Source organism: Mytilus trossulus, chromosome 7 (genome assembly GCF_036588685.1).
Source record: "Mytilus trossulus isolate FHL-02 chromosome 7, PNRI_Mtr1.1.1.hap1, whole genome shotgun sequence".
Classification (NCBI taxonomy): Eukaryota; Metazoa; Mollusca; class Bivalvia; order Mytilida; family Mytilidae; genus Mytilus; species Mytilus trossulus.
The window spans coordinates 29,143,825-29,432,182 of NC_086379.1; the positions used below are offsets into that span (position 1 = coordinate 29,143,825).

A 288,358-nucleotide genomic window follows, 5' to 3' on the forward strand; every position below is an offset into this window, starting at 1 on the left:
TGAAAGTCTAGGATAAAGACAAAATAAGTCTTACTTAAAGTTCGAGCTATGACAACATATATTTTTTGCTTGTGCCTCGAAAAAAATATATATATATCTAACCCGAAATCTAACCTTAACACTAATTTTTCACACTAAATAAGACATACAATCAGTCGAGCACGAACTTCACTCATACTCGATTTCGAACCCTACTCGATTGTTAGCCTATTTTTCCTCCCATCGAACGAATACTTCAAGGCTTGTGTTTGTTGTTGTTATCTCCTATTGTATTGCTTTTCGATTCTAGAGTGAGAAAAAAAATCGTGCTTACCGAGAGAAAAGAAGTGCTTGAAATACATTTGTACGTCTTGAAAATGTACGTTTTGTGAAAATTTGTTCTTTTTGTTTTATTAGAAAAGAGTTTTGATAATACTTGAACGAATCACGGGTTTGTAACGATCTACAGTCTCTGTTTCTAAACTGAACAGATGTTACAAAAACCCAATTCAAACAACAAAAAAGAAGTCCCAGGAATTTCAAATATAAGGACTCACGGTCACGAACATCACTAACTAAATATTTATTACCAAAATCCATTCTTAGTGTGTTTGAATATGTGCATTATTTGGAGTTTTAGTTTACTTGAAAGAAACCTAATTTTGAACCTTATTTTTTCTGCATAAAATAACGGTCCTACTAAAAAGCGGCCGAGAAAAGAAAAAGCGCCCGGAGAAGGAAAATTAGCGACCGGAGTAGAAAATTAGCGCCCGGGAGAAGAAAAAAAAATAATTGTATAACAATATTATTGGTTTTTTTTGTCCTTAATATAAATGGGGAAATTGAAATATTCATACTTGTTTTTGTGCTTTTATTACAAATGTCTATTAAATTTGCAAATCACTTGTCTAAAAAAAAAAAAAAAATCAATGTCCATAACTTAACATAGTTGTCTCATGCCAATACAATATCTATATATTTTTCCCGGGCGCCTTTTCTGTTCCCCGGACGCTATATTTTCTTCTCCGGGCGCTTTTCTTCACCCATATTTAATCATATAATATGTTCTGTAAGACTGTAACTCAGTATAAGTGCAGCTGAGCATTGAAACATACTTCTTTTTAAACGGCCTTCGTGATTCTGTATCTCGAAGCAAATGATCAACAGAGAATATCATGATTGCGGCTGTCCCGTATTACATTCTGATCGTGAAAGGTATCTGATGGTGTGTCATGTGTACAGGCAATGATAAATTATTCAACATCAAAACCCTCCAAAATTTCCGTTGACATTGATATACCCTAAAATTACGGAAATCATGAATACGAAAAACAAATGTTTCTGTCAAGATGATTTTTATTACTCAATAATGCTAAACACTAAAATTCTACAATAAAATCAGTACTGCAACATGTTTACGAAAAACATAAACAAAAGACACTCATGAGTATGCGAATTGTTAAAAGAAGGATTAACAAACACTTTTTAATCTCTTCTGGTCACTCTCAAATAATGTCACCAAGTAACATTTTAAACTAAATATATGGTAAGTTTGTCTAAATATGGTAAGTGTGTCTGATAGTATTTAGCAAAGTTTCATTGACTTGCTTCCATTAGATGTGGAAGCTCTGAGTATTTAAGAAAATGCCGTATGTTGTTCATTTTAGGCAGTTTTAATTTTGCAGGCTATAAGGAGACTGAAGACAATTTGACAGTAAAAACGATTTTGTTTATAGATATGCAATTTAAAAAAGGATTAAAATTAATCTCATTACTACCACTGGGTCGATGCCTCTGCTGGTGGACTATTAGTCCCCGAGGGTATCACCAGCCCAGTAGCCAGTACTTCGGTACTGGCATGAAAATACGGATTTTTGTGTTATTAAAATTTGCTGTTACAAAATGATAGAAATTATTATAAATTAAGGAATGTATCTCCCTCGTGCAAAGCTCTGATTCCTTTCACGGATTTGGCTATACTTTTTGGACCTTTTGGATTATAGCTCTTCATCTTTTATATAAGCTTTGGATTTCAAATATTTTGGCAACGAGCATCACTGAAGAGACATGTATTGTCGAAATGCGCATCGGGTGCAAGAAAATTGGTACCGTTAATCTCATTACTACCACTGGGTCGATGCCTCTGCTGGTGGACTATTAGTCCCCGAGGGTATCACCAGCCCAGTAGCCAGTACTTCGGTACTGGCATGAAAATACGGATTTTTTGTGTTATTAAAATTTGCTGTTACAAAATGATAGAAATTATTATAAATTAAGGAATGTATCTCCCTCGTGCAAAGCTCTGATTCCTTTCACGGATTTGGCTATACTTTTTGGACCTTTTGGATTATAGCTCTTCATCTTTTATATAAGCTTTGGATTTCAAATATTTTGGCAACGAGCATCACTGTAGAGACATGTATTGTCGAAATGCGCATCTGGTGCAAGAAAATTGGTACCGTTAATCTCATTATCCCGATAGCAAATTTGATAACATTTTCGATTTCGTTAGAATACATACATTTTTTTCAAATCTATGTGAAATAAGATGTTTGACTTTTTTTTAACGTATTTACCACATCTCCTTTTATTCACCATTGACGTATTTACCACATCTCCTTTTGTTCACCATTGACGTATTTACCATATCTCCTTTTATTCACCATTGACGTATTTACCACATCTTCTTTTATTCACCATTGACGTATTTACCACATTTCTTTTTATTCATCATTGACGTATTTACCACATCTCCGAGGCTCCATCTCCTTTTATAAAAAACTTACCCGCGTTTCAAGTTATATGTCAATGCTAACGTTTTTGACATGATTGTATATCTCTAATATTGTTACTGTTATCCTGTTTAACTATAAGAGTAATACTCTGATTGTTTAATGTTATTGTTTATATTTAAAATTCACTCTCTACAAATAACCAACAAAAAACCAAAGTCGCTATATTGCAAGCGCCGGCAATATAAAGATTGTTGTACATTATGAAGACGGATGCTATTTGACGGCTTTCATCCAGATATTTTGATTAGAGCCGGCAAAAAAGCATATTTTCTATTTGCCAGTTACGAAGTTTATGACCATTGAGGACCCGAAATCCCGAAAGGTTTTGCTAAATGCACTAAGGTTATCTATTCCTGGGATAGAACATACATACTATTTCGAACAGTTCAATTTATTTTTAATACATTTAATTTATATGTATTCTGAATATGTATGGTCATATAAATGATAATTCATGTCCGAACACAAAAGTATAGTTGGTTAACATTCAAGAGCTCAATTTATCAATTTACTGATACTGAATCAAACATAAGTAGTGAGGCTTTACAGATGTATCTATCTTTTTATCTTCTTTAATACGCCTTGTGTTATTTCATTGGTCTAGATCTTCATTGTTAAAAATAAAACTAGTTCACCATCACCCAATCAAATTTCCATGTGCTTATCAAAAGAAGCTCTTTCTCTTCATGATTAAATCTTAATATTTGTATTTTCATTTGATAATTATGCCCCACCTACGATAGTAGAGGGGCATTATGTTTTCTCGTCTGTGCGTCCGTTCGTCCGTCCGTCCGTTCGTTCGTTCGTCCGCCTGTCCCGCTTCAGGTTAAAGTTTTTGGTCAAGGTAGTTTTTGATGAAGTTGAAGTCCAATCGACTTCAAACTTAGTACACATGTTCCCTATGATATGATCTTTCTGATTTTAATGCCAAATTAGAGTTTTTACCCCAATTTCACGGTCCACTGAACATGGAAAATGATAGTGCCAGAGGGGCATTCGTGTACTGAGGACACATTCTTGTTATCACTGTTTTTTTTTAAGCCGTAGATCTTTGACGATCGCTCTTATGTTTTTCTTTGACTTGGGACGATGCTTACCTTGTTATTGCTATGTTATATTGTCAAACACACTTGCAATCGGATTCAATATTGAAGATAGTTTCAATATACTTTATTCACAAATAAAGCAATATGGATTAGACACACATACATCAAAGTAAATCATACTTATGAAGTCTTTTCCATAATACCTTATAAATATAAATGCAATAATTCAATTTGTATAAGCGTTTGACTTCTATTGTCGTCTCGCAATGTTCTTGTTTTCATTTAACTGTTATTAGATTGCTGTTTAAGGTAGATGGGTGTCTAAATTATAATCCATAGAAACTTTTGATAATTTGCCAAAATGTAGTTCATATCCTGCTTGTTTAAAAACAATAATAAAAATAATGGGTCACTGGATTTTTTTTCACACTACAGGTTGTGCAAAATTGTCAAGATTACGCATGGAACACTCAATTTCCGCCATAAAACGCAAGCTGCACCATAGAATTTTGCGATAAAATATGAGAAGATAGCTCCAATATTATGCTTTCAGATAAGAAAAAAAATGGGGTCACCGGACTCTTTTTCTTGCTACATGTGAAAATGGTTAAATTCCTAACACATTCTTTTGTATATATATCTTAATTTCTCAACAAACCAAATAACAATGGTATAGAGATTTGTAAAAGTGACATTATTTGAATTATCTGCTCTTGAATTTGAGTTGCCTCCCCTTATTTGACAAAGTTGAAAAAAAATGAATCAAACAAAAGATATTTTTTTTGTAAAATACAATCATAAATATGATCAAACATGGCTTTTTCTATATTGTAATGAAAATTGATACACATGAATTACCTACTACTCTGAAAATTTGCACATTTTATCAAAGAGCTAGACTTATTTTCTAGTGTTTCAAAATCCAAGATGGAGGAAGCACCCTATCTACCTTAAACTCTGTATACCAAACACCCTTGATGATCTTGGTGGGGTTTACAAAATGTAAAAAATAACGGGCCACGATTAGTGAAAAATTCGCAAAAAATAAAGAACGGACAAAAAATGCGTCAAGAAAAACGAGTTTCCGGGTAAATAATAGAAAGAATAGAGAATACATTTTTGATGAAATTAAATTATGTTATTCTGTGTTGTTGGGTGTTGTCCAAATGTTGTATAGCCTACATCTCTTATGAAATAAATTTGGTTTATTGAATAGAAAGTATTGGACAAAGTAAAGGTTAGAGAAACATGTGACAAAAAAAATAAATAAATAAAAATTATGTTTGTTAAATAGAAAGAATAAGTAAAAATTTGCAAAACTATAAAGAAAAGATAAGTAAATTGCCAGATATTTAAAGAATACAGAATTGAAGACCCCATCCAGTGTAATATATTAGAAATATGTTTTATATGTGTCATTCGGTTTTATAAGTCTTTACGGAATTGTACAAGTGATGTTCGGAAACGCCTTTTTGTTCTACCCTCTCTCTTTTATTAAATCATATCTTCATCAACGTAAGACGTGTTTTATTGCTTGAGCTAGTCCAAACCCAAACTTATAATTAAGACGAGATCCATATCGTTTCACCAGACCCTTGCTCTATTTTTATTCGTAACTTAATGATCAGTCATATTGGGATTGTCATTATACCAACTGGAGTTATTATGGTAGGAAGAAGAAAAGTTCAGTGCTCCCTTAATTGTAGTGTTGTTTACAGTATCATTAGTCCTAGATATTTAAATTTTTACAGCACTGAAAAAAAGTGCTGTAAAATAGACCGTTGCTGTCTACTAATTTTTCAAGATATCGTCGGTTCTAAACCATTACAGGAAGTCTCGTTGTTATGCGTAGAACAGGTGCGCTAAAGGATGTAAACAACATGGCGGTAAAACCAAAAGTTTGACCGGCTACATCGTCTCCATCCTTAAAAAGTAGTATCTTGTCGTCGAAGAAAGAGAAAACAAAACAGAGCCTGAACCGAAAATGTCTCACTGTAAATAATGAGATACTCAAAATTTCATTTACACAATCAATAATCACTCAATCCATAAGATATTTCAAGTTTTCAAAACATGACAAAACTTGTTTACATGCTCATATCATAGTGTATCGTTTTATTTAATCATTTACATTGCACGCGTTTGTCATAGTCATTAGATTAACATATGGGCTATTTAAAAAAAAATGATGCCAAAGTGTGACAAACATGGTAAAAAATTAAGTCATTGCTAATCTTTTTTCTATCATTTTTCTTTAATCCAGAGACATTCAAGTTTACAAAACTACCAAGGGTTAATGCAAAATAATAAAAACAAATTTTAACAACATTTTACTCATAAGAATTCATCCACTTTTCAAAGGAAACAACATAATAATAATATCAACTGACAAACATAAATAAGAACATAAATATCAATGTAATTTTTTTGTTTGTTGCAATAAAGGTACTAAATGATTTTCCTGCAATTTTTTTTTACTTATAAACAGTTTTTTTTTTTTAAATATGTAAATTTCACCAATTTTTAGTGTATTCTTTAATATCTTATTTCAAAAGTTTTTATATCTCTTTGCAAAAGCTTTAATTTTATATAAAAAGTATAAGGAAGCAAACATATATGATCTAATTACATCCTCTGAAAATTTCACAACAATTGCTTCAGTCAATTCTAAGTTTTCTTCATTTAAAAAATACAAACATGTGTTTTTTATCCTTTTGTTACACTCCTGACATATTTTTTCAGTAACTGTAAGACTGTTTTTTAATGGAATGTTTAGAAAATCAGTAATGATATCTATTTTAAATTTACAATCTCACAAATAAATAAATTTATTAGATATTTGATTACATATTTTTTTAATTTCTGAGCAAAGAGCAAACTTTTAACATGTTTAATGAGAATTACACTTTAATTTTTAAGAATCTTTGGTGAATAGTGTGCAGAAAAATCAATTTTACAAGACAGATCAGCTTTCTCATAACATTGTAAAGATGTTACAATTATTTTAATTAAGAATCATGTTGAATTTTGTTATAGATAAGCTACATCAGAAACTTGTCAGGAGTGTAACAAATGTTACACTCCTGACCATAATTTATTGCTACAATATTTTAACCTGAAACTGACCTGAAATCATGTAGAGTCTTTATATTTCACATATTATTTTAGTGCAAACTAAGAACAGGTTAAAAAAAATTATATACTTCTTACATATTTACAAATTTTGCTAATTGTCTATTTAAAAAAAAAGATGGCTTTCCTTTAAACCTTGTTCAGTCTCTTGTTTGATACTATATATATGCTGTTTTTATGTCAGATAATGTATTATGATAAGTTTGTTCGTTCTACCAAAGATGGTAGCAGTATGTGCTCTGTATATTAAAAATTGTCCAAAAATGTACCCAAAAATGTCAGGAGTGTAACGCTTTAAAATGTTTAAGTGTAACATTCATGTTATTTTTTATAGAAACAATGTTGTTATTATTGGTTTTCCTTTCTGGAATTTGAGTGTGAACACCATCTGTTGCATATTTTCAGTAACAAACATGCCATTATTATGGCCTTTATTGCTTGTTTATGCTCAATACTTGTATGTCAGGACTGTAACACATTTAAACAAGCTAGTTCAATTGCAATTTTAGTTCAAAAATTTCAAAAGTAATGATGTTGACTTGTATTATGTGTTAAGCTGAGGTGTAGTAATGTCATTTTATAATAATTGTCAGCTTGTTTTTCTTCCAATAACTTACCTTTGCTAATAAGATTGAAATAAGGCATTTTTTGGTGTTACACTCCTGACATTGAAGTATTGAGCATACAAAAGCAATGAAGGCCATAATAATGGCATGTTTGTTACTGATAAACTGTAACAGGTAATGTTCACTGAAATTCAAGAAAAAACAACAACTATAACAACATTGTTTCTAAAAAAAATACATCTTAACCCAGTTGTTACACTCCTGACAGACCTGGGTAGTCCTCTTATTGTAACCATAATATTCCAGTAGTAGAACTTCAGGGTCAACTGGATGCACCTGTGCCAAGCTATGATACTTACCAAAAAAAATAAACCGTGCAAGATGTACAGAAACATGTTATTTCACCTACAAAGACATTTTCTGGCAGCATATTGACTTTTACTAACATTTTTTTTTTAACACAAACTTATTTGACTTACCTTACGAGGCTCATAAAAATGTAAATATATGGAAGAATTAAACAAGAAATCATAGTCAAGATATAATAGTTGGATGAAAGATATTGTTTGGTATTGTATCTGCCCTTAATTATTCTATATCATCAATGAATGCACATGCTTTCTTCTAAATGTCACACTAAAAGCGTTACACTCCTGACATATTGAGGTACAATTTTAGACAATATTTTTTAAACAGAGCACATACTGCTATTATCTTTGGTAGTTAGGACCAACTAATCATAATACATTATCTGACCTAAAAACATTACAGATATAGTATCATACAAGAGACTGACACAGGTTTAAAGGAAAGGCATCATTTTTTTTGAAATAGCCCATATGTTTTCACGATTAATTTTTGATTTATAACTTTCGTTTGAGAGCAAAACTATTAAAACTATATTCAGTTCATGTGATGAATCCTGATGCTGATCTGTTCACCCATCCACATATATCTGGTTTTAGAGATTGAAATAAAATCAAATTTTGTGATTGCACCTCAAAACCAAACACATGTACAATGATCTCAGAATTTTTTTTCCTTTTCAGAAATTGAGTGGATCAATAATTTGCCTGTTGTGGGTAACACGATTGACCTTATAACACAGTTATTATCCAAATAACACTTGTAATCACCTAATAACACTCAAAATTTTGATATTAGCACATAGGAGTGATTTTAAACATTGATAATTAAATAATATTTCATTATAAGTGTATTTTGTAACTGAAAAATGATTTACAGAAAGCAGGAAAGTTCATAAAGATCCTTTTAAATAAAGTGTGTACATTGTACATCCAACATGGCAACATCATGGAAATTACAATCCTCGCCATGTAGGATGCACACACTGTATTTATAATGATCTTTATGAACTCTCCTGCTTTCTGTAAATCATTTTTAAGTTATGAAATACACTTGAAAATGAAATATTATCTAATAATCTATGTTTAAAAGATCCATGATATTTTGTATGAAGTACATGTCAGTTTAACAACAACTTTATTGTCCTGACCGTAGGCCATGGTCCAGAGACATTGATTTTATTAGCCATTTTCAATTTGATTTTTCTGCTTAAGTTAGTTTGATAGGCTATAGTTTGATAGGCTATAAATTGTAGCCTATCAAACTAACTTAAGCAGAAAAATAAATAGTGATATATCAATGATATTTTGTATGAAGTTGCATTACTTTCATTACATATCAGTTTGACAACTTATTTTAAGGCCCTGTCACCTAGTGATTGGTCCAGTGACTTTCAATCAATTAACAATTTTCAACAATAAGTTTTATGCTTGATTTAGTTTGATAGGAATAAATTACAATAGACAGTCATTCCCATTAAGTTCATTGCTGTTGGTTTGTCTCAGTATGTAATCCAAATTCCAGTTGAAGCCCTGTCCACTAGTTGGTCCAGTGACTTTGTATTAATTAACAATGTTGTCATTCAGATTGTCTTTTTTTACTGAATTTAACAATGTTGTTGTTTTTTACTGATTTAAACAATGTTGTCATTCAGATTGTCTTTTTCTGAATTTAACAATGTTGTTGTTTTTTTCAGAATTTAACAATGTTGTTGTATTTTTTCTGAATTTAACAATGTTGTCATTCAGATTGTCTTTTTCTGAATTTAACAATGTTGTTGTTTTTTTCTTAATTTAACAATGTTGTCATTCAGATTGTCTTTTTCTGAATTTAACCATGTTGTCATTCAGATTGTCTTTTTCTGAATTTAACCATGTTGTCATTCAGATTGTCTTTTTCTGAATTTAACAATGTTGTCATTCAGATTGTCTTTTTCTGAATTAAACAATGTTGTCATTCAGATTGTCTTTTTCTGAATTTAACAATGTTTTTTTTTTTTCTGAATTTAACAATGTTGTCATTCAGATTGTCTTTTTCTGAATTTAACCATGTTGTCATTCAGATTGTCTTTTTCTGAATTTAACAATGTTGTCATTCAGATTGTCTTTTTCTGAATTTAACAATGTTGTCATTCAGATTGTCTTTTTCTGAATTTAACAATGTTGTCATTCAGATTGTCTTTTTTCTGAATTTAACAATGTTGTCATTCAGATTGTCTTTTTCTGAATTTAACAATGTTGTCATTCAGATTGTCTTTTTTCTGAATTTAACAAGATTTTAAGACATTCAGATTGTCTTTTTCTGAATTTTGTGAAGACAGGTGGGACAAATATCTGTCACCAGTTTATTTAACCCTTTCCTCTCAAGATTTTTATTTTTTGCATACATGATTTGCACAGGATTTTTCAATAAAATGCTGAAAATATGCTTGGAATTATTAATGCATTGCGAATTTTTTTTTTATTAAGTAAACTGAAGTCGAATATTCTTATGAATATCCTTTTCATATAAGATACAAATTTTATTAAGTCTGATGCAGACAATTTGTAGTCAAAGCATTTCAATTGAGGTACCACACAGACATCATTATGAAGTAAAGGGGGTGGCGTCAAAAGGTGTCTTTATGGAGGGATAACTATATGTATTTATATTAAAAATCAATACCAAAGAGGAGGGGCAGAAAATACATGACCAACAAGAGCAATTTATGTATAAATTTTGACAGAATCATTAAAATGAGTGCCGGTAATAAGGACCGGTATGTCATGTATGTGGCATTAATGAAAAACCTGATAAGCATCACATCAATAAATAGTTATTTTAATATAATTTTTAGCTGGCTGAATTAAATGTTATGCAATTTGTGAGTATATTGTACCGTAAAAATGTTTTACCACATTTTATTTTTTTCAGTGTGGCAACATCCTTATGTGAATGTATTCAAACATTTCAATCTTCAATCATGGAAAAGGTCAACAAAAGAAGGCGAAGTTTCAACTGTTATGGTAAATTTTTTCACAGCTTATTTTGTAATATTGATTATTTACCATAATATATCCTAGTACGGTTAATTAAAAAATACTCAAACAAAACCATTTGGGCTATACCAACAGCATTTTTTAACAGTTGTAACATTTGAGAACATAAATTTTGTTTCAATTGGCTGATGATAAACTTGTGACCACACAAAGTCATCAACATTCAAAAGACTGTCTGCAGTGAGGGATGAGTTATACTTTTAACAAATAATTTTTTAAATGATTCCTGAATTAACATTTACAACACATGAGTTTAATTAAGCTGCAAGAAATACTTCCAGTAAGATAATTCAGATACAACTTTTCCATTTTATTTTTAGGATAAAACCCTGAAATGTACAGTATATAGAGTAACTGGTTCTATCCCTGCTGGTAACTATATTCAGCTTCCTAAGGCCCAGTCCCAGTCTCTTGGACTTACAGGTAGATATTTCTACCTCCTGTTCAAGCCGATTCCTACCAAGTATTTTGTAGTCCACATTGATGTTGCTACGCAGGACAACCTCATTGTAAGGATTTCATTTTCAAACCTGTTCAAGGAGTTCAAGTCAACATCAACATGGCTTCAGTTTCCTTTCCTATGCAATGCATCAAGAGGCTCTGTGCAGGCATATGCATCTGTTGGAAGCAAAGGTAAAGTTGATAATTAATGATATAGCTTATTGAAATAGATACCCATCAAAATTGTGATAAAAATCGTATTTTCTAAATTTGGTGTACTATCTTTGTTTATTGCCCCTAATGGCCAGTACTATCATTAGAAATGAATAATTTGTAAATTTAACATAAAATTGTTTTAATGATTCATTAGAAACAATAATTTTACAATTGAGTTTCATAATCTGCTGATCAATTCCAATATCAGGTAAAGATTATACATTTTTGATGTAGTTTAAAGTGATTGATTGATTTATTTTTGCTGAACATTGAGTTGAAAATATTAAGTGCATATTCAGAATGAGTGATTTAACTAAAAGTTGATACTACATGTATTAATGAACAGTATTTTTGAAATTTACTTATGAATTTTATGATAGATTGATTTTAAATTAATACATTGGTCTGTAGTGTCTATTTTTAGATTTTAGTTTAAACATATTTTATTTGCGTAAATGTGCAAAAGGGATGAGACACAAGTTAATCAAACTTATAAAGTCTTCTCCCAAATGTCTATTTTTAGATCACAGTGGACCTGCTCCTATGTCTACAAGATGGACAGTCTTGTGTTTAGACATGAATTACATTTTATCTATGTATCTCAATAGAAAGTTCTCATACATCAAAAATGTCAAGCTGTGTGCCAACATGCTGGTTAAAAATATGTGTACCAGTGATTTACTATATGAAGTTGGTAAGTACATCAATGAACAGGTAGGATAAAATGACAGACAGGCACAATTTTAAAACAATTGTTTTATAGTGCAGTGTCTTATATCAAAAGAGTCAAACTTGATAATGTTTGTAGATGAAAAACTAAAATAGTTTAACAAATTTAGGATTTACAGTATTTTGGATTTTAAAAGTCTTTTCCCAGTAAAAAAAAAGTAAATATTTGGCTTTGAAAAGTATTAATCCTTTAGAAATTTTAAATTTCTATAGCAGGACTAGTAGGGCAGATGATGCACAGAAAAGACAGAATTAGAACACTGTTTTTTTTTATGAAAAATATAACATATAATAACAATAACAGATTGGTTAGCTTTAATAGTCTTTTATAAAGATTTTTTTTATAAATTGCTTGCTAAATTTCTGCATATATATTACTTGTCATGTACCATGTATACTTCCCCAGCTTAAATACCTCCTAGGATGATATTTTAAAATCTTCTTTTCATATATGCATATTTCTATTCATATGAAATATTTTCCAGGTTTAACATTTGAGCAAGCTAAGAAAGCTGGACGTGTGTCCCATGATGTAACACCTATGCCAAGAGATTTAGCATTCCCGCTATTAAAGGGAGATAAATGGGATGATCTGTATGACATGATCAGGTATATAAATTGTGCATAATTTCAATCTTAAATATAGTAAAAAAAAACTAGCAAGAAATAATCATTGAATGTTTGTATAAGGTTTTGAAGTAACATATTTTAACCTTGATCACTGAAATGTTAAAATGTGAATTGAAGGCAGTTATTATGATTAAAAAAAATTACATGATAAAGTTTATATTAATAAAATAACCTTTTTTGCGCCCCATTTATTGGCATTATGTTTTTCAGTATGTGCATCTGTTTGATCGTCCCTCTGTTTTGCTTCAGGTTATCGGTTTTGGTCAATGTAGTTTTTGATGAAGTCCAATCAACTTGATACTTAGTACTCATGTTTTTTATGATATGATCTTTCAAATTTTAATACCAAATTAGAATATTGACCTCAATTTCAAAGTCCACTGAGCATAGAAAGGGATGGTGTGAGTGGGGCATCTGTGTACTTTGGACACATTCTTGTTCATAGCTTGATGAAAGAAAATGAATCACAATGTTTATTAATTCTGTCATTTATGATCCATAATGTATAAAAAGCATTTGTCTGTCAAATATCTGAAAAATATAATATCATTTCTTTGGTTTATGTAAATGCTTTTTTATTAATATAATAAATCAACATTTTTTTTCAGATTTCCAAATGAAGGTTCCAGAAAACCATTTGATTCCATTCAATTTGAGAATTTAGAAAACTCTGCAGGTAAATATTATTGCGCACCCTATTGAACCTTTCCATAGATTCACCTGCAAGTTACCTGTCCATTTAAACTTTTGGCAGTTCTATTGTCCCATCTAACAAATACAACAGGTATTGTTCTCTGTATAGTTTATTCACTCAGACCTTTAAATTTCTTCGAACTGAAATCTATCACTCATTGATTAATCTACGGGAGTAAAAAGTTTATCTGCTTAATTGATGGAAATAACATGTTGACTATTTATATTTAAACTGTATATGAGTTTGAATGTTATATATTCAAACTGTTGAATGTAAACGCTGATTCCAACATTTAATAAATGTTGATTTCTGAAAAAAAATCAACATAAATCCGATTTCCAAAAAAAAATTGATAAAACAAACCTAAAGATCCAATGAAATGGTGATTTTTATATATGAAGGCCTCCTTAAAAGTATTCTATAACTAAACATAAACTAAAAGATGCAAATGAACAATACTTTTTTTTTTAAAACAAACTTTTTATGGTTAAATTGTTATAATAATCTATTTTGAACAGATTGAAAAAAATATAATAAATGTTTAATACACACGAAATCACAGGCATTTTTTTGTATGTGAAACATGTAATTTCTAACAGTTTAGCAGATAAATTTTTTACTCAGGTAGATTAATCAATGAGTGATAGATTTCTCTTAGAAGAAATTTAAAGGTCCTGGTGAATAAACTATACAGAGAACAATACCTGTTGTATTTGTTAGATTGGACAATAGAAATGCCAAAAGTTTAAATGGACAGGTAACTTGCAGGTGAATCTATGGAAAGGTTCAATAGGGTGCGCAATAAATTAGTATAAATCTGGTTATTAGCCTATCAATTAAAAGTAAAGACCACCACCATACAAAAATTCAGATCTTAACTGACGATCTTGTCCTAAATTGTAATTGCTGCAAATGATTATCTAGGAATGGATAATTTCCGTTTGAAATGAATGGAGAAAATTTCAGCAGATTTTATACAGGGTCAACTAAAACTTACATATTTTCTTGTCTAATATTTTGAAATGCTTGATAAGACTGGAATCCAAAACACAAGGTGATAGTGTATCATAGAGTTAGTAAATAGCAACAGTGAACATTCTCAATTTTATGACACAAACATCATATGAAGAAATACTAAAATACCCTCAAATTCAAAACAGATATTCTCTACCTTAAACATTTTAAAAGGATGAAATGTACTGTAAATTCATAAACTATTTTGTGCATTTATCATTGCGATTTTGTCATTTAAGACTAAAATCTAATTTTATTTGAAAAAAAATTGAGAAAATTCCTGGTTAATTCATACAAATAAAATTCAAAATGCAAGTTTAAATTATTGCAATTCATTTAAAACCCTGCTGCATTTTTTGTAACAATAAAAACATTGCAATAATTTCTGAAATTATAGTATAAGATTTTGAATTTCTCATTTAGTTTCAGAGGAATCATCAATTAATTCTTCACATCGAGTTGTACCAAAGAAAGTTGATGTCAGTAAATGTGTATCAGAAAGGATATCTCTAATTCACAACATGACACAACCAAGACAGGTATTGAATCACATTAGATATTTTGAGTAAAAACAAAATAAGTATTTTATCAGATTTGTGATCTTAAATTCATGGCTTGACAAAACAGAGACAGGTATCATATCAAATAAGATATCAATAATTCACGGCATATCTAAACCAAGACATGTAATGTAGGAGATTCAATTAAAATATTTAAAACAAGGCAGGTATTATATCAGACTGGATATCTTTAATTCATTGTATGACAAAGCCGAGACAGATTCATATATATTTTAATCAATAAGATATCTTTCATTTACATCATGTCGAAACCATACCTGATTGAATATCTTAACTCACAATCGGAGATCTCAAAACTTTTTTCCCCCTGATGGTCCTTAAAGAAAATCTGCTGGTTCTCAATATTATTTCTATTGCAAAACACCAAAATTTTGTCTATCCTTTACTAAATTTTGGTGGACCAAACATTCATCAATAATTCATGAAACAACCACTATTCAAGAACTCTAGACAATATGATTAAAAGATGATGATTAGATACAATTCTTATAAATCATGAAATGATTCTTCTACAGCAGACAACAATCTTTTCAATTTAAGTTGATTCTTAAATCCTCCAATATTGATACATCTTAGAGCTATGTTTACATGTACATATATTCTATGTATAGTTTGTACACTGTGTGTGTATACTGTATATTGAATTTATTAATTTCAGAAAGCCACAAAGAGAATACAAGTGACAAAAGAGTTACCTATGATTGGTGTTGATGATTTAGATATACACAGGGATGATGAAGGAGAGATACATGTATTTGCTCATCCTACAGATGATGTTGTTATACATCAAAATGATAGATTAACAGGAGAGGTTTGTAAACATTGCAAAATTACTCTTTTTTATTATTTACTCTCTTCATTTAAATTTTTACACATGCTTGTGTACCTTAATTAAAACAATTTGAAAATAATCAAAATACTGTAGATAGCACAGCTTATTGAAGTGAAAATAAGCCACATGAACCTTTATTACATTTACAAAGTCTGAAAAAAGTGCGTTTACACTATAAACTTATTTTTAATGTTTAAATGCTAAATTATTCTAAATAAAATTGAGAATTAAAATGGGGAAAGTGTCAAAGAGACAACAACCCGACCAAAGAGCAGACAACAGATGAAGGCCAACAATGGGTCTTCATTGCAGCGTGAAAATCCTGCTTCTGGAGGCTTGTTTCAGCTGGCCCAGAACCAAATTGTATACTAGTTCAGTGATTACTTTTGTTCTAAGGCCATCTTTGATACTTGAATCTGTCATGATTTAATTTTATGATTGTTATTTTCATTTCATTTCATTTCAGTCTGTAAATGTAGAAAAAATAAGAGGAACTGGACATGTTCCTGCTGCAAGAAAAACAAATTATACGGTAAATGTATTTTTGATGAAAGATTACAGTAAAGATCACCTCTTTTCTGTGAAAAACTGTCTTGTCTGGGTACCTTTTGCTTGTCCCACTGTTGTTAAATCTATGTCGTTGACCTTATTTTAAAGATCACTTTTCCTATAAGATTGAGTCTTGATTTTAAGTTCAAGTTTACATATGTTTTAATACATGAAATTATTTACTGTAATTGCCTTTTCTAATATGACGTCCTTCTTACGCTTTGTAAACAAAGCCGTGTTCTAATGAGCACAAAATATGTTTGACACATGCGCACGCACTTACTGTGTATATTATGTTATTTCCATCGTTATCCTTTACAATATATACATTTAAGCAGCTAACATAAACTTTTATTATATATTTTTATAATATTATAAATATTATTATAGTGGACAGGCATTATATTTGACCACATTTTATACCTTGCTAACGCTCAGTGAAAAATATCGACAAATATAAGGCCTACCCATGTTAAAATGAGCATAGAGCATGAAATGAAGGAATTATTTCTTAATTTGTAACTGATTTTTTCAATAGAAATACAAGAAAAATACACATATATAAAGTAATCACCGGAGTATGTTATTAACAGCATACACATTTATTATGTTATTTTGTAGGCATTAGAACCAGACCCCATCCTGAAACTAAGGAGAATTGTTGGATTTGGTGGTGCTACGTTTAAAGATGTAAGTTTGTAATTTATGACAGTAATAGATAACATAGATAAAATCGTAAGAACATGATTTATGGCAGTATTGGATAGTTGTAAACTTCAAATGTATAATTTTTGTACTGGTGGTGTTGACTGTATTTTAGAAAAGAAATATTGTCAATTTTACTTTATTGCAAAAAGCAGTAACCTTATTTAAAAAAAATCATGCATTTTATTGTGGTTTTAATTCTTTGTCTTTTAATTATGACAAGCTTAAAACATTCATAAACATATATAAAAATAAAGAAAGGAAATATTATGCCGTGTTAAAACTCTGGTAAACAAATAATATTATAACTGAATATTTTTTTTATTTCTACCCATCTTTAGGCTTTATGGTCTGCAGATGGATCAACAGTAGTATACCCCTGCCATGCAGTAGTTGTAGCTATGAAGGTCAGCAATGGACATCAAAGATTCTTTATAGGACACACAGACAAGGTAAGAATTACTTTATAATTAACTTGGTTATACTGTTTAGAATTACTGCTTTATATACATTTGAATAAATTTGGTGTTTTTACTGTCTTATGATTGGTTAAAATTATTAGTTTTATTATACCCCCGCTTTGAAAAAAGGGGGGTATACTGTTTTACCTCTGTCTGTCCATCCATCCGTCAGTCAGTCCGTCCCATGAAACATTCGTCACATTTTTCTCAGGAACTACACATCCACCCTTTCTGTAATTTGGTATCAACATTTATATATGTCAGCCATACCGTGTGATGCGTTTTCAGATTCATCATTCATCGACTTCCTGTTTACCGAACACTTGTATGATTTTACACATGATAGCTAAGTTGAAAATTTTCGTCACATTTTTCTCAGGAACTACAATACAAGGATTTCTGAAATTTGGTTTCAGGATTTATATAAGTCAGCTATACCGTGTGATGCGTTTTGAGATTCATCACTCAACAACTTCCTGTTTACCGAAAACTTGCATATTTTTACACTATTAATATTATCCACTTGCGGCAGGGGTATCATCAATGAGCAGTAGCTCGCAGTTTCACTTGTTTTCAATGTTGTCAATTTTGATGGCAACACGCCCACTCTGACATTGTGTATTCATATGCCAACATGTGTGTACGTTGTTATTGTTAATATGAATAATATAAAAAGTTCTTTGAGTCTTATTTTTGATAGAAAATTATTTATAATGAATGGCAATAATTTATTTTGATTTTATTGAACCATAAAACTAATTTTTGACTCTTCACATTTTACATAATGTGCTTCACGCATTATTCAATGCGAAGAGTCAAAAATTAGTTTTATGGTTCAATAAAATCAAAATAGATAACCATTCATAAAATGATTTAACAAATTATTTTGAAAATAAGCCATTAGTTCTTAAGGCAATTTTGAATTATCAACTGGTAAGAAACCTTATACAGCCAACTTTGAGAAATAATAAGTGTTGTGAGTGCAAATGAGACAACTTTTCACCACAGTTAACTGCATAGCCTTTTAATGAGAAAATAATGTACTGTATAGTCGACATTAGCAAATGAGACAACTTTCCACCACAGTTAACTGCATAGCCTTTAAATGAGAAAATAATGTACTGTATAGTCGACATTAGCCATTAATATCTTGTTTTTTCTATAATAATTTGTTTAAATGAAATAAGTTGTTTTAAATTTAGAATTTAAAACCTTTGAAAATTGCATAAATTTTAATCTTAAATGATTGATGGTTATTAAAATTGTGTTTATTCTTATTTATAGGTGTCTTGCATAAGTATGACTGGGAACAGTACAATGTTGGCTTCAGGACAGACAGGGAACCTGAGTGTTGTTAGAGTATGGAAATTTAATACAGGAGATTGTCTGGCAATGTGTAAAACACATGTTCATTCCTTACACTGTCTTAGGTAAATTAAATGTTTAAAATAAGGAAATTGAGTGAAAAAATAATTTGCTTGTAAAGGTAAGCAAAAAAACAAATTATATTGACAACAAAAAAACAGATTTGAAAGAAAAGTGACTAAAAATTATTGAAAGGAAAAATATTTACAAACCTCCACAAAAATTGGATGAAAAACTTCATTAAGGTGGTACCTAACACAACAGGGAGATAACTCTGTAAAATCAGCAGAACGTTTTAATGATGTTGTGTTCTTCAGGGAATATTAAGCTTCTCAATGATCAAAATAAGTGTTTGTCAAACTGCTATATAACCAGTGTAATTTTTCTGATTAAACGGTTGGTTCAATTTTTTTGATTTTTTTATATTTTTGTCAAAGGGTCAAAGTAAATACTTTGTCAAAATTTTAAGAAAACTAAATGAGCCAAATTAATTTTAGTTCAGGTGTTAGATACCACCTTAAAAGAATATTTGGATGAAATAATTGGTCCTCAACTATACTATGTGTAATTATTACTATGAAAATGCATCTTGTACAATACAAAAACAGTAATAAATCTACATTCAGTAACAAGTCCTTGGTGGATACATTAATCTGCTAAAAAACTTGAATGAAAGCTTTTAGTGTAGAAATTATAGATGTCTGTTTTGCTTGAATTGTAGCTCACTGCTAATATAACCTCATTATTTTTCAGCTTTGCCCACAAAGGTAACATGTTATGTGGAGTAGGAAAAGATAGTCAAGGAAAAAATGTAAGTTTATATATATAAATATTGAAAGAAATATCTCACTTTTACAATAAAGCTATAGATCTATTGTGCAGAGATTTGGTCATGTATCATGTTTTAAGTTCATGTTTCCTAAGACACTTGCACAAAATAAGAAGTACGTTGTCTCATTTCATTCACAAGAATTATCATTTACTTGTGTTAATTTTAAGCTACATGTATTTGAAAATATTCTATTTTACCTTCGAACTTGAAAGGATTGGAAATTAGGATACAATTTTCAAAGCAGTCATTTATTTTTTTGTTACAGATGGTTGTCATTTGGAACACCTCTAAAGTTATGAAGAATAGAGAGATAACTGTAACAGCTAAAGCCCACACAGATGTAGATATTGTCAGACTCAGAGTGTCAGCATTTGATGATACAAGGTATAAAACTAGAAAATTGAATGTAAAAAAACCCGTATGAATTGATTGATGGATAGAAGCCAATTACAGACCGTTATTTTTTTATTCAAAAAGATGAATTTTCAATGTATCAAAGTGATTCAGCCAACGCAATGTTAGAACTATTGGTCACAGGTTTTTTGGGCTATCAGGTTTTCATAGAAAGTTTCAGACATTTAATGACAGTTTTTAATGTCAAATTAGTTTAGAGTAAACTTTATAACAAAAATGAACTTTTAAAGCACAGCTAGAAATGTCATTTTATACCTTAGATGTTCATAAAGTGGCCTTGGACAATTTCAAATATAAGTTCTTGAAAAACAGGTGTATACTTTATGGCATGTTGTATCAGTATCATTTCATTGTTTTCAGTGTAAATGGTCTACCTGAATACAGGTAAAGGTTGATTTACCTCTTTATTACAATTATTATTTTTGTTGCTTTTTTAGAACAATCACTAATTTTAGTTGAAAATATGCATGCAGCAATATCATAAATTGAGTCAAAAATTGACGATAGTAGAGGGGCATTATGTTTTCTGGTCTGTGGCTCCGTTCGTTCCTCCGTTCGTTCGTTCATTCGTTCGTCTGCAGGTTAAAGTTTTTGGTCAAGGTAGTTTTTGATGAAGATGAAGTCCAATCAACTTGAAACTTAGTACACTTGTTGCTTATGATATGATCTTTCTAATTTTAAAGCCAAATAAGACTTTTGACCCCAATTTCACAGTCAACTGAACATATAAAATGAAAGTGGGATTTTCAGGTTAAAGTTTTTGGTCAAGATAGTTTTTGATGAAGCTGAAGTTCAATCAACTTGAAACTTAGTACACTTGATGCTTATGATATGATATTTATAATTTCATAGCCAAATTAGACTTTTGACCCCAATTTCACGGTCCATGGAACATGGAAAATTATAGTGCCAGTGGGGCATCCATGTACTTTGGACACATTCTTGTTATATGAATGTCTTTAGACTTATTAAATAACATTATTGCTATTTTGTGCATTTTTCCTTTGATCTTTTTTTGTGATAACTTTTCATATCATGCTTCTCCTATGCCTGAAAATTATTGCTAGAAACTAAGGAGATATGGGGCCTGGTAATGAAATTCACATGAAATTGACAACATCATCATTGGTAAAATAGCAATAAACAGATTATCATTGGTCATCTCAATTCAAATGCTTTTCTTGCCTTAGCTGTACCGGCTCAAGCGAGAAAATCAATCTTATTGAGATGATTAATGATAATCTATAAGTAACATCAAAGTTTAACACATATTGATATCTTGATTTACAGCTAAATGAATATGCTTGAAGCAGATCAACACAGTTTTTATAAATCGTTACAATTGACTTAAACTTAATTGAAATTAAAAACCGATATTAGTTTATGATTAAGCTCTTCATATAAGTTCATAATTTAGGTCCTGTAACATTTAGTATCATTTGAGCTTGTATTTAGAAGCATGTTTCTAGTAATTAGGGCCCCGCCAAAGGCGGGTCGCCCTATAGTGATCAGTCTGTCTGTCCGTCCGTCCGTCCGTCCGTCCGTCCGTAACACTTTCGTGTCCGCTCCATATCTAGAGAACCATTATGATTTCATACTTAATATTTAACATGATTATTAACCAACACCAGAGGGTGTGTCATGTTGTATGTACAACTTCCTAAGTCAAAGGTCAAGGTCAAAAACTTTGGTTTCAGTTGACAACCCTGTGTCCTGTGGTGAAGATCGTGTCCACTCCATATCTAGATAACCATTATGATTTCAAAGTTGATACTTGACATCCATTTTAACAACCACCAGAGGGTGTGTCATGATGTATGTACAACTTCCTAGGTCAAAGGTCAAGGTCAAAAACTTTGGTTTTGAGTTGACAACCCTGTGTCGTGTGGTGAAGATCGTGTCTGCTCCATTTCTAGATAACAGTTATGATTTCAAAGTTTATACTTGACATCCATTTTAACCACCACCAGAGGGCGTGTCATGATGTATGTACAACTTCCTAGGTCAAAGGTCAAAGTCAAAAAAACTTTGGTTTCAGTTGACAACCCTGTGTCCTGTGGTGAAGATTGTGTCCGCTCTATATCTTGAGAACCGTTATACTTGACATCCATTTTAACCAACACCTGAGGGTGTGTCATGATGTATGTACCACTTCCTAGGTCAAAGGTCTGTCTGTCTGTTGGTCTGTCCATCGCTAACAAATTTGATCCACACTATATTTTGAGAGGACAGCTGTTATTATTTCATACTTTATACCTGACAAACATTTTCAACTTAATATATATATTAACCAACACCAGAGAATGTGTCATAATGTATGCATCCTAGGTCTAAGGTCAGTCTGTCGGTCTGTCCATCCGTTCGTTGTTCTTAACAAATTGTCGCTCGACCTCTCGAGAACCGTTAATATTTCATACTTTATACTTGGTGGGTCATAATATATTGAAGGCATAATTCTAAAAATATGTGACAAATATCAATTGGGCAGCACCTTTAAACATATTGTTCAAACATCAATCCATATATCCAGAAGTCACCTTAGAGAAGTCAACAATGAGTTCACATCATGCAGTCATATCACTATTATACTATGAAAGTAAGATGAGAATATTTATCAGTTTTAACTTAAAATGTTAGATCAAAATCACACATGAGACTATGTAATAACTTCAAATAATGCTTCATATCAGATTATCAATACAACTTATTTACCCCACGTTATTGACAGCGGGGCCCACTGAGATGGATCCCATCTCAATGATATCTAGTTAGTACTATTAGAACTAATTTAAGCTGAAAATAGGGCAGTTTAAGCATCTATTTTTACACTTTAATTTCATTTGTTACATTCATCAGGTGTATACAATTCTTTCTTATTTTCCAATTAAGAATTGAACGCTTCTTTTTGTAAGTTTATTGGGGTGTAAAAGCATTGACTGAAGTACATTTTGTATGAAACGTGGAAGCGCTTCATTCTAAAAATGTATGCACGGTCAACGCTTTTACAACCCTATAAACTTACAAAAAGAAGCATTCAATACTTATAATTACATTTTTTATCTAGGATCATGAAAACACGATTTTTATCCAGTTTTATTTAATTCACCTGTGCACTTTATTGTGGGACCTCTTGACATCATGCATGATAAATTTTATTGTCTAATGCAATTGTTTACGGGATAACATGTGATGTGCAATTAGCCAATCAGAATAACGTATTATAATGAAACTTACATTTAATGTAATTATTGAGTATTTAAAATTTTACTGCTAAAATGTAAAATTTAAAATGGTGTCTACATGATTTTAGATCTACTTTATACATCATCCTCTGTAAGTTTTACTGAATTTAGAATCTTCTGATCAACATGCTGTAAGGTTAAATAAATGAGTAATAGATTATGAAATAGGACAAATAAGTTTTTACCAATAACTGTAAGACATATTTTATATTTTTAAACAGAATGGTATCATGTGGAAGGGATAATGTTCGTCTGTGGAGAGTCAAGGAAGGTCAATTGAGGTCAGCTCCAGTTAATCTAGGAGAACATCACTCGATGGAGTTTACTGATGTAGCATTTGAAGCTGGATACCATGCCGATAAAGATCCATCAGACAGACTTGTGTATGTATTGTACGCAATTAACAATGTGTACTTTGAACATGCTGGCATATTTTCATAATTATTTATGAATAAATTACTACTTTTGATGGTACTATTACATATATTGGTTTGACACTGTAGAAAGATATTAGAAATATTTATGAGAATGAGTATGTTGAATTGTTTTACATTGTCTTATCGGGGCCTTTTATAGCTGACAATGCGGTATGGACTTTGCTCATTGTTGAAGGCCGTACGGTGACCTATAGTTGTTAATGTTTTTGTCATTTGGGTCTTTTGTGGATAGTTGTCTCATTGGCAATCATACCACATCTTCTTTTTTATATTTTGTATTGTGAGAAAGAAAAATTCCATGTTTGCAGTAAAAAATTTGCTTTAATTTATATTTACTTACTTTTTTTCAAGATCTGTTTCAGAAAAAAATGCATTGGGGTTAGTAGGCACTGAAATAAATTAATTGTGGGTTGTATGATTTTTTTTAATGAAAATCTTATTTTATCATTGATTTTGAGTCTTCAAAGGATAAAAAATGTGTGTTTAAATCTGGAACACCCTGAAGTGACTTAGTGTTAAAAGTATTTTTTACATTTGGCAAAATCTTTGTATATATATAATACATTGGTATTTGATATTCTGCAGATTCATTTGATTCAAATCAAATTTCCTATAGGCTTCTTTATAACCGTTGTGGGCAAAGCACAATTTTTTTTTCTCAATCCACAAAAATTGGTATGAAAGAAAAAAAATGGATACACTGTAGAGACCAAAAAAACAAAAAAATTACTGACAAATCTAAAATGTATACTAGATTACAGCTTTTTCTTATATTGCTAAGATTTAAAAAAACATTTTCCTCATTATGTGTACAGGTATGCCTGCAGTAGATCTGGACATATATTCGAAATAGAATTACAGAAAGTGGCTATACGTCATGTCAGGAGACTTCTACCCAATGCCAGTAAATCCAAAGATAAAGACAAGCAGACGTTTAGATCAGGTCAGATGATAACTAATATTGAGAAAGTTATGTGACATGTTCCATTGTAAATGTTTATATCATTGAAATTTAAAATTTACATATTTGCGACTTATTAATATGAAAACAAAATTTATCATTTCACTGTTAAATTCATGTTCAATGTGATAGAACATCACTCCATACAGATTTTGTATAAGACCTTGAACATGACTTGAACGATAGAATTAATAAAAATTCTGTAAAGAAAAAAAAGAGATCAACTAAACCAAGTTTATGTTGTCTTGGGGTGGAAAATATTTTAAAAAAGAAAGATAATGGATACAAATTAAACATAAAACTAAACTTAAATAAATTTAACATTTTTTTCAGGCCCTGGTATTGGTCTAAACTGTATGTCTGTTAATGAGACGTTTTGTGTAACTGGATCAGATGATGGATATCTGAGATTGTGGCCATTAGACTTTGCACATGTATACTTAGAAGCAGGTTGGTTACTGTTAATCCTTGTTCAGTGACATTTATCTTATTGGTAGTACCTGTAATTCTGTATTATTTATATAAACCAAATATACTATATGATTATTGATTTTTGCCTATTCAACTTGTATTTTTGCTACACTGAATAGGGAGCTTTGTGGCAAAAGAAACTTTTGGGGAGGGGGAGCTTTGTGGCAACATGGTTTAAGTAATTTATCTACTCTATCACTAGGCCCTGTCAACACTGAGGTTGTGAGTTCCAACCCATGCATGTGGCAGTTGCTTTCAACATAAATCTTGTTGACTGAATTACCAGTTTTATTATTGAAGAGTGTGGTTTTTTTTCAGCCACTCCAGCTTATAGGCAAGTGACTTATTTCAAAAAGACGCTTAGTTAACGACTTTAATGCACCCACCTAACACACAGCTGTATTATATATCATTAGAAAGCTGATAATCTGTACTTTCTGTTTTGGCCGGTCGTAAAAAAATCGTACGGTGCATTTTTTGTTAAATCAAGGTCAAAGGTCATGCAAAAAACATTCCAATTTTTGCGATTATTAAATAAAACGCTATTTTCTAATTCTTGTACCCTAAAATGTTTCAAAAGATCATATGAACTTTATGGAACATGATGAATAATTTCCAAATCAAACAAAAAAAAAGAAATTCGATGCGCAAAATTTCACGAAATTTGAAATTTATCACAAATCCATAAAAAAATGAAAATTATTCAAAAAGCAAAATATAGCTTCGGGAATCGATATTTTTATGCTAAAAAATAGATAAATATATATATTTTAGGTCTAGGAATATTTGTTTTGTAATTTTAAGATGCAATTCTTAACTTTTGTTCATGGAACAGCCTTCTATTGAAGTGTTTGCAGTTGCCCAAAAATCTACCATCTTCAAATAGCGATCATTTTGTTAATCTATGTTAAAATAGCACATCGCTAATTGTGAATATCAGGAAGGAGAATGAGATTTCATAATAAAAGAAGGGATATTTAAAGTTAGAACATAATATATGTGAGGAAATTGAGGTTAAACTGATTTTAACTAAGTCAAACTTTTTTACTTTTTGTAATTATGTTAAAATGCAAACATGACTTTGTATGCAACATTGAAATAAGTAACCTTGGTTAGAAACACTTGGTTGTCTAGAGAGGGATGTAAACAAACTGAATAGAATGCGGTTGTTTCTTATTTAGTTTAAAATCGTGTTATATTAAATCATATTAATGTTTAGAAGTTTAATCTCTTTAATTATTAAAGATGATTTGATAATTTTTTACATAAGCTTTCAAAATACAAAAGCATGTCATTGTGCATGTAAAACACTATAAGCAGTGTATAATAACAAAATGAAAAAAGTTAAATACCCTTCCTGACCTTATAAGATCATTTGCTATTTTTGGAGTGATCGTTTTCATGGTATGCTGTGTTTTATGGGCTGTTGTTCGTCTCTTGGACTTTATTTTTTTTTGTTCATAGGTTTAATTAGCTTTATTTGATTCATGGTTTTAGATGTTGTTTGTCCCTTTGGTATTTTTTTACTAAAAAGACATTAAAATTGCAGTAATGAAAATCCGCCAAAAATCACCTCAAAGTAAAGTGAAGAAGATGAACGCAATAAGACAAATATACGCGAAAATACTAAGTAACTTAATTTGCTCACGGTGATATATACATAGAACCAAATCGTTGTCATGATACATTTAGCTACACTGATCTATTATTTTAAAAGATTTTACTACTTGAAAAGTGACGAAATATACCATAGGGACATCAAACTCATAATTAAAAACAAACTGACAAAGCCGGGCAACAAACCAACAAGACAAGCAACAGTATACAAAACACAACATATAAAGCTACAGATTGAGTAACACAAAGCCCCCAAAATATTTTGAGTGAATGCAGGGGCTCCAAAAGGGTAGGCAGAATATGTTCCGCATGTGACAACCGTCTTAGTTTAAACATATTTATTTATAGTGGATTGGGAAACAAGTTTTGCCACTTAAATTAATCTCTTTCCACTTTGCGTGTGCAAGTGCTGCCTTGTAGCGGCATTAGTCTGCCCCTTTTCGAAATCAACAAACGTGTGTTAAACGTACAAGAGATATGGCTCTTTTTTTACACGGGTCAGCCATTTATCGTCCACTTCCGACGGACTTTCATTGTTTCCTTAAGACCATACTCACAAATGGTGTCTAGGAAGAGCTGAAAATTCAGTCCCTGAAATTTTCATCATGAAACGGAAATCGAACCAGGAACCTTTGTGTTAGTAGCTCGATACCCTCACCACTACACCACTGCTCTTTTTACCCGTCTTGTAGCTCATGTATTACCTAACTCGGTGCCAAGCCTTATTCGGTTGGTGACATTCACGGCAGAGATGACGGCAATTTGGTGACGTCGATGGAACTTATCAGTCGTCATCTGGCGAAACAGATATCTCATAATTGTCAACCAACTCGTAGTGGCGTCCATGACATTTTCAAAGGGCTGATTTCAACTTTGCATTTGAACTCTGATCTAGAACCATTTTTAAACCACAATTTTTCCTCAAATGTCCTGTACCAAGTCAGGCGTATGACAGTTGGTATTGAATACTCTGTTTCTTTGTCTGTTGGGGTGTTTGTTTTTGTAGCAGTTCAGTGTTTCTGTTATATCGTTGTGTTCATCTTTAACTGATGCGTTTCCCTAGTTTTTGCTTTGTGACCCGGATGTATTTCAGTTACTAGTAAATCGATTGATCACTATTGAATAGCGGTATACTATAGTTGCCTTTATTTCAGAGGAGTTGCGGCTCAAAGAAATCGGTCTCCTCCTTTAGTAGTATAGATATGCAGGCGATGCTATAATGTTGTTAGATAGAAATGAGAAGTTTGTAATTTTGTAGTAAGGGGTGTTTTTATGGGTTGTTTTATGCACATTTCTTTTATCGTAAAACTTTTTTCCAACCAACCCTCATCATTGATTTCAAGATACGTGATGGAGTAAACTATATTTATTGAGTCTTGTATTTCCAATTTCAATGGAAAATACGAGTCCAACATTGTCACAAATTTTGCACTATTTAGTGAGATGACATTATCTATATAGTGGAAAGTGAAGTTTAAAGATAATGATAGCTTCTTTTCAGTCGTCATCAGAAACTCTTGCATGAATTCATCCTCGTATGAAAAATGAACTAGTCATTCAAGCATTTCAGGAAGTCTAGTTGTAACTTGAATCTTTGCGTATAAATGGATATTTTTTCTTCAAAATTATTCTTATTTTATGAATTAATACATGTAAACAATAAACAACGCAATTCAAGCAATCAAGAAATCAAGTTTTATAATGTGTTTACTAGTTTTTTAAATTCTTTGAAATTTCAATTTTCATCAATCTATTATTATTCATTTTGGTCTAAATTTTCAATTCACATAAAATAAATAAAAAGGTCTTTTTACTACATCAATATTTATAATGAAGCTACAAATCAAACAATTAGAAAGGTCAAAATATGTTTATTTCAGACTGGTAGTTATAATGCAGATTGCAATCTCTTAGTTTCAACCCCTTTATTTCAAGCAATCATTAATAAGATGATTGGCGCATATTTTTTTTTACTCTAAATCTTTCAAATTCTTAAGAATTTGTTTATTAAATCTTATATTGACCACATACAATGTTTGAATAGGAAGAAATGCTTAAAAGCAGAGTTTTTGCAGATGGCGGTATTTTGGGCAACTGTATGAGTTGTTATGATTTGCTGTTTGATAAGATGTAAGCATAATTTTAGGAAATTTTATGATGTCAAAAACTTCTTTGATAGTCATTACAGGGTTTTACTTAGTTTAAAGTGAGTTGCAGTTGCACCAGAAAGAAAAAATGTGTTTTCACACATTTTGTTAACTTTTACTCGAATTTCAGGAAACATGTGCTCTCTGTCAAAAACCCGCTTTAAATATTAAAAAATGCATTTAAATAATGACTGGTAATCTCTCTGCTTAAGGTTTAAATTGTTTGCATATGTGAATTTAGTATATAAAAGTCATATAATGCAATCAGGCTGGCATCTTCGGAAATATGCACTTATTCGTCCTTGGCCTTTGATCTCGATTTGACGGAAATTGCACTGTACGATTTTTTTACGACCGGGGAAAACAGATAGTACAGATGTGTAGCTTTAAAATGATATATAATTTAGCCGTGTGTTAGGTAGGTGCATTAAAAATTTTATTTGATGGTTTAAGTCACTCGCCTATTATTTCTTCAAATAATATACACTGCTTACAACAAATAAACACAAAATATCATCAAAACACAAGATTTCATTGCTTTTTATGAAGACAAAAAAATATATATGGCACTTAATTTCTCCCTTCTGAGTTTAAAAATTAATTTATACTTAATTTATTTTCATGTGTTATTTTAAATTTTAGAACATGAAGGGCCTGTAACATCAGCAGATTTTTCTTCAGATGGACTTCATATACTGGCTGGTACTGCTACAGTAAGTCTATTTTACACCTTGCAATTTAATAGGCATATTTTTGATTTTTATATGAATTTTATAATGAACTTTAAAACATTTTTTTAGTTTTAATTTGTATCTAAATGATAATGATTGGCATCATGTATCTTTTATCTTAAAACTTCCTTCAGTAAAGATTAATAATTAAGGTCCACCTGAATAAAGTTATGTTTTACTTATTAATTAAATGTTCCTGCCACAATTTCTTCATACAAAAATCTGTATTTCTCTGTTATAGGGAAACTTAGGCATGTTAGATGTAACAACTCGTAGTTATACAACCATGATGAGATCTCATACAGGACGCATCACAGGAGTAGCTGTAGACCCTTATAGAAAACACCTAGCAACAGTATCAGAGGACCATACAATTAGGGTCTGGGACTCGGAAACATTACAACAAGTAAGTGTTGTCAGGGGCGGATACAGCCATTTTAAAAAGGGGGAGTTCCCAACCCAGGACAAAGGGGGGTTCCAACTATATGTCCCCTTTCAAATGCATTGATCGGCCAAAAAAATGGGGGGGGGGTCCAACCCCTGGAACACCAGCCCACCCACCCCCCTGGATCCGCCAATGGTTGTCGTTATAAAATAAAAGTCCTTGCAAAAAATAATTTGACTTGAATATCAGAAAACCTTTTGATCTTGACTAGAAAAATTCCTATATGTAATATCAAAATAAGCAGGGTAATACATAAATTTAAATGTCATCTATTTCTTTATAACTGATTGATTTATATTTACAAAATTCTATCTGCTGTCAGTTGTCTGATGTCTTTGCATGGTAAATTTAGTGTGCTTTCTGTTCTTTATAATTTGAAAAGGTAATTCCTTTATTTATATGAACAGGACTTACATCATACCTGTCAACTGACCCGTTTTCTGCGGGTGAGACCCAAGATTTTCTCAATTCTGAGGGATCACCCGGGACTCCCGCCGGGTCATTGAAATAACCCGGGAATTCCGAAAATGACCCGATTTCACCCGTATTTTCTTAGCCTTGAGATTGATTTCATAGGTAATATTCCTACGAAATACCAGCAAATTCGTAATTCTTCCATGAACAGGAAGTTTATTTAGCTAAGTAAACTGTCAAATTAAGTGACCCATTAAGTGCATGGCTTCACTTGACAGCTTTGGTGTCAAACACACTGTTAATTAACACTAATTACCTTAGCATTAGGTCGTAAATAAATTGCATGTATTGGTTTACAAACATATTTCAACTGGACGTCTAGAGTTACTTCCCCTTATTTGTCACCATTCAAAATTATTCCTTATATTTACGTTTTATGGGTGAAAAAGATTAAATCATATAAATATAAAATTCAAATACATATTGAAAACTAACTTTTCATTATTTTTATACTTTTATACAGTTTTAAAAAAAAAGTTGAAAATTATTTTTTACATTTATACTTCCTTTAACTGTATTACTTATTTTATCATAGACTAATTTCCAAGTGAATAGACTGATGGCATGTTTAAAGGCCAGTAGTCTCAAACATTTAACAAGCACATTTGAAAAATTTCTCTGTATTTCATAATCACAAAAAGTAAATAATATAAGACGATGTTACACAAAATTATAAAAATCTCTAAAAGTGCAATGAAATAATAATTAATAGGATTTAAAATGACTTAAACCAAGTGAACATGCATTGATGTTGTGGTATCTTCATTTTGGTATACATTATAAGAAAATGTACTATAGATACTGAAATTCAGCTCGAAAAAGTTTGTACGCGTATTGACCTGAGATTTGATTCTTCAATGCAGGTCATGACCTGCATTTTCATCGTCACAGGTTGACAGGTATGACTTACATACAATTTCTTGTTAATATTGGCTAGGAAAATCTTATGACATATTGACTTCTTTTTGTCGTTTTGATTCTATAGTACACATACAAAATGAAATATCTTGCTAAAGAGCTATAGATGCTCAATTTCCTTCAATTTTGTGTATGTCTGACATTTGATGTCTGTCATTCTGGTTAATTCAGAGTAATTTACATTTCTTTTCAGTTATATGATTTTAGTGCTCCGTCAGAGTGCCCCTGTACAATATCCTATCATCCATCAAGACAAATCTTCGCATGTGGTTTTGAGAACGGAATTGTCAGAGTTTTCAATGTACAGACCACTAGCATGATGGCAGAACACAAGTAAGTGAAGAGTTATTTCCCCTTTTTCAGTGTTTTCTGGATTGCACGCTTTCTATTTTATAAGTTGGTGCTTACAAATATCAATGATGATTTACCTGTAGTAAAGTTAGCCATTTTTATACAGTATGTTGTATACTATTTCATCAGGTGGTTTGAGTGTGAATTTCATCATTATTATTTTTTGTTGAAGATAGTTGGCATTTAGTTTGATTTGGAAAAATATTATTTTAAATTTGGTAAAAATCAGCAACAGCCTTAAAATTATTACAAAAATATAAATATTAACAGTTCATCAAATTTTTGTGTGTGCTAATATTGATCAATTTGTTTTACTGCAAATCCCAGATCCAATGTCATGTTATATAAGTGATGTTGTAAAGTAATCCCTAATACACATTTATTATTTGATGGCACTTTAACTGAGAAAGAGGGTTTTCATCATTTGTGAAACTAACAATTTCTTTTGTTTTTCAGACAACACAGAGGTAAAGTGATTGGTTTATCCTTTGCCCCTACAGGAGACTTCCTGTTCAGTGCTTGTTCTCTCGGATCTCTAGCCCTCTATGATGCCACTGCTGATAACTTTCCTCTGCTACGGCTTCTAGCAAACACTGTAGCTCGAGGAGAGAGACGAGGACCACAGGCTTTATCTGTTAGTCCTGATGGAAGAAGAATGGCATTTATTGGTCCATCAGAGTTTATTGTCAGTGTTGTGGACAGTAAAAGCTTGGATGAGGTGAGAATAATGTAACAGGAAGTGGTTTAGATTTTCGTATTTTTCTGATGTTTCTTTCCAATGCATAGCATATTTGATGGTTCACTTTTTATTATATTGAAAGTAAATAACTTGAGTTGATATGAAGGGATATCTAATTTTACTTGTTATGAAACCTATATCTAAAGAACTCTTTATCAAAATAACAATTTATAAAAGTAAACCATTGTAGGTCAATGTACGGCCATCAACTCAGAGCCTTGGCTTACACCGAACAACAAGCTGTAAAGGGCCTCAAAATTACTAGTGTAAAACCGTTTAAACGGGAAAATAAAGTCTTTTTGGTTTTGTGTCATTGGATGACTAACTCCTTGATGTAAACCTGGGATCTCCTTTTATACAGAATGAATCATTAGGGATAATCTATGGATGTTGAAGGATATGAAGGAAAGTTTTATTTTTGGACATGGGTTTTTGGTCATTATTGAAGGTATGTCCATCTGATGCAATCAAATTTCCTCAACAATAGAGGTTGGTGCAAGGATCCGGAAATTTTTTCACCTAATTTCGGTCATTTTCATACAACTTAAAGTTGAAGCCCCTTTTCAAAAGATGATTGTCAAAATTACATTACTGCATGAGACTCATTATGAGTATGCTCATACTCGATCGTCATGTTCGTAGCATCAACAAACTTGCTTCACTGTTTCATCGCATTTACTTCATGATATGTCCTACCATTTTCCAAAAATCGATCAAGAGCAATTAAGGGAAGGCAACAGTTTAAAAATAAAATGATTTTAATGACTCAAAACGATAATATTCTCAGTTATCGCTTACGTTTCTTTGGATTCTGAAGTCAAAATTCAAACCGGATATACTGCGACAATACTAAAACGAACAATTCCTGACTCATTTCCGAGATTAGTTTTGTTTATCCAAATCACAGGAAATCACCAGCTTTTTAATATTTTACCTTTAATAGTGTAAGAATATTAATTAAAATAGTTGCACTAGCTTTATTTAGGATGAAATTATTTTAAATTTACGATTAATTGTCTAAATCTGTGGAAGAGAATTTCAAGCATGCGTATTATAAAGTAAACAAAGCACGTGTGTTAGAAGTAAAAAAATATTTTTTGTACATAAATTAAACCAAGTTTTAATTTAATTTTAAATCAAAATTGACAATTCAAATTGTCTGACCTGTTGAGTAATTAAATAATGAAGCCAGTTGGTATGGAATTTTTATTTGTTTATAATAATAGTTTGGAGCTTGTGATTAAATGCCAGGTGTGAATTAAAAACACAGGTAAAGAGATAAGCAATCATTAGCCAATAGCTCCCGAGGCATTAATACAGTTATTAGGAGGGCCCTCAGGATTATAACACTTTATTGGAGTGGTAGTTTAATTACAGGAAGTCGATAACAAAACAAAAATATGTTCAAAATGTCGATTTTGAAAGTCGATCTCAACGAAATGACCGAAATTATTACTGTTGAAAAATAAAATTTGACCTAAATCCCAATTAAAAGTTTAGGACATTATAGTTTCAGTTTAGGACATGACTGGCAAATATGACCGTTTCCGGACCCTTGGACCGTTGGTGGGTTTTGGAGAATTTTCGTGTGAGGGCTGTATAGCCAGTCAAAGGCAATAAAAATTAAACTGCTGTCATCCTTGGAAGTTTCTTCCTACTCTTTATCCCTTTATTAGAATAGCCCTAATAGTCATTGCATATTTTGCAGGTTTTGAGGATTGATATATCTAACATCAGTGCTTCAGACAGTGGGAAGGCAGTACTTGATTCTGCAATGAGGGTTTACTTTGCACCACAAAGTCTAGGACATCTACTGGTTACTACAGCAAACAACAAATTACTCAAGTTTGATGCTAGAACAGGAAGAATTCTTGCTGAGGTATGTAGTTTTCATAATACTGTGTTAAGTGCCCAAATTAAAAAAACTAAATACAATTTTAGTATTTTGTTTTCAAAAGGTTTCTATAAAGATCTTTGCATTAGACATCTTTGTAAAAAAAAGCTTTGATTGGTGAATTTGTTGAACGAATCGTGAATAGCTTATGTTAATTTGTATCAAGTATTATATTCTTTTGTAGGTTAACAACATTCATAGGTCTGGTTGTTCAACCTTGACTGTGACAGACAATGGTCGTTACCTAGCAACAGGGGGAGATAAGACAATCAAAATTTGGGATTACAACATGAAATTGGATATCAATTTTCAGGTACTTTGTGCTTACAAATTGATAATATGGGAATACATATATAAAAGAGAAAGTGGGATAAGCCCAAAAAACATTGAGGTACAAGCCATAACATCAAAATGTCAATAAATATGACATTTGTTTAAGCCACATGTCAAACTCCTAATCTTTTTTTAAGTGTTTGTGTTATTGTTAATGTGCTGTTTCATCCACATTTCTATTTAATTGGCAGCAGATGCTAGAATATACAGTGTGACAACCTTTGACAGGACATCTTGCAATTCCTTGCCAAGATAGAAGTATAACACACCTTCATGAGAAAGGTTTAAACTCATAAGCTCCGAGTTCATAGCCAAGACAAATTATAAAACCATCTAAGATAACCATCTGCATTTAACAGAGGACAAACCTTTAATGCCACGTTTTAAAAAAAAAAATTATCTTGTTGGTAAAACAAATGACAAAACACTTCAACTCAAAATGTTGAAATCTGGCTCTAAGTTCTTGATCTGTTGATACAAAATTCATACAATCTTTACCTGTCTATGTTTCAAAGAATATTTTGACAGCAATCTTGGTTTCTTATTATAAATTCCACTGTTTAACTTTAGAAATAATATTGTTTTAAGAAGTCATACATATAAAAAGGCATCTATTTTACAGGTTTTCATTGGACACTCTGAAAATGTAAGCAAGATAGTGTTTACACCAGATAGTAAAAATCTGTTGAGTGTAGGAGAAGCTGTATATATGTGGGATTTCTTAGCTGTTCGGCCATCTTCACCTACTGAGTATGTTAAATACAGTTACATGTAGTTAAAATTCTTTTTTTTGTTGAAGTACTGCTGAATTTTGATTTTTTATAAACATAAATATATTTAATAGTTTTAAAATTTAAAAATATATGATTACACATTGTGATTTTAATAGATCATGAACTGAAGTTGGTTATTTTTATTATTAAGGGCTAAACATGTTACTATTCAAAATCATTTTTAGGACCAACTTTGAATGTTTATCTACTATGAAATTTTTAAATGTGAATATTTTTTAAATCCCCGTGCAAATATGCAAATTTCTACTTTTATTATGGATTGTTTTTGTCATTCAAAGAAAAAGAATATATAATTTGAGCTAAAAAATATATAGAATTAAAAGAAATAGTATGTTAATTATTTCTTTATTATTATTACAAGATTGATTGTTTATATAAATATACAGTGTTAATTTCCATTGTTTAACCCAAGTGTACATTTCAGATAAATAAATTAAATGAAAACTACGGTTTCTAATTTGTGCATTGGGATTAAAAATTCAATATGTATCATTACTTGTTCTAGTCGTACTATTTCAAATATTCAATTTCATGACTGTAGCATGTGCTTCCATAAGTTTACCATCGTACTATCATATGGTTGGGTTAAAAATTAATGGTAAACCCTAGTTATTATTATTTATTACAGGGGAAGAGAAATCAGAGAAATGTCATTTCCCTTTATGGATAAAACAGGTTTGTGTTTTTTGTAGGAATTAATAGGTATATCTGAAAACTTTAAGTCCAAATTATCATCATTTGAAAACATTAAAGAAAAAAAAAAGAGAAACTTTTGAGCTTATAGAAAAGACCATGATATTATGTTGCAACATGTAGTAAGCAAAAAAGTCATTCTCTAATCTCTGAATATAAAAAAGAAGATGTGGTATGATTGCCAATGAGACAACTATCCACAAAAGACCAAAATGACACAGACATTAACAACTACAGGTCACAGTACGTCCTTCAACAATGAGCAAAGCCCATACCGCTTTAGTTATTTAGTTGATTTCACTGCTTATCACTGAAAATAACTTTAGTTATTTAGTTGCTTTCACTGCTTATCATTGAAAAGTTTACAATATTCATATAGGTTTGTTTTCTTTATTATTTCCAGCTAATCAAAAGGTTTTGACATTTCATTTACATCAAACCATATTCCTCAAATTATTTTTCATCACATGAGTTTCAGAATTTACAGCTTTAGATCACAATTCATAATACAATGTAAAACAAAGCGAGTAACTTTTGCTCATTATAACCTTAGCTCTTCCACGTCTCTTTATGCAATTCATTAAGTCATAATTTTGAAATGAGGATGTTTTAATTTATTTCAGAATCATTTGATGATATTATAAACGTTTCATACCGCCAAGATGTTCCAAGAACACCACCTAAACCAATCATGAAGTCTCCCAGTGACCGCAGAGGTCATTTCTCACCGTCCAGACAATCAAAGACAGCTTCATTTAGTAGGATAGATGATCTTAGTTCCATACATAGACCTTCTACTGGTTTGTATATAAAACTGTACTGTGGATTCATTATTATTTTGTTGGATATCAATTTATGTGGATTTTGTTGGTACAGATGAACCATGAAAAAAGTACACATTTGCTATTGGGGTGTATGCAGACTATGACAAAAACAGGAAATCAAATATCCTGGAAGAGACAAGATTTCTTCATTCCATGAAAATTGAAACCCGCTGAAATAAATCAGTCCATAGTATTTTATTTTGTTTAAGCTTTATATTTGTCCAATAGCCTTATTTTCATATAACTGACTTTTGACTGCATTGTACATATTATTTTTTGACAGGGTACCTATTCTGTGGTTGGATATTTTAGTACTTGGTCAAGAAAGAGAAAGTAATGAGAGTAAAATCAAGCATATAATTGCTGTAATTTGGATAAACAAATACCTGTTTTCTGATGATTTTGCTTTGTACTAAAACATTTAACGTTAACAGTTTATTTTAAGATTGATTGTCAAATAATTTCAAGATTATTTATTTTCAGAAACAGAATTTTCAGACAAAGACGAACCAGTTTTGCCTGTACCTGAAGTAAGACAGAAATATGATACTACTAGTGATTCAGACTCGGTAGGTTTAAAATTGTCATAGAACAATATTTGGCCTTTTGTCATATTTTTTTACAAAAGATCAAAGATTATACAAAAAGTAGTAAAATGAGACTTAAGATTCAATAATTATACTGCATATTTACAAAACAATTATTTCATCTAAATAGTCTTCTACATATGCATGAAATAGTATTTTGAAAGAAAAAATTCTTTAGTAATGAGCAGAATTTAGAAAAATGTATATGAAAATTTATTTTCTTGACATTAACTTTGATTTTTATATATGAAAGTTTTATATAGCTGAAAATTCTAAAAATCCTTTTTTTCTATTATTAAAGAGAAATTAAAATAGTTTTTGATAGAAAAGTTCAGTTCAGTTCTAACTAATATTTTCAGATACATAATAATTTATATGTAGGTATATGTTTTCTGGTGTTTATGACATTTAGCATTTTTGTGTTCATGTTAGATTTTTTAAATAAAACATTTCACCAGTTTATTTGTTTATCTGTTTATTTCAATGCTTCAGCAATGGACATTTTTTGTTTAACAATGATTTTAAATAAGTGTATAAAATTTAAGATATTCCTGAAATGCTCTCTGAAAGATCATCTAATTATCAAATGTTAATAGACAATGTTTAATTCAAAGTGAGTGTCATGTCCATAAATTCCCAGTATGGTAGAATTGCTTCAAACCTGTACAAAATTTATTCAGTTATACAATTTGTTTTCTCATATCATACACACTTGTTTGAATGATCACTTTCACAAAATAATTACTAGGGTATGGAATCAGATTTAGAAATACACATATTTGCAATGTCTTAACTATAAACTGGAAATTTCATGCATGTATATGGTGTATATTCTTGTTGCGCAATGCATATGTTGATTAAAAGAGATACTTTTTAACTGTATATAAAATACAAACAATTAGTGCAATATTGTTAAACAAATATTTGAAATGCTGTTGATTTTAACAAATGCTACCAAGAAGGTATGTAGTGGATGTACTTATCCATGTAAACTTATAAATAGAAAATCAAATTTGGACACAATGACTACATATGTATAACAAATTTGGAAGCCTTTTCATTATATAGTTAAAAATGTGTTTGTCAATTTAATATATGATTCAGTTATAAATAGTTTTTGCAATTATATAAAGTATGTTCACCTTTGGAATTAATACACACTGAGTCATATATGATGAATTATCGGTCGTCCCACTGTCTATATCACTCTGTTCAGCTCTTAATATTATTCCGTATCATGTCTTTGTGACGTCAAATACGTTGACCCGGCCTTAATAACTTTAACCCGGACATATCAGCGACGTCATAATGTTTGAACCGACGTTAATAACTTTGACCCGAACTTATCAAGTCATCTTTTGTGTGCTGGTGAAACAAAGAAAACACTTATGGAACACGCAAATATAGCTCGATAAATCGATTATCAGATTATCTGCATATTGATATTGTAAAATATCAGCTGCTTGACATTATATGAAGGCTTTTTGATCTCGTTCGCTACGCTCACTCGACAAAAAGCTTCATATTATGTCTCGCAGCTGATATTTTACGATATCAACATGCAGATAACCTGATAATCGGTACATGTATGCTTTTCTATGGCTTTAACATTTGATACTTACATTGTCAATTCAACAGAGATTGGAAAAAAATAATTGATGGTCTTTTTTATTTCAAGGTTGATTCTGGACCAAGAAATGGACTTGGTAGCAGATCAAAAGTACAACAACATAAGAAAAGAACTCCAGTAAAAAAGAAAAAAGCTCCATCAAGGGGGAGAACTCCAAAGAAGGATAGAAACTCAGACAGTCATAAACCAACATGTAAAAAACATTTCCAACAAAGAGAAAGGTTTTATGGGTTAGCTCAGGTAATATCTGATGGAAGAAAGCATATGTTTATTTTTATAAATTTAAGATAAAATAGATTTTTCATTAAATCAGGAATAGGCATGAACAATATAAAATACTAACTTTAAATTATTAATGATTTCAATTTTCTTTACATTATACTTATTATGATTATTTTAGATTCACTTTCAGTTGAAGTCAATTAATTCAATTAAAAGAGAAATTTTAAATGGATATTTTGTTTTTTTATTGCATTAAAGATTGGAAAAGAGAAACGCAAATAACTCAGATTTATTTATGTTGTATTTTAAATGTTTTTTTGATAAGTATAGATTATTACATGGCATTTTTCATATCAAACCCTTTATCGGCCTAAGGTTGTGATATCAGCCCAAGAGCCGCAGGCTCGAGGGCTGATATCATGAACGAGGGCCGATAAAGGGTCTGATATGAAAAATGACATGTAATTATCTTTTTTTATAAAGGTTCTTTTTTTCCAGTCTGTATCACCTACCCTGTATCGCATACCCCGTATCGCATACCTTTTTTTTTTTTTTTTTTTTTTTTAAACTAAAGTCTATTAAAAAAAAAAAAAAAAATATTTAAAATATTAAAAATAAAAAAGATTTTTTTTCTAAAAATAGGTCAATTTTTTGAATGACGTCATTGTTTGGTATGTAACGTCACGAACATCAAGTTTTCATATTGTATGTGACGTCACGAACATCAAGTTTTTACAACAATTTTTTTGGCACACTAAATGCAACTATAAAAAATACAAAACACTCAATAATACAATAATAAACAAAATATTTTCAAAACAACAGATTGTAAGGTAACCTAGGTGCTTCGTATAAATAATTGAGCAGTTATTTTAAAGCTTTGAAACAAGACAAAAGCAGAACTGAAGGTAACCCAGTGCTATGGATCAGAAAACAGTTCATATAATATAAAACTCTTCTGTTGAAATATATGATAAAGCGTATAATACATGGCAAAATCCGTATCACATGCCGTATCACCCTCGACCAATATCATCCCTCGGGCCTAAAGGCCCTCGGACTGATATTGATGTCTCGGGATGATACGACATATGATACAGATTTTGCCATGTATTATTCTCTATATCATATACTTCAGCAGAAGATATACAGACAAGAACTATTAAAATTTAATTTTGTTTGTCTTTGCACTTTCAGAAAATATTTACAGACAACCAAAACAAATTCTTTACTTTACCTGTTTTATTGATATAACAAGCATTTTATTTATTTTGTCATGTTTTTCAATAATATTGTCACCTCATTTATGTCTTTCAAAACAAGTTTAACTTAATTCATTTTTGCTCCTCAACTATTTTGGAAAAAGTCTTATCACTTGCCGTTTTCTGCGTTCTGTTGTCGTTTTCAATTAAATTTACGGAAATGCACGAAGTTGCATGTGATGAACGTCACGGAAATTAACGGAAAGGCATGTGATAACGTTCCGGAAGGAGTCAATAAAGGTACCTTTATCAGCCCGCTATGGAAATTCTTAAGAATCTGGTCAATAAACCTAGTAATCCTTTCATAGCCTTTTGATATTTTCAAATGTTATTGAACTGTAAAATTTTAGTTATATGATAACTTGTTTTTTTGTAATATTTCAAATTCTTTCTTTTTCCTTATTTTTCAGAGACGGTACATAGCACCACCAAATCAAGCAGGTGTCCATTTGAAATCTATAATAGGCTACAATGGAAACGCCAAAAATAGTCTTATATGGCAGTCAGACACAGGTAAAAGATAAATTACCTTTTATATTACAAATATAACTTGATTATTCATATTATATTTTGAATTTCTGTAAGGGATTTCAATTTTGATCAGTGCTTCTCAAAGAATATTCAATCAGCTTTGAAATTTAGAATTTATTTATTAAAATAGTTTTAAGATACTAAATGAAAGAATATATCGCAAGAAGAAATGTTTTAAGTATTCAGTGACATCAATTTTTATGAAACTGATTAGTTTTACGATTTTGCTATTTATAATCAGAAGTCACCAATTCCTTAGTACATTGTTTAAAGCATGGTCATATAAATTGACATTTTTGTTTTTATGGCAATGTTTTTATGGCAAAAAAAATGACATTTATGTTTTTATGGCAAAAAAAATGACATTTATGTTTTTATGGAAAATAAATTGACATTTTTGTTTTTATGGCAAATAAAATGACATTTTTATTTCTATAGCAAATAAATTGACTTTTTTGTTTTTATGGCAAATCCAGGATTGTTTGTTTATACCACTGGCTGTGTGTTAATAGTTGAAGACTTGAATACAGGGGACCAGAAACATCTAACTGGTAAGGTTTATATGAAAGAATACTTTTAGTTTTCGCACTCTAACTTTAGTAAAAGTGAATATAAATCTATAAAATTTTATCACAAGGTTTATGACCACAAAAGGAAGGCTGGTATTAATTTTGGGAGTTTTGGTCCCAAGATTTTAGGAATTAGGGGCCAAAAAGGGCCCAAATAAGCATTTTCTTGGTTTTCGCACTATAACTTTAGTTTAAGTTAATAGAAATCTATGAAATTTTGACACAAGGTTTATGACCACAAAAGAAAGGTTGGGATTGATTTTGGGAGTTTTGGTTTCAATAGTGTAGGAATTAGGGGCCAAAAAAGGGCCCAAATAAGCATTATTCTTGGTTTTCGCACAATAACTTTAGTTTAAGTAAATAGAAAATAATGAAATTTATACACAATGTTTATGACCACAAAAGGAAGGTTGGTATTGATTTTGGGAGTTAATGTCCCAACAGTTTAGGAATTAGGGGCCAAAAAGGGACCCAAATAAGCATTTTTCTTGGTTTTCGCACCATAACTTTAGTATAAGTAAATAGAAATCTATGAAATTTAAACACAAGGTTTATGACCATAAAAGGAAGGTTGGTAATGATTTTGGGAGTTTTGGTCCCAACAGTTTAGGAATAAGGGGCCCAAAGGGTCCAAAATTAAACTTTGTTTGATTTCATCAAAATTGAATAATTGGGATTCTTTGATATGCTGAATCTAACTGTGTATGTAGATTTTTAACTTTTGTTCCCGTTTTCAAATTGGTCTACATTAAGGTCCAAAGGGTCCAAAATTAAACTTCGTTTGATTTTGACAAAAAATTAATCGGTTGGGTTCTTTGATATGCTGAATCTAAAAATGTACTTAGATTCTTGATTATCGGCCCAGTTTTCAAGTTGGTCCAAATCGGGGTCCAAAATTAAACTTTGTTTGATTTCATCAAAAATTGAATAAATGGGGTTCTTTGATATGCCAAATCTAACTGTGTATGTAGATTCCTCATTTTTGGGCTTGTTTTCAAATTGGTCTACATTAAAGTCCAAAGGGTCCAAAATTAAACTTAGTTTGATTTTAACAAAAATTGAAATCTTGGGGTTCTTTGATATGCTGAATCCAAACATGTACTTAGATTTTTGATTCTGGGCCCAGTTTTCAAGTTGGTCCAAATCAGGATCTAAAATTATTATATTAAGTTTTGTGCAATAGCAAGTCTTTTCAATTGGACAGTATTGCGCAATGGCAAGAAATATCTTATTGCAAAATATTGTGAAATAGCAATTTTGTTTTTAATTAGAGTTATCTTTCTTTGTCCAGAATAGTAAGCAAGAAATATCTAATTGTAAGAATTTTTTTTTATTTGGAGTTATCTTTCTTTGTCAAGAATCAACTTAAATCTTTGTTATATATACAATATACAATGTATATTCACTTTTTACTACCAACTGATAAATTAAAATAATCTTTACCATTCAGTGATAACAAGCAGTTTTTTTACATCTTAATAATATTCAACAGCATAGTGAATTGCTCTAAGAGAAAACAAAAATTTTAAGTTCATTAGAACACATTCATTCTGTGTCAGAAACCTATGCTGTGTCAACTATTTAATCACAATCCAAATTTAGAGCTGAATCCAGCTTGAATGTTGTGTCCATACTTGCCCCAACTGTTCAGGGTTCAACATCTGCGGTCGTATAAAGCTACGCCCTGCGGAGCATCTGGTTGAAAATTTATTTTCATAAACAAAAAGCACATTGACCCGTTAATATAACCTGTTGTTGAGATATAAATAGTTGTAAAATTGATGTTTTGATGGAGAAAATTACTATGTCAGGATATTTATTGTTTGTCTTTGAGGATAGTTGGATTCTTTGTTCAATTGTGAATAAATGTAAGTATATTGTAGTAATGTAGCCAAACCAAACAGTTAGTTTAACCCATGAACATATTTCAAAGGAACTTTGCCTTTATTATAATTTGTATGATTTTTAATTTGCATTTTTTTACGAATTAATTTTTTTTATCTACAGGCCATACAGAAGAAATATCAACACTGTCCTTACAGAATGATTGTCAGGTAAACAATTTGGTTCTCAAGTAGTTAACTCCCATGCAAATTTATAAAGTTTTATCATTCGAATTTTCAATTGATTCATAAAAAGAAAATATAAACCTTTACAGAATTATAGTCATAATTTTTTTTTATGCAAATGTAAAATTTATGTTATATCTAAAACCTTGGCACCATTTATTCTGTTGATTTTTGTTTTTTACATATTTAAAACTTTTATTTTTTTCTGTTAACATAGGTTTTAGCATCTGCTAGTGGTTCATTTGGAATGTCACCAAGTCAGATAATTATCTGGGATTTAGAACAATATTCATGTAGGAAAGTTCTCAATCATCATGAGTTTGATATACAGTGTCTGGCTTACTCCAGGGATGATAGGTTCCTTATTTCTGTTGGTAAGTAATTAAAAAAATTGTATAGGTACAAAAAATAAAAATTGGACATATAATAAGTACAGTGTAAAAAGTTAAATTGTCAAAAATTGTAAGAAAAAAGCCTAAGACATTGAAATAAGAGTACTTCCCCAATATTATGATCAGATTATAGTCTATATAAAGTTTACACATGAGTTAGACTATTTTTCAGAGGTTTGATGGGATTGTCTAGAAATTGTCTATTTGTTCTATACCTAGAATTAGATTTACCTATATTTCTAGGAAATAGTTATTTAGTACAACCTTTTTTTTTTAAATATTTTCTCTGTGTATCTATAAAAATTAAGAAAATGAACAATATTTTGCCTCTTTTGATTGACTTTTAACCTTGCCTATTTTTGGAGGGATCACCTTTGATTTCTAGTGATTGGACAATTTGTCCAATTCTTTTAGATTTGTTTTTTTATTGTTTATTATTGGCCTGATTAATATTTATAGGAGACTACCGTGATTGCTCAATAGTCGTATGGAGTACAGATAATTATGAAATCTTGACAACTTCACGGGCAGCCAGTCCAGTACATGAATTGAAGTGGGATCCCTACACTGTCAATGAGTTTGCCACAGTAGGACAGAATAGTACAATCCTGTTCTGGTTACTGGATGAAACAACTACTGATGTGTGCCTGAATGTGCATGAAGCTGAGGTACCAGAAGAACTGTTAGAGGGGCACCATAAGGTATGCTGAATTTAAAAAGGGGTAATTTTAAGGGATTTACATCAACCCTCATTATAAACTTTAGAAAGTTTGATGTATGATGTAAATTTGAAGTCAACACTTCAAAATATGAAAAAAACACCAAATCATGTAGTTAACTGGAACAAAATGGACATATTACTGTCAAACACTTTTTTCTTGCAATTCATGTGACTAAAAATTATTAATTATTTTGTCCATGTATTTTTTCATTAAATTATTATACCAGTATTATAATTAATATAAAATGGCTGATTATATCTTTTTCAGGATGTTGAATCAGTTGATTTTACTGCCATGGAGTATGCAGGAGACAGTACTCTGTATATTTCTACAAGTAGTGGTAAAGTGTCGGCCTGGGACACACGACATAACACATGCTTTATACACTGGGAGGCAGATAAATCAGAAATAGGTTTGTATAGTTTGTATAATTTAGCCTTTTATGATACTCCATGCAACGAATTTGAGGAGGGTAAAATGTTTTTAATCCATCCGTCTATCCATCCGTCAGTCCCTCAGTCCTGTTCTTGTCATTGCAACTCCTCTGAAACCAAACAGAATTTCATGAAGCCTTTTTAGATTATAAAGACATAATTTGTAGATGATCATATCGACCGGAAATTATCATTCAGTTTTTTTTCTTGGAGTTATACCCCTTTGAACATATTTGCTTTAATATACCACTGCAACAGTTTGTCATCGCAACTCCTCTGAATCATTTTTTTTTTCTTAGAGTTATTTTATTTGTCCAGTGAAAATATGGGGGCGTGGAGTATGTGAGCGCACTCACTAAGGTTCTTTAATTCAGTAAGTTTTGAAATAAGCTTACATTAAAAAAAATAAGGTAATATTGACAATGAGACAACTATCCACCAAAGTTTAAATGAATTGAATGTAAGCAATTATTTGCAACCATACAGTCTTCAACAATGAGTAAAACCCATACCGCCTGGTCTGTTTAAATAAGCCCTGACGTGAAAATATGAAACGTGCATACTCCAATCAATTTACATACTTATTTTTATAGAAAATATTCAATAAATAATTGACTTTCAAATGTATATTTGTATATGTCAATTGGTGTTAAGCAAACATTTGTATATTTATTGATGCATACAGTGCTGAATGGGAAAGTAAAATATTTTATTGAAAAATAATTAAATAAAAATATATCCATAATGTTAAAAGTAATATTTTCCTCATTCTTGTCTGATTTTCAACAATTGCAATAATAAATGCACATTTTTTTTTCTGAATTTATCTTATAACATAGTCTCACCAGCTTTTACCTTTGTCTTCATGGCAGCCAACTTTTTTGTTTGTTTACAGATGTGATCATGTGCCGCAGTGGCAGACTATTGACTGGAAGTGTGGGTAAAAACTTAAGAGTGTGGTCAATAGTAGGTGTTGGTGAATTGAAGCTACCAGGTGACCACAACTCTATGAGAACAGGTGGTCTGACCATGGAAGATGAGATGAATCTGGATGGATCTATTGTTACAGCAGCTTTTGATGAAGCTTTAGATATGGTAAAAATGATAGTTCATTTTTAATTATACCTCCTCCTGAAGATGGATGGTTTTACTCCTGTCTGTTTATCTGTCAATCACATTTTTACACCATCTTGTAAGAGTGAAGAAAATAAGCTTCATTTGGTATGTTAATACAGTTAACTCTCGTTCTCTCGAACTCGGTTGACTCGAAATTTCGGATGAGTCGAAGTTTTCACGTGGTCCCGAACTTTATTCCATACAAAAGTATGTAATTCAACTCCTGATGAGTCGAAATTGGATGAGTCAAATTTCGGTTGAGTCGAACTAAAATTACGGTCCCAAGGGTAACAAAGGCATTTAAAATTTATTTTTTATATCGAACTATTACACATATGTCAAAACATGACCTCTGAATTGAAGCGTTAATTTGTGTAATTAAATTTCCAGTCACTGACCACTGTATTGATTTATGACATGCTATTTCCATGAGTGTTTACCTAAGATTATCTTTTATAGAATTTTTATAAATAAATAGTGATACATTGTTAATGTTCCTGAAAAAGTATTTAAAATGTTTTACAAAACAATTAATTTGTGATTTATACTGATGATGTAAGGATTATGGCTTCCGTTGATGACTACTCAAACTGCGTCTTTAATGCTGTTATATTTTCTTTTGAAAAGAAAGAGTATGATTAAACAAAATGAATAGAAATCAAAATTTTCTTAAATCTCTTGTATCCAAGAACAAACAATTTTGTCAGCTACAAGCAACCTGAATAACGAAACTATCAATTGGAAATTACTCTCTTGGAAAAGCCTTATGATTTTTTTAATTAAAACAATTGAATAAGTAAAAATATTATCATTATAAAGATAAACGACTTTGACATACAAATACATCGATCTGATACTAGAATATCGATCCCCTTGCCATATGCACTCGTCCCTTGTGCCCCTTAAATTGTCGAACTTCCGGTGTTCGTTTGAGTCAAACTACGTGTATCTCGAAATATTTCTCTGATCCGACTGACTTCGATATAACGAGAGTCGACTGTATTTCAATGTGAACACTAGAGCTGCCTTGCTGTATCATCTATATTTAATTCACAACTTGTTATACTGAAGAAATTTTGGACTGTTTTTCTTTTTTGAATGCCTTATAGTTTTATTTACTTAGATATATTATTTTATTTCAGGGGATAGTTGGAACCAGTAGTGGTACATTGTGGTATATAAACTGGCCAGAAAGAACCAGTATACGACTGGTTTCTAGTCACATGGCAAAGGTATATAGAAGTACAAGACATTTTCAAATAATGAAGTAAAAATAATTGTTTGGCTGTTTTTAAATATTTCGGATGAATGCAGCGAAAAAAGATAAATAATAATATCAGAATAACTCTACCTACAAGTTTAAATTAAAGCTGAAGTTGCCAGTTTTCCTGATGCTTTGCATTTTTCATATGAATGTATTTTGTAGCCATGATATGGGCTGTGTAAAAATTGCTTTATTTTTTTTCAGGTGAACAATTTATCCCTATGTAACAGTGAACATTTTGCTTCTTGTGCTGATGATGGCAGTGTAAGAGTGTGGTCTATAGATACCAGAGAACAGACTTTACAATTCCAAGTTTTGGACCAGGTAATTAATTCTGTAGATATCTGAATCATTAATTAGCCTACTATGTCTCTAGAATTAGGGAGAGGTCTAACATCATTAAATACTTAACATCCATAAGCTATAAGGCTGATATATCTTAGCAGTTTTCTACTGATTACCAGCCTGATAACACTGATGATGTAACTTCTAACCCTGCTGAAATTTGTACAAATCCTGAGCAATCAATCAATCTTACACTGTCACTTCCAGGAGCATTTTTGAGACCACTATTCAGTAGGAAAAGAATGCATTACCAGGAGCGACACTGTATTCTCATTTTTTTCTGCTTTAAAAGCTCATAAAAAAACATTTGTACCAGTTTTTATTTTTTGGTGTTCTTTTTTTTTTAAATAAGTAATACAGTGCTATGTGTTTCAAAGTTATAAGTTAATTAATTAATGAAAGATTAAACTACTAATGATTTACTATATATGAATTCTTATTAATTTCAGGCATGTACTTGTATTGCTTTCTCACCTGTAAAACCAGACGGTATTGTCAGGACAACTGTAAGTAACACAGACTCTGCCCCGGTTACAGCCCACCAGAAAATTGATGCTAAATTCATGCCTCTTATAGCAGCTGGCTATAGTGATGGTACAGTGAGAGTATTTGACATTAACAAAGCAGAAATGATATTGAAGATGCATCCACATGCTGTTGCAGTCACTGCTATTAGTTTTTCTTCAGATGGTAAGTTATGTTTTTTATTATATACCCCCGCTTTAAAAAAGGGGGGTATACTGTTTTACCTCTGTCTGTCCATCAGTCCGTCAGTCCGTCCGTAAGTCCGTCCATCAGTCCGTCCGTCCGTCAGTCCGTCCATCAGTCCGTCCGTCCGTCATTCCGTCCATCAGTCCGTCCGTCCGTCGTACCGTCCATCAGTCCGTCCGTCCGTCAGTCAGTCCGTCCCAGGAATATTTTTCGTCGCATTTTTCTCAGGAACTACAATACAAGGATTTCTGAAATTTGGTTTCAGGTTTATATAAGTCAGCTATACCGTGTGATGCATTTTCAGATTGATCACTTGACAACTTCCTGTTTACCGAACACTTGTATGATTTTACACATGATAGCCAAGTTGAAAATTTTCGTCACACTTTTCTCAGGAACTACAATACAAGGATTTCTGAAATTTGGTTTTAGGATTTATATAAGTCAGCTATACTGTGTGATGGGTTTTCAGATTCATCACTCGACAGCTTCCTGTTTACCGAACACTTGCATATTTTTACACTATTTATTTTTTCGTCGCATTTTTCTCAGGAACTACAATACAAGAATTTCTGAAATTTGGTTTGAGGGTTTATCTAGGTCAGCTATACCGTGTGATGCGTTTTCAGATTGATCACTTGTCAACTTCCTGTTTACCGAACACTTGTATGATTTTACACATGATAGCCAAGTTGAAAATTTTCGTCACACTTTTCTCAGGAACTACAATACAAGGATTTCTGAAATTTGGTTTTAGGATTTATATAAGTCAGCTATACCGTGTGATGCATTTTCAGATTCATCACTCGACAACTTCCTGTTTACCAAACACTTGCATATTTTTACACTATTTATATTATCCACTTGCGGCGGGGGTATCATCAGTGAGCAGTAGCTCTCAGTTTCACTTGTTTCATCAAATTTATTATAAATTTGGTTATGGGTTACTGGGTCACACATACATGTAAAATACTTTGGGTAAAGCCATTCTACCTGAGGGGTTTAACATCAATATTCTGTGTTTAAGAATACTTCTAGATTATTAATACTGAATAGTATTTCAAAACAATTTAAAGAGTGTTTTTCTCATTTAATTGAATGTCAACAGTCCTTAAAAAAATTTAGGCAAGAAACATCATGGAGCTGAAAAATTGTTTATCACTGTTTTCTTAGGCAATGTCAATTGTGTAGAATTATGATGTCATAAATTCTCTAAGATTTATCTTTGTACTGGACTGACAAAAACCCATATCACACAAAAATGTGTGAAATGAAAAGTAATCACAAAGTCAAATTTTGGATAAAAGCGATAAATTTTGGAGTGGACTGAATTTTCTATTTGCAAAGTGTCTTTTTTTATCTATGCAAACATACTTTAATTTTTCCAGGGAGAATGGTAATAACAGGAGGAAGTGAGGGACTAATTGCTGTTAGTAGTCCTACTACTGGAATGACTGTCAGAGTGATATCTGACCACAAAGGAGCGCCAATCACAAACATTGATGTGTCTGTCTGTCAAGAACAGGAACTTTCAGTCTCCGCCCCTCAGCTTTGGTTGGCTACTAGTGCTGATAGGCGTGTTAGTGTTTGGTCTGCTGATTGGTCGAAAGATTTTTGTGAGCTTGTTGATTGGTTAACATTTCCAGCACCAGCATTCACTCCAGATGGTACTGTTATAGCTAAACAAGACCAAAAGGTACTTTGTTTATATTTCCTTAATACAATGGAAACAAGAATGTGTCCAAAGTACCTAATGCCCAGGTTTTCAGCTAGGATTTTGAGGGCTTTAGTCACTTTTGCATGTGATAAAAATCAGCCTTATTTTTTATAATAGCAAGGGGTCTAGGATGTTTATCAAACTAGCTATACATATATATGTCCAAGTCCTTCAAGGACTAGTCTAGGATCTTTGAAAACTTTAGGATTGGTAATGTTAAGGCAGTTATTTGTAATATTGAATGAATTGGCTGATGTGATGCTAAGATATGAAGATAAGAACAGGGATCTGGTAATATGGTTCACAAATTCTCTTCAGTTATTTTCAGGGCACACCCCTGATCAACAAAAGTTGGGTGCCTCTATTTTTTAATCCACTGCACAAATGAACTTGTAACGTCTTTGTCACTTCACAATCATTTATATCCTTGAAATATGTTTAAATATCTATTTGGAATCAATTTCTTTAATATTGGATAGAAGGATCTGCATCTTTACTTAATGTAATTTGATGTGTAAATATTTTTACACTTTCAAAATTTAAGTGACGAAATTGATATGAAATATTTTCGTCATTGGAAAACCTTTTCGTAAAATACGAAAGTAACGAGCGCTGGCAAAATCACTGCGGATGCCCCACTGGCACTATCATTTTCCATGTTCCATGGACCGTGAAATTGGGGTCAAAAGTCTAATTTGGCTTTAAAATAAGAAATATCATATTATAAGCAACAAGTGTACTAAGTTTCAAGTTGATTGGACTTCATCTTCATCAAAAACTACCTTGACCAAAAACTTTAACCTGGGGACGAACTGACAGACGGACTAACGAAAGGAGCCACAGACCAGAAAACATACTATCGTAGGTGGGGCATAAAAAGATAATTTTTAAAGATTTTTTTTTTAATATGAAATTGTGTATTCTTTTTCTAGGAATAAGATATAGCCAATTAAACAGAGACATAATCTAAACAATCTATTAATGGTCTTGTCTTTACCTCTTAATAGTAAACTACAGTTGGAAACTAAAATCCTAATATGCAGTAAGCATAAATTAACACAACAATACAGGAACAATTTGCCAAAAATAAAAAAAATAAAACTTTTCCATTACATATATGTAATAATTTTCTGTTCTTTTTTAGACACTTTACAGCCAACTACCGCCCAGCTTAGCAAAGTTTTCTCCAGAAGAATCTGACATCATTGTATATGTTGGTTATGGTATGGAGAAATGTATACAATTTTACAGCTTATCAGAGAGAAAGGTAAATGTTAATTCACACACATTGCTTTATGACACTGACTGATGAACTTAAAAACACATAAAATACTGCAACCTTGAAAACTTGGATGGATAATTTCTTGATATTTTTTTTAGCGTTTCAAGATGACAAGGAAAAAAACACCTTGAAGACAGCTCTAGCAAATTTGAGATTTCCTACACAAGAAGCCTGGAAAAATACTATACAATGGTTTTCACTACAGAAATACCACGTTAAAATAAATATGAACAACAATACACAAATCACAAAATATAAAATTTTGCTTCACATGTGGCATCCCATCCTGTTGCTTATTTAAGTACAAATCCAGTGGTTAGTCTAATTCCCTAGGCCACATTCATAGAAAGGACAGGATTGTGGACATGTGAATTATATCTAATGTCATCTGTGAAACTAACTGTTGATACACAACCGTACAGAACATTTCTTCTAAATTTAAGATAATAAATACTATGACACACATTTTCACTGACACAAAAACATTGCAATTCACTGTAACCTGCTTAATGCTTTTGTTACAGGTGTTAAGAACACAGGCTCTGACACACTGGCCTACATGTATGGACTTAGCCCAGTCTACAGCACTTGTATCTCTTGGAGCAAATGGTACGTATATTGATTTTGAAAAATATATTTGGTACTATATTCTACAGATGACAGTCTTAGTCAATGTTGCTTTATGCTTGTGTTTTCAAACAAATTGTAAGCTTCAGGATTAACAGACTTGGTCCATTCAGTACCCAACAGATTTTGACTAAATTTATTAGCTTGATTCCTATTAAAATGTACACCAGAATTAAGCCACTCAACAGATCTGATAACCTATATTTGATGCATGAGTGACCAATTATAAAACACGGTGATTCAACAGTTATATTTTCTGATAAAATGATTATAAACAGGTACAACATTGAACCTTGAAAAGTAAGGGTACAACAAAATATACAATTCCTGAATCCTCAAAGTGGGCAACCATGAAGATGAATGCCTTCTTACAGCTAATTTCCTAATGCATGTAATGCAAAACTTTGGTTGGCTTGCTTGCTTTGTTTGTATAATTGTTTATACAAGCTTTGTAAAATAAGATTGACATCTTAAAATAATATATATATTTAACCTGTACATTTAATATTTGAATTTAATTGGGTGTTATCCAAATGAGTGTACAATATAAAAACAAAGCAAGCAAGCTAACTTAAGTCTTGCTCTACATGCTTTAGGAAATTAGCTGTAACATTTTAAAACTTAGATTAATTATCATACATTCTAACTAATGCTTTTGGGCAATAATTCTTACAAACAACAATATAATATAATATATTTATTTACGTATACATATTTATTTAAAAAAAACTTTACTACACTATTTACAAAATAATATTTACATTAAATGCCTATATTTCAGAACGAGTGATGAAGTTGTTAGATTACTATGAAGGAAGTTTTCAAGATTTTGTAGGTCACAGTGATTCAATAAACTTTGTTAAATTCTCACCAGACAGTAAATATTTATTGACTGTGTCACATTCTGAAATATTTATCTGGGAAGTGCAAGTATGACCGTGAATTATCAAGAAGATTAATTGACTTTGAAACGGTAATGTGACCAAGTAGTTGATACAAAAATAAATAAAGAATGTGACCTCTGGATATATATCTGATGATAATCAAGATGGAAGAGAAGTGAAAAGAAAAGGAAAGAAAAGAACACAGAAATGCTGGCATCTAAGGTTTCACAATATCAAATGACATCCCACAAACAGTCTATATTAAATTAAGAAGTTGTAACTTTGATATTGCTAAAAAGTTAGAATTAAAATTGTGATCGTAAACATTTTCAAATGTGAAATAATGTTGCAGAATATGCAGTAGGTGTTATCTTTTAATAGCATTTAGATATCAATAATCAGTATATATCCTTATTTTTCATGGGTGGTTTTGCCAAATGTAGAATTCTAAACTTTATATGTTAAACATTCCTTTATATGCTTATTACATGTATTTTGTAGGAGATAATCTCTATTGTTATAAATATGATCTAAACAATCTTTTATGTGTGACAAAGTCTTACATTGTCTTATATTATATTGTATATTATTGATTCCGTCCACTAGTGCTGTAAAATTTATATGTTACTGTATACTTAAACAAATGTAATGAATATGTACATATGATGATTAAATTGATCTGTGAATAGATAATAAACTAACTTATTAAAGTACTTTTATATTTACTTCAAAATATTCAAATTGTTGATTTATTTTATATCAGATCTTAGGACAGTGCAATATGTTAAAAAAATGGATTTAAAACATAGTTTTATTCCTATAATCATGATAATCTGGACATGGTCAAAAGTCTTAGTTTTATGAGCTTAATTTAAACCAGAAAGGAGCTGTCAAATAGACTGTGTATTTTGAAGAAAACCATAATAGAACTTCAGAAGAAGGCTAGTAAGGATGGATATTTTCAATGTATTGGTCTCTAAAACATGTTTTGCTGTCAAGTTTTGTGTCTATTTACAAATATATCGAGGATCATTAGTCCTGAACGATAATAGTGAAATAAAGTCAATATTAATTTACACCCATTTTGTCAGCAGTAACAACAAAAGTTTAAAAAGCATTGGTTCAACAATTTGCAAATTCTGGTATGAGAATAAAATAAAGCTCCATTTTCCAATCTTTCAAGTATCATAACTCCTGAACAGTAAAAAATGAAAATCGACCTATTTACAACTTTTTGCAAGGAAATTGTTGACAGTCACCTGCAATACTTCATCATTTGATACTACTGCACTACAATGTATTCATTCCATATAAACATAAGATAGTATACAGAAGGGATTTAGTATGACAAAGCACATACTGAAACTGTTCATTTTCAATATTCAAAATTAAAGGTGGTACCTAACACTACAGGGAGATAACTTTTATGAAAATTAAACGAGACAAATAAAATTTAGTGAAGGTGTTGGGAACAATCTTAATACATAAAAAAAACTAATAAATACAGACATGATTTTTACATGTCACAATCTATAACTAGTATTTCATGCAAACCAAACTAATAAAAATTCTGTATCAATGCGTCATTCAAAATATCACTTCATCGTGTATAAAAATAGACCCTAAAATTAACAACCAACTTATAGCACAAACATCTGAAAATGTATACAATACATTCAAGAAAAGGTATATACATGGGTTACATTGTATATTTGTAATATTAACATGATTAATGAGACATAACATCAAACCTTTTTTTCTAACACGTGAAATAAATAAGTCCTTACATTATGACTGAAAAAGTTAAAAATAATATTCCTGCAAAATTTACAGAATCAATAAAGAAAGATGGATTGCAATTACTTTTATCATCATTATATACGATAGAATTTGCTGCTTCATTTATTGCAACGTTGTTAAAACTGAGGCGGGTGAACATCACCCCTAAATAAGTGTTTTTTCTTTCTTAAAATTACGTAACTACTGGTACATACTAATCTTTCAATATTTTATAATTTTCTGCATTGTTACAAATATGTATATGTATTGTTCATACACCTTAAACTTCTGAGGGTATAAATTCATATTTCTTCAATAAATAAAGTTATTAAAAAATGTCCACTCATGACAGCATTTAAGATTACAGTTTAAACAGGAACCAGTTTTGTTGCAACATAAATCTGGTCACCAGTCCTCTTCTATCATGTCCCATAATGAGTTCACTATGTCATATTTTGACACTTGTTCCTTGTTGAAGGTGAAAGGTTTTACTTCAGAATTTCCACATACATCTGATTTCAATGTTAAGGAAACTGAACATATTTCAGTCTGCATGGTTTTACATTAGTCATTTTTTGTCCCTTTATAGCTTGCTGTTTGGTGTGAGTCAAGGCTCTGTGTCAAAGCTTTTTTTAAAACAATAATAACAAATATAGGTCAGTGATGGCATTTTTGCACCAATGGAAGATAATTTGGAGCTTTTTCAATGATAAAAACATCTTAAAAGTCACCTGGGGCCAATCCCAAAACCGATTTTTTTTGGCTGATTTCTGCACCATATTATAAAGTGATATTAAACTTATAGTGTAATAAATAAAATTTGTAAGGAAAAGACATTCAAAGTTTAATTTTTTGCTGAAATTTTTGTACCCGCAAGCCTCCTTAAAGTAAATATAATTATTTTCAATTGGAATGCTATGAGGTATCTTATCCCGGCATTTCTTACTGTTGACTTCTTGTAATTTGAAGGATGTCAGTTTTCATTGACTTCTTGGGTACAAGGTAAACCATGAATTTAAATGTTCAATAAAGTTCAAATTTGTAAAGGCTTGTATGCAAACTTTGCAAAACAATGAAATCAAATATCCAAGGAAATGCAATTTTTCCTAAACCTACAAAATTTGGTACCCACAAAAGTCCACAATTCAACAACCTATTCTCCCCAAGATTTGTTTCTCCATTTTGCCACTTAAGGTGGTACCTAACACTACAGGGAGATAACTCTGTAAAGTCAACTAAACATTTTAATTACTTTGTGTTGTAGAGGGAACATTAAGCTTCTTAATGATCAAAATTGGTGTTTGTCAAACTGCTATATCTAACCAGTGTAATTTTTCTGACAAAACAGTTGGTGAAAATTTTTTGAAATTTTTATATTTTTTGTTCAAGGGTCAAAGTAAATACTTAATCAAAATTTTATGAAAATTAAACGAGCCAAATTAATATTAGTGAAAGTGTTGGGTACCACCTTAATTTTTATGAGTAGAACATGAAATGTAAATGATTAAAACAAGGATACAGCCTTTGAGCTCATTTGGTGGTGTGTCCAGCTGCCAGTGTAGGTTGGTAATTAACTTGTATAGTGTGATGTCATGTCTGAAAAGATAAATAAAATATTTTGATACATAAATATTGTATACTGTAAAAACAACTTATTTTTGCCACTTGAGTAGAAAAATAATGTGTATACAAATCATCGCAAATCTTTCCTTATTAAACTACATCTATTTAATTAGAAAACCATGAAATTGAACAGTCAAAAGGGTACAAAATAAAGTATCTGAGAAGGAAAGTTGATTTACAGTAGGTATTTTCATATTTGCAGTGTTCACTCAAGATACCACCTTTATAATATAGGTATATACATCATTATATAAAGCTGGGACACCAGTAAGCAAGTAAAACATAAATAGTATGTCTATAGCTATAGAAAATGTGGTATGAGTGCCAATGAGACAACTCTCAATATTATACCTCAGTATGTTTTTTCTATATGAAAAGTAATGAAATAGTTGTGCTATTTCATTCCACAGAACCATTTGCCAGTCAATAGTTTCAAAGACTATTGCCTCGGTAAATAGTTTCATAATCATCTTTCCCGTACTTTTCATGCTTATTTTTCATTGGACGATAAATGTCATTGACTACTCTGCTTGGTTACGTATGCTTTGCAACGTCAAACTCACTCTAATATTGTAAACGGTGGAATCTGTTTGCGTTGACTGTAATTTTACTTACAAGGAGCAATTATAACAAAGAAAAAAAAAATTCACAGGAATTTTTGAAAGATATAAAATATAGTACCTTTTATATTCATAATATGGGTTAGCTCCGTATATTAAAAGTGAATTTGGGTTTGGTGTACTTAAGCTAGAATTTATTATAAGCACAGAAAGTTTAACACAAGTATTTCTAGTCTTGATTGAAATTAATGAAATATTTATAAATACAAAACGAATTATAAAAAAAGTATAGTTCATCATGTGCATATAAAGTTATGTGACATTTTTCTTTTCTTTCAGATGATATATTATACACTTTTAGAAAATTAGTAATTTGGTATATATATAAAACACTTAATGTCTGTGTTGTTCAGTATAATAAAACACCTAGTGACTAGTTGTGCGGGTAATAGCAAGTTTGTTGTCCCTTCGCATACCAACTATTGCTCTCGGCTTTGCCTCGAGCAATAGTTGGTACCTCAGGGACAACAAACTTGCTATTACCCTCACACCCAGTCAATAGGAGTATACAATTATATAAGTAAACCATTGTAGGTCAAGGTAGGGTCTACAAACGGAGCCTAGGCTCACATCAAATGGTCTAAAGTGCCTTGTTTTTGCTATTGGTATTTTGTATGGTCTAAAGTACCATGTTTTAGGTATTGAGATTTTTTATGGCCTAAAGTACTTTGTTTGTGGTATTGATATTTTCTAGGGTATAAAGTACCTTGTTTTTGGTATTGATATTTTCTTCTGTTTTTCAACTTCCTGTTTTTCAAGTTCCAATTTTTGTGATTCTTGTTGACATGCTTCCAAATTTTGTTGTAATCTTTCACACGTTGATACAACATTAGCCAGTCCTTCTTTGTGTTGAGAAACTAGCTGCTCTAAACTCTGCCCTTCTTGATTTAGATGTTGGCATGCTGTTTGGCTTTTATGGTAGTTGGCTTCCTCTGCAGACTCAATTTGCATAACTTCTAAAGTTACAAAGTATTTTTTATGTTAAACCATGGCATTCACCATAAATCAAAATTTTACATATATAACACTCACTGGCAAATGTTCTATGAATACATGTTTATAAAGTGATGATAATACATGTAGAAATAGGAAGATCTGGTGTGAGTGTCAATGAGACAACTCTCCATCCAAACAACAATTTATAAAAGTAAACCATTATAGGTCAATGAATGGCCTTCAACACTGAGCCTTGGCTCACAAGAACAACAAGCGAAACTGCGAGCTACTGCTCACTGATGATACCCCCGCCACAAGTGGATAATATAAATAGTGTAAAAATATGCAAGTGTTCGAAAAACAGGAAGTTGTCGAGTGATGAATCTGAAAACGCATCACACGGTATAGCTGACTTATATAAATCCTGAAACCAAATTTCAGAAATAGTTGTATTGTAGTTCCTGAGAAAAATGTGACGAAAATTTTCAACTTGGCTATCATGTGTAAAATCATACAAGTGTTCGGTAAACAGGAAGTTGTCAAGTGATGAATCTGAAAACGCATCACACGGTATGAATATTCACATAGACCAAGGTGAGCGACACAGGCTCTTTAGACCCTCTAGTTCGTTTTTCATATAGATTAGACCATTGGTTTTCCAGTTTGAATGGTTTTACAGAATGGTTTTAAACTATTAATTTTGGGGCCCTTTATAGCTTTTTATACCCCGCTTTAAAAAAGGGGGGGTATGCTGTTTTACCTCTGTCTGTCCGTCTGTCCGTCAGTCAGTCAGTCCGTCCCACAAAACTTTCGTCACATTTTTCTCAGGAACTACGTATACACATCCACCCTTTCTTTAATTTGGTATCAACATTTATATATGTCAGTCATACCGTGTGATGCGTTTTCAGATTCATCACTTGACAACTTCCTGTTTACCGAACACTTGTATGATTTTACACATGATAGCCAAGTTGAAAATTTTCGTCACATTTTTCTCAGGAACTACAATACAACGATTTCTGAAATTTGGTTTCAGGATTTATATAAGTCAGGATTTATATAAGTCAGCATCACACGGTATAGCTGACTTATATAAATCCTGAAACCAAATTTCAGAAATCGTTGTATTGTAGTTCCTGAGAAAAATGTGACGAAAATTTTCAACTTGGCTATCATGTGTAAAATCATACAAGTGTTCGGTAAACAGGAAGTTGTCAAGTGATGAATCTGAAAACGCATCACACGGTATGACTGACATATATAAATGTTGATACCAAATTAAAGAAAGGGTGGATGTGTATACGTAGTTCCTGAGAAAAATGTGACGAAAGTTTTGTGGGACGGACTGACTGACTGACGGACAGACGGACAGACAGAGGTAAAACAGCATACCCCCCCTTTTTTAAAGCGGGGTATAAAAAGCTATAAAGGGCCCCAAAATTAATAGTTTAAAACCATTCTGTAAAACCATTCAAACTGGAAAACCAATGGTCTAATCGATATGAAAAACGAACTAGAGGGTCTAAAGAGCCTGTGTCGCTCACCTTGGTCTATGTGAATATTCAACTAAGGACACAGATGGATTCATGACAAATTGGTGTTTTGGTGATGGTGATATGTTTGTAGATCTTACTTTACTGAACATTCTTGCTGCTTACAATTATCTCTATCTTTAATGATTGGCCCAGTTTTTTTCAGTGAAAAATGTTAGCAAAAATTAACAAATTATAATTTATATGAAAATTGTAAAAAAATTGACTATAAAGGCGATAACTCCTTAGAGGGTCAATTGAATATTTTGGTCATGTTGATTTATTTCTATGTCCCACCTACGATAGTAGAGGGGCATTATGTTTTCTGGTCTGTGGCTCCGTTCGTTCGTTCGTCCGTCCATTCGTTCGTCCGCAGGTTAAAGTTTTTGGTTAAGGTAGTTTTTGATGAAGCTGAAGTCCAATCAACTAGAAACTTAGTACACTTGTTGCTTATGATATGATCTTTCTAATTTAAAGCCAAATTAGACTTTTGACCCCAATTTCACGGTCAACTGAAAATTGAAAATGAAAATGAGAGTTTCAGGTTAAAGTTTTTGGTTAAGGTAGTTTTTGATGAAGCTAAAGTCAAATCAACTTGAAACTTAGAACACTTGCTGCTTATGATATGATCTTTCTAATTTTAAAGCCAAATTAGACATTTGACCCAATTTCACGGTCCATGGAACATGAAAAATGATAGTGCCAGTGGGGCATCTGTGTACTTTGGACACATTCTTGTTAGGTCTTACTTTGCTGTAAATTATTGCTGTTTACAGTTTCTCTATCTATAATAATATTCAAGGGCAGCAACCTTACAACCAGTTGTTCAATTCATGTGAAAATATTGGAGCAGATAGATATGGACCTGATTAACCATTCACCCCCTGTCAGATTTGCTCTAAATGCTTTGGTTTTTGAGTTATAAGCCAAAAACTGCATTTTACCCCTCTGTTCTATTTTTAGCCATGGCTGCCCTCTTGGTTTAATTTTCCCTAAAATTATCAATTCAGGGGCAGTAACCTAACAACCAGTTGTACGATTCATCTGAGAATATTGGAGCTGATAGATATTGACCTCATTAAACAATTCATCCAATGTCAGATTTGCTCTAAATGCTTTGGTTTTTGAGTTATAAGCCAAAAACTGCATTTTACCCCTCTGTTCTATTTTTAGCCATGGCTGCCATCTTGGTTGGTTGGCCGGGTCAACGGACACAATTTTTAATCTAGATACCCCAATGATGATTGTGGCCAAGTATGGATTAATTTGGCCAAGTAGTTTCTGAAAAGTAGATTTTTGTAAAAGATTACTAAGATTTACGAAAAATGGTTAAAAATTGACTGTAAAGGGCAATAACTCCTAAACGGGTCAACTGACCATTTTAGACCTGTTGACTTATTTGTAAATCTTACTTCGCTGAACATTTTTTCTGTTTATAGTTTATCTCTCTCTATAATAATATTCAAAATAATGACCAAAAACGGCAAATTTTCCTTAAAATTACCAATTCAGGGGCAGTAACCAAACAACGGGTTGTACGATTTATCCGAAAATTTCAGGACAGATAGATCTTGACCTGATTAACAATTTGTCCGCGTGTCAGATTTGCTCTAAATGCTTTGGTTTTTGAGTTATAAGCCAAAAACTCCATTTTACCCCTATGTTCTATTTTTACCCATGGCGGCCATCTTGGTTGGTTGGCCAGGTCACCGGACACAATTTTTAAACAAGATACCCCAATGATGATTGTGGCCAAGTTTGGCACAGTAGTTTCAGAGGAGAAGATTTTTGTAATAGTTAACGACAACAGACGACGGACGCCAAGTGTTGAGAAAAGCTCACTTGGCCCTTCGGGCCAGGTGAGCTAAAAATGAGAAACTTGTATAAATAACATAAACAAACCACAACTACTGTACATCAGATTCCTATCAGGTGCAAACATTTGCAGTACATGTAAGCTCAAGTCATATAAAAAAGTGTATACACAATTTTGATTTAGACAGAGGCTGGATAAGAAGATAAAAGTCTGTAAGATAAAATGTCACCTCCAAAATTAAAATTAAAATTTAACAGAAATGATTTTCTGAAGAAAAACAATCAGTGTTCAAAATTACATACATTTGTATTTACATTTGCAAATGGTCTTTACTCTGACATGACCAGTTTTATGTTAATGCTGATTTTTAACATTTCTTCAACACTTACTTTTTTATGTTTTATATAACTATTTATTATGAAATTTATATAAATTTCTTATACTATCAAATCCCAGGAAATATTTCAATATAAATTGAAATGTTTTTGGATAATCAGGCTTATTTCACATGTTTTAGACCCCCCCCCCCCCAAAAAAAAAAAAGTGGTTACCTTGAAATACTTCTTTTGTCTGTGCCTTTTGTATTTCTCTTATTTCTAATATTTTCTGCCATTCTTTAACGATATCGTCAAGTAAAGTATTTTCAATCTTTTCATTATCAATAACTGTTATCAACTCCTCAGCAAGGCGTACAATATGCTCTGGTTCATTCAGGCTGTCATCCATCTTGTAAGACACTCTATGATCTGAAATGAAAAATAGAATCACATATAAATTCATTAGTTCTGTCATGATATGAGCTGGGACAAATAGAAATCGACCTTATGCAAGTCCAAGTTAACATGTACATGTATAATGGTTTGATTGATTTTGGAATATTTGGATACGAAATAAAAGAGAAATATTGGTCTGTTTTCTACTTACTTACTGCTTACTACTGTGAATCCTAGTGGAATAAGATACATGTAAGTGAATTGCCAGTGAAATGACACTAAGGTTGATGTTTTTATGCCCCACCTACAATAGTAGAGGGGCATTATATTTTCTGGTCTGTGTGTCCGTTTGTCCCTCTGTCCGTCTGTCCTTACTTCTGTTCAGGTTAAAGTTTTTGGTCATGGTAGTTTTTGATGAAGTTGAAGTCCAATCAATTTGAAACTTAGTACACATGTGCCCTATGATATGATCTTTCTTATTCTAACCCTTACCAAGTGGTGACCGTCATACCCTAATAACCATTATTTGGTTACAATGGCGTTCCATACTTTTAGAAGTCCACTTTATGATACTTATTTTATAAAAAGTTATGCATGTTCTGTCAACCTGAGGCTATCCATATTCATGTTTCTCATGTATAAGTAGCATTTTGTATGTTCTTTTAAAGTACCTTTTACAATTTAACTATTTAGTTTAAACATATTTTATTGTTCAAAACAAATGGATTAGCCACAAGTTTTTCAACTTAGTTCCGTCTTCTCCATAATATACATGAATATACATTTTATCTATATAGCACATTACATAAATTTGTAATTTTCTAATAAGCATGAAGGCATGAAAAATAATTAAACAAATCACAACTATTGTTATTATAATATTTATACACAAAAAAAAAAAAAATAGAAACAGCTCAATGGATATCAAACTTTCTTATTTTGAATAATCAAACACACCCAAACGATCTGTCTACTGTTACTAGTGTGTTTTTCAATAACTTTCTATAATATTTACCTGTATAAGTTGTAAAAAGTAATGTGCAATACTATGAATATATAATTGTGATATGGACATTAAATTCTAAATTTAAAAATACGGATAAGGGGATGATAAGGGGATGACAAGAAAATAGATTTAATGTAAGTATCTTTTTGTATTAACTTCAATAATTGAAATCCATTGAGGCTAAACATTATGTTAACTGTAATGAACAACAAATCGATCATTGGAACAATGCCTTGTCTGTACTTTAGACTAGTAAATAAAACAATAACCAGCAAGGATGTTATCAGTGTAAGAAACTTTGAGTTAATTTTTAAGAGAGGTCATTTAATAACATAAACAACAGTGTATCATGTGTATATAAATGCTATTTCACCAAAGTACATATTATGAATTATTGTACAAACTACAAGATATAAGTGAATTTTTGTCAAATATTGTACAAAGTCAAAATACAAATTATTTAAACTTGTATATATAATGATACTTGCACACAACATATTAATTGACTATGTGTTTGCTAATATGATTTTTAATTAATTAATCCTGCATTGTGCAGAATCTCCAAAAGTTCACATACATCACTTCAGGTGTTACCACCCAGTATGTGTTCTCATGTGTAACTGAAAGAGTGCTGGAAAATAATTTATAATTTCAAAATAAGTCTCTCAAAAAGGTGAAATGTTCTAATTTGTTTACATGTCATACAGTCAATTCAGTATATATATTACTCTAAGATAATCTTTTTATATGAATTATTAAGGTAAAATAAGAAAAATATAAAAATAAAGTCAATTATATTTCATTATAAGGTAAAAAGTGCATCTAAGTCAAAACTATGCAATTGACAGGGGGAGTAACTCTAAAATTCCAAGACATCTCTAGTGTATTTGAAGTTGATTTGGGAATATTTTCTTGAAAATTCTAATACCTTTGCCCATTTATCATTTTTTATAAATTAAGTGACCTGTTATTTATTGTGTATTGAAATTAAAGGTAGCAAAAACAGTCTGCAGAAGCCAAAGAATCATTACTTGTTCTAGTCAAAGATTACTCTGACGTCCAACGGCTGTTTTGCCAGACATTGTCAAATACACTTTCAATAATCAATTCAAATTTTTTTTTCATATCAAACCCCCTTTTCCACCCTGTATGATTGGTTTGGATTAACTGAATTATGTTTTTAAATACAAAGGGACAATTTTTTATGTAAGTTTTGTTAGAATTTTAACAAAAATATGGCAATATTGCTTTTTCTGCCAGTTATTTTTTTTGTATTTAAAGTCATAAGAAACGAGTGACCGGTGAAAATAATGTTCTTCTAATTCATGAACCAATGCATACAAACATAATAAACTTAAACTTTCTGTGCACGAATTTATCATTTTTTCCATGTTTTGAAGCCGAAATTTAACGATTGTCACCTGTTTGTCAACAACCGACAAAAAAACAACAAAAAGCATGGAAATTGAGCACGTGTATAACATGTAAATGCAGATAATAGTTTATTTTAAGGACATCCATGCGCATTGTGATCACCGGATTTTTACAAGATGGGTCACACTGAGGTCACTTTGCATATGGAAAATATGTTGGGGGGAATTGCTTCCTGGAAGGAAGCAATCAAAATAAAGTAAACTTCTTCTAAATATGAATAAATTAGAGAATTTTCTTCAGAAAAAAGTATATGTACATAAGTTTTATAATGAAAAGCATTTATTGAGTTATAAAAAATTTATGCATTATTTTTTTTGATTTGTGGTTTCTTATGACTTTAACAATAATTTTTTCCTATCATTTTGAGAGAAAAAAAGAACAAATAATTGTTTTAAAAAGGAAATGATCAGTGAAAATAGTAGTTATTTAGCCATAACTACATTGTACATCATGTACATATTGTTTTTACAAATTATTTTATATACATAGAAAAAGATGTGGTATGATTGCCAATGAGACAACATAATTTGAGAACTTTTTGGTCGTATATTGGTATGACGTTGGCGTCGTCCGAAGACATTTGGTTTCTGCACTCTATCTTAAGTATAAGTAAATAGAAATCTATAATTTAAACACAAGGTTTATGAACACAAAAGGAAGGTTGGGATTGAATTTTGGAGCTTTAATTTGGTCCCAACAGTTTAGGAATTAAACAATTTATTAATCAACATGATCAAAAAGTTTGTTGTCTTAACAGGTAGTTATAAAATTGAGAATGGAAATAGGGAATGTGTCAACCGGACCATATAAAAAACAACAGCAGAAGGTCACCAACTGGTCTTCAATGTATGTTTTTTTTCTACAAAAACTAAAATAAAAAACAAAGAAGCCAAAGCTGTTGTTTAATCATGAGAAAATTAGACACAAACAAGTGAAACTGTGAGCCGCTGCTCACTGATGATACCCCCGCCGCAAGTGGATAATATTAATAGTGTAAAAATATGCAAGTGTTCAGTACAGGAAGTTGTCGAGTGATGAATCTGAAAACGCACCACACGGTACATAGCTGACTTATATAAATCCTAAAACCAAATTTCAGAAATCCTTGTATTGTAGTTCCTGAGAAAAATGTGACGAAAATTTTCAACTTGGCTATCATGTGTAAAATCATACAAGTGTTCGGTAAACAGGAAGTCGATGAATGATGAATCTGAAAACGCATCACATGGTATGGCTGACATATATAAATGTTGATACCAAATTACAGAAAGGGTGGATGTGTAGTTCCTGAGACAAATGTGACGAAAGTTTCATGGGACGGTACGACTGACGGACGGACTGACAGACAGAGGTAAAACAGTATACCCCCCTTTTTTAAAGCGGGGGTATAAAAATGTAAAACTATCACTAATCAAACTCTCATTCAAAATAAACAGCAAAAGACAACTTTCGAGTTCAAAGCAATTCTTCAAAAACTGGTTTTAGTGAACATCATTCAAACGTTAAGGGGTATTGTCACTTTCGTTCCAATGTTGAGCGAGTGGTTTGAAAACTACTTTGCTATACATCAAAAATTATTCAGCAAATTGAATTCTCATAATTGACAATCAGCACTGCTGTCATTAGGGGATTGAGATTAAGTACAATGTACTTACAAAACAAACTTTATTTCTAGTTTATCCTGTACAATGACATGAATGACACTTGATGGTCAAACAGTAATAGTGCAGGGATACAGTCGATCCACTCTATCTGGCAGAGTTCGCGAAAAGTGTCAGTCCTCAGGATTTCACCACCAAAATTTTGCATAGGACTGACACAATTTTAGTATTTTTCAATAGATTAATAGTGAGGACCAGCAGATTTTCCTCACGGACCACCACAGGAAAAATAATTTCGCAAACTCTGATCTGGTAAATGACATCATAAAGCCATGCATAATTGACGAGGGTTGAACTTGAAAGTAGTCTACTATTAAAGGGTATACATGTATTTCAGGAAAGGAGTATGTTCGATAAGGTCCTAAAATGGCCCCCTTTTTTAGCGTAAATTTCAATTTCAGATTTAGCGACCAATATTACGATAAATTACAGCTAATACATTGTTTAGCTAGGATATAAACCATTTTGTTGAAAATTTTACGTTTCTCCGTTTCATTATGACGTTACAAGTTGTACTCGTATTGATTTTTCACGAAAAAATCAATGCAAATGGGTAAATTTTCATATATTATTGGACAGGAAACATAGAGCGCATACGTCGACAACAAAGATCTTTTAAAATAATGTTTGTGAAGACATTCCACATGTCTTATTTCAATCTTAAGCTTGTCGAAGCCTGCGCTCTATGTTTCCTTGTCCTTTATTTGGTTGAAATCTAGCTGATTTTGTCAAATTCAACCAAAATCCCTTATTTTCACCTTTTTTGACTGTAAAAATCAACGTGTTAGAATTAAACTCTGACAAAAATAGTTCTGTTTAACTTTCTAACATGTCTTTAAGGCAACTTAAAACATTTATTGTCTTGTAACTATGAACTTTATAATTGGGGCCAAATATGGCCCTTACCGAACTTACTCCTTTTAACAGCATTAAACTTACAATGTACGATCATGCAAAATGCTCAACTGGTCAAAAATACACATCCAATACCTTGAATATCCATAGAGTTGAACGAAAAATTATTTATTTTATTTTTTAAGCTCAAGTTAAAATAATGAAAAAATATAATTTCTTCTTCTTCTTCCATATAAGAGTTGGGTTCTTTTAATGAAACGTTTAAACTCTGCGGGACTACGCATGGTGACATCACATATCTAGTCCCCTAAGGCTATATACAGTATTTACAATAAAATCAGGTTGTTACGGTTAAAATTATGTACAATCGTCCAGTCTGGTATAAATGTGTTGTCTGTAGCCCTGAGCGAAAATCTTCAACTGATCCCGCTTCAGCAACCCTGGCAGGTAATGTATTCAATTCCATGATTGTTCTTGGAAAGAAGGAGTTCCTGTAGACATCACTGGTGACCCTCTGTTGGTAAAACTTGTGTCCTCCACAAGTTCTACTGTCGCCACCTTTGAGGTAAGTACTCTTGTTGATGTCTATCAGCTCATTCTGGATACGATAGAGCATGCATAGCCTGTTGTCACGACGTCTTGTCTGTAATGTGTCCCATTCAAGATCTTCTAACATTGTAGTGACGCACCCTGGTGTGCGTGATGTGTTGTCATTATAGACAAATCTAGCAGCTCTCCTCTGTATAAAAGTCTAGACTCAGTGATATTGTTGGCTTTTTTCAAAACTACCTCTACCCTTTTTTATTGAGAAAATATGCATCATTTTCTTCAAATTGGGAAATTTAAAATTAACCATGAATTTGACTGAAACTTCAATTTACAGAGCCATTTTCAAGAGTCAAACCCTGCTTTAAAATAAGACCTCATTTTGTCAGTGATGAGACATGGATAGACCCTCAAATCTGCAAAGATATAGTCATTTTAGGTGTGAAAAATGTTTAAATGAGTGTTTTTCAGTTTGCAGTCATGTACAATTTCTACTGAGACAGCACTGTTTGGGAAAAAAATTGTCTGTTTGGGAATAATTTTAAGCCATTTTTTTTTAAATTGGGATTCTTCTCCAGGGGAAAAAGCATTTATTCTCCACTAATTTAAGGCAAACAATATCACTAGTAGTGTGTTGATGCTTGCTTGGTTGGTTGGGTCCCATATAGTAGAAGCATACTCTATGACAGGTCGCACGAGTGTTGTATAGCCAGCAGCCTTTACTTTCCTGGTACATTCTTTAAGGTTTCGTTTGACAAACCGAAGTGTTCGGTTACCCTTTGCTGTAACACGCTGGATATGTTTGTTCCATGAGAGGTTGTTTGATATTGAAACTCCCAAGTACTTGGCACTATCTACTGGTTCGAGTATGTGTCCATGTAGAGTGTATGGGTATTGTATAGGTTCTTTGTTCTTTGGTGGTATGCCGATAATATTGCATTTTGTTGGATTGAATCTCATCATCCATGTTTTTTCCCAATTTTCTAATGCTTCAAGGTCTTTCTGAAGTTGTTCTGTATCTTTGGCGTTACTAATTTCCCTGTATAGTAGACTGTCATCAGCAAAGAGGCGGGCATCTGATTGAGCATGTTGAGTATATCCGGGCATGTCATTGATGTATGTTAGGAACAATAAAGGACCTACATGTAGTACTGTGCCCTGTGGCACACCTGACAGAACATCGTCTTGTTGAGATCTAGCCCCTTCCAATACTACCTGTTGTTTCAACATATTAAACATGGGTGCTGAAATGCCTTCATGGGGTGCTAATTTAACCATACTGGATGCTGAGTCGACTAGAAATTAAGAATTCTGAATAAACCCCCTGAACCTGTAGTTAAGTCCTGATCAGACATCAGGGCCAGAGTGAAGCCATCTAAAATAGACAGCAGGATAAGGTAAATGTAAGGTGCTAAATTGTTTTGGGTTTTAACGGATCTCATACCTACATTATTTGTACATTACATTGAAGACGTGGAAAAATTCTGACAGTATTTTTTTGTTAATGTCATATATTATTTAGCCAGGCGCAGATCCAGAAGGGGGGCTCCGGGTGTTGGAACAACTCTTTTTAGGAACGATCAATGCATTTGAATGGGGACATGTAATTGGAACCCCCCCCCCCGTTTTTAAAATGGCTGGATCCGCCCCTGTTAGCCCTGTTCTTACATATGCTATTTTCCTGTAAACTAGGAACGTATAAACCGTCCCTGTTTCTATTATTACTCTTGTATTATCTAGTTTGCGTTCTACTAGCAATAACTATGCAATCTCACCAAAATCGTTTGAAAATTTCTTTGTTTTTTATTTTGATTTTCAACTTCCCGCTTTGATTCTAAATCCGAATCTGACCGGACACATTCCAGTTCCGGAATTAAATATTGCGATCACGTGATGTACAAAATGGTAGACGAAACGAAAACATGCTGATTGTGTTTGCTATTTGTTAATAATGGGTAAATCATATAGACAGAAGAATCACGGTGGACAGTCTGATAACAAGAGAAAAGAAAGACAAAAAGATCGACAAAAGTCGGAAATTGAATTTCTTCCAGATGCAGAAGATGGATATGCTTATGGGTTTCAAGGGAATCAAGATGGAAATGGTAATTCACATGTACCTTATTAAAGTTGATAATTGTCCAATTTGATAATGTAGAATAATGGAAATACCAGAGCTTTTATCACAGATGATGCATAAGTGTATTGCTTCATAGGAAAACAACCCTGTATCTATATAAATCTTTTAATCATGTTAATATTGTAAAGTTAGTGGGTCAGCAGGGTCACTTTTTTGTGGGTCTCATTGGTATCTAAGCATGACACAGGATTGTCAGCTTTTTGTCGGTGTGATGCGTTAAAGTAAAATTATTGTGCTGGGAAATGAAGGGTAACGGGAAATTACAAAAAAAATGAAAAAATTGCTTACGTACATGATGTAAGCGGGATACGGGATTCTAACTATACAGTAAGCGGGATCCGGGATCAGAACCCTCCAATGAGACCTCCTTTTGAGGTTGTTTTTTTTTCATTATTTTTATTTTTATGGGGACAACTTATGTTTTTTTAATGTTTTCTACAAAAATAATTATTATTACCGGTATTATATTTACATGATTTAATTGCTTTCTGAATTTTTCATTTGTTAAATTTTAGTATAAATATAAACAATGTTTTGCCTAACTTTGATATCAAGATGTTATCCAAATAACTCCTTGCTATGTGGATGAAGAAGGTTTATGAAAGTTGAAGAATTTTCTTTGATATTTTTACAGTAACCAATGATCAAGTGGAATTTAAGTTTCCATGTCCGTTGGCCATGTGGGATCTGGAACACTGTGATCCTAAAAAATGTTCTGGCAGAAAATTAAGCAGATTTGGATTGGTCCGTACTCTGAAGCTGAAGCAGAAATTTGGTGGTCTCATACTAAGTCCTATGGGACAAAAGTGTGTTTCACCAGAAGACAGGTAAAGCATATATTTTTTCATGGACATTAGAAGTTTAGACAGGGTACAATCATATGTTTAGGACTACTGTTTCAGTGATGTTTATGGTCAATTAGAAATAACTGCAGAGGGTGTCCTAATAGTTTTCTTGGGTACCATTAAGACCATATGTAAAAAATAACCAAATAGTTCAGTGGACCATTTATAATTTCTTTTTCAATATAAATATTTTTTACCACTTTCTCATTAAACATGTTAAAGTGGTTTCTATCTCATTTATTAAAAAAAGGCAGTTTTTGTTTTTGTACTTTTCTTTTTTGTTAACAATTGAAAAAAGTCATTTTGAAGTTATTTTGAAAATTATTTGAAGAAAAGTACATGCATTTATTTAGTAATACATGTCATGCATGTATAAGGAATTATAGGTCAAATGAAGAAGGATTGAATAATTATTGAAATTTTGCAAATTAATACACTGTACCTTTTGAAATTTCAGAAGGTCAGTTAAACCCCAATGGTATGAACACAGTCAAATGTTTTATCAATCATCCCACAATTTGGCTACTTTTTTCAGTGAATGGCATTAGAATATAAAGTTATAGATATGTACAATGTTTGTCTTAAGAGTCAAAATTAATGATTAATGTTTGAGCTGAAGACCTTCCTTTTTTTTAATTTTAGAGATATTATAACACAACATGGCCTTGCTGTTGTTGATTGTTCCTGGAACAAGTTAGAGGAGACACCATTTGCAAAGATGAAAGGAGGGTATCCTCGACTTCTTCCATACCTTGTTGCAACAAATCCGGTTAATTATGGTCGTCCATGCAAATTATCATGTGTTGAAGCTTTTGCTGCAGCATTTTATCTTACAGGTAAGAGGGTCTACATGGGGGTCTAAATTTTGGTATAATTTAAATGATTGTACAGATAAAATGTTCACTACAAGTACCAGTCTGAAAAAGCATACATGATTTAGGAGAGGAGGAAAGACTGGCGACTCAGAGGTAGAATGATTGTATGATTGTATCCAGGTTGGGTGACATGTCTTTCTGCAGACTATTATCTTATAAACCAACATGAAAAAATCAGTGTATTGGACAAGTACGAAAAATATAAAATGAGGAGATGATATATGATTCAAATTATTTGAATTTAAGCATAAGCAACTTCAGGTCATGATGAAGTCCTTAACTAAGAGCAAAACCCATACCATACAGTCACAGGGTTTTCACTAAGGCAAGTTCATGAGTTCTGGACTCATCAAAATCTGTCTGGACTCACCATTTTCAAAATTGGTGAGTCCACAGATGCATCAAGATTGAAATATTTTGTATAAACTCAACACAGTTAAACACAAATATCATCATTTTATAGCAAAAGTTTAAAAGTAATCTGAATTTAATGTCATTGTATTGCTTTGTTAGGCCATGGAGACTTATATAAAACATATCATTGCAATAAAATATCTTCTCCTTGCTGTTGGACTCACCATGGCCAAAAATGATGAGTCCCTGGACTCGCCTTCAAAAATCCTTAGCGAGAACCCTGCAGTCAGTTTTAAAGAACCAGGAAACATTATATATATATTATTATATCAACATGATCTCATATATTTATGTTGTAATAGTTGCCACTGGATATTTAGCATCAGTTATTCCATCCAAAGTTAGACATCAAACTCTGAGATGTTAAGTTGTAAATAGATATAGGAAGATGTGGTGTGAGTGCCAATGAGACAACTCTCCATCCAAACAACAATTCAAAAATTAAACCATTATAGGTTAAAGTACGGCCTTCAACACGGAGCCTTGGCTCACACCGAACAACAAGCTATAAAGGGCCCCAAAATAACTAACTGTAAAACCATTCAAACGGGAAAACCAACGGTCTAAGCATGTTTATAATTATGTGAAATTCATTTTTTTTTACAGGATACAAAGATCTGGGTTCCAGACTGCTGGATAGGTTCAAATGGGGTCATAATTTTTATGAAGTTAATGAAGAATTATTAGAGAAATATTTAGCTTGTAAAAATAGCATAGAAGTAGTAGCTGCCCAAGATGCCTATCTTCAACAGATAACGAAAGAATCAGAGGAAAGGAAATTAGAAGGTACATTAATTTTATTCACATAAAAAATCTTATCAAATAATTTGCAAGAAATTCAAAATACTTGTATAGGTCTGGGTCTTTTCGTAGATTGTCAACAATTCCACGACCACATTGAGAAAAAAAAATCATCTTTTATTGTTTCCTTGAGTATACACATAATTATCTGTTGTAAAACAATAATGGGTCAATGTGACAATTGTATGACCTATCAATGTGATGCAATAGCTTCAAAAACCTGATTGGAATTATTGTTAGACAGTTATTTCATATAATGGTTATGGTAATAAAACATATGTTTTTAAATGCCACCATCTTTTTATTTGCATGTATATATATATATTTTTTGTTTTGTAGATCTGACAGATATAGATATGAGTTTAGATGGGTATAATCCAAACAGATGTCAATGGCCTCCATCAGAGAGGTACATACTTCTAAATATTCAGTTTTACATTTTTTTTACTCAAGTGTATACGTATAAACTACAAGCACATTTGATGGATTTGGGTTTGTAGTTTATTTCTGGGCTTGCATGTTTTTTAAACTTGACGAAGAAAGCTGGTTGGTGATGGTTGAACAAAAAATGTGCAATACCTTTCTTAAAATTGAGAATGGAAATGGTGAATATGTCAAAGAGACAACAACCAACCAAAGAGCAGAAGGCATAAACATACATTTAAGCTGCATGTTGTATATTTTGAACGTTTAATAATTGGTATATATAGACTAAACCTTTTTTATGCAAACATTCCTTTATCATATTTATTTGATTTTATGTAAGGTTATGTTTCAGCTTCAATTGAATATTTCTTATGCTGTTATAGCTGAAAGAAGGGCTTAAGTGACTGAGTGGTCTTAATAAGTTCAACTTCTGTATCACTAGCTGAGGTTATGAGATTATACTATGCACATGGCATGTGTTCGACTCTGATCAGAATTCACTAGGCTTATCAGTTGTCCTGCTGAAGGTTGTGGTTATCTCTCTGCTCCCCAGACAAATGGACTGCCATGATGTAGCCAATAATGCTGGAAGTGGTGTTAAACACAAATGATAAATTAATTATATTAGCTCAAGAAAGATTTGAAAGCTACCCTGATTGTGCATACAAAGAACCAAAAGCTAAGTTAAAACAAAAGTTACAATAAACATGTGCAGGATTTACTGTTTCTACAAATAAAGTTTTTATACTATACCAGTATTAAGGTCAATAAAAGTTACTAAAAACTGTTAAATCAAAAACTTTGCTATATTTTTTTCATTGCAAAAATTACTAAAGGGTAGGGTTAACATTAAACTTGCATGGAGGTTTCATATTCCCCCTCTGCAGGCTTTAGGGAGTTGAAAAAAATGAATTTATTACCTTTATTTTTTATCTATTTATAGTTCAGAAGAAGAAAGCAGTGAAGAAGAATCTGAAGAAGAACAGGATCATGAAGGCAGTAAAAATTCTGACAGTGACCCAGAAACTAAACATAGTATTAGTGAAACCAATGATAGTGTGAAATTATTAACAGAAAATTCAAATGATAATTCTGATGAAAATTGTGTTGAAAATAGTAATACTGCCGATACTGAAAAAAATGTACAGGCAAATTTGAATAAGTTGACTTTGAATGATGATTTATAGTAAAATTGTAAATTAGTGCAATAAATTATTTGAATTAGTCTGATTTTATCAGGTCTCTAACAAATGTCCAAATATATTAAAAGTTAGATGAGTGACTTTATAAATGCAACTGTATGAATACATGTACAAATTTGTAGTCAAAATTTGTAATCCGAACTTGGCCACAATCATCATTGGGGTATCTAGTTTAAAAAATGTGTGGAGTGACCGGCCAAACCAACCAAGATGACTGCAAGGCTAAAAATAGAACATATGGGGTGAAATGCAGCTTTTGGCTTATAACTCAAAAACCAAAGCATTTAGAGCAAATCTGACAGTGATAAAATTGTTTATCAGGTCAAGATCTATCTGCCCTGAAATTTTCAGATGGATCAGAGAACCCGTTGTTGGGTTGCTGCCCCTGAATTGGTAATTTTAAGGAAATTTTGCTGTTTTTGGTTATTATCTTGAATATTATTATAGATAGAGATAAACTGTAAACAGCAATAATGTTCAGCAAAGTAAGATTAACAAATAAGTCAACATGACCAAAATGGTCAGTTGACCCTTTTAGGAGTTATTGCCTTTTATAGTCAATGTTTAACCGTTTTTCGTAAATTTTAAATATCTTTTACAAAAATCTTCTTCTCTGAAACTGCTGGGCTAAATTAATCCAAACTTGGCCACAATCATCTCTGGGGTATCTTGTTTAATAAATGTGTGGCGTGACCTGCCAAACCAACCAAGATGGCCGCCATGGCTAAAAATAGAACATAGGGGTGAAATGCAGCTTTTGGCTTATAACTCAAAAACCAAAGCATTTAGAGCAAATCTGACAAGAGTAAAATTGTTTATTAAATTTTCAGATGAATCAGAGAACCCGTTGTTGGTTTGCTGTCCCTGAATTGGTAATTTTAAGGAAATTTTGCTGTTTTTTGTTATTATCTTGAATATTATTATAGATAGAGATAAACTGTAAACAGCAATAATGTTCAGCAAAGTAAGATTTACAAAAAGGTCAACATGTATGATGACCAAAATGGTCAATTGACCCCCTAAGGAGTTATTGTCCTTTATAGTCAATTTTAAACAATTTTCATAAAATTTGTTAATTTTTACTACCGGTAACATTTTCCACAGAAACTTCTGGGCCAAGTTCATTATAGATAGTGATAATTGTAAGCAGCAAGAATGCTCAGTTAAGTTAGAAGTACAAACATATCACCATCACCAAAACACAATTTTGTCATGAATCCACCTGCTTCCTTTGTTTAATATTCACATAGACCAAGGTGAGCGACACAGGCTCTTTAGAGCCTCTAGGTTCATCATGCTAGAAGATATTGATTGGAAGGTCATTGGAATACAGCTTTATCATAACAAGTTACAGACCAAGATTGAATTTTGTTCTGGTCTGATGATTTTGTGTAGAGTTATAGTCTTTATACTTAATTATTCACTTTAATAATCAGTTTTCAACACTTTTTATGCCCTACCTACAAATTCCAATCAACTGGAAACTTAGTTCACATGTTCCTTATGATAAGATCTTTCTAATTTTAAAGCCAAATTAGACTTTTGACCCTATTTTTACAATCCACTGAACATAGATAAGTAAAGTGCATGTTTCAGGTTAAAGTTTTTGGTCAAGGTAGTTTTTAATAAAGTTGAAGTCCAATCAACTTGAAACTTAGTACACATGTTCCCTATGGTATGATCTTTCTAATTTTAATGCCAAATTCGAATTTTTACCTTATTTCACTGTCCATTGAACATGGAAAATGATAGTGCAAGTATGGAATCCGTGTACTTTGGACACATTCTTGTTTTGTAATGCTTGAAGATATTGACTAAATATTTGTTGCATGTATATAGTTTACACCATGAAAAGTTATAGGTCAATTTAGAATTTTGTTCAAATACACTGAATTTTAACTGGTAGTGGACTATGTATTGCCATGCAATACTCACAGAATGCTCCTTGTTTTTTGTTTATTGCTGTTATTTTCAAAAGTCAAGATATAAACTCCATTGGGAAAATAAGACTGGTCATCACTATATTTCTCCTGTCTGTCTTTACAACTCTTGCCTTTCAAGTCTGTTATGCTGTGGGGGGAGGTAAAAATAATGATCATCCTTCTCACACCTATATCACCCTGCTTTGTCACTCCATAGTTCTCCAATCAAGACTTCAAAACGAGACCAGGCATAATCAGGGATGTCACAATGTGAGAGGAGAAAGTATCAGGGACATCACAATGTGAGAGGAGACGTTATCAAGCTTGCTTTCGTCAAGCGTAAAACTATCTTTAAGAAGAGGATAAAGACCAGTTAAAGAAAGATAAACAGATAATCAGGTTTTCTTCGTATAGATATCGTAAAATATCAGCCCCTCGACACAATGTGAAACTTTTTAACTCCTTCCCTTCGCTCACTTGCCAAAGTGGCTGATATTTTATGATATCAATGTGTAGAAAACCTGATAATATATACGCAGCTACCTAAGGTTGAAATGTGGATGTAAAATCTGATGTATCCTATTGTAAGTGCTAGCTCTCTGCATGTTCAAGAGTTTCAGCAACAACTTGCTAAGGTATTTGTTTCAGGTTGAAGTTATTTTCTGCCCTTATCAATTATTTCCGCAATTTCTGCATAAATTATTAATTTGGTCTCCTGAATTTTCATGAAATATTTGCTAATAACCTCAGAAGAATATTAATCAGAATTTATGGTAGGTATTCTCCCATTCTACTTCGTCTTTAATTGTTTGATTTCTGAGTCAATTAAATGATTGAAATTTATATTTCTTACTGTGCTTATCCAGTGACCTTTGTGGTATCACAATAGCAAAGACTAAAACCGTTTACCAAATTGCAGTTAGATTTCTACTCCAACTAAATCATCAACTGGTAAAATATTTTAGCAGATTGCTCAAGTGAAATGTTGTTAGTAAGAAGTGAGTGCTGTTACTGTGCTTATCCAGTGACCTTTGGGGTATCACATTAGCAATGACCAAAACAGTTTACCAAATTGCAGTCAGATTTCTACTCCAACTATCTGATCAACTGGTAAAATATTTTAGCAGATTGCTCAAGTGAAATGTTGTTAGTATGAAGTGAGTGCTGTAAAATAAAAAGTTATACTTACCATCCAGATCCAGTCAGTTGATACCTTTGTCAATCATTTCTAACACAAATAATATCTTACTATAGTATGAGTCACTGAATAAAATGGTATAATTTTAACATGGAAACTTCTATCATAAATAAATATTATAAATGAATAGTTCAAAACATTGTTTTGTAGGTGTTTATTCTATCGCTTTGTCTTCTAAGATGAAGTTATTGTGCAATTGTGATTCGAATAACATTTTGTATACAAATTACTGATTTTATTATTTTTGTTAGTAAATATTGACGAAGGTATCAACTATTAAACTGGTTCTCGATGGTAAGTATTACTTTGTATTTTACAGCACTCACATATACTAACAACATTTCACTTGAGCAATCTGCTAAAATATTTTACCAGTTGATCAGTTAGTTGGAGTAGAAATCTAACTGCAATTTGGTAAACTGTTTTAGTCTTTGCTATTGTGATACCACAAAGGTCACTGGATAAGCACTGTAATAGCCAGTAACTATCTACAAGTTTTACAGAGCTTGAATTGATATACTGAAAAGACTATATTTTCACCTCAAAATATTTTTAGGTTTTGAGCTTTTAGGTTGCTATCTCATTTTTGTATATACATGTAGCACATCTCCTTTTATCCATATTTTAGTAACTAGAAAACAGTGTAAACAATTTTTGTTAAAAGTCTTTTATTTCTTTATAAATATATAAAGTAACTAATAAAATATAAACATCTATCAAACTATATTTTTGGTCAGATTGTATAAAAAAAACACAATTCAAATATGAACATTTCTATTTGAAATTACATGTGGTAATGAAAACATAGAGAAATACAATGATATGTAATGACAAATGCTTAATGTTTAATGAGTTTTTTCAATTGACTGAGATAGTTAGACAAAAGATTTAACCTCCACAACCATAAAAATACACATGTACTAACATGTACCTTAGATAAAGATATGGAAATATGAAATGATTGCCAACAAGTCCTATGATGGGAATAAAAGGTCTCTATTAGTTCAGTTGACCTAGTATTCTTACTTTGACATATGTACCTCATTACGGTATAACAAATAGAAGCTATTGAAGAAAATAAAACATTTTTTTTTTAATTGGAATGATTACATGTAAATGAGTATATCGTTAATTAAGGGTCTTTAAAACTTTAAATTTTGCTTAAAATTAGAATGAAGTTACAGGATAAAATATTACAGTTACACATAAATAATCAAACATACAGAATAAAATAAATTATAAGCCTCAAAGTAAAATAAACTTTGCCAAAAACATTACTATGGGTCAAATACAGATTTACTGCAGTTACACAAAAACAAAATTGAAATGATGCAATTTTTTATAAAAAGAGCAAAGATTTTACCCTTAACATTTAAGGAAGACTTCCATTTCATGTTCAGTCAAGATTTTTTTCATTTGTAGTCAGTTTAACTCAAATAATTGTGAAAATAAGAAAGTATAAAAGTATTTATGAATTCTCTGGACAGACTTTTTCTATATACATTGTATTTGAGAAGTTGAAAATAATTGTATATATTATTTTAACATTAAAATGGTGTATCAAATTTTATAATTAAAGTATATCAGTAAAAAAATCATTCTGGAGATATTAGTAAAAAAAAATATAAACAAAATGTAAATTTAAATGCAGTAATATAATTAAAAAGGGTTAAATAAAGTTAATCTGTTAAAGTTAAATAGTATATTTCATAACAAATAATGCATCATGAATAATATTATCACAGACTTTGAGACAAAATGGCTGATGAAGCATGATAAAATTCTTGGTTATACATGTATTTGATTACGTTCCCCTGCTGAGGACATAATATTATTTTACCCTTTCAATGTATGTATTCCTAGTTTTTTTTCCATTACTGGAAATATGATATTTTACCATTAAAGTTTGTCTTTTGTATTTTAAGGCTAAAATATAAGAAAATTTCAACTTTGAACATACTCATATGAAGTATATTATTTTCCCAACTTTGTTCTCAGCTATATGAAATACATGTATATCATTTCCCATGAGATTTTTGTCAAATAAGAGAAAAAAGATGTTGGGTGTCCCAGATCAAACGTGATGTGTTTTCCAATGTTATTTATGTAAGACAATGTACCCCCAAAAAGTTCTGTCATAGTAAAACTTTTGAACCTTTTATTCATTTATTGCACACAATAAGTATCTAAATTTAATATAAAAAAGACTTAATACAATGTATATACAGATATACAAATTTTTGTCTATTATGCATACATTTTTTTACAAGAAATCTCTTTAAGTAATGGTGACTTTTTATGCATACTAAGTTTATTACGGTACAGAACTACACTAAATACACTATAGATTTTAGAAAGCTACAATCTTTTTGAAACAAAAATACATTGTTCTTTATTTATAAGGCAATGAAATATCGATACTACATACATGACATAATCAACAGAAATCAACACATATTTAAAATATAAGTAATTTTGCACCACTCTGATATTTTGCATTGAAATAAAAATTATAACATTTAGGGTCTGACAATAACAAGAAATAAGTATAAATTACATATTTCAAAAATAAAAAAATAATCTTGCATTGATATATACCACCCTAAGGAGGTTTTAAAAGACAAAATATTTGGTTATTAAAACACTCCGCTTTTAAAGACATTTCCTTTACTCTAAAACTATGTTCACTTCCACATTTTTGTTTAACAGAAGACGAATAAAAAATATGTTTTGTTGTGAATTTTGTTTTACTTCTTGGTGGCAAAAGGTAAAAGGGTGAAATAGGATTTGACTTTGATTTTTGGTGTTTTAACGGCACATTTAAGCACCATATTTAGGCTATTTCTTTGTGGCCAGTTTTTATTGGTGGAGGAAGCCGGAGTGCCTTGAGAAAACCACTAACCTCTGATCTGAAAAATGACAATCCTAGTCGATTAAGATTGGAGTTGAGTGCACCCGCATTAGTGGGGTTCAAACCCACAACCCCAGTCTTGACTGGCTGGTGATTTCAGTAGTAACTACTTAGACCACTCTGCCACTGAGGCCCTGTGAGTGAAATAGTAAAAATTATGTTGGTCCATAGAAAATTCAGAAACATTCTAAATAGAACTTTATAATTACAAATACATTGATACTAGAAACAAAATGTTTTCTATAACCTTATTTTTTGTTTAAGGCACACACAAAAATAACAACAACCAGAAATAGACATTTCAAGTTTTTTGCATTGATTAAAAACGGCATATAAAAGCAAAAACAGTTAACTTGCATTGTTTACTCATAAAAGAAAAAATATAGATAAATATATCTCTATATATAAAATAATCATTGTAAAGTTAATCTCATGCTAAAAAAAGAAGCACACAACTTTAACAAGTACCCCCTTCATGAACAAAATAAAAGCTGAATTATGTATTTTCTACAAGAAACAAATCAAAATGAAGAATATAAAAGTTTTTCACATCCCTCTATGTCTTTACAGCATATGTGTATAAATTAACATCATTTAACGTAAATATTTCTGATTCTAAAGAATTATGAGTAATTTCATGCTTGTATCCCAAAATGAGAATAACATACTGTCATTGGCTGAATTTTTGTTGTTAAGTTATTAACTTATTGTGTTATGAACACTTTCAAGAAAATTACCCAGAATGCGTAATCCAATAAATTCATAAATAGACAATTCAGTTTACAAGAGTAAAACTCATTCATTGTCCTTATTAGCAAACAAAGTAGATCATGGATTATGAAAGTTGGTTTTACTGTTTTCTAATGGATTATTTTTACCACATTGTATAACATAAGGCTGTATCAATTCATATTCTAATCTCTTTGGTAAAATCACATTTCAGAGATGAAAAATATCTAACAATGCCATCTTAAACAAGTTGCTGTAAATCATAAACTGTTATCAAAATGGTTTGTAAATTTCATATAAAAAAAATCTAAACCATGTCCAAAGAAGCTGTTTTTTTATTGTTCTCCGCACTGAAAATAAATCACATTTTTGTAGCATAAAGTGGACTATGTCGGCCATCTTTGTTGTAGTCAATATATCTGACAGGAAGAGAATCTTTTTCTGTCGTAAAACCTTCATTATTGTAAGCATACTGAGGATTACCAAAAGCCTCTGAAGAACCTTCAGTCCATGTGTCTCCAGAAGTACTTCCTTCAGAACTGGATTCATATATTTCTGGTACTACACCATCATTTTGATCACGTACAAAATTCAAAAATACCTAAAATATAAAATAAAGATTTGTCACACATATTTGTAGTCTTTAATAATTGCATGGTGTAAATAAAATTTAATCATAATTAAAAGATATGAAGCAAATAATAGTTTTTTCATATATTTAAACAAGAATGTGTCCCAAGTTCATGGATGCCCCATCCACACTATCTTTTTCTATGATCAGTGGACCAGGAAAATTGGATAAAATCTCTAATTTGGCATTAAAATCAGAAAGATCATATTAATGGGAACATGTTTACAAAGTTTCAAGTTGATTGGACTTCATCAAAAACTACATTGTTCCAAAACTTTAACCTGAAGCAGACAGAAATGGATGAATGGGCGCACAGACAGACGGACGCACAGACCAGAAAACATAATGGCCATAAATGCCTAAATGGTGCATAAAAAGCTAAAATGTCTCAACCAGTCAAATGCAAATCAAATAAAGAGTATGTTTAAAGACAAAATGCTAATAATCATTTTTATATCTATATAAACTAAATATTATCTTTAAGTTAACAAGGATAAACCATGCTAATTGTTGACTCTTGAGCTTCAATTCTGCAAAGCAGCAGTTCTACTTCCAGAAAAGGGAGATAACCAAATTCAAATTATAATTTTCATAATTCAAGAATTTGTGATTTTGAAAATGTGTTTCTGGAAAGGGTTATACTACAATATAATATAAGCATGAACAGAGAGGATATGCTTTGGAGAGGTAAATGCTGACACTTACATTGTCAAGTGTTGTTTGTGAAACTGAGTAAAGCATGATGTTGTATTGATGTTTGATTATATACTTACATTGTCAAGTGTTGTTTGTGAAACAGAGTAATGCATAATGTTGTATTTAACGTTTGATTATATACTTACATTGTCAAGTGTTGTTTGTGAGACTGAGTAATGAATAATGTTGTATTTAACGTTTGATTATATACTTACATTGTCAAGTGTTGTTTGTGAAACGGAGTAATGCATGATGTTGTATTAAACGTTTGATTATATACTTACATTGTCAAGTGTTGTTTGTGAGACTGAGTAATGCATGATGTTGTATTTAACGTTTGATTATATACTTACATTGTCAAGTGTTGTTTGTGAGACTGAGTAATGAATAATGTTGTATTTAACGTTTGATTATATACTTACATTGTCAAGTGTTGTTTGTGAAACGGAGTAATGCATGATGTTGTATTAAACGTTTGATTATATACTTACATTGTCAAGTGTTGTTTGTGAGACTGAGTAATGCATGATGTTGTATTGATGTTTGATTATATACTTACATTGTCAAGTGTTGTTTGTGAGACTGAGTAATGCATGATGTTGTATTGATGTTTGATTATATACTTACATTGTCAAGTGTTGTTTGTGAGACTGAGTAATGAATAATGTTGTATTTAACGTTTGATTATATACTTACATTGTCAAGTGTTGTTTGTGAAACGGAGTAATGCATGATGTTGTATTAAACGTTTGATTATATACTTACATTGTCAAGTGTTGTTTGTGAGACTGAGTAATGCATGATGTTGTATTGATGTTTGATTATATACTTACATTGTCAAGTGTTGTTTGTGAGACTGAGTAATGAATAATGTTGTATTTAACGTTTGATTATATACTTACATTGTCAAGTGTTGTTTGTGAAACGGAGTAATGCATGATGTTGTATTAAACGTTTGATTATATACTTACATTGTCAAGTGTTGTTTGTGAGACTGAGTAATGCATGATGTTGTATTGATGTTTGATTATACACTTACATTGTCAAGTGTTGTTTGTGAAACTGAGTAATGCATGATGTTGTATTGATGTTTGATTATATACTTACATTGTCAAGTGTTGTTTGTGAGACGGAGTAATGCATGATGTTGTATTTAACGTTTGATTATATACTTACATTGTCAAGTGTTGTTTGTGAAACGGAGTAATGCATGATGTTGTATTGATGTTTGATTATATACTTACATTGTCAAGTGTTGTTTGTGAGACTGAGTAATGAATAATGTTGTATTTAACGTTTGATTATATACTTACATTGTCAAGTGTTGTTTGTGAAACGGAGTAATGCATGATGTTGTATTTAACGTTTGATTATATTCTTACATTGTCAAGTGTTGTTTGTGAAACTGAGTAATGCATGATGTTGTATTGATGTTTGATTATACACTTACATTGTCAAGTGTTGTTTGTGAAACGGAGTAATGCATGATGTTGTATTGATGTTTGATTATATACTTACATTATCAAGTGTTGTTTGTGAAACAGAGTAATGCATGATGTTGTATTTAACGTTTGATTATATACTTACATTGTCAAGTGTTGTTTGTGAAACTGAGTAATGCATGATGTTGTATTTAACGTTTGATTATATACTTACATTGTCAAGTGTTGTTTGTGAAACTGAGTAATGCATGATGTTGTATTGATGTTTGATTATATACTTACATTGTCAAGTGTTGTTTGTGAGACGGAGTAATGCATGATGTTGTATTTAACGTTTGATTATATACTTACATTGTCAAGTGTTGTTTGTGAGACTGAGTAATGCATGATGTTGTATTGATGTTTGATTATATACTTACATTGTCAAGTGTTGTTTGTGAGACGGAGTAATGCATGATGTTGTATTTAACGTTTGATTATATACTTACATTGTCAAGTGTTGTTTGTGAAACGGAGTAATGCATGATGTTGTATTTAACGTTTGATTATATTCTTACATTGTCAAGTGTTGTTTGTGAAACTGAGTAATGCATGATGTTGTATTGATGTTTGATTATACACTTACATTGTCAAGTGTTGTTTGTGAAACGGAGTAATGCATGATGTTGTATTGATGTTTGATTATATACTTACATTATCAAGTGTTGTTTGTGAAACAGAGTAATGCATGATGTTGTATTTAACGTTTGATTATATACTTACATTGTCAAGTGTTGTTTGTGAAACTGAGTAATGCATGATGTTGTATTTAACGTTTGATTATATACTTACATTGTCAAGTGTTGTTTGTGAAACTGAGTAATGCATGATGTTGTATTTAACGTTTGATTATATACTTACATTGTCAAGTGTTGTTTGTGAGACTGAGTAATGAATAATGTTGTATTTAACGTTTGATTATATACTTACATTGTCAAGTGTTGTTTGTGAAACTGAGTAATGCATGATGTTGTATTTAATGTTTGATTATATACTTACATTGTCAAGTGTTGTTTGTGAGACTGAGTAATGCATGATGTTGTATTAAACGTTTGATTATATACTTACATTGTCAAGTGTTGTTTGTGAGACTGAGTAATGCATGATGTTGTATTGATGTTTGATTATATACTTACATTGTCAAGTGTTGTTTGTGAGACTGAGTAATGCATGATGTTGTATTTAACGTTTGATTATATACTTACATTGTCAAGTGTTGTTTGTTAAACTGAGTAATGCATGATGTTGTATTGATGTTTGATTATATACTTACATTGTCAAGTGTTGTTTGTGAGACTGAGTAATGCATGATGTTGTATTAAACGTTTGATTATATACTTACATTGTCAAGTGTTGTTTTTGAGACTGAGTAATGCATAATGTTGTATTTAACGTTTGATTATATACTTACATTGTCAAGTGTTGTTTGTGAAACGGAGTAATGCATGATGTTGTATTTAACGTTTGATTATATACTTACATTGTCAAGTGTTGTTTGTGAAACGGAGTAATGCATGATGTTGTATTGATGTTTAATTTGTTCCAGCTGTACAAATATATCTGATACTGAAGATCTGCCTTTCGGAATCTCAATCTGTAAAACCCCATGGTGATCCTCCTAGAAATAAAAAAAACAACATCATCAATATTTCGATAGAATGTGCATGTAAATATTTATATTCTATACAATTTTATAATATATCTCAGTAGATTCTGTACTGCATAAGTTTATTAATTTTACCTGATCAAGAGTGAATAGAAATACTTCACAAGTTAAGGATACCTATAAATCAGAAAAAACTTTTCCAAAGTGAATTTGAATACAAGTGAGTATAATAAAACTGGTATATAAAAGATTTCAAATTAGAAAATGCTGAATACAATTAATACTGACAGTAAAGTAATACAAAACCCTCCTTCAGAGCAGGGGTATTATTAATCAAACACTTACAACCAATAATTCAAAGGGTGCAAATCAAAGTGAAAAGATCAATACCAAAATCTCCCCACATAATATTTCATAAATGATTTATATTTAAGATATTGTTATATTTACACTATTCTAACATTAAAACTGTGAAGTATGTCATGAAACAAAATGACACGCTTTTTATTCAATAAAAAAAGACATTATAAGGATAACATAGTGAAAGTGCAAAATAAAACAAAAGATTTATTGAAGTAGTGCTACAATGTCAAGGTCAAAGATGACAAATGTGTGTAGAAATTATCACCAATAAGTCCAAGTTCAATTTGTGAATGTATAACAACAGACAAATAGGTTTGAATATACTCATAGTAAACTTTGTGTATTTCACAAACATATATACTTACTGAAGGCACAAGCGATTCCTGGGAATAAATTTGTCAAAGGTTTTATACTATTTATTTGAATTATAACCCTAATTTGTATTTAAGGATTACAATAATGTAACGCTACACGCATTATTCAGTGTGCACCAAATTTTTCATGTTAATTCTTCATAGAAAGAAAAAATATTACAGTCATTCCTTAAATGAAGTATAAAAAATAATCCAGTAGTACCATATTAGTTTGCTTGCTCCTCAATATTTTCAAATAAGTCTAGCAATGATAATAGAAATTAGCTTCGGCAGAATAAAGCCTCTTTCATAAATTCTACATTTGCCCCATATATAATACATGTACTATGTTTTCATAATATAATACATGTACCGGTACTATGCATTCAAATATATAAAAACATGTACTATGTCATTTGACTTTAAATGTTTCATGACTGTTCCAAGGCCGATATATTTTAATAAATTAATTAAGCACTAAATATGTAAGCAGAATATAGGCTTTTTAAATTCTGGTCAATTGATGCAGTTAATGAATTATTTGAATTTATCCAAACTTACTGGCAAAATATCCTACAATATTAACATACAAACATACATACATATTTTTCTTCATTACATATACAAAAGATTTAAATTTGTCCCAGGCAGTGTATTTTGACCTTCAACGCCCTTTATCAAATAATTCAAAATCAATATAAAATCAAATTTTTAGCTTCAATATCTAGAAAAGAGTTCAACATTGGCAGAATCAAAGAGATACATTATCTCAACAAAGCAAAAATGAGTTACAGAGACACAACTCACCCTTGTCCGACATCCATGGAATGTTGACAAAAAGAAATCTCGTACTCTAACTTTATTTGTTGATAAACCAGACATATAAACTGTTACAATGTAGCCATCACCATATCTGAAATATAGAATATTTTACTTTTTAAAACTTCTTATACAGATGAAGTCTTTACATATTCAGTAACCATACATGATATTGTGTTTATTTATACAAGATTTTCCTTCTTTTATGAGATGGTTCTAAGATTTCTCCACACAAGATAGTCAAACTGAAGTTTTCTCAACTCAAGATAGTCAAACTGAAGTTCTCTCCTCTTAAGTTGCAGGCAACCTGTTAAAAATCTAAAATTTAAATATTGATATTTATTTTTGGCAAAACTGATTAGCCGACTAGTTAAAATAAACCAGGTTTGAGCAAATTAGTAGTGGGCAAACATTTTCTCCACCTTTTTAACACTCAATTTATTAAAGATTTGAAAAGTAATATATTTATAAACTTACAAGTTTTTAAGTTGTTGTGGACTTCCCAAACATTTGAATTCCCCATTCACCATTATAGCCAGTCTAGTACACAATGCATCACATTCCTCCATACTAAATAAATAGAAAAATAGTTCCGTAAGGTGGTACCTAACACTACAGGGAGATAACTCTGTAAGGTCAGCTAAACGTTTTAATTACGTTGTGTTGTAAAAGGAATTTTAAGCTTCTCAATGATCAAAATTGGTGTTTGTCAAAAAAGCTATATAACCAGTGTAATTTTTCTGACAAAACGGTTGGTTAAAAAAAATTTATATTTTAATATTTTTATTAGAGGGTCAAAGTTACTTTGTCAAAATTTTATGAAAATTAAACAAGCCAAATTAATTTTAGTGAAAGTGTTGGGTACCACCTTAAATGTCTTCACTTTATTGATAAAATATGTCCTTTGCTATCACTATTTGTCTTTCAGACAAAACTTATGTTGCATTTACTTTAAATACCTTCAAATCAACAATGAATAAAAAAAAAAGCATTATAGTCAAGTGTCCGGTTTTAGATGTACATATAGTCACTTGTCAGTATTTTTATGACACATACTATAAACTCAATCTGTAACTCATCATAGTAGACTCGCATGCTGAAAATCAGCTCTATTAACAAACAAATGGAAGTTTTTAACGACCTTGACTGGCTATACAGCCCTTGCACGGTCGGCCAATTATCAGCTCTATTAAGGTGGTACCCAACACTTTAACTTAAATTGATTGGGCTTGTTTCATTTTCATAAAATTTTGACAAATAATTTACATTGACCCTTTGACAAAAATATAATAATTTCTAAATTTTTAAACCAACCATTTTATAAGAAAATTTACACTGGTTATATAGCAGTTTGACAAACACTTATTTTGATCAGTGAGAAGCTTAATATTCCCTTAACAACACAACGTAATTAAAACGTTTAGCTGATTTTACAGAGTTATCTCCCTGAAATGTTAGGTACCACCTTAACAGTTTGCTGTGGAATGATGGAATGCCAGAATGACAGACAAAGGTCAAACTATTTGACCTTACCTAAGTTGACTGGGCCATTAAAATTTGCAATCATGATTTCAGAAGTTATTTCCTTTATAAAATTTTTGCAACCATAGTAAATAGATACAGATATCCAAGATTTTCATTAATAGATGCACACATTAATTTCTGAATTAAAAGAAATACAATATAAGGGAATTATTCTTCTTAAGCATTTCAAAATTCATGAATTGTTTTAAGATTAATCAAAGTAATAGTAGTACTGGTTACCTGTGTGAACTAAGAACGACTGACTGTTGATTTTTGACGGCTGCTAATAAAATATTCCACACATGACGACGCGTGTTAGGATCCATACCTGTCGTTGGTTCATCCTGTACAATACAAAAATAGTTTAAATATACTTATAGCAAACAGTGATGTAATCTTCCTCAAATCTTAAAAGACAGAGAATAATTAACTTTTCTTGAACATATACAATATCTTAAGAAATATCTTCATAACAATTTAAAATTAACAAGATGTGGTTTGATTGCAAATGACACAACTCTCCATCTGAGACCAAATTATAAAGAAGTTAGCAACTTCACACATATTTTTAATTCAATAGGTATTATCTTACTCAAACTATTTTTCAACTGATATGAGTTGTTATTGTATTCATATCAAACCAAATACTTGAAACAATTACCCCATTTATAATCAAACAAGGTGTTTTATAGGCATTTAACTATGCGAAATGGGTTTAGCTCATTGTTGAAAACCATATGGTAACCTATAGCTATTTATTTATATGTCATTTGTTCTCTGGTGGAAAACTATCTCATTGGCAATTAAACCACTTCTTCTTATTTCCAAGGCTACATATTTTAAGTAAAACTTCAAAGAGTATAAATTGTGGTGACATTTTATAAAACAATCCTCGTTTAATCTTAAAATTTCAACATGACCTATTCTTACCAACAAAACAACAGGTGGTTCTCCAAGCATTGCTATGGCAACAGAAAGTTTCCTCTTCATACCACCACTATAATGGTGTATAGATTTGTCTGCTTCCTTCAATCCAAATTTCTTTATCACGTCATCCACAACCTACAAATATCATGGAAATTAAAAATTTTAGAAAAAAATCTTGAAAAAATTGAAACTTAGAATTTACAAAAACTTTGGGTTTACTTATTAAACCAACATTTACTTTCCAAACGCTATAAAAATCATTCATTTAACATTTATTGATACTAGATTTTTTTATGTTGGAATGAAAAGCATGGCTTCATAGTTTTTTCCAATTGCTCATTCAGACTTAATGCACAATAAAAATTGATACTTAAAGCCTTTTACTTCAGATTTCAATTTCTTTAACTCGTAAAGAAAATAGGCACAAACCACTGTAATCCAGAAACAAAGAGAAGCAAATGAATTAAAATAAAATTTCTTAAAAATAATCAAATGTTTAAACCTTAATTTTTCAAAAGTGAATGTAAGATTCAAAATTAAATAGTTAACATGTTGACTTTATTCTCTTACATATTTTCTACTGTCTGCAGGCAATCCTCTCAACCTGGCATAGCAATGTAACATTTCTCTGCCAGTTAGACAACCATCTAAAGCATCTTCCTGTGGACAATAACCAACTTCCTGTCCAATGCTAGCGTCTGCCCTAGATATTCTGGAAAATTTAAGATAATTTTTTTCAGTATTATAAGTTTTTGCTAAAGGGTTTACACTGTTGAATTTGTCATGTGGAATTTTTAAAAAGTGTTTAATATTCTGGCTTGCAGGAGCTAAGGTTGAATTTCAAAAGAAATTATATCAATACATGATGATTTTAAGTCCAAAGTTCCAAGGGATCAAACACACTAACTATCACATTTCAAATTTAGATTTAGACAAAGTACTATGAACAGTTTTAGAAATCAAAGGGTTAGGGTCAGGGTTCAAAATAAACAAACATGTATGCTGCATTCAAAATTTTTTTCTCCCTAGGTTAACAAAAGAAGTCTGGAAAAATTAAGCGTGTTAAGATACATAAATTTGTGTACAGCTTGGAAAAAGGGTTACAAAAAAGTCGTAGAAAATTGTGAAAAGGACTAACCTATGTCCTTTGATAGTTGCCTCCCCTTCTGTTGGTAATAAATCTCCCGTCAGCATTCTAAAACTGGTTGTTTTACCAGCACCATTCTCACCAAGTAATCCAAAACACTGAAAACCAAAAGAATGTATATTTTACTTTGATTTATTTTAATACTAGGCTCATTTTCTATTCAAGACATGTTTCATTGAAAAAGACAATTATTAAAAGATTAATCAAATAGTCTTTTTACCAAGAAATTCAAAACACTGAAAACAAACAATAAGGGTCTAGTGAAAAAGAGAAAGTTAAAAAAAAATAGTAAAATACCATAAATGTGTAAATGGTGAAAGTCACACCATCCTAATGTGACCTTGATCTGTGTTTGGTGGTAATGAGCATGGTGTAGAAGTTTCATAACATTTGTTAGTGGTGAATTAAAGTTATGTGACATACATATGGCCAAAATTAAACTAAATGCCCTGTCTCTAGCTAAAATTCTTTAAACAAGAATGTGACCAAAGTACAGGGATGCCCCACTCGCACTATCATTTTCCATGTTTAATGGACCGTGAAACTGGGTAAAAAATTTAATTTGGCTTTGAAATTAGATAGATCATATCATAAGCAATAAGTGTATTAAGTTTCAAGTTGATTGGACTTCAGCTTTATCAAAAACTACCTTGACCAAAAACTCTAACCTGAAGCAGGACGAACAAACAGACGAACAGACGCACAGACCAGAAAACATAATTGTAGGTGGGGCATAAAAATAGGAAATATAGAATATATAGGAAAGTTTAAAAAAAAATCTTTTTTTTAATCTATAAATATGTTTACCTCTCCACGAGGAACACCAACACAAATATGATCTACAGCATTAAATTCTCTCCTCCCTCTTGTGTACTCCTTGGTTAAGTTGTTGATAACTAGAATATCATCTTTAGCATAACCTGAATTCACCCGTGTTCTCTCGTTAGATACAGCTGCATCTAAATATTCAAGTTCCTCTTCATGTCTTCTTGTTCTAAAATGGAGGATAAACCACAACATTGTAGACTTACTCACTTTTTATACATCAAAGTTTTGTTCATCATAAAATATTAATCAAAGAGCAGAATGCTCTGAGGGATACGATTGCCATAGTTTTCATTGACACATATATAGCAGTTCTGCCAAATTTTCATTAAACAAATGCATGAGATTTGGCCAAAATTGAAAAGATCAAAGAGGAAAAAAATAGATCCAAGAATACTGCCGCAAAAAAGCATGAACATGCGTGAGTCTCAAGCATTTTTGGCCGGTAACCCTGGTACAGCTAGATAGTATTATTCTCTAAACTAATTCAACTGCACATGCAAAATGTAACAATCTGAATAGTCACTCAACTTAAAGAATAGCCAATCCCCGTTACAAGTGTATGAGCCATGTACTTATTGTGTTTTATCAAATTATAGTTATCCTGTACCATTGTAAACTCGTACCACTAAAAAAAACTTGTACCAATGCAAACTCGTACCATTGCTAAACTCGTACAAACTTATTTAAATGCATTCAAATGGTGTTAAATGATGAATATACATGATATACGTTACTTTCACCCAATACCTCTTAAGTCTGTAAAATGTATATAATTTGAATTTACAATGACCAATTTGTAGCTAATGTTCCTTGTATATTGGATAGAAAATACTGTGGCAGATGTAGATAATTAAAGTATAAACAGTTTCACCCGAAGAAAATTTTTCATGAATAATTAGATGTTAGCAGTTAGTCAAAATGATTGCCAAAATTATTTTTACTGTCTATAAATAAATGTAACAATGAAATGTAACTGATTCCTGTTAAGGGGGTCCACATTTTCCCCGCGAAAAAAGCACATGGCTTTTAACAATTGTAAACATAGCATTCAATTTGTGATCATGGATTACAGCTTTAATTAACTTAAATTGGATATATATATATTCAACATGTTCAATTCTAATAAGGTACAGTTAAAGCAATGTTTTAACTTTCCTCTGGATTAAGTTCTACAGTGGCGGATCCAGAACTTTTCCTAGGGGGGAGCCCGCTGACTGACCTAAGAGGGGGCCCGCTCCAGTCATGCTTCAATGATTCCCTTTATAATCAACCAAATTTTTTCCACGAAAAAAGGGGGGGGGGGGGCTGGATCCGCCTATGTTCTAGTTTGAAAGATCAGTTAAAACATTAATGCTTTAAAACATTCTTTATTTAAATGTCTAAGTTTTCATTTAACTCCTGTGTAAAATTCAAGTAATTCAACTTTATTTCTATTAAGTTTACAAACAAGAACCCATAAAACATCATATTTTTTAATATATTTTTCTGAATGGTACGACTTCCCAGTAGTACAAGTTAACTTTTTTGGTTCCAATGCCGTGGTACGAGTTAACTTGCTTCCGTATCTTATCACCGTAATTCTAGGAGGAACCCTAAACTGGACCCATGTTGTGTTCTTCTTCTTGTCTCCGTATAAGCATCCTATATAAGGATCACCACCATATATTATGGCGTATAAAGGAAGCATTTGGAGCCTGTATCTGTACAGATTAATGTGAGCATTTGCCTACCCAATTCCCCAGCCAGGCCGTGACGGGTCTTAATACCAGAAAGTTAACCATCTCTAAACATAAAATATAACAAAATAAAACATACGAACTCACACACTCACCTGATTCGCTCAGTCTAAAGACTAAAGACTTAAAGTATAAAAAGTGTATTTTTTCTATGTATCAAATATCCCTTTTTAATATCTGTGTGTTTTAAATGGGAGAGGGTCACCCCGGATGCCCTACAAATGCCTTGGCAAAATACGTCTAAGGCAATAACGAGGAATCGGTTAGGACAAAATCTATCAAAACCGACACCACTTATCGCTACACTGACCTTTGGTGCGAAGCTATATATAGAACGGCGGACCAGTTTAGGAGGAACCCCATTTCCTACTCTTTAATTATTGAAGTTCCTTTGGGTCAGAGGGCATGACTCCTTTCCGTACACACTCCTCTGTTTACATTGAGATCGTTCTTAATATAATACGACGTTTATCGGCATTAATGAGTTAATTCTTCTTGACGAATACTTCGAAAAGGGAGACAACTCGAAACGATAATATGGAAGATTCCATTTCTGCTGAAGGGGTGTAATAGGTAATTTTTACGATGAAACATTTATTTTAATTTAAATTATGCATATGATTTAAAATTATGCAACAACAATAGCCCTCCATATGCAGACAGACATAGAAAGAATCCCATGAGTTTCAAATTAATCAATGAAGCGGGGAAACACTCAATCTGATACCCCTTGAAATCAGGAAAACTACACGCATGTGGGGTCTCACTAATTAGCGACAAAAAGCGTCAAGAAGCGACAAGAAGAAAAATAATATAAGTGACAAAAAGCAACAAGAAGCTATTTAGTGACAAGAGTACATTTTGTTATCACATACATCAAAATATTTGTTTAGGATTACATTGAAAGATGAAGAAATAAAAAAATTTCGAGGAAGAGATTGTGTACTTTTTATTATCATATTGATAGATGAAGAAATTAAACATGTATAAGAGCAAAGGAAATGTAAACGCTATAAAATGAAAATAAAAAAAAGATTTGTCACCTTCCTTTTGAAGGATTTAATAAAACAAAAACATGAAATATTATTTCCTTCCTAACTGTACAATTATTTTTTCCTGATAGGACCAACATTAGCTGTGGCTTCACTCTAAGGTAATACACAATTAAGAACAACAAATGAGATTAACTAGGTGTCCTTTGTTTTATTGCTACAATAACATCCATTAACACCTTCATCAATTACACGCACCAGAATATACAATTATTGTACCGAATAGTGAACACCTGTTGAAAACTCAAGATTGTCATCAGTTTCCTTTAATCTTCACTCTATATGCATAAACATGATAAATATCGTTAAATGAGACAATACACTAAATAAAATGATGAAAAATATTCACATTTTAATTATGTTTTCCTCTTGTTTGATTTCAGTTCTTAATTTGTATTTCACAATTTGTGTATGTATTTTCTGGACAATTATGCACAAATAATGCATTTTGCAAGTTAATTATATATTGTACAAAAATAGTTTTAAAAACAAATAAAAAGACAAAATATATTATTGTTCTAAAACACAAGTAAAAGTAATACCATAAAACGACAGGGTAAAGGTAATACTTCCTGTGATACCTTATAAAATATAATGTAAATAAATGTAGCAACTGAATTAGATTTACAAGTTTCATTTTTTCCCCTATCAAAATTAACTTTCCTGTCGTTGAACTTGTTTTCTTTTGGATATTTTTTTTAATATTTATTTCGAATAAGTAATATAAATAAAAAAATGTTTTCTTGTCGCTAAATAGTTTCTTTCTTCTTTCTTTTGTATAAGCTTCCTATCTAAGGAACACCCCGCAATGGGTAATGAGGAGTATTTACAGTTTCTTGTTGCTAATATTATTCTTCTTGTCGCTTCTTGACGCTTTTTGTCTCTACAATTCTTTTTGTCTCTAATTAGTGAGACCACGCATGGGCATTAATACATAGACAAACCGCGACTTGCGATTTGGAACAATAACGTTAATTAAATGATATGATGAATGGTTCTGCATTTCTTTATGAGAGTACAGTATCAAATATCAGTTTCATAACGGTAAAATATAGAAATACTCCTCTTCAGTTCTTGTGACAGAAATAGAATTATCGATGGGATTTCAGAGAACTCTCGCAAGTTATCAAAATTTGGGAATTCCCTCTGACGTGTTTGTAATTTATAAAAACACTAAATATAAATACTGTTTAATTCTGATTTCCGTATTGTTAAAAACACGCATATAAGTCAAGGAAAATATCACACATGAAGATTATGAGTAAAACATTACAGGAAAGTTAATATGTTCAATTGTTTTGCTTGTTTTTACCTTTTAAAGCAAGACAATCATAAGAATCTGAGATGTTGCTGAATGTTTAGAATAAAACGAATGACGTGAGGGAGTGTATCATAGGGTCAACGGTAAAAGTCTACAGATTGCTTGACAGCAATCGTATCCCAAAAACAAGAATGTGTCCACAGTACACGGATGCCCCACTCACACTATCATTTTCTATGTTTACTGGACCGTGAAATTGGAATAAATTCTCTAATTTGGCATTAAAATTAGAACGATCTTATCAAAGGGAACATGTATACTGAGTTTCAAGTTGATTGGACTTCAACTTCATCAAAAACTACCTTGACCAAAAACTTTAACCTGAAGTGTAACAGACGGACGAACGAACGGACGAACAGACCAGAAAACATAATGCCCCTCTACTATCATAGGTGGGGAATATCGTAGGTGGGGCATAAAAATCGTTTGTTACTCAGTTGCCTACTTCAATACAGCGATTTGAGAAAACTCACATAAATAGACATTGTGTCCATGGGACACAGATGATAGCTGCACTTGTGATTAAAATTATAAAGGAACATAATTAGAAAACTGTTAAAGTGATGCCACCCAAAATTTGAACAATGCTTACCTTCTGGTGTGGTTTATTCTGATTTCCACCAACAAAGTGATAATAAAAAATATCAAGCCTTCTATTGCCAAGGCAACCAGCTGCCATCCAATAACATCAAAATCAAATGGCCAGACATAAGGATCATCTCCAAATCTACCCAGAATGTCGGACATCATTTGATTATAGATGAGCTCGACAATGCCACTGACTAAGTTGAACGGTGGGAAGATTTTCAAGACATGTCTCATTACCTGATAGGCATTTTCAACACTCTGTAAAACAAAATTTCATGCAAATTAATCTTAATTTTCATTCCCAATGTATAGACATTTGAAGGATGAATGTGATAGCAATTAATTACATAATAAATGGATAATATGTCCATTGGACATAGATCTAGATGATGCCCCTGCTTGCTTATAATGTTAAGTAGGGATATAACTCTAGAACAGAAAACATGACGCTACCCAAATTTGAACTCAATATGTGTTTTGTGTATAAGTTTCAGATCATTTGGTTGAAGAAACCTAAATAAAACAAATGGAACTAATTTTGAAAGGCAATTACATTTTCAAGTACAGAGAAGGGTAACTATAGATCTTAAGGATGTCTGGTTGTCATGTTTTGGAATTTTTGTCAGATTTTCGGAATCCTTTGGTTGTATCCATTTGAATGCATTAAAAAAAAATCCCCATAAACCCCCATTTTTCTTTTTATAAATCTTTTACGTGTATAATTATAAGTCATTTGTGGAAGTCTTTTAAAATCTGATTTATTTCTTAATAGTATTTGAGAACTTTCACTGGTCAATGATAAAGCTATGAAAAATCAAGAGAGAACATTTTCCCGCCAGAATTCCAATGGCCAATATCTCGAAAACAAGCAAATGGACCCCTATAATTTTTTTGCTTTTTTTATTCCTCAATTTGTTCCCTATCAATACATACTAGTTTTATGAAATGTTATTTATTTTGAAACTGAGCAGCGACCATCCTTAAGGCCCCTTTCAACACAGTCAGGGCATAAAATTTGATTTTGTCAGAAATTAGTCCCTCTTGTACATTTTAGCGTGATCCATCCCATTTCTATAGATAAATACCCATATCTACATATGATGCACACCAACTGTACAAATTTAACATCTGTGTCCTTTTCAAAAGTGTCCTGGTGAAATTCAAAGCAATTTATACAAAACTTGGTAAAAAAACATAAATTATACAAATATCCATTAGTAGAACAGATTTAAGCAATGGCAACAGAAATATTTTTTTCTTTTGAAACATAACATACCTCTATTTTTGAAAAGAATTGCAATATGAAAATGACAGCCATGGATACAATTCCAACAAAGATGTTTAAACAAAACATAACCATGTACGATGTTGTGGCGTCCTTGAATATCTTTATACTCATATACATCTGTGGTATGGTGGCCCATCTGTAATATAATAAATATATGTTTATAGATACTTTGGTCACTTTGTGAGAAAAATAAGTATACACATGGTGGAATAGTAATCAATATGAAAATTCAGAAATAATTCATGGGGGCTTGAATATATCTTTATTTTACCACGGGTTGGCCCTTTATGACAAATATTGGCATAAAGGGACAACCCGTGGTAAAATCTAGATATATTCAAACCCCCATGAATTATTTAGATTCTAATAGGACAAATACGGCAATTGTGTTGGATCGAAGCGCTCTAGGTGGAGGCCCTTATTTGCCGTTCTCATAAATGAACGCACTTTTAGATTGGCGTAAAAGAACGGAGCAAACAGAAAAAGTGATATGCTCAAACTATTTACAAGACTTATTTAGATAGATTTGGATGAATTTTAATGATAATTAACTTATATGTCTTCTATGTATAAAAAAATTGGCTTACACCACATTTTAGCATCGTTTGTTGACGTTTTCTTGTTGTGATGATTTTCGGTATCAGAAGCGTGTATTTTCCCGTAAAATGCTAAAATTATAATGTCATCATTCTATGATGTCGGGTACTTCATTCATAAAAAAACATATGACGTGGGAGTACGATCGGAACAGCCAATGCAATATATTCATATTTTACCACAGGTGTGTACTCAAAGCCTTTGAAGGACGTCATGTTAGAATAAAGGATATTCATACTTTGTGATAAAATTATGAACATTCCTAAAAAAGGCCTATGAAAATTGAACGTTGGTTTCCTCTAAAACATGAACATTTTTATTCCTATTTTTTTGGTGAAAAATCAAACAAGGCACATGTAGATTCCCCTATTCAAAAGGATTCATTGAAATCATGTTCCTTACAGAATTTTCAGATATCAAGTATAAGAACAGATAAAACAATGGAAAAGGGACAAATCAAATGATCACTATATATCCTCTCAATACTATATAAGCCAGGGTATATAAACAAAAAACGTTTTTTTATTGTAAATTTTTTCAACATAGTTTTGCCGTGAATTCTTTGTAAAGTGATTTAGTTAAAGTACATACCCAAACAGTATAATGAGGGTTACTACAGCAGAAAGATTATCTCTGTTCCAGTAGGCATCGTCTTGGAATGCTGCCATTAAAGCAACAGTCAAAGCCATCATGATGCTATAAATACACTGAAAAATAAAAGTAACACATTTTGAACATATGATACACAAATATCGCTTTTAAAATAAGATATGATTGCCAATGGGACATATAAAGTTTATAATATGGATATAGTTTTAAGCTATGGCAGAAAAAAAAACATAAAAGGAAAGGGTCATAAAGTGTCCTTTATCAATCTTACTCTATATGATATATCTCTACATTATTCATTTAAAATGTAATTCACTGTGACAAGTGAAAAGATGGCTAAAATTTACTTCATAATTTTATTTTTGAAATTATTAAATAGTTCAAACAGGAACAGAACTATGAACTATACATCTGACAATAAATTGTAAGAACCTATTTTCATCAAATAAGCTTACCATATCCCAAAGGAAAGATGTTGTCCAGTACATGAAAGGTCCAACCCCACTCAAAAATTGTAGCTGTTTCTCCTTGTTTGTATATTCATTTACCACGTACACCATCAATCCAGCAGGGATAAAGGTGAAGGCTACTAAAAATACCACTGAAATACCATAGTCTGCTGCCTTTTGCAATCTAGAGGTCAAATAAATTTTAAATGAAATTACAAAAGTTAGATAAAATGAGACAAAGATTAAAAAAAGAATCATGAAGATTATGACACACTAAAAGGACCAAAGCTTTGACACCACTGACCAGAACAGGCTGTTTCAGACTAGAGTCATATGAAAATTGTTTATTTCTTCTAATTCAACAAAATCCACAATTTTTTCTAGTGAATATGATAGTTCATATGTTTGCCATTTTGAAATGTATAAGTAAAATCATATAAAATATCATTCGTCCTAAGCCTCATTAAAAATTCAATGAACCCCAAACCACATTTTAAGAAGATGGGGATTCTAAGCCCCTACTTATTTTTAACCTGGCTGTACATTCCTTAAAAATATTATTAATTAAAAATTTTGGTCTTAAATTAATTTCAAGGTTTTATAACAGGGCAAGCAATCAATAATTTATTTAGTGTCAATATATATGTGGTCATGTTAAGACTTTTGACATAGACTTACAAGGTATCCTCACTCAACTGTCCATCTGTCAACATCAGTGGGTGGGTGTAAGCTGTTATACCTGTAAAAAGACACATGTTTTGAAAATAATTAATCATGCATTTTCAATAAAACATATTGTCACCATAATAATAGAGAAACAAATAGTTGACTGCAGTTTGAATATGTTAGTATGTAAATATCTTTACATACATGTATACAATCATCTGAACATAAAAGACCCTCATCTCATCTGTACGCACAAAATAAACAATAATTAGTATCCAAAGTATCGGCAATGTGATGGTGAATTTCTAACATAATATTGGCAAGCTCTAAATTCTCAAAAGTTTGAAGAAGTTGTAAATGAATTAAAGAATCATTAAGTATATAAACATACCATATTGTTCTGCTTCTCCTGAAGGAACCATGGCTCTCAACATGATATTACTCAGGCCATTGGTGAATGATGGTAAAGCGTGGTGTCCCTTATTGTTGAACCAAACAGTACTTCTAAACTTTGTGCCATCAGCATCAAATGACCATCCTCCATATCTAAATAGAATAAACAAGAATGTGTCTATAGTACACTGATGCCCCAATCCCACTCTCACTTTTTATGTTTAGTGGACCTTGAAATTGGGGATCATATCATAAGGAACATGACTTTTGTGTACTAAGTTTCAAGTTGAAAGGACTTAAACATCATCAAAAACTACCTTGACCAAACACTTTAACCTGAAGCGGGACAGCTGAACAAACAAACGAACAGACAAAGGAATGAACAGTCTCACAGACCAGAATACATAATGTCCATAAATGGGGCATAAAAACAGAATATAAGTATACTTTTAATTTTTCTAGCAGGAACCTCTTTATTGCAAAACAACAAACAGTTATCATATTTTACATAAAAAGGTGTTGTATCCAAAAGTTATATATTCTTCCTTTATATGAATATAAGAAATATCATTAAATAACCTCTGTTTCTATAAATCTTCATTTTGATATCATGTGATAATTGTTCAAGATATTTTATAATGTACAGTTGAGAAAAAAGTCAATCGCTCCGTATTTACAACAGTACATAGAGATTATACTACGTATTAGCATGTAACCGAAGTATGTTACTTTCCAAAGACACAATATCAGTTTATGCACAGCAAAAAAACTCACAAAAAGCTAGGCAGCACATTAGTGAGGACACATAGTGAGGACTTCAACACTAAGCAAAACAATCATTTACCTCACTGCAAGTTTAAGATGGCCACTGAGCGGAAATGTTTGCAAAACAATATGGATAGACTTTGTAAGATGAAACACCACCGAAACAGTATTATTTGAAATAAGCAGTATATCAAATCATAATTTTTGTTTACCTTTTCTCTCTAAATTCTGATCTTGTCATCAGAAGGTAATCTTGTATATTGTGGCCATTAAGATCCTGTAATTTGTCTGTTGTATTCATCTTCATCCAAGGAACAGATTGGTATTTAGCTGCATCATTACATGTGTACTTGGACTCTGAACAATGACATTCAGGAGTACCCGTTGAAGCTGACGTTGGAGTGTGGAATGAAGTATCAGCATTTTCACATCTATATGGCTCACTAAAATCAAAAAATTAAAGTTTTAAGGTGGTACCCAACACCTTGACTAAAATTAGTTTGGCTCGTTTAATATTCATAAAATTTTGAATAAATATTTACTTTGACCATCTGACAAAAATATAAAAATTTCAAAAAATTTGAACCAAGCATTTTATCAGAAAAATTACACTGGTTATATAGCAGTTTGGGAAACACTAATTTTGATCATTGAAAAGCTTTTTATTCCCTTACAACACAACGTCATTAAAACGTTTAGCTGATATTACAGAGTTATCTCCCTGTAGTGTTAGGTACCCCCTTAAGTAATGTTAAGACTTGATATCTTTTATTTATTCTGATTTCCACAAGTTTCAAAAAACAAGAATGATACAGCTGAGGTTTAGTTAACTTATGAAACTTTAAATGAGACACTGCCTAAAAGCAAGCTCAGAAGTTGAATGCATTTTTAAAGAAAACTGAGCTAAGATAATGGTACACAATTAATTTCTTCAAAATCCAATAACATTAAAAAAAAACATCCATTCAGGGCCTTTTATAGCCGACTCTGTGGTTTGGTCTTTGCTCATTGTTGAAGGCTGTACGTGACCTATAGTTGTTAATTTCTGGATCATTCGGTCTCTTGTGGATAATTGTCTCATTGGCAATCATACCAGATCTTTTTTTTTATATCAACATTTTACTGTTCTGATAACATGAAATGTATAATGCAAAATAATTGATATGACTGTAGGAATGTAAAATTTTTTTTTTAAAGTTACACTACAAGGGCTTTTGATACCTTACCTTTTCTTTTCCTCTTTAATGCTTTTCAAATACTCGATTTTGTTATACATTCTTCTAGAATAGAATTTTATTTCATTTCATAGTAAGATGACGAAATTTTTAAAAACTCACCCTAAATCCATACCAGCCATACAGGTTGTGCCTGGTCCTGGTGGTGCCATTAACTGGTACCTCATTTTCATTGTCATTGCTGACTGCACATTGTCTCTGTTAAAATAGTACAATAAGAGTATTATGTGCATAACATGTATTATTTAAAATTGTATGTATAGATTTTTTTTCAATTTAGGGAGAAGTTCGCTATTTAGAATTGTGCTAAATGTTTTTCTTTTTCATTTTCATTCAGGGTTGCTGTCATGAACAAATCATTGACTAACAAAGACTGGTTTCAACCATTTCATTTTACCCATTAATTGGAATACTTCTAGATTATTTCATACAGAAGAAAAATAAAATTAAATGTAAGTCATACTTACTGATGGAAAACATAAGCATTTGGACCATACAGAGCAGGAGTAAGAATTAACTGCGGAGATGAAAGTGTAGGTTTGATTTTGAAGAATCCAAGACCAGCTGTGACGAATATCAGAGGTAGAATGACCAAACCAAATAACATTCTCCAATCTCTCTTGTAATGATGGAACCTTTTCAAAAGAAGGGCTCCAATCTGTTGAAAACTTTGACTGCAGGTACCAATTCTTTTCCTTGGGTCAGCATATGTAGATTCTTTGACTTCTGAAATGAATTATAATTTTAACATTTTATTGTAAAATCTTTCACACAAATGTTTCAAGTAAGCTTCTTTGCCGAATTATAAATGAAATAGAATAACTTTTTATTGTGCAAATCCTTGAATTTCAAATTATAAGATTTTGTTCTATGAAATAATTGTGATATAAACATATGTTTGTTGAATTTGTAGGGCAGCGGTCATTTATAGTATATAACAATCAAAATTCTAAAATTTTATAATAATGTAATATTTTCTTCTTATTTAAAGAAAACATAGAAATTCATTTTTGTATTTAAATTGAATTCTGCCATTAAAACATATCATCCTTTTTTAACTGATTTATTTCTATAAAGAAGGTTAACAAAATTTAAAATAGTGGTTAATAAAAGGAATTTCTTTAATCTTCAAGTGTGACAAGCATTTTAACAGACTGTTAATCTTTATTTTGATAGAATACTTATTACATACCTCCACTCTCACAATCAACAGTTGGTTCACTGCCTTCCTTTGTTTTAAGCATATCAAGATTTGTTTGTTTTCTCAGATTGTGCAACACATCTTCTGTTAACTGAACCCCTTTGTCACTTACATTACAAACCTTCAGGAAAACCTACAAAAACAAAAGACCCAACTAAAAATTTATAAAATGAGTTGAAAATGATCATTCATCTGGTGGCTTGATATTGAAAATGAAGTTGTGTTTTCTATAAACACAAAAATGTGGTATTTTCTTGCTGCAATGAAAACCCATTGGTGTCCTTAGGCTTTTATCTGCTCTTAGGTGGGTGTTTTCTGTTTAACTTATTCCACATTTCCATTCTCAATTTTATCATTATTAAGAAAAATATCAACAGACTGACATACAATTAAGATAAAACAAGAATGTATCCCAAGTACACGGATGCACCACTCTCACTTTCAGTGGACCATGAATTAAGGATAAAAACTCTTAATTTGGAATTAACATTAGAAAGATCATATCACAGGGAACATGTGTACTAAGTTTCAAGTTGATTGGACTTCAACTTCATCAAAAATGACCTTGACCAAAAACTTTAACCTGAAGCAGGACGAACGGACGGATGGACAAACCAACAAATGGTACAACGAACGAATGCACAGACATGAATGACCCTCTACTATCTTAGGTGGGGCATAAACATAAATGAGATAAAAAAAAAAAAAAAAAGAAGAATGTGTCCATTGGACAAAGTCATAGTAATTCCTGTTTATGCAATTGTCTACAAAATATCAGGGTATGAAAATAGTCTAAAATTTCAATTATTCTATAGTACCTCTTCTAGTGTTGTATCATAAAGTCCATAGCTAGCAATGCCTAATTCTTCACCCTTCACATCCAGTTCATGAAGACATTTCTGTAAACCATCAACATTAGCAACAGTAGCAGACAGGGAAACAGTCATCTCAGCACCAATATCTTCTACAATGTCTGCTCTAGGTAATAATGATGTGATCAGCCCCATCACACTCATCTGGTCACATCGGTCTGAAGGTAAAACATGTATGAGCTAATTCAGTGATGCATGATAAGAAAATACATTTTTTTCAGAAATCTAGCTTAAAGGATTTTATCAAATATTGTTATTTATTGTTATCAATGATATAACAAGATCAAACAAAATACAAGATCTGTGGGAAGATGGGCATAGTTTTCAAAAATGGTTTAAAAAAAACCCTGTTGAGCCAGTTACTTTTCCTTCACAGCTTTCATATAAATTTATAAAGTAACATAATTTGAGAACAGTAAAAGGGAGGACACCAAAATTTGAACATGATCTGTATTTGTGGTAAATGCATGGTGTTTAAGTCTTAAAACATTCACTTTTGTTTAGGCAAACTAAAGTTAGAGAATGGAAACCAATTCTGGTGACGGTGACGGCAGGGGCATAAAAACATAGGAGTTATATGATGATTAACAACTGTGACTAAACATAAGGGTATTAAAAGGTCTGTAGTTTGATATAACTTTGATTAAAGATTAAATCTGGTTACCTCCTTTAGCTATTTTCAGATGATAACCACTACCAAGATTGGCCTTGAGAAAATGTGATGAACCAGTACACATCATCTGTCCATTGTGCATAATGGCGATTCTGTCTCCAATCATGTCAGCCTCATCCAGGAAATGTGTTGAAAGTAATACTGTACAATCTGGAAAAACATATTTAAAATATGACAGGCAACACAGATTTTTACTTTGAATTGATGTAATATCACTTTTAATACAAAACTTTGAAAATTCACACAAAATATAAGATTAGAAATTTTTTAAATATTTTAATATGGATATGTTTATCAAAATCACTGAATCGTTGAACATTTGAATTCATGTACCCATAAAACCCAAGAAAATTGGTTTTCAACGAAAAATAATGAATCCACAGTGTTCCTTGATACTTTGCTATTAATTCTGGTCACTATGAAACAATTCTTACTTGTTTTCCTCTTCAATATAAGGTTCCACATGGCTCTACGAGCACTAGGATCAACACCACTGGACGGCTCATCCAGAACAACCACTTCTGATCCACCAACAAAAGCTATAGCCACACTCAATCTCTTCTGCATACCACCAGATAACTGGCAAGATTTCATGTTCTGAACATGCAGCAGACCAACTTCTTTAAGAAGCCTAAAACAAATCAAGGTACTTGTAAGCACTGAAGGGTAATGATAGCTTTTACCTATCCATGGGGAGTCAAATGAAATATTGCATTGTATACAGCATTGGTTGTAGTTAATTCAATTAGAATTCTGGACAAAAGATAGCCTTTATCTATCCGTAGGGGAGTTAAATGAAATATTGCATTGCATACAGCATTGGTTGTAGTTAATTCAATTAGAATTCTGAACTTAGGGAAGATAACTCTTATTTTTAAGAATGACTTTTAGAAAGATATCGGATTCCTGCATTTGCATAATTAGTTATGTAATTTTCTTGACAAGTATAACATCATTTTGTGACTTGATATCCCAGTGTTTATTTCATTGACATATTTATGGAAATGTTCATGGATTAGGACAGATGGATATATAGAATGTTTTAATTAAAGCACTATATTTTTTGTATGTCAAATAGTGATAATAGTGATGATGATATTTAGCGCTATTCATGTATTATTTTAAATTCAAGTTCACTTATATATTTTGGAGTTTAGTATGACATCCATTTTCACTGAGCTAGTACACATTTTAATTTTGGGGGCCAACTGAGGCCCACCATTGGGTGCAGGATTTTCTGGCTGTGTTGAGGACCCATTGATAACTTTCCGCTGTTATCTGCTCTTTGGTCAAGTTGTTGTCTTTTTCCATTCTCAATTTTACTTACAGCATTTAAGCTTTCAACTTATAAATTCTGTTAAATCACAACTTACTGATAGATGTTTTCCCTGAGTTGATCCTTAGGCCAGTTAGACTTCACAGAACCATAAAACTCCATGTGTTCTTGTACAGTCATGCTGTAAAATATGGAAATCAAATAGGAAAATAAGATTTTGTAGTAAATAAAGATAAACAAGAATGTGTCCATAGTACACGGATGCCCCATGCCCACTATCATTTTCTATGTTCAGTGGACTGTGAAATTGGGGTCAAAATTATAATTTGGAATTATAATAAGAAAGATCAAATCATAGGGAACATGTGTAATAAGTTTCAAGTTGATGTAACTTTAACTTCATCAAAAACTACCTTGACCAAAAACTTTAACCTAAACTTCGCACTATCATTTTCTATGTTCAGTGGACCAACTTCGCACTATCATTTTCTATGTTCAGTGGACCATGAAATTGGGGTCAAAACTATAATTTTGCGTTAAAATTAGAAAGATCATATCATGCGGAACATCTATAATACTAAAATTACGAGGTCCAATTTGTCAGCCGTCATCACGTAAAAAAGACGAATCAAAGAATTCAACTTTATATATAACTTATATAGTAAAAAGGTGTAGATTAAAAATTACACCACTCCAGGCCCTTTTGTTTTCCACGTAATTAATATTGCCAATAATTAAGAAGTTCCGGGTCGAGTCCGATACCGATACCAATAGTATATTCGTCTGTTACCTATTACCTTATCTGTACGTTCCGCATTTCATAGGCGCACCACCAAACGGTGCCGGTATTCAGGATATGCTATATACACGGGTCATAATCACAGGGTTGACACTACTAAATTGTCAAATTGTTACCTATTGTAGTATTTTAATCAGTAAGACTTTATAAGATAACAATACGAATACTAAAAATAAGGCGTATAGGTACAGTTTTGTACAATTTGTTAGCGGGCATGACGTAAAACAGCGAATCAAAAAATTCAACTTTATTTATAACTAATATAGGACAAGGCTGTTGATTAAAAAAATACTCCATCCCAGGACCTTTTGTTTTCCAAATAATTAATATTGCCAATAATTGATAAGTTCCAGTTAGACGGGTTCAAACAGAAAGATTTGAAACGCGGCAGAGAAAACTGTGATCACTATCTTAAAATCGGCATGACTTTATCAGATGACACTACTAATACAAAAATAAGTCTTGCGCATAGTTATATACTTTAATTCAGTCACTGACCCGCGATATCACGGGTGTGTTCTAGTGTGTACTAAGTTTCAAGTTGATTGGACTTCAACTTCTTCAAAAACTACCTTGACCAAAAACTTTAACCTGAAGCGAAACAGATGCACAGACGGACGAACGAACGAACGAACGAATGGAGGCACAGACCAGAAAACATAATGCCCCTCTACTATCTTAGGTGGGGCATAAAAAAGTTTTGATAAGAAAATCTCACAATACCAAGTAAAAAGAAAATTTGTATACTCAAAAGCATATTTTTAGTGAAGCACTACTTTCAGCACTATTTGCTATTTTGTGGAGGTATGGTTTAATTGATGGAGGAGCCAGAGTGTTTGGAGAATCTTCTGTCAGAAAAACTAACAGTCCTAAACAATTGAGATAGGAGCTGAACACACATATCATGTGCAGGGTTAGAACATAAGAATTTGAAATATATAATAACTGGAACTATAGATTACATTGGTCATCTCAACGGGATTGATTTTCAAGCTTTAGCCGATATGGCGAAAATGAGAAAAACAATTGAGCTGAGATGACCGATGATAAACTGTTAATCGCTATTTTGCCTATAGCGACGTTGAAATTTACATTGACAACAGCACATCCTTCCTTAGTTTCTATCAATAGTTTTTATCTCACTCTAAGAAAGGAAACTATCAGTCAGTAAGCTTGAAGGAAAATTTCGTAAAATAGGGATACTTACAAGTCAAACAATGCAGAATGTTGTGGACAGAGACCAATATTTTTAGCTTTTGTTGGAGATTTCCCATAAATCTTCACACTTCCTGATGATGGCTTTAACATCCCTGTTATCATGTTCCTGAAACAAGTATTTTACAAAATCACAACATTGTCAACTACACAAAAGAATGCAACAAAAATATATAAATAGATGTTGAAACAGAGATATGTCTAGCATTTGGTTTTCATGAGAGTAAATTGCAAATTTTAAAATTAAAAATGGAAATATCTAAAAATGCAAACTCGACAAAAACTTTAAGTTAGAGAATTATGACTGAAGGTTTATGGTGAAATAACTCCAGGAAAAAGGAGATATGCCAAAGATTATAAATCTGCATACCAAATACCATTGGTTCACTTTAAAATAACCTAAGCACAAGCTTAAACTTTTAAACTATGCATAGATTTTAAAGTCATCCAACCATCATCCATTTTGATATGGCAGTCCATATAATCTCCATGAAAATAAGACTTAATTTATCATCTTTCAATATATCGACACCATCATGAGTCATGACACATTCTATTTCTTGAAATTAGGAAAAATGGAAACAAAAAAGACCTAGTTTTGAAATTTGACTTAACTTACATTGTTGTAGTTTTGGCAGCACCGTTATGACCTAACAAAACTGTTACTTGGTGTTCATAGATTTCTGCAGTAATGTTATTGACAGCTGTCCTTTTACCAAACTTCTTTGTTAGATTCCTCAAGGAAATACCTGCAACTCTGTTCTTATCCATGGGTTCATTCAAACCATCTGAAAACATAAACAGATATCAATTTGACATAATGTATTCACAACCGAGAAATTCTGATGAGATGGGTTATGAGAATTATATGAGGACATCAAAAGACTTCAAGGGTCAAAGACACATCCCTTAAATTCTTTCTCCAAACCCATTTCTGATAATTGAGGAGAGTTAATTATGGAAAAGCAAAAAAAAAAAAGAACTATAGGTTTTGCTGAACCCATCTGTAAAAAGACTTCTTTTCTCAGCTTGTCAATAATTATATAGGTTAGATTGTATTGAAAATCATGAAACTCTTCATCAGGTACTGCATCAGGAAAGAAAAAAATTCACCTTTAAGTTGATTAACTTGAAGGAGAACCATAATATACAATGAATTACAACAGAAAATATAAAATCAATTTTCTACCATTTGTACTTATTTTACATACTATAGACTACTATGAATAGCATAATTTCGTAAGTGTGTTCTATTACCTATTTCTTTCTTGTACTTGCTGGCACTGCTTGATGATGATGAATTCACTCCCCAATAGTATGGTGAAATTGGGAAATACCATGGCTGTGCTACTCCATATTTCCCTGAAATTAATCCAATTATTCAATAAATTTTACAGCTCTATCAAAATAGGTGCATAATTTCATATAAATGCTTTATGGGATGAAATGGCTATTGTTGAAATAGATTAAACAAGTGAAACTGCGAGCTACTGCTCACTGATGATACCCCCGTTTCATGTGTCCAATGTATCACACTCTTTACTGACTTTTCATATCCGTTATATATCACTCATGTTGTCAACGAATATTTGTTCCGCCTAACAGAAGTTCCACTGGAAACTTTGTTATAAACAATGTCATAATACCTATTCCTGTTGGAACAAATATTCTATACTGTTTATTTCATTAGGAACATATACATTTGTGTACTGTAATATTTATTCCTGTGGAAATAGTACTCTAGAATATTTTTTCCTATTGGAACTTATTCGTGATATCTTGTTTCAGTTTAAATTTATCACCATTGTGACTAATTACTCTGACACAAATTCACATTTCTTTATATCACCAGTACAACTGAACATTTACCTGGTTTCACAATTTAATGTTTCAGTCATGGGACTTAAAAGTTTACCTGATTTTATATTTCTAAAGTAAGACCTATGTCTTAAAACTTATAAAATTTCAAATTCTGATGTACCATCAATGGGATTTTAAAAAATCTCATGTTGTTTCACATTTCTTTGTATGTGACTAATAACTTACATGGTTTCACATTTCTGAGTAGCTATATTCATCTGGTTTCACATTAATAAGTAACTACCCATGCTACTCAAACTTACCTGGTTTCACATTTCTGAGTAACTACCAATGTTACTAAAAACTCACCTGGTTTCACATTTCTAAGTAGCTATATTCACCTGGTTTCACATTAATAAGTAACTACCCATGCTACTCAAACTTACCTGGTTTCACATTTCTGAGTAACTACCAATGTTACTAAAAACTTACCTGGTTTCACATTTCTGATGTACCACCCTATTACTAGATATATACACCCATCAATCAACATCATATAACAGCACCAAGAGAAACTGGTCTCATCTCCAAGGATAGGACTTTTGTCAATGTTGGACCACTGTATACCTTCCATCAGGGTCTCGTACCTAGACAGGTGATGGGCACCAAATCCAAAGGCTGTTGTGGATGACAGACACTGGAATTAAGAAAATATAACAGATAAATGGATAAGTGATAGAATCATTTTCCAGTCGGAAACAGCTTGAAAACTTATATTGTTTCAACACAAGATAAAATAAAAAGATATGAATTTTCCAAAATAAAGATCTTAATAGACTTTCTAAATTATTTATGCACTATGCAAAAAATATACTTTTATATTACAGATTTTTAAGTGTAATCAGTATAACAATGTTTAATAGAACAGCCCGGTTAGAAAAACATGTTAATTCAAATCTAATAAATATTTTGCAATGTACTGATATGTTTAATTACATAAACATTTATTATTTTGTATCTAAAATTTCATGCAAGATTTATTTTTACATGAGCACTTGACATTCTAAATATCTTAATTCATCAAATGGAAACTCAATATCTTTGATTGTATGTAAACTTACTGCTAGTGTCTTCTGCCAGAACAACATGTCATAATCCAATGATGTCAAAACAATGTATGGTAGGTATGATAAGAAGTAGACAATTACAACAGTCAGCAAGGCTAGAGTGGTACGTGTGAAGAGGGCACTGACCATGTAGCTGGAAAAAAACCCTATATTAATATACATGTATATATCTCAACAACACAATGATAATGTGGATTCTTTATTTTTTCATGGATTTTGTGGGTTCAGGTGAACCACAAAATTAACTGTTTAACAAATGACAAATTTTCTATAGGATTGTATGAAGCCCTCTGCAAAACCACAAAATTAAACATTCACAAATATTGGTATCCAGGAAAATAAATGAATCCAAAGAAAAAGTATTGTTCAATTTATGTAAAAATTTGTATTTTTTGGAACCCTTTTCCTGATTTGCAGTAAACATTATTCATAAAAAGTCATAATCTCAAAAATAAATTCAGGAATATTACAGCTGTTTTACATCGTTTGATGTGTTTTTGAAATTTCAATTTTACCATTGATTATGGACTTTCTATTATGAATTTTCCTCAGAGTTTGGTATTTTTGATATTTTACTTTTTTTTTTAAACAAGAATGAACTAAACTTACCATAACATTATACTAGAGAAGCAGAAGTCTATGAAGTATAAAGCAAGTATTCCCACGTTACTGTATGTAAACAAAACTTACCATAACATTATACTGGAGAAGCAGAAGTCTATAAAGTATAAAGCAAGTATTCCCACGTTACTGTATGTAAATAAAACTTACCATAACATTATACTGGAGAAGCAGAAGTCTATGAAGTATAAAGGAAGTATTCCCACGTTACTGTATGTAAATAAAACTTACCATAACATTATACTGGAGAAGCAGAAGTCTACAAGGTATAAAGCAAGTATTCCCACGTTACTGTATGTAAATAAAACTTACCATAACATTATACTGGAGAAGCAGAAGTCTAAAGAGTATAAAGCAAGTATTCCCAAGTTACTGTATGTAAATAAAACTTACCAGAACATTATACTGGAGAAGCAGAAGTCTATAAAGTATAAAGCAAGTATTCCCACGTTACTGTATGTAAACAAACTTACCATAACATTATACTGGAGAAGCAGAAGTCTATAAAGTATAAAGCAAGTATTCCCATGTTACTGTATGTAAACAAACTTACCATAACATTATACTGGAGAAGCAGAAGTCTATAAAGTATAAAGCAAGTATTCCCACATTACTGTATGTAAACAAAACTTACCATAACATTATACTTGAGAAGCAGAAGTCTATAAAGTATAAAGGAAGTATTCCCATGTTACTGTATGTATATAAAACTTACCACAACATTATACTGGAGAAGCAGAAGTCTATAAAGTATAAAGCAAGTATTCCCACATTACTGTATGTAAATAAAACTTACCATAACATTATACTGGAGAAGCAGAAGTCTATGAAGTATAAAGCAAGTATTCCCATGTTATTGTATGTAAACAATACTTACCATAACATTATACTGGAGAAGCAGAAGTCTATGAAGTATAAAGGAAATATTGCCACGTTACTGTACGTAAACAAAACTTACCATAACATTATACTGGAGAAGCAGAAGTCTATGAAGTATAAAGGAAGTATTCCCATGTTACTGTATGTAAACAAACTTACCATAACATTATACTTGAGAAGCAGAAGTCTATGAAGTATAAAGCAAGTTTTCCCACATTACTGTATGTAAACAAAACTTACCATAACATTATACTGGAGACACAGAAGTCTATAAAGTATAAAGCAAGTATTCCCACGTTACTGTATGTAAATAAAACTTACCATAACATTATACTTGAGAAGCAGAAGTCTAAAGAGTATAAAGGAAGTATTCCCATGTTACTGTATGTAAACAAACTTACCATAACATTATACTTGAGAAGCAGAAGTCTATAAAGTATAAAGGAAGTATTCCCATGTTACTGTATGTAAACAAACTTACCATAACATTATACTTGAGAAGCAGAAGTCTATAAAGTATAAAGCAAGTATTCCCACATTACTGTATGTAAACAAAACTTACCATAACATTATACTGGAGAAGCAGAAGTCTATAAAGTATAAAGCAAGTATTCCCACGTTACTGTATGTAAATAAAACTTACCATAACATTATACTGGAGAAGCAGAAGTCTATGAAGTATAAAGCAAGTATTCCCACATTACTGTATGTAAACAAAACTTACCATAACATTATACTGGAGAAGCAGAAGTCTAAAAAGTATAAAGCAAGTATTCCCACATTACTGTATGTAAATAAAACTTACCATAACATTATACTGGAGACACAGAAGTCTATGAAGTATAAAGCAAGTATTCCCATGTTACTGTATGTAAACAAACTTACCACAACATCATACTTGAGAAGCAGAAGTCTATGAAGTATAAAGCAAGTTTTCCCACATTACTGTATGTAAACAAAACTTACCATAACATTATACTTGAGAAGCAGAAGTCTATAAAGTATAAAGCAAGTATTCCCACATTACTGTATGTAAACAAAACTTACCATAACATTATACTTGAGAAGCAGAAGTCTATAAAGTATAAAGCAAGTATTCCCACATCACTGTTTGTAAACAAAACTTACCATAACATTATACTTGAGAAGCAGAAGTCTATAAAGTATAAAGCAAGTATTCCCACGTTACTGTATGTAAACAAAACTTACCATAACATTATACTGGAGAAGCAGAAGTCTATAAAGTATAAAGCAAGTATTCCCACATTACTGTATGTAAACAGGTTTCCTACACGTAAGGCTACGATACATAATAAAGCTACGATGCTCATCATTATCATGGTACAGAAAAACCACACCCACCAATTCAGGACACTGCTCATTCCCATTATCTTCAGGATCTAAAAATAGAAAAAATCACTTTACAATTGTTTTTAAAGACTCAAATTTATGTTTGGTTTTCAAAAGACATTCATTAGTGATTTCAAAATTCCATTTTGATTGATTGGTTGGTGTTTAACTCCATCTTCAACACTATTGCGCTATTTTAGTGGCGGTCAGTTTTAATTGGCGGAGAAATTGCCAATCCTAGTCAATTAAGATTGGAGTTGAGTGCACCTTGTCCAAACTGGATTGGAACTCAGAATCTCGTAGTTGACAGGCTAGTGAAAATGTACTTCAGCTACTTGGAACAATTGACAATGAGTGCCCCCTAAATCCAATTTGAAGTTATAGTGTTGCAATTTTTTTTCCATTCAAATTGGTAACCAATTCATTCTACCCAAAATGTTCTTTTTTTATAAGTTTAAAAGAATTCTAAATATCAAAAATAGAATGATCATAAATATATTATATTATGGCTGTTTCTCATTTTGGTTTATTATGATGATTCCATTTAAGGTTTTTGTGGAATGTCTTGTAATAAAAAAAAAAAATTGTCATAAAATGTCAATGTGTCTCTGGTTGAAAGAAATTATATGTGTTATGACACTATTCAAAGCTCATTTATATTTTATAAACATTCAACTTTTATTATATCTACTCAGTTACTTAGGATCTTTAAAAAAATCCCTGTTCCATTTGGCTTTAATCTGAACATACTAGTGATAATTAATTCATTGTTCCAAAATTTACCTCTTCCTGACCCCTTTCTCTGTCATTCACCAAGTTTCTAGTTGCTATGGCTACAGACACAAGCCATGCCACTGTCATCAAAACCGGCAATAGGAAAGTACTCAGTGTGTGGAGATAACTGAAAACCAAAACAATTTTATTTTTTTAAATTTGATTATTGTTCACTAATGTTGTATAATATATTTTAAATATTTTTGTCATTATTCATTGGCGGCATTTTGTTCAAGGTTCTGTTGTTTTTATTTAAATTGTTTAACATCTAACCTCTTATTTAATTGATTTTGTATTTTCATTGTGTCCTATATCAAATTTATTTGTTCAGTGTATGTTCACCTGTGTTAATATGTCTTTTGATTGAGTTAGGCCATTTCAATTGATATTTTAAAGTGCCTTATTATGTTGTGATGTTACACTATTGTTTCAGATAAGGGTGAAGGTTGGTGCATATCAAAATATTAAAACACGCTGCATTTGTTTGCGCATGTCCTAAGACAGGAATCCAATGTTTCAGTAGTTGTCTTTTGTTGATGTGGTTCATGAGTGTTTCTCTTTTCATTTTTTTATCATATAGATTAGACTGTTGGTTTTCCTGTTTTAATGGTTTAACAATAGTCATTTTTGAGGCCCTTTATAGCTTGCTGTACAGGGTGAGCCACGGCTACATGTTAAAGACCATACTTTGACCTATAATTATTAACTTTTACAAATTATGACTTGGATGGAGAGTTGTCTCAATGGCACTCATACCACATCTTCTTATATCTTTGAAGCTAATCAATATAACTTGTGCATATGGTAATGAGTCAGCATTATTCAGTCAAAAAATTACAGGTCTGAACTTAAAACTTACTTATCTTTTCTGTAGCAAGTAGTTGGGAATTGTTGCATGTATATTGAACTGTTCACCTCTGCTCCTGTCTGCAGACTTATTATACTTCTGTCTAAAATATCCTGAATTTGTAAAAATCCACGTAGATATCGTAATTCTGTGAAGAAATCATCCTCTGGTTTTGGATGCCAATACCTGCAAAATAAAAAAAACATCAAGCAATAGGAGTAAGCCAAGTCATCAGTTTTATGCAAAAGCTGATATTTCTTTCAAAATTAATATATTGAAAAAATTAAAAAGCCACTAATTGGATATGCTAAAATTTTAAAATGTTCTTAAATGGTAACCCACTAAGAATCATATCTGCCTTAATTTTGAATTAGTGAAAATGAAATCAATCCTTTGTTCAAAGTGTCACTTTAATTCAAATTGATAAAAAAATGGTTATTTTTGTTGTTTGTTCATAAAAATTGGAGTAATATTATAAAATTTGTTAGATATGCACCAATCAACGAATACAGAAAGTTAAATATGTCAGAGCTTACTGTTCTTTTATATTTCTTGTGTACATAACATTATCTATATCCATTCTGATTTTGTAAGAAACATGTTGTGGCAGTGATGCAGTTGCTGCCCTTTTCTTTCTCCCTCCTCCATTTCCAAGGTTATCAAAAACTAATCCTGAAATATCCAAAAAATATCTCTTAAGTAAAAATCCAAAACTGTATGCAGTACTATTTTTACATCAGGGTTTCCTTATGGTTTAAACCTTGAAAGAGGCCGTTAAATCTTTGCTGTGCCAGTAATTGGTTGAAAGTTAGTTTGATGCTTGAATGTTAAGCTCTAATCAAATGATCTTGTAAATGAATCTATCTCCATTTGGATATCTCACAGCATTTTGTGGGATAAAAAACTCATCAAGATATCAGACATTATAATAATAAAAAGTAAGCTAGGTTAAATCCTCCATTTTCTCCATAAAGAAATGCCTGTAGCAAGTCCGGAATATAACAGTTGTTTTCTATTCGTTTGCAGTGTTAATTTTAAAAGCTTTTGATTTTGCCATTTGTTAAGGGACTTTCCATTTTGACTTTTTCCTTGGAGTTCAATATTTTTTTTTTGTTACTTTTTGTTAGTCTAAAATAGCCATCTATGCCTAGTACTAGAAAACCATATGATTGTTACATGTATACTTCTACTATATTTTACCTGCGAGAAATTGTTTCTTGACATTTAATTCTGCCGCTCTTATTTCTAGTTGTTGTTCTGTACTGGTTCCCTCAAATCTGTCAGTGACAATGCAGCTCATGTATTTATGTACCAGTGTGGCTACAGATGACATGGCATCCAACTGAGACGTGTTTACAGAGTTTATAGAATAGAATCCGTCCATAAAGTCCTTGCCAGATACACCAAATAATGTGGACATCACATTGTCTATCACTAAATTACCAAGCATTGACTAAAAAAAAAAAAAATTTCAAAAATCCAAGAAAATTATTATGTTTAGTTGCCAGGTTACAGTATCAATCATTGAATTGCCATGTTAATTACTGATAAAAGAAAACATGAATGAAGTTAAGGAGAAAATTAAGATGTTCAGTTGCCAGGCTAAATTGATATTATTATATAGACTGCTTTTAAATTTGTCCTTTTTTCTATACATTTCATATGTCACATGCTAACGTTGTTATGTCACAGCAAAAACTGATCGTCTAATGACATTATTAACGCTGATTGACCTCATTCATATAATCAACTTGGCAAAATAAAAAAATCAGGCAATGTCTGAAAAAAAAGAAGACAGAAATCTATGAAGTCAAAGAAACTAACATTCAGTTGCCAGACTACATTATCATTCACTCTGTTTTGCCAAGTATTGACTTAAAAAAATGGAGCAGGTAATGAAGTACATTTTTAGCAAATTAACAAGAAAAAATTAAATTCTCAAATATTTGTAATGAAATGTGATTTTGAGGAAGAGATTTCATCAAAAATTAAATATAGCTATTCATTTAATTTTACCTCTAGTTTTGTTTTCATATTATCATCTTTTAACATATTGACCAGATTTTCTGTTCCCATGGCCCAACTCTTAGCGATTCTCTGAACATCAGCTAAGCCTTTGAATGACGAATTGTAGACCTGGAAAGAAATCTTGATAACTCTCATTTGTACTTATTATCAAAAAATAAACAAATATTTTAGTTGAAATTTTGTGAAATCTGCCTGTGACAACATGGTGAACAACGTTAACACTTGTTTGTTTTTAGTTATTTCCGTCCTGCAGTTTTTTCTTTATCCTAGATCCTATCCATATGACAGTACTTGTTGTTGTCCTCTGTGATTTTTGTATACTTACTATAAAGATTGGTGATGTCAGATATTCGGTTTTCTGTATTAAATTCTTTCTGTGCTAAGTTCATACTATCTTACCCCATAAAAAAGAGTTTCAACAAAAAGTAAATGTGCAGTTTTGAACAAAATTCTCTTTTACTCTTCCATAAAGATCTTTTTTTTTTAAATGAAGAATTTCAAAAGATCAAAAAAAAAAAAATCCAATTTATCAGAAATGCCTTTTTCTCTTCTTTCTATACAGATCTAACCATAGGCCTCAGATATGACCCACTCACCTTCTCAGCAATCAGTCTCCCTTCTGGTGTATCAGGGGTATACAATATCTTGCCCCACAACAATGGTTTCAAATATTCCCACAGTACAGGTCCATTATCCATTCCCTTGATCAAATCATATATATTCTTGCAGGTTTCTGAAAAAAGAAAATATTATTCTTTAGCTTGCCATTTAAATGACAGTCAAATTTAACAGCAGTAACAAAAAATATATATATTAAAAAAAAAATAGATCAACATCCAATGTATTTCACTGTAAAATAAAATTGCAGCAATTAAAACAGAACAGATATTGCATATGTGCACCATGTGAAAATTCTGTTCAACAGTGCAGGAGCAGTTGCGGATACAAAAGATTGACAGAAGGAAAAAACAAACAAACTGAAAGACCGATGGATGCACTCCCCATCTTTATATACTACATGATTAATAAAGCATGGCGTAATTATACAGGTCTATTATTTCTATAGCTTTTTTTATCCTACCTGGCATCTCAGACAGTTCACTTTCTTGTCTCGCCACCATTTTTGTAACTCCACTCAACTGAGACGATGCTCCACTTAAGTCATCTCCTGCTGCTGATGATTCAATACGGGAAGTTTCATAACCACATAAAAGATCTCCTAGGGTCTGTTGACCTTGTGAACCTAACAAAAATTGAAAAACAATTGAAATATATTTTTTTCAGTAGCTCAAATTAGAACCTTTATAAACAAATCTGATTTGACATAGCACAACTAATGATTCAAAACCAGGGGATTGGGTAAAGGGCAGGTACTGAAAATGTCTACTCAATTCTAAAACGAAATGCAGTTATTTGGCAGAATAAATTGTGAAATGAAATAATGGACTTGATTTGGGACCTTGAGATGAAGATAAACAAATTGCTTCTTCGAGTGCAGCTAGATACGACCGCAAAGGTCCAAACCTGAACAGTGGGGCAAATATGGACACAATAAGCTTGATACCAATTATTTCGGACCATCACCCCCAAACACATTCCAAACCTTCCTTTTATAGTATTGAACCTTTTGCTTAAATTTCTTCCATTCACTTAAACTGAAGTTATTGTCTGGATACCAAATGTCTTTGAAGACAAAGTCAAAATGATAATAGCATAATACAGTCCCCAAATTTTTTTGCAGTCATATAATTAGTACCAGACTTTGTAAGATATTTGTATGGTTTTCTGGAAATCTTAAATTAGTATACCATGGAGCGCATTAATCCTCAATTTTAAATGCAAACTCCTAGACAGGTAAAATTTGGCTCAAAATGGTCTTAATATATTTTAATTTTTTTCAACAAAAGTTTCATTTCTGCAAATTTGTTGGTTAGTTTAGGTGGACAATGACATCAAATGAACTATTTTTTGTCTGAGTAGGCCTACTTTCACATACGTTCTAAATTTGAGGGAGTAATTGGTGGTATGTCACCTATAAGATCAGCCTACATTAACAGAGACTATATATAGATAGTAGCATTAAACTAAATAAATAAATACAAACCTGTTAAATATTCTGGCTCTAGGAATATACTCAAATTAAGTCTCTCTGTACTGGCCTTGAAAGAATCAGCCGCCAATTGGAAGTCCTCCTGAGCAGACGTTAATTTTTTTACTGCATCCTTTATCTCATCTTGAGATTTGTTTAATGATTGGAGGAGAGTATCTATTCCAGATGACACATACTGAAATAATAATTCAGTTGACATGAGTAAATTCAGAATAAAGTAAAAATTATTGTTTCCATGATTATTTAAAACATGTCTAATGATACTGCAAAGTCTAATTGAGTGCAAATCAGAATATTGGAAAATTCAAGATTAAAATTTTCTAATATGTTCTCCAAGTTTTAGGCTAAACTTAAGTCAAGACGGTTAATCAAATATTTTTTTTCATCCACTTTCTACAATAGTTTCTCTAGGTCTAGACTCATATTCAAACAATATAAAATTAACATGTATACAGTCACTTATCAAGCAGTAATAATCTCTGTAGATGCAAGTAAATTTATTGGATTCCAGTTTTCATGGATACTGTTGGTAGGAGTAGCTTGGCATTGATGTTGAATAAAGTATATATTGCCACTGAAAGTTTTAAATGGACATTGGAAAACCACGAAATTTTATATCCAAATTTTTTTTCACTCCAGAAAAATGGCTACCAACAATAAATAAATAAACCCACAGTATAAAATCAAATGCTTACCATTTCAACCATTTCACCAATATCAAGCTCCATCAGTAATGACATAGTTAGGTTGATAGCTTTCTCTTCCGACAAGGAACAAAGGGATTCAACAAGATGAGTTGATGTCACATTAGATGATTTTGGTAGACTGACGACTGTCTCAAGTCTGGTGGCATTACACAGCATACCTTGTATATCTTTCTCATTGTATCCTAATAGCTGTAAAAATATCATTGAAAATAAAGCATGACTGCAAAATGTTTTTAAGCATAAATGAATGAATCCCAGAGAAGACTAAAATTATCAACAGCAGTTTTGTCAATGGCTAACTAATATTCATAACTGCAAATTGTTTTCAATTCAACGAAGTGAAAGAATTTTTCACCATATTTAAAAAAAAAAACCTTAGTGAGGCCATGTTTTTTCACTTTAGAAAAATAACACTATTTTGAAAATCATCACCAGCAATTGTTCATTATATATTCAATTAACATCAACACAAATAAAACTGTGTCAAGATTTTAGATGTTAACTAAATTTAACATGTATCAGCTATAAAGGATTTCTTTGTAAAATTTTAATCAAAAGTCAAATCACAAACTCACAGAAGCATATTTAATAGTACTGCTGAGTATGGCGTCTGCTACATCAGATGACAAGTTCAACTTCTGGGTCATGTAGTTCTTGAATTGATCTCTGTCTTTTACAACATCTCTGATCAGTACTGTCAAAAGAAATTGTACAGCATTTGAACCTTCTACCTAAATGATGGCTACATATTTCAATTTCAAGTTTGAATCTCTTTTTAATTTTTCTTCATTTTTAGCTAATTTGTTATTGACATATTTTAAAATACTGAAGTTCCTTTTCCAACAAGACATTGACCATAAAGAACTGAAAATGTTAAGCAATCAATTAATAAATACCAAAATGCCATCACATCACCAATACAGAGATGTTTATCTTTTGGAATGGACATCCCCTATTTTTTTTTAATCATATACCTTCACTTACTGAATCCATGTATAAAGTAGACATTGGGTCAGATCTTATGTTTTGACCATTCACTTAGTCTGAACTTGACAAACAACAAACAGGGATTTTAATAAAAAAAATCATAGTTAAAGGAACTATGCTTGCCATTTTGAATTACTGATACAAATGATTTTGGTGTATCCTTTGGTGATATTTGGAGTTTTAGATAATGGGGGATAAGTTGCATATATACATTTATCTAATTCTTTGTCAATTTATCCCTTTCTGCACCCATTGTATAAAACAATTTAATCAACATGTGGTTCCTTTTATCTCAGTTCTTCATTGGTTAAAATCTGATTATGGCATCGAATTTTTTTGTTTTCTTCTGAATTTCCTATTGTGATGGCACGAAAAAAGACGACCATGCCTGATGACATCACATCGAAAAAACACATGTCTTTGCAGATCAGTCACAAAGAAGGAATAAGTTTGCCTGCATATTGTTTGAAAATCAATAGAGAAACAGATTCCACCACCAAATCTCGTGTAATACAATATTTATCCACTCTTGACAGTTAAATTTGCGTTTTAAATTTGAAAATTTAACTGTCGAGAGTGGATAACTATCATATCAAATTCGATGCAGTGGTAGAATCTATATGTATTTTTTTCCTTGCAAACCCTTCTGGACTTAACTAATTATTATACAAATTAGTAACAATATGTCCATATAAAGCTAAAAAGGTTAATGACTTGTATTGAAATAGTGAAATATTTACCATTAGGTGGGATAAAGTTCCTGATAACCTTTAAAGAGGTCAACCCTAGTGTAATAGCCTGTATGTCTTTGACAATTGGATCTGTCAAAACAGTTGGATCTAATCTGGCAAAATCTTCTATCAAGACATTCAAACTGCAAAAATAAAAATAACAGATTAATACAAATACCAAAATATTTTTTTTTTAAGGTGGTACCAAACACCTTCACTAAAATAAATTTTTGTTAATTTTCATAAAATTTGGACAAAGAACTTACTTTGGCCCTTTGACACAAATATAAAAAATTCAAAAAGTTTGAACCAATCATTTTATCAGCAAAATTACAGTGGTTATATAGCAGTTTGGCAAACACTAATTTTGATAATTGAGAAGCTCAATATTCCCTTAACAACATTACATAATTAAAACATTAAGCTGATTTTACAGAGTTATCTCCCTGAAGTGTTAGGTACCACTTAAAATCTACATCAACTATTTTACTTCTTTTAAGGGCAAATTCAATGAACCAAGAAATGTTGACAGACAATTCCATCACACTATATACTACTGATACTGCTATCAGAGACATACAATTATGATGAAAAAGGTGTCATTTTGTTCAAATTGTTGTTCATTTTTCTGTATTTTAGTGCATTTGTGATATGCTCTTTGGGAATGAGTAATTTTTTACCTTAAAAATAAATATTCAAAAATAGAAGCAACTACAGAAAGACAGAAAAAAACCCAAAAGAAAACAGAAATTATAAACATTCTGTTGGACAAAAAGGGAGACAAGCTGAAACATTAATTGAAATATTATATTTTTGGCTTCTGACTTACCTTCTAGCTATTGCTTCTGGACCATTATCAAACAAAAATTTCTGCATATAAAGCAACAAGTCTGCCTGCAGGTTGTCAAAATCCATCTTGGTAAAATCAAGGGAAGGTAACGAAGACAAAGAATTCAGTTGTCCAATAACATCGCCAAGATGTCCCAATGTTACTGTCCACCATGTTAAGTCTGTTGCATTTGCTGTATTCTAAAAAAAAAAAAAGGCAACATAATAAGATCCATCCTCAATGATCTTCAACTCAGTACTTTTATTTGGCCTTTTTAACTTTTTGAAATTTTAGCGTCACTGATGAGTCTTTTGTAGATGAAACGTGTGTCTGGCCTAAATACAAAATTAACCCTGGTATCTATGATGTGTTTATTTTCTTCATTTGAATTGTTCTGTCTTTATGGTGTTTTATGTTGTTTTTTGTTAACCAATTTCGTCTCCTAGTTGTTTTTTTATCTTTTGTCATTCAACTTATGAGTTTGAATATATCCTTTTGGTAATTGTATATTACACTGCTCTTTGACATGTCCAATAAATCAAAAATTTTCAAGTGCCTTCTTTTTTATCCTTAAGCTAGACATTTTGTCTTTGATATTTTTTATTGTCTTAATATTTTTGAAAATTTAACAATTGACCAAAGGGAAAAAATCAATAATTTTTTTTGCAAAATGGTCCGTTAATATTTGCTTATCAACTAAACTAAAAAAGTCTGTTTAAATAAATAAAAGTGTTTTACCTATTATATAGTTTTGAGCGTTCATAATGAAGTTCAATCCAGATAAATGATTCACTTTCTTATTTAAGGTGTTACCTAACACTACAGGGAGATAACTCTGTAAAATCAGCTAAACGTTTAAATAACATTGTGTTGTTAAGGGAATATTAAGCTTCTCAATGATCAAAATTAGTGTTTGTCAAACTGCTATATAACCAGTGTATTTTTTCTGATAAAATGGTTGGTTCAAATTTTCAGAATTTTTTATACTTTTGTCAAAGGGTCAAATTAAATACTTTGTCAAAATTTTATGAAAATTAAACGAGCCAAATTAATTTTAGTGAAAGTGTTGGGTACCACCGTAAGTATTTATTTCATTGTGGACAAAAGCATTGAAACTAATTCCAAGTTCATTAAAACTGACAACAAGTACCATGCATCTAGATACTAATAAATAAGTACCTACCAACATATTTAGGAGATTTACATCAAGAAGTCCTCTGGCAACGCTGGCTATAACTTCTGTAGCATTATTACATAGTGCTTTAGTAAGGTCAGAGGTCGTAATGTTACTAAAGGATGGTACTGTTAAGTACTGGTCCAATGCTGTTGAGTTACACAAAATCTTCTGAAGGTCAGAGGATGATACATTGGATAAAGATGTCTGCAAAGGTTAACAATTTTGTTTAGGCATAAAAATTGATAAAGAAAATTTGAATTATTTCTGATTTTTTTTTGATTTTTTATTGAGCTATGAAACACTGTTTTGAACTATTATTTTATCAAATATATTTAGGATAGAAGTTTTCTATCAAAGTTAGACGTTTTTAAACCAGTGACTCATATTATATTAAGTCATTATGTTTGAAATTCATGACATAGACATCAACTAACTGGAACTGGATGGTAAGTTTTACTTTTTATTCCACTGCACTCACTTCATTATAACTATAAACAACCTTTCACTGAAGTCATTTTTAAAAATATTTGATCAGTTTGTTGGGCAAAGAATTCAAATTGCAATTTTGTTAACGATTTTAGCAGTTGCAATTGTGATATCCCATAGCCGACTGAATAAGCATAATAATATACTGCTCTTCCTTTTATTCATACTTACTGCATTTGTATTTAATGTAGATTGCATTAAAGTATTGATCATCTCTGGAGCCAATGACATTGTCTGCTGTAAGATTGCACTGAAATCTCCAGGGGAAGTAAGGATATTCATGAACTTCAAAGATACTGAAAAAGACAAAAGACCATGATCAAATAATTTGATATTTGTATTCATACAAAAATATGAAGATGTGATGTTACTACCATTAAGACACCAGAGACCAATTGACCTTTGTCATGTTCACTACAATGTCAAGGTGAAACAGTAAAAAAGCAGAATGCATACAAATATCAAAATTTTTACTAGATAAATCAACTATTAAATGGTTAAAATGGGAAGATTTTTTTTGGGTGATTATGAATACCTGTGGCCATATAAAATTTAAATAAAATTATGAATAGTGTAAATAGCATTAACATAAAAAAAAATATATAATATAAAAGGGCAAAACTTGTGTCTCTAAATGAGGATGAATTGAGGAAAAAAGTTATTTCTTAATATCTTACCATCTTGTTGCTGACTGTATGCATTGAGAAAGAATTGTGCAATACCTAGTAGGTCCTGGTTACCCATAAGTCCTTGTAAAGATGGATCTGACAGCATCTTCATAATTTCTTGAATCAGTTGGAAGGACCTTAAATAATTTACAAATTTACATTTTCATTGATGTGATTAAAGCATTGAAAAACTAATTCCAGAAATAGCTAGACATCTTCATTACAATAAATTTGAACAGAAAGTGATGTTCTGTAGTCTTGCTGATTTTTTTTCTCTCTTATTAACATGTCTTGAACATCCTTTATATTAAGTGTATAACATGTATAATGTAGAGGCCAGCTGAAGGACACCTCCGGGTGCGGGAATTTCTCGCTACATTGAAGACCTGTTGGTGACCTTTTGCTGTTGTTTTTTATATGGTCAGGTTGTTGTCTCTTTGACACATTCCCCATTTTCATTCTTAATTTTATAACAACACAAATGGAATTACTATCAAAATCAAGCTCAGAAGACAAGGTTATCGATCTTGGATTGGTGAATGTCTGCCATTCTTCTTAAAATGGCTTTTCTCACCATATATGAAATATTACCTCATAAACCTGGCAGTAATTGTTTTTTTTTTAAATAGTCTACCAGAACTTACGATGATGAATCCTCAATAAACATCATAAAGGACTGGTAGAAGTTATCTCCACATTTTTCCATATGGTTACCAGTCATCATGCTATAAATAGATTCATTCATCTGACCTGCTAATTTGTTGAACAGATCTACCATCTCATTGCACTGGAACTTCCCAGAGACATCCATTGTAGGATTCAATACCTATTTAAAAGAAAATGCATTATTTGATTTGTTGTATAATTTAGGTCAAAGTTAGTGCCTGACATTAATTCATTTTCATAAATTAACAATATGGACTTCTATCAAAAGAAATGTAAGAGCATCATTCTACATATTAATCTTTTACGAAAGTGTTTTAAAGACATCCATTTACTTTATTAGGAAGGAGGTTTATGAAATTATAGCATATGACAGGGGAAAGTTATAAAATTCTAATTTATTATCAATCAACTTCTAAAATAATAAGAATATACAAAAAATGTCAGATAGTACTTTTTTTAAATTTTTTTTTATATAGTAGTGTATTACCTGTGTAAGGAATGTTGTTATGTTTGATGATATTAATCTCTTTATGAAGACTGTTGAATTTACTGGTTCACCACAAATCATTTCTTCTATAGCTGAAACATAAAATTATCAATATATATAAATACATCTGAATCAAAATTATGGATAGATTTTATAACTTATTTTTCATCTTTTATGTGGAGTAAGTCTTCAGTAATGGTTAAATTCTGTTTCCTAAACACAATTCTATAAACTGTAAGACAACAATAAGGAATATAGTCTGTGGAACTTGTTTGTCTTTCATTCAGTTATTTGGTTAGAAATTAGCCTGTTAGTTTTCACATTTGAGTTGTTTTACATTTGTCATTTTAGGGCTTTTTATAGCTGACTATTCCATATGAGCTTTGCTTATTGTTGAAGGTCATAAGCTGTTAATTTCTGTGTCATTTGGTCTCTTGTGGAGAGTTGTCTCATTGTCAATCATACTACATCTTCTTTTTTATAATTACCTGTCTGAAGCTTCATCTGACTGAGCTGGCTTTTCATATTTTGATAGACTCCTACTAGCACTGGTCTAATATCCTCTCTGTACATAGCAGAATTCTCAATATAAGATATAACAGCATTGCAAGTCTCTCCAATGCTGTAAAGATAAAAGATCCAAAATTTATAAAATAAAATTTGATAAAACATATCTTTCACCTCTTGTTAAAATATAAATCTTTATTGATTAAATCTATATTGCTTTTATATCATTTTGTTACTAAACCAAAAACATTTTCATCTTTAAATGAATGAATTTATATATTTTGAACTTTGTGTGAAGTCATCAATGAAATCTTCAGAAACAGAAATGACAAGCATTGCAAAATGCAAGCTATGTTTCCAATAAATCTATTTGAAATTTTTGAGCCTACTGAATAAAATCCATAAATTCTTAAATCAATAAAAGTTCTTCTCCCTTTAAACTGTATCATGAAGTGGGATACTACATTAATACATTTTTTTAATCTTTCACTGGTATGATCACACTAATTTCAACAATCAATTTTACCTATCTTGTGGCATACTCAGTGTTGATAAGGCAGTCCATATGGGAGTCAACCAAGCATCCATACCATCTTCTGTCAAGGTCACATTTGATATTTTTGTTACCGTGGCAACAAACTCCTCTATCTTCTGCTGTATTGCCATGTATAAGTTTGTGTTGTTTGCTGTTCCCATGGACACAGTTTTACCCATCATCCAATTATTAAACTGAAAAATTATCAAAATGTCTGTTAAACAGTTCTATTAAAGTCAATCTGCCATATGATTGCACATACTTTATTAGATTTTCCTAGATCATATAAACTTGAATAATTTTCTCATTTTTTTTAACTCATTTGAAATTTGATCAATGATGACAACTCTGTTAATCTGTTAATCTTTACTTACAGCATTAAAAACTGCAGACATATCTAAACGCTGCAGTATTGATTTAATTGTAGAATCTTGTTTAGACAAATCTTCACAAAGGTCGTGCTGTAGTAGGGTTATATTGATGCCACTGTCAGGATTAATTCTAAATGTGTCAGTAAATGTGGCAGCATCTTTGCAAACATACTCTTCCCAGGAATTTGAGAAAGCGATTTCCAAAAATCTTTCTGGTGCCATATATGAAGCTAGCAGAGTGGCAGCAGTCTGTTTTCCAAAAGTGGCCTCCAACAGTTGTGCCACTGCTGTGTTATTCGGTAATAGGAGAGTCAATGGCACTTCTGCACCCATACCTAGAATAATTGACATAGTTTAAGAACTAATTGTACATTAACAATGAAGGATACAAGTCCCTAATATGTTTTTTGGCCTTTGCTAAATTTATAATGTTTTATTAGCACAGTACATCTGATTTTAATCACATAATTATGGTATACTATAAAAGTCTGCTTTGAATAAATCAATACAGGCTTATTTTTTTTCATCCCAGTATTGCATATTTCTTTTAGTTTTTAAGTCGGATTTTTAAAACATCCTTTGTCTTTCATAACAATAACTTTTTAACTTTACAAAATATACTGTACAGTAGCTGGTTGAATACAATTAATGCCAGAATGTAACTTGATATCATCATCAAATTTAAATATTTCTTAATGAGGATTTTGAAAGTTTGAAATTTTAACATTGTTCAGTAAATTACCTTTCAGCACACTAAACTGTCTTTCTACATAGACATTTATTTCTGTTACAAAGTTCAGCATTCCTAACAGCCATCCTTCAGTAGTGTTATCAATCAAGTTCAACCAATTAAATGACCTATAAAATAAAAGTTTATAGTTGTTTATGGTAAAGTTTGATAGATAGATTTTTTTTTTAATAATATCCTAAAAGTAATGCTGTTAAGGATGTATTCTTCTGACATTTCAGTCTCGTTCAGTCTCGTTGAAATCTCGTTCTGGAATTATGTCTAAAACATGAGATACAAGTTTAAAATATGAATGAATTTAAAAAATGTAATAATCAAACTCAACTCTGTAAAAAAAATTGGGTATTTCCAATGAGTAGTTTTTGAGTAATACATTTTTCAAATTTTATTACCAATCGAGTCAGTCTTTTTAGCCAAAATATCGAGAAAATAGGTGAGGGATACAAAAAATGATTTTACCAGAAACATGTACATCCCACATCCCTTTTTTCTTTTCAAATTTCTTAGATATGTATGTTTTCAATCATTTATAACAAAGAAGTTGAAAAAATATGCAATTTGTACTTAAAACGGAGAAAAATCACAAATTTACAAAATTGACAACATGGTAAATTTGACACAAAAAAGCATCAAAATATGATAAAACTTTCTTATATTAACACCTACCTATAGTTTTTGAAATTAAAATTTATTCAGATTGGTCCCCTTCATCTTTATTGAAAGTATGACAAAAAGTTTAATTGTGGAAATGTGATTTTTTTCATGATTAGAGCCCAAAAATAGGTAAAAACTGATGAAAAATGGGAAAATCATGAAAATTGGGTACTTTCAAAGGGCCGTAGCAAAAAAAGAAGTGCACCACCGTATGATTTTTTCTTCACCAATTAATTTTTAAAGTCATATGAACACAAAAAACAGGTTTAGAAAAAAAGTTTAATTCTAGAAATTTTTGGCTCCTCAGAGGTGTACATCCTTAAGGGTGTTAGTTTATTTTTTCCCCATTTGTTCCTCTCATGCCATCACAGGATTAAGATAATTAATTTCCGGTATTTTAAAAGACTGTGTTTTTGTTGAAATTAATAAAAAAAAATATGTAGCCCAAAAAAAATAAAACCACCTAGTAATTGTGTCCGATACACAATAGGATATTCTTGAAAACTGGTTGTACTTTGCATGTTTTCTATCTATGGTAATGTGAATTTATTTATTTTCTGTGGGTTTTTTATGGTTCACCTATACCCGTAACATCCACAAAAATTGCTATCCAATAAATTATAATGAATCCTCAATGCTCCTTACCTTGTACTTTATTTGACCTTTTAACATTTTTTGATTTGAGCGTCACTGATGAGTCTTTTGTAGACGAAATGCACGTCTGGCGTAAATATAAAATTTTAATTCTGGTATCTATGATGAGTTTATACTCATTAATGGTATTTACTTACTGATAAAACTGTTGACTAATGGTGAGGTTTGTTAAATCTCCCAGAAGAATGTTTTGTAATTTAGTCAGGTCAGATTCACTCATTTCACTCAAGCTTGTAGTCAGACTCTGAATCTGAGTGATGAATGTATTCAGTAGCTCAGACATTGAGGTATTACTGTAGCTGTTTTGCACCTGAAAAACATTCAAAGGTAAATCCTTCTTAAAGCCTGCATTTTCATGTTAATGATTTTTCATAATTTCTTAAAAATATATTCAGATTTCCTTTCTTTTAATTCTAAATGATTTTTTTGTACATATTTTAATCAAATTTTATTTTCTTTTCTTATATCGGTCATGTTTGTTCCTGTTTGAATATACAAAATGTTTGAACAAAGAAATGGCTTAAAAACTTTATTTCACAATATTTAATATTTACAGAAGGCAATAAAGAATTCATAGTTTACACACATAACAAAACACAAACTTAATCTGTATGCACTAAGTTGAATGCATGTAATTTTGTTGTAACTCATTCAAAAATAAATTTTGTTGTAACTGATTCAGAAATGGAGTTATTTTTGAAGATTCAAAATTGTTTTCAGACGCTCATTTGCTTGGAATTTTGACTCATCTTCAGTTATATGAACAAGTCTATAGAAACATACCATGTTTGTCAACAGGAAATATCCATAATATTCTGGGAATCCTGTATCCACAAGTCTTCTGTTCCAGTCTTTAGGATCCTGTCTACACAAAGCATTATAAACTTTCTCAGTAAAATCTGAGCCAGCAGACATCTGTATCTGATCCTGATCACATATCTTACTTTGTAATTCTGGATCTTTGCCAAGTTGAGCTACCTAAGTTTCAAAAAAATATATAGAATAATTTAGAAATGATTTTCTGGTATAAAGTAACTTGCTGTAAAAAAGCTAGGCATTTTGATCACTTTAACCTGTTAAATGAGATTTTTTCAACATAATGTACCCTAATTAGCTCATAAGATATCAAAATCAAAATTATATAAGTCTTTTTTCACATTTTTTTATATATAAAGTGTACAATTAATACATGGAAGTTTTCTAAACAAAAATAGACTTACAAGGTCATCATAAGAAGCATTTTTCTGAATGACACTCAGATGTGAGTCTAGTGACAGCATGGCATTCCATAAATTCTGGATAGCTCCATTACTGTTTGAAGGAGAATCTAAAACACAATAAGTTTTCTGTAATTATATGCTTGACTCAGCTCTTTTCAACAATGATGGAAAAATTCAACTATTCCTTTAATAACAAATGACAAGTTCAGGTCAACAGATGCTTTAAGTTTACTATGAGTAAACATGTTGTTCTCATGTTGTGCTGTTACACCAGTAAGTAAGTAAGTAAGTAAATTTTATTTAGAGTCAGCATATATATACATTATAACATAGAAGACATGAGCTCTGGTGAGCTCTTTAACCGACTATCACATAAAAAATCATGCAGCATCATGCAAATACTACCATATAAAACATGCAATATAATGAAAGCAAACTTCTATTTGATTTGTGAGCCTCCAGAGTCAAAGCTCATGTGTGTGGCAAGCGCCTCTATGTGCATTGAAACGGGGGAATCAGCAAATCACTTGAAGATCATAAAGTATAACAAACTAAAAGCAAACAAACAATAAATAAATAAAAAACACTGTCCCAGGTTAGGGAGGATTGGGCACACAAAAGAATGTTTGTGTATGCCACATTCTGTATGGTGGATAATTGTTCAATTGGCAATCAGACCACATATCCTTTTTGACACTTTTTTGTGTTTTAAACATTATAAATATGTTGTTACATTGGGCTTTTTTTTTTTTTTTTTTAAATCCTCTTCTTTTTTGATGTAGGTTTGATGCCCTGTAAAATCCTGATCAGGATGTCTGAAAATATTGGAATTGTTCAAAAGTGAATATTTATGTCAAAGTTATTAAATCTTTCTTTATGAAACTAATTCCTTACTTTTCAGACTACCAATAACAGCATTCATCTGAGTGTACACTTCTTGCCATGTGAGGTAGTATGGGTAAATACTGGTATCTACTGGAATGTTCAACAAAGAGCTCAAGGAACCAGTTAGAGCAAATATCCTGCAAAAAGATGTAATGTTGTTGTCATGATTATATTAAGGACATTTAGACTAAAAGAACAAATCTTATAGAAGTGAAAACAGTAACATATTTTTTTTACTTATAACATAAATGATGAAATTATATGAATTTTCAATCAATAAAGGTATAGCATTGAATAGATTTTATCCGTGTCAGATCTGTTTTCATAAATTCCAGAACATAGAAAAATGTCAATTAAAGTTAGAAATGTATGTAACAAAAACATTTGCCCAAGTATATACAGTCTAAACTGAATAAACCAATTCAGTTCATGCAGAATACCATTAGGTAAATTCATAATATACAAATAATATACAAAAAACTTACGTCTGCGGAGATTGGAACATTCCCTCTAATGATTTCATTAACAGAGATACATCTAGCATGGTTGTTAAACTGTTGTCTACATTTGGTGGTTGTTGTATCAGTGCAGTCAACAACACAGTGAAGTTGTTTATGTTTTGTTGTATGTTCATCCAATCAACAGCACTTGAAGAGTTACTATTCCAGATTTCCTCAATCTTCAAATAAAAATTTCAACAAAAGTTGCAATTTTAAAAAACTTGTCTTTACTATACATAATCTATGAAACAGAAAATCTTTCTTTATTAACTGAATTAAATATCATTTGTGAAAGTTAAACAAGAGGCTCTCAAGAGCCTGAATCACTCACCTTTATTTTTTTGGTTAAATCTCTCATCAATGATTATTTTGGCTTTTCAATTTATTTAAATGTTCTTTGAATCGTCCTATTTTCTTCAAAAGCAATAAAAAAAATCATTTTCTCCTATGTTCTATTTTAGCCATGAGCTATGTTTCTTGACATACAAGAAAATAAAATATAAAATTTATACTAGATACTCTGAAACTCATTTAGCCTAAGTTTGGCTGAAATTGATACAGCAGTTTCAAAGGAGAAGATTTTTTAAAGTAAGTCAACATGATGAACACATTGTGAAAAAAGTCTTTAAAGGGCAATAACTCCTTAAGGGGTCAATTGACAATTTTGGTCAAATTGACTTATTTGTAGATCTTACTTTGCTTAACATTTTTGCTATTAACAGCTTATCTATAATTATATTCAAGATAATAGCCAAAAACTGCAAAATTTCTTTAAAATCATCAATTCAGGGGCATTATACCTGAAAAACCAGTTACCCAATTCGGCTGAAAATTTCAGGACAGGTAGACCTTGACCTTATCAAATACTTTAACTTCTTGTCTTATTTGCTCTAAATGCTGGAGTTTTTGAGATATAAGCCAAAAACTGCATTTTACCCTGTGTTCTATTTTTAGCCATGACGGCCATATTTTTTGAAGAAATAGAAAATAAAACACAAACTTTATTTTATATACCCTACTGATCATTCAGTTGAAGTTTGGTTGAATTTAGTTGAGTAGTTTTAGAGAATAAGATTTTTTAAAGTTAGCAAATATGATGAACAAATTGTGAAAAATTGTCATTAAAGGACAATAACCCCTTAAGGGGTCAATTGAAAATTTTTGTCATATTAACTTATTTGTAGATCTTACTTTGCTGATCATTTTTGCTGTTTACAGTTTATCTTTATCTATAATAATATTCAAGATAATGACCAAAAACTGCAAAATTTCCTTAAAATTCCCAATTAAGTGGCAGCAACCCAACAATGGGTTGTTTGATTCATCTGAAAATTTCAGGGCTGATAAATCTTGACCTAATGAACATTTTTACCCCATGTCAGATTTGCTCTAAATGCTTTCGTTTTTGAGATATAAGCCAAAAACTGCATTTGACCCCTATGTTCTATTTTAAGTAACTGCAGCCATGTTTTTTGAAGGATCAAAAATCGAAGCACAAACTTTGTGCAGGATAATCTAAGGAACAATCATGCTAAGTTTCATCCAAATCCATTCAGTAGTTTCAGAGGAGAAGATGTTAGAAAAATTGTTAACGACGACAGACGACAACAACGACTGACACCAAGTGATGAGAAAAGCTCACATTTCCTTTTAGGAAAGGTGAGCTAAAAAAAACCAGTCAAAACCTTCGTTTCATCAATTACTTTGGATTCGTTTATTTTCGTTGGTATCAATTTTCGTGGATTAAGGAAAACTAACATGTTTGAGGATATCTAATTTCGTGGTTTTGCGGAGGTCTCCATACAACCCTATATAGAAAATTTGTTATGTGTTATTATTTTGGTTGTTTCCCTTTACCCACGAAAATTGGTCTCCAACAAATAATAATGAATCCATGATACATTAAAATGTCTTGTTCCCGGGTATGTAGTAAAAAGAACCAGAAGAGTGAACTCCAACTGAAAATGTAGTCAATTCAGTCAGTGCATACCTGTTTTTGTAGTTGTTGTGATTGACTCTGGTCCATCAACACTTGAAGGAAGGCTTCTGGGTATATACACATGACCTTCCCCAGATCTGCTGCTATAGGGGAGATAACTCCTTCAGGTGTGATGTAATCTGCTAAGGTTTTATTTTCACAGAGGTGTGTGAATAAGGTTGAGGTTGATATGACTTCTGAAAGCTGAAATAACGAAAAAAGAAAAGATTAAATACTTTAAAACTATTTACACTTACCAAATATTATGTAGTCTTTTTGCAAAAATAAAAAAATATTTCATGAAAAATTCAAAATCAATACCAAGGACTTTTGAGTAAACCGACATGTAGGTAATAAAAATTAAAAAGAAATATAGCCTTAATAAAAATATTGTTTTTTTTTTAAATTTGAAATGTTAAAACTCATGGGCACATATTAAACCGAGTTCATACAAAAGAAGTGATAAAAATCTTTCAAATATTTAAGTTAAACTTACCTTTGAAATATCAATATTGTTAGACTCAACAGCTTGTGTTCCATTATTTGCAATGTTAAAAATGGACTGGAATATATCAACTAGCTCTGTTGAATTCTTAAGTAGAGTTGAAAGACTAACAGTTCCTAGAAACAGACAAGATATTTTATTTCAGTCAAAGTATTGTTTTTAGAGAAAAATTAAACAGTAAAAAATCATAATTAAGGTCATGATTTCTTCTGACTAAATGTGATGTATTGACACAAAATCTGTTGGAGGTGTGCTTGATTGATATTTCAAAATTGGAAAACCGGGTTCCAAATTTTAGTTTGTTCTTAACAATGTTTTGCTGTTATACCACTGTCCCAGGTTATGGGGAGGGTTAGGGTTTATAACCCTGTATTATTCTTTACGCGCCTGTGCCAAGCCAGGAGCTTGTAATCACAATTGCTGTCTGCCATAACAGCTTTTTTTATTTTTTACATTTCAACCAGTCATTTGTCAAAGGTGTCAATATATTCCTGTATTAATTGTACAAACCTTGCATATGCATCAGCCTGCTGTTGATTTCCTTCAGGATAACATTAAAGGTTTGTGTAGCCTTAACCAATGTTTCATCAGCTGTAGGCAACAAAGGAAGGAACATTGATGTCCTGAAGTTTCAAAAAATAATTTTATTTTAATAATAATAAGTATTTAAATAACTATAAAATGTCTTTCAATAAACAAGTGTTTTGATAATCAATAAAGATTTTTAATAAATGATTATAAAAATAAATAGTTAAATCAGAAATAATTTATGCAGATGCAGATGCTATTTTTTCTGAAACACTGAGTATTTCTGTTTGTATCCATCTGATGAGTTAAGCCTTTATCATCTGATTTTTATAGTTTGTTCATATGTTGTACTGTTACACCACTGTCCCAGGTTTTGGGAAAAGTTGGGATCCTGCTGACTTGTTTAACCCCGCCATATTATTTATGTATGTGCCTGTCCCAAGTCAGGAGTCAGTAATTCAGTGAATATCTTTTGTTGAAGTGTTACATATTTGTTTTTCGTTCATTTTTATACATAAATTAGTCTGTTAGTTTTCTCGTATTAATTGTTTTGCATTTGTCATTTTGGGGCCTTTTATAGCTGACTATGCAGTATGGGCCTTGCTCATTCTTAAAGGCCGTACAATGACCTATAGTGGTAATTTCTGTGTCATGTGGTCTTTTGGGGAGAGTTGTCTGATTAGCAATCATACCACATCTTCTTTTTTATATTTCTAAATTTGTAAAAAATAAAATATTTCTTATTATCAACTCTGTGGATTTTTCTAAGTAATCATTCAATAGGCTATTATTGTCTAGGTGATTCTTACCAATCTGTCAATTTCTGTCCTAGTTGTTGTTGAAGCATCATTCCTAATCTTTCAAACACGCTTGAAAATGATGTGACATTAAACACACTGCTGACATCTGGTGTCTGTTGAATCATGTTGTTTATAATGCCTGATAGTTCCACCAGATTTGGGTAAAGTGTTGATATGTTCAAAATTCCTTTGTTCATTTCTTCAGTCAATGCAGCAAGCTATATTAACAAAAAAAAATAGTTCTCCATGAATAATTATATGTCTACAGTATCTCCTCTATCAAGAAAAGAGTATAGAACGACATTCCTAATTTGATATGTTCATCTTGTTTTCATAGTGCAAGTACTGTTGAGGTGGGGACACTGAGGGGATCATGTCCCCACAACCCTCTTTTTTATAAAATTTTCCCAATTCCACTTTTCTCCTTCTATTTCCAAGATCACACTTTTTAACTCCCCTTTATCCCACATCCAAAATTTTCCCCTATATCCCACATCCAATTTTTTTTTTTTAAACCAAAAAATAAATGAAGAATGTGTTCATAGGACACAAATGATGCCCTTGCTTGCCTACAAGGTTATAAAGGGACATAACTAGAGAACTGCAACCATGATGCCACTTTTTCAACTTTATCTGTATATTATGTGTACAAGTTTTAATACATTTGGTTGAGGAAAACTAAAGTTAGAAAATTCAGCATTGTTTCCATCATAAAGGGGCATAACTTAGAGACAGCAAAAGTGACAAAAATCCAAATTCAAACTTGATCTGTGTTTTGTGATTATTAACATGGTGCAATATTTTCGTCATTTTTGCAATTGGTTGAGGCAAAGTTTTAAAGTAAACAAAAAAATAATTTTGGGACATACAAAAGGATGTATGGATGGACAAGGGTAACACTTATTATTGTCCCCATTTACCTGCTGTTGGAAAAGATAACTGTTGACAAATCCTGACATTGCTTCTTGTACAATTGTGCTTTCATTTAAGGCACAAACTGTCTCCCATATTTTTTTAACAGCAGTCATATTGCCACTGGTAACAACATCTTCCCAGAATTGTTGAGTACAAATGGACGCTGAATTATTCGTTAGTAATTCAGACATCTACAAAATAAAAGTCATATTACTTTACTGTTGTAAAAACTGTGATGATAGTTGGATGGAAATTTGAACAGATGATGGTCTAATGGCTGACATCACTGATTAGCAAATGCCTAGTAAACTATATTAACAAATGGCCTGTTCATACCAGAATTTTTAAACAACTATAACATGTAGGTTTCCGTGACTCAATGTTGTTTTTCAATATTAAACTCTAAAATTTGGTACTCCCCTATTCATAAAGAAACATAAGTGACATGATTAAAGATGTAAAATAGTGAAACAACATTTCTGGTATTTGAGAAAAGTAAAGTATACCTTCCCAGACTAATAATTTACCTTTTGCGTATCAATTTGAGCATCAAAGAGTTCATCAATCCATGAAGGATCTTGGAGCAACATATTGACTGCCTTACCAACGTTAGACCCATACAACAGAGTTGACACATTCATTGGTTTATCTGTAAATATCAAAATTTCATCAAGTTTCATCCTTCTTTCATAGGTTTATTAAGGTGGTACCCAACACTTTCACTAAAATTAATTTGGCTGCTTTAATTTAATTTTCATAAAATTTTGTCAAAGTATTTACTTCATGTACTTTGAGACTTAAATAAATAATATAACAAATTTTGAAAATTTTGAACCAACCGTTTTGACAGAAATATTACACTGGTTATATAGCAATTTGACAAACTCCAATTTTGATCATTGAGAACTTAATGTTCATAACGTAATTGAAACATTTAGCTGACTTTACAGAGTTATCTCCCTGTAGTGTTAGGTCCCACCTTAAACAAGTCATAAAACTAAAATGCTAAAATGCTGGTTGTCTTATAATTGAGATAAGTGATAGATAATCAGATAATTTTATTAATTTCAAAATTGATATTTTTCATGTATAAAAATACTTCTTTTAACAGAATACAATTGTATGCTTAGAAATCAATGGACAAAATATCCTTTAACTAAACAGTTCTTATAAAACTATATCAAAATATATGTCTGTATAATTACAACACATAACAAGCATCTTCAAGTGAATTCTGAGTACAGTAAACTAATATACTTACATGTTAAATCCGTCAGTTGTCTATTGAATATTGATATCCATATATTGGAAGCAGCTAAGACGTAAACAGGAAGTCTACCGCTAGGGTCACTAATATTTATCAAAGAACTCAACACATTTTCTACCCTGTAATACAACATAAGACATAAGCGGTCAAAAATGAAAAAAACAACTTTACAAGTTAGTTACCATGATGGTTCAATTTATTCTCAAACATACATAAGTGCTTTTTAAAATATTTGTAAGAATTGCCCTCCTTGCAAAGATCACTTCTACTAGATGTATATTTCACTACTAAACAAGAAATCAACTTGAAAAATGTCCACAAGTCTCTTTATAGAAAATGTAATTATAGATATGTATTAAATGGGAACTTTTCCTAGCACCAGTTGTAAATTTCATGCTTACAACGATATACCAGCATATACCTACACAGCCAGCAAACAGTTAGGTTTAACCAATGAAACATAAATGACAAAGGCTGAATTAAGCTTTGACCAATCAGAATAAAGATAACACTTACAGTTTGGTATACATATCTGGATATGGTCCTTGTAGTTTTTCTGATTCTGTCTGAAGAGCTGTCATAAACGCTGTCATGTTGACATCAAATATTTTATCAAGGTCAACACCACTAAAATCAGCAGTCGTCACATTGTACAACTTCATCAAGTTTGCTGTTAATTTTTCAATATCCCCTGAGAAGGTCTGTATATTAAATGAAGCACTCATATTTGCAATCTGAAAACAAAAATACAAATAAATTTGAGAATGGAAATGTAGAATGTTTCAAAGAGTCAACATCCCGGCCAAAGTGCAGATTTTTTTTAGTATAAGTGTCTTCTTAAACATTATGACAGACAAAAGTTTAATTATTTTGCATGCCAATTTTTGACTGGATGTTTGTTTATTAAATTTCAGTTGAAACATTTCACTTATAGCAAAATCAATGTTGCATCTTTAATATAGCTTATATAAAACCATTGCAGCAAAAGTTTTATTGTTAAATATAAAAAGACATTATTATCATCTTAAAAGTATCAAACAAAAAACAACATGTTATTTTCATCAATTTCTCTATCTGATATCCACAGTGTATGAAGCATCATTTTTTTTCTTCAATTTATAAAGTTACAATGTAAACATTTCAAAAGTATGGAGTTAATTCAAAGCGCATAATAATCTTGTGTGGAAATATTTTTCTATCTTACCAGTGGTAAAACTGTCTGTAGCTGCAACTGTTCTGACAACATAACTAAGACATCTGTATTGTTGCTCTGACATAATGGTGTAATTATTTTAGACAGGTTTAGAGATGGAGGGAAATCAAATATGTCATGCCATTGTTGTTGATCACACAGGAAGTATTCTAAAGCAGTACCATCTCCTAAAATGCTTAAAAACTGACTGATCTGGAAAACAAAATACAAGAATTTAGATATTTGAATAATCAGCTCCGTTTTTGTTCACATTTGCTTCTTCCATTGACCACTCTTATCTAATGAGTATGCTTTTGAAATGGTCAACTAATTTTGTGCATCTTTCAGTTCTTTTTCTTTGTATAAATCAATATGTTGCTAAGTTTTTTAGTTTTCAATGTTGTGCATTGTATACCAATTGTTTTGATTATTTTTTAGTTTGCTTTTTTTTGCCATGGAATTGTCTTTTTGTTTTTAACTAATATGTTTGCCTAATGATATCTTTTATCTCCCTTTTCAAAGATAAAATTATAATAAACCTTTCAATACATGTAAACATTCTTATTTCTGATCGCATTCTTGAGGATTGCCATTGATGTACACCCTTCATCAATTTTTATTCATATTCCTTTAAAAATTTTAAAATACCATCTAAATGAACATACCTTGTCTGCTCTAAGATATCCATTAAATAATCCATTCACAGAATCAGAACTTAAGTCAATAGATTTCAGCAAAGCTGTCACAACGCTGGTATTCCTTACAATGGCACCAAAATCAATTTTATTTCCTGGTGTCAAAATCTTATCCATAATAACGTTTGTCAGCTGCGTTGCCAACTGCATATTTTTAAAGATTGAATCAAGTTCACCCCAAGTTTCAGAACTAGTGCTGTTCACTTGTGTACCCAATTGTGAAAACAAAGATAAATAATTCCATAAAAAGTCAGTATTATTATATGATGATAAAGTAGTCAATGTTTTAGAAAGGTCAAATTTTATTTTATCAGATGAAATCATTTGCATTATGGTCTCAGACAATTTCATAGAATTTTTAATGATATTTGCCCAGTCTGGTAAATTTGTTGCATTTTCCATGGCACTCATGTAGTCTGAAATCTTCAATTTATTCATCAAATCTTCCAAAATCTCAGAAGTGTTTCCAGAGCAAAGTTTACTAGGTGTATCAGCATTCACAACAAATATAATATGCCAGTGCTTTTCCTCTTCACAGAAGTATTTGTACGGGTCTGTTAGTGACATCAGTTTAAAAAATTCCTCTGGATTCTTCATAGGCGACATAAAGAGTTCGTTCAAGACACTATCATTTATTTTTAGAGTTGTGTAAATGTCAGATAGAGCTGGAATGGACCTGAACATATTATCCAAAGTCAGTGTAGTTGAATTAACTGCTTGAAGATTATCTAATAGCAGTTGTAGATAGGTGTCCAGCATATGTCCCATGGATAAAAATGGCTCTTCAGTTAACATTGGCTGTAGAGAATTCATGAAATTAAGAAGCCTGAAATTTAAATAAAAAATCACTCCTAACATTATTTTGAAATCAGAAGAAAAATAATAAAATTTTAACATATACCACAAATTTCCACATCAATTTTTTTTCCAGCTACTTGTTTAAAAAATTGAATAATTTAGAGAAGAAAATTCTGACAGCAAAATCTCAGATTTTAAGATCTTTTAAATAAGGACATTTATTTTACTTGTTAAACCCTTTCCAGGATGAGGATTTTAGAAACTCATTATTTTGAAACCTTTATGCCACTTTTCCTTAATATCAAATAACATTTCACAGATCATTTTTTAATCTATAGTTTAATTTTCAATTAAGGATATTCATTTTTAAATTCAAATAAATAAACAAGTTCTTACTCTGCAGCAATATCCTGTTGATCTTGTCTGCTCTGTGTATACTGTACAAGCAGGTTCATCCAATAAGATTCATTCATCCAAGTGTTAGGCAACTCCAACATAGGTGGATGTTCTATAAGAGCTGTCATCTGATTGGTCAAGGTTTGATCAATGCCTAGAAACTTGGAAATGATATCCCAACCAATCTCAGACGTATTACTGAAAGCCTGAAATAAATATTTTGATCAAATGCTTTCACATTATGTGCATAATATAAAATGATATATACAGCATGGTGTGATAGAAATAAGACAGCTATTTTGATCATAGCAAATACTTTCATTGAAAGTGTGTGAGAAATAAAAACCTTTTTAGGTCAAATAATTTGTGTTATGTATTTCACTTAACAAATTCACTTTATCCCAATAAATTTTTTGTATGTGCATGGAAAGTGGGTCATGGTTCTTTGTGTCTAAATATCAAATTATTCTCTATAAATATCAAATTTTTGAAATCTCTATGTGTTTAGGAAATCCTGCCCACATAACCTATCATTATCTGATAACAATTTGTTATATTCTTGTTGATATCAATGGTATATACTGGACAGTCCAGCTTCCTAAAGATAAAATTGCTCATCATTATCTTCTCTGATGTTATGAAAGTTTTCCATCAAATCCCTCCCCCCCCCCCCCAAAAAAAAAGTAACAGAATGGACTTACCTCAGTGATAGCTGATTCAACAGATTCCATTTCATGGCTAATTTCTGAAGCTATTTTCATTAGGTCTAATGCACAGAAGTCTGTTTTAAGTTGTTTTATGTCCAAGCTGATATAACTTGGCACAGTGAAGTAATGTGAAAAGTTCCCAGTATAACACAGTGACATCATAACTGCTGTGATATTTTCATTGGCAAACAGTGAAGTCATCTGAAATATGATAAATGCAGGTTAATTTTGAGAATCAGTATTTTAGTGCAAACATGCGATAGCGTGCGACTTTTTCACTTTTTTTCTATGGTATGCAAATTATTTTTTTTATAAAAGAAAAATACCAGTCTTAGTTGCAAAATACACTGTTGGATTCACATACCTGTACATGATTCACATATCCTTCACATAAATGTGTTGGACTTGCATAAATGTAAAGGATTCACATAGATGTGCAGTATTCACATTGTATTCACATCTGTGTAACATGCACATGAAAAAAAATCTGTTTCATTGATAATACTGTAATGTAAAATAGTTAATGCAGTAAAACGTTGAAATCTAATTATTAATGAATCTAAATAGAAGACAAAGGGCCATGAACCTAACTTATCCTTTAGTTAAGTTTTCAAATCCAATTATATATTACCTGTGGAGTGTTGACAGAATTTAAGACAGTTTCTAAAACACCAGGTCTGATAAACAATTCCCAGAGTTTGATCATTTCTGTAGCATTACCAAACAAATCTCCCATCATTAGCACTGTCTCTGAAATGATAAATTCACAAGGGTGTATATCATTTACTTTTATTTACTTTACAACTAAATGACAAATAATCAAAACAGCTCATATAAACGAGTTGGTAAAGGACTATTTCATGTTGTAATATATCAGGTCAGAACTATCTGGTATGGGTTTTGCTCATTGTTTATGTTCCACAGTGACCTATAAATGTTAACATTCTATGTAATTTGGTCTACAACAGCTTCTTATTTAAACCAGTTTTTCTGACTATGCTTAGAAACTTGTATAAATATTCATTGCTTTGGGTTATTTTTATGGTCTTGATGATTTTTTGTTTTTTTTGATTTTTCTTTAACATTGTTAAAAAATATTGTTTTCCTTTGTCTTAAATATTATTTAAGACATGACAGTACCAATCTCACTGTCGGTTACATCAATGAATCAACTCACTATTTTCAATTCTTCTGATAAATTGTTTGAAGTTTATGTAGAAAGCTTTATATGTCTGTATGGATTATTTAAAAAAAACAGGTTCTTTATACAAACTAAAGTATATAAGCTGTAAGATGTTGGTAATATATTTAAAAATGAACTCACTATTCTCTATCCTACTGATAAAATGTTGAAAGATTATGTAGAAAGCTTTATATGTCTGTATAGATTGTTTAAATACTGGATCACTGTCTACCATTGTTTGTATTAGCCCTTGCAGATTAGTTGCATTACTGGTTGACTGAAGTACACTAGGTAACGATGTTGACAACCTGAAGAAAAAAAAAAAAACATTAAAAAATAATTTATGTCCATAAAATAGCTTTGTAAAAATCAGACCAAAGCACCTTTACATTACTACAGATTTATCAAATATACAATGCCTACCTATTTTATCTCCTCAGGATGAAAAGGCTTGATATTTACCTAAAATTGCCAGAGTATAGCAAAAGCAATCAACCATATTTTGAAAAGCTGCAGTCACAATCTGAATAGGTTTTACCCTTTTACAAAAATTGTTTAACAGATGGCAAAGTTTTGTATCAACTCATTATTTTGTATTAAAGAGAAAAATTTAATTCCAAACTTCAAGGCATATTTCAAAAAGATGAATTCTATAAAAACTGACAAAATCAAAGTCAAACAAGTGAAAAACAAATGTCATAATATTTTCTTGGTCCAGGTTTTATCCGTAGGAAATAGTGGGTTAAACCTGGTTTTATAGCTAGGTAAACCCATACTTGTACATTCAATATTAAACTTACTGCATAAGTCTTGCTGGATCACTTATTATAGAATTTAACATCTCAGATGCATCAATCCAATGCTGCATATTTAAGAACTTTGGTAGTGTGTAGTTACCAAGACCACTATTTGTTGTCTTTTCTATATATCCCATCAACAAGTTTGAAAGTTGTTTAAACTGTGCAACAAGTTCTGTTGTGTTGACTATGTGTAGTGAGCCACTGGTGTTTGAAAACTGCAAGAAAAAGTTATAATCAGCAACACATTTTGAAGTTTTGTATCAAAATCAAACACATTTTATCTGCCATCAGCCAATCAAAACCACCTGTAAAGTTTTTAATACACATCTTTTCATAACATTATTTTTTACATTTCCATTTGTTTAAATCTGTGAATTTCCAATCATCCTGCATTAGAAACATCCACTTCCATTGTCTAACTTCTAAACTAGAAAATTCCCCCTGAAATTATTAATTTCCACCCTTCTTTCCATGAAAGGCAGTTAAACTATTCATGTATCATGACTTTTTCAGAAAAGAACAAAAGACATTTTTTGGCATATTCATACTTATCCCTTTGGCTTTTTTTTTTTAACAATTCTGATAACATACACAAAATAAAGTAAAACAACAGTCTTAACAATTAGTTATGTCCCTGCCATGATTGTAGATAAACTTATCACATAACTATGTATATTTTGTACATGTAAAAATAAATCAATCTTACCAATTGTTCTATTTCAGGTACAGCATTATATTCAGTAGCTTCTAGCATAAGTCTCGTCAAGTTCAGATTACAGAGGGCAGATTGAAATCCAGATATACTAAAATTGGATCCTGGAACATCAAACAGGGGATCAGTCATATCACAGAACTGGTCCCAACTCTGTAAATTTACCAGTAAGCTTGAAATCTGAAAATAAAAAAGAGATAAAGTAATAACTGCTTTCTGATTGTTTCTTTTCAATCTGTTTCTTATCAATATCAGCTTTATAAAAAAAAATCTTCATACAAATGTAGATCTCTGATCCCTTCTTAATATATATGTATATAGATTGTTTAACTTTTTTTTAATATAAATGAGAGCAAAAAGATTTTTCAAGTTCACCTACCTTATTAGAATGATAAATACTGTTAAACACCCAGACTTGATATAATTGTGGTAAATCATCCATTAATGCTGTAACTTTCTCCATCTCAGGATAACCATTAAACAGAGAGGTGAAATCATTTACACCTGAAATTAGATGTTTTCAAAATGTTATGCATTTATGATGTACCAATAGATTTCCAATATCATGTTATACTTGATATTGCAAACTTCTTTACTCTAGTTACTAAGAATCTACTACTGAAAATTTTATAAAATTGGATCAATAACTCAAGATGCCACACATTGCTTTTCATTAATTAACAAGCAGAATCTATACTTACAGGGGCCGATCCAGCCATTTTAAAAAGGGGGGTTCCCAACCCAGGACAAAGGGGGTGTTCCAACTATATGTCCCCATTCAAATGCATTCATCGGTCAAAAAAAGGGGAATTCCAAACCCGGGAACCCTCCCCCTGGATCCGCCACTGACTTATTTAGAAAAAATTGCTACTGGCAAGTGAATGGTTAAAACTTTTTCAATATCATTTTCAGGAATTCTCAAATTCTAGTGTCAGAGTCTTCCCATTGTTTTGGGTTGCTTTCTAACTTGCTATGAGGTAGCTTTTCAAATTTATAACTATTAATCAACATGTAGTTCAACTTACTAGTACTTTGGTTGAATCTGTTCAATATGACTTTCATATATACACTGACATAGTTCAAAATAGCATTGAATTCTGGGACTGAGGCCAGAGTACTCAAGGCAGCTTCTTGTGACTTTTGTGAAAAACTGGTGAGTGTCCTAAGGAAAAGAAAAGTACTAGCTAAGATATCATATCACATATCATAAATAAAATATTTAAAAGAAGAAAAAGATTGTAAACCATTAAAAAAAACACAGCAAGCATTGCCTGATCTAGCACTCGTGTGAAGCTAAATTTTATGTAGATCTTCAAAAAACTAAAAATTCAAAAATTGCAATACAAATAAAACCTATTTTACATAAATGTAAGATTTTTGTAATATTTAACCTGTTTAGATTTTTTTTTAATAAAAACTAATCAAAACAAATATTGCACTACACAGTATAGCTATTGTGTATAACTGTAAGATTTTCTTTATATTAAACTTGTTTAAGAAAATTTTGGTTACATTGATCCAAATTTATTATATGTGCCAATTTATATGAAGTAAAATATTCAAATGAAAAAAAAAACATATCTTCACAAAATGTCTTACGCTATATAATTTTCTGGCTTCAATCCATCAGTTACTCTGGATACAAAGCTTTCCCATGCCTTGGTATATTGTGACTCCATTAGCCATGCATTGCTGTCACTAATAGTTATATTTGGTGGGTTGTTTATCATGTCCATCAACAGCTCATTATAAGTCTCGTAAATCTTCCAGAATTCTGTTGGCACAGCAGAACCATTCATTTTAGTTAACTGAAAAAATTGAATCCACAATAATAAGTCTTTCTTGACAATGATCATATTCATTGGTTTGTGTGTTCTAAAAAATAACTCCTCATCTAAAGGATTGTTAAAAGTGAGTTGTCTACCATGTTGATTAAAAGACTTACAAAATTTCAAACAAAATTGAAAATTATGAGATTTTTTTTTTTTTTTTAATATATATCTGCCTCTTTTTTTACAAAAGATCTCTAAAAAGAGTAAAACACTTGTTTGTTTAGTCATGACCATTTCAGTATAATTTACAATCAATTTTAGTCTTAACAATTTTTTAACAAAAGAGCTCCTTATTCTGAAAAGTCAAATCTGTTCTTTATATGTAATTTTCTTGTTTACTAAGCAACTTACAGCTTCAATGAGTTCTGGTAAACCATCAACACCTGCAATCAATTCCTCATACAACTTGGTGTAATTAATGTAAACCCCACATATTTTGGTTTGCAGATCAGCAGGGTCTACACTTGTATTAGCAGGGATTGAAATAACTGACTTGAAAACTGACAGATCAGAACACATTTCTTCCCAGGAATTCAATACCATGGTGACCTGAAAAAAAATTGTTAAAAGAGTTAAATAAATGTATAATATGGTTATTTTTTTAATTGTTCCTCTCTGCAAAACATTAAAGAATTAACATTTTCTACTTTTACTTCAACAATATTGTGTTTGTTCACATTTGAAAAGCACATACAGAATTAAAAATCCAACTTTTTTTTTAATTTGAACAAAATAATATTTCTGTTATCAAATTTCTTGCAATTGGTAAATTTAATTTTACTTTCACCAAGAGCTGTTACATATATGTCAGCTGTTTAAATCTGTAAAACCAACTTTTTAAATAGCTTGATTAAAAATACATTATCAAACCCACTGAAAAATATGAATACATAAACAAAAGCAGGGGCGAATCCATCCATTTTAAAAAGGGGGGTCTGGGATTCCCAACCCAGGACAAAAGGGGGGTTTCCAATTATATGTCCCCTTTCAAATGCATTGATCGGCCCAAAAAAAAGGTGGTTCCAACCCCCACACACCCCTGGATCTGCCAATGAAAAGTACTACCCCTACAGCCAAAATTTAAATGACATAGCCCATGTCGGGCGATTTCCAAGTTAACCACTAACAATGATTCAACATCTACACTTTCATGTACAAAAATGATAAAAGGTGTAATTGTTGAGGTTTCTTTTTAAGATGTGAAATATCTCACCTTATTGGGATCCTGCAATGTGTCCACCAGTGTCAATAAAGCTACAGTGCTGACCTCTGGAGAAAATGCTATAGTGTCTAACAATCTATTGACTTCTTCAGAATTAAAATATTGTCTTAAATCAACATTTCCTGTATCTGAAATAAATTTAATATAAATATAGAATGTGTTGTGCTATGGAAATAAACAGATATTGTATATCTCACATAAATGTAAGTGAAACTGTGAACTACTGCTCCCTTATAATACACACGGTTTAAGAAAATTGGTTAACAGCATTTCAATTGCAATGAATCTGACAATGCATCACACAGTAAAACATATTCAAAGGAAGCCTGATAACAAATTAAAGGAAGCTCTGAATCGTAATTCTTAAGAAAAATGTGACAATTTTTTTTCAGATGAGGCCATAATGTGATAGCATATATAGGTAATTGGTCAACAGGTAAATTGATCAGAAATGAACCAGAAAGCATATCACACAGTAAAGCAAGCAGATATAAAGCCTGATAACTAACTTCACAAATATAGTCCCTTGTGTTGACAGTGGGTTACTTGCTAATTTATTTATACCCCTTCCAAATCTATTTCTCCATGTTTTATGCCTCAAATTGCAAGAGCCGATGAAGTTTTCTATAATTTTGATATAATTTGTCCTAAAAGTAGTACAACACTGTAAAAATTTCATTGAGAAAGCGCAGTTGGGATTTTTTTAATTTTCATTTTCTAACGGAAATGCACTACGAAATAATTGTGGTCTCAGACCTCTTGTTTTAAAATTTTCTAGAAAAATGCCATTGAATTCAATGGGACAGACATACTAACAGGTGGACAGACAGATGAAAAACTAATGCTACAACATGTGAGATTGTTACCCAACAAAACAAACATAAAACTTTTCTTTTGTCATAAAAAAAGTGTGATAAAAAAGAAATGTTTTTCTTAATACTTTTCTTCAGGGAAAACATAATAAAACAAAACTTTTCTTTTTTTTCTTTTTCCATCAAAAAGAAGTAAGATTTGAAAAGAAATATGTTTTTCCTAATACATTCCTTCAGACAAGTAAACTTACCATTAAAATATTGGAGTTGAATGACTATAAATTTATAGATGTGAAGTTGTTGATAGAGCAAGGACTGCACAATATTGGCTTCCATGGCAGATGCTGTACTATTTAGATTCATATTGATCAAAGATGTCCCCACTGCATTTAATCCATCAAAAATATTCATTAAACTGAAAAAGACAGAAAATGATAAATTAGGTAAAAAAGTTACTTGTTTGATTTTATAAGTTAGCAATTGATAATGCCAGAATGAAATATGGCATATTATTTCATTTATAACTTTTTCAGTTCTTTATAAAAAAAAATCTATGTTAACGTTTGTTTCTTGTCAATAGTATTATATATATTCAATGAAAATATCTATCAAATTATTTAAAACAGCAAATGAAGAAAGATGGCATCATATAAACTTATTCTAATTTTCAATAAACTTATAGGATCAATAAGCCCAAAAATGCACTGTCCCCTTTAAAAGGAAAAGAAGGTGCTATCCATGGGTATACCAAGACATGACAGTCAGAGTACAGGAAAATATAGTCCTAAAATTTATACCCATAACTAATAGGTCTACATGTTTGATAATATCACAATTTACACTTTCCAAAACTTGATTCAATTAATAAGCCATGCTTCATAATATCAACTGCTACTTACTTTTTCACATCTAAATCTTTGGTCATAGTGAAAACAGATATGAAGTCATTCCAAGTTGTATTAGATTTCTGTAAGTCAAACTGTGTAAATAGTTTGTCCCAGGATATTAGACTATCAACATTGACTGTCATCAGTAATTCAAACATTCTGCCTGTGTTCTTCTCAATAGCATTCCAGTCAAGGTCAATATTGGTCACATTGTTACGATCAATAATGAATAAATTAGTGATCTGAAAATAAACATTTAATAAAAACTACAACATAGAACAAATTTTAAAATGATAAGTATTTAGAGAAAATCATAGATTTATCCTGCGGCATAGTCAAGAGAGATTCGGACTCAAGACCCCTCTGTCACAAACTATGAGTGTTTTCTATTTATTGATACATGTAGTAAAATATTAATTTAGCAGATCATTGATGTATTTGAAGTTCAATCTTTCATTTATCAAAGGGCATTTGACACAATGATTAACTTTTTATCATATATGGAAAGGTATTTTGCCACATTGATTTACCTTTTTTCACATACCAAGAGACATTTTGCCACATTGATTTACCTTTTTTCACATACCAAGAGACATTTTGCCACATTGATTTACCTTTTTTTTCACATACCAAGAGACATTTTGCCACATTGATTTACCTTTTTTCACATACCAAGAGACATTTTGCCACATTGATTTACCTTTTTTCACATACCCAGAGACATTTTGCCACATTGATTTACCTTTTTTTCACATACCAAGAGACATTTTGCCACATTGAGTTACCTGTTTCCATATATATGAAAAGGCATTTTGTCACAATGATTTACATTTGTGCTTGTATGGAACTGATTTACTTTTTTCAGTATATGGAATGGCACCACATCAATTTATCATTTTCAATATTGGGAAAGGCATTTTGCCACAATAATTTACCTTTTCTGTAAAAAGCTTTATGTCAACATCTTGGTTTTCTCCAAGCTCAATTAATATTTTTGTCCAGTCCATCTTACAAAGGTCATCTTCAAACTTAGCCAGATCTGTATTAGGAGATGATGTAAGCAGATCAGTTATTTTTGTACCCTGACAAATCTTTGTCCAATCTCCAGCAATTAATACTTTGAAGAACTGAAATGAAAGGCAATTTAATAATAAAGATATTGTTCTGTGGTAGATTGCCATTGAGACAAATATCTACCAAAGTTCAAATAAAGTGGATGTAAGCAATAATAGACAACTCTACGACCATGCCCATCAACAACGAGAAAAAGCAATACCAAAAAGTCAGCTATATAAGGCCCAGAGATGAAAAAAATATGAAGCAATTCAATCTTTAATGTGAAGTTGTACGGTTATTGATTTTAATTAAATTTGAGTTTGTTGGAAGGTGTTATTATGATAAGATTTTGTGAATGTTTCAGAAAACAGATACAAACGTGGGGTGGACAAAAAGATTTACAGAAGAGTCAACAGACACCTCCTGGCCCCATATCTGCTAAAAAGAGGTAGTACAAATATATAACCAATCTACATTATATAAGCAACTGCTAAAAGTATAAGATAAACTATACAAAATCAAGTTTATACCTGTGTGACATCAACAGTTGTATTTTTCAAAGCTTCCAGTAGACCAGGAATGGTAGCAGACGATGTCTGTATGAATTCAGCAAATGTTGATGACATATTGGCCAGCAAATTTATATCAACAATTACTGAAAAATAAAAATGTACATCTGAAAATATTGTTTCTCTGTGTTAAAAAAATGATTTTTATAATTTACTGTTTTACATTCTTAAAAAAAATAAGCACTTTATAACTTATAATAGGTCATTGTATTGTAACCAAGTAATCAATTGGTTTTAGTGATTGCCTTATTTTTTCCCCAACTTTCAGGAGAGAAAAAATTCCATGAATAAAAATTATTACAAATATGTTAAACTTGGATCCTTAGGTAAATATGCTACAAAAAGTAAAAAATTTCAAAGACAAGTTGCAAGGAATCGTATTCAAAGAAATAAAGCAAAAAAAGTGTTAATGAAAATTGGTACACACAAAAATAAATCAATTCACAATGCTAAGTTGAAACTGCTTAACTCACACTGTGGATTTTCTAACTGTTTATTAGCCAATATAACATAGCTATTCCAAACATCTAAGTAGACTTTCATTGTTCTCCACATGTTGTTAGAAGACATGGTTGAATCTAACTGTTCCATCATAGAAAGGCCTAAGGATGTCAAACTAGAAATAAAGAAATAATTTCATAATAAAATACATGTATGACAGTATCCTTTTGTTAATAGAAATACCCAGCAAAATACAGAAAAGCAATAAATTTTTTTCAAAATTATTCTATGGATTTTTAGTTGTGCTCTGAATCATATCCATTTATAAACTGTACCTCAATTTGTGTTTTCAAAATGAAGATTTTGACCAATTTGATTAGTTATTTACAAAGGAACCCTACTTGATTGCTGTTCTTCCTCTGAAACTCATAGTGATGTTTGACACAGAGCTTAACCTCACCGCTCACTGTTGCTTATAAACCAAATATAGCTTGAGTGGTGCTGAAAGCAATTCAACAGGAAACATCCCAGCAAAATATTTTGATCTCTTTATGCAACATTAGTTTTAGTTTCTCGTGTATTATTCGAAGTTTAGTATGAAGTCATTATTACTGCATGTACTAGACTAGTGACACATACAGATGTGGGAATTATCGCTACATTGAAGACCCATTGGTGGCTTTTGGCTGTTGTCTGCTCTATGGTCGGGTTGTTGTCCGTTTGACACATTCCCCATTTCCTTTCTCAATTTTATTATCAATAATTAATAAATTGTATTCAGTTTTAAAATGTTTGAAACTTACGCAGTAATATTTTGTACATTCATTTTCTGAAGGTTATTCATAACAACATTCATAGTCTCTTGTAAGACAGACATATTCATTGACATAATAGTGACAATAGGATTTCCCTCCATTAGTGGTGTAGGACTGCTGTAAATTGTAACCATCTTATCCACATTTTTAACCATGCCTGTCCAATCAAAGGGAGATGACTCTGTACTGTTGTCCATCATTGCAGACATCATCTGAAATAAATTAAAAATAATCAAATTGATTTTGATTAAGTTGTCCCTATTTCATATGGTCTCTTTAGCTGTGTCCTGTCTTTAAAGAAATGGGCAAGAAAGACAAGACTTAAATTTCATCAAATAAACCCATACATGAACTATTGTCACCTAAAATTAAAGGCTACATTAGAGCCTATTCTATATCTTTGTTTTGTTCACAATGCAGATGCTAATTCAATATCATTTATATTAATTATCTTAAACTGAGAACTAAATAAATTTCAAATTTTTCTAACCTTGCATTGGATGATAAACTTTTTTTTTATGAAACCATTATTTATACTTTTAATATAAAAAAACTCAATACTATTTCTGACCCACCTTTTCGATTGCACCAGTCATATCGTACATTGCTGTCATTTCAATGATTACTTCTGTCCAGTTTGTAGTACACATCATGTCATTAATTTCAGTGACAGGAACATAGGAAGGCATAGACATGCTCAACAAAATCTGTTTCTGACAAAAATCTGCCATGTCTTTACTGGAAAAGGCAGCATTCATCTAAAATAATACCAGACATCATTTGGAAGAGCTCTTTTCACGTTCACTTAGCAAATTAAAATATAAGTGCATGTATTTTAACTCATTGGAACTTTTTGCTTTTGTGTGGGGTTTTTTTGTGATCGTTTTTTTCTATTTCAAACTACATCTATTTACAAAATAAGGTGTTACTTATTTATTTTGTTTGTAAATAGACACCATTCTGAATGCAATAGTGTTTTTGAACTTGTGTTTAAACTGTTGGTTTTTTTTTAATTCTTATCAGTAATTTTGTTTTCTTTTATTACAATCTCAATTCTAAACCACTGGTTATGTTTGTAAATTCAGATATAACAAAGTTGTCTTACCATCTCTGGGTTTTTCATCATATCAAAGACTCCTTGTACAAGTTCAGGAGAATAATTCATGACATACTTAAGCATCTCATTCATCTTTGACATAGAACTAGAGGCATCTGAAATATTTAAAATAGAATACTTCAGAATCATCATGACATGGGATTCCATGAATAATGGTAAACCAAAAATTTAAACATTCAACAAAGAACACATTTACTTCAGAACAAAGAACACATTTACTCCACAAAGAACACATTTACTCCAGAACAAAGAACACATTTACTCCACAAAGAACACATTTACTCCAGAACAAAGAACACATTTACTCCAGAACAAAGAACACATTTACTCCACAAAGAACACATTTACTCCAGAACAAAGAACACATTTACTCCACAAAGAACACATTTACTCCAGAAAAAAGACCACATTTACTCCACAAAGAACACATTTACTCCAGAACAAAGAACATATTTACTCCACAAAGAACATATTTACTCCAGAACAAAGAACACATTTACTCCAGGTTTGTGTATAGACTTTGGCAAAAACAAGGAAAAGTAAATATCTATGAAGTTTTCCTCTATACATGAAAATTTGTATACTTGAAAATGAATGAATCAACAATATTTCAAGAAGATATCATATAACAGTACATTTGTTTGAATCAATCAGGGTCCTTAGCAATAATAGTGGTCAAAAACAAAATCTATACAGCATTTATGTTGACGAACTGGACTTATAATGGATATGAGAACCAAAACTTTAATATTAGTGCTTAAAACAGATGCAGAAAAGCATCATTAAATTATGGCTATAAAAATCCACCTAGCATTAACCCAGGACATAAGGTGTGTAACGACTTTGACTACAAATGAAGAATAGCAGCATCAGTTCTTACCATTTAATTGTTCCATCTGTTTTACACTTGACTCCATAAATGTGTTGACAGCTCTAATTGTAGGTTCCATTGATTTCCACATCTCTGTTTCTTCTATCAATGGTCCTAATGTCACAACAACTACTGGCCAACTACAAGACATATGTTTTCTTGAGTAAAAGATACCATATTATTTCTAATTTTAATCTCTGACTGGCAACACAGAACGTAGCTAAATAGCTAAATATATATGCACTTTGTCTGTCTGTGCATCACACTCAAATTTATGATATTTTCCTCTACTGTTTCATTTTTTTATTACATATATGTGGCTTAATGAAAAATGAAAGAAAAGAAATTAAAAACACATTAACATTTTAATTTTGTTTGAGATCAAAGAGAGGTAAATAACTGTAACAAACCCTTTTTTCAATTCATAATGTAGATGAATTAAAATATCTTACCTAGTTTGACTCATCATACCAGAGATTTTGTCAGATATTTGCTTCCATTCCTCTGTATTTGTATCTATTCCTGTCGCTGATGTTATATCGCCAAACCACGATGACATGTTCATAAACATACCAATTTCTGCTGTAAAATTCTCTACTTTTTTATATACATCATCTAGTTTTACTTCTGATGGTACAGTTGTCATACTCAGTATATTATCCATTTTCATTAAATGAGTCTCCATCTGGAAAAGATACAGAATGTCATTTTCAAAAAGTTTTCTTTCTAATTAAATTGAGAAAGGAAATGCTGAATGTGTCAAAGCGACACCAACCCAACCACAGAGCAGACAACATATTTTCCTTTTCTAACTTTATCATAGTTTTCAAGAGATAATGTAAATAAATTTCTATGTCATCAAATTGTGAATTTTTTTCAGAAATGCATTTTTCTTTTATTTTTTTGTATTTCTTTCACTGATTGAACATAATATTTTTTTTTGAATAATTACAATTAAGTTTTTTTTTCTTCAAAACACTGAACTTTGCATCTGTCATCACATACCTGTTTCTGGAATGTTTGTGTATTGAATGCTGCCATAATTTGGCTGATAGCTGTACTAATGTCATCAATACACAGTACACTCTCCAACACGGATCTTGTTGTTTCGTTTATGTTCTTCACATTCTTCATAGCATCACGGCATACTGCTACATAACTGTTTGTACTGTTATACAGTGTCTGAAAATACAAATAAAAAAAAAATCTTTGATGCATTTTTTTGTGGCTCCAGCATGGTCACATATGCCATGCAACCTGGGTCTGCAAAAAAAATCAGTTTGTAAGGTTTGTAAATTCAGATTTTTTTTGGTGTGTTTATAATAGCAGTTGTAGACCATCAAACAAAGTTTATAGATTGATAATAATTATTATGATTTTAATAAGAAAAAGCTGCTTACAATTTATGAAGTCAAATTTCCAAAAAAGGAGGGGTTTCCAACCCAGGACAAAAGGGGGGGTTCCAATTACATGTCCCCATTCAAATGCATTGATCGTCCAAAAAAAGGGGGGTTCCAAACCCCGGACACCCCCCCCCCCCCCTCTGGATCTGCGCCTGGTGAGTTCTTGTTTTTTTCTAAACCTCATTTCTGTTGCAATTTTTTGGCCCATTATTCTTTATGTTTTTCTCCTTTTATTTCTTTTCTAGATTTTTTTCAGGCACATTGTTTTTTTTTAATTTTCCATTCTATAACCTGAACCAGACTATTGTACTTGAGCTACCATGGCTATTACTCACCATAACATTGTCTACTTGTAGCATTCTGTACATGACTTCCATTGTTACATTTGGTCCATAATTGGTCAGTTTCTCCATAGCATTAATAACAGCTGAATCGTCTTTCATCATATCAGTTACAAATCTGTTGGAATCTGCAAATAAATATAAATAAATATTGTAAGTTGATAAACTATTGCAATGATTTTTATTTATGTGAATATTGTGACTGGATCAGTTATGCAATAATTAGAACTCACGTTCTGCAATTTGAAACATTTATCTGTATGCAAATTTACATAAAATCTTAATTAATAGTATTATTCTTAAAAATTGCCAAAATAAATGCATAAAATAATTTCTGAATTTACAGTTTTAAGTTTTTAATAAAAGTGGTGCAAGTCAAACCAAGTTTTAAAGCAAACCAAAACTCCCACATGAGTAACTGCTTATGGCTTTTGAAACATTTCATACCATCAAAAACATCCTTGGCGAAGCTACTCAAACGTTACTTTAATGACTAAGACAGAGTCTGGAATACACAAACATAGCCATGATAGGTATTTCATTTTAAGTCACTAATCAAATATATACAAGCACTCAGACAACCATTGGCAAGACTGCCAAAAGCTACTATAAAGAATTATAAAGACTATCCAGAGAATCTGGCGTACTGAAAAATGAGTAACCAATCAAATATGAACAATTATTACAAGTGGATCTTTACCTTTTAAATAGTCCATTGTTAACAAAGCCATATCAACCAGTGTATCAGCTATTCCCAACATCGACTGCATTGTTGACTCTCCTACCATGGAGGTTATCATCTGTTGTATAGAGGTCAAGGAAGATGTTGTTGACCTATTAAATAAAAACAATAATTTTTTATTTAAGACTGTATGAATCTATTAAAAACTGACTCAATTATTGGTTGTTGTAAGCATACAATAACTGAGTCAAGAAAGACTACCGGTAAGTATTTTACAGTGTATTTCAACTCAATGTATTTGAGAAATGGCTGAAAGCCTATTTTTTAATGATCACTTGCATCTTGATTTAAAAAAAAAAAGTTGGAATATTCTAAATAAATTTACCTGTTAATCCTTGAATAATTATACTTACAATTGTGAAAGAGCTGTCATATCACCTGCGAATAATGCCATAGTCAGGTTGGTCAAATCTGGTATGGATTGTATACCCATTAGTTGTGTAAGCAGTGTGGTATCTGTATCATTAGAGTTCAGACTATTTAACAGACCCATACCATTACTGAATAATGCTGTCCAATTGGCATCTGTACCTAAAATAATAAAAAGAAATCTTCAAGAAGCTTTATCAAGACATCAGTAGCTAGAGTGCAAACAACATGTAGTGTGAGACAATGTTCACTTGATAATACAGATAGATTGGGTGAAGGTTGGCACCTGTTAAAATATTTATGCACACTGCATTTGTATACAACTGTCCTAAGTCAGGAGCTTAAGTTCAGTGGTTGTTGATAGTTGGTGTGGTTTATAAGTGTTTCTCTGGATTTTTTTTGTTTTCTTATAGACTAGAGTGTCACTAGACCATTGATTTTCCCCTATTTGAATTTTTTTATTGTCATTTTGGATCACCTTCTATCTTGCCAAGGTCTTGAAGGCCATACTTTTACCTATAATTATTTACTTTTAAAGCATTGTTATTTGATTGCAGAGTTGTCTCATTATCACTCATATCACATCTTCTTATTTATAACAAATGTGGAAGCAAACAATAAAAAAGTTAATAAGCACATGTTTAACTTCACAAAATTGAACTTGGTACTAAATATGTTAACAATGTGAAAAGATTATGGCAAAAAACTTTAAAAGTTGGATTTTTATTTCTTTTACAGCCATTTTTTATGTCTATTTTTAATAAAAGAATGCAATTTATAAATATGAAAGAATACATTATTTCCTGTGTATGACCCACACAAATATCTAAATAATGATGCTATACCTGACCCTACAGCATCTGTTATCTGCTTAAACTGTTGGAACATAGCCACAGTTTGATTCCATCCTGTAAGGTCTGAACTGTACCTCTTTACAAGTGGTTCAACCCAAGACAGCAAATCATCAAAACTTAAAATGAAAGGATAAACAGTTTAACAAAGCAAACAAAATTTTAAAAGGTGTGAGTTTGTAAGGCAGAAATGAAATATCAATTTTGATCCAACATAAATCTAAGGTCTAAGAGAAGAAGAAGGGATATCTGGTCCCATTCTCATTATATCTTTAAGGAAATCACATCATTGACATCTTCTAATGAAACTAAAACATCTTTTTACAAAACTAAATTTCATAGACAAAGAAAATCAAAAGTGCCTTAGGCCCTAAAAAAAAATGTTGTGTTTCCGATCACCCCCTTGAAATTTTGAAGGGACAGTACACATGGTACATGTAGGTAGGGATTTTTTTTTTTCATAATATTATGCTTCATTGCTGTCTCTGTTTTGTTTAAAGGCATGAACAATTTGTTCTGGCTGACCAGTTTCAGATGGATTAATATCAGGTTCATTTTGAAGCAGGGTCTGGCATGAAAATTTGATAAATTTAATTCCAAAAGATTGCATTGTTCCAACAGTGTTGTTATTGTCATCAATCATCGGTCCAGTCATTTTTGCCGGTGGCCGAGCACAAAATTTGTGTTGTGTTTTTTTTTCATTGATGTTAGACATTGGATGAATTTCATGCTGAATGTCAAAAAAGGTGTTATTTTCTGTAAAATTTAAAAATATTTTTTTTCCTGCCAAATGGTCTCACTTTCCGCATTGAATAGGATGTGTTGTGTTGCCATGTTCGAACACTGACATAAGAAAATAACTACTGTGCATGCTCCCACATATATAATTAGCCAAGAAGATTCCACTTTCCAATACATTCTAAAAATAAGCCTCGAGTTTAAAATTAGCGTTGTTTTCTTTTGGGGCGATAAAAAGATCGAGGGACTTAGAATTTTTTATTTTCTTTCAGAAAAAACGGTTGGTAAGTATACAAATTTTTTTTTTCCCACATCAGCTTTAAAAACTTTTGAGTCTGGGTCTGATGGACGGTGGGTCAGGTGACCGGAAACACAACATTTTTTTTTTAGGCCTAATGCTGAATGATAAAATATCTTTTTTTTCTACCAAATAAGCTTTAAAAGGCAGTAAATAGTTACCTCCTTGTGTCTAGTTTTCCCATCTTGGTCAATGTATCAAGGTACATTGGGATGTTTTTCAGCATGTCCTTCATATTTTGTATGTCTGACATTGAACCAATAAACGAACTCAAACTGGAGGTCCCTGATAACAAGTCAATCATTGTAGCTATGTCATCCAACCCATCAGCTAACTCATAGTCCATGGATAATGCTGTGAAAGACTTAGCCTGATGAAGATAGTAATCAAGTTTTTTAAATCTAAAGCAATAACTACAAAACATGTATAGACAAAGTTATAAAGCAACATCTTTTTTCTGTTTTAACACATTTTTATTAATTTGCTTGCTACATGAAACACTGAAGAAGATTGTAAAACCCAAATATCTTTAAAAGTTCAACTATTGGTTGTTGTAAACATACAGTACATCATCCAGGGATCAGCAACTTAATTTAATGTAGATTTTATAAATATCATCAGCTGAGATTGAAGAAGGAATTAATACAAATACATATTTATCAATTAAATGTCAGTTGACAGCTGAGAGGGTGAGGCCCTCAGTGACCAATAGCCCAGGATCAGTATTAATGACCAGTGGTAATAAAGCATAAGATAATTTATATAGCTGCAAAATGTGTGCAAGTCATACATTTTTTTAGTCCAAATAATTATGAAATCTTAAAAGGCTATTATATTTTTTTCTTTGAAGCCTTACATCGACGTCGCAGGAAGCCGTCAAAGCAAAAAATTATAATAGCCTTCCAAGACGTCATTATAATTTGGACTAACATTTTTTGTACAACGTATGCATGTGTATAAAAATAATGTGAAATGTCTATGAATGACAATTTTCGTTTTAAATTAGCAGTGTAGATTATCTATTATAGATTCAACTCAATGAGGTGAAATCAACGATTTGCTTATACAAGGAATGTTACAATGAAGATCACTGAATATACAAACCATATTACATTACTTTGCGCGTTTAGTTTAAAAATTAGGACATCTAATGTTTACAAACATTTTTAAAAACGGCGGGAAATCAAGATCTGGTTAAATTCACAAGTTTAAGTACCGATCTCGAATTCCAAAACAATTTTTGAATCAAATACTTCAATGTAAGTTAATAATATAATAATGATAATTTAAAAAAAAAAAAAACTTGGGAACAGAATCTTGAGTTATGTACCAGTTTTATAAAGGTCTGAGTTATTTGTCTATGCACCCGTGATTATTCTCTATGATTTTAGAACCTCATCATATATTCTGTTTTATTTCTATGTTCAAAATTCTGTGTTTTTTTGTCCTTTTACCGCCTTTACTTTTTCCCATATATATATTATTCTCTAATTCTATAAACCCTGCCAGTCTTCCCTTTTTGATGTTGGTTAACAGTCTTGTTTCTTGAAAATAGCAAGGAAGTGTACCTTGAAAATAATGAATGATATTTTGAACTTCAGAATGGAAAGAATTTCAAATCTTACCAGAAAAAATGAAAATCCAGGATTCATATGAACGAGGAGACATTTAATACAAACGTTATTTCTTACCACTCTAAATATAGCAGCAACATCTAACTGTTGTAAAAGCATGTCTGTAATTCCAGAAATTGCATCATCTGGTATCTCACAAAGTTCTCTGGTAACCATTGTCATATTTACGTTCTTTTGAAAGAACATGTAACTGGAAAGTTTAGTTTGATCACATACAATTCCTTTGAAGTCTATGTATCCTGTTGTCATGGCATTAAATAACTGTTGAAAAAAAATTGCAATTCAGTAACTTTTTAAAATAATAAGGAATGATTATACCTAAATATATGTAATATCTTTTACTAGCAACTTCCCTGATAATTCCCTTCAGGTAGGCAATGAAGGAAAAGAAATTTCAATATTTAAAAAAGGTGTCGAAATCTCAGTCATACATTGAAGTTTCCTCAACACTTACAAATCAGAACTAAAAACGATATCATAATTCTTGAGACCACAACTCTAAACATCTATTGAGATTACTTGTAAACATATTTATCACTTATAGTGAATTTGGAAATACGTTGTTATAACTTATTTTTAACCCTTTCCTATTTGATGGAACGAGTTCTGCCTTTTATAGCAGCCGTTTAGCCTGCTTTTTTTCGAAATCTTACGTGCAAGAGATATATTGCTATCAGTAGATTCTTTATTTCTAACTGTACTGAAAATATTTTTTTAGACTATTTTTACTGATATATTTGTATACCTCTATAACATTCACAGTTGAATTAAGAAACGCATCTGCTACAACAGGACTCATAACTTTCATGTCTTCAACTAAGATTGTCTTTATTTTTCCAGGATCTTTGAAAAAACTTTTTACCATTAAGGTATCATTACCTAAAATGACAATTTGAATGCACATGTTATATGATAGTTTACCAGCTGGATTAATATGTTGTGGACAATACTCCCTTCTATTTCGTGCATTATGACTGCAGAAAAGGAATGAGCTATGAAAATATATAACTATAACTAGTACTATATTCGTAAAACTGTTGTTTTTAAAAATGATGCAAAACTTCTTTTCTGATTTGAGGCAGACCGGTATTCAGTTTGGGATTAAATCATTTGACAATAGGCTATTTAATATAAACGATGCTCTCTCCGGTTTGTCCACATTTCTAATTATTCATGCTATACATTGACATAATTATATAAACAATTTTGTAATAAAAACATTACCAATGAATGATGTAAGGCTCCCGTTTGTGGAAGGATTTACAAGAACATCTGCAAGCTCCACAGCTGTTTCTATCGAATCTAAAGCATCAAGTGTTGATTGTTTAACTATGTATGGTTCTACATCGGACACTAAAGCTGATAATCTAAAACGAAGAAACAATTGAGATTGAGAGGCAAGGAAAAGACTAAGCTTATATATCAAATTTCATCAACAAGTTTAAAAACAAAACACGACTATTATATCTTTTCACATATTGAAAATTTAAGTTTGAGATCGATATTCAAAATAACAGAATATTATACTTTTTTCAGAGATCAAAGACCTCAGATAAAATGTAGAACTAAAAGTTGCTTTTCTCCAGACATGTACCAGCAAAATACGTCACCAGGATTCTATAAATTTCTATCTTCATTTACCTACTAAAACGGAATTGCTAAGTGCTGCTTTACCTATCCAATATTTGACCAAATTAATATTGCATATAAGTATCTAGACTGTCATGACTTACTTTGAAGCTTGTGCTAGTCTGTCTTCTATTTTCTGTCTGTCTTCACATCTATTATCTATATTGCATATTGAAGACTGTAGGAATGGCACCAAACCTGCACTGGGCATAGCATGAGGTGCATATGAACCTAAAATTGTAGATAAGCTGCTGCAATTTGTTGTGTAAAACAATGTCTGAATCAATTCAGGAAACGGTTTTTTTTTATTATTTTATAAAAAAGCAAAAGTCATTTCATGTCAATTCATTTTATTTATAAAAATTTCTGATATAGCCATCTCAACTATAAATCTATATCGATTGTATCGTAAGTTGTGATTTTCCTGCATACATATATAGTCGATGCACCCGGTTCCAGTTTCTGCACATGTTGAGCCCGTTTATATAATTCCTCCAGTATTTTTTTTTTATAATTTACTGATGCATTAAACATGAATTTACTATAGTTTTTAAAACGTTGATATCCTTCTAAGGTCTCTTACTATGCAATAATGCGGTAATGTGTTTTTGATACTGATTACCTTAACCAACCCATCATTTAAACTAGTTACGATTATCATATCTGACCGTATTTTAAAAAATAGGCTAGAACGAGGGCAATAAAGTAATAAATCTTCCATATATGCATTACTTTTTCTGAAAGAATCTACCGACATTGTTACATAGTAAGGCCACTTCATCATAGATATTATAACGAAAAAAACGTTTATAAATGTTTGATAGACGATTTACTATATATCTCTCAACTGGTCTAAAAATATGTCGGTAAGTCAGCTAACTTTACTATAGTTTTTAAAACGTTGATATCCTTCTAAGGTCTCTTACTATGCAATAATGCGGTAATGTGTTTTTGATACTGATTACCTTAACCAACCCATCATTTAAACTAGTTACGATTATCATATCTGACCGTATTTTAAAAAATAGGCTAGAACGAGGGCAATAAAGTAATAAATCTTCCATATATGCATTACTTTTTCTGAAAGAATCTACCGACATTGTTACATAGTAAGGCCACTTCATCATAGATATTATAACGAAAAAAACGTTTATAAATGTTTGATAGACGATTTACTATATATCTCTCAACTGGTCTAAAAATATGTCGGTAAGTCAGCTAACTTTTAACACGGTTTAATAATTGGCGATCTTTTCACCACAAATATAGTCAAAGGGAGGTTCTTGTATTCTGACATAATGTAAGCTATATTCTTATTCTTGAAAAATCTTTATAAGCAGTGTGTTGAACTTTAATATAATAAAGTGGTAAATTCGTACTATATCTTTCAAGTATCTTTTCTCTATTGTTTACTAAAGGTACTTATAGACTGAGTCCATTACAAGACACTTCACTTCTGGTACTTATAATGTATATGCCATATCGTACACTTACACGTTGGTTTGTCCTCTGGTGGTATAGCTGTTCTGATTAAAGCCACGATTACAAAGATGAAAATCGGCCATACTATCTCTAACAGTAAAATATGCTAAAATAAAAATAAAAAGAGTCATTACAAAAATTACATGAATGAGGAAAACACATCCGCTTCAAATTCTTCTATATAAACTATTTGGCCGTTGTACGCAAATTCTTGCATGTACCGTTTGGAAATAAATTATAAACGACTTCTTGAAAATCTCGGACCATTGTTTCCATTTAAACTAGTACTACGTTCTGAAAGGTCAGATGACATCATGACTAAAATAAAAAGGAGAGGAAACCTACAAGACACTACATGTACATACAAAGCAAAAGATTGACCATCAAGAAACAAAATAAAAATAAAGTATTGAACCCATGTACTCCGGAAGAGCCAGTACGTAGTTCAAGATTGCAGACATTGTAATTTTATCAGAAGTGTAACAGCACAGGCCTAGCTAGTCTATTGTAGACATCACATTATCTTAATGTACCGAGTACTTCAGAAACGGGAGAATGCCGTTGCCAAGAAACATCACGTACCTTTAATTAATGTAAGTACAAATATGTTTATAGATACATATATTTTTTTGTAAAGTTATTCAATATCAAAACATTTCATTTTATGCGATCAAATTATAAAGTGAGAATAAAGTAAACAGTCGAACGCTCTTAAATTCTTTTCAAAAAAAAGGTTCATATTTTGTGTTAGAATCTTTTTTTATATATGACATATTAGTTTATTATGGACACTAGCTGCCAAATTCATGTTCACCAATTTGACTCAAATTCTCATATTTTATTTATAGCAATGTTAAACATTTTTCCAAACTATCAAAAGTATAAATTAAACAATTTACAGGACATGGTCTCAATAAGATGTAGCTTCGTTTCGTCTGAATTTTAGCCAAGACGCCATATACTAGTTAACTATCAAGTTGTCCTTCTATGACCATATACAAGCGATGTAAACATAAACATAGATATAAATAGATTAAGCAACTCGTGCAATTGGATTTTTATAGGTCTGTTAAATTTTGTAATATAGATTAAAAATTTATGTTTATGGTCGTTTCTACTTTTAAAAGAATGAGTTTGTGTGGATCAAATCAGTTAATCAAATTATTTACCTTTGTTTCACTTTCAATGTTGATTCTTTTCCTTCAAATACCCGTACACGGACAATGTATGCATTATTCTATCTCTTTCTACGGGGTTAAATTGGAGTGCACATGACTAAGGATTTAATAAGGTCGAATTATTCACTTGCAAGTGAATATTTCATTTTCAATGTTTATTAGCTTAATTTGACAAATGAAACCATTTTAGCTAATAAAAGCAAATTATTATTTCACTATTTCACTTTCATTAATGATTGAACAAAAACATTCATACTTTTGATATTTTATATATCTCGTAGCTAGTATCATAGAAGCTTTAAATCATAGAAATTTCAACGTTTAAAATAAATAATTTATCCACCAACAAATGTTAGACATGTTATTCATAACTGTTAACCGATTATAAATTTCTTATAATGAATTTTGACACATTTCGTAGGTAAATATTTAAACACAAAGAATATTCAAAATATAATAAAACTTGACCTCAGATGATCCGAATCGACTGATTTAAAAAATATTAGTTTAACAATTTATAGTATTGTACTTTTCAGTTAGGACCTAAACGACCTACAATGGCTTACATCTCAGTGACCTTTTCGGACTAAATTTAAAATCATATGAAACTATTTGTTAATATTTTTGTTTGGATACTATTTATATTCGTCTCACAATCAGAGTAATGGTGTTTATAATGGTATTGATCATAAGTCCGATTTAAATTTAAATTGCACAAGGTCATGTTTTTCTCTGGCTATTTATGACGTCTTTACACTAAATCAATTGGATGTTGGATGTGTACGGATTGATTGTTTAGTCTTAGATGCATGATTTTTTTATTAGTTGTTAGTGGCTTTGAACTAGCTGTCAGATAACTGCGAGTACTCTCAGATCTGTTCATTGTGTTTTTTTTGTGTCGGGATGTATAAGTACCCGGCCACGTCCACTTGTATTTTTGTCCCTCTGATGAGTTAACCCTTTTTCAACTGATTTTTATAGTTCGTTCTTATGTTGTACTGTTATACCACTGTTCCAGGTTAGGGGAGGGTTAGGATCCCGCTAACATGTTTACCCCGCCACATTATATATGTATGTGCCTGTCCCAAGCCAGGAGCCTGTAATTCGGGGGTTGTCGTTTGTTTATGTGTTACATATTTTTTTTTCGTTCATTTTGTTACATAAATAAGGCCGTTAGTTTTCTTGTTTGAATTGTTTTACATTGTTTCATCGGGGCCTTTTATAGCTGACTATGCGGTATGGGCTTTACTCATTGTTGAAGGCCGTACGGTGACCTATAGTTGTTAATGTTTGTGTCATTTTGGTCTTTTGTAAATAGTTGTCTCATTGGCAATCATACCACATCTTTTTTGTATGAAAGATTGATCAATGAACCGCTATCATTCAAAAAATATTCGTTTTCTTGCAGCAGTTTCATTTCTTGTAAGTTTCCTTTGAAGCAGTCAAAATCAGAGAAAATTTTCATTTTTTGAATGATTCATTTATTATAAGGAGGGCCAAGTGGTCTTAGTAGTTCTATGGTTTATATCATTTGTTTGTAATAAATCCCTTTTAATTCAAGGAGATAAAAGGAGGAAAACACATTATCGGGTGCAACCAGAGACATATACTATATGTCGGTACAAGGAAACAAAGGAAAGTAGACAAATGTATGGGTTGTGCAGAATATTTCTTAAACAATGGACAATGCTCTCTACTGAACATTGAAATAAAAAAGTATTTGAAATACGAAATGAAAAAAACTCCTTTTAAAAAGGGAAAATTCGCGATGTTTTCCTTATAATCTTATTAGGTTCATAATACCATAAAAACATATCCACCAATTCCATAATAGCAGTAGCATAACCAAAGTTCATCAGCTACCTTCCTGTGAAGTTTAAGAATCGCCAAGTTGGTTATAATTATAAGAGGAGTTGATTACCAATAAATGTGCCCTCTTTCATTTATTTGAATGAAAATTACTAAGTTTCCAAGACTAAAAAAATGAGAAAAAAAATCCTTAAAATATTCCATAATAACAGGTAGCAGGTGCAGAACTTCAATACACGTGCGATCTTAATGTGAAATTTCAGGAATCTGGTTTTAAACCTATGGGAGAAGTTTATTACACAAATAAGGTCACACTTTCGCCTGCTAGTCGCCCTAAATCACCAAACTATAAGCCGGTTGATTATAGGATTTTATGTTAATGTATCTTCATCAATAATAGTTATTTTTGGTATTGGACACAGATATATAGTACTCACCGGCTCACGTATTCTTTGGACGAAATTTTTCCAGAGCAGCTGTCTTATCTGTCTTATAACGCCCATTTGTAATATATCATAAAATCATCAGCTAAAATAAAATAATTATTCTAAATAATAGAACTCAATGACAATAGTATTTGTTTCTTTTTTATTATTCAATTAAAAGAATGTTGGTTTTTAACGTCGAATTTTAGAATTTATATAATATGCGTTAATAGAATTAATATTGAACTTATTCAAGTTAAAGTGTCAATATTCAAAAGTATAATTTCTCTGCTATATATAGTACACATTTATGACACCTATATCCCTGTTTTTAAAATGTTTTAGGAATTGAATTTGAGACATCACCGACAAATGCAGCGCACGCATATCGAACCAGCTGAGAAATGTACAATACATAATAGTAATTAAATTTTATTTTAATTGTCACTAATACCCGAAATTCCAAGTCAATTAAACACATATCTTCAAAAATATATGACAAAAAAAAGTGATGTTGCCTTTGATTTTGTATAAAGCTTTGACACACAAAAAAAAGAAAAAGAAACAAATCTTTGTGTAGCTTTGTTGACTTGTTATTATCCAATTTCGAAATTAGTCCAATTTATTGGTACAATAAGTCCTCCCATGTAAACTAATTTGGTATAATTTGATGTGAAAAACACCTACAACCATTCTTATAATGTTAAAAAGAAATATCATGACAAATGGTTGGAGTCTTTTTTTAAAACGCACAGATGAACAATTAGATGGGTGTATAAAGTTGAAATTATAGGACGGATAAACTTGTGAAATTCGAAACTATTGCGGCATTTTAAAATGTTAAAATGTATACGATTATAGACATTGATATTCCAGATTATAAGTATAGATTTGACATACAGATTCAATGTTATGAAAAAATATCAATTACTTTTTTTGTTTAAAAAATTGGTCGCGGTAAAATTGAATGGTGATTTTTCATTTAGTTGATTTCCGATTCTATCCAAGATATGACCGTTGGAACGCCTGTCGCCTATTGGAAAATTTGCTCAACAATAAGTAATATTTGGATATCGAAAACATAATGGATTGAAAACTCATGCAATTCTAGATTTTTTTTATTTACGTCGATGTGTTTCATTACAGAACTTTTTTGAAATCATAGAGAAAAAATTTGCATTCTTTCATGTTTAATATATGCGTAGGCGTATATCAAATTTTAGTCACATGAACGGATTATTGGACAAATTAAATATACAGAGCTTAGTAGACACATTATCTTTTTTCGAAAAAAAAAAGATACGGTCACAAAAAAGAAGACATGGTAATAAAACTAGATAGCTTTTGTGGACATCAATATAACCAAATTTATATGACAAAGAAAAACAGAATACCGCGTTAAAGGTTAAGAGTACAAACTGAAAGTCACCCAGAAAATAATTTGGTTCATTTTAAACGGGTCACAATGACAAGCAGGAGTGAAATGAGACAATTTTTAAAATAAAACTGAAAGAAAATGTAATATTGGTTTGGAATATTTAGAATTGGGTAAGATTTACTCTCCCATTTGAATAGTCACACAGTTAGAAATAACTACTCTGTAGATACGATTTAAAAACACACCTTTATTTATTTATGAGCCACCTTAGAAACTTGACATACTGCGAGCAATGCTTCTATAAACACCCCCTTCTCATAATACATACTTTGATAAAGGACCCACTTCTCTTGAACAATACCATCAATAATGAGTAAGAAAGTACATTTTACTTGTTTGGCTTTATAACTTTTTAAATCTGAGCGTCACTGATGAGTATTATGTAGACGAAACGCGCGTCTGTCGTATTAAATTATAAACCTAGTACTTTTGATAATATTTAGCATTGTTGCAATATGAGCCTTTATTGATCAAATTATGTTCTGATTTAGAGATATTGTCTTCAAAATATTGTTTTTTGCAGAATTGTTAAAGCAACCTATAATACTGCTATCAAATTGGGTTTGAATATTTTAATTTTTCAGGGTAGAAATCCTGGCCTGAACAATTATACTTGTAAAATAAATAAATGTAGTTTATAATCATGTTTAATCTAACAAAAAAAAAACGCAACACAACTGAAAAATATATTTAAAATGTTTGACATGATTGTTATGAAATTAATACAAATGGTTCAAAGGGGGTACCTGGTGACAACTATATAACTATAAGAACTATAAATGAATAGGATATATGTTTAGTATTAGGTTACCAGTTTTATCTTATGTTTAAAGTTAAGGTGATTTTCAAAAAAATAAATGGTGTTTGTCTATTCATATCTTATTTATTTTGTTTATATAAAGGTGACTATGTTTTATAGTAATTCATCAAAACTGACATATTTAAAATGATGAAAGGCCCTTGAGGAATGGGCCCTCCATTTTTTTAAATATTTGTGTTTTTTTTTTGTGTTTTAAATTTTTGAGTAAATACTCTTTTAAAAATAATCCATTTATACTTCCAATTATTTAATATATTGGAGATCTTGTTCATACGATATAACAGCAATATAGCATGTCTATGCTTTTGCAATAAAGATTCAACCATTCAATAATTATTTTTTTTTTTTATTTTTTTTTTAATTTTATATGAAGAATATTGTAGTACTCGAATATATACACATTTTCAACTATATACAACATTATTTCTCTCTCCAACAGTCTATATATAAATATTTACTTGACATACGTCTATTTAATCGTCTAGATGTTTGAATACAATGTTAATCTTAAAATGTTAAATATTTGTTAGTCCTAATGTATTTGAATTTTGTATATTTGTATGCATCTTGTCTGGATAACGACCTTAACCAACACATAATCATTGATCTGATTTGTGTATCTTATGTTTTTAAGAAGTGACTGAAGTGTATTTATACTTACACATTTAAAGTTGTCTAAACACATATCAGTCCGATATTTATGATGAAATACTTTTTCATGGAACAGTTTCGATATCAAGTAGAACATTCTAATTTATGTATCGAGTTTTCATGAACAAGTTTTGACATTAAGTAGAATTCTAATTTCTTTACCGAGTTTTTCATTGAACAGTTCCAATATCAAATAGAACATTCTAATTTATTTATCATGCTTTGAAGGTTATTTTGTTATGAGCCAGTATGCTCTTTATTTTTATGAAAAGAACACTAATGACCATTCATTTATATGACAGGAATATGACAGTTCTTGTCTATTCGTTTTTGATGCGTTTTGTTATTTGATTTTGCCATGTGATTATGGACTCTCCGAATTGATTTTCCTCTGAGTTCAGTATTTTTGTGATTTTACTTTTTTTTATATTGAAAATGGAAGGCATTTTAAAATTCCTCGCGAAGAGAGACTTTGCAAAAAATGCAAAGTACTAGATGACGAGAAACATTTATCAATAAATTGTTCTCATAATTCAAATATTAGATTAACATATTTGAATTGCATTAACAGTAATAGTAATTCATTTGCTAATCTCACTGACAATGACAAAGTCATACATATATACACCTGGAAAAAAGTATTGCAACACCAAATTGAAATTGAAATTAAAAAACATTTTTTAATTTTTTTGTGATATAATTTGGTAAAATAGAACTACTTAAACATTATCTAAGTATCACCTGAGTTTAATCAATAAATATCGACTCGGTAAGTTTTTTTTTGCACATGCAGCTACTGTACCCGTAAACAGCAAAACAGATGTTTTCATCCTCAATGTTTTCAACACTTTTAATAACCAAGTTTTTAAAGTTATGTGATTGACACCTTGTAATGGGTCCTCGACAACTCTAAACTGCAGCAAGATGACAGATTATCAGCATGAGAGAATCAGGGATGTCGCTGTAACAACTGCACGTATTGTTGGTCATCACCATTCCACTATAAGTCGTTTTAAGAATAAAAATGGCACTAAACGATGTTTAAGACCTTCCGAGATAAAGAAGACCCACTATACCATTTGCTAGGGAAAATCAAGCATAATAAAGGTTGGTCAGAAGGAAACCCATTGCATACAATACAATCCCCAAAAGAGAGTGATGGGCATACAGGAGCCTTTTAACAAGAACTGTTCGAGATCGACTCATCCCTACTGGTTATCGTGCAATTAGACCATTTCGGAGACCTTCGCTTACGAACAGACACACAGGTTTCCGTATCTTATGTAGTGCAGAGCTCGCTAAAATTGAACATTAGCATCGTGGAGGAAGATTCATTGTTTCAATGGAATTCGGGTCGTCTTCCTTGGACGGATCGTAGCCCAGATTTGAACCATATTGAGCATATGGGACACTATTGGGCGGAAAGTGCGCGAAAGGACACCACAGTTCAAACACATCATGAAATAAACAATGCTCTTCATCAGAAATGGTTGCTGCTACCTTAGCAACAAATTAGTCGATTTTTGGCAGGAATCAGAAGACGTTAAGATGCGGTTATCCGTTTGAATAGAGGCTGCGCACAAAGTACTAATTCTTTGGCGTATAACGACCAACCATGATGTGAACAATCATGATGTGAACAATTAATTTTGAAATGTCTGACATTGTAAAGTTCAACTACAGCCAAAGTTGTAAAATGCATTTTTTTGTACAAAAAACACTTCATTTTGTTAGTAAAATTGTGGTTATATAAATCATTTTCTTTCAAACATTTTTTGTTCGTTTCAATGCCAATGTTATCATAAACTATGTTTCAATAATATTATACAAATATCTTACTATATATCATCCAAAAAAAAGGCTGATTTTTCAAGTTTTGAAAAATCAAGGTGATGCAATACTTTTTTCCATGTGTATATATATACTTAACCCATCAACACCAACACAGGTGAATAAACTAGAATCCTTTATAAAAAAGTCAATGGAACTGAGGACAGGGGAACCTTTAATATTCACCTGAATTTGTGTATATATATTGAGTTACTTAGTTATTGCTTTTATTTATTTTTGTTGTTGTTATATGTCACAAACTGTAAAGTTTATATTACAATAAAACTTTGAATTGAATTGAATTGGAAAAAAAACTCCTCGATTTTTTTTCTGATTTTCTCAGTTTTTCTTATTTTGTTTAAAGTACAGTAAAATTGTAATGAACTCAAATTAGATATATCAGGATAACGCGCGTTCCGTACTCTTTACTGACGCTGTTGTAAAAAAAATAGGTTGGAAAGCATCAAGGACCCCAAATTCAGAGAACAAAAATGCCAAAAACTGCAAAAATAATCTATATCCGGGTGTATATAATCCTCGGTATTACTAGAAAATTACAAATTTTGTAAATAGTTAATTTATAACTTTGACGATATCAATGATAATTCATGTCAACACAGAAGACATTAGTGCCTATTACTGAGCTGGTGATACTCTTGGCGAGTAAATCTCCCCAACACTGAGTGGCATTGACCCAGTGGTTGTCCATAAACACATCACAAATATCAGGGTTAAAATGTTGTACGCCACATGCGCGCAACGTTCAAATAGAAGACTCATTAGTGATGATCGAATAAAAGAATTGAAAAAGGCAAAAAAAGTAAGAAGTTGAAGAGTATTGAGGACCCAACATTCCGAAAGGTTTTGTTAACCGAGTTAATTTATAAATATGACCATATCAATTAAAATCATGTTATCATAATAACACAGACGACAAAAGTGATGACTTATGGACGGGTAATACTCTTTGAAAGTAGTTAGTTATCAAAAGTACCAGGATTATAATTTAGGACGCCGGACGCCCGTTTCGTCTACATAAGACTCATCAGTGACGCTCAAATCGAAATATTTATAAAGCCAAACAAGTTCAAAGTTGAAGAGCATTGAGGATCCGAAATTCTAAAAACATGTGCCAAATATGGCTAAGATAATCTATGCCTGGAATAAGAAAATCCTTAGTTTTTCGAAAAATTCAATGTTTTGTAAACAAAAAATTCATAAAAATGACCACATGATTGATATTCATGTCTATACCGAAATGTTGACTACTGGGCTGGTGATACCCTCGGGGAAGTAAACTTCACCAGCAATTAATGTTGTAAGATATGTGCGTTTCTTAAAAAGACTCATTATAGACGATTGAAGAAAAAAAATTAGAAGGCAAATCAAGTAAAAAATTTAAGAGCATTTAGGTCCCAACATTTAAAAAGGTTTTGCCAAATACATCTAAGATAATCTATATCTTGGGAAGACACTCCTTGGTAATTCGAAAATATTTAAGTTTTGTAAATCTAGTTAATTATAAATATGAACATACCAATGATAACTCATGTCGACACATGAGACATCAAGGCTATTGTCTGGTCTGCTGATGCAACCTGGTAGGAAACCGTACCAGCAGTGGCATCGAACCAGTAGTTGTTCAAAATTTCATCACGGATTACAGGGTTAACATTTTGTACGCCATATTGCGTGTTTACTCCAAATAAAAGACTCCTTAGTGACGATAAAAAAAGTGTCAAAGGCAAACGAAGTAAGAAGTTGAAGAGCATTTAGGACCCTACATTCTGAAAGGTTTTGTCAAATACAGCTAAGATAATCTATATCTAGGGTACACTATCCTTGGTACTTCAAAAACATTTAAGTTTGTAAATCTAGTAAATTAATAAATATGAACATATCAATGATGATGCATGCCAATACAGACGAATCAGTGCTGACTGAGGGCTGCTGATACTACTTGGGATGTAACATCTCCAGCAGTGGCATTGAACCAGTGGTTGTTCAAAAACTCACTACAGATACCAAGGTTAACATTTATACGCCATATTGCGCGTTTCCTTCAAATAAAAGACTCAATAGTGACGATAAAAAAGATAAAAAAAAGTTGAAGAGCATTCCAGGAGGTTTTGCCAAGTATAATTAAGATGTTCTTTTTCTATATAATCATTATAGTATGTCAAATGTTTGAGTAAACCGAGTAAATTTATAAATATGAAGATATCAATGATAATTAATGTCAAATAAAGGCAACAGTAGTATACCGCTATTCGAAAATCATAAATCGGGTGAGACAAAAACCAATCCGGATAACAAACTAAAGCCAAGGGAAACTCATCAACTATAAGAGGAAAACATAGAAATAACAGAAACACTAAAGTGAACAATTATAAAACAACAATGCAACTAACACAGAAACGAACTATAAGATAACAACCAACATTTTCCTGACTTTGCACAGGACATTTTAGGAAAAATTGAGGACATTAGTGCTGACTACTTGACTGGTGATATTATTTTGGTTGAAACCTCAAAAGTAATGGCAACAAGTGATTGTTAATAGACTTATCATAGATACAGGATTAAAGTTTTGTACGATAGGCGTGGGGTTTAACTACAATTGTTTGTTTCTGATATTATATCATAAGGCAACGATCATAAATATTTTGATGTGGCACAATTTAATTTAATGTAATGCATAATAGCTTAAAACTAAATAATATATATATATATATATAAACTCTGTCTGTTTCAGATTGGAAGTGAGAAAAAATGTTTGCTTCCAAAAATAGTAGGCCTAACTTTATTAAAGAAGAGGGACTTAAGATACCAGAGGGACAGTCAAACTCTTAAATCGAAAATAAACTGACAACGCCATGGCTAAAAATGAAAAAGACAAACAGACAAACAATAGTACACATGACATAACATAGAAAACTGAAGAATACGAAGCCCTACCAAAACATATGGGTGACCTCAGGTGCTCAAGAGGGATAAGCAGATCCTGCTCTACATGTGGCACTCGTCGTATTAAAAGTTTCGTGTTCCGATATGATAATGAAAAAAAATTAGTTTTGATTAAATTCGAAACAAATTGTTTGTTCCCAGAAAAAAATCAAGCCCCCCTTTTTTCCATGAAAATATATAAATGTTTTGTGCCTGAATAAATTCTGTTATTTTCAAGATTTTAATCTAACCTATTAATTCTATAAAATATGAACAGTAAATCATTTACCTATTTTTAGTAAGTGCATACACACAGAAAGAGTGTGAATAATAACCTAGACAAGCTTTGTAACAAACAATTTTTAATGTCCCCATGTGCATGAAATGGAGTTTAGTTTTCAGAAAATGTATTTGGCTTTTGTGTCAAAGCCTTATTTCAGTTTTCTATAAATTATTTGATAATTTCTGCGAAACGGCATTTATATTTGACTTCATATTCTGATGTATACTGAATATGGAATTTTTAGAAGGTGTATCGTATGATTGATGGTAACAATACTAATATATTAGGATGTGAACCTTCCCTGGTTTTATTACTACTGTTGTGCCATGTGTACTATTAATTGTAGGTTTGTCTTTTTCATTTATAGCCATAGCGTTGTCAATTAATTTTCGATCTATGAGTTTGACTGTTCCTCTAGTATCGTTCGCCCCTCTTTTGATACATTTAGTGAGTTAGCAGTAGATAAAGCTTTCTTAGAGAAGAAAAAAATGCAAGGTTTTCAGGATTACATTTTTATGAAGGATTGTAATGAACTTGCACAACTTTTTGAGTTTTGATTATTTTAAAGAAAAATAACATAACGGCTTTAAACTAGGGTGTTAATGTTGGTTAGATATTTTCTATCTATATATATGCATTCTTTCCTTTCGTCCAAGAAATATGTGCATTCCAAAATACAGTGAAATTTAACTCAAATTTCAGACTGCAAGAACATTCTATATGATTGAAAAAAAATATGATTTCAGTGGTTTCAGACATACAGATTCTTCGTAACACTTTAACCAAGTGTTAGGCGTTGCCTTCAGTAAAAATTTACTTTACCCGTTTAACAGCATAAAATATCATACCGATATTAGAATATTTGTTTTCATCAAACAATATGTGCATTTATTTATACTTTTGTCTTTTTTTCTTTATTTATATCATTTGATTATCTAAATACATTTATATTTGTATTTCCTGTTTTTATCCATTTTAATTTTTGTTCTACCAAAAAACTAGATCCTTAGTGTTTTCTGTTATTATTTTAAGTTTTCGGTTTTACGTAAACAGCAATATATACTGTTACTTATCAAGGAAGCAATCAATTAAAAATAAGAGTGCAACGTAAAATCTGGCATTGAATGCAAAATATTTTACTGAACTGCTAATATTAAGATTATTCAAATGGTTTCCTAGAGTATTAAGATTGTTTTTCTTTAATAATATTTTGCACAATTGGAAAAAAAATGCATCTATAAATACAGAATATCTTTGAAATTTTAAACAATTTGCAGCAGATAATTGTTTGTTTTTATGAATCTCTAGTTGCAGTCACTATTTTAATAAATAAAGCACAAATTACTTGTAATAATACATATATTTATTTACCTTGTACCCAAAGAAGTATTCCTAGAGATCTGAAGAAAATGTTTATTACAAACTTATTTGTACTAATATCAAAATAGCTGCAGCATCACGAGTTCTTGATATTTCGAAAGACAAACAAAGGGGTTCATAAACTAAACGCATACATACACCTACATTTACCTGTAAACTTTCAAAACGTATAATTCTTTGTAAAATTTTAGACGTACAATTAACCAACCGTGATAAAATTGATATTTCCCGTTATATTCTGCTGTGAAAATATTATTGATTTGGATTAATTGAATACGATGCACTACCATATTACCTCACAAGTATGTAAAATGCTTATTGAAGCAAGCTCTCGTTTTCAATGAAGTTGCATAATATGTTTTCCTTATCGATGATTAACAACTTGAACTTGTGAAATTCAAACTTTTCGTGTAAACATTTAATCTAGAATAAAAAGAGGATTTTTTGACGTCCAAATTATCTCTGTCTGTATATTTACTTAGGTCTGCGCTGTTAATTTATTTACTTTATTTTAATTTATCCGTAATTGTTTCATCCGATTATACCTGAAAAATTTCAAAATTTAATTTATTTCTCATAAAAGATATGGCCGTTTTTTTCAAATTTTCTTCACCTAGACTTATCCCCAGACTTTTAACTTACTCCGTCATGCATGGCTCTGATTCCATGTACGAATATTGCTTTTATCTTTTGCCCCCCCCTGTATTTTTTTCTTTATCACAAGAGATTTGTTTGTTTATTTTTAGTTATGGACTGTGCGATCTCTATTCTCAGAATTTATACTTTCTCATTCATGCATAGCTCTTATTCCTTGTCAGAATTTGGTTTCATCTTTTGGTCCATTTTGGATTTTATCAGCTCTAAAATGTGTTAATAAGGTTTTGGATTTTCGAAAATGTTGGCGTCAAGCAATACTGACAAATATGTAGTGGTCGAGAAACACCCTCTCGTTTGAAAAACGCTCGAAAATCTGTAATTGCAGACTAAATGGTAAAAAATCCACATGCCATTATTAATTGATAGGACAGCGAAAGTGCAAGTGGAAAGATAATGTAAACAAGAATAAACTAAGTTATATATAGATTCTATAAACGATGCTAAATATTGGTCATATATTACTATATTGGTGTGTAAAAGATCATAAGATAAAATCAAATTGATAAATGTTTAATTGTCCATACATTGTAAAAATTCACATTTAAAATTTCCGCACCCTAATCATGCTCGGAATTTTCCTTATACATATAAACTCATCATAGATACCAGGATAAACATTTCTTATTTACGCCAGACGCACGTTTCGTCTACAAAAGACTCGTCAGTGACGTTCGAATAAAAAAATGTTTAAAAGGCCAAATAAAGAACGAAGTTGAAGAGCATTGATGACCAAAAATTCCTAAATGTTTGCCAAATACAGCTAAGGTAATCTAATCCTGATGTAGAAAAGCCTATGGTTTTCAAAAATTCAAGGTTTTGTTAACTGTTTATTTATAATTATGAACTTATCAATGATAACTAAAGTCAACACAGAAGTGCTGATTTCTGGGCTGGTGATACCCTCGGGGAACGTATCTCCACCAGCAGTGGCATCGACCCAGTGGTTGCAAATAAACTCATTATAGATACCAGGATACAAATTTCTTATTTAATTTCTTAATATACATTTAATTAACATTTTAAACTAGTTGCTTTTTAGGAGGCATGGCAGTGGAGAAAGGGTGTGTTTCAAAAGTACATACTTGGAACGAAGTCAGCTGATATAACTCATTCTAATAGAGAGGCGGAAGATACTAAGGAAACATTCGTTAGTTGACAAACTTACAAATCCATGGATAAGAAAAGGAAACCCGTATAAAAAAGACAAACAACATTACAAATAAAGGCAACAGTAGTATACCGCTGTTCAAAACTCATAAATCCATGGACAAAAAACAAAATCGGGGCAACAAACCAAAACTGAGGGAAACGCATTAAATATAAGAGGAGAACAACGACACAACACCGAAACGCAACAGCACACAGAAACGGACCAAGCAACAGACAATACACCACGAGAATAACAAATATAACATCAAAACCGAATACATGAATATGGGATAGACAAGTACCGTGCCACGTCTTATCTAAAAAATAAGAGAAAACAGAAACGACTCAACGTTAAAATGCAACACACACACAGAAAAGAACAATATTATAACAATGGCCATCTTCCAAAACTTAAGACTGAACAATGCGAATCCAACCAACGAACCACAATCATTTCAATTTACAAACACATTTCACATGTGATCTGCGCTGAAAACAGAACATTAGTGTTTTCTATCAATTGAGTATAAAGTTTTCTACCACTTATTGGAATGTAATATCACACAGACGGTCTTCAGCCGTAAACAAAGAGTACGCGAAAAATTAAGTGTATTTGTTATAACGTTCGGTTATAATTTGGTATGAACAAGAATAAAATTAAATCTGAAAATTCGCCCAAAGACAACAAGTTCGTGAAAACTGATAGGGGTTTAATTAACCATTTCAAATAGTCTACTTTACTATATTCATAGTAACATCGATAATGTATTTACATTGAATTAAATAGGTAAAAGTTGATATTCAGGTAAAGTATTGGACCGCTAGTATACGTATAAGGTGTTAAACTAATCTGTGGACGACATTCTGACATTTGCATATTGTAAAGATGGATTGACGAACAACACAAAATGTCAAACTAATTTCAATAGTCATTCGGTATCTAGTCATGCATAATAAAACCGGTTTCTACTATCGATTTTCCATCGGTTTTAAACTGATAGTGTGAGATACTGTTGGCAAATGACTTCGCACTTGTATTGGTTCTTAACCCTTTGCATCATTACACCTACACTTCACCTTAATGTATTAGAAATCTATTTCTTATTTCGGTTTCTTTGTTCAAATATTTCATTGATATAAAAAGATGTGGTATGAGTGCCTATGAGATAACTTTCAATCCAAGTCACAATTTATAGAAGTAAATCATAAGAGGTCAAAGTTCTAATTTACACAGGCACTTGTCTCTGAAAAACATTATCAATACAATTTAATTTTTAAAAGTATATAGTTATTTTTTCAGAGACAACGTGTCTGGGGGTCATATCAAGAAATAAAATGTTGCTTTCGCACTCACTTCTCATAATTGATTGGTTCCATATACAATTTAAGGAATTCTGTATGGTTTTTTTTTTTTTATCTCATTGGATTTTGAAACTTTATAACGGTGAATTTAACTACGAAATCACCAAATACATTTTGTAAACGAGAAGATGTGGTATAATGATTTTCAATGAGACAACTCTCTACCAGAGATGACAGGTTAAATAACTAAAGGTCGACGTACGGCATTCAATAATTTTATTTTCTTAAAATGCCCTGTACCAAGTCAGGAAAATGGCTATTGTTATACAATAATTCGTTTCAGTGATGATCGATGCCAAAGTATTAGAAAATCCAAAGCTTGTTAAAACTATGAAGAGCAATCATATAAAAAGGACCAAAAAGTATAACCAAACCTAGGCAAGGTTTAAGAGCTTTGCATGAAGGAGATACATTCCTTAATTTTGAACATTTTCCAAAATTTGTAACAGCACATTTTGAGAACTCAAAATTCGTATTTACATGTCAGTATCAATTAGTTAGTTAGTTAGAATGTGAATGTATGGATTTTTTGAGTTTCAAAGTCATGATTGTGAATCTAAAAAAAACCATGAACGACACTTCATTTATTATATAACATAATGAAAATGCAAATAAACTTCAAATACAAATAAGAGGTTAAACTGTTATTCTAACTGATATAAACTATGTTTGCATACTTATCATTACCTATAATACTCATTATTTTACTTGTATGTTAACACCCGTCCAAAAACAATTGAAAGCAATTGAAACCTCGCAATTTCCAAAGTTATACACAAAAAAATCATGTAAACAACTTGTTTACTTTCAACTATTTCAATCCATCAGTAAACAGTAAACAGCTTACTTCATCCTATTTACCTTTAATATAATTTAAAAATCAGTAATACATACATTCATAAGGTTAAAAGTTTAAAAAAAACCTACAGAAATATACTTCATCCTATACCTTTTGTATATTTCATAAATAAAATCCGTTATACATGCATTAATAAGCTTTAAAGATTTCTAACACTGCTATTACATTATTATGACTGATGCCTAATTAACTTTTAAGCTAAGATATCGATCCAGTTGCAGGAGTCGAAAGATTTGTTGCAATACTCGCGTGAAATCTGAAAAAAATATCCATACAATATCATTTAAAAAGTACAAATAACTTACCTTGTACAATATGAATTTAATCAAACAAATGTTTTATATCACAGTGTAATTTAGGTAGATCCTAAAACTAATTTTTCTTTTTTACTGTTATAACATATACACTTTTTACGTTTCACCTATATATGAAATTCATCTATATACGCAGCCGCATGTTTACTTTAAAAATATAGAAAGTCTTCTTTTTTGACCTGTTGATCAAGAATATTGCGTCTTTCACAATATCCAATGGAGCATATCGTTCATTCATGTACTCGTACATTATTAAATGGTCAATGAGAAGTATGGATTGTTTTTGATATATAGAGAATAATACATGGCAAAATCCGTATCATATGTCGTATCATCCCGAGACATCAATATCAGCCCAAGGGATGATATTGGTCGAGGGTGATACGGCATGTGATACGGATTTTGCCATGTATTATACGCTTTATCATATATTTCAACAGAAGAGTTTTATATTATATGAACTGTTTTCTGATCCATAGCACTGGGTTACCTTCAGTTCTGCTTTTGTCTTGTTTCAAAGCTTTAAAATAACTGCTCAATTATTTATACGAAGCACCTAGGTTACCTTACAATCTGTTGTTTTGAAAATATTTTGTTTATTATTGTATTATTGAGTGTTTTGTATTTTTTATAGTTGCATTTAGTGTGCCAAAAAAATTGTTGTAAAAACTTGATGTTCGTGACGTTACATACCAAACAATGACGTCATTCAAAAAATTGACCTATTTTAAGAGAAAAAAAAATTCAATTTTTTTTTTTTTTAATTTTTTTTATATTTTTTTTTTTTTTTTTTTTTTAGTAGAAAAAAATTCTTAAGCAAAAAAACCCCTAAAAAACTGACTTGTTTAAAAAAAAAAAAAAAAAAAAAAAAAAAAGGTATGCGATACGGGTTTTACCATGCGATACGGGGTATGCGATACGGGTTTAGCCATGCGATACGGGGTATGCGATACAGGGTAGGTGATACAGACTGGAAAAAAGAACCTTTATTAGATATACAAAATAGCTGTATTTTGTACTAAATATATGATAAAAAAAGATACTGGGCGCAACACGTTAACTGAATATGTAAAAAATAACTTGATACAGGCTTTATTAAAAATGTTGTTCTAATGATTCGAGCATTCAACAACCAGCAAATATAAAGTGAAAACTGCAGTACAGAATAAGACACAGACATGAATGAAGAGACACATCTTTGTAACACGTGAATAAGGAAATGGGTTATTGTTGCTTGTACCATGTAATGATTAAGATATGAACTCAATTATTCTATCTTTTACAGAATTGCTCAGAATTTTCCAAAACCTGTCAAATTGTCATGTTCATAATTTGGGATCTGTTTATAGAGATAAGATTTTATAGTTTTAGAACTTGAACGTACACACATTGGGTTGTTATTCTATGCATTTAATTACAGATTGAATGACTTTTTAAAAATTACCCTGCTGTAAAATAAATTACTAAGTAAAGTCAAATTGACCCTGTTTGAATCTAAGGATGACATATTACTGTCATTACTTTATACTGAACGAACAATGAACCAATAATGTGTGTCACCTCGTTGATGTTACGACAGGTGTGTATATATGTGTGCTTAAGTTGATAACTCGTAACACTCAATCAGAGTTCATACCAAATGGCATCCTATTTTTCATGTTTATGATTGATGGGATATGTTTTCCTATGGTTTTGTTTTTCAAAATGTCGTTTATGTATGTTTGTATTAATATAATTTGTCTAAAAAAATTCTCATTATAGATACCAGGATTAAAGTTTTATATCATTACGCCAGATGTGCGTTTCGTCTACGAAAGACTCATCAAGAATAGAATTAAAAAAATGTTATAAAGGTAAAATAAAGTACGAAGTTGAAGAACTTAAAAGACCAAATATTCCTCAAAGTTTTGCAAAATACAGCTAAGATAATCTATTCTTGAGGTAGAAAAGCCTTAGATTTTCAAAAATTCAAAGTTATGTTTTAACAAGCTACTTATAATTATGAACATATAAATGATAACTCTAGACAACAACTTATTGTTAAGATATTATACGACAATACATATTTGAATTGAAAATAAACTTATCATAGATACCAGGACTAAATTTTATATATTCGCAAGACGCGTGTTTCGTCTACAAAAGACTCACCAGTAACGCTCGAATCCAAAAAGGCATATAGTTTTCACAATACTATGAAACGAACTAAAACAGAACGGACAGTTTTAGTGGACGTATTTGCACATTTCTATATACTTTTTAAACAAAAACGAAGATTTTGATATTAAACAGCTGAAAGATATGTGGAAAATTAGATCAAATTATTCAAAGTTTTAAAAGTTTTCGATTTTTGAAATTCAATAGTATATAAACATACACAATTTAATTGCTCCATTGAAAACTTTTTAAGTAAGCACCTGTAATTGATTGTGAATATTACGGTTACATATGTAAAATACAACAGAATGGATGTCAAATATTTACATATCTTAATAAAAACTTTATGTCAACAAACCTTTTTTCCCAATATAAAGATTGTGCAAAATGCTCACCTTTTGTTTATTATAGACGAGGGAAAATATATAAGGACAAAAAGCAAAGTTCTGTTACACGAAAGAAAACTTAAACAGAAAAAGATGAAAGTGCATGTAAGTTCTATGAATTTAAAAGCAGTTTTTCCTCCAATTAGCTATATGAGCATGCAACTGCACTTCTGAACATAATAAACTTCGACCACAAAACTTTTATTCTTCGTTTTGTATCAAGAAGTACAATTACCTATATTTGAACTAAATAAGAACTATATATATATCTCTCATGTATATACCATGTCATATCAATAACATCATAGTACAGATATTCTTTGGTTGCAATAAAATCAGAAGTCTAGAAAATAATTGATGAAATTTTTGCGATGCATTTAGAATGATGCCACTGCTGGTGGAGTTTTATTTTTCCTTGGAGTTCAGTATTTTTGTGATTTCATTTTTAGTAGACAAAACGCGCGTCTGGTGCAAATACAGAATTTCAATCCTGGTATCTATGATAAGTACATTTACAACCACTGGGTGGATGCCACTGCAAGTGGAGTTTTTATTTCCCGAGGGTATCACCAGCCCAGTAGTCAGCACTTCTGTGTTGACATGCATTATCGTTGATTTGCTCATAATTATGAATTAACTGTTTACAAAACTTTGAATTATTGAAGTACTAGGACTATTTTTTTTACCCCAGGAAAAGATTCCCTTGGCTGTATTTGGCAAAACTTTTAGAAATAGTTGGTCCTCAACGCTTTTCACTTTGTACTTTAATTGGTCGTTTAAACTTGTATAGATTCGAGTGTCACTGGTGAGTCTATTGAAGACGATACGCGCGTCTGGTGCATAAAAAGAATTTCAATCTTGGTATCTATGATGAGTTTATTCACTACCGGTTTTCAATTTCAATCAGCATTTAGAGAACTACATTAATTGGTGCCCTAAAATGGTTTATAAAAGTAGAGTAATTATGTAATATTCGTAAGACCATTTTATATTTCCAAAAGAAAGTGACGTATCAGATGAAATTTTAATGAAACATGAAATAGTGTATATTTTACACTTACGAAAATTTGTCTTTTCCAATAACTTTACAACACTCAATAAAGGGGTAAGGTATGATTTAAAGACATTAAAAGTGTCTCACATTAGATCTGAATCGACATCTCAATCAGGACTTGAGGGTATTGTCTGCCGTAAAATAATTCTAACTAGTTTAGACATGAAATGAGATTCTTCCACTTTGTACAATTAGGTCAAATCATCCTTATAATGTCATGTAATGTCTATATTTCATGTCGATAGCAATTTTAGTCTTGGGTCCTTCAAAAGGACAGAGATCGGACGAACGGGAGATTAAATGGCGATTTCACGATGAAAAACAAATAAAAAAAAAAGAATGCACGTTGCGTTTTCACCAATTTGCACTAAATATGGTGAAAGGTGAATTTAGAACTTAGACGACAGATTTTTCTTTAATTAACATGGAATAAAAAAATCCTCGAAACATAGACGAAGGGAAATCTGAAGTATGCATACGCCAATGTGAAACAGCAATGCAGCAACACAAAAACCAAAGACATCAACGTGTGTTTACGGTCGATGATGACGATCAGAAAGTAATGGTGAACAATAGTCCACTTTAAAGCTATTTTCTACAATCGGAGACAAGCTCCCACTAGATTTTCACAAGCTTTAATTCAGGTGTCAATATGAAGCGTATGCACAAATTTCTTCTCGATAATTTTAAATCAGTGTTTCGTACACTGTCTAATAAACGAGATATTTTCGGGTCTGGTTTTCAATCTGATACGCCTCGTATATAGGTTAGAAATTTAAATATATTACAAATACAAAATAAACAATTTCGATACAAATGTACGCCTCGTAAGTTGGATATTTTAAAGATATATGACAAATAAATAATAAACAATTTCAAAATTCTCACAATATAAGTTGACTTGCTTGGATTAACCCTAAATTGATATGATAAAAGTGCAACTGTTATAAAGTCTTATACATGTAACTATTATTAGAATACTTTGTGTGTGGTATTATTAATAAAATGACATCGCTTCACAACTTTCATATTAAATATTATATGTTTGCATGTTTTCACTTGATCATCTTAGCTCAAATATGGCGAATAGCAATCGGTTATGTAATATAATATTAGTATACCCTAATAGGGGTTTATTCTGGAGAAGGTTACAATTATCATTTTAGGTATGTTATTATTGCATAAAAATGTAAATTTTGAAACTCATCAGTCTCTTGTACTAGCCCACGCGCAAATACCGGTGTATGGCAAATCATTTAAAAGGATGGGTTTTAATCACGCACAATTGATAATTTTCCAATATCATAATATAAAGAAATCCAATTCCGCAATTAATCCAATTTTTTTTCCAGTAGATTTGACTGTCCCTATATAAGTAGAAATTAAATTTTAAAATATTGTTCTTATACAGCTTGTATATTAACTTCCAAATACAGATTATGATGTTTCAATATGGAATTAAAATACACGAATGGAAATATTAATTATTCAAATACTAATAGATGCGGCTTCACGTATTCCATTTCCATTTCACTACTACGATGCCGATAGTCGAGTACATTGTAACTAAGTGTGATGATATAAACACACATTGGTTAGAGGTAAAGGGGGAGGGTTGAGATCTCACAAACATGTTTAACCCCGCCGCATTTTTGCGCCTGTCCCAAGTTAGGAGCCTCTGACCTTTGTTAGTCTTGTATTATTTTAATTTTAGTTTCTTGTGTACAATTTGGAAATTAGTATGGCGTTCAAAAATCATTATCACTGAACTAGTATGTATTTGTTTAGGGGCCAGCTGAAGGACGCCTCCGGGTGCGGGAATTTCTCGCTACATTGAAGACCTGTTGGTGACCTTCTGCTGTTGTTTTTTTATTTGGTCGGGTTGTTGTCTCTTTGACACATTCCCCATTTTCATTCTCAATTTTACTCTGTCATTCCGACGTTGATGCATGGAAGTTATTTTATTTGAAAGAGCAATATCTGTGCAAGTTAGCTGTTCCACCATCACATGAACATTAACCGGACATTGTATCCTGCCTTATTTGCTTTGAATGCTCTCGAGATCTTCGTTTTATTTTCGCTTTCTTAAAAAGAAGCTACCAAAAGAAAATAATCCTGGCGGAAGAAACGTGTTAATTATTTTTTAGTTTTCGACAAAATTTGAAGTTTACAAACAACACGTATATTTACTTACTTTTTCGTACCAATCAGTAAAGATAATTTAAAAATAATTTCTTTCAACCAATTTATAATTTCTTTTCAGCTTTTTGCGTTGATTTGGCGTACATCAATCACAAATCATCAATCGTTCAACACGATCACTTATATTTTATTAAATAGTTTAATGATATTTTGCAGTTTTAAAACTTTTTAAAAAACACCATTGAAATTTAACCTTTTTTTAATATGTCAATAGACTTATCTACATCGACACATATAGTCACCCCATTAATTGTAGCAAAAATCAGTAGAGCGTACTTTTTAAATATGTCAAGTGCAAGATCAAGTTATAAAGTTCGTTGACGTCGTATAACCTGTGACGCAGTAACATTGACATGAGACAGTGACTGAACAAAGACTACTATGTATAGCTCTACAAACCGGTTTTCTTGACACTACATAGATATACGAAGGTATGGTATGAGTGCAAATGAGACAACTCTCCATCCAAGTAACAACTTGTAAAAGAAACTAGAGGCTCTAAAGAGCCAGTGTCGCTCACCTTGGTATATAAAATGTGAATTAAACAAAGGAAGCAGGCAGTTCATGACAAAATTGTGTTTATGTGATTGTGATGTGTTTGTACATCTTACTTTACTGAACATTATTGCTGCTTACAATTATCTCTATCTATAATGAACTTGTCCGTTTGGTTTCAGTGGAAAATGTTAGTAAAAATCTACAAATTTTATGAAAATTGTTAAAAATTTATTATAAATGGACAATAACTTCTTCGGGGGTCAATTGACCATTTTGGTCATTTTGACTTATTTTTGAGTCTTAAATTGCTGTTTACAGTTTATCTCTATCTATAATAAATTAATAATTCAAGATAATAACCCAAAACAGCAAAACTTCCTTAAAATTACCAATTTAGGGGCAGCAACCTAACAACGAGTTGTTCGATTCATCTCAAAATTTCAGGGTAGGTAAATCTTAATCAGATAAACAATTCCTTCTGTCAGATTTGCTCTAAATGCTTTGGTTTTTGAGTTATAAGCCAAAAACTGCATTTTATCCCTATGTTCTATTTTTAGCCGTAGTGGCCATCTTGGTTGGTTTGCCCGGTCACAAAACACATGTTTTAAACTAGATAGCCTAATAATGATTCTGGCTATGTTTGCTAAAATTTGGCCCAGTAGTTTCAGCGGAGAAGATTTTTGTAAAAGCTAACTAAGATTTACGAAAAATGGTTAAAAATTGACTATAAAGGGCAATAACTCCTAAAGGGGTCCATTGACCATTTTGATCCTGTAGACTTATTTGTAAATCTTACTTTGCTGAACATTTTTGCTGTTTACAGTTTATCTTTATCCATAATAATATTCAAGATAATATCCAAAAATAGCAAAATTTCCTTAAAATTACCAATTCAGGGGCAGCAACCCAACAACGGGTTGTCCCATTTATCTGAAAATTTCAGGGCAGATAGATCTTGATCAAATACACAATTTTATCCCTTGTCAGATTTGCTCTAAATGCTTTGGTTTTTGAGTAATAACCAAAAACTGCATTTAACCTTCATGTTCTATTTTAAGACGTGGCGGACATCTTGGTTTGATGCTGGGTAACGGGACACCTTTTTTAATCTTAATACCCCAAAGATGATTGTGGCCAAGTTTGGATTAATTTGGCCCAGTAGTTTCAGAGGAGAAGATTTTTGTAAAAGATCATGGAGATTTACGAAAAATGGTTAAAAATTAACTATAAAGGGCAATAATTCCTAAAGGGGTCAACTGACCATTTTGATCATTTGACTTATTTGTAAATCTTACTTTGCTGAACATTATTGCTGTTTACAGTTTATCTCCATCTATAATAATATTCAAGATAATAACCAAAAACAGTAAAATTTCCTTATAATTACCAATTTAGGGGCAGCAACCCAACAATGGGTTGTCTGATTCATCTGAAAATTTCAGGGGGCAGATAGATCTTGACCAAATAAACAATTTTACCCCCCAGTCAGATTTGCTCTAAATGCTTTGGTTTTTGAGTTATAAGCCAAAAACTACATTTTACCATATGTTCTATTTTTAGCCATGGCGGCCATCTTGGTTGGTTGGCCGGGTCACAAAACACAATTTTTAAACAAGATACATCAATGATGATTGTGGCCAAGTTTGGATTAATTTGACCCAGTAGTTTCAGAGGAGAAGATTTTTGTAAAAGTTAACGCCGGACGACGGACGACGACGGACGACGGACGACGGACGACGACGGACGACGGACGACGACGGACGACGGACACCAAGTGATAAAAACCATTATTTATTTAAAAGGTCGTACTAAATACTTCTTATAAGATTTCATCAGTACTACATACCTTTAAAATATCAGCAATACAGTTATTACTTATCTACATACTTTTATAAGATAACATGAATACTACATACTTTTATAACATATATATCATCATCTGTATATGGAATCATAGATGTAAAGATGAAAAAATATCCCTCCACATATGATATATCTTGTGGTTATGTTTCAAGAATCTTTCAAACTGGGATTTCAAATTACGCCATCTTTTTCCCAGAAGAAGATGTAACCACATGTTTTGTATTGTTTAAAATAATGAAAAAAAAGTATACAACTCGGTTAAGAAAAAGTACATAATAAAGCATGGTAAATGCGTTGACAGTTAGTACCGTCAAAGCGGATGAGGATCGATCATTTACGATATACCATCAGACAAATGAAACGGTGCATTTCTCAAAGCAAATATTTCAAGCATGTATTTGATATATATACAATTTATGACAACTGTGTATCAAATTAAAGAGATTACAATTTTTGTGGTTAACCTGAGTGACAATGTGCATTGGTTGCAGATAAAGATTCTAACAATATTTTTTCACCGTTCAAAATAAGGGTAAAAATAGAAATTTAATGCATATAAATATAACTCCAGAAAAAAATATTTTACTCTACTACATGCACGTATACTAAAAACCGATTACCAGTCGAGACCTGGAGATGGCTCTATTTGCCAAAAAGCGAAAGAGTGTGCTCTCTATGTGATTCGATGGATATTGGTGATGACTACCATTATACTATGACATGTAGCTACGTTATCAAGGAAAGAATAAATCTGCTTCCCCCTTTTTGTCACGAAAATGTTAAAGTTTGAACAGCTATTCGCTTAATTCCAACAATGTAATTATATTAGAAAAAAACTGTAAATGTATTAAGAATGTCCAAGAGAAGGTCGTTCCTCCAGGTTAGAACTTCTTAGTATTACTTTATACACGTATATGTAATTCACACATGCTATATAAGTTGTATATTGCTTTAAACATGTATATGTACTCTGTAAATATAAAAAAAGAAGATGTGGTATGATTGCCAATGAGACAACTATCCACAATAGACCAAAATGACAAAAACATTAACAACTATAGGTCATCCGCGTACGGCCTTCAACAATGAGCATAGCCCATACCGCATAGTCAGCTAGAAAAGACCCCGATAAGACAATGTGAAACAATTCAAACGAGAAAACTAACGGCCTTACATATGTAAAAAAAAAAAAAAAAAAAAAATGAACGAAAAACAAAGATTTAACACATAATAGTTATCAAAAGTACCAGGATTATAATTTCGACGAAAAAGTACCAGGATTATAATAAACGACGACGTGGCCGGGTACTTATACATCCCGACACAAAAAGACACAATGAACACAGATCTGAGAGTACTCGCAGTTATCTGACAGCTAGTTCAAAGCCACTAACAACTAATAGAAAAATATTGCCTCTAAGACTAAACAATCAATCAGATTGTAGATCCATGAAAATGTATAGTTACGTATATAACATACTAGTAATATTTAGTTAGCTTTTAATCTACTGATAACAAAATCAATATTTATACCAATAAAGATAATATTCAATGATCTTATTACAGTGTTGAATATATAACCTTTAAGAATAAGTTTATTTAAAGGAGCGACAAGTTTACATGGATCATTTCTAAATTTCCGGGCACGGTTAACAACATTTCCGTAAAAATGAGGATGTGCTATTCCGTATGAAATAAGTTTTGTACAGGTACAACCAAACTACAAAACCAAATCTTTATATCTATGGAAAAATTTAGTAAAGGTTTTAAGTAATTTATTGTAACGATATCCCTGGTTTAATAATTTACCAGTAATACATAGGTTGCGTTCATTAAAATCGAAAACGTTACAACAGACACGGGCATAGCGAACAAGTTGTGAAATATAAACACCGTAAGATGGTGCCAAAGGAACATCTTCATCTGAAAATGTAAATTTAACAATAGGGAACGAAAAATCGTCTCTTTTGTCGTAAATTTTAGTGTGTAGTTTCCCGTTATTACCGAATAAATTTGATTCATTTAAAGTAAGTTCCTTGGGGTAAATTTCAGCAGTATATTGAGAAAATTCTTGATTATTTAACGAGAAAATATCATTAAGATAACGGTAAGTGTTGTTGAATTTATCAATTAAATGCAATTTCGACTGGTCTTTACTGAGTAAATATCTGTAAAAATTGTTGTAAGAGAATAACATATTCATTCATTCAACTTTGATTTATCCCTGTCTAGGGCAAGATATTTGCGCCTTCGCTGGACATTTTAGAAATCAGAGTGAGACATGACAGACAAAGAACAAGGATATGCATATTAAAAAAAGATGCGTCTTTTTTAGAACCACAAGACTTAGCAATGATGATGGATAAATCAATAGCATCAAATCCTTTTGTGACTAAGGGAATTTATAGAGAAAAAAACTTTTTTTCCAAATGCGAACTAGTCTGTATACTAGTCTTTTGTCGAAAACTAAAAAATAATTAACACGTTTCTTCCGCCAGGATTATTTTCTTTTGGAAGCTTCTTTTTAAGAAAGCGAAAATAAAACCGAAGAACTCGAGAGTATTTAAAGCAAATAAGGCAGGATACAATGTCGGGTTAATGTTCATGTGATGGTGGAACAGTCTGTATACTAGTCTTAAGCTTTGACTGGCAAAATGCGAGATGAAGCGGCTGCAAGTTTGCATTGGCTGGTATGGGGATTTGTAATAAAATAAAAGGCGGAAGATACAAATAGGATTTTATTAAACTGGAAAGTCTAAGAGAAACTAACACTACCGTGGCAACACACTCAAACTATGACGAAAAGCCAACCAAGTCGGTAAAACACTACATAAGTTGCGCCAAAGGAACCCAACCACACACTAGGGATGATCTCACACTGAAAATCTAAATTAGTCACGATGACTATTCAGTTAGTCAAATATCAGCCGAAAGGTAGTCAAAAGCATATATGACTACCCATCAAGTCATTATGACTACCTGCATGGTCAATTGACTATGTTAGTGATCACAGCACCACGTGGTGTAGAGTATCGGTTTTCACGCGCACTCTTTCGCGTTCCCTTTTTTCCATAGATTGTGTAGATGTAAACAAACCAGAAGGCACGGAAACTGTTATTTTGTCAAATATACCAATTGTTTTAAGTAAGTATGATGTATATTTGTTTTTATTCTAACTTACAAAAATTGAATTTAAGAAAAAAAAAGAGTATAAATGAAAGTAATATCGGCATATGTTGAAAAAAGAGGGGATATGTATACGGGAATATCAATTTTGATACACATACAACGTATTGTCGATTGAAAAGAGTATTTAACGATATCTTTTTTTAACCTGAGCAAAAACTGTTGAAAATAAACACTGCAATCGATATTAACAACAATAGATTAGAAACTCAGGGTGGCTGTCAAGATCCTGGTGCTTATATCACAATGGTGTGTTGTAAGATGGGTGGCTGTCAAGATCCTGGTGCTTATATTACAATGGTGTGTTGTAAGATGGGTGGCTGTCAAGATCCTGGTGCTTATATTACAATGGTGTGTTATAATATGAGTGGCTGTCAAGATCCTGGTGCTTATATTGCAATGGTGTGTTGTAAGATGGGTGGCTGTCGAGATCCTGGTGCTTATATTACAATAGTGTGTTGTAAGACGGGTGGCTGTCAAGATCCTGGTGCTTATATTACAATGGTGTGTTGTAAGATGGGTGGCTGTCAAGATCCTGGTGCTTATATCACAATGTTGTGGTATAAGATGGGTGGCTGGCAAGATCCCGGAGCTTACATTACAATGTTGTGGTATAAGATGGGTGGCTGTCAAGATCCCGGTGCTTACATTACAATGTTGTGGAATAAGATGGGTGGCTGTCAAGATCCTGGTGTTTACATTAAAATGTTGTGGTACAAGATGGGTGGCTGTCAAGATCCCGGTGCTTACATTACAAATTAATGGTATAAGATGAGTGATTAAATCGCTAGATCAAAGATTTTAAAATTTAAAACTTTTAACATGACTGATATACTTGATTATTGTTATATTTCAGCTTTTAAAATGATATAATTATATTTTTCAGCAAATGAAGACATTACTTTTTCTGTGAACACAGCTAAGAGATTTTTGACCATAGAGAATACCACACTGACACGTGCAGAGTTGATACCGACAAAATATCTGAAATAAACACTTCAAATGAACAATGAGTTTTAATATAATAAATTTATTTTCTTTATTTGATTTTTTGACTTTGATATGCATCACTGAGTAATGGTTACACATGGACACTTAAGATATAGGAAGGTTTTGAACATTGAGCACTTTCTGGTCCTATACTATTGTCATTGTTGGTATTGCTGCTGTGGTATTTTTAATGATATTAGATTACATATGTATTTGTCAATCCCATGGAAGAGAAACAACAAAAAGTAGAATAACAGAAGAAATAATTGAACCATACAAGAACGAAACGGAACAAAACGCACAAAAATTAAATGGTAGAACAAAAAACACAACACAAATTAAAATAACAATCTAACAGTCGTGACTATTCACAGCAATCATGTTGACTAACCAACATGGTCACTTTCGACTATTTCAATTAGTCATATGAACTGCATTCAATAGTCAAACTGACAAATATGCATAGTCAATTGAACAATCCAATTCGTCATAACGAGTATAATATATGGTCATTTTGACTTCCTAAAATAGTCATAATGACCACCCTACCCAGTCAAATGTGACTTACCATCTAGTCAAACGACTAAGAGCATAGTCAAAATGATTAAAGTGCATTGTCACCTAGAGGACAGTCAAAATGACTAATTAAATTGGTCAAATTGACTAATTTAGATTTTCAGTGCAGTTGCTCTAAAAGGGTAAGTATATTCTGCTCCGGCAGTGGCACCTGTCATGTTGTTTAATACAAGTATACGTGGTGCAGATATCCAATAGAGATCAACCACTTCTGGAAATAACGAAGGAAAATCCAAGCTCTGGAATATAATCTAATGCATATCAATGATAACAGTTTTTTGTTTGTTTTATTTTTTCTGACTCGTCGACGTACGAGTTTTTGATCTTTGTCATCTGCTTTTATTCATGCATGTGTATGCTACCGAATGGAAGTTGCACTCTGGGACAAAAATTTCCGAAGACAGAACGAAGAAGAATATTCTGTCTCACAAAATCAGGACCATAGGCCGACAAAGCAACATGTGGAAATGAAATTCCATCCGCAAAAAATGCCACGATTTACATAATTATGTTTCCCCTTAAAAATAGTGAAGAGCGTTCAAGTAACAGCTATAGCGAACTAACTGAACCAGTAATATAACTTTGATTACATGGTCATGTATATATGTTATTTTTGATATCCAGTAGAGTTAACAACCTGGGAACTAAACAATGTTTAACTTTACATTGTATTATAATATATTCATAATCGTGCTTGAATTTCATTTTATTTAGTTAAAAATTCCTGAATTAAAATCATAGTAAATATGGGTTTCAGTTTTTTTTTTTTAATTGTTTTAATACCTTTTGAATACAAGTGATGACATAAACCTTGTCGCATTTGAGTCCCTTTAGGCAGTCACTATAGCGCACTTCAAAAATATCTAGGCTGGACATTTACATCAGAATTAACTCAGATTAAATGACTATTCCGTTTAGATATATAAGAAATCAAATAGAACAATGAACATACAAATATATTTTACCAGTCAATTGTGATCAAGATGACGGACATCAAAAACGGATGCAGCAAGCAGACGGACTCAGATCAGACTCGTCATGCTTAATAATAAATTAAAAACAATTTTGAAGACAAATTCCGTTTGTTAATGAGTGGTGTATAACAGATGATCGCCATTAATTTCATTCATAAATTAAGAATGATGCACTAAAAATAAAAATTCCAAACTGTGACTACCGTTTGTACAGTGGCATATAAAAAAAAAGAAGATGTGGCATGATTGCCATGAAGACAACTATAAATCACCCTACGGCCTTCAACTATGAACAAAGCCCATACCGCAAATTCAGCTATAAAAGTCCCCGAAAAAAATGACAATGGAAAACAATTCAAACGAGAAAACTAACTAATTAATTGTTTACAAGAGAAAAAAGAGAAAACATCATGAATAATGAAATAATATAGCAATTATAGAGGTTTAATTAAGGGAATGTGATTTACTTTAGACAAAAGTAAAACAACGAATTTGATTCATGATTTACATATGAGACTACTATAACAGTGTAATGCAATGTTATAGTAGTCTCGGTTTACATTCTTTAAGTTGTAATTATTCTTTAAATGCGGTATGTTTTTAGCCTGTTCTTTTTGAAGGGAATTGATTGATTTCATCATTTTTATAATTTATTTACATAAACCTCAGTTATGTATGTTATCCTTTTGAGTTTTCATTGCACTTTCCCGTACATGGTAGAAAATATATTACTAGATCATTTTTTGTCACAGCGTGATAAGTATAATCCGGAGATACAAACCGGTATTGCTTTTGACATTTACCTTCAAATTATCATTTCCGGTAAAAACAAATAAGCATGTTTTCTAAACATTTACTGTTTTCACGATTTAACAGATTTCTTCGAGGTTCATCTACTTTAGAACAGGTGACTTATTTCAATAATCTTAATTGTTTGTCATTATCGCTCTGACAGTTCGTTAGTTTCCCAGAATTTTTAGTATTTTTGTATGTTGTACTTGTGCATGTAGTTGTATATAATTTATTGTATATCTGACGACCTCATCGTAACCTTGACATGATCATTTTAGGCGAGACATCAGGCCAGGCACTCGTATCATAGAAGTATCTGTATGGGTACCTCTAGTCCGATATTACTCTGACGTCCTACAGCTGTTTTGCCAGACAAGCTGGGGCCGTACGTTAGACGTCAGAGCTAGTCCCATATCTAAAAGTGTATATTTGGCCACCCAAAAAAGATGCGCTGCCTCCTCGCTTCTGGAGCCGACTGAGTGCCTTGGAATTATATAAATTGGGCTTCAATCTCTTCATTTTTGATTTATCTCTCCATTTATGTAAGTTTCACCTACCTGCATATGAGGCTCATAGTTACTAATACTGTCTAAGGGATCTCCATGGCCTGTTTAACGATGGCGCCATTGTCAAATGACTCGTGCATCGTTCAATTGTCTCCACTCTCCCGCCATCGTTCAAAACTGTGATCATTTTGATAGCCTGACGCCATTTTTTTAGCAATTATAATCAAATGCATGTAATTGCATAACCCTCAGGCTTTTTTCATAGTATAATCCAATACAGTTCTAACGCCTGAGGGATATTCGGATTAAGATCTTGAATCACTTATACCTGAGCTTGTACAGGTAGATCAACAAACCAGACAGGAGAATATTATCTGAAGATAGACGATTCATTTGTCGAATTATTTAACAAAGTTTCTGCAAATGCTTATGATAATTCAGATTAAATAAATAAATGAATAATCCAGTTACAAAGTTTAACAAGTTGAACACGTGCTTTTATTTTGATTTACCCAATGAGCATCCCCATTTTTAGGAAGTGCAAAATAAGACGTAAAACAGTAATTATTATTTCATCGCAAATAACTCGAGTACTGCTGTATTGTTACATTGTACGTTAATATAGAATTACTTTATAGTTAAAAAGTAAAAACTTTCGATATTCCCGTAAAGAAATATCGTATTGTAATTCCGAATTCATTTCGTAGTTTACAATCAAATTGATACATCCGTGTTTCCGGTTTCTTTTCAGACTCCAAAGATGCATGTTGCATAGCATCGATTTGCTAGATCTTTTAAACCTTTTACATAACCCGTACTACTCGTTTTGTCGTTGCTTCAAACCAGCCATACCGGTAATGGGTTCATGACTTCTGAATTTGACATTGTCCCTGATAAATAAGCTCCACATGATTTTTAATCCCCATAACAATTACAAAAAATAGCAAGAAAACTACATGGGGACCTTCGTGATAGCTATTGGTCATTCTTGACTAAGGTAAAGGGAGGGGGCATGAGGGCTTGGCCTTTGAAGGGTTACAAACAGCAATTATTGAAAATATATATACATGTACTTCTATATAGCATTTATAATGAAAATTCAAATAAATATATATATATATATATATATAATTCAAATAAGCAATGAATTATCATGTTCACCTAGCCTCATGTGGAGGGATGAACAACTTTCAATCGCGCTACTCTGTACGGCGGAGATACGGTTTATGATGATGAAAGTTCCTCCATCTTTCAATTTTCATCCATGGAGATCCCTGCTGTCTTTTATACAATGGTATGAAGGCCATGTCCCTTTATAGTTGATGGTTCTTATTGAGAGCAGATTTAAAGCTCTCTACACTTGTTGCATGCCCAATTGGATTCCACATGGTTCCAGATGTTTTTTGGTTGGAAATATATACCATATTATCGCATTTGACATAGCTAAGTGTATTTGTTTCTTTTTTATAAATACATTGTAGAGGGAAACCTGTTTCTTTTTAGCTGTGGAACCGTAGCTCATAGGTTCTTATTTTATTTTTTGACTATTTGCGGACCATAACATAATCTATCTATCTCCCCGTCAAGGCGTAGACTCACATTTGAGTGTACATACTCCAGCGTGAGGGAACAGCCAAAAACCTTCAAGTATGTACAGTTAAAAAGATATCTGTATGTGCAGTTAAAAATGGTGCTGTAATTTATACGTGGAGTTGTATCGACACGCTGACATCTTGAATGGCTTGTTGAAAATGTTCCACAGACAGAGAAGCTCGGATATCTGGAGGTATGTCGTTCCAGGATATGATGGTGGCTGGGATGAATGAATATTTGCAACAGTCCAGTCTGGTCCTTATCTGTCTGATGTTATTAGACACAGAACCACTGGTTCTGGTGTCATGATGGCTGAACAGGTGGTGAATAGGAACTTGTACAATATGGTTTATTATTTTGTAGAACATGATGACTCTGTTCCTGGCTCTCCTGTGTTCCAGTGGTTCCCAACCTAGTTGCTGAGTCATTTAATTCACAAAACCTGGCTCCCTCGAAAAAATTTCCCCCTTTACGAATCTAGCAGTCTGGCGTTGTACGTTTTCCAGTTGTTGGATTTGTTGGTACTGGTAATGATCCCAGACAGCACTGGCTGTAGTTGTGTAGGCTTGACTTTTTACTTCCTGAGGACAACTTATGAGGTTCCTTCGCAGGAATCCAACAGATCTGGAGGCTTTGGCTGTGACATGGTAATTCTGGTTAATGTTCTAATGCCAAGACAGGTTCTTGGTGTAAGGACCTATGAGCTAGTTTCTTTTCATCATCTTCCTTGATTTCAAAAAGTCCTCAATGCTAAAGAATACATGTGCTTTTGACAGTGGACACAAAATGGTTAAAAACAAGACTGAAGTTAAAGGACAATGCATGGTTTTCATCAATAAGCAGAACTCATACCGTACAGACAGCTATAATGGTTTATATAAGATATTGTTACAGCAACCAATGGCAATGAATAACAAACTCCTGATTTAAAATCGAGATAGACACTTAAAGGGGCACTAGCTACAAGCTATTGCATGGAAACAAACCCATGTCCGTTCAAATCTTTTGTCTTTAAAATCACTTTTTTGCTGAAGATGGAAATATCATTCGTAAACATCCTTTCTCCCCCCCCCCCCCCCCCCCAAAAAAAAAAAGAATGTACATGTACATGTACATATATGTTAAATGGTCTGTAAGAAGTATCTACATGTAAATGTCTGTATGTATATATTAGATGTTAATAAATCCGGTTTGCTGTCATGGTGACAGCCTCTTGTTATACTTTATTCATGGGCATTATGTTTTTCAGTCTGTGAGTCTGTTGGTTGTCCCTCTGTCCATCTGAACTACATCAGGTTAAAGTTTTTGGTCAAGGTAGTTTTTGATGAAGTTGAAATCCAATCAACTTGATACTTAGAACACATGTTCCCTATGATATAATATTTCTAATTTTAATGCCAAATTAGAGTTTTGATCCCAATTTCACTGTCCACTAAACATAAAAAATGACAGTGCAAGTGGGGTATCTGTGTACTATGGACTCATTCTTGTTTACACATACTTAAAATTTATATTTACTTATTTGTATTTTGCAGTATGTCAGAAGCCAGTCAAACAGTTATATAATATCTGAAAAGCTAGAGGTAAGTATACTTTAACACATAATGACATTATTTTTATACTTATTTGGTGCACAGATATTATACATTTTGTATATGCGTTTCCGGCACAATTTCTGTTCAAAATGTATGCTGAAATATGGAAATTTTAGAATAATTATTCCTATAAAAAGAACATGTGGTGTGATTGCCAATGAGACAACTCTCCACAAGAGACCAAATGACACAAAAATTACAAACTATAAGTCACTGTCCACCCTTCAACAATGAGCAAAGCCGATAGTATTGTCAGATGTTATACATGTATTGAAATATTTAATGTTAACAAAAGGCAATTTAAGTTGGATGTCTGCTATAGTAGTGTATTAAGCATGTTTTAAGTACAATTTATCTGAAACCAAATGATATCATTACAGTCTGGATACCATAATACATTTATTTTTGTTTAGAATATATATTTGTGTACCGTATATATATATTTAGCATAATGGATAAAATAATACAATACATTATTCAAAAGATTTTAAATGTACAATGTAACAAGAAATCTACTTTTTTATATATAGAAATTTAAAAACACTGAGACAGTGAAAGATTCTTATCATGAAAAATTTAAAGCAGAAGAAAAAGACATGGTAAGTGAAATTAAAATCAAATTTCAGATTCGGATAAACAGTAAAAAAGTTGTTCTGCATGAACAGCCAATATGATGTTCTGATTTTTGTCTTGTCTGCAACAAAAGTGGCACTATACATGGATTACTATAAGGCTGTGACAGCACACATTATTTGTATAAAGCTTCATATTAGAAGGTAGAAGACCTAGATGCTTCTGAAGATTGAAATAAACAATTAATTTCCCCCATAGGCGACAATGGTAACCTTTTTCGAGATACAGACTTTAGAAAGTTGATTTTTTTAAGGAAACCTTGCTAGAATCAAAGAAAAGTTATTAGGACAGTAGTTTTTTGTCCAAAAAATATAGGTTCGCGTTGCTTTTCTTAGCGTATTTTGTACTTATCTCCCATGCCTATCAATTTTGCCCTTAAAAATATGTGTCTTGTCCTAGCGTTGAAAAGTCATCTCAGTGCCTTTAGGGCTACGGAATAAATTTTATTTTGCCTTTTGTATAAAGCCGAGTGCACAAAGTCTCTAATAATAAAAAATAACGGGCGCACATATCGACCAATCAGGATTCGCCATGCTCTTAATTCTGAATACCATGTTATGCTCATAAAATGGCTGCGCCCTTAAAATCTAATGGTGTATTGTAACCTATACAGTATTTAATACTTTCTTGTATAGTGCAATTCATAGTGCGTTAGATGCACAAATATATATGCCACAAATAAATCATCTTCAAACCATTCTGGCTTTACTCTCTGAATTTTCACAATTTTTTATCAGAATTGACCCCAGTCGAAAAATGTGAAGAAAAAAAATTTGCTTTTTTGAGCAAATGCTGATTTGTTAAAAAGGGACTGAAGATAATGCATACTTTCTCCAATGATTCTTTATATATCATCAAGTACTGATTATATTGATACCAAAACCAATCCAATATATAACTACTAAGTTGAATTTTGAACAACAGTTTTAAATGAAACCATTTTAGTATAAAAGTACATTTTTGAAACAGACTATAGCATTTCAAAATATGGAATATGTGTAAATATTTGTGTTTTGACATCAATAACTGTTTGTTAACTACAAAATGGCATGCTTATTTTATTCTTTTAGTTTGTTATTCGTGTGAACATTTCAATGTTCGAAGGAGATAATTTCCGTACATTTTTGCTGAATTTGGTAGTTTCGATAACAGCACTTGGGTTGAGATTGTTATGTTTAAAAAATCGATTTATATTCACAAACTCTAGACATGTACTTGCTCTTTTCGAACAAATCAGCAGAACTTCAGATAATTACATATTCGTTCCACAGTAAGTCAAAAGTCGAGCCCACCCGTTTTTCTAAGGTAAAACGCAATACCAATATGAAACAGACTACAGCTTAAAAACTAGATAATCAATATTTCATTTGTCACCAAAAAATTCGGTTTCACATCAAATGTCAAGTAAAATGACTGTTTTTGACACTTTTTGAGCACTATGATAAAGAAATGTCGATGCTGTATAGATTGAAATAAACATTTAATTTCCCCATAGGCGACAATGGTAGCCTTTTTCGAGATACAGACTTTAGAAAGTTGATTTTTTTAATGTAACCTTGCTAGAATCAAAGAAAAGTTATTAGGACAGTATTTTTTGGTCCAAAAAATATAGGTTCGCGTTGCTTTTCTTAATAGCGTATTTTGTACTTATCTCCCATGCCTATCAATTTTGCCCTTAAAAATATGTGTCTTGTCCAAGCATTGAAAAGTCATCTCAGTGCCTTTAGGGCTACGGAATAAATTTTATTTTGCCTTTTGTATAAAGCAGAGTGCACTAAGTCTCTAATAATAAAAAATAACGGGCGCACATATCGACCAATCAGGATTCGCCATACTCTTAATTCTGAATACCATTTTATGCTCATAAAATGGTTGCGTCCATAAAATCTAATGGTGTATTGTAACCTGAAAGGTTTCATTTATCTTTAAAAACTATAAGACTATGTGATAGTTGACAGAAATTTTTTGACTTTTAGACTTTCAACATAAGTGAATGATCAGTAAATAAAGGCAACAGTAGTTTACTGATGTTCAAAACTCATAAATTGATAGACAAAAACAAATCTAGGTCATATTCCAAAACCAAGGGAAATGCATAAAACATGTGATACATTTTAAAAAAGTATTATTGATTTTGGATAGATACAAAATTACATGCATTTTTTTTTTTTTATTTGGAACATGCATTTTTCATCAATGTAAATGATCTGTGCAAAAGTTTCTTTAGTTCACAATACATGCAATATATGGTATTTCTGTATTTTACAATTTCCTATGTTCAAGAACAGATGAAGAATATACATTTTTGTACTACAATGTATTTTGGAGGGAATCACAATCAGTAGCATTTCTTTAGAAAAAAAAATCAAAAATGATATTCATTTGGGTCACCTGGAGTGTAGTTTACCACTTACATAAAATTGAGAATGGAAATGGGGAATGTGTCAAAGAGACAACAACCTGACCGTAGAAAAAAAAAAAGCAGAAGGTCACCAACAGGTCTTAAATGTAGCGAGAAATTCCCGCACCCGGAGGCGTCCTTCAGCTGGCCTCTAAACAAATGTATACTAGTTCAGTCTAATCTTTAGTCTAAAGGGAGAAATCTCTGTACACATTTTAATCATAGTCTATTGTTAAGGAAATTTTAAGCTTCTCAATGATCAAAATAAGTGTTTGTCAAACTGCTATATATCCATTGAAATGTTTAAGATAAAGTGTGTGGTTCAAGTTTTTATGAAATTTTGAAATTTTTGTCAAAGGGTCGAAGTAAATATTTTGAAAATTCAGGCAAATTAATTAAAGTCAAGGATTTTAATTTTTTTTTCAGGCAGAAGTTGATATACAAAAGGAAGATGAAAATAAATCTGCTATTCCAAATACATCATCAAATGCAGAAAAAGTCAGCACTCAGAAAACTGTAAAGTCTACCAGTAGAAAAAAGTTAAATGTTTTATTTTCTGAGGAAGAACAAGAAAAGTTTGTCAGTTTATTTAATGAAGCTCATGCAGAACAGTTGGCTCTGATTAAAAAATGTGGAAGTTCAAAAGCAAAGAAAATCATCAATTTTCGAGAAGAAAATGGAGACTTTTCAGAACTGTCAGATGTACTTAAAGTAGTTGGAATGGGAGAAAAGAGTCTGATCGAAATATGCCAAACATTTCAAGAGCAGATTGCTGGTGGTCCTGTTATAAAAGATGATGGTGAAATAGATGATTCAGAAGGTCAGACAACAAAAAGGACAACAAGTCATATTCATCCACGATTGTCCCCTGAATTACGTGAGGTACATATTTGTGTAGATAAAGATTTGAGTACATCCTATAACTGGCTTTCTGTGAACACATATCAATATCTGGGATACACCATTGCATAATTTATTACATTCTTACTTTAAACATGCCATTGTATATTTTGTGACAAATGATAACGTGACACAGAAATTAACAAGTTTTGGTCACCATATCGTCTATAAAGCCCATACGGCATATTCATATATTCCTACAAACATACATGTTTGTCTTATTTTCTTTTAGAACCTACAGAGTGTTGTGACACTAGATGTATCATTTGAACATGTGACCGTTGCCAAGATAAATAGATATCTAGAGGTAGAAGAATGGAAACAGATAGATTTATTTGATACTTATGTGCAGAAACTGGATCATGTCTTGTTGTTTGAGAGGGTGAGTAGGAAAGGGTTGGCTGAAGTATATGGGTTTACCTACTTGTAGATGTATCTTTTTATCCTTTCTTTCTCTGTATTTAAGGCAGGCGTGGATCCAGAGGAGGGGTTCCGGGGGTTGGAACCTCCCTTTTTTTTTGGAAAATCAATGATTTGAATGGGGACATGTAGTGGCAGTTTCTTCCTACCCTTTGAAATCCATCTTAATGGAACAGTCCTTACATACTGTATTTTAGTGCTATTCCATAAAACTAAATGTGTGAGGTATGAAGGGATGTTAAATTACTGCACATGGTTTATGTTAATTTGATGTATGCAAAATTACAATTACAAAATAGTATGTTGAATGTGTTGGGATTTGGGCAAAAAGGGGGAGGGGGAGTCTTTGTTAGTTACTTCGAACCCTTTGAAATTCATTTTAATGGAACAGACCTTACAAATTGAAAAGGTTTAGAATAAAGAAATCACTACAGCAATTTTTTTTACACAATATGTCTCCCTTAATGTTGTAACTCATATTTAATTAAATATCCACATTGACCTAGACTTGTACCATACAGAAAGCTATATTTAAAAAGCATGTTTCTTCAAAATTTTCTAATGGGCTAACTATAGGGGTGTTAAATGAATTTGACCTCATATGTTTGTCTTCTAGAGTCAGCATCGAAATCAGATATACATATTTTGTACTTTTAGTCTGTTCAAATGTTATCCAATAAAACCTGCAGAAATAATGAAACCATATTATTTAGTAATGCATTTTGTTTTCTTCAGATTCAAGCAGCCCTAGATGAAATTCCAGAAGGTGACATCTACTTGAAAGAAGACAAACTTTATCGTTATAAAACCCTAAAAGTTGTTCCTATCTTAACGAACTTAAGAATTTTAGAATATGTGATCGTAAATGGGTTAAATGCGAAAAATGGTGGGAATGTTGTACATCTAATGAAACCCAAAACTATGGATAAAATATTTCAACTTCAAGTGGGAAATGAACGAATATGTGCCAAACCATTTGTGTTGGACATGTACAGGAAGAAATTAACAGGAAAAAATAAAACGCTGAATGACGTAACTATTTCAAGAGAACTAATGGATGAATATTTATCTAAAAAAGATATTGACAAGGACAAACTGAACAAAAGTTTGCTTCTGGGACTCGCATTTTATAAATTGATTATGGGTCAGCATATTTATACTTTATAAATCAAATCATAAGATATCAAATCACTTGTTGTTTCCATTTTATTTTTTGCCCCCTCCATTCTAGAATGACCCTTTTCAAATGGAAAAATTGCTGAATTATTCTTTTCAGTTCTCAAACTTAAGTTTGCCTTAACCAAATTTAATGAAACTTAATACACACAATACTTATAACTACAATACTCAGATCAAGTACAAATTTTAGTAGCGTAATTTAAATTTTTTTAGTTATCATCCTTTATAATATTTGTTTTATACCATAAACATGCAGATGAAAAGAATACATCTATCCCAGTGTTCCAGCTAGGCCGTTTTCAGAGGGCGCGGCGCCCGCCCTTTTCCGAGTGGCGCCCTGTGCCCTTTTTACAGTTTCCAGGGCGCCCTGCCTTTTTTGAAGATCGATTGCATATTAATTTGTTCGTATTGATATGATACGCTAATTACTAAATTTTACCTGGGGAAAAGTTTATGACTTTGTTTACGACCCCAAGCTAATCAATGGTTACAACAGGTGTCATAATCTGTTGTTATAGGTAATCTGTTTATCGGATGGGTTATTAATGATCATCAACATTAGTTCATTCAAATACAACAATAGGTCAGTCGGCAATTATCTTTGCAGAAATGTGCGTACAACAACTTGGGCACACTTTGCGATGTTTACCGTAGTTTCATGGAGGAAACGTAATGACAGAAAGTTGGAAAACCATAATAAACTCGTGGAAGACATTGTTTTATTTGTTTTCCATAAAATAAACAGAAAATTCTGACGTATTTGTCATTGACTGCCTTCATTTTTGATACGAAAATAACAAAATCGGCCGCCATATTGTGATTATATTTACATCATATTTACGTACTGTTTATAATCCTCCAAAGAAGGAGCACACCCGAATAAAGAAAGATAACTCAATCTGATTTTTTCCCTAGCATTGAGTAACCCATAATTTACATATTCTAAAATATGTCTACATACTTCTTGCTTAAGAATATATGTTTAGGTATTTATTTTGAGTTATAGGAAAAGTTAAAGAGGGTCTTAGTAGCAGTGTTGGTAGGGTGCCTTGGTCATCTTTTTCTGTATTCTTTATTTTTGATACAATTTTTCACTGTTGCTTTATATCCTAAAATTATGAATTTACTGAGCACAGCTGTTTTGTGCTGTATTGCCATTAAGCACAGCAGGGGTAGAAAGGTGAAACTGGTTAAATATGGCAGACCATAGAAACAGTATGAAACAGGTCACCTTTCAAAACATACTGCATATAAAGTTCAACTGTGCCAAGCAATGATAAAAAAACTTGTGTGACAAGCTGCTTGACAAGTTTTTCAGCCTTAAAAGTAGAAAGATAGAGTTCTATATGGGCTATTGATGTTGTTCCTGTATAACCTGTCATTCAACGAATAAACACAAATGTTTGCTTAACATCTTTTATTAAAATATGCCCTTTTCATATTAACATATTGCGCGTTAAATGCCCTTTTGAAAACCTAGCTGGAACACTGTATCCCATCAAACTAGAGATAAAGGATACTACAGATACAGTCAATAAAATTGAGAATGGAAATGGGGAATGTGTCAAAGAGACAACAACCTGACCATAGAAAAAACATTTGTACAACCCCAGAAGGTCAATAACAGGTCTTCAATGTAGCGAGAAATTCCTTCACCCGGAGGTGTCCTTCAGCTGACCCCTAAAAAAATATATACTAGTTCAGTGATAATGAACGCCATACTAATTTCCAAATTGTACTCAAGAAACTAAAATTAAAATAATACAAGACTAACAAAGGCCAGAGGCTCCTGACTTGGGACAGGCGAAAGTTAAGTCTGCCTCAAACTTGACTTGCATCTAGAAATTGACAATGAGGGTCGGTTGAAAACAAAACTTTTCGACAAAAGAGATGATTTCAGCTTTCCAATTGTGAACTTTCCATTTCTAAGTAGCAACACTCCAGCAGCACCTGCGTACAGGGTATACATCTACCAGTTGATTCGATATTCCTGTGCTTGCCTTTCCTATTGTGATTTTCTTGATAGAGGGTTGCTGCTCACAAGGAAGCTATTAAATGAAGAGTTACAAATGGTGAAGATGAAATCATCAATTCGTAAATTTTACAGACCCCATCACATCATTGGTTGACTGTTATGGAATAACCGTTTCACAAATGGTTTAGGATATGTTCCTTACGTTGCAACTACAATCCCCTGCCCTTTCATGAATGTGACCTACCGAATTAGACTATTTTCCGGATTTGTTATCACGTAAACACAACAGGTGCCACATGTGGAGCAGGATCGGCTTACCCTTCCGTAGCACCTGAGATCACCCCTATTTTTTGGTGGGACAATATGCAGACAATCATAACCTCTTTTTTCAAACTACCAAACAAAAAGTGTTCTTTCTACATGACATCATCAGTCATGGTCATCTTTTTGCATGATGTCATAATATGAATTTCAGAGGAAAGTAAGAAAATTATACATTATAATCGAAGTTCACAAAAAGTATCAATCAAGTAAGAGTTAAAGACTTAAAATATAATTTAAAGTTAGTGTAATGCTTATGTTCAACCTACCTGAGCCTTAAATTATGTATTAGACTGATTAATTACAGAAGTTTCAATTTATTCCTTTTTTTACTGTTACATATATCTAAAGTTTAAATATGCACAAACGTTTAAGCCTCAGTCACACCTTACCGGATAGCTTGAACGGACGCCTAACGGATAATTTTTTTTCAATCTGTCCATGTCCGTTAGACGTCCAGTCATGTCCGTTAAGCGTCCTTTTTATCCGTTGACGTCCGTTCTGTCCGGTGGAAAATTTTGAGCATGTTCAAAACTTTGAACGGACGTCCAACGGATAAAATGTCCGTTAAGCGTCCGTTTCGTTTCCGTTTTGTATCCGTTACGTGTCCGTTAAACATCCGTTGGAGGTCTGGAAGATAAATTCACCAACGGACTTCTACCGGATGTATAACGGATAAAACGGATGAGAAACGGACTTCTACCGGCCTTTTAACGGATAAAACGGATGATGAACGGATCTGAAACGGATAAATGCCAATTGAAAATTTTCGATTCATAAATGCCAATCATTGGAAGTTCAGATTTCTTAAGGTTCATAAATTCTTATTATTCATAATAGATCTTAGAGTAAATGCACGTCTTCACAATCAAGCAGTTCTTATTCAGGCTAGGCACTGCCATTTGGCGGAATTTTGAAGAACAAACCAAAACCAGTTACACAGAAACATTTTGAATATTATGCGATTTACATGTATTATTAGTGTTGCCTTTGCTTTTTCCGTATATCTTGTTCATCCGTTTTATCAGGTACGCATCCGTTAGGTGTCCGTTTTATGCGTTACTCGTCCGTTGGATGTACGTTCGACATCCGTTCTGTCCGGTACGTGTCTGTTGCTCGTACGTTGCATATCCGTTGTGTGTCCGTTATGCATCCGTTGCACGTCCGTTTTATTCGGTCAGTACATGAACGGACTCCCAAGGGATAACACTTTTGTCAACGGACAACTTTTATTTTCATCCGTTAGGTGTCGTTCGTCTTATCCGGTAAGGTGTGACCGAGGCTTTACATACAAAAAAGTAAAATCACAAAAATACTGAACTCTAGAGGAAAACTAAAAAAGAAAAGTCTTTAATCAAACGGCGATAAAAAAGCTCAAACATATCAAACGAATGGATATCAACTGTCATATTCATGACGTGGGACAGGCATTTTCCTAGAAAAATGTGGATTAAACCTGGTTTATTAGCTAGCTAATTTCTCACTTGTATGACTGTCCATTCAAATTCAACTATATTGACAAAGATGTCTAAACACAACAATCAGCATAATAGGTAAAAGTGTCAAAAAGGGGTACAGCAGTCAACATTATGTCATAATTTTAATCACTATAAAACAATCAAATGTGTATCAAAGGAGCATACAAAGACATTTAGCCAAAATTAAAGACAAGAATACCAAAATGTACGATAGCACAATATCACGATGTCAGGATTTAAAAAGATCAGAGCCACATCATATTTATTAAAGAAACGCTAAAATACATATATAAACAAAGCACAATAGCAAAAAATTAGCAGTAAATGTATTTTTAAAATATTTTTAACGTTATTTGTCGTGAAAATGATAGTGTCAATGTGTTTTTTTTACATCCATTTCTTTGATATCCTTAAAAACATGATTTGGTTTAAAGAATGTTGATAATACCAGAGACATATAATACAAGTCCATCAGAAAGGGACGATAAATGACTGACCTGTGTTAAGCGAGAGCAATATCTTTTGCACATAATAGACACCGCTGCAGATTTTGAAAAGAGACCAGGCTAATGCAGCTACATCAGGTGCAAAACGGGTCAGTTAAATCGTGAAATTACTGGTTTCTTAATCCACTTTAAATACATGTACATAAATATGTTTAAACTGAACACACTACTTATTCAAGTTATTGTTTTAACTTTACATGTATATAAATATATATATATATAAAAATGATATTTCATCCTTTTTTTTTTGGAAGCATGCCTTAAGACATGAAGGACTACAGTGGTTAACATTGACTGAGCTTGTCAAACAGGGAAATTTTATAGCTTACTGTGTGGTATGGGCTTTGCTCATTGTTGAAGGCTGTAAGGTGACCTGTAGTTGTTATTGTCTCAGTCATATTGGTCTCTTAAGCATGTGGACAGTTGTCTCATTGGCAATCATACCACATCTTCTTTTTAAATGCCTGTGTACTAAGTTTCAAGTCGAAAACTAACTTGACCATGTTGAGCCAAAACATTAACCTGAAACTTGCACCATCACCACAGATATACTGCATTAATATTGACAATGTACATGTTGTATTCAGTGAACCCTGAAATTGGGATAAAAAAATCTTATTTGGCAAAAAACTTTAACCTGTCAGAAGCAGAATAGACGGATAAACAGATGAAACAAAGAGACCAGAAGACATAATGCCCCGTCTATTGTACATGTACATGCAGGTCATCACCTATTGGTCGACTGAAAGGCAGTGATGATCTGTTAAAACGACATTAAATTTTGAAGTTAGATTCTGTTGGCCTGTAGATATATAATTTTAGAGTAATCTCTGACTAGCCTGGGAGCAATTTAACAATCCTGGGCTGCCATTCATATTCAGCCTGAAGACTGTTAAAAAGATTGGACATATACCTTAATGGATAATACACCTTCACTTTGTAAAGAAAAATTATAATTTGCTACTCATTTTAAAAAAAAGTAGGGTATCAACACACATTGTACATGTAGCTGGGTGTTTTGGTATCAATATGAAAATATTAATCACCTTTGCTGAAATTTTTAGAAACCACTATAGGATGGAACTTTACGAAACTGGTCTTATTTTATCAAGATAACACTTGGAAGTAATGTAAGCTTATTAAATTGCATATTTTTTCGTTAATTTCTAAGTTTTATGAAGAAAAAATCGCAGTATCTGGATTTGGGTACCAATGCGAAAAAAATAAAATAAACCCCATTTGATGATATTTTATGAAAATACTATTTGACCAAACTATACGAAAATAGTCTTATTTTAACGGGATAATAATCGGGAGTAGAATAACACTATAAAATTGTATATACAATCGTAAATTTCTCAGTTTTATGAAAAAAAATTGTGGACCACGCCGGTTCTACAGCAACAAAGAGGGGAATCTGAATGGACCGAATTTAAATTTGTCTGCATTGGATTATTATCGTCATCTCAGCACATTATAGTATAATAAAATTAGTAGTATTAGTAAAATGAATCTTTTGATTATACTTACATGCTTTAGCTGTGAAAACAATAGGCATAAACGATAAAATAAATCTTAAAGCGTGTCGTCTCTTTTTGCAACAATGGCGGAATTTGCTTATCTTCATCCCAGGTCACATCATCATCCCAAGCACTTCCGGTAGCCTAGTGATTTCATTGGCCGTTATATAGACTCTACTAGAGTTGCCAATCTCTTGTATTATATGTCTCTGATAATACTGACTATTTACCATAAATGTATCATAAAAATACATTTCACAGAATCATTGTTAAGAAGCTTTAATTAAGATTTTGAAATATTGTAACTATTTTGATGCCATATTTGTGAGCATTATGTTTTCTGGTTTTAGCGTCCGTTCCTTCGTCCGTCAGTTCGTCCTTCCGTCCGTCTGCACCGCTTTAGGTTAAAGTTTTTGGTTGAGGTAGTTTTTGATGAAGTTGAAGTCCAATCAACTTGAAACTGAGTAAACATGTTTTTCATGATATGATCTTTCTAATTTTAATGCCAAATTAGAGATTTTACCCCATTTTTACAGTCCACTGAACATAGAAAATGATAGTACGGATGAGGCATCCGTGTACTAGAGACACATTTTTGTTATTCTCTCACAAGGATTTCGCCTTGTTTGCCACCAAATATATATGCATTAAAATATAGTTCTCATTATTTTCACATGTCTTTGTTAATTTGCACAATTAACTGGAAAAAAATAACTTCAAGTTCACCGTCAAACGTCATCACACATAGAAACGAACAATTTAATTACAATATTCCTGACTTGGTACAGGACATTCTAAGTAAACAATGGTGGGTTGAACCTGGTCAAACAGTGAAAAACAGAACATTGTCCATCAATACATGTTGATTATTTTGAGATACTTAAACTTTCAAGTGAATGTAAAGAATGAGACATGTGTAATATAAGACAGCTTTTTCTTTATTTACAAAATATTATTTTACATCTGTTAAAATACAGATAACATTGTATTTGACAAACATCATCATGTTTGAGTTGCATTGCTTTCTAAAAATTGTATCTGAGTGCACGTTGAAAATTGTGAAGATATTTATACAGTTCATGATTTTCCTTTATTGTAGAACTATTTGATAACATACACTTGAAATAGTTACTACAATGGGTACGGTCTATTTACTCGGAACAAACTCCAGGTCTGCTCTTATGAGTGGTCCGTCACCGTTATTACAACCAACTGAAAATAAGAAATAACAGATATATTCTAACAATGTAACCCTTTTGATTTTTCGTAATCTCGATTCTATCCTTTTGTTTACCTCAGTCATTTTAACATTTTGCTCTTGATTTGAATAAAAGATTTTTCATAAATGTGCCCGTAATATTATTATATGATATATCCCATCGAACTTGAGATAAAAGATACAAGATATATAGTTATGACTGACTAAATAAACTCATCATAGATGCCAGGACTAAAATTTTACACTTATACCAGACGCGCGTTTCGTCTATAAAAGATTCATCAGTGACGCTTGAGTAAAAAAATGTTTAAATGCAAAAGACAGTACTAAGTTGAGCATTGAGGACCACAAAATTCATTGACTTTATTCTAGAAATTGACATAGGTGGTCGGTTGAAAACAAAACATAAAGACAAAAGAAATGATAACAGCTTCCCAATTGTGAACTTTCTTATTCTGGCAACATTCCAGCAGAGCCTGCATACGGATGCATTGTACATGTCTACTAATTGCAACGATATTTGTGTTTCTATTATGATTTCCTTGATAGAGGGTTGCTGCTCACAAAGAAGCTTTTAGAATAAGAGTTCAAAGTGGTGAAGTTGAAACGATCACGATTTAGTTGACAGTTATGAAATATCTGTTTTACCGATGACGACGAATATGTTGCCATTGGCGTAACAACAATCTCGTCCTCTTTCCGCAGAATGTGATCTACCGATTTAGACATGTCACGGGGTATTTATATGAGAAACATGGGTGCCACATGCCACATGTAAAGCCTGATCTGCTCACCTTAACGGAGCACTTGTGATTTCCCCCAGGTTTTAGTTGGGTTCGTTTTGCATAGCCTTTGTATTTTGTGTTCTCTTGTGTACTGCTTTATATTTCTATTTGTCTTTTCTTTTATAGCCATGGCGGTATGAGTTACAATGTCCTTTCGATTACCGTCGCATTTCTAAGCAACCATATATATATATATATATGACAGATAATTATCTATAAATACTATACCTATTTGGTCTAAGACACTGATATCAGCCTGACTATCTTTGAATTTTACAGCATAATTAACTATACATTGACTTTCTGGTTCTCTGTACTGACACATTTGTCCTAAGTCTATGAAAATGAAAAAAAATATATTTAAAGGAAAAAGATAGACAACTTTCCTCACAGGGCTGTATAGCCAGTCAAGGTCGTTAAAAACTTCCATTTGTTGTACTTTCCTAATATGCTAAATTCTGTGCAAAACCGTTAAGTAATTTAATCTATTGAAAAAGTAAACATGTAAAACTGCTTTTGGTCTGAAAAAGTATAGGTTTAGTGAATGATTGTCTGCTTACATTAAATATCTTTTAAGATTATTAATTGACCTTTGATAAACAAAAAAAGGACCTGCATCAGCTTTGAACTTAATCCAAAGATTGCTTCCAAAATCATCTAGTGTTCCTAGACTGGTTTTGGCGTCCTTTTAGTTTCATATTTGGATTAATTTCTCTTCAACATGTGATTCAAATTTAGGTTGCGACCAATCAAAACTTGAAACTGTGCATATCATACATTGTACATAAAATTAACTCATTGGTAATCATACCACATCTGCCTATTTTATTATGTTGTACAATCTTGTATTCATATTTCTGGTTTTTAGTTTCTCATTGATGGAATTGTGTTTATAATGTTTGTTTCTATATACGGGCAATATAGTTGTTAAAAAGCGTAAGATAAAGTTAATGCATCAGATGCTCATTTTAGATTAAAAAACAAGGATGTGTCCTCAGTACACGAATGCCCCACTCGCACTATCATTTTCTATGTTCAGTGGACCGTGAAGTTGGAGTAAAATCTCTAATTTGGCATTAAAATTCGAAAGATCATATCGTAGGGAACATGTGTACCAAGTTTGAAGTCGATTGGACTTCAACTTCATCAAAAACTACCTTGACCACGAACGACCGAACGGACGGACGGATGAACGGACGCACAGACCAGAAAACATAATGCCCCTCTACTATCGTAGGTGGGGCATAAAAAAACATAATTATATAAGGTAAATACGTGCCTACCTCCATTCAAGGTAGAAACTTTTGTGATATTAGAACACTTTCGCTCCCTTTTGCATTGCATAGATTTGGTTAGAGCGCCACACGTTGCACAACTTCTGTATTGCTCACAAACATCATTGCAACCCTGTATAATAAATAAAAGGAGAAAGACATACTTCTATATTGTTTATCTATTAAAGAAGGTAGTTTATAGATAACTTCTGAATAATCCTAAAAATTGTTGGTGGCCAGGTTTGAAGTGATGCGAAAGAGTTGCATATTTTAAAAATTCAGCACACCATGACAGATTGTGGCGAAGATTTGAGAGATACGAGTTTAGACATATATTTTGTGGTTATTGACACATCAAGGACTAGGTTAGTAAATTCCAATAAAGATGATAATTAGACCTGTCATTTATTTAAAGTAATATGAAAACCTACCATGCATTCCTCACATGTCGGACCGCCATAACCAGACTGACATTCGCAGTAACCGCAATTACACTGGCCTTTTCTGTTGCAAATGGACTGTAAATAAATAATAGTTAAAATATGCAGCGCATTAAAATCAACGATACAGTATCTATTTGGGTATCATAATAAAGGCATTTATATTGATAATAGTCCGAAATCATTTTAAGGCAACATCCGAATTCGAAATTTAGGTATAGAGCAAATGAATTTCTATGTAAAACCATACATGACCAAGTGCAACTTTTCAATTTTGGCTTCCAACTGACTGTGCGCCACTAATAACGCCTGTACCTAGTCAGAAATATGACAGTTGTTATCCATTCGTTTAAATAAACTAATCATAGATACCAGGACTAAATTTTGTTAAGGTGTTTGAACTTTCGAGATAGACATTTGATTAGGGATTTTCCGTTTTAATTTTTCCTCGTAGTTTAGTATTTTTGTAATATGACTTTTTAGTGTAGACTAAAGGCGCGTTCAGTGTACCATATCAAAAGCCTGATAATTATAATGATTTTTGGTACTACAAATACCATTAATCAAGCTTGTTGGATAAAGAAACAATCAATAAATTGTTTTCTGTTAAATAAAGGCAACAGTAGCATACCGCTGTTCAATAGTCATAAATCGATCAATAGAAAATTCGGGTCATCAACTAAAACCAAAAACAACCAAAAGTCATTTGTTAGATATTGAATGGCAACATGGAATCAAAACAGTTTTTTATCCATATATTCTGAAAACTTTTATTTTATTGAGTTTTGTAATTATGGAAAAAAATAATAAACAACTCAATTTCATATCCTGAACATTGTCGTATCCAGAAGTTAGCAGGAGGAAACCATGCGACAAAATAAAATGGCTACAAGTGGTTTACTCACTCCGTTTGATGCTATACATTGGTCATCACTTCTACATTTCTGTGATGTCATGCATTCTGAAAAATTACAACGTCTTAGTAGTCTTAATAATTGGCATGGTTTATTTCGAATATATCTACCAGAAAAAAATCTATTTTCGCCTACCTGTCATTTTTTTTCCAGTAAAACGTACAAAAAACTGTCACTTTAAAATTGACCAAAAAAAAAAACTTAACTTAAAAAAAAAGAAAAACGTTGGAATTAAAAGTAATCAATTATAACAAATTATGTAGCATTAGTTTGTACGTTAATTGTACCTGTTCTTTTTTCTATCCGTACTTCAGGTGCTGTAAAGTCTTTTGAAAGATATAATACTTCAAAATTAAGTGGGCAGCCATCTTGTCCCACAAAATAGCAAATTTTCGCATCTTCTTTTCCTGTAACGTAAAACAATGTTGTTAAGAAAGAACAATGATATCATTGCCTATTCAATATTTAGATATCCAAGCAAAATGACAGAAGGTCAAATTTAAAAGGCAAATTGAGGAATTATCCAAAAACTGTCAAAAAATAGAACAGAAATGCGAAGCACCGATCCTTTGGAATATCGTTTATTTGTATGAAATTGTCGCATCCATCTATATCCTCTCTTTTACAGGTCACATTAGGTACCTAATAATTTCATAAGAAAGTGCACACTTTTGTAAATAATGTTGTTCAGTTTAACTAGCTATTCCATTTGAACCGGTTTGCAATAGACAAGTTGCTTCTTTAGGGAAACTATCTAAACTGCCGTTTTTAGCAACTGATATGCATATACTTTTTTTCACTTTTCTTAAAAGTGTTTTCTGCAATCACGTAAAACAATTTAAATTTAAAAGCTATTCAATTAAGTATATCCCTTTTTGCTTTTTTAAATGTTTTATGGCCTTCCCCCTTTTTGAATTACTTTTGGTGTTTTTGTTAATACTTTTTTTCTTTAATGAATCGAATAAAATTAACGGTACCAATTTTCTTGCACCAGATATGCGCATTTCGACAATACATGTCTCTTCAGTGATGCTCGTGGCCAAAATATTTGAAATCCAAAGCTCAAATAAAAGATGAAGAGCTATATCAAAAATCGAACTGTTACACTTGTATGCTTTGGTACCATAATGTCGGTCTCATATATTTTTACCTAACGAATGTTATAAAGCAATTCACTTACATCATAATTGACATCATCAGGGGGAAGACAGGGTTCCCGCTGACCTGTTTTATCCCGCCACATTCTGTATGTATGCCTGTCCCAAGTCAGGATCACATACTAGTAAATCAGTGGCTGTTGTTTGTTGCTGTGTTACATATTTGTTTTCGTACTTTTTTGTTATTAAATTGCGCCATTAGTTTTTGCATTTGAATTGTCAAACATTTGCCTTTTAGGGCCTTTAACTTATATCTGACTATGCGTCTTAGACTCATTGTTGCAGACCTATAGTTATTAATTGTCATGTATTTTTGGTCTCATGTGACAGTGGCTTCATTGGCAATCATAACTTATGTTCTATCTTGTAACCGTTGTCTTATAATACGTAATAAGTCCTAACCTGAAAGTTTTTGTACAATAGAATATTCCGGAAGTTCTCCTTTACAGACTGTACGACACATCGATCTTGGCATAATATGTCCAACCTCAGCTAGACACTCGGCACATTGCTTGAATCGCTGACAACTTGGAACACACGTCTAAAGAAAAAATACAGTTTTAGAAATTAAGTTGATACAGCAAATATAAAGTTATAATTAAATGAAAAAGCACACTACTGTCAATATGGTACCTTTTATAATAGTACATAATTAAAAAAGAAAAGAAAATCCAAGTGAAAGTCTCTCTATTTATTTAAAACTTGGATTTATATGCGATTTTCAGACTACACATTATATGATCTTGTATTGACTAAACATCCACTTGTTTGAGTGATAATAGAAATGCTTGTTCTAAAACATATTATTTTTAACTGTTTTATTAGTGATGTAGTCCCAGGTATTATTCTGCTTGAATTTTACTCACCGGACAATCTTCACAAGTTGCCCCGCTGTAGCCTCTATTACATCGACACTTTCCACAAATACAGAATCCTTTTTTATTACAAATGCTCTGTTCAGAAGACAAAATTTACAAAAAAATATAGATTAATACAGTTCCTACATTTCTGAATGGAGAGTATAAATAAACCATTCATTGTCTAAAACAATGATTTTTTTTTGTTTCCGGGTCTTTTTAAGTTTTGAACATGCAATATACTTCGCATGTTTTACGTACTTTTTCATTCCATCAGTTAAAACAAGCCATAGGTTTCATTGAGAAATCAAAATTATTCATACATTTCATGTCAGCAATGAATATAAACCAATCGTATAAATTACAATAATAAAACGATTTTTTTTCTTCCAGAAAATATATGCAAACTATAAAATTAACTCACTCCGTCCGTGGCAAGGCACGTATCATTTGTTGTTGGACAGCCACAGTTATTACCAGTGTAACCCTCCTTACAGTCACATTCCCCACACTTGCAATCTCCTTGACTGCGTCCTGAAATTGAGATATGAGGAAAATTTATTATGTCCCGGGAGGGTGGCATAACGTACAAGTATACAAATAAATGTATTTGAAACTACCAATTATGTTATGGGAAATAACATCCACCAATACCATCAATGGACATAACGTTTACATCTACCAATAATATAAATAACATCTACTTATAAGATCAATGGAAATTAAACCTACCAAGAGTATCATGGGAATCCAATCCACCAATAATATCAAAGGAAATAAACATCTCCTTATAATATCAGTTGACATTATATCTAACAATGATATCAATGGAAATTAAATCTACCAATAATATCGATGGACAAAACGCCTACAAATATCAATGGAAACCGCATCCCCTTATACTATCAAAGGAAATTACATCTACTTGTAATATCAAATAACATTATATCTACCAACAAGTGAAAATGTGAGCTACTGCTCACTGATGATATCCTAGCTAAGATATTTAGGTAAGCAATCATACCCCATAGCTAACTTTTATAAGCAGTGAAATCATTTTTTTTTAGAAATCCTTGTCTTGTAGTTCCTAAGAATGATGGGACGCAAGGTATTTATAGGACGGACGGACGGGAGTATCAATAGCAATTACATCTATCAATTATATTATGGGAAATCGCATCTATCAATAATACCAATGGAAATTACATCTTTCAATATTACCAATGTAAATTACATCTTCCAATATAACCAATGGAAATAACATCTTCCAATAATATCAATGGAAATCACATCTCCTAACATCTCAATGGGAATAACGTCGAATTTTAGATAATATCAATTTACATTATACCTACCAATAATATCATGGGAAATCACAACCACCAATAATATGAATGGACATGACATCTACCAACAATATCAATGAACTAAAATCAACTATTAATATCATTTTTAATGAAAATAACATCTACAGAATTTACAATACCGAATACTAACCGCCGCATAAAAAGCCATTATGTCGTGGACACGTCTGATCAGAACATTCACAAAACTTGCCAAAATACATATCATTCTGAAAACAATAGTTTAAATGACTAATCTGTTAAAACTCCAATTAGCAGGTGAAAATATTCGTACTAATCCAAATATAAATGAAACTAATTCATTCTGACGACTCAATACTATTGCAATATTCATAACAAACAATAATTATTACTAAAAGAAAACGAAGGAATTATGCTTTGATCAATTGAACAGACATTTATTTAGCTTCAGGTTTATGACCCCTTCTGTAGCAATTAAATTACGAACTTTTCAAACTGCAATAGTATCATATCAGCAAAAATAATGAACAATAGAGATGGGCCATCTTGAACATACACCATGGGGAAACTGCGTGCAAAGCATTATTATTTATTGTTTACAGATTACCTAAGCTGTATTTGGGACAACGTTTTGAAATTGTGGGTTCACAATGCTCCTCTACGTTGTATTTGTTTGGCTTTTTAACTGCTTTGATCTGAGCGTCACTGATGAGTCGTCTTATGCAGACGAAACGCGCGTCTAGCGTACAAAATTATAATCCTGGTACCTGATAACTATTCATTGTGTTTAATAGAAAAGAGGAAATTTGTCGCCCATAAAACAAAATTTTTGTAGAAAATCCACAGGCTTTAAAAAAGAAAATTTTGTTATAAAGTTTTAAAAATAGATTACGCACTTGTTTTTCTATGACGTGCTAGCACTTATTGTTTACAACATGTCCTAAACAATCTTTAAATTCCAAAAAAAGCTCGTGCTGAGTCACAAAACCACCTATTTATATTTGTTTTAGCCAATATCTAAATGTATAAACTTGTTAAAAGAAAAACATTGCTAGCACTGCACGTAATGATCCTCTATCTATTAAGCACCGAATTGCCAAAAATGAGAATACACGGGGAAAGGCTATGGATTTTCTATAAAATTTCCATATTTTTAGCATTGAATCAACAAAAGGGTAGATCATCCTTAAATAAAATAATTGTAACAACTAATTTGATTCTTCTTTTTTCTTTATTCCTTTGAATATACTTACCTGCGATAATATCGTTGGAGTATAGTATTGATTTTAGAACTCAGATAAATAGCGATAATTTGCATTCAAAGTAATTAAATCGAATGGTGCTGAAAGCGCCAATAAAACAAGAAGATACAAACGTGTTTAAAGTGAGCAGCTACATGTAAGTGTAAGTTTAAAATTATAATGAGTGATGTAAAATATTTGCTTATCAGTCCCTCAAACATATAAAAATGGTAACTGTAGGAAGTAACGTTCTAAAATATATTAGAAAATACTGTGGATTCATTATTATTCGATGGATACCAATTTTCTTGGGTTTCGTGGGTATACATGAACCACGAATTCAAATTCTCAACGATTTACAAGTTTTCTTTATAGGCATTGTATGCACAAATTGGCAAAACCGCGAAATCAAATATACACGTACATGCAAATGTTCCTCGGAACATGAAAATTGATACCCACAAAAATAAATGAATCCACAGTGTAATGGGAAATATCATATAATGTCAATATTACACCTGAAGTGTACTAAAACATTAGTGTGTACCAGAGTTTTGACAATTACATACTGTTAACTAGATTTCAATCATTTGGAAGATATGTCACATCACCAGACCGAACCATAATGTTGACTGCTATACCCCATTTACCTAATTTTTTGACATTTCTATTATGTCTGTTGGGTTTGCTCACACACTGTTTTCAATATAATGCAATGCTATATGACTGCCATAGAAGTGGGAGGTTTAGCTGCCTATAAAACGAGGTTAAATCCACAAATGTCTACATCAGGAAATGCCTGTACCAAGTTAGGAAAATTACAGCTTGTTTCCCTTCGTTTGGTGTGTTTAAAATTTTGATTTTGCCATTTCATAATGGACTCTTCAATTTGAATTTTCCTTGGAGTTCGAGATTTCTGTTATACTAGAATACTTACACATCTACATAATCCACAAACACATTGACCTTTTCCAGAACAAACTGTATTTTCTCCACCAGTTCTAGGACTATATGATATAAAGTGGCGTTTATTAGTACAGACAAGATTAGGATAAAGAAGTTTTAGTTTAATAGCTCAGCCGAATGTTTTAGCTATTCACTAAAGTGTTCCTCCGTTATACATGTACTAGTAGTGTGTTACCGGGATTTGTTTTCTCCTTTTAATTTTAAGTTATATAGTTTGATTGTGAACTACATGTTAACTCAAATTTCGTACGCATGCATAGTGTTTTTTGTTGAATCTTTAGATTAAACTTTTTCACTGTAACTCGCTTATCATAGAAAAATGACAGAGTAAACTTTGTAAAATCTTTAACACAAGTGTGAAAATGTGAAAGAAGTTGTGAAAATGAAGATTTGATGGGTAAAAATAAAGATAAAGATTAAACTTTCTTTTTCGTGTCTGAAAAATTAAGTCTATATACAAGAACAAATTGTGTTCTTACCTACGACACATACTCTCAGACTCAGATTCGGAAAATGGACATTCGAGGTTGACATTTAAAATCTCCTCTTCCTGAGGGGGTGGGGCCTCCACAACTGTAGCTTGTAACACACAATTTCCGTCACCAACATTTCGTTTTGTGTTATATGAACACTTCTTCTCGAACTTGATATAAAAATAAGAATGTTGTTAGACTTTTATCTGTTAAGAAACATTAAAAATGTATGCATCATTTTACAATATTTTATCTACCATTTTCTACAAAAAAAGAAAATGTCTGTACCAAGTCAGTAATTATACAGTTGTTATCCTTTCGTTTGATGTGTTTCAGCTTTTGACTCTTAATTCGGTACTTTTTATTGCATTACGTTTCAGTTATACATAGTTTACAGTAAAACAGTTTTTGTGCTGATAGCTATCTGAACATGAACATTGTACAGCTTCATACAAATGATAAAGGAAAATGCACTTTAGTTTAAAGCGGTCATTTTGATTTTAACATCATCTGAACAGTTTAGCAACAAGTCTATAAAATGTTATTTTCATTGTATATGACTTGGTCGTTAACGCTGCGTGTGGACGGTTACTTCCCCGGATAAGTTCGTAAATATGTTCAGAAATTAGTTAGACACTAAAGTTTTGTTGTAGACCTAAGTTGGATTTGGATATTCCAGAATTCCATAAAGGCGCTTCGGAAATAACAAACTTTTAAAGAGTTTTTTCTTCTTCTTTTTTTTATCCATTTTCAACTTGTGGCTAAAGATATCAAACTCTTAAAAATGAAAAAAAGAATAAATTTCTAAGTCTGTGATTGAAGATGTTGTGAGTAAGTTTTTAATAGAAAACTTCAGATGTACAACTTACATTTCTGTTGTTAATGACTTTACATTGACAAACATATCTGATATCCACTTTAACTATTTTCTTGGCCTTTCCTATTTTCACTAAAATATTGTATCGTCTAAAACAGAAAGCGTAAGCTATAACCCTTTAAGTTAGTTTTAATTGCTATCAAAATGTAATATAATCATAAGGAGATTAAGATGGCCAATGAGAAAACTTTCAACGAGAGACCACAATGACGTTGATGAGAGTAACTACAGGTCGCTCACCTTTGTCTTCGACAACGAGAAAAATATATAACATATAATTAATTATAAAAGTTTCCGACTTTCTGAAAACAATTCAAATGACTGAACAAACGGTCTGCTTTATGATACAACATCAAACGAAAACCAAATATGATAGAAAGCAACCAACGACAACCACTGAAGAACATGCTTAGCTATATATAAAATGATAGTACTCAAACGGTCTATAATTTAAGCAAAATTCTTATTAAGACATTGAATAATTTCTTATAAAACATGAAATTGGTATTATATATAATGCTCCATACTTTTCATTATTGTTGGTTTTTAAACTGCTGTTGACAAAGTGTTATCATAATCTAATGAACAACTCATTTAAATTCGCAAGTTGAAAATAAACTGACAACCCCATGGCTAAAAATTAAATGATAAACAGACGAACAGTTAAGCCATAACAAGCTTTTAATACCCATACAATTTACGAAGTGATCATTAAAAATATTCAATATGGATTTCTTGGCTTAACAGCTTACATTTCAACAGCTACCCTCTTCAAGGAAATTATGATAGAAATTACCAGCCCTGGAATATCATATGAACTGGGAGATAATAAAAGATACATATTTATCAATTTATAATATTTTTAATTAAAAAATAACTGTTACATACCCTCTTGGTTTATCAATGCAGTTTTTCAGTCTAGTTGTCAGTTCAAACGTCACCTAAAAATAGATTTCATATGTCAATGCGTATTGGAAGCTAATAACAATCATAATGAGTCATTTGTAGACGAAATGCGCGTCTGACGTGAATACAAAATATAATCTTGGTATCTATGATGAGTTTATTTACCACTGCTGTTTGAGTTTACATTCCCTACGGATATCACCAGCCCAGTAGTCAGCAATGCAGTGCTGACATGAATTATGATTGATATAATCATATTTATAAATCAACTGTTTACAACACTTTTGAATTTTTTAAATGCTAAGGCTTTTATACCTCAGGAATACATTACCTTAGCTGTATTTGGCAAAACTTTTAGGAATTTTGGTCCTCAATACTCTTCAACTTCATTCTTTATTTGACCTTTTTAACTTTTTTTATTCGAGCGTCACTGGTGACTCTTTTGTAGACGAAACGCGCGTCTGACATTTACTAAATTTAGTCCTGGTATCTATGATGAGTTTATCTATACCGTACGTTTTATGCGTTTTCAGATTCATCACTCAACAACAAAACGCGCGTCTGGCGTAAACACAAAATGTAATCATGGTATCTAAGAGGAGTTTATTTTATAAAAAGTAAATTAAACAAAAAGTAAATTAGACGAAAAAACATAAACTGTATTTACATGATTAAAATTTGTTTACTTGATCTACTAAATTGTATGTAGTATGTTAACACAACGATTAGTCCTTTCTTGTTAGAAACGGTTTTTAACTCAGGTCCTGCTATCGTTTTGCGTCAGATATTGGTGCTGATCTAAGTTTATTAGATCATGTTGAATTTTGAACATTATGCATAAACTATTTTGTTTCCTGTGGACGTGGAGGCTTTCACGTGTTATATATGTTACCATTTTTGTTACACAGCCAGGTGTGCGGTCTGTGCAATTGTTGTTTACGAATCTGGCTGCTCTTTTCTGAACGCGTTCGATAGCTTTGATTTTAGCCTGTTTTGTAGAGTCTAATACTGTACAAGCATAATTACCAGAAGGACTCACTATTGTTGAATATGCTGCTGCTTTAACCGGTTTGGCCAAATCTTTTAGGTTACGTCTTATGAAGCCTAGTGTTTTGTTTCCCTTACCAACCTTATTGTCAATATGCCTGTCCCAAGTTAGATTATCGCTGATTGTTACTCCCAGGTATTGCTATATATCTATATGTCTATGTCTTTATTCTTTATTCTGTATAAACGACACAAAGGCCCTCATTTAAGTAATTATTTTACAAACCTTTTCGCCCCTCTTTTGTTTCCTGCAGACAAACTTATTTCCTTTCCTTCTCCTGCAAAATGACAGATTTTGTTAACCACAATAAGTTTATCTGCAATGCAATGTTTTAAATAAAACCCATAAATGTCCATAGTATCACTAAGACTTCTAACAATAAATTATATCCAAATTATGATACAGTATTGCAAAAGATAAATTCTTTCTCAATCATACCCGACAAATTAAATCTTTATTCAGATTATTTTGTAATTTTTCGATATAACCCTGACTTTATTGTTTGTTTGATAGTTTGTTTAATTCGTTTTCTTGGTTTTGGTTTTTCTTCGTTTCCACAAATTTATAAAATATCAAAATGTTAATAAAAGCTTGTCTAGCTACCGAAGATATAATGTGTTTTCAAACGAGTTGAACAAATCTTACCAATGACCTAGACAATTCATACAAGAGGGTAGCAGTACCTTGATGACGAATAGCGGTTAAAAAAAAATTGCAAAATGAAGTTAACGTTAACTTTTGGTGCATAATGGTTAATGTTCACTTTTTTTCAGACGATAATTAAAACAATCACGATAGTTTGTTAAGAGAGAGGCATGATATCTCTTGCACGTTAAAGACACCCTTGTAGATTTTGAAAAAGAGCAGACTAATGCCACTACAAGGCAGCAGTCGCACCCAAAAAGTGGAAAGGGATTATTATAAGATGCAAAACTTGTTTCCCAATCCACTATGAACTAATATGTTAAAACTAATTTGTTTACAAAAATAATAGTTACGATAATTATTCGGCGGAGGACATTTTAGCGCATTGATAGGACATTTTAGCGAAAGCCAGCGTAAATTACTGTTCGTCGTGTTAGTAAGGTGAATATAATTCAACCAGGCAAGTTTTCGCTAAAATAGGCTATCGAAAATACATACGAACAGATTGATTCTGAGATAAAATGGTCTAAAATGTATTCACGTAGTTTTTCGCTAAAATCTTCTTCGCCCTAATTCAAGCCCTCTGACGAAACGCGATAATAATATTTTGACGAAGCACTTTAAAGTTTTAACCAATTTGCCGCTAACGATTGGCGAAAATGGTATTCCTGTCAATGTATATTTGTTCCACCTGACAGAAATTGCACTGGAAACTTTGTTATAAACAATGTCATAATATATGTTCCTGGAACAAATATTCATACCATCTATTCCGTTAGGAACATTTACTGTACTATTTATTCCAGTGGAAATAATATTCCAGAATAGTGTTTTCATTTGGAACTTATATTATGAAAGAATTTCTATTCCGTGACACCCCTACCATCATACAATCAAGTTAACAATTGATACATGCTTACCCATTTTTACAGTCTGAATCAATTGTTAATTCTACTGGCTTCTTATTAGATCTCCAACCTCCTACTAATACATTTTCCTGAAAAAAAATCAAGAGAGTTTATCTTTGAATGCTTCATATATTTAAAACAGTAAGAATAAATTATGTTTGATTAAAAAAAAAACCCTCAAATATTTTGGATGTAAGCAACTTTCACCGAACAGCCAATAACAATGAAGATAACCCATACTCTAAAAAACAATAAAAAAGACCTCACAAAAAGTGAAATAAACTCAAAAGAACAAACCGACAATTTGATTTTATATATGCAAGTCATTTAAAGAAGAAAAACATATATGACAGAAATAAACTATGATCGACAACCACTAAAACACAGAATTGTACCCCTCTTTGGATAGGCCACACAGACATATGTTTGTTAGTGTTCATTCTGTTCTTCCCTTGGAATGAAAATTTAAACGTACCTTCTTTCTTCTTGTGTTTCGTGGCACCAAAACTGTTAAGGGAAACGAGACGGATGCATCTGAAACAAGACGATGGTTATCATTTAGGTATCTTGACCATTTATTAAAAGTTGCAGAAAATCTCATGATCTCGTATTTTTGACAATATATATCAGTAGACATTGAACTCCTCTGTTTGAGCAGGATGTACTATAAAGGTACTAATCAGTCCTTATAGATATTCGAGTGGATGCCTTACTATATCAACATCTTATGTCTACATACTTAGTTACCCTTGGAATAAGTGCATTACAGTATGAAAAGGTCGTTAACTCTATTTCTAAACTAACTGTTGTATGTGCGGCATAATCACTTTTCCCTATCAAAATTATCTCCATTAAAGTATGTACTGATTAAAAGCCATCAAATTATGACTTAAAATTACAGCTCAAAACAAAGAGATTGTCTTCTACTTCTTATCACAACAGCAGTGGTTTAAACATATACAAAGGAAGAACAACAATGAATTCTGAAAAACGGTCAGCGGATAAGAAAGAAAAATACCAAATGTGTTAATTTTTTGGTTCTATTCCATTTGCTTAATTTAAAAAAAAAGTTCATTTCGAAAGACCGTTATTTTGTAACCTTTAATAAAGTAAAAGCACCTACCATTCCGATTAAAACAAGGTATCATGGTGCTTGTAAGCGAAAAATACAATTTAAAAAAAACCGTTATATCGGTGTTTGATGCGTGTAATCTGTATTTAGATAATATGTAACGAGTATTCAATACTTACTTTGACGCAGATTTATGGTCGCTTTTGAAATGCTTACTAAATTTTCTTCAATTTTATTTTTCTGCAAACAAATTTTAAGATAATATAGAGTACCCTCAAATCAGTAACAATTCTATCCTTGTTTGCTATAATATAAATTAAATACTATAAAATAAAAAACTTTACTGTCTTTAACAAACTAGCATACACTATAATTGTTTTGTATGACGGAATTTCCAATTTGAAAGGAGTTATATATCTTCTGTATAATTAAAAACAGGGAATGATGGTTATTCAGTTCCTTTTTATTTGTAAATTCATTTCGATTGCAAAAACTGTTCATAATTGGTAAACCATTTTCAGTTTGGCTTACTATTTGAGAAAACAGAATGATTAAAAGAAAAACCAGATAGAACTTGTATCAATTTTAATACAATACATCTGATATAATCATAGAATAGATATCGCAAATAAAAAGAAACTGCTTAGAAATATCATAAATGAGTGTTTTTGATAAAAAAAATATTTACGAGAAAATACAAAAATAGATATAGAATTATGCTTCAATTCAGAATCTTTCCTAAAATTCCTATATCAAATAGTACTTAACAATTCTGTATATTTACCTGCAAATTTGGAGTTTCATTTGTAGTAAACAGCTCTTTCTTTGGACAAGATTTTCTAAACTTTCGAACATTCTGGCATCGTTCCCATTCCCCTCCTTGAAAATCCTATATATGATTTCAAAGTTGTGTGAGTTCATTTATATTGTTTTTGCATGGTAACTATTAACGCTTGGAGGTTTTTCTTTCTTTAGAGAGAAAATAATATGCAAAGAATAAAGAAAAAAACAATTAAACATACATTATTTTGATAAGACTCGTTTGTTATAAAGGTGAGCATATACTCTTTTAATCGTACTTCTACTATACATGTACCGTTTGTTATTCCACAATGGATATTTTATGCGTGGAACTCCTCTTTAACACAATTTGTTAGATATTATATTTGATTGTCTCGTTTATAACTCGTTTGCCATTTTTTCTTGACTTGATGCGATTTAGTGCTTGTAAACTTGTACAGCTAATTGTGTGTTTTTAAAAAAAAAAAAACAGCTGGTTGACTTTGAGGTATGTGCTTTGCTCATTGTTGAAAGGCCACACGGTGACCTCATTCTGATTTTTTTTTGCCATTTTGCTCTTTAGTGGAGCCAAGACTCATCTGAAATAATAGCACATTTTTTTTTATATTCTAGATGTGGGTTAGATTTGATTTTTTTGTGCCGTACGATAACTGTCTCATTAAAGTAATTGCTACAGGTCCCTTTTTCATTTACATATACGTGATGGGATATACTTACTGGCGATGCACACCATGCACATTTAGGGTTTAGTAAGAAGCAATCTGTACAGGAAAGGGCATTGCATTCATTCACATCAGCTTGTACTGAAACAAAACAGGAGGTATTGTTATAGCTAATTTCCTCGTAGAGTAAGACTTTGGCTGGCTTGCTTGCTTTGTTTGTAGAAACTGCAAACAATATCAACAGGCAAAGTATATATCATATCTAAACTTTATTGAGTTTTATCACAGTTACAATTGTAATATATATACGAAAGCAAATTTACAGATCTAACATTGTTGGGTTGATGTTTAGACGAGTTGTATATACATTATGTACACAGCCATGTATCACCATCATTGATGGCGATCCGATGGATACATCTGTTGTAGGGTTGTCACTGACTCAGACGTACTTATGAATATAATTATTTTCTGTGACTGTATCTTACATTAATTTGTAGGATCCTTTACTATAGATAATTTAGCTGATCTGTAACAATAACATCTTCATGCCTTATATAAAATATATATATACAACTCGTCTAAACATCAACCCAACAATGTTAGATCTGTAAATTTGCTTTCGCAAATTTTTGGTTCTTCCCTCGCCGGGATTCGAACCCATGCTTCTGTGATATCGTGACACCAAATCGCCTGCACTGCAGCCGTCCCGCTAGACCACACGACCACCTGGGCTCTCAAAAAAAGAGCTTTCGGTGGCCATATGTTACCTTTCCACGTCAGTTTTAATCTAGCGGCGTACTACAGTACATAATATATAAGGCATGAAGATGTTATTGTTACAGATCAGCTAAATTATCTATAGTAAAGGATCCTACAAATTAATGTAAGATACAGTCACAGAAAATAATTATATTCATAAGTACGTCTGAGTCAGTGACAACCCTACAACAGATGTATCCATCGGATCGCCATCAATGATGGTGATATTACTGTGTACATAATGTTTATACAACTCGTCTAAGCATCAACCCAACAATGTTAGATCTATAAATTTGCTTTCGCAAATTTTTGGTTCTTCCCTCGCCGGGATTCGAACCCATGCTACCATGGCCAGCGAAAGCTCTTTTTTTGAGAGCCCAGGTGGTCGTGTGGTCTAGCGGGACGGCTGCAGTGCAGACTTTGGTGTCACGATATCACAGTAGCATGGGTTCGAATCCCTGCAGCCGTCCCGCTAGACCACACGACCACCTGGGCTCGCTCATATATATAAAGCAAGCAGGCAAAGCAACTTCTTACTCTACATGCATTAGGAAATAAGCTCGAACACTTTTTCTTTTAATGTTGTTCATCCGATTTTCGTTTTCAAAACAGTTTGAAAAACTAACATTTAATTTATATTAATTGAAGAAATATCAAAACTATTTTTAGACTTTCTTATTTGCCTTTTCAATAGAAAACCCCTTCACTAAAAATGTATATTAAAATGATAAGAGGTCAAAATTAATGAGTTGTTGAAACTTATTGACGTTTGAATATAGAAAGTTAGATAGCTAAAAATCTAAATGTTGTTCATCGCCAGGCTTCGCTGTTGAAATGTACATTAATTCTAATATATTTATGAAAACTTTAAAAGTTTAATGAAAAAAAACCTAATGAATTTAGATCTAAGCATCTGAAAAGCTAACGTGGCGAAACATCAAATACAACTTTGATTTTTGTTATCTTGCTATATTTGAACGAATCATTGAACAAAACACCCAATCAATCAAGAGTTCAAATTATACCAAATATGGCATTTTCTTCTAAACCTTTTAATTTCAAGTTTGATAGTATAAAAAGGTCACTATTAATTTATTTGTAATATTTTTATTGATATAAAAGAGAAAGTTCTTGAAAATGCTTCTCTTTATTACACATATTCATTTTACAGTATGGAAAATTGTTAATAAATGAAGATTTATCAATTCTTTTTCTCCTGCAAAGAATATATGTTATTTGCACCATGAACATATGTTAGTTCCAAAACCCTTTGACAAATTGTCTTCTTGACAATTTATTTTAACGTAATTGATATTCATTTATAGAATAAACAATTGTTTACAAATTTGCCTTATATATGTTATAGTTAAAAAAAAGGCAAAACTGTTTTTAAAAATAAATAAGAAAAATAATTTCAAAACTAATTTCTGAATTGTCACTTTTTGTCATTTGTCGTTTTGACTTTTTGTCCTGAGACTTTTTGTTCTATGACTTTCTGTCCTACATTCGTATCTTGATATAGTAAACGAAAATCTGTTCAAAAGGTGTTAAATTGAGAAAGTACAAAAAATCAGCAGATGAAGAATTCACCGTGTGTTTTAATAGTTGAAACATTAAATCTAAGATGAGGATACCGTTAGACATTTATGATATTTAAACAATTGTATAGGCTTTTCATAAATTATGCTGTTTTTCCTTTTTTATTTCAGAAATAGAAAGTGTTACATAAATCTAAGCATGTATGAAATTGATGCTCAAATTCAGTAGTTTTCTTTTTTAAGTAATGTACTTTTGGTTATCAGTGAAATCATAGATGTAGGTCTTACCTGAGATTGCAACGGAAATAAACAAAAATATTTGTATAAAACCCATATACTCCATGATATTGTATTTTCCTGTGTATATTTCCCTGACCTTCGGTCACTATTTTTCTATTTTGACTGATTGTAAATTCTGTTATTTATTTGTTTTGGCACACAAAGTGAAATCAAGAGTAAACATAATTGACACTAAATACTCTACACATATTTGCGTTGACAAAATTGAGAAATCTAAATTTGGTGCTAAAATCAATTTTACTACCTGTTTGTCAAGGTCAAATATTTGAACAAAAGAGTTTAAACAAACTACGTAATATGTCTGATCATATGGAATAGAAGTTTTATTGAGTTTTATCGAAGTAATACATAAAATTTCAAATAATATCCATCTTGATCTCAAATTACAGAGTGAAATGAATAATCGAACTTAACATAAAAAAACAACTCCTTCGTTTTTATTGAACGAAGCCTTTTGAATGAATTGGTAGTAGATGACCCTTTTTGCTCATTTCGTTCAGATTGTCTATAATTCTTGGTACACGGCTGATTTTAAAGTGTTGAAAATACGCAATCTGTGATGAGTTTATTTAAAATTGAAAAAGAAACAGTTATATTTACTGGAATGCAGTTAAATGTTTCGAAACAGTATAAAAAGAAAATTGGACAAAGTTCAAATAAATCGGAACTAAAGCAAACGTAAAGTATTCGTCATGGAGAAATTGCAAGACACGTGTACAATTGTCAAAAGAGGCGAAACATACTATGGGGACATTCAGAGATTGTATTCTAATTAAAATGTCAAAACTATCCAAATCAATGGTTTACTCCATCTTTCAAAGCATTTTGATGAAATACATAAATATATTCATGTTTAAACAAAAGTTAGAATAGGAAACACGCAATGAAACAGAAATCCAACAAATAGATGTAAATGAAAACATTTAAATTTTAAATATTAAATCTGTGAATGAAAAGTTTACAGAAGTGTGATACTATTTAGGTATAACGTTGAAATTTTAGATCCAATATAATTAATAGTAGCTTGCTAAAATATAACTTATGATAGTCATGAATGAGAAGAAAATTGGTTATACGTCAATTCAACAGTCACCCAACGACTAAAATAATTAAAGGACTTATAGTGGTTGGTACTAAAACAGTTTGAATTAGTTAAGGGCCGACTTGAAATATCGGTTATAATTTTATATGCTTTGGATTTCAAATATTTTGGCCACGAGCATCACTGAAGAGACATGTATTGTCGAAATGCGCATCTGGTGCAACAAAATTGGTACCGTTGATTTTATTACTACCACTGGGTCGATGCCTCTGCTGGTGGACTATTAGTCCCCGAGGGTATCACCAGCCCAGTAGCCAGTACTTCGGTACTGGCATGAAAATACGGATTTATTGTGTTATTAAAATTTGCTGTTACAAAATATTAGAAATTATTATAAATTAAGGAATGTATCTCCCTCATGCAAAGCTCTGATTCCTTTCACGAATTTGGCTATACTTTTTGGACCTTTTGGATTATAGCTCCTCATCTTTTATATATGCTTTGGATTTCAAATATTTTGGCCACGAGCATCACTGAAGAGACATTTATTGTTGAAATGCACATCTGGTGCAACAAAATTGGTACCGTTGATTTTATTATATAGTTTAGAAGCCCATGTTGTACCAGGTACAGATATAGGAAGATGTCATCTGCGCCAATGAGACAACTCTCAATCCAAATAACAATTTATTTAAGTAAACCATTATAGGTCAAGGTACGGCTTTAACACGGAGCTTTGGCTCACATTGAACAATAAACTATAAATGACATCGAAATTTAAAACTAATGTAAAACCATTCAAACTGGAAAACCAACAGTCTAATGCATGCACTTCATGCATACCTTTTTGCTCATATAATAGAAAGAAGTTTATCAGTATTACAAAGCGTAATTAATACAAACACGAAAATCGGAAGGCATTTAGATTTAAGTTGTCACATAATATGTTAAGCTATAAATCATATAAGACTCTTTTTTTCTGTGACGCCTCACTATAACGCGGACGGCATCACAAAAATAAAATAGCCTTGCAAGACGTCACTGTAATTATTTGGACTATTAAGACTTGTATTTGTGCTGTGTCAAATTTGAATTGTGACAGCTTCTCAAAGAAAAAGGATAAACATAACACTGTAACAGATCATAACATGTTTTCGAATTCACTTTCTAAATTTACCTCAAAGTTTAGCTTCCTTATGAATAGAAACGGTTGAAAAGCTATATGACACAAAAAAAAAACAGAGAGAAAAGACAAAGAAATGATAGCCAAATCCGTTTTAGGTCAAACAGGCGAGTTTCACAATGTCTGTTTTCAAGACACGTTTAAAAAAATTAATCTCTCAGCTGATAACGAGATTGGCGTCCGGATATTCACCGTCAACGAATCTAGATATTATATTTATACGTCACGTTTTATTGCATGCCCCGTTGATTTGTGCACAATCTGTTGACACTTAAAAAGACATTTCAGGTAAAATTGTGTATTTTCAGATTATATCTTCAGATCAGTTTTGTTATTATGTTGCAGGAAGTTGACGGCAGATCAAATCATCATACCAACGAAGCATATTCGTTTCTGTGATCTCTGTATTGCATGTTACTTGTATAGGATTATGTCATTCAAAATCCCGGATGTTTAATTTTTGTTCTTAGAAATTTAAAAAATGACGTTGAATCAGTAGACTCTATTTTATCAAAATGTAAAGAATAAACAGTTTTATCAATGTTTACTATTTGATCAATAGTAGAAGAGTATCCAGAGGGATGGGAACACGGCCCCGGCGCTAGTCCAAATAATAATGACGTCTTGAAAGGCTAGTCGTACTATTTTTTTAAATAGGGCACCACTTAAAAATATTTTGGTTTGCCCAAACCCTACCCAAAGGTTGAGACAGTGGGTAGGTAGGTAGGCATTTTCTGTTTTTTTTTTCAAAAAAATAAATTGAAGTATCAGATGTTTATTAGTCTTCATGTCTATTTGATTAAAAAAAAACTTCTTCAAATCAGGACAATAAAAGAATTTGAGTAGGCAGCTTTTTTCTGGGTAGGTAGCATTTGGGCAAACAAACCTATTATTTATTATGGCCTAGCCTTGCCAGACGTCATAATATTATTTGGACTACCCCGGTGCATGTGAAATTTGGGTGATTATAAAGATGATTATAAAGATAATCAATGAAGCATGAATGTAGCTTGTCCAAATAATTATGACGTCTGGCAAGGCTATTTAAAAAAAATTGAGAAGCCTCGTAGGAAGGCCTCCCAGAAAGAAAAAAAATAGCCTTGCCAGCACGGGGGGGGGGGTTAACTTCGATATGTTTTTGGTAGGGGTGTGCCATTTTTGCCTTAAAAACGTACCCATTTTAATATAACATTCACTAAAATTCAATACCTATAGTTATATAAAAATTTAAGAAAGAATGACCTTTACTTATATACAATATTCACAATATGACTCATGCTTATATAAGCACTAACTCATCATCACTCATAATTCATAAATATACCAGCTACCCTTAAGTTTTTATATATGAATTGACATCGTTTGGTGCACATATATTTTATATTGTAAGATTCTCAATTTAGCATATTTATATATATGATATGTATAGATCATACCCCAAATCAATATACAGTTATCAAACGTAAATGCATTCTAATATAGGATGTCATTAAAAAGGAGGGTCATTCTTATATAAAATCTCGCAAAATTATGACCCATATTTTTGGCACATCCCCGTATACCCATTAATAGGAAGTTGACCCCCTGTGCTTGCCAGACGTCATAAATTGATAATTATTTGGACTCGACTGTAGCGGGACCCATCTTATGGCAATCACTACAGTGAATCACTATCAGTAGCCCCCTTTTTATAAATAGTTCTGGATTCACCACTAAATAGAATATTTGGACCACTGAGCGGATATCGTTTATGTACAACTTAAGGGTCTGAATGGGAGTCCTTCATTTCTGTGTTATATGTTTTTTTTAGTCCAAATAATTATGACGTCTTGAAAGGTTATGCTATTTTTTCTTTGACGCCTTACATCGACAGAAAGACGTCATTTTTTTTATGTCTTTTCTTGTAGATTTTTATAATTTTTTTGCACATTATTTTCTTTTGTTAGTATTTTGGTCGTTATGTTTTAGCACCCCGTATTCTCTTTCAATACGACTAATATTTTTGTACATTCATCATCTGTAAATCCTATCAGGCCATGCAGCATTTTAATATTAAACTGTTTGTAACATTTATTTTTGATTGAATAACCTGCCAAAATTACAGAGATTCAATTCGAAGATTATATTGTTGTAATTGTATGCATTCAGTTAGCTTCGTAAAATGAATTAAAAATGTAACAGTGACTGTAACAGTGGCTCAGTCTGAGTGTGTTCGTTTAAGATTAAAAATTACCATTTAAACAAAACTTAAAGCATACGGGCAAAACTTGACGCATACAGTTAATGAATACAAACAAAACTTACAACTCAGCTCCCTGTCGCTGGCCTCTTAAAAAAATATGTATAAGGTAAAATTGAGAATGGAAATGGGGAATGTGTCAAAGAAACAAGAACCGACCAAATAAAAAACAACAGCAGAAGGTCACCAACAGGTCTTCAATGTAGCGAGAAATTCCCGCACCCGGAGGCGTCCTTCAGCTGGCCCCTAAACAAATATATACTAGTTCAGTGATAATGAACGCCATACTAATTTCCAAATTGTACACAAGAAACTAAAATTAAAATAATACAAGACTAACAAAGGCTAGAGGCTCCTGACTTGGGACAGGCGCAAAAATGCGGCGGGGTTAAACATGTTTGTGAGATCTCAAACCTCCCCCTATACCTCTAACCAATGTAGAAAAGTAAACGCATAACAATACGCACATTAAAATTCAGTTCAAGAGAAGTCCGAGTCTGATGTCAGAAGATGTAACCAAAGAAAATAAACAAAATGACAATAATACATAAATAACAACAGACTACTAGCAGTTAACTGACATGCCAGCTCCAGACCCAATTAAACTGACTGAAAGATTATGATTTCATCATATGAACATCAGGCACAATCCTTCCCGTTAGGGGTTTAGTATCATACCATCATAACATATATGAGAAGAACATAACCCGTGTCATGCCAACAACTGTTTTTAGAATAAATGTGTTTAGTTCCGACGCAAAGACCTTATCAGTGACTCAATATTAACGCCAAAATATGCAATCTTTAATGACTTGACAACAGTATCGTAATTATATCCCTTCTTAATAAGTCTATTCAAAGGTTTTGTAAGTTTCTGAGGTGAATACTGACACCTTTGTGCTTTATACAGAATATTTCCATAAAAAATTGGATGTGAAATACCTGAACGTATAAGAAGTCTGCATGTTGAGCTATATTTACGAATGATGTCATTATACCGATGATAAAATTTAGTAAATGTTTTGACTAGTTTGTGATATCGAAAACCCTGGTGTAATAATTTATCATTAATACATAAAGGAATATTTACGACTTTACTGTATAAAACTATATTTTAATGGAACTAGAAATGAAGTGATCGATAATAATAATAATGAAAATTCCAGTTCAATAGAGATGCAGTTCTTGGATGCATAATTTGATAAGTTTCAGCGTAAATTTTATGATCATGCAAGGTCATGTTATAGCATACTATTGACATACTATTGCTCATTTTCAAGGCGATACAGAGCCCCATTGTTGTTTGCAGCATCGTCCTTTGGTCGAAGGCGGGTATATATAAATTGCCTCAAAGTCAGTCATACCAGTATTATCTGTTTACAAACAGTTTTTTTTATCATGTTCAAACTGTTTTTCTCTCTCAACAGAATGAAGACACCTGCATGGCTCCTCGTTATCTCCCTTTTGATGTCTATCGTACATGAAGTTATGGCGGGAAGCTGTGTACAGTCGTCTGGTTCGATCAGCGGATGTAAAGATATTGGCGGGAAATGTGAAAATTTAGGAGGCGTCTGTTTCCAAGGATTGGATGAAACTTGTTGCTGCTCAGAAGCATTAGAGGAATGTGAAGCCGGTCAACCTTTAGGAGGAAGATTCGAAACAAGAGAAGACAACCCTCACTACCAAGAACAAAATAAAGTAAACAAGAAAAGAGATGAATTGAAAATGAAAAAAAGTGAATTGAAAAAGAAAGAAAATGAATTGAACAAGAAAAGAGATGAATTGAACAAGAAAGGAGGAGCAGTGAATAATAAAAGAGATGATGTATACAAGCAAAGAGATAAATTGGAAAAGAAAAGAAATGAAACCAATAAAAAAGATGAACTTTAAAGTAATATAAGCAATATTTACAGAGTTTATACGGACTTCACTTAAATTTCATGTTATAATAATTAGATCATGACCAAATTCACTAACATGATATATTTTCAAACATGTTTTCATTACACTATATTAAAAGATAATACATGTATTACAATTTTTCTTTTTTACGTCTGAAATTTAGTAAACCAAATCACACTTTATACAAGTAAATTTGAGCACTCTGTATCTTTTGTGTCTCACGTTAACTACAGTAACTGTTATACATGGACTAATGTATGGCAACTCAATAAACTAAAAAAAAAAAGGTCTGACATCAACCAACGACACAAAAGCGTACATGATCCAAGTCAAACTTAAAAGATGTTTGAAGAATATTTAAATCTATAACTAATTATGGGTTGCAGTCAATTAATGAACACTCGTCGTCCTACATTATGTCTACACTTGTACTTTGTCATCTTAAAAGGTCGTGCTTTTCCCCGATACACTAAACCTATTGGAGATATAGTGGTTGCTATAACTGTCTATGATGACATTATTCAGCTCTCTGTGGGAAATTGGGGTAGATCTTATTTACTGCGAGTTCTCTTATATCCGTATTTTATAATTTTTGTCTCTGTGAGTTTTGTTTGTGCGTATTACCGAATAGTTAAATCTATTCTCTTCGACAGTTTGTTTACAATTTGTTCTTGCAGTGGGCTGTTAAACAAATAGCATGCCATGATTAATGGAGGGTTAAGCTCCTCATACTTAATGTGCCTGTCTAAGTCAGTAAGAAGTTTTACAGACGTTGGATATTGTCTGACATCTTTTATTTGCCGTTTAAAAAAAATAAACGTCATTTTGTCATGTCACGAATATGATATATTGTATTTGTTTGACTCATTGTTGAAGACCGTACCGTGACCTTTTGTTGGTTCGTCCTTTGGACCTTAATGGACAGTCTCATTGCCAATGTCATATTTCAATTATATTTACTTCAAATGTTTTTGATATAATGAACCATGCAGCTGCTCTGTATGCAGACGTTAGTTTATTTGGTTCAAAAGTTTTACTCGTTCTCAATTCTTTTTATACAGAATGGCTAGCTTTAAATATCAACAAAAGTGTCACGTGGCGCAGAAAGTGTCCCGAAAAAGGTGTCGGATAACAGACACGCGTATTGCAACGGACGTTTTAAGAACTGGAGATCGTGATTTATATTTAAAGATATCAGAAAGAAAACTAGAGAGAATGGAATGGCTAAAAACAAATGTCTATAAGAGTGTCTCCAGCACAATAGCGTAAACATATTAACTGAGAGGAATAAAGCCTGGTGCTTTACTGACTTCCCCCATTTATACCTTATAGAAATTAAAGGCAAAAAGCATTCGGAAAAATTATTAAATCAAATATGCTTGGATTCATATTGTCTAAGTTCTACTACTAAGGAGAGCTATGGACATGCACTGATATGCATGGACTGGGAATATGATACCAGGGTATTCTATTTTTTTTCTATCGTAAACACAATCTTACTTTTTTAGCAGGTTGCACGTGCCTAGATTGTTCTCTTATTTCCTATGAATTAAAACCACCTAACAAAAAAGAGTGCAAAATCATATGACGTCCTGATTTTAATCAAACATCAAGGAAACAATTAATTTAAGATCTTCTTATGGAATCATATATGTCTATTGAAGCCAATAATCAGTGGCCCGAATCTACAGAAATTTCATAGGTAGAACAACTAAAAAAAAAAGAGAGAGTCACTTTTGTCCCCCTCTCCAATTCCTTTAGAATTACAAAAATCTGAATAAAATGTATACTTTGTAGTAAAATTATTTACAATTTGTTTTTTTCAGTGTATGCATGGAAATATGCACAATTTAGAAGTACAATATAGTTACTTTAATTTAAAAGGGTATTTGCTGCATATCAATAGATGTTGATATATTCATCATTTTATCTCATTTGACAAGCTGATTATATTTAAAGAGAATCGGTGTATTCCATGGAGCAGCAAGTAGAAAAAAATCTCCATATAATAATATAAATGTCCGATCGGTCACGGATCAAATCAACCACCGAGTGTGTATTATTTTTTATTTCAATGAGTTCTTTAAAAGAACGTAGTTAGACACTATTCCTCATAACTACTAAGACTTTATAACATAAAATATATACTAGTAATTTAAAATATTTTTGGCCTGTCAAGTAGCAAAACATTGTAAAAATGCTATTTGTGTGGCTTGCCGGAACAATAGTCATTTTTTTTACTACTTGTCCGGTACTGCCTTTTTTTTTATATATAGATTAAACCGTTGGTTAACCTGTTTGGATGGTTTTATACTAGACATTTTTTGTGCCCTTTATAGCTTGCTGTTCGGTGTGAGCCAAGGCTCCGTGTTGATGACAGTACTTTGACTATTATGGTTTAATTTTACAAATTGTGACTTGGATAGAGAGTTGTCTTATTCATGTTATTGGCACTCTTACCACATCTTCTGATATCTATGAAATATACACAGGTACTTGTGGACAGGATACCCTTTGGGTGCCCCTGAGTGGGAATATCCCGAATGACCCCCCATGTAGTTTAATTTTGATTTATTTTTTATTAAACGTTTATTTAAATTGTTTTCACTGGGAATATATGTCAAAGTTTCTGACAAACAGCATTTGAGATTTTTGCTAGTCGACTGATATGTATATTTGCCAGTCGACTGATATGTATGTATATATATACATATCAGTCGACTGGTAAAAATCTCAAATGCTACTTTTCAATATAATTTTACGAATATTTTATCATATTCCATCCAAAATAAGAGACTGATTTTTCAAGTTTAAAAAAAATCAAGGTGTTGCAATACTTTTTTCCATGTGTATATATATAGATTTTTACATTTTGATAAACCGTGACATCTTTATATACAGATAACAGTTTGTAGCAATCGAGTTCTGTTGTCATATAAACAATAAATAAACTGAATTTGTGTCTTCATTTTGTCCTTGGGGGCCAGCTGAAGATTGACTCCCGGAGTGTTATTTTCTCGCTGCGTTGAAGATCTATTGGTGACCTTGGGTTGTTGTCTAGACCATTTGGTCGGGTTGTTGTCCCGACCAAATGGTCGGGTTGTTGTCTAGACCATTTGGTCGGGTTGTTGATCTTTGACGCACCCGCCGTATCATTCTCTATTCTATTCTAATACCTGATAGAGTCACAAAGAAGCGCATATGTAGGATCATACGAAACAGATGCACCTTTATATCATCGGATAAACTTGAATAAATCTGACGTTTATATCATAATCAACAATAAAATAATTAATCCAGCTAATTGAGCATGACGCTTTACGAGGGTAGAACAGAAGATGCAATTGTCTTATACCTCTTCAGATTAATAAGGTTAGACTTTTGCCTACCCTACTGTTGCTTCTTTAATCAGGATCACCTTTATCACATGCAGTCAAGGTCATAATGTTTTGATTCCTTTCCAGGGTCACAACTGTGTTTTTTTCAATGGTAAGCAATAAAAAATCCAAAATCAACCAATGATATCTTATCTAATATTATGATAACCTTGGTAATACATTTGTTCTTTTCTTTTATCTTTCTCGCTGTCTGTAAATTTATTGCAAAGGACTTACATGAGCAATGGCTTCGAATGCACCTTGGCCCTGGTCAACTGCTGATAGTAATGCCGTGAACAAATACCAAAAAGCGGTAAGCGCACTTTACGAGTATGGTGAATGAAAAAAAAAGGTTTAATTATTTTTGTATGGAACAAAACATTAAAGTGAACAATTTTTATGTACTAAGTCTAATATTAATTGGGAAACTTAATTGTATAACGCTTTCAAGACGTATACAAATTTGAAGATAATCATGATGTTTAACTATTTTTTTTTATCCGAAAACTTAAAGATAGGGTAAAAAAAAGCAAGCTTAATTTTGTTTTTGAACAAATATCTAAGTACGTAACAAAAACATTTATCAGTATTACATGCATACTCAATTCAAGAAGTTTTAATAAGAGAAAACAAAATACTTATAATATAACTAACTTCCTGCAACGCCTTTTAAGTCTATATCGGTTTGTGATCGTATCCGTCAGGTTTTGGTCAATTGATAATGTTTTGTTTCGCCTCTAGTCAACCTGCTGTACCCAGCCAAACCAATTAAGTTTGAATTCGTCACATTGGACCGAATTCACTGACTATTTCCCTGAAGAAATGTTCATCCTTTAATGTAAAATTGAACTATAAATGTAACTGTATGTTCCGATATATATGATTGGAAAGACGTAACGCTTGAATTTGTTTTAACCTTTCATTGCTTCAAGGACATTCATTGGATGTGACATGTTTCATGCCGTATCGAAAAAAAATATGGCATTGTTTTGAAAATTTTGTGTTGATGCAAATCTTTGATTTTTCCCGTTTATTCATTCACTGTTTGTTTAGAGCCTGAGGTTATTCAAATAATTCTAAGTAGACTCTTGACTGTATAGTATCTCCCTCTTGTTTCATCAGTTTGTTGCAGTTTAGTTGACGTATATCAAAATGTTCTTTTATTCACAAAGATTGTTCTCAGCTCATAGGATATATATGTCTTCTATTCTGTGTGTGCTAAATTTTTAGTTCAAAGAGAGATACTTAAAAAGGTTAATTCGACTTTTGTACTATGTAAATAGATATAGGTGCATGGGTGGCATCTCTTCCCTGAATGATTAATTTCTGTTAATAAAATATGATTAACTTCCAGATTTTACTTCATTTTCTATGATATTAATAGTCAGCAGACATTTTAAGGAAACTTAGCACGTGGATTAAAATAAATGTCTCGCACTTTAAACTTGTACTATTGTACAAATATTATCAAGAGCGGAGTGTTGGTTTTAGAAAAAAAATTGTATCCATAATATTATGACAGATGCATTGTCGGAATAATGAGCTGTCGGAATAATAGGATGTCAAAATAATGGTCTGGTAGGCCGCGATATTGGGATGTCGGAATAATGGTTTTCGGACAAACAGGATGTCACCTTACTATATTTCGAACTGATATGTTCAAATTATTCCAAAGTTCAACAATTAAACTTTGGAGTAATTTGAACATATCAGTTCGAAATGTAGACTCGTTATCAAAATTCAAAGTAGAATTAAAAAACGACGAAATTCGAAATGAGAATCAATCCAACTTTAAACATTATTTATATGGTCCAAGAAAATTGAACATAATATTAACCCAATTTAGATGTTCGGCATCGTTCTTGAATTGTGACTTTTTCAGAGCCAACATTATATCTGATCCAACATGTAAATGTAGTTTGGATATTGAGGACATGCACCATTTTTTCTTTGATTGTCCTTTCTATCTAAATGAAAGGGCTATTCTGTTTAATGGTCTCAGCTGGCTTCCCGGAGGCTGCGATTTGGACTTAACACTACTGTTTTTTGGAAAAGAAACTCTTTCCTATGATAAAAATGTGCAAATTATTAAACAAGTATTCAATTTCATAAAGAGATCAAAACGATTCCTCGTAGTATAGTATCAACATAGGTAAAACGCACATCATCATCATTATCATCATCAACCAAATCTCTGTAGTTCTTTCCTCATTCCCTCTACTTTTTTCAGTATAGTTAAGTAACATTTATGTTGTTTATATTATATGATGCATGCTCACGTTCAATTTGTACTGTTATATATATTGTATTGTGGAGAAGACTTTATAAGTATGTTTTACTTGTGTCTGATCCTTTTTCGCTTTGAGCAAATAAAATAGGTTTAAACTATAAAAAAAAACTAAACCCTACTGACACATTCAAATGTCCTGTAGTGACAATGTTTCAATCTTGCAAACGCTATTTCTTTAACATGGATTAAAGATTCTATACAGAGCAGCGGTTTGGTCAAATTTCATCTTAAGAATTCGTACATCAAAAAGGTTTGATACGAACCAGTTACAAAATAAGAAAAAAACCAAGAGGCTCCAAGGAGCATGTATTGCCCACCTGGTACCTTGCATGATACGTGGGCAATGCAACAAAAATGTTTTTGTTAATGGGAATTTGTGTGAGCAAATATTTTGGCTTGCCGATCGTTTTTGTTTATCCATTATACTAGGATTGCAAGATCAAAGGCAAACATTTAAAAAAAAAGGACATAACTGTGATGGCAACAGCAACCTCTATGGTGTCGATTGCTTATTTCAATCATATTCTCGTATCTGTAGATTTTATATCGTGGATATTTTTGCTGTTAACATTTTATGCTCTCTTCAATATAAATAGTTTCTACCAAAACGCATTAATGGTGAAAGAGTCGTCTATAAGGAGTTGACTGCCGATTTTGGTTATTTCTATTTATTTGTAGATACTCTTTTTGCTGATAACAGTTTCACTCGATCTACTAGTTTTCACAAAAGAATTAAAAAAAACACAGCAATAATTATCATTCCTTTAAGAATGGAGTTGATTATCGATTTCGGCCAGGTTGATTAATTTATAGATATTGTCCTAATTGTTGGTCTTTTAAAATGTCTGTCCTTCTGTATATAGCTTTCAAGCCGATAGCTAAATACAAAAAATATGAATAAAACAGTCATCAAGGGCAATAACTTCTATTACGAGTCGAATAAATCAATTAAGGTTGTATATCAACCGCATCAACCGGGAACATAAATTCACTAGATTGGGCCATTTTACGATTCTTTAATTACTCCGCTGTAAATCTGTTAGATATGTTTGTTTCATATTTCCTATAACTTAATATTCAAAAATAGTCATGATAAAAATGTGTAACGAAATCTTTGATTACAATTACGACTGTACGTTGAATCAAAATTCCCCACTGCATGGTAAAGACTGTGTTTGATGGAAATGAAATAACGTCATGATTATTCGAACACACTTTTCGTTAACATATACATATATACATCATTATTTAAAAAAAACACCTACTTTTTAAAATTACTTTTTATACTTGAAAACAATATTAAGTGTTTAGTAACAGAGAACAGGTATGCAATACAGATAAATATGTTACTACCTATGATAAAGTGATTGCAGAAGAACTTCTATAATGCATAGGATTGCCATGGTAACTAATTTTAAGTTTGTATGCTTCGAGTTGTTTCATTGCACACACAGGGGTTGCGTAGGATAGTAAATAACTTGTATTATTTGTGACATTCATTACGAATAAAACAAAGGAATTTTCTCCCTTCTGCTGTGATAGACACTACTTCTAGAGAACTACATGTTATAGTCTTGCCAAGAAAATTAGTTCTTTCTCTCTGTAGCGTAGCTTGGAACAATTCTGATTTTTGCTGAGTTGCTGTTCCGCTAGATAAAGTAAGATTTTATTACTTTTTTTCCTTGTAATTGTTCGGTTTGGTAATAAAGTGTGGTCACCATAATTATTTAGACTTAAATAACATTATTTTTGTTTCACTCTTTCAAATTTTTATTCAATTTCTTTTAATTTCGTGAAGGGTGTAACTCGAAGTTTTATGATTGAATCGTTAAACATAACACTTGTTTATAGCATTATGATTTTATAAGTTAAATTAAATTATAAAATATTTGTTCTTCTAAACTTCAAAACGAAAGCTGTTGTTTTAGTTTACCTGTTAAAACGCATATAATCGTCTCAGCCTGGGTATGTTTTCACTCAAATTCTTATTTCTTCTTTAAAACTATCAGTTTTCATTTAATAATAACCGATTTAATATTTTGGCTAAAATCTGTTTTATATTTGTATGCAAACCATCGAAAAGAAACGATTCTTTTTTGCAAATGTGCATTACGCCTGCGATTCTGTTTGTAGGGCAGATTTACGGTGAAAGCAACCCACACATCAATTAATTTAGATATTTATGAAGTTTTGTTTCCAAAAGAACAACATAGCTGGACTTTTTCATATATTATAGAGTATGAATGTCTTGTAAAAAATAATGCCTAAAATAAATGAAATTGATTGATTTCGTTTTGGTGTTTAACGCCACTCTAAACACTCTTGGCTATATCGTGGTCTCCAGTTTTGACAAGTGGAAGAAGCTGGAGCGCCCGGAGAGACCTTATTACTTAGTTAAGAAAACTGGCAATAATAAGCCAATGCAAACTCTAAATAGGTCAGTAGGTCTCTCTAGGCACTCCAGCTTCTTCCACCAACCACAGATACCGAGCTTACAATTTTGTACGGGCTCATCAAATACGCTCGAATCATGAAAGTTCAAAAGGTTATAATAAAAACCAAGTTGAAGCGCATAAGGGACAAAATATTTCGAAAGGTTTGCCAAGATACCTATCTGAAGTCAATTACCTTCTCTTTCGCCTTAAATATCAATAAATCTATTATAGGAATTTTGGTCTAATGCTCTTCAACTTCGTACTTTTTTTGGCCTTTTTAACTTTTTTGGATTCGAGCGTCACTGATGAGTCTTTTGTAGACGAAACGCGTCTGGCGTATATACTAAATTTAGACCTGGTATCTATGATGAGTTTATTTATATATAGACCGATGATTGTTTATTTTAAGTCTGTTATATCCTGACTGATACGATGAGGAGGTTCGGCCAGGTTCCTAGTTTACTGTTAATTGACCATGTTATTTATTTGATAGAAACCTTTATATATTCAAATATTTTTGAGCAATCTTGAAATAAAATAATCAACCTCTCAGTAAATAAGTAGTGATATGATTATTTTTTTCAATTCAATATTTTCCTCATATCGTACGTAATCTGAACGTATGTTGCTTAGTCTTTTCTTTTTTTAATTTGTATTTCAACAAAGTTTCCGCCATTTTTATTTCGCACGTGTCTGAAAAAACATAAAAGTGTGATTGTTAATTAACTGTTTAATTGCATTTTTGATTTTGTTTACTATTCCAACAATAACATCTGGAATTATTTATAAACATAAGTAAAGGTCGATGAGGTAAAGTTAATACTAAATTTCCTGATATATTTTATGGTAGCAGACTACCGTTGAGAGCGCGTGCCAGACTTACGTCGTGTGCTCTACATACATACTTCATACTTAGGTGATCGACTAATATAATCATTTAGTTTATTTTGATAAGTAATACAGTATCATGTCTGCTGATGCATTACAATGTTTTCGGACAACACAAAGTACTTAATCAAAAGATACAACAATAATCATTGTAGACAGGTATATATACAAGGTTGTGTATTAAAGCATGCAATGCTGACATTTGTAACGTACAAAAACAGTATTACTAGAACCAGGCCCTGTCTCGACGAGGGACATGTATACCTTTGCTATCAACTTTGGAAAGGAAATCAGTATACATAATTCTCCATTTAACATCTTCTCCTTTTTAATTCTGAATTGCATAGTTTGGTATTATTATATAGCAAATTAATCTTTTGCAATAAAAATTCATAATTTCAAATAAAATTTGTAGATTTAGCTAGCTAAGTCCTTGTATTTGTATAAAATAACATTCGTTTATAGTGGAACATTGTTTTAACAATAAATTAGCTGCAATCAAAATTTGCTTGCTGGTCCCTCTCTGTGATCACAAATAGATAACTCTGGCTCATTTCCCAATCAATCTATCATGAAGGGGAGTAATTTCATGCAAATTTTAATCATAGTCTATTTCAAAAATGATAAAAAGTTCTTTATATTGGTATGTACAAATTTTAAACGTTTCAAATTTATGAAATTATATTCGTACATCAATTGTTTTGATACATCAATAACAAAAACTGAAATATATTGCATTGATTCATTTTGTAATTATTCAAAATTATATCAGAAACCTAAACATAATTATAAAAAAAATGAACCTGTTAAGGGGAGACAATTCTCGTATAACTTTTTCGAATTGGCACATAATACCACGGAATGTCACTCATCATACAAATGGCACATCCATATATTTAATTAACTGCGCAATCGCGCTCCACCTTCAATGATGATTCTGAATTATAAATATAACCAAAAGTTGTTAATCTATAGATAGTGAAGACTAATGAAAGCTAACCCACTGTAAAAATATTTTTTTGCACTTTTTTAAAACTTCCTCAGGAAAAATTCTCTAGCCACTTGACTTTCATAGCTCAAAATTAACGTTTTTACAGAATATTTGAATAAAGTAGTTACAGATTATTCGCTTTCTCAAAGTGTAAGACGCAATAAAAATCGTATGCTTGCACAATCTTATCGAAATACAGATTTAATTAAGTCCTAAACATTTTGACATTTCTTAGTATATTTTTATCGAAATCCGGTTTAACCAAATCACACGTACGTGTTAAGATCCGACTAAATACCTATTTCCCGATATGGTCAGGTAAAATTGCTATGGTATATTTTAAAACCAGTTTGCTGGAGTTTGAGTCTTCGGCATCTTTTGGGTTTTTAGATAAATCTTAACAGTAGACTTTTCCCATCATTTTGAATTTGATTTTTGATAAATCTAAACAGTGATTAACGCACGTAACTAAAGGAATGAGGCAGGCGTTTTTTGAATAAAAAAAAATCTTGCTTGATAACGAAGCCAATTTAAGCTTAATCTGCTCTATAGAAAAATTAGATAAATAAAAAACAGAACATGATATATAAAAAAATGTAAAAAATACTTAATCAAAAGGATCAATATTCTAAGTTGTACACCTTTCTGTTATATATTAAATCGAGTATACTGTGGATTCATTATCATTCGTTTGATAACATTTTCGTGGCTTTCGTAGGTACAGGTGGACCACAAAATAAAAGTTCAGCGGATAACATTTTAAATATTTATAGGCTTGTATGCAGACTTTGTCAAAACCACGAAATTAAAAAAATATGCACGGTCATGCAAGTTTTCCTTAATCCACGAAAATTGGTACTCACGAAAATAAGTTAATTCACAGTATACGCCAAGAATTACAATTCCTCGACCCCCCTCCCCCTTTTACACGTTTCTTACACTGTGCACATTACATTTCCAAATTTTTATTATCTGTTTGCGTTTCTTCTTAGAAATATATGTTTATAACATTTCCGCTTTTATCTCGTTAGCATAAGTATTTCTTTAACATTATTGACGGTTAAATGTGCATAAGGGAAAAGTTCGAAGTGTTTTTCTTCAAATTGTTTCAACGTGTTTCAACTACTCGTACACTCCTCGTGATGATTACAAAATCACATAATATAATAGTGGAAATGCAACATTTATATTTCCTCTGTCATTATGTAATCTAATTTCATGGCTAATTAAAATGATTAGAAACAGCTTTAGTAGATTGAGATATATATAAATAATTGTTTACTTTTCTGCTTTCTCTCTTCTTTGATTTATCCAATTAAATATCATGTCAACTTCTAAGAGGAAGATCCCCCATACATCACGAGGGGCCACCGAAGTAATGTATAAATAATTGTCAGTTCTGTGTGAACGTCACATTCCGAAGAAGCAGTCGGAGGGTAAACAAGTAGTGCACACGTTCATAGGTATGTCTTGTTTGGGTTAATTTTATTATTGGTTTATATTCGTTCCATCAATACTTAATTTATATGCAAGAAGAAAATAAAGTGAAAATTGAAAATAAAATAAAATTGAAAAAAAAATGTGTAGGCGACTTTGTTGTAATAGGACTTTGCAAGTTGTTTACTGCGCATCAATGAAATACTATAGTGATGCAAATGCACCTGCTTATATTTTGATAAAAACAAAACAACAATTTAAAATATGTATTCATAATTCTAGGCATGAAACTTACCAAAATACATACCATGTTTTGGCGATTATAAAAATTCGACCATGATATTTTGGTTCCGAAATAAGTCGAACTGGACCGTGATACTATTTTTTCAAGAAAAGCAATGTCTGATCTTTGTATGCGTATAAAATACGTTGCGCAATGTTTATTGATTACTACAGCGGATGATAAGAAGACGTGTCTTTGCTTGCAATGTCGATATCTTTTCGTTACAGATTAGTTACTACAAACTGAACTTCCTCGTCTTGGCATTGAGTTATTTTTGGGTTTCTTAACTCATACTTTACATTTTGTGCATCTTCTTTAAAACCAGAATAGATTTTATTGAAAACAATCACATAATATTTTTTTGTGCATCACTCATTTTTTTAAAATTTTCTAAGGATGTATTTTTTTCTTGGTTGAAGAATATGAATAGGTCATACCAAGAGTATTCAAGTTATAATTCATTAATTTTGCTATTTTAGTACACTGTCTGCAAATATATGGATCAATCTATAAGATAACTGAGGACGAACTTGAACATGTCAAAAAGGTCAATTATGTTTAATTTTCCAAATGTAGATTTCCCTTTCATGTATAATTATACAACTTCGTAATTTGCATGACTTATTCCATTTTTTTTTATTTCATTTGCTACCCCATGATGTTTACATGAATCATATACAGGTACTAGTATTATCATTATCAAAATGTATGGTTGCCCTTTCTACTTGGTATATACAAATTGCACACTACGATTTGACTTTGGAAATGTTACCTATAATGTAAGTGTCCTATTCTGACATCGAAATATTTAAACCATATTTCAACAGTGACCTTGACACATTCTGTACGATGAATGCTTAAGGGTAATTTTATCTTTGATATCACAAACGACTTTTACCTAATGCATCAAATATATTTTTCCCGTGATTTTTGTTCTGCTCTTTTCATTGGAGGGTTCTAAAATCTTTTGAAATGGATTCGGGTGGATTTCACCTGTAAAAGATGTGATATAGCCTTATCTTATAATTAGTCGATTTATACATGATTTTTGAAAACTATCCCCAAAAAAGGGAGAATTCAAACCCTTGTTCATTATCATGGGTCATTTATGTTACTCCCAATGTGTAAGTCTTCTGATATAGGATTTCTCCGACTCTTCATTTACTTAAAAAAGAAAAGAAATGCTAGATGAATTCCTTGTTACTTAATTGAATTTTTACGTCAAGATTTAAGGTGAAGATTCGGTTATGTGTGACCGTATATTATAGATCTTCGGATGTTATGCAATGCTCACTGTTCCTTTATATTTTTAGTAGAGTCATCATCAATCATTCGTTCATTGATTCAGAAGGTTATACGCCAGGAATTCCATAAATACATACAATTTCTATAAATAAAAAGCTTATTAGACTTTTCTTCGTTATTTTAGCATTTGATTTCAATTAGCAGACGTGGAAATTAGCGTCACTTTGTATTCCCGGTGAACCTAAATTATATAGATCAAGCTTAATCTTATTAATCTTCTTAAGTGGTCAGTTAATTACTAGTGACCAGTGAAGTAGATAATATGTTTGAACTGGAATGTATCTATTTAATGGTAGACAGGTTTATCATATGCAGACATATTTTACATTGCTGACAATTTTCTTGCGATTTAGAACCCTCGTACTGACCAAATGACCTGGGTCAGTTCAAAAATTGAGAATAGAAGGAGGAATAGTGTTACAAATATTTTCTTTGTACAATGTTGTTTTAATGAATATGATGCTAAATTTCTGCAAAAGTTTTTTTAAAAACATAAGATAACAAGCAATTGCAATTGAAGTTCCTGAAACTCCTTAATGTTGTCTTTGTTAAAAACAATTTAGCAAGCAAATTTAAACTTGCCATTAAACTTGGGCCCATTCCCCTAAAAGTATACTAATGTCTATATGAAAATAAAACGATTTGGTGTAATAGCCAATGAGACAACTCTACAATAGAGATAAGTTGATTACTATAGTCAGCATACGATCTTGGACAATGACCAAAAACCCATACCACATATTAAGGAACACGACCATATCTTAACCGTTAAATTTTTTAACTTGCACCGACTGGGTTTTGCACAAAATTTTGAAAAATTATCAGTCAACAAATTTGATTCGACTGTACGGGACTCCATTTTATACATTGAGTTGGGTTGAAATACTTGATGCATAACGAGTATCACAGCAAAAGAAAAAAGGCTACATTAACTTCAAAAGATGAGTGCATATTACTCTTGCAATGATATTATTTTTAAACATCAGAATGACAACATGATGAGTCATATTATTTTTCTATCTTCTGCAAGAATATAAGAAAGTTCTTTTCACAACCGGATTTAAAAGACGGTTATGAAAATAACTTTCTTATATTCTTGTAGAATATACCAAAATATACAAGAAATGTCATTTTAAGCAATATGAAATTATTTTGAAGAAAAAATATTTCAGAACAACAGATGACTCAACCGCTTTCGCTACTAGTTTCTTTTTAAACGATTTTCATCTTCTAAGAGTAAGATCATCCTATGCATCATGCAATTTGTTGTATAATCAGTATTTTGCACTAGTTATTGTATTTGGATGTTTGCCATAATATAACGACGAAAAAATACCACCACAACTCAAGATATTATAAATAAATTAAAACTATTGACTGAATGTACATGCAATTTTTGTGTCATATTGTTTAATCCTGATCACTGCTCCGATAAAGGTTCGCGCGTCTTGACTTAATTAAGCTTACAATGTTTCCTTGACAAATTGGCATAATGTTGACTTCTAGATGATTTTTTTATTAACTTTTATTTTAAGATGCTTTGTCAATTAGGTTTAGCCAAGACTGTCAATATTTATTAATTTTCACGTATAAATCTTTTTATTTTCTTATATAACTTTTCACTTTTGAAACTATTCAGTTGACGTGCCTGTTCAGTTGAAAAAAAACATACTTTTTTAACAATTTTTACTGAGATGAACCTGACAAAAAAATGTATCAAACTAAAGGTTAGGAACTAAGAATAGTTCGAGAGCACACGTGCCTTTAATTATCCGAATACTTAATTAATTATACATCGGTAAAACCTGTAAAGCGTAGTGTATCTGCTGAGTAGGATATAGGTATGATAATATCACAAAAGACATTAACTGCCTGCATTTACTGTGTAACAAAGTCACTACGAGCTTATTCTATAGTATAATACAACACTGTGTCAGATGAAATTATGTTCATTTTGGATCGAGCGCAAGTCTTTATTTGGTGATCTCGTTTGATAAGATAAAACGGGAGTTCATGCTTAAAAAGATGAAAATGATTTATGAAAGGCGACACTGGGGTGCCGATTTCTAAATCCCGCTTTTTTTTGGTAATTTTCAACCACTTTGTATTTTTCTGTTCCTTCCTTTTCCTACAGCCCACACCCCTCTTATTTACTCCCTATATTCCACATCCCCCCTTTTTTACCCCTATGTTCCCCATAAAAAAGCGTTAACTCCAGATTCGACAAAAAGTAGCACAATCAGAAAAATATCCATATGCTTAACAAAATAAAAGAACCGTACTGTTATCTTAAATGTACGTTTATTTGTGAAAAGCTCTTCAATACATCGAGCTCTCGACTTATTTTTATGGAGCCTTGAGCCGACAGTCAAGATTGTACAAGCGCTCGTGAAAAGTTTCGAACTAAACGTTGGTCGTTGAACTTACCACTGTGATTCTTGCAATTCAAAGCTTTCCATTATTTTGTAAGATAAAGTTAGGGTAGTAAAGTTATACAATCCATTGATGTGAACCGTTACATTACATCGTTTGAAGGTGACATATTGAAGAGCCTCTATATCATATCAAGTGAACTGATAGAGTATTATTTTCAGCAACAAGTTTCTTTGATGATCTTTATATCGAAAGTGATAAAATTAATATTTTATAACCTTTCATGTTCTAAAAAATAATTGAAGAGTGTTAACGTTTCGATTCTTTTAAACTCTTGGAGTGTAGTCTTTAATGATAAACTATGAATTATCAGATATACACAATGAGTTGCATCTGTTCAAATTATGATGGAGGGTCTTCATGTCCATGTTCAAATTGAAGGTATGGTTTGATTTTTAAAAGTTTTTTTTCAAGTATTCATTTCCGTTCTGTTAAACCTTTCTGTAGAAGCTTAAGATGTCTTACATTTCACTTGGAATTTACTAAATTTTGTTTGTTTTCCTTATTATGTTAATGGTGTACAATTATAATTGTTTACTATAGAGAATTATCTCCCTTTCAAGTTTTCTCGTTGGAATTGGTAAATATATTTGCCGTTTGGGGACTTTTATAGCTTACATTTTGGAATTGGTTTTGTTCATTTTTGAAGCCCGTACGGTAACCTTTATTTGTTAACTCCAATGTCATTTGGTCTCTTGTGGAGGGTTGTCTAATTGGCTTTCAAACTTCATCTCCCTGTGTTTATTGATACTGTTTGGTCTAGCAAATACTCATTTTGTTGTTTGTTGTGGTACTTGTGGATAAATCATTCTCTCAAAATAGGTAGGCAAGTGTAGTGTGCATGGTGCTTATCATGACCTTAAGATTCATGTCGGTTCTTTATCAATTGAGATGGTATACGGATCGTTGGCTTATTGGTCAAGGCGTTGTACATTCGATTACCGATGGTACAAAAGGTACTAAGCTAGTAAGTCAGGCTCTTCCGTCACAAAAGCAATAATTAACATATAATTCTCTATCATGCATGCGGGACTTCTATGTCACAAAAGAGCTCAATCCCGTTGCAAGTTGATTCCGAAGCGTGATCTTAAAACTAATTGTAAATGATTGAGTGGAAGTTGTAGTTCATATATTTTTTAATATAAAATTACCTTTAGACCCTCTATTATAATAGCTACTAGGCGATCAACAATGCTGCATATCGAATCTAAATCCTACTTGTCTATTATAACAATATTTATTTTGTTTTAAAGATGTTAATTCTTTTTATTAACATTAAAAGAGAAATGATGAAAGAGATTTTTTTTATGTCGGAAATAAATTTTTTGGCTGAATATAAAAGCATCAGCATTTCAGTAAGTGCTTATTTTGTCTAAATCTTGCGAGGATTAACGCTTTGTCTAAATTAATTGATAATAATTGAATTATTGATTAACAATGTTGAAAGCGAAACATTGATAGGAATATATAAATTGAAGTTTATGTGTTAAAAGCTGATTTAAGTCATGGAAAATATGAGTTATTTAAGTTTTTTGCGATGCAACTCTCGTTACTGCCTCCGCGAGTTTGTGAGTATTTTTAACACTATTTATACACTTTTTTTCTTCAAAAAAATCTTCTTTAAAATATAGAGCTGTAAATATTTACTTATCGGTAGTTACTGTACATCTTTGCTTTACCTTAAGTTTATTTCTTTTTCACAACAGAGTTATACACGCTTTTTCTTCTTCTTGAATTTTCACATCTTCTGTAGCCAAGGGTTACGACCCCCTCCCCTTTCCTCTTCAGAGAGGATGGGAGTGGATCGTAACCCTAGACTAGCGAAGATGAAATTTGTAAAACCAAGTATAAGGTCTAGCGAAACACACATTTTACTTTATAATTCAGTTTATCTGCACAATCATTAATAAATCACATGGAATTATCTGGAAAAAAAATGAAAAACGTTCCATACCTTATACATGGCACATGTTTACTTCTGCATATTTATAACTACATTGGTTATAAGTCACTATAGAAAAGACGATATATGAGGGTGGTAAAGGGGTGTGTGTGTGCTTGCACGGAAAACACGTGAAATAAGACATTTTACATGCTATTTTTAGAGTCAAATGATATCGATATTGGAGACATTTACTTTAAATTCATATCGGTCTCCTATTACTTTTTTTAAAACAGACATACCTAACTTTTTGTTTCAAAATATAAACAGAAGTAATTTTTTAAAAACCAATTTTAAAAATCGTTTTTACGTAGGTATGCTATTATTTTGTGTCACATTCCTTTAAGTATTCATTCTCACTGGGGTAAAGCTGATGACCGTAACTGCATTCACGGTCATCCCAAGATGTCGGATGAAAAATTAGGTCAGTATTTTTATTGTCTGTTAAGGTGTTTCTACATAATTTTCTTTACAAAGCATACTTTGATACGATGTTAATATATAAAAGATTCACACGGAAGTCACAATTCTCTACCGAGGAACGTGTATAAAACGGGAATTTGGATTTGAAAAATTCGCGAGGATGACCGTATACGAATTAGCGATCCATAACAAGGCTGACCGTAATTGGTTAAAAGATGACCGTAAATTGTTAAGGATGACCGTAATTTATAAAGAATGACTAAATTTAAAAGGATGACCGTCAATTGAAAGAACTATCCATATTTGTATGCATTGTTTTTTGTTGAGTTTGTCGCAATAGTGGCTCGGTTAGTTCTTTTTAACTATTTGGCTTGTAGTTGGATGCTACATATGACGAACCATGTATTTGGAGCACGTCTTATTTTTATCTACCTTTAGGATAATGTTGTCTTCAAAAATTACACCTTTGTTAAGCCAATTTAGTCTTACTCAAATGATAGATGAACCTACTCATTTTACTGAAACGTCGTCATCATTGTTAGACCTTTTTATAACAAATGATGCTCACATAATAAATTACTGTGGAGTCGGGCCACCTTAATTAGACCAAATACGTTTTCACTGTCCTATAATCAGTCTTTTGAACATTCCAAAATGTCGTCAAAAAACTTAAAGCGGAAAATTTGGCTATATGATCGAGGAGACTATGACAGATATCGTAACATTTTATCTGAAAAAAATTGGGATTCCGTAATTAACTTAAATAACGTTGAACAATTTACAACCGAAATAACAAAAACTATCATAGAAGCTGCTGAAAAATGTATTCCAAATAAAATAATAACTGTTCGCAAAAATGAAACTCAATCGCTAACAAATGATGTTAAAAAAAGATAAGGGAAAAAAATAGAATCCACAGAAAGGCTAAAAAAATAATAACCCATTGGAGTGGTCAACATTTACGAACATACGAAATGAAGTTACTAGTTTAATAAGAAAATCGAAGGATGATTATAACAACAATTTAATTAAAAAAAATCATGAACAGTAACCCGTCCACTACTAACTGGTGGAAAACGGTTAAACAAATATCCGGATTAAACGACGCAAGTGTACCCCCATTAATAGTTAATAAAAACTTAATATTTGATGAAAGCGAAAAGGCAAATGAATTTAATCGATTTTTTTCTTCCGAGTCAAATATTCATGATCCAAGTGCTGTGTTACCTGAAGAACTTCATAATATTAGTGATGACATTAGTTATATAGAACCTACTGTTACTGAAGTTGAAGATATATTGAAAATTGTTAATCCCACAAAAGCTTCTGGCCCAGACCTCATAAGTCCCAAATTGTTAAAAGATCTTAAAAGAAGCATCTTCTGTTTTAAAGTATCCACTATGTAAACTATTTAACTTATCGTTAACATGGTTAAGTACGTCAACTTTTCCAGATCAATGAAAAAGAGCAAATGTTACCCCAGTTTATAAAAATAGTAAACCGAATGACGTTAAAAACTATAGACCTATTTCCTTGTTGAGTGTAATATCAAAGTGTATGGAACGATGTGTATAAACATGTTTACAATCACTTTATGCGCAATAATATTTTAACGAAAAATCAGTCGGGCTTTACACGGGGGGATTCAGCAGTTAATCAATTAATTAACATTTCGAATAATTTTGGGAAGGCTTTAGATAGCGGTAAAGAAATAAGGGTAGTATTCTGTGATATAAGTAAAGCGTTTGATCGAGTCTGGCATAAGGGACTGCTATTTAAACTTCAACAAGCGGGCATACCGGGTTCTTTACTAAGGTGGTTTGAAAATTATCTTACAAATAGAGTCCAGCGGGTGGTTATTAACGGTTCAAGTTCCGAATGGTTACCTGTAAATGCAGGCGCCCACAAGGGTCCATTCTAGGCCCTCTATTTTTTTTTATATTTATAAACGATATTGGAGAAGACATTCAAGCTCAAATTAAGCTATTCGCAGATGACACTTCATTATATAATATGGTTGACAATCCAACAGAAACAGCTAAAATTTTAATGACGATCTAGATAAGATTTGTCATAATATTGGTCAAAAAAATGGTTTGTTAATTTTAATGCCCATAAAACTGAAAGTATGATAATTTAAAAAAAAATAAATAGACCCTTTCATCCTCCATTAAATATGAACATCCAAGAGCTACAAACAGTAAGTAAACACAAACATCTGGGTGTCTTTTTTTTCTAACAACGGATCCTGAAACGACCATATTGAATATATAGTTTCTAAATCTTACAAAAGAATAAATAATAATAATCCAAGTTAACACAAAAACTTTGCTTTTTGGATCAACGGTACTCTCAGATGAGCAAAATAGTCTTTTACTTAGTTTGGTGCAGAAATATATTATTAAAAGTAAACGTTTTAACCCTTGATGTCAATGCTTCATCACTATTATTTTTGTAAAGGAGACAGATTTGTAAAAGCTTGTTTCTGAATCCTGAATATTATTTCCTTTGTATAATATCGTATCATGATGAATTATCTGAATAAATATTGTTTAAACTAATGCTGTCTTATAAATACGTCTTACGCCAACACGATTAATTATTTGATACAAAAAAGGTAATACAAATACGGATATTTCTTAGAAATTACGGTTATACTATGAAAGGTACGGTCATCCTTTATAAATTACGGTCATCCTTTCGAAATTACGGTCATCAATTTACCAATCACGGTCATCTTTATTATATGTTACGGTCATCTTGAAAATATTTTAAAGATGATTTACGGTCATCTTAGCGAATTTTTCAAATCCAATTTCCCGTTCTATACACGTTCTTCGGTAGAGATTTGTGACTTCCGTGTGAATCTTTTATAAATTTACATCGTACCTGTGTATGCTTTGTAAAGAAAATGATGTAGAAAAACCTTAACAGACAATAAAAATACTGACCTAATTTTTCGTCCGACATCTTGGGATGACCGTGAATGCAGTTACGGTCATCAGCTTTACCCCAGTGATTCTTATTAGGCTTTCCAGGTTTCGCGACAAAAACACCCGCATTTTTTTTAATTATTAATCACGTGATATAAGCGAGGGAAAACAGATCAACCTGATACAAGAGTAATACCGAAAATAAGATCAGATCAAATCACTTCATAAATTGGTTTATCTTGTAAATGAGATAAACCATAATATTTATTATGAATTTAGAATGTAATACTAACAGAAGACTGATAAAAGGTGAAAAAGCATAAGATTTCTTTCAAACCAATAAATAAGACACGAAGAAGCAAGATTGCAGAGAGAAATACTTCATTAATCATTGAGTATTGAATGTATTGAATACCTCTTCAATTGTAGATAAAACAGATAAGTTTATCATTAAGATTGCACATTAAAATGAGTTATTACTCTATCGCTCGACATACGGTATCGATAAAAGTTCGAACATAAGGAGTACATTTTGTAAAGTGCACAAGAACTAGAACAAGGAAGAGTTCAAAGACGGGAGGTTACCCGTTGCTGATGTTTTTGACGACTTGTGAAAGCATTAATGCTATATTTATGAGAAATTAATGACAAAGACATGATACAACCCGGTGTAGGAATGGCGCTATGTCTTTATAATCAACGTTCGTCTGCTTTATGGATATATCATAAAGGTGTTACTTCGCATTTTTGCTTTTGGGTTAGAGATTAATAAATAATAACGTTATACAAAAAATGTAAATAATGGATCACTTATATAATGCTATAACACACCTTTTATAAATTTCAAAAGATAATTAATATATGGGTTAACACTCTTTAATTCTTCTTTCTTACTATTTAGTGTTATGTAACTGAATGATTTATGTAAGATCTCATATTCTGTGTGTCAGTTTTCATGTGATGTATTTCATAGAAGATGGAACTACATAATACACCTCAGCTTGCCATAATGGTGTTGTTTTCCTTTTTGTCATCTTATCTTATATTCCATTATGTCTGGTGATAACGGTATGATACTAAATCAGGTGTTTAAACAAACCCGTTTCTACTAGACATGAATCAAATGAAACGTGTACATCATCTTGCACATGTATTGTTTCCGAATAGTCAACAAAAGTCATATAAGAAAACAGATCACCACCATTTTAATAAGGGTTTTAATGATTTTCGGGTATCTGAATGTGAAACCTTAAAATATGCAACGTAAACAAATTACGGGCCTCGGTGTCTGAGTCATATACGTAATTCTTCTACAACACTATGAGTAGCCTGTCAATACTGATATTGTGAGTTTGAACACAGACCGTAACAGGTGCGTTCGTCGGATTCCAGTCTAACTTAACCATTAACTACGATTGGCTGTTTTCCCGTTGAAGGTGGTTCTCTCTAAGCTAAGCACAAGACTTCCTCAACCTTAATATGTCGCCACGATATAGCCAATAGTACTGAAAATGGCGCTCAACAGTAATTATCAATTTTTGTCAAATCAATTTCAAAAATCTTTATCCTCTTTGTTATCTAGTTGGACAACACCACACAATTAGGCTTTTCTACCCCGGGAATGAATTACCTTAGCTGTATTTGGTAATTTTTAAGGATTTTTTAGTTCTCAATGCTTCTCAAGTTTGTGCTCTATTTTGGCTTTTGATTTTTTTTTATTCGAGCGTCACTGATGAGTTTTTTTTAGACGTAAATATAAAATTTTGATCCTGGTATCTTTGATGAGTTCATTTTCTTCCTTTTCTTTGATATCCTTTACTGGAAAGTACACTTAATTTAAGGAATATGTTTTGAACTCTGAAATGTATCTGTAAATGTAACTGTATATGTAAATGTAAGTGTAGATGTAGCTGTAAATGTAACTGTAACTCTGAAATGGTCTCCAGTCTTATATTAGTATCTTAAAACAAGCTAGCTTGATATAATATGGTGATAGGATAATTCAATATCATGTACGCTTGGACTTAAATTGTACTATATGTAGTAAATTTGCCTTTCATTTTAACTAAAGTGAGACATGAATGCTTCTTTTTGTAACTTCATTGGGGTGCAATAGCGTTTACCGAAATACATCATGTAAGAAGCGCTTCCTCTAAAAATGTGCGCACGGTCAACGCTTTTACAACCCTAAGAAGTTACAAAAAGATTCAATATTTATTATAACGTATTTTAGCTAGGATCCTGAAAACACGATTTTTATCAAGTTTTTATCTAATTTTCCTGTGCATTTTATTTTGGGACCTCGTGTCAACATCAATGATACATTTTATTGTGTAATGAAGTTGCTGAATAGATAACGCAAGATTGCAGTGTAGCCAATCAGAATAACGTATTATAATGAAACATATACATTTCATGTAATTTTAATAGGGTTATATCATGTTATTTTAGACAGACCCTTGTTTGAAGTAAGACACGACACTTGTTTAAAGTAAAACATGACACTTGTTTGAAGTAAAACATGACACTTGTTTAAAGTAAAACATGACACTTGTTTAAAGTAAAACATAACACTTGTTTAAAATAAAACATGACACTTGTTTGAAGTAAAACATGACACTTGTTTTAAATCAGACATGGCACGTGTTTAAAGTAAAACAAGGCACTTGATTAAAGTAACAGTATAGTGTTGCTTCTTTTAATTGACGATGAACCGAACAAACATTTGCAGAACTGCAAAAACGATGTAGACATGCGGTATGCCAAGGACAACACAGAACAATAGCGATGTATAATCACTTAGTTATGTAAGCATTCTATTTGGAAGCCATTCAAACGTACTGTCAGCAAATTTGGTTGCCTCTGCAAGGGGTTGATTATATCAGTGAGTGATGACTTATTGAACTGACAAGAAAGAAAACAAACAAAAAGAAACCCCAAACAAAAAGGATGCTTATATATGCCATAGTCTTGTTATGACACTGACATAATTAAAAGATAGATAAGCTAATGATATGAATTGAAAACTTGTTCTTCGCATAGTTTTTTTTTACCTAGACCATGAGCAAATCTGTCATTTATGTTAGAGAAAAAAAGTACGAAAGAAATGGCAAATTCGAAAATTGTTAAATATTGTAAATTTACCAATTATAATTCCTTAGAAAACCGTAAACCATGGGTGTTGAGTAAGATATGAAATGATCCGATTTCACAGTGGCGTTTTTTATAAATAAGATTGTTACGTAATTTCATTTTGTATGTATGCTTTCCTCCCTGAAGATTGTTCCATAGAAGAACATAATTGTAATGATGCATAATAAAAGAGTCAAAATTACCTAATACTGTCATCTTTCTTGATATTATCTATATATTTGAGGGCATGATCTACTTTTTATGATGTTATTCAACTCGTTCCAAATTATGACGTACTATGCCGAAGAACTGTTGTGCTAAAGATAGATATAGGAAGATGTGGTGTGAGTGCCAATGAGACAACTCTCCATCCAAGTAACAATGTTTGCTCTTGCTCGTAAACTTAGAATTATCAAAACAATGCATATAGCAATGCATATAACAGTGAAACTAGACTTTAATGTAGGAAAAATTGATGTACAGTCGGGGAACTTTTAACTGCGCGGTTTTAACTGTTAGTAAATTGGTTTGTTTCCTACGATTGATACAGGGTAGAATATTTTGACCCATAACATAACCCCTTTTTTCTTTTCATATAAGACACCAATAGCTCATGAAAGGATATTTACCAAAATTTAAGCAGATTCTAGATTATTTTCTTTCAATTTGAGACCCTCTCGATGAAACACGAAAGCTAAAATCTGCTGCCAACTTTATTTTTTCAAAATGAAGAATGATTTGCAGGTGATAAGATAAAAATGGCGCAAGGTTAATGAAAAAAATATGAAAACACGCAAGTTACCTGATATGAAACTGATAAGCATGAAGAATTCATTACTTGTAATTTTAAATGTATTTGAATAACGACTTTTCAATATCGTATTTATCTGAATTTATCAATTTGCAATTTCAAAACAAATTACTTATTATTTTGTGATGATGTGATAAACAGAAACTCGATATTTTGAATAAAAGCTAGAAACTTTATAATTTGAAATAAAGCTAGAAACTTTATAATTTGAATTAAAGCAAGAAACTCTATAATTTAAAATAAAGCAAGACACTAGATATTTTGAATAAGAACAAGAAACTCGATATTTTGAATAAAGGCAATTATATGTAGACAAAACGCGCGTCTGGCGTATAAAATTATAATCCTGGTACTTTTGATAACTATTTACACCACTGGGTCGATGTCACTGCTGGTGGACGTTTCGTCCCCGAGGGTATCACCAGCCCAGTAGTCAGCACTTCGGTGTTGACATGAATATCAATTATATGGTCATTTTTATAAATTTTCTGTTTACAAAACTTTGTATTTTTCGAAAAACTAAGGATTTTCTTACCCCAGGAGTAGATTACCTTAGCCGTATTTGGCACAACTTTTTGGAATTTTGGATCTTCAATGCTCTTCAACTTTGTATTTATTTTGCTTTTTAACTATTTTGATCTGAGCGTCACTGATGAGTCTTATGTAGACGAAACGCGCGTCTGGCGTATAAAATTATAATCCTGGTACTTTTGATAACTATTTACACCACTGGGTCGATGCCACTGCTGGTGGACGTTTCGTCCCCGAGGGTATCACCAGCCCAGTAGTCAGCACTTCGGTGTTGACATGAATATCAATTATATTGTCATTTTTATAAATTTTCTGTTTACAAAACTTTGTATTTTTCGAAAAACTAAGGATTTTCTTACCCCAGGAGTAGATTACCTTAGCCGTATTTGGCACAACTTTTTGGAATTTTGGATCTTCAATGCTCTTCAACTTTGTATTTATTTGGCCTTTTAACTATTTTGATCTGAGCGTCACTGATGAGTCTTATGTAGACGAAACGCGCGTCTGGCGTATAAAATTATAATCCTGGTACTTTTGATAACTATTTACACCACTGGGTCGATGCCACTGCTGGTGGACGTTTCGTCCCCGAGGGTATCACCAGCCCAGTAGTCAGCACTTCTGTGTTGACATGAATATCAATTATATTGTCATTTTTATAAATTTTCTGTTTACAAAACTTTGTATTTTTCGAAAAACTAAGGATTTTCTTACCCCAGGAGTAGATTACCTTAGCCGTATTTGGCACAACTTTTTGGAATTTTGGATCTTCAATGCTCTTCAACTTTGTATTTATTTGGCTTTTTAACTATTTTGATCTGAGCGTCACTGATGAGTCTTATGTAAACGAAACGCGCGTCTGGCGTATAAAATTATAATCCTGGTACTTTTGATAACTATATACGTTGTTCAAATACGTTTAAAATTATAAGTTATGAATAATTTATGTATCTGTGTGAAATAAGTTTGTTTTAAAAAATGTTTTTGATTAGAAAGATAAAACATAAGTCTAGTGAACAAGTGGCACAGGTGAGGGAAGTTTTCCCTAAGATGCTAACAATACATAGTCAAAACACACAGAGTTCACGTCGTATGATGCCAACTATCTTACATACAACGCATTGTTTTGATATATATTTATATATTGAAGCTTTATGCCTAACATGAGGTCATATGTCTGGAAGTTCTATACAAATATAACATTTTAGACCATAAAGTAAAGAGTTAAACAGAAAGTCGTCAAACTAATATGAATTAATCAAAAGATCAGAAATTTACTTTGGTATTGTCTTAAGCGCCGGTACACATTCTTTACGTAACATTATAAAACAATTTCTGTATTTCGTATTTTACTCTGTTTAACCACGGTACATTGTATATGTGCCCATCCCAGGTCAGGAGCCTGCAATTTAGTGTTTGTAATTGGTTCATATCTGTCATATTAGAATTTTTTGGTGGATAGTGGTTTCATTGGTAATCACAACACATCTCCTTCAGTCCTTGTATCTATAGTGTATCATATTTCACTTTTCCTTGTGTAACAATGACTTTGTACTTTTAAAGTGGCCAAGATTCATTTACAATTCGTTGTTAATATAATGAAATTTTACAGTTGTTATCCATTCGTTTTGTGCGTTTGAGCTTTTGATTTTGCCATTTACTAAGGGACTTTCCGTTTAGAATTTTCTTCGGAGTTCGGAATTTTTGTTATTTTCAAGTAACTGTCTGATTATTAAGGTCATGATATAAGAGGATATGCTCATTGACTACTGAACCTTTCTTACTTTTCTGTTTCCGTTATTTTAAAAAAATCATTAAACATAAATGCATAATGTTTACATTTTTTATTTTTAGTACAAAATGCCGACAGCCCAAGGCCTTGCTCCAGAAATCAAGGATTGTGACGATGGGTCCATTATCGTGCAATACAAGCCATCCAAAAGTGGGACCCATGAAGTACAGATGTCATACGAGGGGTCTGCAACCGAGGGTAAGTAGTAATCACCAACAAAACCAGTATCTCAGATTAGGTGGCCCTGGGCTGTTTTCTTGAATCTGGTAGATAAAGGCAAGAGTAGTATACCGCTGTTCGAAACTCACAAATCGAGTGAGAGAAAACAAGTCGCGCTTACAAACTAAAACTTGAAGAAACACATCAAATATAAAAGGAAAACAACGAAACAACAGAAACACTAAAGTGCAACCCCCCCCCCCAAAAAAAAAAAAAAAAACCCACAATGCAACACACACAGAAACGAACTATAAGATAACATTTTTTTCTGACTTGGTATGATTGTTGTCTCTTTGACACATTCCCCGTTTCAATTCTCTTTTTTCTTCTTCTTGTAAACAGAATAGTATAACACAGATACTGAACTTTAAGGTAATAAAAAGGGGAGTGCATTATTAAGACTTAAAAAAACCAAACGTTATCAACCAACGGAAAGAGTGAAAATCAACCGTGATAGTATGTCAGAAGGGTAAATACCTCTTCAGAATCAGACTAGATATATTATGTAATATATTAAATATAATTAAAAAACATTTGCAAAACATTGCAAGATACACGATAAGAATTATAGCATAAAATTTTATAAAACATGTTATTATATTAAAAAAAATGCCTAAATTTTAATTTTAAACTGTTTAAACGCAACAAAATTGTATTCAAATTTTAAGAAATATTTTGGTAAATAGAAATTTTATGGATATCAGATTGAGTATATAAAACTCGATCGTTTAGAAATACTGGTTTATTTGTGCTTGCGAACATTATTAGTTTTGGACTAATCATTATATGGTTATCTTTACTATGGAATATGATTGATGACATTACTCTTTTCTAACCTCGGGGTAAGAATGATTTAAGTCATTGCTTATCTCAGCATCAATTAAAAGTACTATCTATATCTAATTTGGAATGACTTTCATCTAATCATAACACAACTAAGAGTATGAGGTTCGTTAAAATTAAGTAAAAACTCAAATTTCAGAAATTCACAATTAAGTAGGCAAAATTCACATACAGACGTTTCTCATTTCCATCATCACTCGTATGCTTGCCAAATATTCACAGAAAGTGCAGTTTGAAGTAACTTTAATTTTATGCACCAGAATTAAACTAATTACTGACAGCTTGTCTGTTTTAATTAGTGTTGAAATGTTATCTTAAAGAGTACAAATAACTGCTTTCCTAATTCATACTTTATTGATTGAATGTTGGAAAGGTCACTTTGAAAATATTTTAAGCAAAATATTAAAAATGCGTTGCTTATCGCTATACATTATATACAATAAAGTTGAATGAACGAAAACAAAGGCTAAAACCCAATGAGACAGCATCCAAACGATTGAATAGGTCCACATAGTCTGCAATAAGACCTGTGCATATATAATTTTTATATTAAGCTCTAAATTGCTCCGAGTATAAAAAGAATGATGTGCAGATCCTGATTTTTTCTTGAGCTGGGCCTAATGAAGAGTTTGTCATATATAAGCATGGTATTTTTTGGTAATTATCACAGGAATTTGATTTTTTTTTATAAAGGAGTAGGGGCATTTAGTGTAATTTTGGGACAACTTAGAATGGAAATGTGGTGGTTAAATTCTGACATATGCATTTTTATGTCATAAAACCCATATGCTTAGTATAAACGGGAGACGGAAAATACCAAAGGGACATCAAAACTTATAAGTCGATAACAATATAATTACGCACTCTTACCACATCATTTTATCTTTAACAACGCAACAAAACATAAGGGTAAAAATTCTCATCAACACGAACCCCAGCAAAAAGTCGTGGGTAATCCCAGGTGCTCTGTAATGATAAGCAGATCCTGCTCTACATTTGGCAGACTTTATGCTTATCATTCAAGTACACATTCAGTGATGTAGTTGATGGATTGATAGCTTCTTCTCTTTAGTGGACATTTGCCCGGAAACATTTGCATTTATATTATTACCATATATATTTAATTATTTGTAAAAAGTTGATAAACTACTTGTCAATTCTTTTTAAACCTCGGAAATTGAGTTGCTTTTAAGATTTTTGTAAAATGTTTACATATTTGTTTGTTAATTACAATATTTCTTTTTCAACGCTGTAGAATGGACGAAAATTAACAGTTTTTACAACATAACGATGTTTATAGTAAACTAATAAATTGCGAAGATAACAAAGCCGTTATAATCAATTTTGAAACGTTCACTACAAAAGTTTTACAAGCACCGTATGCTTGTTTCAAGTACTTTGCAAATAAATATACTAATACATGAAAGCTCCTCTCTTTCTCGTAAATTACACAAAAGTGCAAACAAATGATATCTGAATTCTATCATATACGTTTGTTTTATGTGTAAGTGTTGTAAGGTTTTATATATAGATATACGAAGATGTGGTTTGAGTGCCTATTAGACAACACTCCTTCTTATTAAAGTCAACAATTATATTTCCATAATATCTATTTTTTATGTGTTGTAAATTCCCCGTTTACGTTATGTAACTAAACAACAACGGTTGTTCCAACTCTGTCAATCAATCTTAACCTTAGTTGAAGTCGGCTATTTGTTATGTGTCACTTTTTCTCAAATTGCTGGAAACAGTTCTACGAATGGTTTTCAAAGGTTTCGTTGTGATCGTTCATAATTGAAAAACAAAATCACGAAAAACGCTTCCGAAGTTTGAAATTTATGAAATTTTTCTTTTCAACTGTTTTGTTGTTTTGTTGACACTGAACAAATTGTAATTGCAGACTTAGTCATTTTGCCATTTTGCAGCAATTTTTAAGGTATTGTTATAATAACATTAACGGTACCAATTTTTATTCACCAGATGCGCATTTCGACAATACATGTCTCTTCAGTGATGCTCGTGGCCAAGATATGTAAAATCCAAAGCTTAAAGATGAAGAGCTATAATCCAAAAGTTAAAAAAAGTATAGCCAAATCCGTGAAAGGAAACAGAGCTTTATAAGTTGCCCTTGTTAAATCTTGCAATACAGGATTCAAGCATATTATTTCCATGTTCAAATGTGGAGCTAACAAATTCAACCTTGACGAGAAAATGCTACCCTCTTTCATTTAATTTCAATAGTTCCTATCAAACGTTTTCGGTTGCGGCATAACATTCTTATCCTACCAAGAAATCTTTTTTAAATGCTTTTTTTTATACATAGAACAACAATATAAGCAATGTTCTTGTCTATCTTCAAACTGCAGAACGGTTAACGAGTTGGTACATTTTTAAGCAAAATATAATTTAACACAAGTTCAAATTCATGCTGGTACGAATATCTCAATCTGACATGTTGCAATATTATACTGACAGCGGAATTCATATTTTTTTCTACAAACTATGGAATTCAACTATTATTAACCACGTTCTTCCGTCACTGGTTCATGCACGTACTATTTTCAAATTTCAAAGTCGTTATTCATACAATTGAGCAGTACTTGAGAACAAAGCTATGCTCAACTTCAGAAAGATAAGAGGTAACACAGGCATCATTCATCAATATACAGCATCTTTTGAATCACAGAAAAAATCTTATGAGTCAATTTGCAGACATTTTCATATGAAAGTTACGTCTAATTAAACCTTGTTAACTATCTCAGACAATATGGTGCATACTTCTTCTTTGAGAATTCTACTTTGGAACAACAAATATGCATAGTTAGGAGAACAACACGCCGACCTGTCATGTAGGATTACAAAGGCAATGCATTTTTGTATAATTATTCATCTAACTACACTTCCCGTTGATATAAATTAAACGATTACAAGAGTAATAAAGTATCTTAGCACGTATCGCAAAACCTATTAAGTACAAAAGGAGATATACTGGTCACCAGTTATAGTGTTTCACCAACTGTCGTCAAATGGCCTTTCATCATATCTAATAAATAATAATATTCTCTGTCGACATAAAATATCATTGATATGGTCATATTGATAAATTAACTGTTTACAAACTTTTGAGTTGTTTGAAATATAAAGGGTTTTCTACTATCGGAGGAATATATTAGATAAGCCGTATATGTTAAAACCGTTTGAAATTTTGAGTCCCTAAAATGATCTTCAACTTCGTCATTTATTTGGTTTTATACAATTTTTCATTCTAGCGTTACTGACGAGTCTTTAATAGACGAAACACAAGTAAAATGTACAAACTTACCAGCCTGGTATCTTTGGTGAAATTTTTCAAATGTTTTTTTTTATGCTTTTTAGTAGGATAATTTAAAGTATTGTTCGTCAGAGTACATGTCTTCCCATGTTCTGCCTCTTTAATAATAATTACATAATGATTAGTGCAAGTACGCAGAAAACAATAAAAATGAGAGTAGGACGTTGCCAAGGAAATCAAAACTTGTTGTTACATAATAATACTGGAAGGATAATTGTTTTCCGTTAATATCCAACTTAAGCATAAAAACAAAACTAGAACAAAAGAAGATCATATTATACAATTGTTTTGAGTAAGTGTTGATGGACTTATAAATGTGTTTCATCATAATTCACAAGAGCTGTTACATGCATTGTCATGCGTTAACGTTTATCTTAAATGTCACATTGTACTCTTAACTAGCTGTAACTATTGATTAGTTGAACAATTTCCTCAATTTTATGTCGATAGTCAAGATGACATGATAACATAAATATTGCATGGCATCAGCCAAATTGGAAGGAGGTAACAAGAGATTTAGCAATAATCTTGGCAGATTCTGAGAAAAAGAGAACAACATACACTGGGGTAAAGCTGATGACCGTAACTGCATTCACGGTCATCCCAAGATGTCGGATGAAAAATTAGGTCAGTATTTGTATTGTCTGTTAAGGTGTTTCTACATCATTTTCTTTACAAAGCATACTTTGATACGATGTAAATTTATAAAAGATTCACATGAAAGTCACAAATCTCTACCAAGGAACGTGTATAAAACGGAAATTTGGATTTGAAAAATTCGCTAGGATGTCCGTAAATCGTAATCGAGATGACCGTAACAGGATTAGCGATTCATAACAAGGCTGACCGTAATTGGTTAAAAGATGACCGTAAATTGTTTAGGATGACCGTAATTTATAAAGAATGACTAAATTTAAAAGGATTTTCGTCAATTGAAAGAAATATCCATATTTGTATGCATTGTTTTTGTTGAGTTTGTTGCAATAGGGGTTAGTTCTTTTTAACTATTTGGCGTATTTAGAGTTTATATGAAAATGATAGTAAAAAGTATAATCGATGTTGTGAGTAGTTTTGATTTAAATGGACACTATAGACAATAGACACCTGCAAACAATAGGTGTTTTTAACTGTGTAACTGAGTGGACCGTATCAAATGAAACTCGTATGTCTGTTTATTTTGCTATCTTCTGCATATTTAAAAAAAAATGCAACTCAAAAACCAGGTGTTAGTTTTTTCCCCCTCAAACATAGACTTTATATAACTTTTACATATCTAAAGGGACTGCCATGCTTTAATGTTTATATACCCTTCTGTAGCCATTTTTGTACGAATTTTAGATACATAGATATAGGAAGATGTGGTGTGAGTGCCAATAGATACAGTCCATTTTAAACATATACTAGGGGAAAAACTTGATGCAAAGCATTATTATTTACTGTTGCATTGCATTTAATAGAAAAAGAGTACTTTGTGGCAAATAAACCAAGATTTTTATAGAAAATCCACAGCCTTTATTAAAGAGATTTTTGTTATAAAATTTGAAAAATAGATTACTCACTTTCTTTTCTATGATGTGCTAATGTTGATTTTTTACAAAAAGTTCTAACCAACCTGTACATTTCAAAATACCTCGTGCAGAGTAACTAAAGTCGAGCGCACCCTAAAAGGTGTACTTGATTTGGTCCATATTTTTATTTGTTCTAACCAATAACTACATTAATAAACTTGTTTTAAGGTATCAATGCTAGCACTGAATGCAATAATCCTATATCTATCGGTCATCAAATTGCCAAATATGACAGAACAAGGATAAAGGCTGTGGATTTTCTATAAAATGTCCATGTGTTTAGCATTAAAGCAACACAAGGGTACATAATCCTGAATGTTTATGTACCCTTCTGTAGCCATTTTTGTACGAATTTTTCAAACCTCAATTGTATCAAAACTACAGTTATAATGAATAATAGAGATAGGCCATTGTGTACATATTTGAAGGGGAAACTTGATGCAAAGCATTATTTTTTACTGTTTCATTGCATTTGATAGAAAAAGAGGACTATGTGGCAAATAAATCAAGATTTTTATAGAAAATCCACAGCCTTTAATACAGAGATTTTTGCTATAAAATTTGAAACATAAATTACTCACATGACTTTTTTATGATGTGCTAGTGTTTATTTTTTACAAAAAGTTCTAAGCAACCTGTACATTCCAAAACACCTCGTGATGAGTCACTAAAGTCGAGCGCACCCTAAAAGGTGTACTTGATTTTGGCCATATTTATATTTGTTTTAACCAATAACTACATTTATAAACTTGTTTTAAGGAAATCAATGCTAGCACTGCATGCAATAATCCTATATCTATCAGTCATATAATTGCCAAATATGAGAGTTCAAGGATAAAGGCTGTGGATTTTCTATAAAAATCTTGATTTATTTGCCACAAAGTACTCTTTTTCTATTAAATGCAATGGAACAGTAAAAAATAATACTTTGCATCAAGTTTCCCCTTGGAATATGTACACAGTGGTCTATCTCTATTATTCATTATATCTGTAGTTTTGATACAATTGAAGTTTAAAAAGTTCGTACAAAAATGGCTACAGAAGGGTACATAAATCTTAATACTTTCCTAGATGCATCAGTTTGTCTGTTCTCTTAATAGATATGTGTGTGTAAAAACGGTCATATTTTTCAATTCATTCATATGAACCTTAAACATTATGAATATCCGGTAATTGAGCCCATGTGTATGGTTCCAGAGAAGCAGAATAAAATCTTGATTTGTCTTGATATATAATTAAAAAAAACAATTTTGCTTTCTGTTGATGCAATTTACATGGCTCCCCTTTGAAATTCGCTATTTATACAAGACTATTTTAGGATCTATTTTGCTGGAGCTCACCTTCACTAGTTTGGTCGGAGTATTTTAAAAACATTTTCTGTTATTTTACTTACAAGATAAAATGGAAGACCAATCAACAGAGACAATAAATGCCGGTTATACTAGTATGAAAGTTACGGTCATTCTTTATAAATTACGGTCATCCTTTCGAAATTACGGTCATCATTTTACCAATCACGGTCATCCTTATTATATGTTACGGTCATCTTGAAAATATTTTAAAGATGATTTACGGTCATCTTAGCGAATTTTTCAAATCCAATTTCCCGTTCTATACAAGTTCCTTAGTAGAGATTTGTGACTTCCGTAAGAATCTTTTATAAATTTACATCGTACCAATGTATGCTTTGTAAAGAAAATGATGTAGAAACACCTTAACAGACAATACAAATACTGACCTAATTTTTCGTCCGACATCTTGGGATGACCGTGAATGCAGTTACGGTCATCAGCTTTACCCCAGTGAACATAGAACGATTATTAATTTTGAAAAGTGGTTGATATCACAAAAACAAGAATCTAAAAATTAGAGAAAAAAGTTTCAAACTTTTTCTATTTATCAAATTTCTTGTTGCGAGGATTATCAACATCATTAAATTGGCTTGCAGCATGTCAATTTATAAAGATATAAGAATGATAAAGTAATTCGATTTAATTTTATATTCGTATGAGTGCCGACTATGGTAATATATTTTTTATTTGGAAACAAACTAAAAGGAACCTCTATTTCATGACAAGTAGTTTGCAAACAATAATTAAGTAAAATGTAATTTAAAAAGCATATCAAGCATATACACATTAGAAACATCCATAATATACAATTACGGTCACTCTCAGCATGTCCCCTTTATTTGTAATCTGTCAAGAGTATTGCTTATCCTTATTAAGTCAATACAATTTGGGCCGATATCATGGAATTTCAGTTATATTTTTTATATTTTTTATGTAAATTATTGATCAAATCCACCACAAGTAAAGTGTACGATGCGAAATTTCGGATAAAAGTTACCACATAACAATATATGTTTTAACTTGAGTCGAATATTGTAAAACATATTTTGTAGGTACATTAACACGTACCAAAAGGATTTATCTGATATGATCCGTTGTAATTCAAGCAGATGCACATTTGAAAGTGATGGAAATTTTCCAAATAAAGAAAGATTTGACCTTGTTAGATCTCTAGAAATGTCTAGAATTAATATATTTTCTTCAATTAATTAAGTATGTAAAAATATTGTTGCCTTCACATTCATATCAAACAGGTTATCATAAATCAATAGTGTTTATATAATCTGAAACTGTTTTACACTAACATATTTTTAGTTTGAATTCATTATTTTTTTTCAAATAAAGTTTTAATTATACGTTGTTTCCGTGGTTATACAGCCAAAAGACAAAATAATTATGTTTCCTGTGTGAAGCTACTGTGAAAAAGAATGGCAAGACTATTTGTGCATGAACTTGCATAATCAGAATTTGATCAACAGATGTAAAACATGTTTGAAAAAGATCAATCGGTTCTTAGAATGACGTCATAATTAATTAATCAGAAATTATGTAATGTGTTTTTACAAATATCTGTTGGTATAATTCAACACATTTCCGTAATAAACAAGGGATAGATACACATGTATGCAATGTTTAAGCAACAAAAATATGTAAATAAGAAAAAATTACTATGCACATTTCTCAAATAAGACTTGTTTTGTTATCAAATTTCAAACAACGTATATGCCTGTAACATGTAAGGAATGTGACCGTTGGTATCCATATGTCTGATGTGTTTAGGGAATTTCGCCGTTATAAATTTTCTCGAAAGTTCGGAGTTTTATTTTTTTTAAACTTTTTATATGAATTGTCTAATAACATGTTAGCCAAGAAAGAACTAAAACGTTTATTTTGACCCGACAATTGCTGACAATTGAAGACCAAACAAAAAATCCCAAAATAACATTTTTTTCTCAATGATGTTATTTATCTGTTCCGTCTTTACCTGCTTAAAGTTATAAGACACACAATGCACCTTCTTATACATTCATAGGGTCAACAAGAGTTTAACAAACATTTACTATAAGTAGGACTCGCTTTAAACTCATAAAGAAAGCTTAAAAAGATGCATTAAATTCACATTCATAAAATTTGTTCAAACTGAGAAATAAAATATGCCTTTGAACCTCTCATGTGGTTACAACAGTTGATATTCTGTGTTTTGTTGGGCAAGTGGATGATACTTTACTCGTTGGTGTTTTAATCAGTTTGTTTTGTTTATGTCGACTGATGAGAAATCTTTTCAAAATCGTACCAATTGTAATTATCCTTCTTTCTCACATATTCATTGTTCTCGTGTTCCAATGTTTCACATTTTAAAAAAAATCTTACATTTTATTAATTTTCATAAACTATACTTTAATATCTCGACAGTAAATGCTCACCACTTAGTGAAACGTAACGATCAGAAACAGTAACAATCTTTCCCCTTTTTAATTGCTTTACATTAAATGTATATTGGTGAACATTAATTTCCAAAAGACAATATCATAAGATAATTCCAATGCGACAGAAATGTCTTTCTTAATTTGTCTTCATCAAAGACACTCAAACTCGAAAAACGAACGCCAATGATGCGTGAAGTATTCAATTCGCGAGAAGTTAAATAAGAAAGGGACACAACAAAGAGTAGTTTTAAACAGGTTTTTCATGGAACCATAATATCGCATCAATCTAAATTCATAACGGATACCTTTAAAATCGATATATATTATGCGTAATCCAAAACTTCTCCAAAAATGTTATAACCTAGTTATTGACTTATGCTTCGCTTACAATAAACAAAAACAGTCATTTCGGTTATAATTCTTGTAAAATATATAAACAAACTCCCCATGTTAATGCCTACGTTAAGCACTTTGCATAAGATCCTAAGTTATTGTAAAAGAATACTCACAATGACTGTTCATTAGCCTTCTCCCCCTAAAAATAGTAATCAGTCAAACCAAAATTATTTGCATTAGTAGTACATTTTTGCTGCAAAGTTATCAAAGATAAGGGTTAATTTATCTATGTTTGTTGTTCATAGTTGTACAAATGCACTGTTTCTCTGTCTAATTTTCGCGGTGATGGTCGAGCAAATTAGGACGATAATGGTCAGTTTGCTTTGCTTATTTTATTTACGATCTACATCTAGCAACGTTTTATCTCAAATCGATGATAAGGGCAATTTGAACTTGCAGCGCACGGTGAGCATAAGTTAGTTAATGTTTAAATACTCAACATAGTTTAATGAGATGAAGAGTAACAGTTAACACGCTGTTCCTTTAGCGTGTCAACATAATGTCAGGATGTTTTTGACCGTATATGTTATTTTTGTTTCCGCTTATTTCAAACTATAATGATGTCTTAAATAAGAATTTTCTACTGATTTTAGCTAGAAAGCCACAATGAGTATGTTTGTATCAAGGGCATATGCTACAAAAAATGTTTGACTTTCATCATTACTTTTTGTTTTTGTGGAAAATAACTCACACGCAATACTAACAGTTTCCAGTGCAATAAATTATAAAGTCTTGCTTTGATGTAAAATTGTTGTTTAGATAGGAAGCTGTTAAATGAATCCATAATCACTGTTATATCTCAATACCTGCCCCTGTCTGAATTTAACTAGGAAATCGGTAACATATTGTTGTGTAATAGTCTTGTCTCTTGAAAAAGTTTCTTTAGTACTTTGATGTCAGACATTGCTGCATGTTTCAATGCTCTACAGTCTTTCCAGATTTCCTGATACCACCACTAAATTGAGAGGGAGTCCTTAAAGTTAAGAGATTGATTGTTTTCTTTTGTTATGGTTTAAATGCATTTATTCTATTGGTCCTTTCACCTTTCTTGTCTTTTTTAATGTTGAAAAGAAGATCTGGTATGATTTCTAATGAGACAACTCTCTACAAGAGACAAAATGAAACACAAATTAACAACTATATGTCATCGGTGGTGGTAAAAAGTCGTCAAAGTTACGAAGCTTATAATTTCTTACTTAATTTGATGCGACTGTCATACAAGTGGGAGGTTTAGCTAGCTATAAAACCAGGTTCAATCCACCATTTTCTACATAAGAAAATGCCTGTACCAAGTAAGGAATATGACAGTTGTTATCCCTTCGTTTGATGTGTTTGGACTTTTGATTTTGCCTTTTGATTTTGGACTTTCCTTTTTGAATTTTTCTCGAAGTTCAGTATTTTTGTGTTTTTACCTTTTACGCTAGACACCTCTGTGCATCATTTATATTTGATATTTAACAGAGAAGACCTCACATCTTGCTTTCAAATCAATTCTTCATGTATAAAAATATATGACAAAATGTTTAAAATTCAAATTTTGATATGATATTACATTTGTGTTTCAGGAAGTCCATTTTCATGCGTTGTCGACGAAATTGGCGGCGCTTACGTCACCGCCTTTGGTGCTGGTCTCGTTGGTGGCATGAGTGGACAAAACCAAAGTTTTACAATCACAGCCAAAAAAGGAACACTTGGTAAGTATTTAATTAAAAGATTCCTCTATACGGATAAATGACAGATATATGCGGTTTATTTTAAACCTGTCGGACACTCATATGTTTAAAATAAGATCTAAATATTTGGACAATCTTATATGCTTTAACTTATAAATGGTGAAGAGTTTACTCGTTTATTATTTTATATCAATACGCTTTGGTTGAAATTCAAATTATTCTTACAGTGAGACTAAGCTATGCTGATTTTACTTAAAAGATAATGACTATATGATAACGTTTTATGTATGTTTGTAGGCGACATTGATATCAAAATTGATGGACCAACAAAAACAGAATATAAACGACACGACAGTGGAGATCGGTGTGACGTTAATTTTATGCCAATGACCCCAGGAGCATACAATATTGATATCAAGTATAAAGGCAAAGTTATTAAGGGATCACCCTTTGTATCCAAAGTCTCAGGTAAGTGAAGTCGACCATGATCTGTCTATTTACATTCATTCTTCTAATGCACATCTCACCTGGGACTTTTTCAGTGTACACTAATTACCATCTTCTTAGCCAATTTATAGTAAAAACTTATTATATAATTCTTCTTCTAAATTGATTTGCGTTCTCTCAGGTGATGGTATTCAAAAATTAACTATAAAGTAAATATCTCCATTTTTGTCATAAAAAATGCGACCATGTGAAATGACGTCTGACCGAGTTAATCGACGCATTTTTTGTTTGTTGAAAAATAACTTTTATTCGACGTTATTTAAATTCTGTTGCATTGTTTTAGTTTGCAATTACACCTTATCTTTTAATTGATAATCTATCAAATTTAGTATACATGTCGTTGAAATCTTTTTTTTTTATATAAACGTTTTCGGTTTGAATGAAAATGGAGTATCTAACTTGATGTCGCAATAGAAATATCTATGCCACATTCGTTGAAGTATTTACCATTTTACAATTCAGGAAGTTTACGTACATTTAAATATATGAGAGTTATTTATTAATTTACCGACTGGAATCTCGTGATATTCATAAATAGTATTATCTAAATAAAAATATGCAATATGTTGAGAAATAAATAGTTTGCCATGTAACATCTTGTAAAAAATATCAGCTAAAATCGAATGACTGATAACTGTCAGTACTGTTTGCGATCCTCAACGATATCTCTTAAAATATCATGATCAGAGAGGGATTGACTGACACTTTAGAAAAATAAGATTATTAATGAATTATCTGATTTTTTTCTGCCGTGTAAACATAACGCGTTACAGAAGCCATCTGTCTAATAACGAAGAAAATGATTAATTTATAAAATAATAACAACTAAAAAGAATGTATACTCATGACCTGTTATTTTTAATGTGTACTGTACGCATTTTAGTGTAATTTGATTAAGTCTAAATATTGAGTGTATCTATTGAAGAAAGGTTCAATTTCAAATATTCTTTATTACTAGTGACCGGCGTGAATGATTTTTTTTTTGCTCACACTTAATTATCAGGCGCTCTATCGTTTCCAAAATGCAGCTTCATTCTAATATGCTGTCTTCTGAATTTATTTTTTTTTTATAAAAAAGAAGAGATATCTACCATTTTTGTTTTGTATGCTGACTTTTCTAAACAGCGGCAAATTTATCTTTCTGTTCATTTTTTCCCTCAAAGTATGTTGTTTCAAGAATTTGTTAAAACACTATAAAATAGTTTTATTTAACGATTTTAAATTCAGTTTCATCTATATCTAACAATTTCACGTCAACATTTCCCTACTCATGTCTTAAACCGTTGTGTTGACACTCTGAAATCTTAATGTTTTTCTTTGTTGCATACGTTTTGCTTATTCTTTCTATTCCTTCTTTCCTTCGTTAATATATTTATAATAACCACACCAACAAGCATTACTCTTTTTTCATACTCCAACCATCCAACCAATTCCTATCATTTGATATTGTAATCGATCCTTTTGTTTTACATCAGTTTGCACAGGTGGTCTTTATCATAATGGTATACTTCTAAGACCCGGTGAGTTATACTAACATCCACTAAAATCAGGCTGGATACAAAAATCTTCTTTTCCAATCTATCTTTTCTTCATCTACAACAGAGACTTAGAGATGAAGTATCTCATGTCGAGAACTGATAACTTGGAAATTTAGAATATCAAAAATATTTGTTTTTCATATCTTTTTTTAATAATATGCAGATGTTATTACGTATTGAAATAGTTTAATATAGTTTTCTATCTTAACTTGGTTTATGGCTGTTCGTTTTAACTTTTATTTCATTTTTTCACAATTTCCCATAGCGCGCACACGGATTGTGTGGTCTTGTGGTGAGGTCTGTTATACGTTGAAAAGATTGATTTATTTATGTTCATTTGTTTCTTTTCTGAAATAACCAAGTAATGATAATCAAAATTTTTTCTGGAGAAATTAAAAATTTTCATGTTACAAACATACACCATGTTCTACATAGTTTAATTCATCTCACAAGTGAGGAATATTATAGATATTTCCCATTCGTATGATAGTTCTGAACATTTAATTTGGCCATTTTGGACTTTCTGTTTGAATTTTTCATGGATTTTTTTTTTTATTATTTTACTTTTCATGTAACATTCAAAGAGTTGAGATTATTTCTTCATAAAAGGAAATTTATCCAAACTATGTTCTGATGTTGTCATTCTTAACGTCTTTGTATTGTGTTAAGAACTGTAGTTAATGGTTGACATCCATTTGACTTAAGGGTCTTTGTATTGCGGTAAAGTTTTAATCAATCTGACTAGGCACAACTTGTCATCCAGCCTCTAATAGAATAACCATAACTTATAATACTCACACTTGTATCATAATTATTCGAACATGACACTATCAATTCAATATAGTTGATATACTCATATATATATATCATATTTTTCATAAACATTGACTATTTTATATAATTTTATAATTTTATTGTTCATTTGAGTTCTACAAAAAGTCAAAACAAGTTTACTATTTTTAAACGAACAGTGTTTGATATTTTGTTATACAAAATCTGACAGTTGAATTCTGAGTTTTGGCTGAAGTTTTTAAAAGTCATTCATTAAGTCTACCGTGAATTTTATTTAAAACGCAACTGATAAAGAAAAGCTTAAGTGAACATAATATCCATCAGCATATGACAAGTTGTGAAATAATATTAGCGATAGGGGTTCTATTGTGCTACATTTAAGTACTTATAAATATATGTGTGTATATTAAATGAAAAAAAGAATGTCAGCGTTTGGATAGGATTAGTCTTAAAAGAAATATCACATTTTGAAGCAGACAAATTGGTAGCGCTAATGCTAACTGCTTGCAAGAAAATTTGAAATATTTACAGAACTCAAATGAACATTTTCAATATCTTTTTTCTATATCTTATATAAATGTATATTTAATTATAATTGCATGTCGGTTTCTTTACTGTGTTTGGTAGCACATTTTTCCTCTTTACTTTGATAACACCCACATTTTAGAATTAACGGCGTTGTTTTTTTTTAATTTGAATTAATGTTTATATCTTACATGAATGTGTAGAATCACACAATAATTGTTTTTTAAGATCAAGGTAAAGAAAACTCGACCGATTTTCAATGGTCAATGTTTCACATTTATAAACGCGCATTCTGATCTACTGTTCTGTTTTTGCTTTCAGGAATGTTTCATATATAGATACTGAACAACATGTTACAAAAATAAATTCTTGGTCAAAAGCTCACACAATCGTTTTTGGCTCCTTTTTAAGCGATTAGTCGTATATAAAAAAAGGAATTGCCTTTCATAGTTTGTCATCGATTTACATGTGCAGATCCACATGCTGATTATATTTATGATTCCAAACGTAAATAATCGTTACAGCCCTATCAAATTTATTTTTTAATATGTGTTATAATTTGTTTTACAGGTGAAGGCCGAAAGCGATCACAAATTTCCTTAGGAAATGCTAGTGAATATGCTTTGAATGTGATGGAACCTGATATTGTCGATCTCGTAGGTTCAATTAGAGGCCCAAAAGGAGGTTTTGAGCCATGTATCCTGAAGAAATCTAAAGATGGACATTTATGTGAGTATGGCGAGCCCCTATATTTTGCTCATTGTTAAAGGCCGTAAGGTGACCTTTATTTGTTAACTTTTGTGTTATTTTGGTCTCTTTTGGATGGTTGTCTCATTGACAATTATACCACATCTTCTTTTTATATTGGCAGATAAACATCTTCTTAAATTAATTTTAAATCTTCAAATACATATATCCAGTTTAAATGATTTGCCAACAGTATGAGTCATTTCATCATGAATTAAGTAACTTAAATACGTATTTCACATACAAAAAATAAAATAAAATACACGTTGTTAACTATATAAGACAAATCATCTATCTAGTGGAAGAAACGAATTTTTATCTTTCGTGTTTTCTCTACTCTAAAAACGAAATCTTCTTTATTTGTTTTTGTATAGATGGACCGTCACCCTCTTTTAATTTCAAATAACTAACTATTTTCTTAACTTTTAAGTGTAATATTGATGTTTTGTCAGGTATATCATCGTTTTCTCCAAAAGAAGCTGGTGATTTTAAGGTCCAGGTCTATAGAGATGAGAAAAATATCAAGGGAAGTCCATTCCCAGTGACTGTACACGATAACGAACTCGCCCATGCAAGCAAGGTCAAGATCAGCGGGGCAATAGAAAAAGCCATTGCAAACGAGTCAAATGTTTTAAACATCGATGTGTCAGACGCAGGCAAGTATGATTATGTAGAAAACACATTTAAACAAACCGAATACACTAGAAACTGGATGAGTAACAATTTGTGATTTTCGATTTCATTTTTGTTGTTGAGAAGCCAATCGAGCTTGATAATATTTATTTTATTGTTGCAAAGATGGCAATAACAATTTCTTGATATATTGTATATTTAAATTTCTAGTGGTGTAAATTATTCGTAAACAAAAGAAAAAGTGTATTATAATAGAAAAACAGAGGATATGGGATATCCATTCATTACACAAAATCAGTGCACAGAAAATGGATAAAACACACAAATTAAATGCAAAGAAACGGCTCTTTTTTTTGCTGTTCTTCATCTCAAAGTCACAGTGAGGACTTTGACACGGAACAAAATACTCTCACCTCACTGTTAGTTTGAGACGACCCCTAGCACGGGCTTGAGCGGTATTCTTTGAAGAAGAAAAAATGTGGATAGAGTTTGTCCGGTGTAAAAGAGGGACGAAAGATACCAAAGGGACAGTCAAACTCGTAAATCTAAAACAAACTGACAACGCCATGGCTAAAACTGAAAAAGACAAACAGCAAAACAATAGTACACATGACACAACATAGAAAACTTAAGAATAAACAACACGAACCCCACCAAAAACTAGGGGTGATCTCATGTGCTCCGGAAGGGTAAGCAGATCCTGCTCCACATGCGGCACCCGTCGTGTTGCTTATGTGATTACAAATCCGGTAAATAGTTAATTCGGTAGGTCAAATTCATGAAAGGGAAGGGGATTGTAGTTACGACGTAAGGAACATATCTGATATCATTTGTGAAACGGTTATTCCATAACGGTCAACCAACTCGTGATGGCGTCCGTAAAATTTACGAAGGGATGATTTCAACTTCACCATTTGGAACTCTTGGTTTAATAGCTTCCTTGTGAGCAGTAACCCTCTATCAAGAAAATCATGATATGAAATGCAAGCAAAACCACTAAGTTTTTGTCTAACAAACGTAACTGTATGATATAATTAAATGAATCTATTTCACAGGGTATGGTGGAATCACAGTAGTGATTGAAGGTCCTCACAGGTCAGAAGTCGATTACGAAGAAACCGGAAACCGCGCTTTCAAGTGCACTTACAGTCCACATGAACCAGGAATATACATCCTTAACGTTAGATTTGCTGATGAACACATTAAAGGTATGAATTAGATGGAAGCTAAAGGAAGTTTCAAATATGCATTTACCTTGTCTTTATTATCTTTAAAATATGGGAAATACAATAAGTTATAATTTCATAATTTTGTTATTAACTTATTGTATTACTAGTATTCAGAGAAATCTTTAAAAGAAGACGAATATTAAATATGTTGGGTTTTTCGAAACTTCCATGGCCTTGTCAGTATATTTTCGACCTATGCGTCAGATTGTCCCTTAGGTATCTGTCGCTTTTCATTAAAAAGAAATTGATTTTATGGTATTTGTTCCAATTTAGACTTTTAAAAGTCATCATGCTTACTATCGGGAACCAAATGCCGTCATTTGCCATTTTATTACTGCATACTAATGGTAATGTCAGACAAATATGTGTCTTTCATTTGTTAAGACTCAGCATTGTTCATTCAATTTAAGTTAGGAAATAGCGAGATCTCAGTTTTTTAAACGTATTATTGTAAGGTTTATAATGCATTACATTTTAGAACTCTTAACGGTTGAGACAAGATAAAATTTAGAAAAGAACATACCGTACTGTTCTTTAAGGTGGTACCCAACACTTTAACTAAAATTAATTTGGCTCGTTTAATTTTCTTTAAATTTTGACAAAGTATTTACTTTGACCCTTTGACAAAAATGTAAAAAAATCAAAAAATTTGAACCAACCGTTTTATCAGAAAAAATTACACTAGTTATATAGCAGTTTGACAAAAACTTATTTTGATCTTTGAAAAGCTTAATTTTCCCTTAACAACACAACGTAATTAAAACGTTTAGCTGATTTTACAGAGTTATCTCCCTGTAGTGTTAGGTAACACCTTAAGGCACAATTTTTTTGCATTGTTATATAAATTAATTTAAGCGAAATATTCAGACTTCAAGTATTCCCAGCATGTTTAAAGTGTATACCAACTATCTTTATTTAAAGGAAGTCCATTCTTGTTGAACGTTGGCGGTGAACCTTCTGGTCGTCTCAGAGAAACAATCGAGAAAGAAATGGTCCAAGCAGAACCGGTGAAGAAAGGAACTAAGTGTGAATTCCTATTGAAAATTCCAGGTAAGAATTTCTAATGTCATTTTCAATAGTTTAAATGATAAAATTACATAGTACGTAGACATATATTAACACATCTAAAGACTTCCACATTACAATGCATATTTTGCTGATAGAAATTTTATAATGGTTTCATATACTCTGGTTTGTATATATATTTAACATTTTTCAATAATTTTGTAAATATTATTGTTTAACCTGCGAAGATTTCAGTAAAACATATTCAGTTGAATAATAAAAATAATTTAATTGATACTGTGGATTCATTGTTTTAGGATGCCAATTTTTGTGGATTTCGTTGGTATAGTGGAATTTAAATGTTCAACGAATTAAATCTTTTCTGTAGGGCTATGTGAAGACCATGGCATTTAATTATCAAGAAGTTTTCCTCAATCCACGAAAATTGATTGCCACAAAAAAATGAATGAATCCACAATAAACAATTTCAAATGGGCCCTCGAACTACTGTTCTGAAAAAAATGTAAAACAATAATTCTTAATCTACTGACTTCTTCGTAAAGGTTATTTGTCGAACAGAGTGAAATTTATTTTGATTATTAGATGAAAATATACAAACAAAAGGCAGCACACAATATTCAATTATTCTTAACTATATAAGTGACATACACAATTTTGAATTATGTTAACATCATTGTGCATCTCTAACAACAACAACAACTCATACACGATAAAAGATGGTTAAATTGATGATATGCCATTTTAGGAACAAATCCCTTCGACATGGAGGCATCAGTGACCGACCCATCTGGTACAACTGAATTGTGTGAGATTATGGATGAAGATGACTTCCACTACCGACTGAACTTTACACCACACAGAGAAGGACTTCATACGCTTAGTATCAAGCACAAAGCTCTTCATATTTCAGGTATTTTTTTTTTATTTCAGTAGAGACCATGTAAACTACCAAATATGTTTTTGTATGCAATCTTTTTGTAAATTTAGTGATGATTTAGTTTCATTTTCCTTTTTTCCTTTTTTTTATTGAACTATTTTTCAATGTTCATGTAAGGTTACTGACTTACTCCATCATTCGTACCAATGATATAGTTGTCCAAAACGCTCTGTGTTTTTTTCAGTTATTACCTGATTAAAACTGTGATTTTTTTGCATTATACAAAATAGGTTGGAACACTTGGAAACGTATTTTATTTAGTAATTATTTTTATAAATCGGTTTTTCATTCTGATTAAAATGTTAAAATCTTTATTCTTCTTATAGGATTTGTGTATACATTTAAGATATTACATAACGAATTTTTTCGCAGGCTCTCCATTCCAATATTCTGTTGGGCAGCTTTCCTCTGGTGGATACCACAAAGTACAAGTAGGCGGACCTGGAGTAGAGAAAGGAGAAGTTAAAAAAGAAAGTAAGACAATATTATGGTTTCGTTTTTTATTTTGCGGTCAATTACTATTAAATCAAATTTTATATTTATTTTCGTGTTTTTTAAATACGATACATAACTGTCTTTAAATTATTTTTTTCCAATAAATGATAGCACAAATTTTGCTGGCAGATAACACAAGTTGTGAAGTCTCATGTTTTGATTAATGATTAAACTATAAACCTGCTTGTATTGATTTATGATTGTTTTGTTAATCTGAAAAAATCGGAAAATACCGAAAGATTAAAAATAAATATTATTTTTGAAATTTTAGAGGACGAAAATTACGGTCAGTGAAATTTCTATATTTCAAACAAATTAGAACTGACATGGATAACATGACAGAATTCGAGATACAATATTTCGTATCATTTTGCAGATCATTTAATGATATTTTAGCCAGTTTATTTTCAATGTTTCAGCTTTATTGTCCCTCTGGTATCTTCCACCCCTCTTTTAGCATGCATAAAAGTTAGTGACTAAATGCTAAATCATATGTATTATCTTCCACAGATCACTTTAACATCTACACAAGAGAAGCCGGCGCAGGCCATTTGTCATGTGCTATTGAAGGTCCTTCAACTCCAAAAATGTTTTTAGAGCAGAGACCAAATGGATTTTTAGGTTTATCATATAAAGTTGAAAAACCAGGTACGTCATGTTTAATTTATTTTCTAGCCAACGGTTGATAGATGTTCAAACATCGGATAAACAAAAGTTAATTTTAGAAAACGAAAAAGGACGCTTTGCCGTTGATTTTTTTTATTTCTTTCGTATTGACTGATAAAAAGTAAAATCACAAAAATACTCAACTTAGAGGAAAATCAATTCGGAAAGTCCGTAATCACATGGCAAAAATAACAAAACGCATCAAAAATGAACGGCCAAGAACTGTGATATTCCTGACTTGGTACATGCATTTTCAAATGTAGAAAATGGTGGATTAAACCTGGTTCTATAGCGCTTACCCTCTCACTGTCCTCAATGTCCTAAGTGTGTTATTCTATTAAAATCATCATTTTGAGTATATACTAATATTGCTCAGATTGATATTGTTAGGAATGAAAATCATCATTGATTCCACCTATAAGATTCGTTATCTCAGATTAATACACATTTGTTTTATTACCCAACAATCTATCGTGATCCATAATTATTATAGAAGTAATATCACAAAAACTCCGTGTTGAAAGTTCAAAACAGAAAGTCCCTACTTAAATAGGAAATCCAACACTTTAAACTAATAGATAACAACTGTCAGTAAACAAATTTGTATCTGAAAGGACAATTGTGGTCCAAAAACAATTATTAAGTCATTTTCAATCTTTCAGTTTTCCACTCTTTTAATATAAATTATAGGCTGTTAATTCAATACCCTTGAAATTCCCTTGCAGATTATTCAGATCTGTTCAGTTTAAGTTCAGACTATTAAAACACATCTACCTTACTAAAATTGTTTGCAAGGTACTAAAAAGTACTGAATTGACTGCAAGCTAATTGTCTGAATTGAACTGAATTTACTAGAGTCGAATAGACTCAGAATTGACTAAAAGACTAATCAAGACTCAATAATTAATATTCAGCATACTCAGATATTAAATGACAGTTAAAGACTAAAATGTATTTAACAAGTATATGCAGATTATTCAACAAAGAATCAGATACTACTTATACAAAATACACAAATATCGAAAAAGTCTTTCCTCCCATTATACACTTTTCATTTTATAAGTCATACTAACTCCATTACAAAATACTACACAACAATATTTACAAAAATATTTGCAATTCATCAACGAACTTATTTACGAAGAGTTATTTATGTGTATATATGTGTAAGGTAGATCTTTGGTATTTTCAATTTAAAAAAAAATACTGCTTACATGTATGTAGTAATAATTTCATGTTTAGTTGCCAATGGCGATAAATAGCCTGATGTAAAAAGAAGATAATATCTAATATTAATTTCATCTCTAAACTAATGCTATTTTATATTTCAAAAGGAATGTATGGTATACACGTTAAATTCAACGAAGAGCACATACCAAATTCACCTTTCATGGTCAACATTGCTCCAGACAGTGGATTGGCAAGAACTGTTACCGTCCACGCTTTGAAAGACAGAGGACTCGCGGTATGATGTTACAAGGTTTTAAAGGAGCAAACCGCTACCAAAAATCATTGACTTTTTTTTGTGTACAAAAATGTATTTAATAGTTGTTTTTTATACTCAGTACAATGTATCTTCCAGTTAACGGTTATGTCGGATATTACCTTAGTCTGGTATGGTCCCTTTGCTAGATTAAGTCATTGGGCGCAGCAAGTTGGGTTTATATTACTTGTTAGGTTGACTGAAACAGACGTTTTTTTAAATGTTCCTTAAAAAAAGAAAATTGCAAATTTGAAATTTAGCATAAAACTTAAACATAGAGCTCTATAGCCCGATAATTAATAATACATTTTTTAACAATAATCATTGTGGAATTGATCTTACATCTCAAGGTGATCTTTAAGTGCCAAATCCGACACTCAAAATATGTTTCAATTCTAGATTTCTGTCAATAAATGGGTATTTGCAATACCTTGTAATAATTAAGCGTATACCATGAATGTTTGTTAAAATACTTGAACAATGAAAAAAAATAATTAATTATATATTTCATTACTTCAGGTCGACAAGGCTACCACATTCACAGTTTCATACAATGGTGCCAAGGGTCGTTTACACGCATATCTACGAACCCCATCTGGCGGTCATGAGGACTGTTTCGTACAAGAAATGGATGACGGAATATACGCAATTAGGTATATTCCAAAGGAAAATGGTGTTCACTATATTGACATAAAACTCGATGATCACCATATTCCTGACAGTCCTTTTGCCGTCATGGTGGGTTCAGCTGCAGCTGATCCAGCTATGGTTTGTGCC

At 31.6% G+C, this 288,358-nt stretch overlaps 8 protein-coding genes across 18 annotated transcripts in view; 5 read left to right on the forward strand and 3 right to left on the reverse strand.

Annotated features, from left to right (window-relative positions):
* The first annotated feature begins 5,661 nt into the window (after positions 1–5,661).
* On the forward strand, positions 5,662–54,027 carry LOC134724900 (WD repeat-containing protein 90-like). Of its 3 annotated transcripts, XM_063588238.1 has the most exons (44): positions 5,662–5,814; positions 10,798–10,889; positions 11,243–11,555; positions 12,103–12,273; positions 12,794–12,917; positions 13,547–13,614; positions 15,070–15,185; positions 15,886–16,038; positions 16,526–16,591; positions 17,230–17,298; positions 17,655–17,765; positions 19,059–19,204; positions 19,893–19,950; positions 20,237–20,355; positions 20,746–20,769; positions 23,849–24,010; positions 24,880–25,007; positions 25,359–25,475; positions 29,903–29,973; positions 30,233–30,397; positions 32,022–32,161; positions 32,636–32,897; positions 34,627–34,797; positions 34,997–35,125; positions 35,768–35,895; positions 36,568–36,614; positions 37,256–37,432; positions 37,940–38,025; positions 38,403–38,420; positions 39,722–39,913; positions 41,568–41,670; positions 42,165–42,239; positions 44,265–44,311; positions 44,544–44,700; positions 45,178–45,419; positions 45,708–45,852; positions 46,770–46,969; positions 48,133–48,222; positions 48,459–48,578; positions 49,049–49,289; positions 50,699–51,006; positions 52,172–52,294; positions 52,834–52,918; positions 53,718–54,027. In XM_063588238.1, exons 1-44 carry the CDS (start codon positions 5,805–5,807, stop codon positions 53,870–53,872), a joined length of 5,724 nt encoding a protein of 1,907 aa, XP_063444308.1. In that variant the 5' UTR covers positions 5,662–5,804; the 3' UTR covers positions 53,873–54,027. The 3 variants fall into 3 exon arrangements, with proteins under 3 accessions (XP_063444308.1, XP_063444309.1, XP_063444310.1); XM_063588239.1 differs by lacking the exon at positions 38,403–38,420; XM_063588240.1 differs by lacking the exon at positions 20,746–20,769.
* Positions 53,619–70,207, reverse strand: LOC134724902 (kinetochore protein Spc24-like). 2 transcript variants are annotated; one of them, XM_063588243.1, is made up of 5 exons: positions 70,120–70,207; positions 62,681–62,875; positions 58,549–58,798; positions 57,119–57,195; positions 53,619–56,111 (listed from the first exon to the last, which is right to left on the reverse strand). In XM_063588243.1, exons 2-5 carry the CDS (start codon positions 62,853–62,855, stop codon positions 56,005–56,007), a joined length of 609 nt encoding a protein of 202 aa, XP_063444313.1. In that variant the 5' UTR covers positions 62,856–62,875; positions 70,120–70,207; the 3' UTR covers positions 53,619–56,004. The 2 variants fall into 2 exon arrangements, with proteins under 2 accessions (XP_063444313.1, XP_063444314.1); XM_063588244.1 differs by having other exon boundaries at positions 70,013–70,151.
* On the forward strand, positions 70,206–75,068 carry LOC134724901 (18S rRNA aminocarboxypropyltransferase-like). Its single transcript, XM_063588242.1, has 6 exons — positions 70,206–70,449; positions 71,119–71,311; positions 71,972–72,165; positions 73,225–73,404; positions 73,759–73,828; positions 74,789–75,068. Exons 1-6 carry the CDS (start codon positions 70,296–70,298, stop codon positions 75,030–75,032), a joined length of 1,035 nt encoding a protein of 344 aa, XP_063444312.1. The 5' UTR covers positions 70,206–70,295; the 3' UTR covers positions 75,033–75,068.
* Positions 75,069–78,887: 3,819 nt separating this feature from the next.
* On the reverse strand, positions 78,888–177,721 carry LOC134726332 (uncharacterized). Its single transcript, XM_063590732.1, has 99 exons — positions 177,602–177,721; positions 168,275–168,365; positions 164,863–164,956; positions 163,473–163,599; positions 162,964–163,106; positions 162,485–162,618; positions 161,797–162,000; positions 160,267–160,475; positions 159,064–159,188; positions 158,203–158,380; positions 157,808–157,941; positions 157,102–157,235; positions 156,369–156,545; positions 155,816–156,048; positions 155,373–155,503; positions 154,481–154,587; positions 153,951–154,133; positions 153,364–153,587; positions 152,593–152,735; positions 152,081–152,205; positions 151,430–151,621; positions 150,507–150,736; positions 149,859–150,022; positions 148,787–148,923; positions 147,925–148,122; positions 147,341–147,549; positions 146,767–146,903; positions 146,121–146,245; positions 145,736–145,921; positions 145,030–145,244; positions 144,371–144,537; positions 143,678–143,796; positions 143,041–143,247; positions 142,340–142,545; positions 141,116–141,971; positions 140,463–140,663; positions 139,775–139,992; positions 139,253–139,377; positions 138,519–138,640; positions 137,997–138,182; positions 137,086–137,294; positions 136,259–136,371; positions 135,740–135,864; positions 135,256–135,447; positions 133,251–133,444; positions 132,775–132,902; positions 131,881–131,987; positions 131,444–131,638; positions 130,798–130,970; positions 129,347–129,462; positions 128,608–128,939; positions 128,225–128,427; positions 127,680–127,813; positions 127,192–127,283; positions 126,683–126,864; positions 126,048–126,175; positions 125,542–125,666; positions 124,891–125,088; positions 123,708–123,907; positions 122,888–123,021; positions 121,736–121,854; positions 121,149–121,349; positions 120,448–120,628; positions 119,425–119,586; positions 118,940–119,076; positions 118,332–118,451; positions 117,516–117,768; positions 116,852–116,987; positions 116,328–116,501; positions 115,478–115,595; positions 114,554–114,744; positions 111,839–111,977; positions 111,210–111,414; positions 110,175–110,279; positions 109,537–109,705; positions 108,910–109,026; positions 107,001–107,084; positions 106,062–106,258; positions 105,619–105,777; positions 104,901–105,112; positions 104,074–104,215; positions 103,349–103,607; positions 102,984–103,079; positions 101,859–102,089; positions 100,880–101,034; positions 100,501–100,561; positions 99,829–100,006; positions 99,356–99,471; positions 98,156–98,303; positions 96,884–97,137; positions 92,162–92,348; positions 91,346–91,452; positions 90,778–90,919; positions 90,211–90,342; positions 89,521–89,624; positions 88,234–88,326; positions 87,745–87,850; positions 86,096–86,233; positions 78,888–82,408 (listed from the first exon to the last, which is right to left on the reverse strand). The coding sequence occupies exons 2-99, from the start codon at positions 168,338–168,340 to the stop codon at positions 82,169–82,171; spliced, it is 16,419 nt and encodes a 5,472-aa protein (XP_063446802.1). The 5' UTR covers positions 168,341–168,365; positions 177,602–177,721; the 3' UTR covers positions 78,888–82,168.
* An 18,919-nt stretch (positions 177,722–196,640) lies between these two features.
* Positions 196,641–205,870, forward strand: LOC134724903 (transcription elongation factor, mitochondrial-like). 3 transcript variants are annotated; one of them, XM_063588245.1, is made up of 6 exons: positions 196,641–196,744; positions 200,264–200,311; positions 200,854–200,922; positions 203,784–204,239; positions 204,490–204,639; positions 205,413–205,870. In XM_063588245.1, exons 1-6 carry the CDS (start codon positions 196,676–196,678, stop codon positions 205,842–205,844), a joined length of 1,224 nt encoding a protein of 407 aa, XP_063444315.1. In that variant the 5' UTR covers positions 196,641–196,675; the 3' UTR covers positions 205,845–205,870. The 3 variants fall into 3 exon arrangements, with proteins under 3 accessions (XP_063444315.1, XP_063444317.1, XP_063444316.1); XM_063588247.1 differs by lacking the exon at positions 200,854–200,922; XM_063588246.1 differs by lacking the exon at positions 200,264–200,311 and having other exon boundaries at positions 196,673–196,744.
* A 6,703-nt stretch (positions 205,871–212,573) lies between these two features.
* LOC134726334 (integrin beta-5-like) lies at positions 212,574–232,036 on the reverse strand. Its single transcript, XM_063590733.1, has 21 exons — positions 231,815–232,036; positions 229,282–229,367; positions 228,548–228,652; positions 227,943–228,003; positions 227,167–227,225; positions 226,704–226,780; positions 225,364–225,415; positions 224,073–224,125; positions 223,177–223,273; positions 222,314–222,477; positions 221,806–221,875; positions 219,800–219,875; positions 218,727–218,836; positions 218,312–218,398; positions 217,848–217,986; positions 216,576–216,695; positions 216,280–216,335; positions 215,366–215,452; positions 214,944–215,067; positions 213,889–213,996; positions 212,574–212,868 (listed from the first exon to the last, which is right to left on the reverse strand). The coding sequence occupies exons 1-21, from the start codon at positions 231,867–231,869 to the stop codon at positions 212,804–212,806; spliced, it is 1,851 nt and encodes a 616-aa protein (XP_063446803.1). The 5' UTR covers positions 231,870–232,036; the 3' UTR covers positions 212,574–212,803.
* Positions 232,037–234,253: 2,217 nt separating this feature from the next.
* On the forward strand, positions 234,254–238,318 carry LOC134726951 (uncharacterized). Of its 2 annotated transcripts, XM_063591350.1 has the most exons (3): positions 234,289–234,339; positions 234,614–234,682; positions 237,718–238,318. In XM_063591350.1, exon 3 carries the CDS (start codon positions 237,719–237,721, stop codon positions 238,178–238,180), a length of 462 nt encoding a protein of 153 aa, XP_063447420.1. In that variant the 5' UTR covers positions 234,289–234,339; positions 234,614–234,682; position 237,718; the 3' UTR covers positions 238,181–238,318. The 2 variants fall into 2 exon arrangements, with proteins under 2 accessions (XP_063447419.1, XP_063447420.1); XM_063591349.1 differs by lacking the exon at positions 234,614–234,682 and having other exon boundaries at positions 234,254–234,339.
* A 3,439-nt stretch (positions 238,319–241,757) lies between these two features.
* The window catches only part of LOC134724904 (filamin-A-like), a 55,410-nt gene continuing 8,809 nt past the window's right edge, over positions 241,758–288,358 (forward strand). For 2 of the 5 annotated variants that reach the window (XM_063588249.1, XM_063588248.1), the window contains exons 1-13: positions 241,758–241,882; positions 265,258–265,393; positions 276,896–277,024; positions 277,301–277,471; positions 280,936–281,094; positions 281,565–281,768; positions 282,801–282,953; positions 283,896–284,024; positions 284,746–284,910; positions 285,310–285,411; positions 285,943–286,080; positions 287,433–287,563; positions 288,101–288,358. The exon at positions 288,101–288,358 is cut by the window's right edge and continues 31 nt beyond it. In XM_063588249.1, coding sequence (XP_063444319.1) covers positions 241,814–241,882; positions 265,258–265,393; positions 276,896–277,024; positions 277,301–277,471; positions 280,936–281,094; positions 281,565–281,768; positions 282,801–282,953; positions 283,896–284,024; positions 284,746–284,910; positions 285,310–285,411; positions 285,943–286,080; positions 287,433–287,563; positions 288,101–288,358 — 1,944 coding nt within the window. In that variant the 5' untranslated portion in view covers positions 241,758–241,813. Of the gene's footprint in view, positions 241,883–245,289; positions 245,518–249,471; positions 249,637–265,257; positions 265,394–276,895; positions 277,025–277,300; positions 277,472–280,935; positions 281,095–281,564; positions 281,769–282,800; positions 282,954–283,895; positions 284,025–284,745; positions 284,911–285,309; positions 285,412–285,942; positions 286,081–287,432; positions 287,564–288,100 lie in introns of those variants that run through there. The other 3 variants (XM_063588251.1, XM_063588252.1, XM_063588253.1) reach the window with 3 other exon arrangements.

Bases quoted from the DNA above. Each gene is read 5' to 3' on its own strand.
- LOC134724900 (XM_063588238.1), top strand. The intron at 19,951-20,236 runs GTAAGTTTATAT...TTTTTGTTACAG, and splicing joins AAGATAGTCAAGGAAAAAAT to ATGGTTGTCATTTGGAACAC. The intron at 32,162-32,635 runs GTAAGTGAAGAG...TTTGTTTTTCAG, and splicing joins AGCATGATGGCAGAACACAA to ACAACACAGAGGTAAAGTGA.
- LOC134724902 (XM_063588243.1), bottom strand. From the start codon at position 62,855: ATGGATGACAGCCTGAATGAACCAGAGCATATTGTACGCCTTGCTGAG. The intron at 58,799-62,680 runs GTAACCACTTTT...TTGTAACTTTAG, and splicing joins GACAAAAGAAGTATTTCAAG to AAGTTATGCAAATTGAGTCT. The intron at 57,196-58,548 runs GTACTTTATACC...TTATCTTTTCAG, and splicing joins ATATCAATACCAAAAACAAG to ACATGACATCACACTATACA.
- LOC134724901 (XM_063588242.1), top strand. From the start codon at position 70,296: ATGGGTAAATCATATAGACAGAAGAATCACGGTGGACAGTCTGATAAC. The intron at 70,450-71,118 runs GTAATTCACATG...ATATTTTTACAG, and splicing joins AGGGAATCAAGATGGAAATG to TAACCAATGATCAAGTGGAA. The intron at 73,405-73,758 runs GTACATTAATTT...TTTGTTTTGTAG, and splicing joins AGAGGAAAGGAAATTAGAAG to ATCTGACAGATATAGATATG.
- LOC134726332 (XM_063590732.1), bottom strand. From the start codon at position 168,340: ATGGGCGTTATAAGACAGATAAGACAGCTGCTCTGGAAAAATTTCGTC. The intron at 162,619-162,963 runs GTAATGTTTTTA...TTGTCATTTTAG, and splicing joins GAGCCTTACATCATTCATTG to GTAATGATACCTTAATGGTA. The intron at 141,972-142,339 runs GTAAGAACTTGT...TTTAAATTTCAG, and splicing joins CAACAGGATATTGCTGCAGA to GCTTCTTAATTTCATGAATT.
- LOC134724903 (XM_063588245.1), top strand. From the start codon at position 196,676: ATGTTTTCTAAACATTTACTGTTTTCACGATTTAACAGATTTCTTCGA. The intron at 196,745-200,263 runs GTGACTTATTTC...TGTATTTTGCAG, and splicing joins GTTCATCTACTTTAGAACAG to TATGTCAGAAGCCAGTCAAA. The intron at 200,923-203,783 runs GTAAGTGAAATT...TTTTTTTTTCAG, and splicing joins AAGCAGAAGAAAAAGACATG to GCAGAAGTTGATATACAAAA.
- LOC134726334 (XM_063590733.1), bottom strand. From the start codon at position 231,869: ATGGAGTATATGGGTTTTATACAAATATTTTTGTTTATTTCCGTTGCA. The intron at 228,653-229,281 runs GTAAGTATATCC...AATCATATATAG, and splicing joins GTGCATGGTGTGCATCGCCA to GATTTTCAAGGAGGGGAATG. The intron at 218,837-219,799 runs GTTAGTATTCGG...TCTCAATTTCAG, and splicing joins TAATGGCTTTTTATGCGGCG to GACGCAGTCAAGGAGATTGC.
- LOC134726951 (XM_063591349.1), top strand. From the start codon at position 237,719: ATGAAGACACCTGCATGGCTCCTCGTTATCTCCCTTTTGATGTCTATC.